The 288,358-nt window shown below is 41.3% G+C and overlaps 16 protein-coding genes across 26 annotated transcripts; 4 read left to right on the top strand and 12 right to left on the bottom strand.

Annotated features, from left to right (window-relative positions):
- Positions 1–5,168: 5,168 nt before the first annotated feature.
- ccar1 (cell division cycle and apoptosis regulator 1) lies at positions 5,169–28,529 on the bottom strand. Of its 6 annotated transcripts, none has more exons than XM_034203790.1 (26): positions 28,442–28,529; positions 27,376–27,530; positions 27,065–27,240; positions 26,764–26,946; positions 25,104–25,136; positions 23,680–23,876; positions 23,286–23,412; positions 20,281–20,403; positions 19,204–19,393; positions 18,543–18,681; positions 18,282–18,461; positions 17,948–18,173; positions 17,568–17,681; positions 14,909–15,075; positions 13,865–14,075; positions 12,617–12,700; positions 12,270–12,458; positions 11,851–12,042; positions 11,505–11,726; positions 11,286–11,415; positions 10,338–10,426; positions 10,114–10,254; positions 9,201–9,321; positions 8,859–9,041; positions 6,932–7,137; positions 5,169–6,250 (listed from the first exon to the last, which is right to left on the bottom strand). In XM_034203790.1, exons 2-26 carry the CDS (start codon positions 27,485–27,487, stop codon positions 6,170–6,172), a joined length of 3,816 nt encoding a protein of 1,271 aa, XP_034059681.1. In that variant the 5' UTR covers positions 27,488–27,530; positions 28,442–28,529; the 3' UTR covers positions 5,169–6,169. The 6 variants fall into 6 exon arrangements, with proteins under 6 accessions (XP_034059681.1, XP_034059685.1, XP_034059684.1 ...); XM_034203794.1 differs by having other exon boundaries at positions 18,282–18,437; XM_034203793.1 differs by having other exon boundaries at positions 20,281–20,400.
- A 722-nt stretch (positions 28,530–29,251) lies between these two features.
- On the bottom strand, positions 29,252–32,587 carry zgc:110319 (uncharacterized protein LOC796111 homolog). Its single transcript, XM_034203797.1, has 8 exons — positions 32,459–32,587; positions 31,874–31,974; positions 31,630–31,765; positions 30,963–31,029; positions 30,769–30,880; positions 30,623–30,686; positions 30,189–30,363; positions 29,252–29,875 (listed from the first exon to the last, which is right to left on the bottom strand). Exons 1-8 carry the CDS (start codon positions 32,581–32,583, stop codon positions 29,807–29,809), a joined length of 849 nt encoding a protein of 282 aa, XP_034059688.1. The 5' UTR covers positions 32,584–32,587; the 3' UTR covers positions 29,252–29,806.
- A 751-nt stretch (positions 32,588–33,338) lies between these two features.
- si:dkey-228d14.5 (uncharacterized protein LOC796266 homolog) lies at positions 33,339–39,757 on the top strand. 2 transcript variants are annotated; one of them, XM_034203799.1, is made up of 8 exons: positions 33,339–33,662; positions 34,715–34,762; positions 34,849–34,911; positions 35,293–35,360; positions 35,437–35,567; positions 35,975–36,152; positions 37,914–38,054; positions 39,494–39,757. In XM_034203799.1, exons 1-8 carry the CDS (start codon positions 33,598–33,600, stop codon positions 39,544–39,546), a joined length of 747 nt encoding a protein of 248 aa, XP_034059690.1. In that variant the 5' UTR covers positions 33,339–33,597; the 3' UTR covers positions 39,547–39,757. The 2 variants fall into 2 exon arrangements, with proteins under 2 accessions (XP_034059690.1, XP_034059689.1); XM_034203798.1 differs by lacking the exon at positions 39,494–39,757 and having other exon boundaries at positions 33,340–33,662; positions 37,914–39,189.
- Positions 39,758–42,376: 2,619 nt separating this feature from the next.
- Positions 42,377–51,799, bottom strand: eif4e1c (eukaryotic translation initiation factor 4E family member 1c). Its single transcript, XM_034203800.1, has 7 exons — positions 51,672–51,799; positions 50,339–50,463; positions 46,156–46,251; positions 44,426–44,489; positions 43,964–44,077; positions 43,708–43,847; positions 42,377–43,581 (listed from the first exon to the last, which is right to left on the bottom strand). Exons 1-7 carry the CDS (start codon positions 51,687–51,689, stop codon positions 43,467–43,469), a joined length of 672 nt encoding a protein of 223 aa, XP_034059691.1. The 5' UTR covers positions 51,690–51,799; the 3' UTR covers positions 42,377–43,466.
- Positions 51,800–57,721: 5,922 nt separating this feature from the next.
- Positions 57,722–89,562, bottom strand: tet1 (tet methylcytosine dioxygenase 1). The gene is made up of 12 exons (XM_034203764.1): positions 89,219–89,562; positions 86,312–88,640; positions 65,070–67,272; positions 64,478–64,568; positions 63,506–63,599; positions 62,781–62,989; positions 62,538–62,688; positions 62,219–62,308; positions 61,964–62,101; positions 61,662–61,838; positions 61,030–61,174; positions 57,722–60,913 (listed from the first exon to the last, which is right to left on the bottom strand). The coding sequence occupies exons 2-12, from the start codon at positions 88,481–88,483 to the stop codon at positions 59,877–59,879; spliced, it is 6,507 nt and encodes a 2,168-aa protein (XP_034059655.1). The 5' UTR covers positions 88,484–88,640; positions 89,219–89,562; the 3' UTR covers positions 57,722–59,876.
- Positions 89,563–90,301: 739 nt separating this feature from the next.
- On the top strand, positions 90,302–96,628 carry slc25a16 (solute carrier family 25 member 16). Its single transcript, XM_034203834.1, has 10 exons — positions 90,302–90,605; positions 90,771–90,899; positions 92,067–92,159; positions 92,253–92,386; positions 92,590–92,653; positions 93,045–93,166; positions 93,797–93,863; positions 94,021–94,183; positions 94,301–94,369; positions 94,740–96,628. Exons 2-10 carry the CDS (start codon positions 90,803–90,805, stop codon positions 94,894–94,896), a joined length of 966 nt encoding a protein of 321 aa, XP_034059725.1. The 5' UTR covers positions 90,302–90,605; positions 90,771–90,802; the 3' UTR covers positions 94,897–96,628.
- A 275-nt stretch (positions 96,629–96,903) lies between these two features.
- Positions 96,904–105,565, top strand: alox5a (arachidonate 5-lipoxygenase a). The gene is made up of 14 exons (XM_034203833.1): positions 96,904–97,947; positions 98,912–99,110; positions 99,221–99,302; positions 99,381–99,503; positions 100,215–100,321; positions 100,407–100,579; positions 100,665–100,811; positions 101,325–101,528; positions 101,734–101,820; positions 102,168–102,346; positions 102,496–102,617; positions 102,979–103,079; positions 103,552–103,722; positions 105,137–105,565. Exons 1-14 carry the CDS (start codon positions 97,798–97,800, stop codon positions 105,314–105,316), a joined length of 2,025 nt encoding a protein of 674 aa, XP_034059724.1. The 5' UTR covers positions 96,904–97,797; the 3' UTR covers positions 105,317–105,565.
- A 156-nt stretch (positions 105,566–105,721) lies between these two features.
- On the bottom strand, positions 105,722–193,807 carry march8 (membrane-associated ring finger (C3HC4) 8). 2 transcript variants are annotated; one of them, XM_034203836.1, is made up of 9 exons: positions 193,661–193,807; positions 171,787–171,983; positions 127,758–127,808; positions 120,641–120,720; positions 119,319–120,251; positions 113,034–113,214; positions 111,825–111,960; positions 110,304–110,318; positions 105,722–109,084 (listed from the first exon to the last, which is right to left on the bottom strand). In XM_034203836.1, the coding sequence occupies exons 2-9, from the start codon at positions 171,880–171,882 to the stop codon at positions 108,780–108,782; spliced, it is 1,797 nt and encodes a 598-aa protein (XP_034059727.1). In that variant the 5' UTR covers positions 171,883–171,983; positions 193,661–193,807; the 3' UTR covers positions 105,722–108,779. The 2 variants fall into 2 exon arrangements, with proteins under 2 accessions (XP_034059727.1, XP_034059726.1); XM_034203835.1 differs by lacking the exons at positions 110,304–110,318; positions 119,319–120,251 and having other exon boundaries at positions 193,661–193,798.
- A 9,722-nt stretch (positions 193,808–203,529) lies between these two features.
- Positions 203,530–216,397, bottom strand: zfand4 (zinc finger, AN1-type domain 4). The gene is made up of 10 exons (XM_034203756.1): positions 215,661–216,397; positions 214,253–214,564; positions 212,757–212,832; positions 211,967–212,034; positions 211,670–211,856; positions 211,115–211,292; positions 209,413–210,642; positions 208,980–209,034; positions 205,157–205,274; positions 203,530–204,590 (listed from the first exon to the last, which is right to left on the bottom strand). The coding sequence occupies exons 2-10, from the start codon at positions 214,434–214,436 to the stop codon at positions 204,455–204,457; spliced, it is 2,232 nt and encodes a 743-aa protein (XP_034059647.1). The 5' UTR covers positions 214,437–214,564; positions 215,661–216,397; the 3' UTR covers positions 203,530–204,454.
- Positions 216,398–216,629: 232 nt separating this feature from the next.
- Positions 216,630–233,212, bottom strand: washc2c (WASH complex subunit 2C). 3 transcript variants are annotated; one of them, XM_034203752.1, is made up of 30 exons: positions 233,003–233,212; positions 226,125–226,268; positions 225,769–225,933; positions 225,600–225,668; positions 225,318–225,491; positions 225,113–225,206; positions 224,966–225,027; positions 224,803–224,859; positions 224,609–224,716; positions 224,389–224,473; positions 224,163–224,222; positions 223,928–224,052; positions 223,745–223,835; positions 223,273–223,479; positions 222,900–223,045; positions 222,702–222,812; positions 222,223–222,315; positions 222,035–222,136; positions 221,839–221,946; positions 221,577–221,746; positions 221,333–221,453; positions 220,600–221,034; positions 220,384–220,512; positions 220,136–220,237; positions 219,917–219,991; positions 219,629–219,688; positions 218,935–219,153; positions 217,695–218,363; positions 217,427–217,598; positions 216,630–217,335 (listed from the first exon to the last, which is right to left on the bottom strand). In XM_034203752.1, the coding sequence occupies exons 2-30, from the start codon at positions 226,266–226,268 to the stop codon at positions 217,190–217,192; spliced, it is 4,299 nt and encodes a 1,432-aa protein (XP_034059643.1). In that variant the 5' UTR covers positions 233,003–233,212; the 3' UTR covers positions 216,630–217,189. The 3 variants fall into 3 exon arrangements, with proteins under 3 accessions (XP_034059643.1, XP_034059644.1, XP_034059646.1); XM_034203753.1 differs by lacking the exon at positions 219,629–219,688; XM_034203755.1 differs by lacking the exon at positions 224,163–224,222.
- Positions 233,213–234,201: 989 nt separating this feature from the next.
- On the bottom strand, positions 234,202–244,209 carry slf2 (SMC5-SMC6 complex localization factor 2). Of its 2 annotated transcripts, XM_034203831.1 has the most exons (20): positions 244,005–244,194; positions 241,911–242,474; positions 241,268–241,435; positions 241,073–241,118; positions 239,158–240,527; positions 238,959–239,041; positions 238,745–238,858; positions 238,472–238,639; positions 237,527–237,632; positions 237,350–237,437; positions 237,119–237,260; positions 236,943–237,030; positions 236,643–236,819; positions 236,422–236,516; positions 236,223–236,310; positions 235,978–236,103; positions 235,781–235,858; positions 235,564–235,650; positions 234,719–234,787; positions 234,202–234,580 (listed from the first exon to the last, which is right to left on the bottom strand). In XM_034203831.1, exons 2-20 carry the CDS (start codon positions 242,403–242,405, stop codon positions 234,398–234,400), a joined length of 3,771 nt encoding a protein of 1,256 aa, XP_034059722.1. In that variant the 5' UTR covers positions 242,406–242,474; positions 244,005–244,194; the 3' UTR covers positions 234,202–234,397. The 2 variants fall into 2 exon arrangements, with proteins under 2 accessions (XP_034059722.1, XP_034059723.1); XM_034203832.1 differs by lacking the exon at positions 241,911–242,474 and having other exon boundaries at positions 244,005–244,209.
- A 618-nt stretch (positions 244,210–244,827) lies between these two features.
- LOC117538169 lies at positions 244,828–247,740 on the bottom strand. The gene is made up of 2 exons (XM_034203721.1): positions 247,722–247,740; positions 244,828–247,468 (listed from the first exon to the last, which is right to left on the bottom strand). The coding sequence occupies exon 2, from the start codon at positions 247,301–247,303 to the stop codon at positions 245,531–245,533; it is 1,773 nt and encodes a 590-aa protein (XP_034059612.1). The 5' UTR covers positions 247,304–247,468; positions 247,722–247,740; the 3' UTR covers positions 244,828–245,530.
- Positions 247,741–249,381: 1,641 nt separating this feature from the next.
- Positions 249,382–251,388, bottom strand: LOC117538175. The gene is made up of 2 exons (XM_034203733.1): positions 251,287–251,388; positions 249,382–251,136 (listed from the first exon to the last, which is right to left on the bottom strand). Exon 2 carries the CDS (start codon positions 251,004–251,006, stop codon positions 249,561–249,563), a length of 1,446 nt encoding a protein of 481 aa, XP_034059624.1. The 5' UTR covers positions 251,007–251,136; positions 251,287–251,388; the 3' UTR covers positions 249,382–249,560.
- A 3,271-nt stretch (positions 251,389–254,659) lies between these two features.
- LOC117538194 (phosphoglycerate mutase 1-like) lies at positions 254,660–260,129 on the bottom strand. Its single transcript, XM_034203763.1, has 4 exons — positions 259,830–260,129; positions 257,877–258,151; positions 255,706–255,886; positions 254,660–255,201 (listed from the first exon to the last, which is right to left on the bottom strand). The coding sequence occupies exons 1-4, from the start codon at positions 259,966–259,968 to the stop codon at positions 255,032–255,034; spliced, it is 765 nt and encodes a 254-aa protein (XP_034059654.1). The 5' UTR covers positions 259,969–260,129; the 3' UTR covers positions 254,660–255,031.
- Positions 260,130–265,675: 5,546 nt separating this feature from the next.
- marveld1 (MARVEL domain containing 1) lies at positions 265,676–267,305 on the bottom strand. Its single transcript, XM_034203762.1, has one exon. The coding sequence runs from the start codon at positions 267,009–267,011 to the stop codon at positions 266,514–266,516; it is 498 nt and encodes a 165-aa protein (XP_034059653.1). The 5' UTR covers positions 267,012–267,305; the 3' UTR covers positions 265,676–266,513.
- Positions 267,306–268,186: 881 nt separating this feature from the next.
- On the top strand, positions 268,187–274,150 carry avpi1 (arginine vasopressin induced 1). The gene is made up of 3 exons (XM_034203760.1): positions 268,187–268,458; positions 272,334–272,709; positions 272,902–274,150. Exons 2-3 carry the CDS (start codon positions 272,360–272,362, stop codon positions 273,158–273,160), a joined length of 609 nt encoding a protein of 202 aa, XP_034059651.1. The 5' UTR covers positions 268,187–268,458; positions 272,334–272,359; the 3' UTR covers positions 273,161–274,150.
- Positions 274,151–288,358: the final 14,208 nt, after the last annotated feature.

Raw genomic sequence — 288,358 nt, 5'->3', positions numbered from 1 at the left:
GCAAAAGAGATCATTTCAACCGCAAACAGCAATTGATGAGGGATTATTATTTCCTCCTTCCATCCCTTTTTTCTGTTTAATCTGATTACTATCAATTTCTAATAATTTGACATAGTTTATGATTTAATTGGAAAATGAAGTGTTTTTAAATAATAAACCCGATTCTGATTCTTTGATTTCTTTTGACATATGGGTGTTGAGAGATGTATCCATATCTCTTAATGTTGCTCTCAAAGTGCACAAGATTGATGCTTTTAACTTCAGTATTTAAAAAAAGTCTTCCTGGGGGACCCCAGAGGAGGTGAGTTCCCCCCAAAATAGCACTTTATCTCTGCTTATGTAACTCCGGTGTAGTGTCCCCTCGTCAACAGATCACTCAGAGCTGGTGATTACTTTCCTGCATTTCAATGGACAGCATATAAAAAGGACACGTGAGCTGCATTGCTTAAGAGATCCTCTCATGCTATCTCTTTTACAAAATAAGTGTCCAGTCAACAACAAAACATCAGTGATCGTATAGTGGTAGTATATTTTTCACAAGCAATGTGAAACATTAAACTTATACAAACTGGTGTACAAAACTCACATACCTGCGTTGATCTCCTGGAGTGTCTCTACTCTTTCTTCTCCACATCTCTTGTCCACCATCAGAGATTGCAAACATTTCAGAAACAACTAGAGGTCGAACAACTTGTTCGCTGGGCATGTCAAAAACATCCCTGCTTTGATCAAGACTTTAGGGAGCCTTTCAGCCCCTCTAGCAAAGGGACTGGAAAGCAAGCTTTGAAAATTCAGTACCATCTACATGCTGTCCTGTTCCAGACACTGCTCTCAACCACTCAGGGCCTGCTTGAATACCTGCAGAAAGAAACACTTGACTTGGTGCAGGCAGTAGATTACAAAACAGCAGTTGAGAACACACTGAAAAGTTACCAAAGTAACGAGAAAGCACATGAGGTCTATGACAAGACCAAGGCCCTGTGCAATGATCTTGATATTCCCGAAACTGTGACACAGAGGAAGAAGCGTAGAAACATGGAAGACTTTGTAGTCAAGGCATCATGTGGAGCAATGTGAAACATTAAACATAAATAAACTGGTGTACAAAACTCACATACCTGCATTTCAATGGACAGCATAAAAGGACTCGTGAGCTGGGTTCTGGTGCTCAGATTAGCTATTGATGATCACGTTGATAAATCATATAAAACAAATAGCCAATCACACTAAAAACATGTTGCTGTGACTGTGAGCATTAAACAATTAACATTAAACTACACAAACACAACAGTACGTTATTGTCCTTATAAAATAAAAACATACATTTTGTCCACCGAGATAATACAGGCACCTTACCCTCAAGAGATCCTCACGTGCTATGAGAATCTCCCACAATCCATTGCCGTAACAAAGCTAATGCAGGCACACGTTTGTGACACCAGATGGCGCAATTGTGTATGTGCGTGTGGGGAGTCTTGCAGTAGAACATTTGACTAGCGCCGCCACTGTGGGCTAAGCCCCGAATGTTTCCAGGTCCAGGCGACGCCCCTGGAGCTAACAGCAGTTCATCGTCTCCGTCTATTTCTCTCCGAGTGCAGCGATGAGGAAGCTGCCATCCTTAACCAGTGTGCCTTGCTCGTGATTTACCAGTGTCTGTGCTGCCACGCACACAATGTTTCAAAAGTGGTTTCTATGTTGCCCTTTATTTGTGTATGTATTTGCGATTAGTGTGCGTCTTTACGCAATGCTGTTGGCCTTGCTGTTTGATATATATATATATATATATATATTGTGCCGCAGGCCCGCAGCACGTGACGGTGTTGTGCCCTCCCATGAAAATCATATGCCCTCCCTTTAGATTTGTTCTGGCGCCGGGTCTGATGCTACCCACAATTCAGTTTGGCGAAAAGCGAGGCAACGTGACGTCACCCCATTCAAAGTTAATGGGGAGACGCGTTGGAATGGAAACCGTTTTTGAAGCTGTCGAAGCTGTAGTGTGGACGGGCCGTAAAGGCTGCGTGGGAGGCAAGGGGCTGCTTTTGTCATGATAACTACGACTCTGAACTGTTGACATGCACATAGGATGTCCGTAGAAAAGAGTGATTTGACAGAGGGGAGAATTTAAACAAATCTTCAAGCCTATAAAAGAAATAGCCTACGAATTTGTTAATTTAACAAGGAAACCAGTGTAACGTCACTCTACATCTACACATGGTCCAAACCCGCACCAAAAGACTTCAGATGGCTGATTTACATGAAAAGCGAAGAGGGGGTGAAAATGGAAATGCTAACCCTGTCTGCCCCCACTCCTGGAAGCTGTGACCCTGCATTGAAACGGGCTGATTGTCAGCAGGCCGGCCTGTGATTTTAGCAGCGCTTTGATACCAGGAATGGGGGGTTAAAAAGGCGGGGCGGGGAAGCAGTCACAAAAGCCTTCTGTGGCAGCCTGGGAGTGGGGTTACCTGCCCTGCTCTTTGCGGTGGGGTCTCATTTCACACATCACATGAGCATGCATACGCATATGCATGCACATCCAAGTGCAAAACCTCACACACACAGCTGTGATGGAGTGTGAGGCGTGAGGAGTGTGCATGTGGTTCCTCGGGGGACAAATGAGGTTTGTTTGTAAAGCATTCAGAGCACGACACCGGGACAAAAGCAGCCACATAACCGAAGTACCGGGTGACAGATAGTCATTGTTCTGTAGGAAATGTCATAGACAGCTGGACACAGACAGAGATGTTTCCTGCTTTAAAAGAAAAATAAGAACCTGATCTCATTCTTGGTGGGAACACATTTAGCAGTTTCCCAGCTGCAGAACCTCCCTGAAGTACTCAAAAAGAGCAGTGGGTAAAATGAAAATGTGGGGGGAAATCTTGATTAACACCACAAGGGCACGAAAGCTCTAACCCTGTGTGAAATAAATCAAGACAGAAATGTGTCTTAAGTGAGTGCAGTGATGTGAAACAGATTGCGATCTGAAGTGTGTCTATGACTGTGAGCACAGAAATCTATGAAATACAAAATAATTATTGGGTACAAAACCCCTATTGAAATAGTTTGACAGTGCAGAAGGAAGGAGCATGAAGGACTGTGTGTTTGTGAAGGGAGTGGCAGCATTACATCAACAGGAGGTCACAAAAGTCCAGTGGCGAGACATAAGAGACATCTCTGGGAACAAAAGCTTCAAAGGTGAACGATCTACAAGAGGCTGTGAAGCAGGACCCTCCCTGTTCACAGACAGTCAACCCCAAAATGATTTATCATTAATATTCCTCTTCCAAACTGTGTCTGCTGCCACCCGTATTCTGTCTCCAACTCTGGAGTGAAGTAACAAACTATCAGCAGTGTAAACATATGGGAGTATGACACAGTAAATAATCTAATAAACAAGAAAAATGATGGGGAGGATTGCAAGACAATGGGCCCCTGGGCATAGACACGGAAAAGGCCCCACCATTTCTGTACATAGATCTAGTTTTTATCGTTTTGGCCATTTATTTCTATATAGTTTCTTTGTATTTCATTGTCGTTTTATATTGTGTGGTGGTAAATATGCATCTCTTTGTAATGGGTGTCTATTCCAGGGACATTTTGTTCAGTAATCCATCAACGAGTGATCAATAAATACTTAGAATAACATGCACAATACATATGTTAACCTAAATGTAATTGAACAGTTGTTGACAACTGTGTAGGCTAGCTTGGTTAGCAGTGACCTGATAATAGAAATACATACTACATATAAAAAAAACTCAAACCAGATCTAATGCAAGGAATACAACTCTCAAACAGAGATGTGGAATAGAAAAAACAAAAAGTCAAGATTCGCTAGGACACAAATCCCAAATGTAACCTGCTGATGGTAGAACTCAAAAACATACTGGAAACAACATGAACATTTCTTCCAAAATATATTGTAATTCCAATAAGTAAACACTCTCAAAGACATGAAACCAGCGACCTCAGAGGGGCGGCAGAGCACATCTTGATATAATCACATCATTCAAAGTGATTGCTAAGGGCTTTATTGGCAGTTCAAATTGCAAAAGAAAGGAAAGATTGCAAAACATCTTCATCTACTGTGGAGATATAAATGTCAACGTCTTAAAGAGTAGGCTATAAACAGAAGGTGATTTCAAAATATTGCCCGAAGTAAAAACGTTGCAGGGAACCAAAACAGTTTGAAAGCTATTGTTAAAGTATTAAGGATGTTGAGCTGGGGAACACAGAGGCTCCCCCTGCAGGCCTGACAGAGGGAGGGATTTAAAAGCTCTCAGTTGCAGGGGTTTGATTTCTTATTTTGTCAATTGTCAAGTGAATTCAATAATATCAAATGACTAAATGACAAAAAAAGCGTTTGCAAACTCTACGTGTTCAAAGTTCTTCAAGTCAAGGACAGGTCTCCGTTTCTCCCTCCACTTTAAAATATGATACTGTAGTTAATCAGATATTGTCATATATGTATTGTCCTTAGTTTGCACGTGTTGTTATTTTGTATATTTAAATGTAGTGTAATTACTTGTCTTTATTCATTTGTAATGTTATATCGTTGTCTTTTTCATGTCTTTTATACATAACCATGTGTCCCCTCTGTTTAAAGAGATTCTGAAAGTTTCAGGAAAAAAGATTCGCTCACTTTTTGTCCTGATCCATTTATATAAAAACCTGTCTGAAAATGATCTGATCAGATTGTGGCCACTTGATGTCATAACGATTTTTTGGCTTATGTCACCATTAGCCAATCACCAACCAAGGTAACACCCCCCCCCCCCCCCACCTTATCACCTGAATCTCCTCCTAGAGCACCATTGTGTTCGTTCTAACCAAATATCTCTCAGAGGGGCGTGGGGAGTGGCTCCTTATTTTCATCTAAAGTAACAGACAGAGAATCAGCACTTTTGAAACAGGGCTGAAACAGAGGGGTTTATGGAATGCTACAATGCACGATCTGTTTGGTTTGTCGAGCCAAACACTTCAGAGACATGTTTTGTATATATCTGAGACCTATAATATATTGATGAAAAACAGTACAATAGGGGAGCTTTAAGCGTACTCTCCTAAAAATGTGTACCTACTCCTACATTCTTGTGTTGTTTGTATTTCCACCACCATACACCAAAGCAATTGGCTTGTACCGGGCAATAAACTTGATTCTGACTTAATCCCAGTTTTTCCTCCTGATTTAATCCGTTCACAGTAATTATGTTGATAGTTGGCAAATCACAGGTAAGTGGTGACATTAAAACAAAAGCCCAGAAACATTGTTGTGTGTTAAAATGGACCACTTTACTCTTGCACAACACATCCATACAGTACATCCAATAGAAAAATAAAATGGCCTGCTTTGTAGCACATTTGAATGTAATTTGCATCCTTGCTAGAACAACCCAAGCCACACAAGTTCAGAGATGAATTTCAAGGGTTTAGTACACTTTAGCAGAACACACATTCGTCGAGCTCCTCTTTTGGTTCATTTGAAGTTGACTTTCTTAGAAAACAATGCAGACGCTCGTCACAGTAAAACAGAACGAGTGCATTATTCGGTGAGTACAGTTGACAGCAGAGGTCCACGAGAAGCAGGAACCATGCATAGCCGTGTGGGAGGAGACTCCAGCAGAAACCAGTTAAACAAGAACTACAAACCAAATGGGTTTATTGGACAGTCGATGTTAAACAGCGGGAATGACAAACCAAGAGATTCTGTCTGAACTAAGTGGAACCCCTTTTCCATCCAAAATGTGTTTCTATTAAATATATTGTTATAGTAGTTTCAATGAATTCTCTCGCACATAAATAGCATCATTATTGCTCATTAGAAAAACAAAGATCAGCTCACACAAACTGGCATTTAAATCTACAACTAATCATTTCATTGGCCATAACGAAGCTAAAGAAAATAGCAAAAAGAAATGTTAGCAACCGAACTCAACTTATTTTAAACTGTGGAAATAAGCTTTGTCACGGATCAAATGACTATGAAAGAAAAGTAACTCTAAAACGAATCTATTGTACAAAGAACCCGAGGACAAATTAATTATTGGATTTAATAACACATGAACTTTGGAGACAATAGGTCCGAATAGAACAACCTATGCTTGTTGAATATTTACAGTTTTTAAGAATAATCAGTGTTACAGATTAGCTTATTTTATCTTAAATGTGTCACTCATTCATCAGAGCCGTTAGTTTGAGACGTCTGAACTTGATCGGCAGCAACTTCCTCAGCAGGCTCCTCTACTTCTGGATCCTGAGAAACAAAAAACAAAATCGGTGAATACAGCGACTCCTTTCAACGAGTAAGCCTTTACTAGGATACATATAAAACATTGTTGCTCTCAAGACTGACCGCGTCACTTTTAGGAAAACCACCGCAAACTAACAAGACTGATACATTTCTGTGTCACTTTCAAAACGCAATAAACCGTATTTAATTTTGTCTTCATTTACATTGTTTTATTTCATACTCTGTTCTTGTACATATCATATATGTATATACTTTTTGCACTATTTTGTATTTTATTATATATGTTGGAAGATTTTCATTACCATTTCTACACTCTAGCTTTGTGCACATGACAATAAAACCTTTGAATCCTTGAATCCTTGAATTTGAAAACGTCTGAATTGAATGCCGTCAATTTGACCGGACAATTTTTAATACGCATATAAAAAGGAGAAAATACCATTTGTATAAGCAGGCAGCTAAAGTCAAACAAACTCTACTTCAGTCTGCACCGCCATTGATTTCTTTTTTGTGAAACGAGTGAAAATAATTGTGAAATAAATGAGCATTTATGACACCCTGAGAATGGCAAAAGGCCTCCCTCCCGGAGAGGTGAAGCAAGCAATGCCACTGGTAAATAACAAATTGTTCGGCCTGTCCTAACAATAACAAAGAAAACAAGGAGCTTTTCTAAAAATGTTGTACCTTTTTCAGCACAGCCAGCAGGTCTTTGACGGTGGCCGTCAGTGTGTTGGAGGTGTCGCTCAGCTGCTGGTGGAAGAGGCTCTTCTGCTCCTCCGCTGCCTTCAGGGTCTGCTCCGTCTGGCTCAGGGAGCCCTTCACCTCCTCCAGCTCCCGGGACAACGCTCTGTTGGCCTCCTCCACCTGAGCTTTCACCTTCCCATCTTCCCCTGGAAGGAGACAACGCAGAGTTAGATGGAGGACCAGGATGAAGGCATGTCAACCAATAGGAACGTCAAGAAAATGTCAGGTCAAACACTTTCTGCTAATCAAATTTAATTATTAAAAAACACTTGAAAAACGAATGCGTTGCAAATTATTGTATGCTTTGTAAGAAAATGAAGACCATCAGTTACATTATTTTTTAGAGTTCTTGTAACTTGTTAGGGTTTACAGTTCAGGACAAGGAACATTTTCCTGCGCTAATGGGACAAACAAGTTAGTCGCTTCATTCTTTCCTATAAAGAACCCTTTAGCTGTTACTTAGCACTCTTAGCTATACACAATGAAAAGCAATTTAGCTGAGATCTATTTTATATTACAATGTCATAGTAATGTGCCAGTCCACGTTCCAGAGATCACAGAGAGGTGAAGGCTGAGTGCAGTGAGGCTGGGCTTCTTTGTAGTAGGGCTGCTCAATTAATGGTTTTTCAGTTGAATTATACTTAAAGTTCAGGGTAATCAACTGTTAAAAACATACTGTTCACATTTTTTGTCTCTAATACATTTATGTTTTCAAAGTAAATGGATAATCGTGAGTAGTGTTGTCACGATACCAACATTTTGGTTTCGATACCAAGTCAAGAATTGCGATTCCGATTCTTTTTCGATACTTTTCTTTTATTATTTTCATGATAAATAAAATTGTAGTTTATCTGTTAAGTGTTTTCTTACAACATGGTCTCTTCTTTATACTTGAGTTTATGTGATTTCTTTGATAGTTAACTTTATATTTTATTAACATGTAGGCTACAGTAATATAAATAATTATTGACAAAATGTACATTGCAGATGTTAGCCACATTGGTAAGTTAGCTAAAAAGATATTAGAGTTATCATTGCCATGAATTGGCTCGTCAAACTACGAAAACGCGTTCGTTTGTCACAAAAATAAATTACACTTGTTTGACTTAGATTTGAGGGCATGGGCTTCAGCATGATGTAATTATGTTATCTATCACATTCGCTAACCTGTCTGTCTTTAAATTCTTTAAACAGCTCTGGATGCCGGTCGGCGGGGTGCTTAGCCAAGTCTGATGTGTTGGCTCCCTTGGTTTGCAGGGATCTAAAACATTTATCACAGACAGGCCTCGTGGTGTCCGTAGGCTTGCCCTCACTGTCAGAGATATCGCTGAAATACTTCCACATTTTGCTTCTGGCGTCTTTTTTGTCAACAAGCCGAGGCGCAGCGGCAGTTGCACTCCCACTTGCAGCCATGCTTCTCGTTTTCTCACATGCTCTGGCAGCTAGCGCGAGAGAGGGGGAGGGACTTAGAGAGGGACTTAGAGCGTGCTTGAGAGGGGAGGGACTGCAGGCACGGCTGCAGTGCAGGGAGTGGAAGCAGAGCGCTGAACACACACGGCTCTTATTAAAACGGCGCTTTCTCACCGGAGTACTTTCCCCCGTCATTCTTAAAGTACCGATACTAATGAAACGGAGGAATCGTAACGGCAGGGTATCGCGGTACCTTTCAAGTATGATATTATTGACCCAAATAATCGAGATTATGATTTCTGCCATAATCGAGCAGCCCTACTTTGTAGCAAAGCTCAAATTGAGCCACATCATTGTCCAGAAGGACTTCTGACACAGAGTGTAGCCTGCAACTCATGAGAATATGAAAGCACTTCTAAAGACAGCATATACAGAATAATACAATTTAAAATCATACCCATTTTGGCATCCAGCACCAAGAGCTTTTGTTCTATTTCCTCTCGTGCTTTCTCACTCTTCTCCAGTTTCTGCATCATGCTGGCGATGTCCACCATGGCTCCGTTGAACACGATCAGATTACCAGACTCACTGGGCTCAGACTGCACACGGGTCTTAGGAGCAGGAAGTAGAGCTTGGTTACCTGGCGGGAAGAGAGAGAGAACAACTTTAGAGAAGGGCTTGCTATAGCATACCTCGGCCATACTGCTGAAGCTCATTTCATATGAAACTTTCTATTTCATCATAGATTAAAACATATGCTTAATAGACTTTACACATTGCTAAACCCATGTTAGCTCACCTGTGAGGTTTTCTATCTGGGCTTCACTGAAGGTGGGGGTGGGCTCGTCCTTCCCCCTGTCCGTCAGTTTGCGGTAGTGACAAGACTCTCTGACCACCGGCTTATTCAACAGCTTCTTAATCTGGAAACAGACAAGACATGCAGGCATTTAATAAGGACACCAAAAAAGGGTAACTGTGTGCCATAAAGTGCAGAACAAAAGACGTTAACAGATTCACTTTACTCTTAGTAATGTTGGGGTTGATCAGGAGAACATTTTTTGAATAGAGATTGATATTGTGCGTTGCACAAGCACACACTGTGCAACACACGAGTTGCATCTTTAAAAACGTTTTTTTATTTTGTATGTAAAGCAAATTAGGAACAAGAAAGTGAGCCGCCCAGCTAGTGTTGCAAGGTATAGCATGCTAGACAAATATTGCGATAGTTTTTGTCAATAGCTTAGGCCGTTTGTTGTTTGTTTGTTGTTATTGTGTCAGGATTGTCTTTTGGGACAATGAGATCCAATTAAGACAAGGGAGGCATCATTGAGTTGGTTCATTCTTTCTATAACAAAGGCACTATGGGTTTGTACAGATCCTGTTTTCATTATCCACTCTGGGTATTCACAATGGAAAACGGTAATGCAGAAATCAATGCTATACTTTGTCACAGTTCCTTAGTAATATTCAGTAATGTTTCCACGGTTCCGAGATCACAGAGAGGTAAAGGCTGAGTGCAGTGAGACTCAAATTGAGCCAGATCATTGTCCAGAAGGACTTCTGACACAGTGTCGCCTGTAACTCATGAAAGACAAAGCACGTCTAAAGACAGCATACACTATATGTATCTGTTCCTGATGGTTTAGGTTTGTGCTGTGGTTTCAGTATCAAAGTCCTAGCCCTGCATCCCATAATGATGAGTGTCTGTTCACCTGAGCTCGAGAGAGGTGCAGGCCCAGAGTGTACAGGATCTCCTCCAGGTCTCTCTCCAGCAGATAGCCACAGTGGCTCTGGTCGAAGTAAACAAACGCCATCAGCAGCTCTTTGTTGTATGTGACCATCAGCTTCTTCTCCTGGAAAAACAAAAAACACATTTATATCAAATACCATGATAATGCTACATCCATGTCTTCATATTTTAACAACAATAACTAACCTTGTCTTTAGAGGATCTTTCTTTAGACGACTTGCGGTCATCCTTGCGGTCTTTTCTGTCTCTGTCATTGGAGTCTTCATCGTCCTTATCTGAGAAATATCAAAAGAAATACATTTAGAAAAGGTGCCGATACATCTTTTATTATTAAGTTGTATTATAGGATTGCGTAAACACAAGAAATATAAACTAAAGGCGCTTTCACACCGGAATACTTTTCCCAGTATAGTTTCGAAATGTTGCGTTCACACCAAAAAAAAATCCGGAACTAGAACTTAGTTCATGAGAACCTTTTCACCCCCTTTTCAGTCCCTGCTAGAGAGCAGGTACTTTCATGGGAGAAAAAGGTTCCTATATCTGATTGGCGGATTGCAAACCACGCCCCGTAAAACTCCCAAAAAGTTTTGTGAAGCCGCCATTTTATTATCCTCGCATTAGCATTATTAGCATTAGCATTAGCCCAGCGCACATATAGAGAGAGACTAACTTATGGCAACACAGAAAAAAAACATGGGAGCGGTGGAGATGAGGAGGTGTCGGCGTTTCTGGCGATTTACTCGGAAGGCTTCAGTAGAAGCTGCTGGGACTCCCTAACTCCGGGGACTTCCGGCCGGGGGCTTCGGGTGGCAGGATACGCCTTGGCTTTACTGGCTGCCTGCCAGTAAAGCCAAGGCAGAAGAACAAGAAGTGACGTCAGCGGCTTCATTTGACTAACCCTTCCCCAGGAACTAACTCCGGTGTGAACGCGATCTGTACTTAGTCATGAGAACTAAAGAGTGCTCATGAACTAAGTTCTCATGAACTAAGTCCGGCAAAGTACTTGGTGTGAAAGTTAAGGCCTCAGAAATGGTGGTCACAGTCACAGGTTCAGCGTGGTTTCTCATCAGACCAAATCCTATTGTGGGACATTACATATATATATATATTGCATTTGAAAGAAAAGTGCAATACCATCATCATCGTCATCCTCTGCATCTTCAGCCTCCATGGGGTCATATTCTTCAGCATTATTCGTGCTGCCATCATCCTCAATCTCCTCTTCATCTCGAGACGGCTCCTTTTTCACAGTCTTTTCATCAGACTAAAAAACAAAAGTCAAAACGACATGAGAACACGCATATCGCAGGGTGAACGACAGACTGATCAGATAGGTACGTTTGGGAGGCTTACCTTTTTCTTCTCCTCCTCTTCCTCTTTAGTCTTCTTCACTGCTGGCTCTTCAGTCTCCTCTTCTTTATCCTTCTTTGATTCACGCTTCTCCACTTCCTTTTTGGCTTTCTTCTCCTTTTCCTTCTTTTCATCTTTGGTAGGAAAAGCAGCCAGGACTTTATAAATGCGGTAGCCAAAATCTCTCTGTAGCATCTCGTTGAACAGCTCAGCAAATAGGGAAACCTGGAGGGAAAGAAGGCAACATATAATCATGTGTGTGAATCATAAAGCAGATCCAGTTCAGCCATCACTATAGAATATGTAGACTTCTTGTATCTTCTTTAAGACAGTGAGCAGTAACTCTCACCTCAAAGGAGTGCTCCTTGTTGTCTTCCAGTCTGTAGTCCAGCAGCACGCTCAGAGACATGACGCTGCAGTCAAATTTGCCGTTCTTGGCGGCCCAGTTTGGGTGCACGATGATGGTGGGCTCATCGGGGAGGATGTAGCGCCTTTCTCTGCGCTGCCGCTCCAGCTCCTCCAGCTTCTTCTTTTCCTCCTCCTAACAGAAGAAGAGATTCATTTGAAGATAAATCTCATTTCTGAAAAGGTTTTATGATAATGATATTTCAAACATTTCCCAAATTGGGATCAATAAAGTTCTATCTTATCAATAAAGTTCTATCTTATCTAATTACTGAAAAAAGACTAACATGTTAGTCTTGCTACTCAGTTACAATCTTAGATAGTGTTCCACGATAACAAAAGCTACTGATGCAATGTGTGTACCTCTCGGTCATCCTCAGGGCGAGATGGCTCCTCTTCCTCAGCTACTTTGACCTCCGGTTTCTCAGGCTCCTTGGACTCCTCCACCTGCTCCTCCACCTTCAGCTGCTTGGTGAGGCGGGCGATCAGCTGCGACTTTAACCCCTTCGAGCTTAGAGAGCGACAATCGAGCTCTTTGCGCAGGTCATTTACCTAGAAGAGAAAACAGGGATGTGGGAAATGAACTTCAAACCTTGTGAGGAGAACAAATTACCAATATTGATTTAGGCACTATGTAGAAAAAAAACGAAAATGTTATGGTGTGTCTGTTTTACTAGCTCTATCTCTGAGGCGTTCTCTTTGAATCTTACCTTCATTGATTTCGGGTCAAGTTTAGCCCAGTGAGTGGGGTTACTAACATCAGCCGCTTCTTCCCCATCCTTCTCCTCTTCCTCCTTGACAGAAAATCATTAAGATAGAGACAGGCAGAGAGAAAGACAGAAGTGGAAAACAAACAGTTAGTACACCGCTCGTGGCCCGAGGGAACATTAATGTTGATCCGTGCAAGAAGCAAGGTCACATCTGTCTTTCATTGTGTCGTCCTAGTGAGCTCTCGACTGTGTTTAAGTCCACTGCTACTGAAGCGTACACAGGGAAGCTCTCTAGCTCTTATAAAACCAAAAGAAATGCCCCCCAGCTGCCAATCAATCAATCTGTGGAACACAAAAAAGGTCAAAATCAATGAGAGGTGTGTCCAAAAGGTGTGTGGGTACATCAGGTGAACTGAAGCTGCCTCCAAACGGAGTGAGGATAGGGTGGCCCTATGGTCTATGACTGGGGGATTGGGAATTGCCATTTATGGGTTTTATACACCTACGTCAGATAGGAGCCATCTGTCCAACCAACTGCCCTGGAAAAACCAAACTCTACATATAGTCCAAACGAAATGCAGAATCCAACAAGAACAGACAAGAAAACAGATGTCTGGGGAGGTTCTCTTTTTGAAGTCAGAGGATATTAAATTGATGTGGAAAATAAAATAAAAATACACATTTCTACAACAAACACAATATTTACACGCAACTGACTACACAGATTCCAGCGTAAAGAAACATTTAAATTCCAGCGTTGCAAAATCATCCCTGGCTCGAATTTGAGAGACTATTTTGGAGATCATTGCAAGCACCCACACTCAAAGCAGGATAAGCAAGTGTTGTTTTAAACAATGGCCGAGATATACCAGGAATAGCAGGAATTATTAAAGCAAGATTAGCACCCAATTACGAGGCTTTTGAAGAGCTGGAAGCTGTTTTATCAGTTGCGATTCTCGACCTACACAACACAACCTAGTCTCACTGCTTCCACTGTCTGTGTCTGCTGGATGTGAGGGAAGGTGGATGTGTTGATGGGAGGAGTTGGAGCAGAGGAAAAGGGACAGGTGGAGGAGTAAACAGAAGACGTCTAGGTGAGGTTTGGTGGGGAAATAATCTGCATGTGTCTGTCTGCGTGAAAGGTGAGGTGTGCTTTGTGTCTGATGTGTATCTGGGGTTTGTTTTTGTAATTCCTGTGCCTTCCTGTGAGAAGCGGAAATGAGAAGAGAGGGATTAGCGGTTCAGTGCCTGTTCTCCATCCGCCTCCTTTCGCTCGGCCGACAGCTTCTCAGCCAGCTGCTCCCGGAGTCGCCGTGACAGCACCTCCCACTCTGAGCGGGTAGGAAGACAATGCCAAACATCCGGAAGAAACAAAACCACTGTCTCCACATGAGCAGGGACTGTCCGCCCCTTGTGAGTCTCCTCCGGCCGGTGATAGCGAATCTCTGCAAAACGATACCTGTCGCAAAGGAAGAAGGTGCATTGGAAAGAAACATTCTGGTCAGAGCAAAGTATAAAAGGCAGGCCTTGCTAAGGGCGAGCCTTCTACAGCTACTCCCTCCCATGAGCTCACTGAATGATGTACATTTCATTACAGTGGCCCTTCTCCCACACAACACACAATGGACCCATTCTGCAGCTCTCCAACTGTTGTCCCAGGTTACGGCAGCCATTTTGAGAAAGTTGACAGACAATCACATAAAATAAATCACATCCCCAAATTCATCCCCATTATAGCTTTAGCTAATTATGGATTAGTGTTCTGCATTTAACGTAGGAGACACTTAACGCACTACATTGGGGTTGTGAGAAGAGACAGAATCAACAGGACAGTGAAAGCCAGTTAAATATATAAGATATTTAACAGGTTAAAGTAGAAAATAAATAAAAAACAACATAGGCAGTGTCTTCTGGTCCAGGCTACTGCTTCCAGCCACAGTCCATGCGTTTGGTTTTTCTATGAAATATGCATTTATATATATATACACACATATATATATATATATATATATATATATAGAGTGTGACAGCAAGAGAGAGCCAAGACGACAACACACAAAAGACCAAAAATAACTTTGCACAACACAATAAAGGTAAATAATAAGTAGCAAATTAACAATACAATAATCATTATTATAAAAAAGGAAAACATAAAAATATCACCCAACATGTCCAGGATGAGAGTTTGAATAGAAGTAATAAATCGTAGTGATAAAAGTGATTTTAAAGTACCAAAAGTGATTAGATTTCAACAAAAACACAACAAATATTGAAGAGAATAACAGCTCTTACCACTGAGTGCACAGACTAAGATCTATGCCTGTGAGTGCCTTGCAACAGCGTATGGCTGTCTTTATAAGGACTGAGGGATCCTTTTCTGGGTCGGCTCCGTCCAGAGAGGGAGACCAGTGACCACCAATGGCCATGGCCTCATCTTTACCTCTCATGCCCACCAAAAACTAAAGGAGAAAGACAGACGGGTACAAAGAAGAGCCAGAAGGTAGAAAAGGTTAGATGGAAATTGGGAATAACAATATGGATACAGGGTGTGGGGGGGGAAGGGCAAAAAAAGAGCGAAGAGACAAACACAAAAAGGTCAGAAGCATGTCTAAATAATCATACCTCTTAGGGTCCACAACCCAAATAAGAAACAAAACACACAAACAGGGAGCAAAGGTCAGTTAAGAGTAGGGATGGGAATTTGAAAGCAAATGAATATTCGACCCCCAAAAAAACAGTTAACCGAAATGTACATATCCTATAAAAAACATTTTTTTTAAAAGTTTAATTTTGAAAAATAAATAAATACATGTTCAAATAAGTATAGAAACTAAGTCGAATTTGTCAAATGTATTGAACTGGTGATCACAGTTTGAACAGTTGACAGCTATAGGCCTACAGCTTTCATGCTTAAAACATAACTTGGTTTTTAAATGAAAGAGGGATCATACACAAACAACATAACGGGTTAGGGTAACGCAGTGGTTCTCAAACTTTTTCTGTCAGGCCCCCCCTTTGGAGAAAAAAAAAAGTCGGGCCCCCCCAACACAAATAGTCAGGCTCAGTGGCGGCGCCAGAGATTTATTATGGGGGTGCTGTGGGGTAGCTTGACGTTTCATCGAGGGTGCTCAAACATTTAGGGTTTCCCAATAATGTACCAGCGCTACAGTGGAATTTCCTACTGCAACACTCCCCACGCATATACACAATGTACGCAGGGGTCAAGTGCTATTTTTTATGGGTGGTGTGTGGACCTCACATAGGGGGGTCCGGGGGTAAGCTCCCCCGGGAAGATTTTTAAATATTGAAGTTAAAAGCATCAATCTGGTGCACTTTGAGAGCAAAATGAAGAGATCTATGGATACATCTCTCAACACAGAACTGTAAACAGATTTACTATTTCTTTATGGATATTTTACAAATCACTCCCCTTTCAAACTTTATTCATTTTTTAATGTCATATAGTATTTCATACCTGTTTTTAATTGATTCTCTTATTTTTTCAGAATGCAGCTATTCAATACTCATGCTTCTTTAAGAATATGAGCATGTCTGCTCAGGGGAGAGGCGGGTGCGGAGGCGATTCACTATCAGGCCAGCTGTAGAGAAGACCCTCTCAGCTGGAATTTGGGCATAAGAGGAGGTTTGAGTCTGCGTGATCTGCGTGTAGGGAGGGGCAGCAGCCATATCATTAGCTCGAACTAGCTAGATCTGATGGATTTGGACATAAACGTGAGTGAAGTATAACCGGACGCGAGAGAGAGAGAGAGATCAGCACCTGCAGCTCTGCCCGCTGTGAGGGACCGGTGAGCGGAGCAAAACACACCTTTAGACCTAACACATTTAGCTATGGCACAGTCGTATACATTGAATTATTCCATTTGATCATATGTGACCTGCTCTATCTAAATCAGTCGCATTGACCCAAAGACACATTTTGAGTTGTATACACTGTTGGAAAGAGGATATTCCTAGCTTTCTAATGATATCAGGATTGTTGTTGTACTCCAAATATTAAGCGAAATAAGTCACATTATATAATGATTGTCACCGAGTCATCATTTTGAGAAAAAGGCCTTCAAAGTTTTCTCTTCTCTGGAATCCATCGATCTGATTGATTATTAGCAAATGATCAAAATACTACGGAGGGAAGATATTTTCGTTTGGAGGGGAAGCTCCACAAGTGTGTGTATACGTGTGTGTGCTTGTGTAATTTTGCATTTGTGTGTATTGTGTTTGTTTCCGGGGGAAACACTCACGAGAAACACCGGCTGTTGTTATGCCTGCTGTGACGTTAAGTTACTCCGTTCTCCGCTTGTAATTATGCCGAAGCTTCAAAGTTGTATTTATCATCTGAATTTGCCGAAACAAGTTTAATATTCGGAAAGCCAAGACTTTGTTTAATTGAAATCAGATGAAAACAAACTGTAACGGACCCTGCCGTGTTATCTATGATTACTATACGCTTACATTCATAATTTCAGCCGGAGGGAGGGGGAGCGGCGCTGCTAGAAGAGCAGATTGCGAGTGAGAGGTGCCTGTCTTCGTCCCTTTACAAGCTTCAAAAATGTATTTATCGTGTGATTTTGGAAATAAAAGTTTCCTATTCTGAAAGCCAAGACTTTGTTTGTTTCAAATCAAACAAAACACCCGAACCCCGAAAAAATAGTTTTTTATGTAAATCCACGTTTATTTTGAAATGAGCCGTTGCGACTTCCGACTGATTTCGATAGAGCGGGTCACATATGTAATCAACTTAGGCACCCCTCCCAAAAAAAAAAACATTCCAATAAAAATATTCATAACTCATATTGGATACCTGAATCATTTTGAATATTCGATTAATCGTTCTCATTCCTAGTTAAGAGCCTTCCATATTGTGAGTACTAAGCAATGTAATAGGATCATTACATCACTGTCAGCTCATGCAAACATTACACGTGTAATGTACCTTAATGAGTCTAGCAGGGTGTTGGAAAGAGTCTTTGACTTCCTGCGGGTCCTCTGCCAGAGCACAGGACTTGTGATAGAGCTCCTCAATACCGGGGTTAGCCAGCAGCATCACCTGCATCATAAAAATACCACATTACAGTTATCCCACCGTGTATTTATATTCATTAAGTATCTCTCTATGCCTTAGTTTGTATTGGTAGATGTCACCGCCCCCTCTATTGTAGTGGTTTAGATTGCCAAGCTTAGCACAAGGAATAATTTACACCGTGGTACTAACAATACCCAGAGGATGAGCCGGAAGTTATACTACTACTAACAGAGCAATTAGGCTATTTATTATACCAGACAACCAGATGTATTTATCGCTGGCAGACATACCTTAGCACTGTAGGTGTGGTTGGCATCAGGAGGGTCTAGCACAGCTGTATTCTTGACTAGAGGGTCCACCTCTTTGTGTAAGATGTGGAAGTTACAGGCATTATTATTCTGGAAGGGTCTCGTCACTGGGAAGGCATCCACCCAGGTGAAAACGGCATTATAGAAGTCGCTAGGAATGTAGAGGCTCTGATAGCGCCTTCTCAGCTCCATCAGGTCACAGCTGGATCTGGAAAACGCACAGAGGAGAGTTATTACCTCCACAACCCAAACTGAACAACACTTCAGTGATATGTTGCTAACAAACAGCTAGGATATATTGGAAGATGGTGCTTACCCATCCAAGCTGAACTTGGAAAACTGGACGGTGTAGCGAGGCACGACCCTGCGCGGGCGTCGAGGTGAGCGTTCCCGTCTGGGAGAGCGATCTCTGGAGCGTTTGCGTGTGGGCGAGCGTTCTCTCGATCGCCGCCGCTCGCGGTCTCTGTCTCGACTATGAAATTGATGTATAAAAACACTAAGATGAATAACTTATGCTGAATGCCAGGGAAAGTGACAAATATCAGATTATCTGGGGTGAGATCTTTCGACATCTCACCTGCGTTCCTCTTTAGTCCTGAGGATGAGCTCAGGGCCTCGATCGTTGCGATTGGGGAACCGCGGTGGAGGCTCGATGCGTCGGACAGGCTGCGGCATCATTCTCACTGGGGGCTGAAGCAGACCAGCGCTAAACACATCTAGGGACGAGGGAAATCATCTTGTTAAAGCACTCCTCATACCACAAAGACAGACATTTTGACCAGAAGTGAAGAGGAAAGACAAAATAAGATATTATTTAGCAGCCAAAACCTTATAATTAACTTCCATCAACACACTGTGAAAGCTTTAAATCTTAATGATAGAAACACTGACGATGCCCAAAATCAGACAACACCATGGTAGCTATCTTTCAAGGTAGCACCAGACTAAAGTATACTTTTCTTTACTATAAATGGGACCATGATGCAAGAAATGAATTTTGTACTGTATAATATAAGACCTAAGAACTGGCAGTGGAGACCATCTGCCTTTGTTGCAACTCGTGTAGTCACCCTCTGGTGGCTATTAGAATGTATGCAGGTTGAAGGAACTTCTGCATTAGCTTTACTCTTCAGACCTGGGTATTGCCACCTGCCAAACCGCTGCAGAGAAAATGATGCTCATCACCCCTTGTTTGTTTCATTTCTAAAACAAGACAAATGCAATCTTAAGTATTTCACCTTTGGGTGGGGGCTGTGGCAGCAGAGACTGAGGAGGGTTTTGGAGGAGAGGAGCCAGAGAGGCAGCGGAGAGCTGGGCTTGCAGGAGGGAAGGGGGGGGAGCCTGGGTCTGAATGTATGTGTTCGGGGGAGGCATCGACTGTAGCATGTTGGGGGCTGTCTTCATCATGTTAGGAGGTTGAGGCTGGCTCTAGAAAAGTGGGAAAAGACAATAAAAGAGAGGTGAGGTGAGCAAATGTTTAAAAGCAGACCTGAAACAATCTTTAGTTAACATGACAATGACGGCTCAACAACTAACAAGATGAAAATGTACAAAATATTGGTTAGTGGCTGCTTGCAAAAAAGAAGGTCTGAACATCTGCTTGAAAGAATTGTAGAAATGTTATTAATCTCTTAGAGACGCCAAAGAAAAAGCTGGTGCCTAAATCAAGTATAGCCCTTTGGCTGAAGTAGTGACCAAGCAGCCACACTGAAACCACATTCACCAATATTAATATAATATAAAAAATAATATATATTAGAATAACATATGTTTTTGTTTGATAAGGCACTGATTCAATTGGTGAAGTATTGATTTGAGTGCTACTTCAAACCAATACTGTAAACAAAAAAATACTGTAATCCAGCAGATTACTCTTCCTGTCATCTGCAATGTCCGCTGTAGAGAGATTTACTGATTTCAATATGAAGACGCCTGAAGTGGAAAGCACCTCTGAAACAAAGTTAAAGTCCCAGGAGCTTGTTTTACAACCAATAACTCAAAACCTGGATAAAAAGGATGTAATCAACCACATAATGAAACAACAGTATAAAAACAGGCTTTCGAACTAATGTTCCTTAAAATAAAGAAATGCATTATTAAACCACAAAATGTGGTTCTATCCATTTGGCAATGACAGCAAACTAAAAGAACAAGCAAAAGTGCAGTTAAGAACAAGCTGCAACTATGGTAATAGGTAAACATGAACATGTTACAGAAGAAAGCCAGAAAACAAAGACAAAAAATGAAAAGAAAGAAACTGAGTAGGAAGAAGGACCAACAAAGTATGTGATTCAGGGCTGGGGGGGGGGGGTTACATTTTGTCTGTGGTCCAAAGAGGAGTGCATGTCTGAGTAGCGCAGCTGCATCCCTGGCTCATTGTAAAGGTTTCCGAGCTGTGGGGAAGCTTGAGGTAAAGGCTGCTGCTGATGCTGCTGCTGCTAGGAGGGATCGAGAACACAACAGTCAATTAAGGTACAGGTCAAATAGAAATCTGAAAAATAAACCCAACATTTTAAGACACTCATGGAGACCCTCTTCAGATTAAGCCAGATGAATTGTCCAGGATTCAATATGAACCTGTCGATCTCATTTTTTATATTATTCAAAGAGATAAGTTGTCATATTTACCATTTAGCTTATTTCTTAAGGCGAGACACTACAGGTGAATAGGGTAATTTTTTTAACTTGAAGATATCAGCTAGACATTTCTCCAGTTAATTACTTACATTAAGACAATTGTTTTTTGTATTACAAGTTTTTCTGAAATAGCATGTTTACATATGCAAATGAGCCTTACATATGCGCATATTTTAACACATTTTAGGAACACAAATCTGAACTTTGGATAAAGCCAGGTTCAAAATTCTTGTTTCATTTTGTAGTCATATTAGTATCTAAGGCTTTTACAGAAGGGATTTTGGATCTCTCTTTTTATCACTCCATAAATCAGAAAATACTGTCAACAGCCCTAAAATATCCATTTTCGCCATGATTTTAGGAATACAATGTTCAGGGTATATGCAGGAATCCTGAAGCCAAATTTAATACCTTTTAAGACCTTTTTTAAGACCCTTTCCATACATTTTAAGACCTCATCGCAACTTCGAGTTCTAACCGGTTACATTGGCGACACACTTTACCTCACATTTACTATATTGATTGTAAGATAGCACAACTAAACAGAGTGCAGACAGACTACTGAAGCCTCCTCTCCACATGAACTTCAACCTCTCTGTGAAGGTCAGGTTTAATGCAGTATGCTGCTTTGTTGCTTCTGTACTCTGTGCTCTTTCATTCCAGTAGAACTCCTCAGAAACCATTAGAAACCAGTATTTGACCAATAAACAAAACAATTGACAAAACTTTGAACTATGAAATATATTAAACTTTGGTGAGCTTCAGCGGGGTAATGCCATATAGGAGCTCCCTCACAAATACCCAGGGGTTAAATTGGGCTGGGGCTGTCCGGGGCTAAGCCCGGCACATAGGACGATGCTCTGACGTCATCACCCTTACACATTTGTTATGTTTACAAAAAACGATATATATGTTAAGACTTTTCTCGTTCTTAATATAGACTATATTTAGGGTCGATATGTGTTGACCTTACTTTAAAATAGCAGATCTGTGTGACCGGATATAGTTTGGCTTAGACCCCGGCCCTACGAGAACGCATACAGTAAAACGCATACGCAAAAAAGTCTTCCGTTCACACGCATTCGATTCATTAACGTGTCCGTTCACACTAGACCGCTGGAAACGCTGTAGTACATATGCCAGGCCTGTAAGTGGCGCTGCTGCCGCCACAAAATACACCAAAAGCAGCGAAGAAGACCCCGGAGCATGGTTGTCATGGTTGCCCTTCTGTTTATTCTCCGCGGTGGACGGCGTGTTCTCCTGCTGTATATCTCTCAGGTAGTCCACCAGCAGATAACCACCACAGAGCGGAGCATGGGTTGCATGGGGCCACCTTGAGGGGGTTTCCCGACATGTTGTTTCAGTAAATTAAAGGGTGTTTCATGTTGTCGTTGCTGTGGACCTTCTTAATACCTTGGAAAATGCCGTTTAATACTTTTTAATAGCCTTAATTTTCGCTAAATTGATTTATCAACTTTTAATACTTTTTAAGACCCCGCGGACACCCTGAATGTTGTATAATGCAGGCTATGAATGATATATGAACAAACCCTTTAGTAAAAGCCTTCATAATATTGATAGGAATATAAATGGAAGGTTTGGTGTATGTACGTGCTACTGAAGTGGACATTTCTGACTCAAGAGCAGGAGAAAAATCTCATTTTGAGAAAACGACCTTTAAAGATTGCAGTGAGGCGCTAGCTAAACCCTCCTGTTCTTTGGATGATAGCTAGCGCATCGACGCACTCCGTGAAGGTATTTCATGTTCGGGGTCATTCGTTTTTTGTATAACCTTGCTTCGTGCAAGTGACAATTGTTGTCGTCTTCTCTGTGAACGTTTTTTCCGCTGTTCTTTTGGCATTTTGAGATTTAAATTTCAAGCGGAAAGCTAACCAGGAAGTGTTTTAGCACGCCACGTGACGCATCTGAACGAATCACGTTATCAGAAATTGACACCAGCCAATGTTTTAAGACCCCTTTGTACTTTCACGATTGGTTGCTGATACAAAGGAAATGACCATATTTGGATCCGGTGAGATTGTGCAGGAGAGACGGAGCTTTCCAACGATATCTCTCATGACATGGTGCAAACAGCTGTCGCGGTACTTTATGTTACGTTAGAATGCTTACTTTTGGTGAATTTAGTTTGTCTATTTACAGACGCAAATAGACAAACTATAGTAAAATAAACACTTAAATGTGTATTTTGTACGTTTTCCTTCCAAAAGCCTGAAAGAAAACATGTTATGGAATCAAAATAGCACAAAATCTCTAAATTGACCAGTGCATGAAAAACGATGTTTTTGCCTGCCGTGTCTCGCCTTAAAGGAATTAAAGACAACCAACATATACAAAAGAGAGACACTTTGTAATATTTTAAAGACTGCTGGCAACATATATTGAACTTGAGTTGATATGTGGCCCAACTTGCAGTATCATCGGCTGTCGTGTAAATATTATTACACGTATAATTAATTACACGATGTATGTGTTGATGCAGAATGTTTAGGAGATGGCCTTTTTGAACCATGAAAGGATTTGGGTAAAAAGGACATATATTGTGCCGATTATTATAAATCTAAACGTTTATAAACATTCTAGTAGAAACCACCAGTTTGTACTTGTGTACCCAACAATCTTATCATGTCCTTTATGAATGATGGTAAACCATTGAGTTTCTCACCGACTGGTTTGATAGCTGAGGTAAGGTCTGGATGCGCTGGGCGTTCCACTTGAAGGGCATGTTTGGGTTGTACACCGCTTCCACTAGGACCCTGTCCCCCACCTGAGGAGTCTTCCCCTTTACAGCACTGAAAAAGATTTTAAAAAGCCATTCAGAAATTCTCTACATGTCAAATCACATGAGTTACAAATTAAAATGAAACATGTATTCTTTATAACTGTGTCCATTATTATTTCTAAAAATGGATATTGACCAGGCAAAAAGACTGACATAAGAAAAAGGTGATGTCAATGTCATGTATAGAATAAAGAAACTATTACCAATTACATTAAGGACATTTAAATCATCACACTATTTGCACCAGACATATATTCTACAAGATGTTCTGTTTTACCTTAGCTGAAAGAAGACATCTTCATCTACAAAGCCGAATGTGTCATGTAGCTTGTTGACGACACCAGTGAAGACTCGCTGCTTCTGAGGCTGCGTCTGCTGTTGGTGGCTTGAACGTGGTGTTGGGTAAGAAACCGTTATCTGGGCTGTCTGCTGCGGGTTGGACAAGCTGAGGCTGGTGGGCAAAGCGACGGGGGGCTGGGGGTCAAAGAAAGAAAGAAAGGTCCAAAAAACTGCTACCAGTTGCAAAATGTTTACCTTAGTTGCAGGTAATTAGTAAATACCAATAACACGGAAACTGTGTGCTAGAATGCAAAGGGAGACACATTTTATAATAAATCAAAACGTTATAGAAATAAACTAAACACAAAGCAATTTAGAAACCTTTAAATATCATCATCACAAAAGGGCAAAAATGCATTGAGCTTGTTTTCTATGGAAACTGATTGCAGTTTCAAATCCCTGCTGTAAAAAGAAAGGGCTGAGCATTATGCATGTCATCGATTATTTGCCCCACAACCACCCTCTCACTCAATGCATGCTGGGATATGGTTTGTCCCCTTGTGACCCTGAACATGATACACATAGAGAAAATATATATGTATGAGATCTTTGATGAAATCAGTCATTAAATCCCAATTGCAAGACTGGTTTTAGTTTCTTAGACATAACATAAATATAGCAAATGTATGTGTTAGGGATGCTCCGATCGTCAATTTTGGGGCCGATCGCCGGAATGAGTATCGGCCGATACCGATCGCAGATCCGATCGAGTGGGTGGGGGCTATAGGGATCTTCCATTTAAAGTGATGTTTAAAACTCAGTTAATGGGGCTCATTCACTGGCGCTTCCACAAACAACCAACATAATTATTACATTCAAATGAAGTACATTATTCAAGTTTACATTAACTTTGGATAATAACATGGGAGAAATAACGGGAGCCTCTCTCTTTTCCTCCCCCCCCTCTCTCTCTCTCTCCTGACAGCCTGTCAGTATTTCATGTAGCTCACTGATCCAGTAATGAGTGACCCGACAGTGAAGAATAAACATATTTATAACTAGTTTAGCTTGTTCCAGAGGTAGATCAAATAGTTAAGTGTGTTAGGTCTAACTTTTGTGTGTTTCGCTCCGCTCACCGGTCCGTCACAGCGGGTGGAGCTGCAGGATTTCTGCTTCACACACGGTGCATACGGCTATTTTACAGTCTTTTTCGGACACCTTAAAATACTGCCAGACCGGTGAAGCCATTTTGGCGAGCTTGTTTTGCCGCACACAGAGAAAAGTGTCATGTATTTTACGTCATGTGATCGGCTCTCCTGATCGGCCTTTATAGAGAGCGCCGATCGATCGGCAGAGAGTGAATATCGGCCGATATCGATCGGCGGCCGATCGATCGGAGCATCCCTAGTATGTGTAAATTACCTGAGGGATCAGTGCCTGTTGAGGCTGTGGAAGCTGTGAAGAAATAAAGAAAATACAAAGAGTAAACATTTAGTTGACATTATAGATTTGCCACTCTCTCATAACAGTTCTGTACAGCCTGTTACAGCCGGTTGCATGTTTACTGATGAATCCTGCTAATGGAAGCAAGATATATAATTAGTAATGTTGTATACACACACTGCTACTTGGGCAGTCGTATCACATTACCCAGCACATTGACATGATCTGCCTCAAGACAAAATGTATGAGGAAAAATTGATAATGTAAATTACAGGAATAGGCCCGTCGCGATAATCGATAAAATTGACTTATCGTACGATAAATAAAAGTGGATTCGATAACTTTTCTGAGCTCGATAAATTGCCGTTTACATAAGGATGTGACCAGCATTTTAGCCAGGAGCGCTGTGGCTGCCGGCCACGCGCGCTGTGAGGGGCGGGGCTGACACACAGCCAGGTCAGGACACTCCGCGTGCAGCAGCCAAATTAATAATATAGCGACAACGTGTGACTTACTTGCGGGGAATTTAAAGTAAAATTGGTTACAAAACCTAACTACACATCTCGATTCTCCGGTGTGGCAGTATTTTGGATTCAAGCCAAATCAACGAGACGAACCAACGGACTTGAATGAGCCGGGCGGTGTGTCGCATTTGTTTAAAAAAGGTAGCGACAAAAGCAGGCAATACGACGCATTTTAAACTACACCTAAAACACAACCACCCCATTCCGTTTTCCCAGCTGGTAGCAAACACGGCAGCTGGAGATGGAGAGCCACCACCTTCCCGACAGTTTACAATCAAAGATGCATTTGCCCGACAATGCAAACATGTTGGTGTTCCCTGCTCGAAAACTTTGAAATACAGATTTGGATATGGCCTGTTGAGGCATCTGGGTCTTTGACAGTGGACTGTACACTTGACTGTTGTTTTAAGGAGGTTTTTTTTGCTTGTGAGATAATGTGTGCTCATATTTATTTATTTATATATTTATATATATATATATATATATATATATATATATATATATATATATATATAGAGATAGATATATATATATAGATAGATAGAGAGCTCTGTTTTCCAGTCTGACTAATTTATTGTTTTGGTTGTGTGTGATTTAATTAATTTGTTTTATTTATTATATATAATTTATATATTTTAATATTATTTTACATTTCATTTGCAATGTTGAATGTTCAATAAAAAGTGATGTTTGAAAGGATGTACTTTAATTATTATTATAGATCATCATTATGTCAGTGGTCTAAAATGGTCTTACAACAGTGCCGACAATATTATCGTTTATCGCAATAATATCCAGAAAAATGTATCATCCAACAAAATGAATGATCCTGACAGGCCTATACAGGAGTCCATTTAAAAGACTAACGGGTAATATTAACCACAGAAAGAGCAATGCTTTGGGCATAAGTTTACTGCAGTATGACCTGACCTAGTTTTCCTAACATTTAAGTCTTCTGCTGACGCATCACGATCCATGTGAAGCAATTACGGCACAAATAATGCCCATTTCATTCATTATATCTAGGATAAGCCAAATAATTTGTTTGCGTTGATAAGTATTATCAAAGGAATGCCCAAAATAAAGTGTGAAAAGAAAATGCTCCTATGTTTCACCTGATGAGGAACATTGTACAGTTGCTGTGGAGGGGGTTGCTGCTGCTGTTGTTGATGTTGCTGCTGATGTTGATGTTGTTGTTGTTGTTGTTGATGATGTTGTTGTTGATGTTGTTGCTGCTGTTGCTGTTGCTGCTGCTGCTGCTGCTGCTGATACTGCTGGAGGGCTGAATTAAGCTGAGACTATATACATTACAGAAAACATGGGAGAGATAGTGATTGATTACAATGAAGAACGATTACATGTGACTACAGAAAGCTGCATAGATTGCTGAGTGTGCTTTAGTACTGTGTGACTGACCTGCTGTAGTGCTGCTGCAGCAGCTGCTGCAGCTTGCTGCTGCAAGGCAGCAGTTTGCTGAGACAGCTGATAGTTTGCAGCAGACTGGTTGCTGAGAGAGGCTGCAGCCAAGGCTGACTGTTGAGAGTAAACAGAGGGAGATGCTCCCAATAGAGATGGCTGCTGCACTCCAAGAGCTATGAAGAAGGAAAATAGGGCATTAGATTAAAATGGGAGTTAAAACTAAATGGGGGAAACGTTTATATGTGCTATATACGTTATTGTTACCACGCACCTAATAAGAGAGGTTTTTGTTTGTTTGCTATACTCACAATGCAAGCTATTCAGGTCAAGAGGCTGTCCCGAGTGACCCGGCTGGGACACCGCTGTGGCAGCAAACTGCGTGGCCCACGGCGGATTCTTCTGTCCCCCGAATTGGGCCATGACTCATTCAGGTTAAGGGTATTCTCTGCTCACCAAGCCGTTGCTTTTCAATAAAAACAAAGCCGAGGAAAAAAATAACAAATTAGCCAGGGGTAAAGGATTTGTAATCATTTAACACAAACCGTAAAGTACGTTGGGGGGTAGGTTGAACAGGGAGACGTGTTTGCATTTGCAGGCAAGGATATGCAGCAAGCAACACGCAGGACTAAAACAAGGTCCAATGTAATATTAGCACCTCTAAAACTTGCTGTCAAAATGAGGAACAGGGCACCAGGAAATAAGCTATGTTCCTTATTATGAAGTAAACACTTTCTGGACAACCTACAGCCATTAACCTTAGTTCGTACGGTTAATTTGATATATATTGACGCCAATTGCCAAACACGAGGGACTGAATTAATCAAGTCGAGAGAAAGATGTAGTACGTCGAAAGAACAACGTAATTACTTCCGTACAATTTCAATAGCAAAATTGGTTACCCGTGATTTCTGCAGAGCTCCGTAGCTTAATAACTGCTGACACAGCGACTTCTGGCTAACGTTAGCAACTGCAACTGACAGACCAGCTAGTCAAAAACATATTTTGACCAGGTCATTGTGGCTTGGTTAACATAACACATAAAATAAAAAACATAAAAACATGCCTTTGTAAGCTAATACAACATTAAAACGCATTATGGTATTGTAAAAAAAAAAAAGATAAAACGCTAAGAGCTATGCGTTGCTAGCTAACGTTGTGATGCCGTTAGCTTTGTTGCCAGATTAGCCTCGTGCTGGATTGGATAACGAATGCGAGGCCGCAGATGGCACTGAAACGACCAATGTTTAAAATTATAATATAAAACATTCATTCATAGCACCAATTCCCTTGCACGCAACTAATAATCGCACATTAAGTGTTCCGAATAATTAAAGCAGTAAAGGTCTTGCGTAAAACATAGTCAGCAGTGCTTACCAATGTCCCCTGCGCCGGCCGATGTAGACATGAACTGAGCATGCGCGAAGAAGAACCGACTCAGCTCAACTGCCAACCTTTTTCCTTGACGACCTCACTCCTAATATCAGTTATAATTCATCACTATGCAAAACATAAAAATACAGAAAGAACTGAAGAATTGTAAAGTTTACCCGAATACTAAAAGCAACAACGACAGGAAGTTTGTGTAAAACAAACAATTTGGATGATTTTTAAGCAGATTATTTGTTGTCAATAATTGTATCAGAGATCAGTTTACCTGTTGTATTTATGAATTGTTTATGTCCTTGGCTTTTTGGTCATTTTTTGTTTAATAATTCGGTGTTTTCCCCTCCCTATGGTTTGGCAATTATTCTATTACCTCTGTTTTGACTTTTCTAATGCAGGGCAAGCCTTTTAGCAGATTGTGTTCAGTTGTTCTCATGCCCACAATTGTATTTAGTTTTCTTCAAATTAAATTGTATTGTAAATTATAAGCCAATAAAAAAAGTTGTATTACACACCTTAAAACCAAGGTTTCATGATGACCATATTAAGCTTTTGCAAACCCACAGGTTGGGAACCAGTGCTCTCAGCAGAGATTCAATAAAGTAGTAAATACTTTTTTATTTGTCAATAGCTATCAATTTAATATGAAATATTATTCTGTTATTTAATAATTGTTAAGTGTAAAGACTGTGACAATTCAGTAGCCTTTGCTTTAGTTATTTCTAGTGTTTTCTCTATGTGGGACGAATTGACACTGGGAGAAAATAACAGTAGCTAGACAAAGGGAGTCAACAACAACTATTTGCTTTCAATATGTGAACTTTGTTGTTTGATAGTGATACATTGGAATAATGAAGTCCAAAGCACATAAATAGCACAAAGGTCTTAAAGGGAGTTACACAGCACACTAACTTATAGTTCAGTTATTTTTCTGTTGTTATATTGCAGCAACAATGGAAATATGTATCCAACCTTCATTCTGCATGAGCATAACCATTTCACTTTTCACATACGTCCATTCTATGAAAATATTCTTTCAAAATATAAAATATTTATAAGAAATAAATACATCACAACATTTACAGCAATCACATTAGAACATTTTGACCTGCTCAAAGTATTTTCTGTATACAGGTATTTTCCTGTAATTGCTATCTTGATAACAGGGGCATACAGTATGTACACATATGAACATGAACTCTAGTAGTATAGCATACACACAAAATAGCAGGGGGATCATTTTCTCTTTCCATTCATATTATAGAATGGCCCTACTGGGAATTATGCTGTGTATTTACACAGTGGAATATACTCTTCCTACAACGAGATGCATAAGGGAGTCGGTCCAAGACGTTTTTATTCTTGTAATTTGCGTTCCAGCTCTGAGAAAACCTTTGCATTGATTTCATCAACTTCATCTTCCACCTGGTCAAAAAAGATAATTGATGACATGTTAAATGTGATGGTAAATTATGTACAGTCATATCATGACAAACACTCAACTTAGAAAAGTAGTAGGTAACGAGGAAAAACGCACCCACAGACTGAAAATGTACAGTCTGGTGACATTGCTCAGCCTTAAGAGCCCACAAATGAAATTGAATTGAGAACACAGCACAATTTCCTTCACAATAATCCTCACAGAAACGTATGAAACCAATTCATAATGAAACATAATTGAGGCATAGTCTCACACAAAAACCTGCACAAATGTCTGCTAATCCATACAAATAATCACCTGCTCCACATTTTCTACTTCCGGGATATAAAACTGCATCATGTTCTGAATGCCGTTCTTCAGGGTAACGGTAGAACTGGGACACCCTGTGCAGGAACCAACCAGCTTCAGCTTGACCGTGCCGTCCTCAAACCCCTTAAAGATGACATCGCCTCCATCCTCCTGCACTGTAGGTCTTGTGAGCAATACACACCATATCAATTAGTTCAGAACATAGGAAACACATAGGACAGAGAGATTAAGACTGCTATCTCAGCATCATTGTTATGAGTGTTGAGTACAAAAATATCCGAGAGGAAATATTGGATAAGTCTGTCCAGTGCATGACAGATGACATGTAGTTCCACTGCTGTTGTAAAGTCGATAGCAGTGCCGGACACTCTCAGTTTTGCTAATTATAACCTCAATGGATCTCAAAGTTATAGGTTTTGTACCTTATTCTGGTGTCAAGAAGCTCCTTTATCATGGATACGATTTCATCATCATCTTCAGAAATACCTACAATGAAAACAATGAACAGTTTGAAGATATTTACACAAGCGGACATATAACTCTAAGATCACTAATACTATAAACTCACTGCTTTCATGGTGTACTGCTCCTACTGTTATTGGATCACCACTCTCAAAGAAGTTAGCAATGGCCTCCGAAGCATGACGCTTAATGTCTGTCCATGCCACATCCTCATCTGTCTGATAAGAAAACAAAGATCTCACGTGTTGTATCACCACACAGATTTCATGGTAATGCATGACGAGTACATTTGATACTTACTTTAGTGACTGTGATGAAGTCCGGGCCAAAGAACACACTTTTTACTCCTTCAATTTCAAACAGTTCCCTGAAAGAAACATCTAATCATGTTATTGTTCCAACAAAAGAAAACATACCAATGACAGCATGGAGTCTATCTTCATGTTGGTTCATTTAGTGATAACAACTTCCGCTCGGATTGGCTTTTATCAAGTGTGTCATTGATGATTGCACTGCTTTTTAAGTTGTTGTCAAATACTTTATGTATCAGCAAACAAAACATCTTACAAGCTATTCCCATGCTGTCAGCTGGTGCATTCGTCACATCTGCTGTATGTATTATTCTACTGTGTCACTTCGAACAAATTACAACAAAATCATGTATTGCTAAATGAAGACAATATTCAGTATCAAACAATTGTTTATAAGAGGAAACCCCTACTCATACAAAAAATGCATATCTTTAACTTATGAAGATCAATACCCATTAAATCAATACAATTTAGCTTTTTTTCAAACAGACATCGTGAGTAGACATACATCCATCAGTGTTATATGAGTGTGCAGAATCTGATGATTTCAAAAACATGACACTTCTTCTATGAATTGTGATTTCCTTAAATAATTCTATATTGTAAAACCAGAAACAACACACACACAACAAAGTTCAACAATCATGACACTCAACCTGGCTAATGATGAACATTCAGCTGTGCTCGGAGTCGGAAAGTCAAGCGTCCCACTTCCTAGGACAGGTTTTCCAGGGAGAAACTTCAAACTTCTGGGGTTTGGAGTGTCTTGAGTCTGGATGGACAGGTGTCTTGCTGAAAGATATTATAAACATATTTTTCAGTATTAATTTGGTCATGTTTAAGAAACAACCTGCAGAGAATACGTTAATGTTTCAAGGTGTCCAAACATTGGCTTCTCACTTGAGAAGTGTGTGCTTCCTGTCCAGAGCTGAGGCTGAACTTTTCTGAAGATCTGGGTCGAGCTCAAAGAGAGGTACGAGCTTTGGGTCTTCACTGGAAACCTTGAAACGTAAAAACATTTGACCAAAACTGTCAGTCTACACAAGTCTTCACTTCTTGAGAACCAGTACACAATTAGCGGGGTTTGATGGATGAAAGCAACATCCGTTTCCTTAGCTGTTTTATTTCACAGTTTGAAAGGGAGACGCTTTGTCATTGTACTGATTTAAAGTGTACAGCCCTAGCAAGCTATCGTTAGCAGCTAACTTACAACCTTGGGATATGGATAAACGTAAACGTAAAATCAAAGACGAAACGAAGTAGAAATGACTAAATCTGCCGATTTGATATCTTCACCTGTAAATATATGGACAAGAGTTTCAACCCTATCTAGTGTCGCAGTTTGATAGTTAGCTAATAAGCTAGCTAATGTCAACCACACGTCTGAATGTCACGTCCATGCTTTACGAAAGTGTTGCTACTTTCCATATCAGCGAAACAAAATGTGTGTAGAAAATAAAATGTCAGATGTGTAGAGGTTCAAACCTAAAATGAGCCGTATTTCTTGCCCGTAACAACCGTAGAAGACCCCATCTCACATGCGCCGCCATTTTGTTTGTTTTGAAAATGAGGACAGCACAAAATCCAGATCCTGATATCTGACTCTTCATTTCCCTAGTGAATATATAAATAAACTTGCCTTGCCTGCCTAGTGTAACAATTAAGGTATTAAGAGCACAAACCAGACAATTTAACATAACAAAAAAGGGATAAAATACTATTATATATTTATAATTATAATTTTTCGTAAAAAAATAAGGTCATATCTGCTGCATAATAAATCTATTAGTGTAATATTTATATACTAATAATTAATATATATATATATATGTATATTAATATATTCATAATTAGTCCTATATTTAAACTTGTACTGCATTGTTTGATGCTAATTAATTCTGAGATTCCTAATTGTGATTTTCTCTTTAAACCCTACTGTATGAGCATTGTTGACAGGAGCCTGAGAACAGCCTTTTTATTTTTGTACAAATGATAGTGATAGTTAGCCTATATAAAGTACATGCAGGCTACTTACATTCCACAACATTTACAACAGGTAAAACAAAGCCTGTCACTTGATAATTTAAAGCATTCCTAAAATAACATTCAGAGTTCTGAGATTAGTTTGTTCTAGTAACTCTTATATTGTGTGTCTGTATGCCCACATACTATCACATCTATAGAAGAGTGCATATATAAAACCCAGAGTCATCTATAACAAACTGTAGAGTGACTTCAGATAGAGCAGTTCTTTGAATTAAACAAGCAACGAGATTGCGCAAAGAAGGCCAGCCCCATTTTTCCCAACGTTTACCTCTGACAGGGAAAGGTGGTGCTCAAAAGGAGTGGCAGAGAAAGAATGACTCTCCCATAAAAGCAGGGCTTTCTGGATGGTGGAAGACTGTCGCTGAGTGCAGCAAGGCAATTGTGTGCTTGAAAAACCTGAACTACACTGACATCATAGGATTAGGACTTTTTTTGTTCCAGTACTAATCTTGATCTGTAGGTATGAGGCTGTCTTCATGAGGAACTCCTGAAGAGGTCTATCATTGAGTGCTTTTAAGACAACTGGACTTGAGGAATCCCTTTTTTAATTAGTTTATTTCCTTCTTCACCACCAAGACATGGTTTTCTGGATTATCTTCCCAATATCCCTCTCCCTGGTGTCCTTCATTGGAACATGGACTGTGTAAGTTAACCAAAGATCCACATTTCCTTAATTGTCTTTACGCTCTGGTGAATTGTTTTTCAAGTATTTCTTATTCTGTTATATACTTCTGTTCATTGTATAATTTACATATGAAAGCCTTAAGCTGATCACGAAGCAAGAACCACAATGTGTTAGGAAGGTTCCATGATACTGTTTTTCATGTTTGGCACTATTGAAAATGACACTTTATAATAATCAAAGTTTGTATTTCATCTGTATATTCCTGTTTTAGGACATTAAGTTCCAGTAGTAATACTGATTACAGAACAGGAAGTTGTGAGATGGCATAAAGTAATGTCTGGCAGATATATGTTTCACATGCTTTGAATATAATTTCAACTTTGAAAGTGTATATGTAAGAGATAAGTCAGAGCAGCATGAGAAAGCTCGAGAGCTAATACTATTGAACATATTATGAAACAGCAGTCATCAAACAAGTCCTACGGCTTGTTTGTCTGTTGATATGTGTGCTCACACCAGAATTTCAAGAAATATACTTATTTATTCTGCCTTGTCATTTAGTGATATTTGGTATAGTTTCTTGCCATGTTACAGTAGTCCATTCTTGAGAGTGGAGTCAGAACTTGTTTTAGTTTAATGCAAGATACATTTATGATGATTTTTCGATGAAAAACCACAAGATAGGGTTGAATGAACACCAAATATGTTGGTGGTGATCAAAAGGTGAGCCGTACAACAAAATCATTGGAGCTTAGAGGCTGTAATCCTTTTTTTTAAACTATTGTCGTTTATTGCATGTTGGTAGGTTTTAAAGAGTTCGCAAATATATATTACCTTCCCAGAAATCCTCATGAGCAGATTCAGTGGAAAGGAATGACTTAAGTCCTACTTTTATTCAAAAACATTGGAAGATAATGCTTTTTTTATTTGGTATTACACAGTAATGCAAAATCTACCATACAGTAGTTTGAATGTTCCTTTATATTAAATCAGAGTGTAATTGAGCCCACATTTCAAGTCATATATATTTACCATACTGATATGTTTTTGCTTTTGTTTTATCTTTCCAGATATGGCCTAGCGTTAGCTAACACACATGTGTGCTCTCTCAGTGACTGGTGAGTTGTGTCTCAGTATTGTAAAAAGTTGACCATCAGCATTTGAATGTGGCAGATTCCTCAGAAGCTAATTCATTTGTTTTCAGGGGGAGTGACAACTATTGCAAAGCAAATCATACCACTGGATGTTGCTTGGTTCCCACTATAAGGTGAGAATAGAATAATTAATGTGCAGAATAAATGTAATTTTTTGCGTGCAACAGATTTTGGTTTGCATATGCACAATCTGCTATTAAAATGGATATGTTAAAGCATATTGAGCCCACATAAACATTTAGAAATGCACTGTTTTACCTTTTACAAATCCAATTTTAGCACATTCCTTTTCTCATGCCGTTATCATTTTTATCATACTCGGTATAGCTATAGTTTTGCATTTTCAAACCATCATAATATGTGAAGCTTTTTCTTGCATTTTTATATATTAAAGAAAATCCTAATTGTGTTGGGAAAATAAAATGTTTTGAATGGACTAGTGAAACAATTAACATTACATTATTACATATAACAACGTTATTTTGGTATTCTAGCTCAAGTGGAACTAAATCACCAGAAAACTCACTCTTCACAGCCACGATCAACGCAGGATCCTTTCTGTGTGAGTTTACCTGCCTTACACATTATTTATGCTATTCCTGATATGTGTTCTAACATCTGTGATCTCTCTTCTTTAGTCCTGCTCTTCTGTATATTCCACCATGCTCATATTATGGAGAGACACAGATGTCATTCCATGCTGAGCAAGTTTGCGCTGGTCTTTGGTGTGGTGGCAGCCTTGGGGGCATTCACAGCTGGAAACTGTAATGTAAGTACTTCACTTCCTGTTAAATGTTTGAAGATGTTTAAATAGCAGCTTTAAATTGCTATCATACTGTAAGTTTCTGTGAGACACATTTTACTACATCATATAATGCTGACAATAAAGCTTCCATTTGCACCTGTGTTGAAACAGCAAACAAAGGTGGGTAACTATTTGTTCAATGTCAGCTGTAGTGATTAAGAGCACAAGCCACGTTTACAACAAGTTGGTACACCGCAACAGTTTAACACCTAAGATGGGTCTGTTTGAAGTGAGTAGTTCATTAGTACAGATTTTATGTACGCTCATCCATGCATGTATCAATGTTTACATTGATCTCTGCCCTGATTTATATCTAATCTCTTTACTCTATGTATCTGTTGACTCTGGAAACTCCTCTCTGTGCTCCACAGCCGGGTGACCTGGCACTGCCTCACTACTTCGGAGCTGCCATCAGTTTCATGTGTATCTGCTTCTCCACTGTGTTGCTCACCTCACTGACCGGCAAGTGTGTGCTGACAGGATATGAGAGGGCTCTCTATCCGCTCCGCATCGTCTCCACTGTGGTTCAAACCATCGTTACCATCTGCTGTATCCTTTCATAAATGTTGGAGCTATGTTAACTTGTCTTTTGTGTGGTAGGTATTCTTCACAATTCTTCTATTTGAGGGCAATTTTGCACCAATAGGATGATAGGTGTGCAGTGAGCTGGTAAAGCAGGTTAGATGAAAGTAAACATGGTAAACATTAATTTAGTGAAGCTTTAGGCATGATATTCCAGCAATTGACTCTAGCAGTGACGTGTCCATTAGATAGTCCAGCTGCTCTGCAGTACACTATTCCCCTGTGCCATATCTGGATCCGGTCTGCTGCTGAAGTGTTTATAAAGTGGGACAGGCTACAACCGTCTCTGACTACAACAAGAGCAGTTACATTTTGATTTTAAAGCTTACAATAGCTGGTTACACCTCTATGTTTGGGGATTAGACCTCCAAGTGAAAGTTTAATATAAGCGCTTTGAGCACCAGGAAAAGCACTTTATAAATGTAATGTATTATTTAGGGCCGGGACTCGATTAAAAAAATTAATTTAATTAATTAGAGGCTTTGTAATTAATTAATCGAAATTAATCGCATTTTTAATCACATATAAATATTTGACCTGAGAACAGTGAGAAGCAATTTTTTTCACATGGATTTTAGTATACCATTAGGCGCATTCACACCGCAGTACTTTTCCCACAAAGGTTCATGAGAACTCTTTGAACCTGGGGGAGGATTAGGCAAATGAAGCCGCTGACGTCACTTCTTCTTCTGCTTTGGGTTGGGCAAACCACTTCACGGCGTATACTGCCGCCCAAAGTCCCCGGCCGGAAGTCCCCGGAGTTGGGGACTGGCTTCAGTAGAAGCTGCTGGGAGTCCCAGCAGCTTCTACTGAAGCCTTCCGAGTAAATCGCCAGAACGCCGACACCTCCTCGTCTCCACCGCTCCCATGTTTTATTTTGTGTTGCCATAAGTTAGTCTCTCTGCGTTTCTGCGCTGGGCTAATGCTAATAATGCTAATGCGAGGATAATAAAATGGCGGCTTCACAAAACTTTTTGGGAGTTTTACGGGGCGTGGTTTGCAATCCGCCCAGCCAATCAGACATATAGCTCTTTTCTCACAAGAGAGCCGTACGAAAGTCCCTGCTCTCTAGCTCTCTAGATTTCCTTGGGGGTAAAAAGGTTCTCATTAACTAATTTTAGTACCAGCTCTTTTTGGTGTGAACGCGATAAAAGAGGCTAACGTCCACGCTAGCTGCTATATGTTTTGCATTGAGGTGATACTTGAGGCTTGATGTGCTGCGGTGATATGCGAATTCCTTTTTACATAATTTGCACACAACCGTGCTCTTATCGACGCTTCCATCCGTCCGTTTTTTAAAACAACATTTCCCACTGTTGTTCACTGTGGTTTGTTGTTGTCTGAAGTCATGAACGTTAGTTGGTGCTCCAGTATAATCGGTACGCCTGAAACTCATCCACATCCAGTGAGAAACGTTCCGCCGTGCAAAAATAAGTGCGATTAAAATGCGTTAATTTTTTTAACGCGTTAATTTTTGTGTAATTAATTAATCTTAATTAACGCGTTAAAGTCCCGGCCCTAGTATTATTATTATATACACACTAGCCTACAGGGTGAAAACAGCTGGCTTCTTGTATTTTGTGTATTGATACATCTTTATTTTCTCTCTTACTGTAATGGAGTGTTTAGGGATTTTGCCAATGCTCATGAACTGATCTCAGGAGCTCTTTACAATGACAGGTTTTTAAGGGACTGACTGCGTTGCATCCTTAACTTGAAACCCTTCAGATACTGTTTTGTTTGCCCAGGACCAGTACTTTTACGTTCACTTGTCGGCTATATTTGAGTGGATGCTCAGCGTCAACCTGGAGCTGTTTGAGCTCAGCTTTGCTGTGGAGTTTTGTTTCTTCTCATCCTTCATGATCTCAAATCTGCTGACCAAACGAGAGGAGGAAAAGCCTTTGATTATATCGATGTCTTGATATGAGGCCCCCACGGTCCAGGTGCAGCACATAAGCAGGGAGGATGGACTGGGTAGCACATCTGTGAAGACATCTGTGGCTGGACCTTGGCTTGGAGAACAGTGATGAACTTTTTCACTGCTCGGGTGGATTAATAGTTATTTATGAATTAGGAGAACTTTTGTTTTCGACCTTTGGATACAGTAGCCTAAACTTTTTTTAAACCAGGCATATCTGATTCTTATTCCTTATTTATTGAAACAAAGTTGAATAGCAAATGAACAAAACATGATAAATTCCTTTTATCATGTTGATGCTCTGCCAACAGAACAATGAACTTTGATATGTTACACTCTAAGAATCCTTATACGTTTATCAGTTGTATTGTGCAATGACTTGTTATACTATTTTAACATGAACAATTCCTCATTAGTTACACTGATAAGGATCAGATTTACTGAAAATGTCACTGATGTCAGCTTCCAATTATATTCCTTAAGCACTTGTATATAGCTTTGACACTTTATTAAATCATGACCACTGTGTACACTCTCAAGTCCTGTTACTCTGCTGATTGTACCTTGAAGTGTGGTACTAGGGCGGAGTGAGATAAAAAACAACCCGTTCAGGTATTTTCAGTCCCTGTGGCGTCACTAAATCCTGTTTGACTGCATGACTAAGGGGCAGCCGAATAATAGATCTGTCAGTGTGTTCTGAAAACAATGACGTTAAAATCCTCACCAGGTTACCGTTCCAGAAGAATGTACTAGTTTTAGGCGTGGTGGGTGAATCTTTTTTACGTGAAAACTAGAGTAAGGATTCCTCAATGTAATGTACCTTTAAAGATACATTTATAGGTAACTTACTGACATGTATTTTCTCCCGTTTCTGTAGTGATGGGCTCCTACTTTAATGCAATATTTGTGCCAAAGTTATAACAGGCTGCTAGACATACAGTAACTCACAAGTGTACGTATTTTTAATGCCCACTAAACAAGACAACATGCTTTCGGGTTTTAATGCAAAGCACTTAACCTTTACTTGAAAAGAAGGTAATATACATCCTGGAATTACAGATAATAAAGATACATTATTAGCAAAATCATTTCACAATGAATATCATCTTTTCTTTGCATCAACCAAGAGAGGCGTGCAACATTATCTACAGTTTTTGTTAGGAAGAAAACAGTGAAAAGCACACCTAATTCTGTCAGCATCTTTATGGTACACTGTAAACAATTTCATCTATATGCAGTAGTACACATTATTAACCCTTCAGATACTGTTTTGTTTGCCCAGGACCAGTACTTTTACGTTCACTTGTCGGCTATATTTGAGTGGATGTTCAGCGTCAACCTGGAGCTGTTTGAGCTCAGTTTTGTTTCTTCTCATCCTTCATGATCTCAAATCTGCTGACCAAACGAGAGGAGGAAAAGCCTTTGATTATATCGATGTCTTGATATGAGGCCCCCACGGTCCAGGTGCAGCACATAAGCAGGGAGGATGGACTGGGTAGCACATCTGTGAGGACATCTGTGGCTGGACCTTGGCTTGGAGAACAGTGATGTACTTTTTCACTGCTCGGGTGGATTAATAGTTATTTATGAATTAGGAGAACTTTTGTTTTCGACCTTTGGATACAGTAGCCTAAACTTTTTTTAAACCAGGCATATCTGATTCTTATTCATTGAAACAAAGTTGAATAGCTACGGAGCCCTGGAGGGTTCATAGAGAGAAAAATAAATAAAACGTGGCCACGTTTTACTTTCTCGTGCGCACGCTTTAGTAACTCGTGCGCACGAGTTACTAAAGCGTGCGCACGAGTTAATAAAGCGTGGCCTCGTTTTATTTCAATTGAGGGATTCCTGTCCGTGACTCACAGTATCTGCTGCCCACAGCTGTTTTATAGAAGGAAAACCTCCTTCACTTTATGAAATCTCTGCGGCACCAGTGGCCTGTACTACGAAGCAGGATTTGCTATTTACACTATTCATTCATGAAGTATGACGCTGCGCTGTCAGCACGCGTCTCCATGTTTGTGATTGGTCAAATGTTGCTAACCCCGTCCCTTTCACGTGAGCGCGCTCTCAGCCGGACAGAGAAACCCTGGTTGATTTACTGAGTTGATAACCAGCTTCGTAGGACCGCTTATCGACATCGCGTTTGTTAGGGTCAGTTAAGCCCCTGTCACACTGTCCCGAAATTGACACCCGATGGACACACGATAAAGGAAATTTTCAAATTCGGCTGTGATCGTAGCAACATCGGGCCATTCGTGAGGGCATCTAAGCCATCGTATGACCGCCGGTGGAGTTTCTCAGGCTCCGGCAGCAACTTCGTGAGCGGCAACTTCGTAAGGCACTCGTGAGGGCATCTTGTCAAATCGTGTCATCTTCGTGTTATCATCGGTGCATTCACCCTCACTCTGATCGGGCCGAATGCCCGATGGCACCGATGATAACAAGATGCCCTCACGATGGCCTTACGAAGGGCACAATTGACACACGAATTCAACACGAAAATGAACCTTCGCAAGGTCCTTCGGCCATTTTTTGGCATGCCAAAGATTTTGCCACCGCTCACGAAGTTGCTGCCGGAGCCTGAGAAACTCCACCGGCGGTCATACGATGGCTTAAGATGCACTCACGAATGGTCCGATGTTGCTACGATCACAGCCGAATTTGAACATTTCCTTTATCGTGTGTCCATCGGGTTGTTTTATTGCACAACAAAATCATGTAAATATATTATGTAAATAACCCAATTTGTGTTCTGTGAAACTAAAAAGGATATAATATATTATTTTGAAGGACAGTTGACAGGAAGTTGTTGTTGTTATGGAAACAACATTACGGAGAAAACGTAATATTTTCTACATATAACGACGGATAAAGTAAAGAACAAAGTCTGAAGATATCAGTACAGTACCATAGTACTGTAACATAATTGTTTTTGGTACTTTCATTGCAGTTGTATGTCTTACATGTAATGTAAATGTTGCCTTCGTGTGTGGTTCGGGGCCATCTTCGTGCGAAATTCACAATTCCATATTCGTGTGTCCATCGGGTGTCAATTTCGGGACAGTGTGACAGGGCCTTTAAGCCGGGTAAATCGAACATATCCAGGTCCAGGGTCTGTTGAACTGGCTTCGTCGTACAGGGCACTGGAGGCAGTAACGTGTAACTCAGCAGAATCTGAGAAGAGCAGCACCAGCTGCAAAGAGCTGTGCCTTTTACTGTTTACTTCACTAGAACCGCTGAATAGAGATCGAGGCTGCTACGTTTAACCACACACACCTATACACACATCGAACTGAGTATTCCCCCTCGCTTTATGAAGGAGATGTCCTGTCACCGGGGCGCATTATGTGTGTGTGTGTGTGTGTATCCGACACCACCGGCATTTGTTTTCAAATTACCACGAACAGCACACGCACACACACACACAAAACGAGGCCACGCTTTATTAACTCGTGCGCACGCTTTAGTAATTCGTGCGCACGAGTTACTAAAGCGTGCGCACGAGAAAGTAAAACGTGGCCACGTTTTATTTATTTTTCTCTCTATGAACCCTCCAGGGCTCCGTAAATAGCAAATGAACAAAACATGATAAATTCCTTTCATCATGTTGATGCTCTGCCAACAGAACAATGAACTTTGATATGTTACACTCTAAGAATCCTTATACGTTTATCAGTTGTATTGTGCAATGACTTGTTATACTATTTTAACATGAACAATTCCTCATTAGTTACACTGATAAGGATCAGATTTACTGAAAATGTCACTGTCAGCTTCCAATTATATTCCTTAAGCACTTGTATATAGCTTTGACACTTTATTAAATCATGACCACTGTGTACACTCTCAAGTCCTGTTACTCTGCTGATTGTACCTTGAAGTGTGGTACTAGGGCGGAGTGAGATAAAAAACAACCCGTTCAGGTATTTTCAGTCCCTGTGGCGTCACTAAATCCTGTTTGACTGCATGACTAAGGGGCAGCCGAATAATAGATCTGTCAGTGTGTTCTGAAAACAATGACGTTAAAATCCTCACCAGGTTACCGTTCCAGAAGAATGTACTAGTTTTAGGCGTGGTGGGTGAATCTTTTTTACGTGAAAACTAGAGTAAGGATTCCTCAATGTAATGTACCTTTAAAGATACATTTATAGGTAACTTACTGACATGTATTTTCTCCCGTTTCTGTAATGATGGGCTCCTACTTTAATGCAATATTTGTGCCAAAGTTATAACAGGCTGCTAGACATACAGTAACTCACAAGTGTACGTCTTTTTAATGCCCACTAAACAAGACAACATGCTTTCGGGTTTTAATGCAAAGCACTTAACCTTTACTTGAAAAGAAGGTAATATACATCCTGGAATTACAGATAATAAAGATACATTATGAGAAAAATCATTTCACAATGAATATCATCTTTTCTTTGCATCAACCAAGAGAGGCGTGCAACATTATCTACAGTTTTTGTTAGGAAGAAAACAGTGAAAAGCACACCTAATTCTGTCAGCATCTTTATGGTACACTGTAAAAAATGTCATCTATATGCAGTAGTACACATTATTGACCGTAGTAACAAAAAAGAGAAAAAAACACAATTTGAAAAAACACAAGTTTGATGGTCGTCTTTCAACTAAGTATTTCAATGTATACATTATAAATAAATGTAAGGGGAAGAAAAAAAAAAAAGGTCAAAAATACTACAAGCTATATTTTCACAATTCCAGCATGGCTGAAACAATAAGCGACCTTAAATGTAACCCCTATAATTTGGAGTGAGGCCACAGCTTTTACAAATCTTTAAGATACTGTAGATTTCTCAAACTGAGGCGCCTAAAAGCCCAACTCATGGTTAACACTTCTGGAAAAGTAAAGTTAAAACTGCCCTTAAAATTTGTTCTGTGAAAGATAAGTAGCCTCCAATAAGTTTACCTGCAAGGTGACAAAAAGCATTTGTAAGGAGGGTTAGAACCCAGAATAAGAAAAACACAAGGCTGTATAGTTATGTTTTTTTGCAACTCAAAGCCATTCGGGTACTGAAAATAAGCTTCATCTTAGCTAAGCTAGGGGAGCTCACCGGTATTAATCACAGAACTTTTCAACTCTAAAAAGGAAATAATGCGTGTTCTCTAGCTTACGTGACATTTTGAGCCAAATGTTGTGCCTTTCTGGCCTCCTCCCAAATCATTATCATCACCCCGCTGCTGGGGGAAGCTCCAACTGTATACACTATGAACAAATCTCTTTTCAATAAAAAGGAAAAGACACTACAGTAGATGACAACTCAAAAGTATTATTGTGATTATGCGGTTTGGTAATTGTTTAAATCTACAGCGAGTTGAAACCGAGGTGGAGGAGTTTTTCAAACGGAGAAGATGTTCTTGGTGGTGGATCCGCTCTTGCTGGATGTGTCGTCATGTGACTGGTAGCCGATGATGACTTTGGCGGGGATGCTCAGACGCTCTTTATAATTTTGCCTGTGGAAAAGCAAGAAGCGTTATGAAGATGGACGCCAACTTAGTGTCTCCATCTAGTGGTAAACTAGACCACTATTACTTGAATTAGTGTCATTCTAAGGTCTACAAAGTGACTTTTTAACGTACCCTATCGTCATGATGGCGTCCCTGTTTTGGCAGTTGCTCGTCCAGATTGATATTTTGTCACCTTTGGGTCTGACGTTGACCACAGCTCCATTCACATCTTCACTTGCCGCATCAAAGGACTCACCGACTAAACACAAGAGCTGCAAAATACACAAAATGGGACACATATGAATCGTACTGTTGTTTTTTTGTCTTGAATGTGAAATGTTGAGATATAGCTTTATCTATGAGCTGCTCCATGAAAACACCCGCTTACCGTCTCCATCCAGTAGCGGTCAAGATCGTTGTGTCTCTGTTGCTTGTTGAGGGTCATCAGCCATCGACCCCCGAGCTTGTTCCTATCGTCTTCCCACATCGGCTTGATCCCATCCTGATACAGAGTGAAAAGACACATTTTAAAACTTCATTCATGGTTGGTTACAATTGAAGCATTACTATACATTTGGAGAAAGTTAAAATAGCTCCGACTCATAATGCTACCACTTAATATGTTATATTCTTATTGTCATTTTTGTATATTACATTGTTGTAGACGTTTCCATTTTATATTTAAAATGTTTAATCGTGGTTATAAACCTCTTATGTTTATGTATGCACCAATTAACAACAAAGTGAATTCCTTGTATGTGTAAAGCTACTTGGCAAGAAACCTGATTCTCAATTGATTCACTTTGCATGCTTAATATATCCTATTGTTGAAAAGGAAATGTAGGCTTACCTTAAATAAACAATAATCACAGCCAAAGCCAAGTTTGCTAGGTTGCTGTATGTGGTTGTATAATCTGTAAGAAACACAAAAGGGTTGGAAGTATTCCAGATGGTTGACTTCAGTGACAGTACGAACATCATCTGCATTAGTTGACAAATGGCAAGTTAAGAGTTAATTAAACATTGATAAAGGGCTATTAGGGATGCTCCGATCGATCGGCCGCCCGCCGATCGATATCGGCCGATATTCACTCTCTGCCGATCGATCGGCGCTCTCTATAAAGGCCGATCAGGAGAGCCGATCACATGACGTAAAATACATGACACTTTTCTCTGTGGGCGGCAAAACAAGCTCGCCAAAATGGCTTCACCGGTCTGGCAGTATTTTAAGGTGTCCGAAAAAGACAGTAAAATAGCCGTATGCAACGTGTGTGAAGCAGAAATCCTGCAGCTCCACCCGCTGTGACGGACCGGTGAGCGGAGCAACACACACACTAAGAGTTAGACCTAACACACTTAGCTATTTTATCTACCTCTGGAACAAGCTAAACTAGTTACAGTGTTTCCCACAGATCTGAAATATACTTGGGCTGGTGGTGGCAGCGGGCGGGGGGGGGGGGGGGGGGGGGGGGTGCGCAAAAAAAAAAAAAGTTTTCATTTTGTATAATCATTTTGCGTAAAGATGGCACTCAAGGGCACACTAGTGGTGGTGTTCCTGGCGGGATTTGAACTCACAGCCTTCTGATCTTCAGCCCACCTCACTATCCATCAATCTATCAATCACTACCCTCTCAAATGGAAATATGTGTTTACATAAATGGTGACCACACCGTTTGAGACCCACTGAGAACTTAGACTAAGTTAACTATCTAAACACTCAGAGTCCTTTATGATCTGTATGACAGTGGCCATGTTGGCAGGCCACATCATGTAGACAGCCAGTCACCCTGTGTGAGGCAGGCCACTTAACGAGGCGAGATCAGAGCAAGGGAGCGAGGGATCATTGTCCACAAGTTAATCGATCGCAGATGGCGTCGTGGTCACGGACGAATACAAAAAAAAGGGTCACGAAATATACTTGGGCGGCCGTTAATATACCTGGACGGCCCGCCCAAGTATAGTCTATGTGTGGGAAACCCTGAGTTATAAATATATTTATTCTTTACTGTGGGGTCACTCATTACTGGATCAGGAGAGAGAGAGAGAGGAAAAGAGAGCCCTTCCGCTCATTTCTCCCGTGTTATTATCCAAAGTTAATGTAAACTTGAATAATGTACTTCATTTGAATGTAATAATTATGTTGGTTGTTGTTTGTGGAAGCGCCAGTGAATGAGCCCCATTAACTGAGTTTTAAACATCACTTTAAATGGAAGTTCCCCATGTGTAAAGGGCAAGCTGCTTTCCTGTAAAGATTGTTCTGGAACTTGTTGGGGCACGATGATATTCAGGAATCACTTACATTTGATCTGAATCAGTATTTACAATTATAAAGATGCAAATACAACAGGTGAGGTGCAGACAACAGAAGAAAATGTAAGCATAAAGAAAGAATTAATGACATGATAATTTATGTTAATCTGCATAATACCCTGTTTAAACAAAATCCCTTATTGTCTCCATATGAATGAAGTAAAATAAGAGTTTGATTAAAATGCCATTCTTCTGAAACCCTCCACTTATTCCCTTTATAAAAAAGGAGACAATTATATTCACAATACAGGATTAGTAGAGAAAACTTACGCCCAAAAGTCTTCCACTGTGTCAAACTTGGAAATGAGACGCAGGTTCTCTGTCCAGCTTTTGCTCTTGTCGTTTTTGAAATACCACAGAGCCCATCTGAGAGGAAAACACAAGCATCAGTACACTCTTAGTATTCCACAAGACTATTGGTAAATGACTCAAGTACAATTGCAAATAAGGCATTTACTGTGAGTGCTTTTTTAATGGAAAACAGAATAACCTTAAGAAAAATCACAGATATGCACCCTTCACAGCAGCTTGTTACAAAAGCATATCGATGCAAAAGAACCGGCCATCACCAGCACTACAAGTGCAGCCTTTGTTTGTGACGGGCCCTGGTATTCTTTCATCTGTTCCCAGGAGAGATGGGGCTAGCAAGGGAGGGATGGGGGCAGAGAGGGGACATTAGCTGAACCCAGTGTCCCCCAACCCACCCACCACAATACACCAATATCCAACTTTTAACCACACCCATGTGCAATACACAGAGATGTTGTGCACTGAACAAAGATAAACCAGAGCTTAAAACGGTACTTTGCCATGTAGCAACTCGAATGACACACATTACACAACAGTGAGGACGAGACAACACACAGCAGTGTGCGAAAAAGTACACGTCCCACCGTCCGGGACGTGTTATTTACAATATCGGACAAGTAGATCTTTCAATTGACTTGTCCGGCGGACAAGTGACGTTTTTCGCCCCGATTTATTGACAAATTATTGATAAATTCAGTTTACAAAAGGCAGAACTCATTCGCAAATTGTACGTGTCCGCCATTGTTCGTTTAGAAATATTAGTTTCGGTTCTGCTTGTCGATTCATAAGGAAATGCATCTCTCCGCTTTCTGTACAGTTAGACGGGGCGGGGCGGGAAGTGTAGCACAGTGGCAGGGTTTGGAAGCAAAACTCGGTTCCGAGTAGGAACAAATAACAATTGTCCGGTACCGGGATTAATAAGAGTTGTGAGGACAGGAGGCGAGGCCGAGCCCCGCGGACTGCAGCTCTCTCTCTCTATGCTCCGTATCAGCTGATCGCTGCACGGTGCAGCTCAGCATCTCTCTCTCTCTCTTTCTACACACAGCGGATCCGCTGCCTGTTTAACAGCCTCATCTTTGTCAAACTTTCTTATGTTCTTTCTCTAACACGTAATGAAGGTTATTAAGCGTTTTAGCTCCTGTGTTGACCACCATTTCCTTTATGAAGTGAAGCAGCCTCCCTGTCTGTGTCCTCGCGCTGTCCTCACATCCCCGGACCCCCAGACTCGGAGGAGCACAGGGATGTCAGTATTGTTTATGAAGCAGGGTATAGAAAGTACATTATTGAAATGCTATTTATACTATTTATGTTGGACATGTGTGGTTGGACTCTGTCTCACAGGCAGGTTGCAGTGTAACATCAGAGGAGACTGGGCCAATTGTACATTCTCAAACTGCACCACTTAGAACTAACTAAACAATGCAGAGATTATTTTTATACAATTGTATTCAATAACCGTAAGAAATTAAACAGTATGAAGTGATTTGTAAATGGGAATACAGATTTGACTTAATGTTTTCATAAATATATTTTTCTCCCAGTTTGTCATGGGACTTATTTTTACCCTCTCAAAGAACCGGAATCGAGAACCGAAAATAACCGGAATCGAAAAGCAGAACCGGAATCGTTAAAATCCAAACGATACCCAACCCTATGTGTGATGCAGTAAAATCTTACCGCTCACTTACGTTAGCGGTGTCGTAAAAACCGTGGGAAAATGTAAAATACGATGACGAAGAAGAAGATTCCAGTGGCCCCAATTTTTGTCCATTCTGGACAAGTGAAAAATGTATTCGGACAAGTAAATTGCCAAACTCACTTGTCCATGGACAAGTACTCTCTAAAAACGTTTTCTCACACTGCACAGGCGTGACTACTCCAGTGAACCCATCTGAGGACACGGGTTGTTTACCTGCCTAGTTGTGGCATGTAAATAAACCGACAGACAGTAGTCCAATAAGCCAACGATGGATTAATAACCCCGTCATATTTCTGTCGACACTGATATGTCAGACTAATATTCTTTAAACACCTTATTCATTCAATCGTTTCCTCAAGCCTGGGCGGTAGGTTGTTTTGCCAAAACACAGGTGTTACTATCTTGGCTAAATGCATGCTCTTGTGAAATGTGGGCAACACATCTGTAAACACTAAACAAGATTAACAGAGGAGCTTAAAGAGGCAGTTATGGTATGTCAGTAATTGTTATGGTATGAGGACATGGTGTTACCTTAAATCATGACACACTGTAACCAAAATATTTTCAGTGTTTCCCATACATCGATTCATTTGTGGTGGGTTGCCACAATTAAATATCGTCCGCCACAAATAGATCTCATAAAAACTTCTTTTTTTTTGGGAGAATAAACCCCACAGATCCTCAACTCCGGTGTGTCTCACTCATTATGGGGGTGCGCTGTGGTGCCCCCACAAATAGAATCAAATTCTGTGGGAAACCTATATTTTGATCTAAATAAAAGTCACGTCTTTGCGAATATATCAGCAGGTGTAAGCTTATTGCACATTTATAGCATGTAATCCAACCATTCCCCGTTGTATCTGTCTAACTCTTCTGTTGCAGTGACAGGAACAAAATGTTACAACTATTTAAAATTAATGGATTCTAATCAAACACTCATGAAATAATGTTTATTATTAGTTGAAGCTTAGAATTTCCCTGGTTATTTTTGGAGGGTGTAGTTTATGCTGCTGTTGAATTAAACTGCTTGTACTGACAGGTCTTTCTATCATCTAGTCCACCCTATTAACGGGGGGAGGCTAAGTAACAGCAACAGGTTTTATTGAAGGATTGCATTAGAAGGCTTAGGTAGGCGTACCTAATACACAACACTGTAGGCAAATACAATTTCACAATATACCAGTCTTATGAAACTTAATTAAATTCCACAAGCCAGGATTTCTTATTCTCAGAGATAAGCGACAACACCTTGCTGTATTTTGGTGTCATCCAACATTGAGGTTGTTATAATGGGAGATCAAATATGCCGTCTAAAACCAGAATGGCCAGAGCAGCAGAGGAGAACAGCCTTGAACTCCGAGGCTGGGCTGAACAAGCAGAATGGTCTAGAAGTGACCTACCAGGTGAACCATTCAGCATTTCCTAACCGAGCGTACAATGCTCCTGAATAGGTCGTCACCGCCACAGAACTGTGATAACATTTGACAATAGTCAACAACAATTGCTACACTAACATGCAGAGTACCAAGCTGAACTTCATTAGTTGCTTCCGATTCAAGCATAACACAGCCAACACTTACATATCATCATTTTATGTTTCCATTAGTGACTACCATGATTTTCTTGTGACTATTTACTTAACTAGAGCACTCTCCAACAACACCCAGGTTTCTACCAATTGTCAGAAAACTATTTATTTATGGTATGTATATTCAAATAATTGTAAAAAAAAAAGTTTAAATAATCTAAACCCAAATAAAACAGGGCAGTTATCAGTCAAGAAGACTAACTGCAGAGGAGCAATTTCACTCCTTTTACTTGTCAGGAAGTATCAAGAACAGCAGTACCGAAACATTGTAAGAAGTTGAAGCACTATAAAAGGAAATGACATGGCAGCAGTTAACATTAAAGGTTTGTGAAATCAGTAAATGCCCAAATAAGACGAAGACGTAATGTGCTTTTCAGTGCACATTTACTCAAATTAGTAAATAGTATGTTAACAGTTAGAGCAATAAAAGACTATGGACCTAATAGGGAATAGCAAACAGTAACTTCTTGCTTCAGAGCAAACACGGCCCTTTCTAGACAAGGGCCCTCTTCAATGCTGTGTTACATTCTTCTTTACTTCTAGTTATTAGCTTCAGTCATATTTATTCTGCTATGTTGCAGCTGTAATATATTAATGTTTCCATGCAGAGATAATTTGATAATGTCTTAAGGCCTTAGTAGTAGAGCAATGAAGAAACAATTTATTACAGTATTTATTGCGAAACGGCATAAAATCGACTCAATTATAGTCAAAGTTTGTCCAAAAATGTGCTTACACATGGCATATTCTTTATTAGGATTCATGTAGTCTTAATATCAGAATACTGCACGCTGTGTGAGCACAGGCACCTTTTGGTTGCAATATCTGTCAAACACAGCAGCTGGTTATATTCTCACCTGTTTTGCAAAGGGTGCTTGATATACTCCTCAGGATTCTCAACAACTTCGTTTTCAGTTTTTTCAGCTAGTTCAGCTATTTCAGCTATTTCAGCTGGCAGTTGTTCTTCAGTTTCAGGTGCTTTCTGCAGAGGGACACACGCACACAATCATCATAAGCCTTCTGTTACAAAGGAGATCCATTGAAGATATTTATACAAGTATTTTGCAGAGGATTTAACAGGTTTTATATGCGAAACTGAGCTGAAAGATGTATAAAAAAAAGGTACCAATCTGGTGATATGAGGTGCTGTGGTTACAATCACGCCATGTCACAATGCAGCTTAAATAATACCTGTATAGTTTTTTATTGGCATCTTATATTGTTGTAGCATAATTATCAACATTGTCGATTGAGTTATACAATTCATCTTTGTTATACTTAATTCCCTGCCTGTTTTGTATATTATCCCTTGTGCAATTAAAAATGCCCTAATTAAATATCTCTTGCTGATCCTAAAGTAATGATTACCTGTGATCGTTTTGCATACCAGCATACCTGGTTTAGCTGAATAAAAACCTTCTTATTTGTAAGGGCCTTCATCATTTTAGGCGTACAAAGATCATTTTGTTACAACTTCAGGTACTATTAAATCCACATTACAGTTATTGACTTTCCTCCAGTACCATAACTATGTAGACACATATTGCGAAACATCCGTTCGCCGTCACATTATCGAGATGTAAGTGCTAATTTCAGATCAACGTTAAGCTATTAACTTAATTATCTGACAGTAGTATCCAGCTCTACTTTACCACGTAAACATTTTTTACATCACAGCTCATAGAACACAGCTAGTTTTTGGTTGGTCAAATTTTTTTTTTTATTAAGATATACGCTACAGTTAGGTAACAAGTTAACGTCGCTAGCATTAGTTTTAGCAGACGTGCTAAGCTAGCTAAAAGCTAGATACACACGTGTCAAGATTGTCAAAAATCTAATCAGTAATATCGTAGTATGAAAATGTTAAGGTTCTGATGTTTGATCATTAGCACCAGGATATTAACTCAAATGTTGAAGTAGATTAAAACAATTCATTGATTGTAGTTTGAATGAACGACGCGCAGAGTCCCTCCCTGTCTGATCCATCACATTGCTGAGCATGCTAACCGCTAACCGAGATCCACGCGAACTGACACATCTGGGAGGCAAAACACAATAAAATGCCCGAAATGTTAGCTGCCGCTTTAAAGAACGAGGATTATAAGACAAAGTCGTTATATATAATGAGGTTGTAGCAAGTCCTTCCTTGCGCATTTGTTTTTTTTCCCAGCAATCTCTTGTCTCTCTTACCGGCTCGGATGTCGCCATCTTGACAGTAGAAATGTTCTGCCCGTTCAGCGCTTCTGCGTCACTGCAGCCACTCTCACAACTACGGAAGCCTCCGAGTCCAGTTCACCAAAGAAAGGAGGAAAGGACACACATCAATATTTGACATTAATAACTTTTTTTTAACTTTAAATAGGCTAAATAATACAAAGATGTAATTTAATCCTCGGGTTCCAAACATTGTTTGGCAGAGTTGCCCAAACAAACCAAACATTAAACCAATATTTAAATTGTTTAATACAAATAAAGAACATTTTAAAATACACGAATGGTACACTTATTACAATGAACAGGCATTTTAGTGTGTTGTTGGTTGGCTTGTTAAAAACAAACCAACTCCCTATTTTAATAAACAATGTATGACCTTGGAGGAATGTATTAATCACCATGATTTAGTTTCAAAACGTTCATGAAGCTCATCTATTTAGTAATGTAATTGGATTTATTAATCACAACTATGATTGGTTACAAACCAAATCAAGCATTTTCAAGCAAAACAATTCAAAGCTCCTTCTTTCTACATTACTAAATGGATGAGCTTCATCAACGTTTTGAAACTAAATCATGGTTGTGATTAATAAATCCAATGTTCATACATTGTTTATTCAAATAGGGAGTTGGTTTGTTTTTAACAAGCCAACAACACACTTTATTAGTTTTTTGTACTAAAAGAAGCCAATAATTAATAAAAAATTGCAGACTCAGTGAGTAGACTTTAATAACTTAAACTAACAAAAGGGTGCTTCATGAGTTACGGAAAAATGTCCCCTGTGATTTCAATACTGTTATCTCTTATATCCAGGGGTGCACATAACTTTTTTGCCCTGATTCTCAAAGGAGCACCTGGAGATGTTGCTTGGTGCTCATCCTTAAAATGAAATAAATAAACCGGTCTTTATTTGTCAGACACACGGCACAGAACACACAGAGGTGAACACAGAACACACATGCAGAGGCGAACACAAGACAACATTAGCACGACCAGTAATCCTACAAGCTGTCATCACTACCCTCCTGACTGTTCTCCTCACTGTCAGACATGGTAGCTGATGATGTAGGCCTACTACTTTCTCTCTGGTTGAGTCTGCGATTAGATGCTTGCACCCACAAGTCAACAGCTAGTTTTGGGTCGAAAGTCCAGTTTTAAAAGGATATGTTTGGTTACTGTCCTGATTATTTCAAACCTGTTTATCCCAATAACTATAAAGGAGTGCCTTGGAAATATGTGTTTACATAAATTGTGACCAAACCGTTTGAACTTAGACTAAAGTGAACTATCTAAACCAGTGCTTGAATTGGAATGAAAAAGGTGCCAGTACTCTAAAATCAGCAACTTTTTCAAGTCAATTTTATATATACAGCCCACAAACAAGAATTTGGCTACTATAATGCTGGTGGGTTTGTCTCTTTACTACTGTATATTTTAGAAAGGTTCACTGTACTTAACATTTGTTATGATAGGCAGCGGATATGGCTAAAGCTCAGTAAGGTCAATATTAACTGAAAATATAGCAATCAAAGTCTAGATCTTCTGCTGAAGACACATGAAGCAGAGATCTTTCAGGTGAGAGCCCCTCTGGTGGTGTTCAACATTAATGACAAGGAAACAAAGCTCTGGTCAGAAGCATTTTTTATAAAAAGCTTTAACAAAATTAAGTATTTCTGTACATTTTGAATGTAATCTAACTTTCCAACTCAGAAAACGAAAAACGAAAAAGTGCCAAAAGTCTTCTCACATGGCTGAGCTGCTTTGCAATATACTTCACCACTGAAGAATACAAATATGTATAAAGTAAACTATGATGCAATCTAACTTTCCAACTCAGAAAAATGATAAAGAGCATGAACAAAGAACATGTAAAAACAAATGCAAAATTTGCACAATCTAAAATGAGAAACTGTAACTGCAAGTAACAAAGTCTGAGCCATGGTAAAGAGTTACATTGAACACCAAGCTGATCAGATAACTCCCTGGTTGGTCTGAAGTCCTTCTATCTCCAGGATCTGTACAAATCGGCACATTATGCCAAAAGTCTTCTCACTGGGTAAGCTGCTTTGCAATATACTTCACATTGTTAGAAAAGGCTCCAGAAGGCCTTGGGGACATCAGTATCAGGGGCTGGAGCTGGACAGGCTCTTTCATCAGCACTTCTCCTTCCCTTTGCCAGCCAGGACCTCACATACTGTTCCGGATTGAACTGTCCTAGTGATGGTCCATTACATTTAATGAAAACCAGGCTGGACAGTCGGCTGACAGAGAGAGCATTCCTTTTTGCAGTAAGGATATCGTTCATGCAGCTGAATGCCCGCTCACACTCACTAGTGGAGACAGCGATGGTTCGGACTGCTTTCAGTAGAGGCTCCATGGCAGCAGGTGTACGGGATGCCCTGGTTTCCTTGTATTCGCGAAAGCCCTGAACAGTCTCTCTTCTGTCCACTTTCAGCACTTCGCACAAACGTAGCACCTCTACGTCCCCATACTGTACGTCTAACTCCTCTTCAGGCCAACTTCCAGGATGGATAACTTTCATGTCCTGGATTAGCTGATTGTCCCGGGCCTCCCGGCCATGTAATGGGATTTCTCTTGTGCTGACATGAGAGGAGGTTGTGGAAGTCATTCTGTGTCTCAGATGCTCTACCATACTGCGGAAAAACTGACCTGCATGAATCTGTACAAGCCTGCCATTCTCACGCAGGGCAACACCCTTGAAGGACTTCTCAGCTAGAGCTGTATGAACTGTAGTCATGTGTGGGCCAGGCATGGTGACCATGGATTCAAAAACTCGTATTTCTCGAGTTAAGAGCCTATCTGCTGTAGGCAGTGTCATCTCTCTTTTTTGGAGTTGCCGAGAGAGGTCGCTGAGCTCTGTGAGCGCATCGTACATCAGTCCCAGATTGCTGACAAACGTTGCAGATGTGAGCACATCATCCAGGCCCTTGTACTTTGCTCTATCTCTGGAATCCCTGCTCGTGTCGTTTGCAGCATTTGTGAAGTGATCATGAAGCACTCGGTAGTTTTCCCAGACTGCTCTGACGCTCCTTTCACTTGAAGCCACCCAGCGGATGGACAAAACACGCCCTATCACCAGGAGACGCTGTCCGACTGCTTGCGCACACTGCGCTAACTGCCTCTGATTTTTGGGGGAGGCATGGAACAAGGAATAGAGTTTGTCAAAAAAGATCTGGAAATGATTGAGCCCTGAGACCTCCTTGACCACATCCCCAACTGCCAGCTCTAGACGATGATTGGAGCAGTGCCACACAAACAGGCGTGGGAATTTACTACACAACTGGGTAGCAACGCCTGTTCTCTTCCCTAGCATGACTGAAGCCCCATCACATGCAAAAGAAACGAAACACTGACCTAAAAAGTCCTCGTTAAAATCTCTTCCAAGACACTCCATTAACGCCTTTGTGATGTCATCAGCCGTTGTTCCATCCAACTCGATCAGCTCCCAAAAAAACGTTTCGGGCTCAGCATCAGCTAATGCTGAGCGTAGACACACAACAAGCACCGTTTTACCACTAATAGTGGTAGATTCATCGACCAAAACACAGAGTTTTCTTTGGTTTTCTGTAATGTCTTTTGCCATTTTTTTCTTCAGCTCATGAGCTATGTGGTCGATGATTTCGCCACAGGTTTTATTGGAGTGCAAAACCCTGCCCACGTTCAGCCCATTCAGTTTCTGTACATTCAAATCAATTGGCATGTCTGTGAATGGCCGGCTATGTTTGCCAATTGTATATGCCGTTCGAAAAACTCTGATAGTGGTGTCTAATTTAGATTTATGCATAGACTGCACTTGATGTTGAATAGTTTCACGTGAAGCAGATGTAAGGATGGCAGCAGCTTTTACATGGGCTTGTGATTCTTTATGTTCTTTGATTTTTTTTTATCAGGCTAGCTTGTTGTTTGCCCTTGTCAACACCGAAATGAGACACTGCACACTCACCCCATTCAGTTGACAGTGTCAGTCCTTGTCCAGTGTGTATTCCCAAAGATTTGACATCTCTGCATATCCGACATCCTAGCTTCTTATCTTTAAGAAGGAGCCATGCATTGGTCTTGCAAAAATATTGCACCTGGTCCGTTGTCCAGCAGTCAGGTGCATCGCTTTGCCCGGTGTTGGTGGTGGCAGTTGCGCCAGCAGCAGCTAACGTTAGAGGCTCTGGAGGAGGCGGCGGAGCTAGTGCTAATGCTAATGCACTAGAACTTGGAGCAGGAGGATCAACCAAAGAAAGCTCCCCATCAGACACAATTTCCAACACAGGCACAGCATTCTCTGTATTTGAAGTTTCTTCCGGCGACAACCGCTGTCTTTTTGCACTTTTATTAATCCACGCTAACATTTTAGAAATGCTAATTTGTGACGTGACTTGCTTTCCTTCTCTCGGGGGCGTGCCTGCTCTGTTCTATCACTCTACATAGCCACCCACTGGGTGGGAGTTGCACTGCATAAACACAACACACGTGCATCTAGGTATGTAAATTGTAAAGCATTAAAACATGGTTTTACTAACAGTTTTCAGTATGTTGTTACTTCGGCATTATTATTATTATTATTTTGAAACGTGTATTACTATTAAATCACGGTCAAATAGGTTAATTTTGACATAGTCGTTTCCACCACAGTATTTACATGGAGAAGATAAGCCCCGCCCCCTCTCCAGCACGTTCTGTTTGAATGACAGGAGTAAACAGCTGACAGCCGCTGTGAAACTCCAGCGGTTAGAGCGATGAGAATGTCCGTTCGGCACCTCATGACCCATCTACTGAGTACCGGGCGGCTGTATATATATATATGGATGTATAATAAGAACGGCGGGAGAGTGTTGAGTACTGGCACGGTGCATGAGTACCGGAGTACCGCCAGCATGCCGGTACTGAGCAAGAAGTGCCGGTACTCCATGGGTCAGAACCAGAAGTGCCGGTACTGCGTACCGGTGAGTACCGGCCCAATTCCAGCACTGATAAACACTCAGAGTCCTTTACCTCACTGAGCTGTAGTTATCAGTCTCTCGGTCTAACTGGAGAGGACTCTCCCTCCACATTATTGTAGAAACATCTTCTTCTTATATCCGCAGCTTCTAATAACCAGATTCTAATAACAACAGCGCCGGTACCGGTGCACCCTCCCTCGCTCACTCGCACTTTGTCTGCGGGTGCCAGATAAACCAACATCCCTCATTTTCATCACTTACAGCGCCCATCGTACAGGGCAAATGAAACGTGTAACCGGGTTGAAAAGGGTGTTACATTTACTTAATTATGAATGTTGTTACATCAAGGCCGAAAATTAGGATGAGCACCAACGGTCAAAAATGTTTTTTTCCCTCCCAGCGCAGCGCCTCCCCAGATCTGGCGCCCTAGGCGAAAATCAACGCCAGTGCGACTTGATTGATTGATTGAAAAGTTTATTAACAGCTTGTATATTGGGTACAGTACAGTACAGCTCAAAACATACAATTGTTAAGGGGATGCAGACCAGAGAAAGACTTTCGTCTTGTTTACATCAGGGTCCCCCATTTCCAATTCAACAGGCCGGCCCTGAGTTCATATGCAACTCGCAAATATCTTTCTCTCTCTCCTCTCTTCTCTCTTCTCTCTCCCTCTCTCTCAATGTTGGTACGCAAATGCGCCTTTTTTCAAATGACTCGGTGCTCTTTTTTTGGCCGAGGTGCGCATGCGCACCTGCGCACCAGTTATGTGCAGCCCTGCTTATATCATTAGATTGTTATTATGTATATGAAAGTGTATTTAACAGCTGGTTGAGGTGGAATTCGTTTAAAATAATTTTTCGTCGGACTGCAAATCATAATTACTTTAACATTTTGAAGATCAGCCCCCTGCCCCAAGCTATCAAAAAAAAAAAGGTTAAAAAATCCCTCACACATAACATGAACTAAACAGTTAAATGGCATAGATTATGTCTCCATATTCATCACACACCTAGATTATACACCTGAACAAACCCGCATTCGCACACACAACAAATAAGGAGAGGAAATCATGATCAGGTCCAAAATATAAATATGACTTTATTTCACAATCCCAAAAAGAGATCAGCCATCCATATAAGGAATGCTAAATGTAGCCTCTTCTCAAGTCTAAACTGGATATACTTTCAGCAACGTACAGTAATTCAGTTTCAAAATAAGCAAGAGCATCCATTATCTAAACACCATTAACAGTACAGTAAGAACAATATGGTTCACAAAACATATTTACACATTTTCTACTAATAAACGTTTTTTAAAAGATTTGTAATGCTGGTGCTAGTTGTTAGTTCCTTGTTGATACAAATACTTTCAATGTAGATTGAGAACGTCCCCACAGTCAGTCAAAAACATTTGTAACTTTGTCATGTTGGGTTCAACATTTTTAAATCCACTGATTTAAGAACTGTTTACATTCATTTCACTTTGTGTGTGTGTTGTGATTTTTTGAAAATTGTTGCAGATTTTGGTTATTAGTGGAAGACATTTGAGGGCTAGAGGAAAATCGGCACAATCATTCGATTTTTTTCACTGATAATTAAAAAGTATCATGATCAATGGTGGAGATAGAAATGCATCTCCGTCTGTCCGAAAAATAAAAAAACTACCTTTGTATTGAAACATACATCAGATCAGTGTAGAGTTGTATAAAAGCACCATGACACCAATGTACAGTATATAACCATGTCAAGTCAATGTTGTCCTATTAGCACCAAACGGAAGTAAAAGTGTTTGAAAGACCAACAAGTTTCTCAAGAAACATTATACCAGTGTCAGTGTGAATATCAGTGAAAGGTCATTATCTCTTGTGCTATAATTTAATTGCTGGGTTTTAAAAACAAATAGCTTCTGTTTCACCGGTAATAAAAAAGATCCTGATTCACCAGGAGTTGACACTAACCCCCTTATTTTGACCCTGTAAGGAAAAGCTCTCTGAAAACAAAGTCTTCACAAAGGTCGAGCACCAAAAACCATCTTCTAGTCTGAGTGGAATCTGATGTTTGAGTGGTTTTCCAACAAAAGCAGAGCGGAAGAGAACAATAAACTGATTATTCAGACACTGTTGTACATGATTATGGACATAAAAAACGGCGACATATCAAACACTTAATGAATAAGTAGGTCTTATAAGCACCATCAAGTACGTTTTTGAAATCCTATAATCACACTTGTGATTTTTTGAAATAATTTTCCAGAAGGTGAAAATAAGTTAAGTGCTAATAATGGTAAGCACCTTACTGTTGCAGCATTTCACGATTCCTCAGTATGTAAAGTTTAACATTTCCTTAGATATGTAGGCCATTTTCAACAAATTTTAAATGAAAAATACTGTAAAGATAAAACCAGGATCATGCTAAACTGTCATATATCTCTATCTGTACATACATATTTAGGCCTAAAGATTGGGACCTTTTCAAGTTAAGTTTAAAAAAATAAAAAAAGTGCTTCTTAATATGCCATACAAATCTGTGAATAAAAAGAAAAACATCCAGACATAAAGAAAACAAATCAACAAAGAAGAACATTTCTTTCATCGACTGCCACCTGAAGTCAGAGGCAGCCGAATGTGACAATCTGTAGTTACTATAAGCACAATATTAGTCCTGTTTCTACATTATGTGATGTTATGGTGTTAAGCAGGTTTTACAGTGAGAATGGCACCAACTTAGAAGCCAATGAGATTCATCTTATGAAAAGCGAACTATTGGCTAAAAAAAAAGAGCAAATTCCTACTGTACAACGTGAATTCTGAAAACACAATGCAGGTTATCATAGAAATCTTGCAGTAAACAGACTTGCACCAGGAATTAAATAGAAATCGTTATGATCAGAATAAATAATCACATCTTTTTTGTTCTTAATCATGAATATAAAACCAGTTTAAAAACGTCTTAGAAATGCTTCAAAGCACCATCTCTTTACAATAAAAACACAGAAACTCACAGTTAAAAAAGCCAACCAACTTTGGTCTTCCTCATCACTTTGAAAGCAGAGACCAAGAAGGGCAAAGTCAACAAACAGACTCTAGAAAAGCACAATGAAAACAACTTTAAAAAATGAGAGTAGCAGTTTGAAGTTGAATGAGGTAAGGCAGAAGCACAGGGTGTAGAAGTGTAGAAGTTTCTTTGTGTGTGTGAGTGTGTGTGTGTGTGTGTGTGTAACACATGTCAACTAAGTCCAGCGATTGTAGGGGCCCGTCACTTGGGTAAGAGCATAAGGGGACACGGTGACAACACCATCCCTCGGGAGAGTCCAAGCTTGTCGTGTGGGGACATGCATTGTCCTCTTTGTCCCCTCTGCATCCTCCCCTGTTCCCTCTTCTTGCTCCACACCTCCTTTTCCGTTATTCCCCAGACATTCCTCCATCCTTAATCTCTCGGCCTCCTCCTCCCGCTCCCTCTCTCGCTTGGCCATCTTTGCATCCCACATAGCCATCCCGTGCCCTGGTTCATTCAGAGACTTGTGCTGGTAGAAGACCAGGGAGATGCGCGTGGGATGGCTGCGGTCGGGCCTGAGGATTGGGGTGGTGGCGTGGAGCTCCCGCCGCGCACACTCTATCAGGATGGAGCCGTGTGCCGGTGCCACCGCGACTCCGCCTATGTCACGGTCCAGGAAGTTGTGCTCGCTGTCTGACCACACCTCTTCCTGCTTCAATTCCTCTGGTTCAGGCGGGGGAGTCTGTGGGGGAAGGGGGAGAGAAGAGAGTGGAGGAAAGCCATGACCCCTGACCTCTGCAGTGACATCTCCAGCAGCCCTGTGGAGTCCATTGAGCCTGCTGAAGAGGCCCTCAGAGGTAGGTCTGGGGGAGAAGGAGGGGGGAGGAGGAGCACTCCCACTGGGGGAGGGTCTGCGCAGAGGAGAGCAGTGCACCTCGTTTGGCTCAGTTTTAAAACCATGGGGGAAGCCACTAAGGGCATTATGTGGAGGCATATGTACACTCTGCCCACCAGATGCTGAAGCATAACCATTCACAGCATCACTCACTGTTTTATAATTAACAGCTGAGCCATTCTGTCCAAACTGGCCGCCAGGCAGGCCATGGTGGTTGGGGGGGATGACCTCCTTCTGTGGGGTGACCCCTGCACCCGAGGTGGGGTAGCTGCTGGTGCTCTGGTTGTAAATGCCGGGTTGATTCCTCTCCTGTGGGTACCGTCCATCGCTGGCAGGCCTTGGAGGCAGTCTGTACGAGCTGGAGAAGCCCTGTGGCTCTGTTTTGGAAGTAGAGAATACAAGTATTTATAAAAAGCTGATGTATGAATCATCAACATAACCTTTTGACCTCAATGTCCAACTATTAAAATACATTAACCACATGATTTAATACCTTTGCTGGGGGTGTCGTTCTTCACTTTCCCAGGAGTTTGGGGAGTCAGCCCGAGCTTCTTCTCCAGCTTCCCTGCTTGGGCCTTCAGACGAGCTTCTTGCCTGATCTTACGGGCTGATTTCACTGGCTCAGCCAGGAGACGCACCTAAAGAACACAACAAATATATAATCAACGATTTAAAACATCACTCAGGTTACTGTTTTGAAACGTTTTACCTATTAGCATTTTTCACATTGTATGAACAGTGAGCAAAGCAAATACCATTTGTTTTTAACAAAAGCAAACAAATACAAGGTTATGGGGGGATCAGTAAATCAAGGTACATTTTAAATAGACTATTGCACCGAGTACACAATTATGTCTCATTTGCTTTTAATAAGCAAACTATTGGAGTTGTAGGATGAAGTAATTTTTTTATAGAAGATGGTGATGCTTAACAAAAATTATAGAGAGGCCAACAGTGGCCCATTTTTCTGAAGTCAATGTTATATAATAGCCTTTTTTACTTGCTGCCAGCAAGATCTTTAGAAAGTACAGTAGGCATACTATTGTGTTTTGCTTGTTTGAAACAAAGTACTCAAACCACTGACAACATAACAATAAGAATAAATAGCAAAAGCTGCTTTCTTACTTCTCTGGGAAAGGCGGACAGAACTTGCAGAGCACCGCTCCGCATCTTGGTCCACTGACCCTCAACCTGACCAAACTCGTCCCTTGCGGAGACTCTGTAAAGTGGCAGAACATGGAGCTGCTCATCTTCTGGTATGTTAGGCACTGCCCGGTTATCTTCCTTGGTTAAAGTGCAAACCTGAAAAAGGGCAAACACAAAAGGCAAGTTGTTCAAACAAACAGTAGACCATGTCCAATCAATCCCTTAAGATGTAATCACATGATACAGTAGATAACATGGAGTCACACTCATAGCATGCTCACCACAGTGCTGCCGTTATTCATGTTGTGAGTGTCCTTGTGAGCATGGGCACAGAAATCCACACAGGCTGTGACCCCAGAGAAGGGACAACCCTCCTTCCGACCCAGACGGCAGTCATTCCCTGCCGACTCATTCTCCACCTATGAGAGGTGAAAGGACAAGACGTTGTGAAGAGGTAAAAGATTCAAAGCAGGTCATTTGAAAATAATATAAATAGTCAGCCTAAAATAGTGTGTCAGCTGTTTACTGTTTCATACCTGGTTTTGGAAGGCCTCCGGAGCCAGTCTTTTGTAGAGGGGTGCGAGGTCAGAGGCGAGATTCTGCAGGTTGTTCTCTATTTTCTCCTCCTAAAAGTAATGGACAGATTTAAGAGCATTTGGAGTGAATAACAGCTCATTAAAAAAATACCGGTGTGATTTTCATAGCCACTCGGAGTGGAGTATTTGGAAAACATTTGATTATTATGTCCGCCTTTCCTACGAATACAATTCACATCACTACAACAGGACAAACAAACAGAAGAAATTGCACTAGATGTTTTCCACTAGGGTTTTTGGCAGTAGACCACTCTCTCACCTCATCCCGGTCGTCTCCAAGCAGGCGGAACTTGCGCGGAACCTTGCTGCGGGCAAACTTACAGCCATTGAAGTACATACTCCAGGAGCAGCCGAAAGAAAATGAAGCTCCGCATGTGTCCTGGTCCAAACCCTGGCAGGCACATGTTCGACTGTGGAGACGGAGTAGCAGGAGGAGGATGATGAAACGAACCAAAGTTGGGAAGAAATTGTGTAATTGCAAAACAAAGAAAGAGGTACTCACTCCTCATTGAGGGCGCAGCGGCGGCTGGTGGGGGAGCCGTATTTAAAGAGGGACTTTGTGAGCTCCTGGTAGAGATTGTCTGCCACCGGCCGAGCAATTCCCTCCCACGCCAGGATGAGGATGACCAACACGGCCGTTTCACAGTAGTGCCCCGGCCTCCGGCGGACCAAACACAGCAGCTTCTCCTGTTCACTGCTACGCCGGACCACCTGTCAGATGATGGTGCATAAAAAAAATACAAGCTGATAAACAACAGCAATGAGGAACAGACAACAAGATACCAGAAGGGTAAGAATCTGGGTTAACTTCCGTCTCTGATGGGAACTACAAGAACCCTTCAATATAAAGTAGGGCTGCTCAATTAATCGTATTTTAATCGCGATTACGATTATGGCTTGCAACGATTACGAAAACAACGTAATCGAAATAAAACGATTATTTTTTTATTATTATTATTATTACTTTTTCTTTTTTTTGTCAGTTGAGTTATACTTAAAGTTCAGGGTAATCAACTGTTAAAAACATACTGTTCACATTTTTTTCTCCAATAAATGGATATTTTCAAAGTCAATGAATAATCGCATTTAATAATCGCAATTACAATTATTGACCCAAATAATCAAGATTATGATTTTTGCCATAATCGAGCAGCCCTAATATAAAGAACACATATTCGGGACATTTAGGAACTACAACTACAAAAAAAAACAACATAAGCTACATACCCATTTTGCTATTGGACACCCCTGGGAGCTCTTTCCTTCTTTCCCAGTGTAAACAACAACTTCCAGCCTGACTGCATTTCCTTTGGCACCATATCTGTAACACACATAGGAGAAACGATAAGGTTGTGCTTTTGAACTCAGAGCATATCACACTGGCAACATCACATTGTTATCCATACATTAGGGCAACATATATGGACAATCAATATATCAAATAAAAAAAATGCATATGTAGTAATCATCAGTGGAAGAAAACATATTAGGATTGTGTATTCCTTGTAGTCATTGTGCAGTAAAATGTCATGTATATCATTTTATATTTAGTAGTTTAGATTCATTTGACTGCTGCATTAATGTGTGAGATATTTAGAGCTGTACTAATTATATCTTCTTTATATATAGTTTAATCTACAGCAATGCATCATATTCTAAAGATCATCATATGTCTTTGTCGCTGTCCTGTGAGAACCACGTACCTTAAAAAGAAACAGCCCTGTGCTTTGTATCTTTGTGTCAATACCTACCCAATAAACTGGTCACAAATGTATTGAAGTGGGGGAAAAAAATGAGTTCCCTCTGAGATATTAAACATTTCTATAAAATGTGTTTCATACAAAATAAATACTCAAATTGGTTTGATTACAACTATGTCATTAAATGTCTCAATGAGTGCAGAATGACGTTTCTTTTGTCTGGTTTTCAGATGGACTGAAATGGACATCAAGATGTTTTAAACGGGCTTCCATCGTGGTTTACGGCCTCTTGTCTCAGCTCTAGGGGTTTCCTGTTTCAACATGTGTGTATCTGAGACAGAGGATACACGTATTGAGCTGGCTCAGCAATGCTTCCTTTTAATGACAGACTCTGTCCCACCCCATTCCACCAAGACCATGGCTCACTAGTAAGGTCTTTGCATGTTTGCTAGAAAGCACACCCACATACACAGTGTAAACAAAGTTGTAGTCACTCTACCTGTTCTCCATCAGTTCCCTCACTGCAGGAACAGTAGGCCCTGCCCCAAGGTGAGTATAGTAAGGGCCTTCCTCCTTTTCAATGATCTGTTCTGTGGACAGAAAGAATCAAAAACAAGATGTATCAGATATCAAAGCAACTTTATCAGGTTTAGAAGTGTCCATCCAATGTGGTGTTGGTATATTTTTGGGAAACGCTCCTGATAAAGAAGTCAGATTAATTAAATGTAAAGGTAAAATACACAGTAAATGCATCTGGATCTCAGTTCAGGGGCCACCACTCTGTATGTTCGCATTTCAAGACCAAATACATCATAACAGCTCAACATGGCTCAACAAAGCACCGCAAAGAAATGTGGCCTCCTTTTGCTTGAATTGGCCCATGAATTAGAACACAGCATGTGTGTGTGTGTGTGTGTGTGTGCGTGTGTATGTGTGTGTTTGCATAAGAAAAAGAAAAACAGGTTGCAGTATTGCTCCAAAGCCAACATTAAGGGTACATTTAACCCCAAAGTGGAATTTATCTAATTATGTGACACTAATGCAAATGCTACACACTTTTCTTCTCAAAGGTTATAGGAAGAATAACTCACCCACGCATTCACAGGATGGAAGATCAGCAAGTTTTTTGGAAGGTGTATTTAGCAAGTTCTTGGTAGGGGTATCCAAAAAACTCATAGGAGACTCCAGGAAGCTGTTGACGTTGTTCTTGGAAGGAGTTGTTTCTTCAGACTGGCTCTGAACCCCGTCAGTACTAGTGGACAGGATAGTGACAGGTCCTGCCCTCTCCAGCTTGTAGTAGCCCTGCTGGCTCGGAGGAGGGGACTGCCGGCCCCCCGAGAAGCCATTGGACAGTCCATGGTTTCCAGATGAGTGGCTGAGGAAAGGGTTATTGGCGGCACTGGTGTTCGGATCAGCGCCGTGATGCACTCCCTGAGAAAACAAATGCCTTTCATAGTCCAGCCCAGCATGACCGTTGCATGGATTGTGTTGGTGGAGTGGACCGTTAGAAAGTGACCATGGGTGTTGTTCTGGACCGGTGTTGTTAAGCCTTGTGAGAGGGCTGTAGTTGTGAGTCTGCGGCCCGAGGTGGGCTGCACTGTGTGTGTTACTGTGATGGATGAGTTGCCTCCTTTCCTCCTGAGCCTCAGCCAAGTATCTGTTCAGGTCGATTTGAGCCTGAGGCAGAAACAGGTTCCTCTTGTGGTGAAGGACTGGTGTCCCCTGAATCTTCTGGCCTCTCCCCCTGGAAATCTCTCCATTTGGCGTGCGTTTTGAGAGGGGGGTCCGGCAGTTGATTCCCTCATTAGGTCCATCACTTTTTTTCTTCCTGGGCTTGGAAGGCGTTGCTCTTGTTTTTTTCACGGGGGGCTTTTTCTGACTGGGGGATATCTGGCAGTTGTAGTTGTATTTGATGGCTGACACAGGTGTTCCTTTCTGAGGGTTTTTCTCCGAGTGCTGGTTGTGTCGAGACTGGATGATGAAGGCCAGGTCTGCCAGCTGAGCTGCCACCTCCTCCTCCTCCTCTCTGTTCCTCCTTGCTTTACCAACAACCCTGTCTCTGTCCTCCGCGAACAATCGCTCATGATCTTTACTGACTCTCATGTCATTGGGATATTTATAGCTGCATTCCGACTTGATGACATGAGAACCAAAGCCCGGCTCTGTCTTCCTACAGGGTGCTTTATCTCTGTCTGAGCTAGCTTCTAAGAGATCGTGCAGATACAGCTTCGCGTTAGACCCCTGGGAGCACTGGATGACGTTTCTTTGTCTGGCCACAGGAGGGCGTATGACTGATGTCTGGTGCAGTGGCGAGCTGATGACCGACACTTTGTTGTAGCGAATAGCTGGTGTGTGTTTGACGTCTTGCAGGGTTGTATTTGTGTTGGAAGTGCTATGTTCACACATACGTTCAGTTTTAATGGAACCTGCGGGGCTCTGAGGTATAGCTGCCAGTTGAGTCAAGGCCTCAATAGCAATAGCCTGATCAAAACTAAGATTTCTTCTCTCTGCCAAAGACTGCACGCTCTGTTGCAAGACACCTTGAGTAGGTTCACTTTTAATGTATTGCGGATTCCTTTGCAGGCAAACAGGAGTGCTTTTCTGAAACAAGTCATTCTGTAAGTCCTCTGGCTCTTTTTTGACAAAGTACAAATCTGGTGGCTCTGTTTTGATGGAGCAAAGAATGGAGGACCGTGAGCTGAAAAGTTTCTCCTCCAGTCCTTTTCTCTCTGTGACAGAAAGACACACCACGGCCGCCAGCGTGGACAGCGGGTCTTCGCAGACCTCGTCTTCATCGCTCAGCTGTTTGGTGGGCTGTTCAGGGATCCACATCCACGGTTCCTCTAGTTTGATCTTCTTTAGTGGAACTGACATGTTGTCCGGAGAAGTCTTGGGTCCATTCTTAGGGCAGTCTTTAGGAGTTGTAGCAATTATAGTCCTTTGAGGCTCTGATGCATTAGTAGTCCATTTGAAAGCAGACTTCAGATCAGAGTGTGACCCAGTGGTCATATTAGCACCGTTAGGTTTTGTCAGGTTCTCAGCAGAACCATTCTGAAAATTAACAGAAGAGCATACATGCTGGTGAAGTGCATTGCTGGTCAGCTCCAGCCCGGACTCTCTTTTGACAACTGATGATGGCCGTCCGCCTTGGTCCGAGGCCGGTTTGTGGGTGATGGTGGGAGCTTGTGTATGAGGTATGTGGCCTTCCTCCCCTTCATCCTCCTCTGCTTCCGTGTGGGTGTCTTCCATCTGCGCTTTGGCTTTGCCATTTACCGACCCACTTTCTGGAACCACCTGAGACAGAGAGAGAGAAACAAGAGGAGAGAGGTGACTCAACAAGTTCTGGCAGTATACAGTGATTCAACTTGTTCTAAACAGTCACGCCACACAGCACAACAGATTGCATCCCAGCATGGCATGAGCATCCGCTGCAGCCACTATCGAGGCGGTGGAAAATATTATGACGTGAAAACAAATAATCTGCTTTCTATAAATCTTGCTGAAACTGATCTCTTAACAGAAATAATACAAAAGTGAAGCTGTGTTAGTCACAGTCGAGGCCTCAAACAGGGAAACATGTATGCATGAGCGGCTGAGTGTAAAGCGCTGTGGATCCACAGGTAGCCGAGTGCCAACAAGTAAACAGTCACGCACAGTTCATGATTACTTCACTAGGATCACTGAGGGCATTTGTAGGTGTGTTCCCGGGCTTGTATGCAAGCACATGTGATTATTAACACAGCATCCCGACCATGTTAACCCCTGTGCATTGTTCAGTGAGTGATTAACCCACTCAGGGTCTAATCCAGACACAGCACAGCTTGACCCTTTGGCTAAGACGGATTCTGACTGCCAGCAAAGCTACGACTATCCAAAGGTCCACAGTATTGACATTTTTTTTACCTCCATGAAGAAGTGGAAACTTAATATTTTAAACTTTCGTAATTGTTCGACAATTATAGACATAACTCCATAAACAGGAATAAGATCAATTGATTTAGGAAAAAGTAGAAGCGAAGGCAGTTTACAAAGTACACATGTTATGGTGTATAATGTATTTATGTTTGTATGTAGTCATGTAAGGCTCTGTATGGACTGTTGCAAGATATTTCCTTGAAAATAGACAATAAAGACTCTATCTAAATTAAGGAGCACAAAACAAACCTGATAAAAATCTAGCCAAGATACAGTGTTTCTGTAACTAAATATACAAATGTGCTTTTCATCATCTTGAGTGAGCATATAATCAACAGAAGTCAAATAAAGCTTTTTATTTGAGGACTTAACCCCACATCAAATTGAGAACTAAAGCCTTCAGCATTAGAAGACTGATTAGAAATGTTGCAGCGTGACAAAGATACAAAAAAAAAGACATCATGTGCCAAGACTCAGCTCACAAAAGGCTCTTAAATTGTAGAAGCTGGAGGATATACAGCACACCCTAAAACGTCATTCAGGGGACCTTTTACCACCACTTAATTAAATGCATGGTTGCAAGATACAAATTTGAATTAATTGATTTAGATAAACATTTTAAGTTGCAAACATTAATTTCTAAGTTGTGTTGACGTAATAATGTTGGTAATTACATCAACTTAATATTGTGTGTAATTTGAACTCTGATTTCTGCGTTAATTGACTTAAAACTAAATTCAAGTTGTAGTAAGTAATGCAATTGGCTTGATAACTTAATTGTTCTACACCAGTTAAGGATTTCAAGTCCACTCCAACTTAACTTGCCTGGACAAGTTCCCACAGTTAAGACAAATAGAAATATACAAAGGACATTTTAAGGTGAGTGTCATCTTTTGTCATTCAAATACAGATAGCCTTGTAGTTGCACTGTATAGACAGATTACTGTTGGACCAAAATTAGCAGCCTTTGAACTGTGAATAGTTCTGTGAGAGGATACAAAGTAGTAGAGGCTACTGTGAGCGTAAAAATACTTAGGTTACTATTGTGATATAATGTTTTATTAAAAATGAATCTCGGTGAAGCAGATCAAGGACATGCTTCTTGAGGTAGGATCGTTATTTAGAGTTGTCATTGAAATGCAAGTTGTTGGCAGTCACCCATTCAGAATATATTCATTTAGGTAATTTCTCTTTTTTACCTTTTTCAAAAATAGCACAATACAATTGAAGTATGCAGAGAACTATAGCCATCTGCTGCTTTGTCGTGTACCTTGGAGAAAAGGAAGAGGACCTTTTCAAGGAGTTTAGCGACGTAGTTAAAAATCTTGAAATAAAATAAAATCCATGGGCCCAGTGTAAAAACACAGGACAAAAGCACTGCTCTCTGTCAGTTACATTTTGAAGCATATTGCACTTTTGGCCACACCCCAATCAATAATATCTTAGCAACATTCAGCATGGATAGGTGTTGACAGCAATGGCATGGGAAAAGGATTGTGTACAATTTGAAAAGTGGCTTCTGCTCTTCACAGTTCAAATATTGTAAGGAACCTGCTAAAAAGACGAGAAGGTACACTAAAACTTGCACGGTTGTGATTGAAAAAATCTGTCCACATGCATTTAAACACTAGGCAAAGTACTCAAAAGCACCTCTGTGTGTCTTCAGGACCACATTGCCATGACGACACACACATGCAGACTCAATAGGTGAAAACAATACCAGCGTTGCTTGAGCAGCTGGTAATAATGGCTCTGAATTAGCTAAGAGTTTAAAAAGTATGCAATTACCTAATTCATTATCTCTTATGCGCTAACCTATTATTTAATGTGCTTCAAAAGGACATGAATATCGCCTTCATCAGTGACCGGTCCACCCCAGGATCTGACCACACGATGGCAACCATCGTGGTCGAGGGAAACAAATGAATAAGCAAGCATTCTGCGTTAAATGTGTTCATACTGTTTGAAATAATGACTGTCGGCAGTGTAAACATCTTTGTTACATCTTTTGTCAAATGGATGTGTGTGATCTGCAGATTGGTGGCCATTGAGAGTTTGTTTCTGTAGTTTTACAAAAACTTTACAGATTTTACATATTTGGCACTGGTTTTAAATATGCAAAGGCCTCTAACTTCGTTGTGATGGCAGCATTTATTTGCTGTGTCCCCATGTCCCATGGTAATATGGCTAATGTGTTTATTTATTATTTGTGGGGCAATTTAAATTTGTGTTATTTATCTTTTTTCTTTCAAGATTGAAATGAAGCTCAGCGCAAGTTCTTTCAGGAAGACTGGGTGTATACATTCACTCTGCAGCTGCATATAATCAGCTTATCACAGGCGTTCTCTTTAACCTATTAAATTTCACCTCATTCTCCAGCAGCCAATCAACGTGCTGCAGCCAAACTATAAAATGGTTCTCCTCTCTCCTGCAGTCAGCTGTGATTTCAGGTGTTCATGCTGCCGCTCGCCTCCTCCCCATCCACCTCCTCTCATCATATCCAGTGCCAGAAGAGCTAATCCAAAGACCTCATCACATCTTCATCCCATCTCCTCATCAAATGACCCTGGGGGGGTTCCCTATATGCTCACGGCTGCATTTCCCCCTTTAGATATACGATTTCAGGATCGGGGTCTAATCGCCAAAGACTTAACATTTATCATATGACATGTGTCAATAAATGTTCAAACAAAATGAAGTCTCTCCTGATTGAAATATCATGTGTTGAAATAAACAACTGCAGTTCAAAATAAAAAAGTGAATTGCCTAACATTTTTGTTGTGGAATTAATGCATTTCTTTCTTTAAAGGCAAACACATGAAAAAGCTAAAACTACTGAATACAATATATTTGGAGCAACTTAATTTATAAATGGTTGTCAACTTAAAAACTTGTGTTCACAATGATGGTAATTAAGTACATACAACTTGAAATTCCTTTTAAATAATGTGGTAAAACTAGTTGGAACAACATGATCTTTGGAGTAATCAACTTAAAAACTTGTGTTTATTCTACCAATTATTAAGTAAGTGGTAATTAAAAACACCTCTGATTGTAGAGGAAAAGCCTTCTCCCCTAACTCAAATAAGTGTGTTGGTTTAACACAATTTCATTAGAAGTTGTCATAACTCAATAAACATTGATGCAAACTGTTGCGTGGATTTTCTTTGTTGAGCCAAAGCATTTGTTTTTAGAGTGTATGTGCATTTCTGGGATCTGTGTGTACTGTATGTTTATGCGAGTGTGTATGCATTTTTCCTTTAATGAACTTGCACAACTAGATAGATAGATATTGTATATCCGGCACCCATTAAACTCCATCACTTTCACTGTTTTAATCTATTCTGCAGCAGGAGATGCACTTAAAGTTGACAGATCAAGCCGCAACAATACTTAATATAATAAAAAACAGATTTATACGAACAGACAGACCAAACAGAAAAGACCTTTGAGTTACATGCGCTCTATCCAACTCTATTTTCCCTATTTCCATCAGACATGGGTGCCAGGGTTGTTCGAGGTCCATGTCCTGAGACATCCTTGATAAAATGGTAACAGTGTGTTTGACTTTTAAGCGTATCGTTAAAAAGCAGAATTGAGCCTTGTGACATCCCACATGTGACGGCTGCTGAGCAAGAGCACAGGCTGTCATTCATGAGGAAGAAGGTGTTAAAATACAAGCAATGAAGCAGGCTTCCAGAGCTAAAAGCATTCAATTAAAGATGGAAAATAAAAGCTGTCAAAGGCTGCGCTGAGGTCTAAGAGGATTAATACGGAGCAAATCTCCTGCATTGGCTGCTTAAAGAAGGTTCTTAGTTGCCTTAAGTAGATCTGTTGCTGTGTATTGTGAAGTCAGAGAGAAGAAAGAATGAAGAGGTGCATAGAGAATGATAGGTAAATGATTAATTTCATACATATCACATTTTCAATATGATATTTAATACTGACTCTCAGACTGTAATTCCGATAAGGAGATTTGACACTGCTGTGTGAGTTGATTGCATTTGGTGTTTTATTAAATGTGCAAGTAAAAAAGCTGAAAAGCAATATTTGTACAGAAATGTTTATTTGTTCAACATGCCTTTCTAATCTGAAATGATTTCCAGTCTGAATATCCATTAAACATGCTATACCGAATAGAGCCCTTGTTTTTGACTATGTGGGACTGACACAGTTGCACCTTGTGTCTACAACTGATTTTCCTCTTATTTGTTGTACATCCATTGGCGCTGCGCTAGAAATATTTCAAACTGGTGCAGCTTTTTGTATCTTTTGGACCAGTTATCTTCAGGAATATAATGCAAATTGCCAAAAGCTCTTTATTAAGACAAAATTAGACTGTCGTTGGACAAGGCAACTGAGCGTTCTAGTGAGCTGTTCAGGTTAATAAAATGTTAAGATCGGACATGATCAGTACGATGGAGCGGATTTAAGTCTATCTACCAATGTGATATTCCTGATCCCTCTCTGATCCATTTTCTTTCTCCCTTGTCCACTTCACTCGCCGTGTCTTTCAGGACTACTACTAGAAACACACTGCTGATGCAACAGATAGCTTGAGCTCTCAGGCTGAGGCAATACTAAAGCTACCGATGCAACAGAGTTAGATACCCGTTCCAAACAGACTGTGAAAATGGCCCACCCAACGTTCAAATGAGCAAGTGAAGGGAAGAGTTGAAAAAATGGGTAGCAGGGTGAGGGAGGGAGGGGGGGAAAGGCAGTGTGTCTGTCACAATAAACTGCTTTCAATGACAAAGCAACTCTGGCCGGCTTCCAGCACTGCAACACGCGTGTCTCTGTGGATGTATATGCATGTGCATCCAAGTGTTCATGATCCGACTTCAAAGTACAGCGCCTGTTTTTAATGATGCTACATTTAGCCTTGTGATAACAAAAAGCCTATGCAGGATGTAAAGGAACAGTCATGTGCTCTTGTTTAACCTCCGGGTCTCTAGAGATCTGGGTCTGTGATGTGTTAGTGCTGTGTCTTTGTGCTGCTGTGTCTGCCTCAGGGGATCTGAAGTCACTTACATGGCCATGTACTGTTTTAAATGCAAACATTGTCTTCTTCTTTTCTGTTAGACCAACACATATTTAACTGTTGTGCTTGTCAGAGCTTTTAAAGTCAAATAAATATACGTTAGAGTAGCTACGGGTGAGTGCACTACAAACAAACACACGTTCAGAGACCTACCCTAGCAACAGAAGTGTAACCGTCGCCTGAATCCTAACAAACGTGTCTCTATGGGTCTCCAAGGAGGTTTTAAGCAGTGTGTATGTATTCATCACTCGACAACACAGACATACAAACACTCAGATATACACATAAACATCACTACATAAACAACAAAGAAAGTGCTACGAATATATGAAGTTCATTCTGGATAACTTTCAGCCCTGTTCACTTTGGATATTATACCCCGTTAGGATCTTCACCTCACACGGCTCTTAGAAATGATCACAGAAAAAGCACGCTTCCTTCCTGGCTGTGACTGTGAGTAGTGGTTGATGTATGATTCTCTCTACACGTGAGAATTTCCTTCATTCATTGAGTGTTTCCTGCCTGCACTAAGCTCAATGTCACGTCGTGAACATAGGAAACATACTACAATAAAAAGAAAACAGCGACAAAGGTGTTATAAGTAGCAATAAACCTAATGAACTTGAATAAACTGGCTCCCAGGACACTCGTATGAATAAGAGCTTAATTAACTGTAAAACTATACAAATTAAGACAACATCAGTACCACAAAGACCCTTTCTTACAAACCACACAATAATAACACCATTAGTATTGCAGCCAAACTATTAAAAGCAAGCCAAATTACAACCCACGGCTTACAAGCACCACACTTCTCTGCTAAGCAGTCAGAAAACAGCAGGTGCAAACATATGGCTCTCCGGACCACTGCAAGAAAAGGGGAAGCAAAGGGGCTCTTCATACACTATCATGTGTAACGGCTTAAAAAAAGGTCATGCAACAGGGAAAGAGAAGAGCAGTGCCTATTACCATGGAAACTGACCTCTTTATTGCTGACTTTTGTTTTCACATCCTTTAAACTCACCTGGAAAAGACAAGCCAAACACTCACACACAGAAGTCTTCAGTGCTTCAGGAGAAACAATAACAAAACCATCCTCCAAATAAAGTGCTCCAATAGGCTAAATCCAGGCTGGCAGAGAGAGAGAGACAAACGCAGGATAACCTCTAGCTGAGCTCCACTAGCTGACCCATCTGCAGCGAGACAAAAGACCCCAGGGTGAATGAGCCGGCTGCCTTTACCTTGTCTGTCCTCGGAGGAAGCCCCTCCGGTTTAGGCAGCATATCCCTAAAAGGTATTGGTGGCCATCTTACTTTGCCTTCCTTCAGCCTCAAAAGAAAACCCTAGCTACAGTAGCCGTGTGCAGGGCAAGCTCCTGGGTGTCATGACTGTGAGCTGCTGTAGCAAAGTGCTGCTACAGCAAACACACACACACACACACACACACACACACACACACACACACACACACACACACACACACACACACACACACACACACACACACACACACACACACACACACACACACACACACACACACACACACAGACATATAGACGCACACACATACGGGATGCCTTTCGCAGACGCAGACAGAGCATCATCAGCCAATGGCGTGAGGACCTCAGCGGCTTGTAAATTATCTTCCATGCCTAGACTCTCCTAAACAAAGGATCCCCTATGTGGGCTTTTTACTCCAGCCCTACACACATGGATTGGTGGCAAGCTGTGGAACGGATACTGCACACATGCTGGATCCGGATCACAGGAAAACAACCCCATCCCTGCAGAGATATTAACCCCTAAAGCAGATCACCAGCACGGCTTTGGAAGAATGGGGATATTCACTGAAATCATAGCCCCACTGCTATAATTATTAAGCTATTCATTGATTAATCGTTAGACGGAACAATCAAATCTACAATTTATACGAATTATATATTTATTTATAATTTTTGAGTGTTATCTTGTTGCAATATATTGGAGAGAAGACAGACATTTATACTCCTGATATCTCCAACACTTAACAAATAATTGATTATATTAGGAGCTGTCCTTTAACACTACTCCATCAGATGTTTCAATCATGCGATCTAGTTCATCAAATATAAAAGGTGTTTCAATATGAAGCATGGTCAATTATTGCATGCCTTTAAATGATAACAAACAGACTATGAATCATTTTCTGCAGCACGTCTAATTCCCACATGATCTAGAGACGATGTGGAAGGCAGCAGGAAAGAGGATGTTGACGGCAACCATACCGTCTCAACAACCCCTCCCCTCATTCTCTCTCATCCACCCCCGGAGCCTTTTTCAATTCCCTGAGGAAAAGCTTTAGTAAGAGAAAAAGGAGGAAGACAGAAAGCAATGACTAAGAGAGGAACATGTTATGAGAGAGTAAAATACTCCCCCTTTTCAAAGGCAACCATGTGGCGCTGAGGTCACACCAGGACAAGAAGACTGAAGGCAGTGGAGGCTCGGCGGGGATTGCCGTTAACACTCGAATGACCGACTTTAGACGTGTGTTTGAAGCAGAGAGCGTGCAGCTTAATCCAGACACAACAATGAAATATATCTGCAGCGTGCATGCAATAAATATGCAAACAGCAGGATGAATAAAATGAATGCACAGGCGGTGAAAGATGAAGTTGTTATTAAAGGATTTACCCGTAAGCCATGACAAAATCTCAAAAGCACGTTACACCTAACAGGCCTGAGTTATACGATGTGATTAATGTGTTCAATAAAGGAATCATTTGAGTCCTCTGTGCAAACCAAACACATATCGCAGTTCACCTATGAGCATGAATATTTTCACACTATATAAACAATGTATTACAACGTTTTTAACACTATGGTGCAATCTTTGAAGATGAAATGTATCTGTTTCTCTCACATTGCTCTGCAGCTCAACAGACAGTGAGTCAGTTGGTCAGTTAGATGCTTATAACTTATCATTGTCAAACTGCTGCATGCTGTGGGGCTTCATGCATATGTAGTCTCACACATTTTCAAAACCAGTGCCTTGGAACAATGCCATACAGTGAATGTGTGTTATATATTAACAGTGGTAGTTGCTGAGAAAAATGTTTTTTCTCTCAGTATTATGATGTATTCTCTACAATGGTTCATTCCAAACAGGCTCATTTCAGATATCATATCCTCTGCTAAGCGTTAGCAGATATTTGAGTGTGCATCTAAGAGCATTCATCATCTAAACAGGTACTATTCAACATAAGTCATTTTCCCCAACAGTTATAATAACACATTTCCTGACACACTGTAAAACAAACAGGGATGGAGACTAAACACTCGAAATATACACAAGGCATGTGTGTGGTGTGCAAACTTCATTCCCATCAAATAATATTTCCCAAGCACTGTCAGCAACACAAAACCTCAGTCCACATTGCAACAACATATGTTCAGCTATTTTAATCACAATGTGGATAACTGGCTGCAAATTTAGAAGTAGTTTTGCCAACTCATGTGGATATACGACAGCTTTTACGCTAATGTAACCCTGAACTGGCCATAAGAAACTTTTATGGACACCTGAAATATCAATGTTTTGCGGGGTAGAGTGTTTTACTACCCATTACATGCCAAAATATGCATCGTTCACTTTTTCTCTCCTATAAATCCAGAATAATTTCCTGACCAATGATCGTTTTTATGCCAACTTCTAGGCATGTTAATAGAAGTGAAATTAGGTAGAGCTATATCTGGGTTCAATAAGACATTTCCAGGTTCATTGTGGCAGTTATGCTGATCTCTTATCTGAAAGGTCTTAGGTAGTCTGACAGGTTTGACATTTGTGAATGATCTTCAAACTACACTGTCAAACAGGTTACACCAACCTAGTCAACACATGCCTTTGTAAGATGCACACCTATCAACTGCTACTTTTGACTTAACAGTGTGTTGCTGAAGCCTGTTGGCATTTCTTGACACTAAATTAAAACTACACAATTCAATAGCTAGGTGAAAATAAATGATATAAATACAATATTTTGGACAATGTCATTTATAAAAAAATGCATATAATAATACATCTCTCTAATATGTGTTTAAAAGTATAAACTGCATTGATTGTACTGTGTTCTCTGCTTTTATGACTCCTCTTGCAGCCACTCCATTCCTGCATCCAAAAATACTTCACAACTACCAACAGTATTGCACCGCACCCTTCACTTTCAGCTATTTAAATGTCCCATATGTTTTTTCCCTATAACAAGCTTCCCAGCTCTCATTAGGAACAAGTCGTCTGGACGTTTTTCTCCCTAAACTTAAAACTACAGTACATGAGCATGCATGCAAGGTAAATAAAGTATAGTTCTGCACCACAGTCGTAAACTGTCTCTGACACATCTGGAGGCCGACCCACTGGAGGCCGGCCCGCTGATGGAGCTGTGCCAAGAGTGACTGTTGCCAATAGTTGTCATTACTGACGGTGCTGCTGACGCTAATGTAAACCTGCCTCGCATTTGCATTGAAAAACGACAGATCTCTGCTGAAGGGTAGTAGTTTGAGGGAGTTGTGGCTTTCTTCAGTGAAAGATAACAATGATAATAGTGGTGAAAACCATGGGAAAATATAACTCTGTGCATTGACTTGTCCCCATGCTGCTGATTGAGACAATCGTTCACAACCATTCACACAAAGACCAACAGACAAAGTTAAGGGACTAAGAATAAGCAATACTTATCTATATGCAAACACCAAAGTCAGCATTTGGATACTGCGTTGCCAGACCGAGGCAGTTTGAAAGCTGATTTTCCTTGAAGAGAACATTGAATTCATAAATTCAGTGTTACCTGAGAGGAGGCAGCAGTACAGCTCACAGTCAGACCCTAAAAGCTGCACACGAATCACAATGTTACCTTTTCCAAAAGAACATCTGTGGACTTAAGCCTTTGACTTTATGTCTGCACAAAAGGTTTATGCGCTCTCCTCTACATGCTCTCTGCTTCCTCAACAAACACTAACAAATAAAACGAAATATTTGGATAGGATAGGCTGTAACCAATGGGTGAGGCTATTTAAGGACACAAGGTATTCACATTCAAAACTCGATCCATACATAAACACAGAGAGTGACGTGGAACATACTACAATCCCACTCTTGGAAGAAATTGTGCATCATTCAACACCACTCCCTCAACCCACATGGACTTCATTTAAGGTCCAACAGCGGTTGGTCAGCACGAGAAAACAGTGTGTCATTCCAACTCTCACACCTCCAACCGGGCCAGGAGAGGAGGGATGAGTTTAAAAACTGTATGCATTTACAAAATGTCCTATTTAATAATTTAACAGTATTATCCATGTGACTGTAGCTGCCGATTTTGATCTGGTTAAACACACAATGTATTCTGTGGCAATATGGCAAAACGTGTTTCACCTTGGAAAGGACATTGAAGAAGGTGAGTGGATCCATCAGCTTATGTAAATACTGACAGAGACACCCTCCCACACACACACACACACACACACACACACACACACACACACACACACACACACACACACACACACACACACACACACACACACACACACACACACACACACACACACACACACCCACACACACACACACACACACACACACACACACACACACACACACACACCCACACACACCCACACACCCTCCCACACACACACACACACACACACACACACACACACACACACACACACACACACACACACACACACACACACACACACACACACACACACACACCCACCCACACATACACACAAACACTAAGCAGGCAGAGCAGCATTGGGGCCCCAGATCCTCTCACAATGAGACAGGAAAAGGCTTACTTAAGTTTGCGCTAGTACAACATGCTGAGTCGGCATGTTGGCCATTTCACTGCATGTGTGTGCATCACTCACACACACAAATATATGTGCAGACAGATGCATACAAAAATAGAACAAGGTGAAGTGACAAGCATCACAATGGATAATAAATGCATCCTCCTCAGGTGTATAGGTCTATATTCAAGGTTAGGGAGGTCAGGTTGATGCATGAATTTGCTCTGGTTTCTCTAGAAGGAGGTCATTGAGTGCCCTCGGTAGGATTTGAGTGGCATTTCTTTTGGGGGGCATACAAGGATTTATTTTCACCCAGTGAAGCCAAGTGGCACGACTTCAAAGCTTATCCAGGGACTTAGAGCCTTACAACAGTCAGGACACGGCACACACTCACAGATTCAAAGAATCAAAGAGGGTTCGGGAGTAATAGTGGTATCACAGTTTAACTCTACAAATATCTTGCTGAATTATAAACATTATTATACTAAAATACACCTCGTCTCTTACAAAATTACGTCATGATTCAATCTGAGTTGTCCTTCCAGATAAATGTATTTTCTACCGGATTACGTCTCAGTTTTGAACACATTGTTAAGGTTGTAAAATAGGTCAAAACAGAAAACAACAAGACTACTACTTTGGTAAATTATCATGATGTGGCTTGAAATTAGTATGTTTGTATGGTCGTAAAATAAAATGACTGAACTAGACTTGGTTTTAAATGGGACACTTATTTGTTTCCTACCTAAGCTTTGTTTAAAATTGTGTTACATAACAAAATTACATAAACTGGGACAAAATATGTTTCCCTCAAAATGTAAATGACAAAGCAGTTTTGTTGTATGGCAACATCATTGTTTGGACATAAAACTATTTGTATTGTTGTTGTTGCAGAAACGTATTTGCTGCTGAGCTGCTAGAGTTGAATATACATTAAAGCAAACATAGTGAAGTCCCTATTAAAATAATTGAATTGCTGTTTAGTTGGATGTAAGCCTTCAACATCTGCTCTGATGTCGGGTTCTGGCCAAATAACTGAGTCCCAAATCACATAAAACAGACATGTCCCATCATACACAGAGCCTTTTTCTGGGCCTCTACCCAAGCCCTGCAGCTATTACAGATAACTACCTCAGATGTTTGTTTTAAATGTAATTGGCTTGGACCAGGTTAACAGAAATACAAAGCAGACATAATCAGAGGAAGGCTGAAGTAATAAAACGTGTGTCTGTGAAGAGGAAGAGGAGAAGTCAGAGGAAAGAGAGGAGGCTAAGGCACAACACAATCTGCTTGGTCATAATGAGTTGGTAGTGTCTCTGACGTTTCATGAACCCTCCTCGGCCCCCTTGTGTCCCACACATTTACGTAATGCAGAGGAGAATAAGAGTGTGCGGATGTACTTCAGCCAGAATAGCCACGTGTAAATGTGGGAGAACCTGAACCTGTAGAGTGACACACTAAACTTTGTTATGGCTTGGAAAATAACATACCTTGTATGTTCAGTGAAAGATATTATCTGTAGATACATTAAATGGTTTAATGTATACATAGTGTATCTGTCAGTCAGTATCTTAAAGGGGACCTCTGGTCTTTTATACATGAATATGTGTCCCCGGTGTGTCAGGGAACTCACCAAGTGTCAGAACACACAACCCTTTCTATTTTCCTCCATACCCAAAATCTCTAAAAACGGGGCTGATACAGACTGATACAGATTTGAAAATAGTCTGATGTCAGTGACGAGGAGCTCCGCCTATTTATTTATAGAAGGACCATGCATACAAAAACATTCATCTCAGCAAAGAGAAGAGATGCAATATGCCAGATTATAGCTAATAGCTCATTTTCATCTGTGGTCCTCAGACAGGTTCATAACAATCAATAAACAAATAATAACATTGCATGATCTCTATCAGTCAAACAATTTTAAAACCTGATTTAAGTACAGCTCATATGGCCAACTCTCCACCAATCAGGGGAATGAGAGGTTGCCTGGCATGGTAACAGCATGGTAACATGACACTCGTAACTCGGCCCCCTCCTTTGCAGGGGGGCGTGGTCAGCTGCAGCTCATGCAAAGACAGGGTGGAGGAGAGCAAAATAGAGCAAAATGAGGCATGGCTAAAATGCATGATCTGTTTGGTATTTTGAAAAAGAAAACGTATAAATATACCTTATGGCCCTACAATATATTATTCAAATATAGCATGATAGGTCCACTTTAAACAGAATAAGACTCATGTTATATCTTTCCCAACAATTAAAAAGAAGCCTACTCTGTAACGTTTGCCATATAAATAAATGTGTGCTCATTGCATTTATCGGCATAAAAATCTAGTATAATAACCTCACTGAATTGGTTGATTTACAGAGATAATGCAGACATTTTAGCCATTTTTCAGGCGCTCATCTCTTGTAGCAGCTACAGCTTGCTGCTGACCCGATATGAACAAAACAATCTGAGCAGTTTAACCCAATTACCTGGATATAGGCTACCGAGTTCACAGCCTTAAACCCAAAGTGCGTGTCTGCTGGTTATCTCCACTAATCCTCCTTACAACCCTGAGAATACTCCATCAGACAGCCGTGGCAGGTCAAAGGTCAGCACCAGACAATGGGGTCTCCATGGCTACCGTCGGTGCTGAAGACTTCCACTGAGTGTGCGTGTGTTTGTGTGTGTGTGTGTGTGTGTGTATGTGTGTGTGTTCATGTGTTTATGTATGTGTGTGTGTGTGTGTGTGTGTATGTGTGTGTGTGTGTGTGTGTGTGTGTGTGTGTGTGTGTGTGTGTGTGTGTGTGTGTGTGTGTGTGTGTGTGTGTGTGTGTGTGAAAGAGAGGGGGAAGAGGAGCTTGGACCTGACAGGAGCGTCTGCTGGGACAAATCACTCTCACTTTACATTAAGCTGGTTCCATCTGAGAACAATGGGGGTGCTTCGCTGCACGATGGCCTCAACTACAAGCTGTAAAAAAGACCATCATACACACACACGGTTATGTGCATGAACCTTCCCTTTTGACAAAAAAATATAGGAAAGAATCATTCGTGCACAAAGACACACACAGCTTTGGATATCTGTTACAGAGCAAACAGTCGCCGCTGGGTGCTGCCGGCTGCTGCCGGCTGCCTGTCCTCCCCACCAGAGGCTGTCGGAGGGATCGGATCGGCAAGTGTTTTCATGATACATGTGTTATCTCAGCTGGGCTACTCCTTGCAGCAGAAAAGGAAGGAGTGAAATAAGTGTGGGAGATAAATTAGTTTGCAGCAGGAGCTGGGCACAAAGCTGGCTAGCTGACTGGAAGAATGCAGGCTGCTATTTGTAAAGAGTATAGGGTCCCTGCTATGTTATTATGGTGCGCCTCAATCTCACCCACAGTGTACCTCACCAGGTGCATGGTGTGGATAAATGCAATGGCAGAAAGACACACAGCACTCACAGATGATAGATATACTATGTGTGAGTGCGGCTTTTGGCATTTGTCTAAGGCTATGACAAAGTATGTTGTACAATATACTTGATAACTTGTTCTGGACAAAATGGAAAGCAAAGGGGTTTGAAATGCCCAAAAAGTAACATTGTACATTTTATTTACAAGTAAATAAAAGGTATACAAATCAATGTGTTTCTTTAAAAGATGGCATATGTATATATATATATGTATATATATATGAAAAATAACTAAGAAATGTGGTCTTTAATACATATCTATATATATAGTATACAAATACTTCTTTTAAAAATGTATTGGGATAGTATCTTAACCCTTTTTTGGAGAAATTACTTATGTGCATAATGTACATACATGTCAACATCTTGCATCCATTTATGAATTTGTATTAGGTATTTAAGATGTTTTGCCAGTTCAAGTCAAATGGTCTGCTGGCACTGAGTTACTGAGGGCCAACTGTTTACAACATGATGATAAGTGACACAGTGATGACGGCTGTGTGTTATTATAACGTATTTTTGGTGCTATTTTGCAGGGATTTGAGTGTTAAAAACATTATCCAAAAACACTGACATCTGACTTGTTAGCCAATAAAACAGTGAGTCAGTTATGCAGCCTACAGCTCTAAACATGTCAGGACTATTTCAGTCAAATTCATTCTACAAACACAGGAGTGTTTGCACCCTATGAACGGTAGTGTTTTGTTTCTGGTGTGTACGTGTTAGCATGTGTGTTTCTGTGTTCAGGCCAGGGCCAGGTCAGACTGGCAGTGAGCCCCTTCCACACAGCCCGATACAGAGCGAGGCCACGAGGGGGCCATCAAGCCTGAGTGAAACCAGACATTTTTAAAAGGAAAGCACCACACTCTTTTTTACAAACACACAAACAATAGGAGCTAGTTTTGCCTCCATATACAAGCACCTTACACTGATCAATCTGTGTAAGGTATGTTATGGACTTAATGTTTTATGACACAGTTAAACCAAACTTAACCACAACAACACCAACCATGGTAGCTCACTAAAACCAGGAACAGAATCCACATGTCACTACATGAACTCCTCTTTGGCCTCTGCCCCTGTTCTAACAATCTCTGGGCTGAGTAACATGTGTTGGTAGGGCGTGTGAGCTTGATCAGCAGGACTGGCCAGCAAGTATAATGTATTACACAGACTATAAATACACATAAAGTAAGCCCTTGTGCAACACAGTGTCGTTTCTTGAGTTATATATACTAAGAAAACACAAGGAAGGGTTGCTCCCCCTTTCTGTATCTGGAATTAAGCATAGGGATTTGGGGATTTAACCTCCAGCTGATCATGATGATAGCTGTTATGACAGTGCTAGCTTCCAGCAGCTGGTGCAGTCTATACCCCTGCACAATCCAACAAAAACCTGTTCCCAAACCACAAACACACACAATACTAAAGCGTGTATGCCGATGTGATGTCAGTTCAGAGCCATGTGGAGACAACCACTGGCTCTGTTGCTCTGCAGTTCAGTCAATTTATATTCATTGTCACTCATGCATGTACCACACAAACATGTATACTCTTTAAAAGTCACAGCCACATATACTGTACATTTGACTCTGAGTCATGCACACACTGACCCACATTTTCAGGGGATTCCAAATAAATCTCTGCCTGGCCTGATCTTTTCCTCTCTGCCCCCTCTTGTACACTTATAAACAAATAGTGCACAAAGATTGTCATTACTAATACCGCAGGTGTTATATAATTAAGCAATCATACACGAGAGGCCGTTCTTTAACGTCATTATTGGTACGACAGTACTGCGGCAGGACCGAGGCGCTTGCGCCGAGGTCCGTACGCCTGTACTGGAGCACAGTTTGCTTTTCAGGCCAAGGGTATACCGTTTTTCTCAGACGCGGAGGGATACTGACTTGTTGTGAAAAGGCACGTTCTATTTGACCGTTCTTTGATCGTGGAATCAAACACGCCTATTGACCAATCAGAGAGCTTGCTCACACCTATGTGTTATAGAATCATCTTTAATCATCTACTGCAACTGCTAGGGCCTGCACGCATGCCAGTTGCAGACACAAGACCACATGGACCCTCACTCACAGTTGTTCACACAGAGCCCTCCCCCAGCCACATGGACAGCACTGAACTATGAACATGATTATGTAGCTCTGGTTGCCAGCTGCTGTAAGGAACAACTCTTACCAAAATGATTGTAAATGCTTATGTTATTATTAGCCTTCAGTTCCTAAACAAGCATGTTATAGATTAAAGATAAAGCACCATAGTAAGAACATATTTTTAGCTCATACCAGGAATTAAATCATTTTGAATACATGAGTCATGCATTAACCACTCTTGGACATTAGATTGTATAATAAGTAACACACATTCCTGATAAAATATGATATGTTTACATACAGTCCAAGGCTGAAAGTCGTCATAGAGCTCTGAATACCAAGAGGAGCTGCAGATATAAGTGATAATTTTGCAGGTTCAAGAATATAATAATTATAGCTATTTAAAAATGGACTGGGACAGATTCCTCCCCTAACTAGGGTCCTGACTGTCATTGTTCATTGTCTTGTGTTAAAATATGCATTCACATTGTCATTCAATGCCACTTTGCAAAACATCTGGCTAAAATCGGCCTTAATTACCCATCCACAGACACAAGCATGCACATTCACAGAGACACCACGTGCAACTCATAAAACAGCTTATTCTCTTGCTCGCACCATGGATGGCACACACACACACACACACACACACACACACACACACACACACACACACACACACACACACACACACACACACACACACACACACACACACACACACACCCAACAGTCACATACTACAAGCACGTGCTGAGCTGCTGCTGGTCATGTGACACCGCCTTCCCCTTTAACACACAGTCACAGACACAAACTTCCCCACTTATCACTCAACACATTCCCCAACATTTAACAGGAAGACACCAGAGTGTTCGGCATGTGTTGTAACCATAGACTGTATATATAAAGGTTGTAACTGACCGAGGAAAAAGTGAAACACATTGTGAAAGTGAAACCTGCTGTTTCCACTGTTTGGCTAACTCAACTCCAGATCATAGCTGGGAAACCTTGGAGATCAAAAACAATGCTGTCAGGAAGCATCTTTTTTTTATCAGCTGCTCTAGATCAGCAGTCCAGTAAATGCCCACTCAAATGATCCTAAGTCTAATGGCGCGTTTCCACTGCAGCGGGTAGCTCGCTTTAAGCGTGCCGAGCCGTGCGGGGCCCGTTTTTGGTTGCGTTTCCACTTGGCCTAGTTTTGGCCCGGGGCTACTTTTCACCTTTTTTCTGGCCCGACTAAATCGTGGTTCTAGGGCCAGGAACAACCAGGCTGAGTCGGGCTGAGTATGCTAAACTAGTGAGAGAATCGCTGGCAAGGCGGCTACAAACAACTACAACAAGATGAACATATTTGACCGTGATTTAATTGTAATACACGTTTCAAAATGATGCCGAAGTAACAACATACTGATACCGGTTAGTAAAAACCATGAATTAATGCTTTGACAAGTCTGCAGACAGACGGCAGGCGAAAAACCCTTTTAAAATGCGTGCTTTCTAAATGGAGCTTGGCTAAGCTAACGTTATATATGCTCCGACCGTCCACACTCACAACGGCCTATACAGACATAAATAAACCAGCGACTGTATTCGCCATGACACAGACAGTCTGTGGTTTGTACTTGTTTAACTTTTGTCTTGTTTCTGAACAGATATGAGGAGCTGTGAGCTCTGAGTGCTAAGAGCTAACGGCTGTGTTATTTTTCTGGGGCTCTCATTGAAGATGACGTCACGGCTCCGCCTACACTGCGTTACTATAGTAACTGCCCCAGTTCCTAAACTGTAATGGAAGCGCAGCATTAAAGTGAGCCGGGCCTAATAAGGCCTAACCAAACCGAGCGAGGCCTGCAGTGGAAACGCGCCATAAATGAACCTCCTGGTGAGAACGAACTAAATAACTGACTGCAATAAAAAACCCTGTAATGTGTTGCTATAAAATTAATTAATTAATTAAGTGCACGTGTGCAGTGTAATATCAGACTCACCTGTGCGGCAGAGGGAGCGAGCTGAGAAGTTCTTCTCCTCCTCAGATCCACACACTTCCTCAGCTTACAGATCTGGTGGCCAGTGCTGCGGTTGAGGCAGCAACTGCACTGGCCACAGCTGATCTTCCTCAGGCATGGCTCGCACATCCCACACCTGCTCCGCTTCTTCCTCTCCTTCTTCTGTTGTTTCAGAGCGGTCCAGGAGGGCAAACTGGCCCCCTCTGGCCCCCAGGATACGGGAAGTGTAGAGGGGCCAGGCTCTCCATACCCTGCCTCCGATTCAGTGTCAAAAGAAAAAGAGGACCGTGTGCTTTCTGAGCTGCAGGAGAAAGTGTAGCTACTGTCCAGAGAAGTAGTTGAGATCTTTGGCACCGAGTTTAGCTCTGCTACCACAGCGCTGTCCTCGCTGAGGTTTGGTTCACACTCGGCTGCAAGAGCATCTGTGCTGAACTGAGGAGCGAGTGACAGTGACAGGGAAGATGTCTCTCTCTGGCTGTGGCCCTCCAATGGCTCTGGATTGGATTCACTATCTTTGGTCTGCGTCTCTGCTGGTGTGCAAGCTTTTTTCTCATCCAGAGGAGAAAGGATGGCTAGGCTCTGCAGTTGGTGTGGTTCCCCCTGACTTGAATCCCTCACAATTCTGGGTTTGAAGCAGTCAGTACGGATAATAACCGGTGTATTTCTTTTTACAAGAACAGTCTGCACCATCAGGGCAGTTTCAGCAACAGCTGAGGACCCTGTGAACTGAGGTTTAGCACCATGAATGGCAGGTAGCATGTCTGTCTTACCCTGGCTCAGACCCTCTGGCTTAACTGCCTCTGAGGTGGGGGGGGCTTTGGTGGGATTTGAGGTAGCTGCGTTGGACACTGACAGCACATTTACAGGTGATTCTGACAGTTCTGTCAGTCCATTGTTAGAGTGAGGTGGATCTGGAGATTGAAAGGCTGGAGTGCTGGGGAGGGGGTCGTCAGGATTGATAGAAAAATCATTCTCCTTTTCTTTTTTCTCTCCCTCACAATTTGCCAGCCTCTCAGCCATGTCCTCCATGTCCTCCATGTCTTCCACAGTCTCAACTGCATTGTCTCCCTCAAAACTCTCTCCTCTCTCATGATGTATCTTCTCTTTCGTCTCAGTTGCGACTATCTCTCTTTCACCTGTCCTATTTTCTTTTAAGTCCAACTTGCTACCTTCCTCTTGGTGGACAGTACATATATCATCCTGCTTACTATCACAGCCAAGATGATCAAGCTTATTTCCAAGGATAGATAAACTCTTATTTCTCTTCCTGTTGCTCTGTACTTCTGGTGAGCAGATGCTTGTAAGCGCACAGGGGCTATCTTTACTTCTGTCACTGCAGAGTTTAAGCTGTCCATCAACATCGCCACACACCCCAGTCACACACCTCAGGTCACCGTCACTGTTATGACTGACAGCCTTTTTGTCTTGCTGGGTTGTAGTACTGTCACAGCTGCCCTGCACACAGTCTTCCAGTAGGTCATTAGACGGCGGGGAATCTGCTTTAAGAGGGCTGCCATCTTTAGCATTGTTGCCTCCTAAACTCTGATCTTTGATACTTGCAGGAGCTTCAGCATCAGTTTTTAGAGAAACTGCAAGTGTTTCTTCAGCGTCACTGACGGCCAGACTCTCAATTCTCTCTTCAGGAGTTGATTCATTGATGCTGGTGCTCAAGGGCTTGTTTCTTGTGTTTCCTTGATGTGATGCTGCTCGCCTCCCTGCGCCCCCCCTGCTGTTTCTCCCTCCTCTGCAAGGTTTAGGAGGCTGGTAGGGAGTAACAGGCACCCGGGTGCCCCGCAGAGACTTCCTTCGCCCCGGGGGGTCTTGTAACTCGCTGCTGTGGTCAGGCGGATTGCTCTGCCGTCCAAGCCTTGCAGATTCTTTTACATTTAGGGCATGGTTAACTCTGCCAGGAGACCTCCCAGGGCTCTCAGTAGCAGGCCCGCTAACCCCTCTTCCACGGGGGCTTCGGCCTGACTGTGCCTGGGCCCTGGTTGTTGACCTTTTGGGTTCTGCAGGTGTTTTCTGGGGCCTCTCTGTGGCTCTTCCTCTGGGTTTATTAGAGTTACAGGTTTGCCTCTTGGTGCTGATCACTTTCTGGGCAGCTTTTCTCTGAGCAGGTGTCTTTCTCCTGGAGGGTTTGGTAGTAGCAGGCATGGCTGAGGGTGTGGAGGGGAGGATTTCTTGCAGCCAGCATGGGACCCAGGTGAAGGTTTATCTTTTGCTCAGCACACAATTTGTTCTTAACCTTACACTTTTGTTTTTTGCTTGTAAATTATGATACCGTCATAATCGTGTAGCTGCGGTGCATGACCTATAAAGCAAGAGTAAACAGGAAGAAAATAAGAAAACAAATAGTTTCAGCGACTTTAAATGTATATTCAGTGTAATAATGCAGTATATGAGTTACAACTTGATGACTGACAACATAGTTATAAAATATCTAAAGCTAAAATCTACTCAAATGTTGTTTACTTTATCTGCTGGAAATTACATTTTTGCCCCGCCTAGAATATGCACGAGCAAGTGTTGTCTGGTTGACGTCAATAAAGAAAAGCAAAAGCATTTTTAAATACTACCATGGTTTTCTTTTTTTATATAAACTCAGAAGAACTGTAGGCTGTAAAATAAATAATGAAGCTTCAGGAAGGCTAACAGTTTAAAGGGCAGCAGGCACGCCGAGGAGTGGGCTCGAGCCGGAGGTCGGATCCTGTTTTCGCCTTTCTGACTGGCGGAAGAGAGGGTTATTACCGTGTAAAAGCACCTTCAGCGTCGCTGTTTATTAGTATTACTGCACTTGACCGCTGTCATTTAAAGCGCCATGCAGTTATAAGTTGTGTTGTTGCTGGTGAGGTTTCATAAACACGTTTAGGGCTGAAATGATTTACATACCAGAGAGCGACAGTTGCACTGTCTGCTAATAATACTCCGCTCCAGCGAGACAGCGAGACCTTGTATTGGTTTCCCTCCTCGGCAAATATAGACTGCTGGCAAGTTCAATCCTCCGTCGACGGTGACACATGGACATGATTAAAGCCCCAACATGAACACACATCCAGCGGAAGAACAGTAGAGTTTACACCGTGCACCTTGTAGTCTTTACGGTTTCCCGTTCCCGTTCAAATGTAAATCCCCCTTCTGTCAGTCCACGCAGGGCAGCCCCGCTCACTCTCCCTCCACCAGACACAACCTACGGTCGGTGTCCGCTGGCCACAAACTCGTCGTCGCAGTGGAGGAAGAGTGGAAAACAAAACCTGGGATGGAGTACAGCTAAGGTTTGTCTTAGGGCTCCTGGCCGTGGTTTCAGCCAGTGGACGCATGGTTGTGCTAAAAATCATTATAAGGAAATTAATCACCAAAACAACACAAGTGCAGTTGATAAGGATAATTCATAATTGTATGTGAACTGCTTTAACTTAAGTTATAATCAAAAACAATCTTGGAATTTTAGTGTTGAGCTATCTAAAAAAAATCATTGCCAGTGGCAGTTAACATTGAGTATTGAAGGTATTACAAGGTATTACACTTAAATATGATACAAATGTATGATCTACTTTATTATGTTATGGAAATGTCATATTCATACATCTAAACTGGCCAGAGAGGTTTGTATAAAGACGTCTGCCAATGAAAATATTATTATTATTATTATTATAATGAATCATTCCCGTAATTAAATACAAAAATATAAAATAATAATTATAATAATAATACCGTAATAACTCTTTGTTATTGCTCTTTTTATCTTAATTAACTGAAATCGTTTGACATATTTTGAATACATTCTTATACCTACTTTTTTAATACATAGGATCAAATAAAATATAGAATATGTGTAAAGAGACTCCTATTTTTGGCGTAAATCTCCCCTGTAAAACCTATGAAAACAAAAATTCTGAAATGTACCGCAGCCTGATCGCAGCCCCTCGTCCTCGTCTGTTGACGTCATGCTGCGTCATAAACGTGCGACTGTTTTCGGTCAGATGCTGTCAGTTAACTGGCGAAGGGCATTAGTGATACGTAAATGTTGAAAGTACACACGGTTCATTCATCACAACAGATCCAGTTTGCGTTCACCTGAAACAGTAAACCAGCAGCTCCTCGCGACCACCCGGCCTTCATAGTAACACTTTCAAACAGCCAGGATCACCCCGAGAGGAGAAACATTTGTTGAAGAGATTTCATCGGACAGAGCCCCCACTTATTAGTTGAAGAGATTTCATCGGACAGAGCCCCCACTTATTCTGTGTTCAGTGCCTCTTACAGTCTCGATCATCTTGTGAGTATCTTGATATCATGGCTAATTACCCTCAAAGCTAGTTAAACCCCATTGAAAACTTAAGTAAATACAATATCATAGACTCTGGTTTGCTCATATGGGTATTTGCCAGGTTGGTGTTACATTCCCATATTCACATGTGAAGTGTTTTTCTCTATTGTACAGCTACGGATGTGGCAGATTCCTCAGCAGGAAGGATGACATCAGAGGCTGTGGTCTCCACATCTCCTGCTATAAGCAGCGGGCCCCCTGCCGAGAGGGACTACCACTTTGTTCGCTCCTTTGTAGCTGGAGGTAGGATCTGACATATGAGTCTATATTATCATTAACAGGTTGATGATGAGGATTTACACAATGTAGAACTCAAAGATACAGTTTCCAGCCTTGTTGTGTCTGCAAGAGTATATTGGGATAAAGCAGTGTGCTGGTATATATGAGAGTATTTATATAAAGAATGTATTGGTTTCAGCTATTCAAAGTCTGACGAGAATTTCTGACGGGAAAAATCTGACATGATGGATTCTACCTTCTCATATAACTGTTTGTTGTACATATCCTGCAGTGCTAGTTATTTGCTGCACACATTTAACACCTTAATTAGTACATTTCTGCGTTTGACCTTGAAAAACTGATACCAGCAGATAAAAGAGAAAGTGAGCACATCTGCGAGACACAATAATGATCGATAACAGATTGTCTTCAGGGTCCTGCAGCCGAACAGACTCCTTGCTGCTGCTGGGCACTGCAGGCTCATGTACCCTGATCTACAGGAGGGGCTCCACTCTCTCCTGCTTTCTTTTGTGACGCATAAACTGCACAGCCACGCTACGGACCTTGAACATACTGCACTTAGATAGGTCACTTAAAAACCTTCATATTAGCTCTAGAGATACCATCACTCTGCAGATCTCTGAGCTACCTGTGGAACTTTGCAAGCACAAATTGAGTTTCCCTTCAAAGACCAATGAAGACAACTAGCCAGGGACCAAAATCACAAATGTTCACTGCCTGCCAAATGCTACTTTAGGGAGCTTCTTTTCAAATCTACCAACTATTCGAGATTCAGGTAATTATATATTTTACAAACAGACAAGCTAGTTTTCAAAAATATTTTAAGCTTCTACAGTAAGTTCTGTTTTCTACATTGTGCAGTTAATATAGAAAAGACAGGTATGTTTCTGTGTTGTTGTTTTGTGGTACTTCCTCTATTTATTTTGCAACACATGTTGCACTTGAAAATCGAAATGGTTAACTGTTCTGCTCTCTTCTATGTTGCACGACCAACGCTACTCTTAATATTCTGATGAATCTTATTTCAACAGTTCTATCTTTACATGATTGGCCTTTTTCATTGCCATGTCAGGCACTCAAGATTAATTAAAAACATTACAACTATTCTCCCATTGTAACATTAAAAGTTGCATATTAATGTTCTCTTTACGTGTATCTGCTTTTGTTTAGGTGTTGCAGGATGCTGTGCCAAGAGTACCATAGCTCCTCTGGACAGAATCAAGATTCTCCTTCAAGCCCAGAACCCCCATTACAAACATCTCGGTAAAAACAACAGCAGCCAACATGAAACGCCAATAAGAGTTTATTTTCACAACTCTGTGCCACATGAGTGAAACTTCTGACCTTTCTTTGCAGGAGTGTTTGCAACTCTGAAAGCCGTGCCAAAGAAAGAAGGCTTCCTTGGCTTGTACAAGGGTAATGGGGCAATGATGGTCCGCATATTTCCCTATGGAGCCATCCAGTTCATGGCCTTTGAAAAATATAATAAGGTACAGTCAGTGCTTTATTTTGGAATAACACTCTCAAAAGGCAATGTTATAAAATATATTGGAATTCAATAAAACCAATGGTAGCCGTTGATTTGGGAAGTGTAATAGGCTTTAATATTGTTACATTTTGTTTATTTGTTTGCTATGTTTCATTGTATTGTTTTTTTGGTTAAACTGTTGACCGATGATTCCTGGCATTACAGCTGCTAGGTAAACAGTTCGGGATCTCTGAACACATCCACCGCCTAATAGCAGGATCTATGGCAGGTAATTCATCTTTCTCACTGGTAAGACGTGCCTTTTATGTCAGTATCAGTTGGATAATATGCACTGTAATGTAGTTTCCCTTTCCTGTTAATGTATTGATCATTGAATCTTAGACTATAGACATTTGTCACCTCAGTATAAGCTTTCTCATGTTGTAACAGATACTGCATCAACAGTATACAAGAGTTTTGAAATTTGCAATAAAATGATTTGAAGTGGTCCAGTTCCCAGTGTGCTTGGTGGGGCAACATTAAAAGAGAATGAAAGACAAGTATTTCAATTGAAATTAAAATACAGCCAAAATGTGAAAGTGCTTGATCCCAGTTTATTAGTTTGAAGCATTCAAAGACTGTTTATAAAAAGTTCCATCTGTGTTGTTGTGTGTTTTCAGGGTTGACTGCGGTGATATTCACCTACCCTCTGGACGTCATCAGAGCCAGACTGGCCTTCCAGGTGACCGGAGAGCATCGATACACTGGAATTGCAAATGCCTTCCAAACCATCTACCTTGAGGTAGAGTACTGCTGTTCAACTTCTCACATAAACAACTAAGCCTTCATAAACATTATAGCTTTTCATTTAAGTGGCAATGGACATGTTTGTTGCTGTACTTGTATCAGTATGAAACAATGTTGATTGCACAATGTAATATCAATAGAATAATGACACCATCTTGGTTTGGATTGGTTCCCTCTTGTTACAGCCTTGTATGTAAACCATTGCACAACCAAGACAGGGAAAGAAGGGTCATTTGCAACTTGGCGACATCATTGCATATTCAATTGTATAAAGCGTAGTGGTTGTGTCTTTTGGAGAAAGGTGCGGCAAGGGACAGACTGACTGTAAGGCAGAATGTCCAGGGACTGTGAATACTCCGAGAAGCATTGGGAATGAATAAAATATCATTAACATTTATATATATTATTGATGCTTTTTTCACCTGACTGTAAAAATAATAGGTAGCTAAATATGTCCTTGTGGTAATAAGGAGGTTTTCCAAAAAAAAAAATCAATTTAGAAACACTTAAGGAGGAAAATTAAAAGCTGTATATTGCCACTTTAAAAATGCGGGAATATCAAAAATATATTGTAATTGTAATAATGTATCCTCTGCAATCACACCTGTTTTTCTTTTTTGCAAAGGAAGGGGGCGTCTCGGGCTTCTACAGGGGACTTATTCCAACACTTATTGGAATGGCTCCGTATGCAGGTGATTAATAAAATGATTTTTGTATTGATTGATATGAGTCTTTAAAGATGATCCTATATTATCGTGCAGAACAACATAAAATGTCCCCCTTCATAAATCTATCCAGTGTTCTTTGTGAGGTCTTAACTCTTTTCTCCCCTTTCCTTTTATCGTCCAGGTGTCTCGTTTTTCACCTTCGGCACCCTGAAGAGCCTCGGCTTGAAACATTTCCCAGAGAGGCTGGGACAGCCCTCCTCAGACAACCCTGATGTCCAGGTTCTGAAAGTGCACGTTAACCTGCTGTGTGGAGGGGTTGCCGGTGCCATCGCTCAGACAATCTCGTAAGTGCTGTCGGCTGGCAGCCAAAAAGTCCTAATGCTGACAATGTGGTGTGAAGTTTTCTTTTCAAGTATTTTATTGATGTGTCACATTGTGTCACATTGTGTCTCCTCTTAAAGGTACCCTTTGGATGTGGCTAGGAGAAGAATGCAGCTAGGAACCGTGCTTCCTGACTCTGAGAAATGCTCGTAAGTATCACCGATGATCCTACTCCCCCATATTCTGTTGGCAGGTTGTTCTGCACCTTCGTATATGAGGTTCTTAACTAAATCAGTGTTTCAATGTAGGTGTTTTGGACTGTAGATGAGAAGTTCCCACATTTGGTTTGATAATGAAGTGTATGCTTACAGCTGAAGAGAAAACAAAACCGAATAGGGGCTGTTTACATAAAAATAAATGTAGTCCTAAAACATCAAGGAGTATCATAGCTACTAATCTGTAAAACTACAGCAACATCCTGGTAATAACAATAGGCTTTACTAAGCTAAAAAGAAGAAGACCCAAACCCATAAACCCATTAGATTTCTCTCTGATTTGTATTGTCTCTTGCCTCAACAGATCTCTGAGAAAGACGCTGAAGTATGTGTACACAGAGTTTGGCATCAAGAAGGGATTGTACCGAGGTCTTTCTCTCAACTACATCCGCTGCATCCCCTCCCAGGCCGTGGCCTTCACCACCTATGAGTTCATGAAGCAGATCCTCCACCTGAACTAGGTGCTGGTTTTATCCATCCTGAGTCTGTACGCTCCGAGACCTTACAGATCGACCTCGATGCTTCCAACAGAAAGGGATCTGAAACTAACTCGCCACGTCTTAAATCGCCTTTTCCTCGAGTTCACTGAAGGCACCATGAGAGTCAGTTCACACAGTTTTGTGAGTCGCCCACTTCTTAAGAGAAGTTTTACTCAAACATACAACATGTGGTTTGAATTTCTCTCTCTCATCAGTGTCTCCATGGATACAGCAGGTTAGCAGCTCGGGCGATGATGTGCTCTTTAACTTTAACAAAAGAACCCTCTGATTGTGGAGAAGCCGCTCACACAGATGTCCTCTGGCTTGATTTTAAGATGGACATTAGCCTACAATGATCAGATGATCAGTTTCTTTCTAACTCGTTTCCTTTTTACTGACCTGGTAATGAGATTGTTGGCTATTCTGGAAATGTGGTTTGAGTTTGAGAATATTCTCATGATTTTCAGTGTTGGTTTATTCAAAGTTGTGCGTGTCTTTAAATGTATAGGGCAGCTTTGGGGTGCAGTAACTCTAGGAGAAGTTGTTGTTTCCTCTACACAAATCTAAAATCAATATAATCAATGCAGTGACAAAGCTGGCACTTTATTTCAGTTTAAACTTAACATTTTATTGCCGAACCTTGAATAGAGCAGGTAATGTCTGTACTCTTATCTTTGCTTTGCTTTTTATGTTGGTTAATGTCGATCAAATTTTTTATTTTGTAGCTCCGATGATATTGAATTACTCTGCTGCAATCAGAAAGATATTCAGAGTTTAAGAAGTCAGCATTTAACATGATATGGATGTAAGAGGGACGTGATGGGACCTCATGACTGTAGCTTTTGCGTCATTTATTTATTGATTCACATAGAGGTTGCCACTGGGTGGCAGCATTGCATATACATGTAATTGTTTACCATCACAGCTAGACAAAACATTCATATATATTTCATAAATTCATTAAAAAAAATACAAGTCAGGGTAGATTTTTTTTTTTGTTAATGAAAGCTAGCTGTCAGATAATAAGTGAAATATATGCACTGTTTTTAACCAAAATGTTGAACTACGAGCTACTGTCACAAAGACTGAACATTTAATAACGATGAAATAGTCGTTTCCTAACTTTCAACCTTAAAGTCACCACCTATGTTTACATGCGTCTCTTCAGTCAGACTCGCTTTTTCAGCCTCTTGCCTTTCTCTGCATTTAATATCTTACTGTTTCATGTGTTTTCTATGAGTTTTAGACCTAGTATATGAATGCGGGAAAATTGAGCCAATGGTGTGTAACCTTTATGGCTTGGGACTTTTTAAAAAAATGAAACATCACAGTTTGCATATATCCCCTATACACTTTTCAGTAAATGTCATTTGAATAATTGCGAGAGGGCTGAAGAGTTAAAACTACCAAATATCTAACAAACCATACAAAAATAAGACTTTTATCCAATCTCAAATGTGCTCAGAGACGATCAACCTTTTTCGAACTGCCCAACTAAAAACGTCAAAAATATTTCGTATCACTTTACAGCTCCAATAACAAGTTGATTCATCATACTGTAGCGTCTGTCGATTATAGTAAGAAATAGAGTAGGAGAGCAACCTGATTTGGCTTAAGAGTACAATCACACCAATGAGAAGTTCAAGCCACCATTTCCGAAACAAAATGTAGTATTCAGTAACACTTCTGCTTATTAAAATGCCACTCATCTTCAGCACTGTGGAGCTTTCATTTCTTTCTCCTTTGGTTTCCTATTTGGTGTCGAATACATGACCCTGCTGTTATTGCAGTTTTTGAAGTATCCCATCAACAATTGGGGAATAGATCAGCTCTGTTCTCGCTGCTCACTGCGACGTGATTATGTAAGAGAAGATATTTGGATACGTAAAAGTATGTAAAACTACACTGTCCAACTTCATTAAGCTATATGTGATGTGACTGAATATGCATAGTTTTCAGAAGGATTGAACAAAAGAAAATGCCTTTTTAATGTCTGTCAGTTTTATTCTCTCTATTTGTACATGTTCAGTTTTGCCTTTTAAACAGTGACAGAATTACATTACAAGTGATCTTGAAACAGTACGCCTGCTTGGGCTTTTATTTGTCTGTGACGGTGAACATGTGAATGATCCTGTCCTATACGCTCAGACTTTACACAATTTTCACAAGAGGCAGACGCTGATTAGGTGTGTTTTATTCCTTTAATAGATTTATTTTTTAATCTTACTTGTGAAGTAGGATCATATTAATCCCATTTCCCACTTCGAGTGTAACACACACAGACCCCTGTCAACGTTCACGTTATAGTTTCACCTGTAAAACCACAGAGGGACTCTATGATTTGCATTTATTTCACTGAAACTGGAATACAGTGCCAGCTGTTGTCCAGTGGCAAATACTGATTTGACTAGTAAATATGATGTGTAAAAGATATGTATGTTAACATGTCCCTTTCATATCATCAGTAACACCGTTGGACTGCCCTCTCTTTTTCTTCTGTGATACAGGAATTTCAGGAAGTCCTGTTGTTTGCTGACAAAGACAATGCATTTGATATCCTCTCCCTGGGATAAGACACCTTTCCCTGCACCAACATTCACGTCAGTGCTCCAGAAATCCCAGCTGATAACGCATCTCGAAAGGAGTCGTATTTTATTCTGACATCATTTTATAGTATGCAGGTGGAGATCCGTTTTGTGCACCTCCCTCTTCTGCCTGATTACACATGTTCTGTTGGTGAAAGAGATATGGGGAGAAGAGAGAAGTGAACATCAGTGACACAATAACAGCAAGGAGAAGTGTGCAAACCTCAGGGGCTTTGGTTGAGGTACTTTTCTGCAGATTTCTTGGTCTCCAGAGAGCCTTTGGACCTGTGTGACCGCCATGCCTTCCTACACGGTGACAGTTTCCACGGGCAGCCAGTGGTTTGCAGGGACAGATGATTATATCTACATCACTCTAGTGGGCACGGAGAGATGCAGCGAGAGAACGCTGCTGGACAAACCTCTGTACAATGACTTTGAGAGAGGGGCGGTAAGTGAAGTTACAGCGGAACATTTATTTTTAATTCTGATGAATGGTGGGTACCAACAACTGCACACAGACAAACACTGGGTGAGCTTGTTTGCATGTAGACTAAAAAGAGGAAGAAGAGACAGAAAGGTGCATTGATGTTTATTCTGTTGGAAGGGGAAATTAAATGCAAAGAAAAGAAGAGGTGTATTTGAAGAAATAATTGCTGATAGGAACAAAGCATTTTATTACAAAATATAAGCAACCTTTTTCACGTTTTTATCTTTTAAAAACATACTGTGTGGACTTTTTTGTGCTTACAAATAAATAATTAGAGGTCCTTTATTTAAATGTCCCTGAAATGTATTCTTGAACTGCTCCCTTCAGTTTATTCTCCATAGAGACAAAGTGTTTGAAACTACTCCAACCCGTATAAGTAAAGTTCATGATATGATTTCACATGGTGTTTGACAATAAAAATACAAGAAATATATTAAAAAAAAAAAGAAAATAAATCAAAATCATGCAATGGCTGTACTATTGTATCAAGACATGTTTGCATGTAGGACGAGGTATACATATCGAATTTAGCATCCACTTAGCATTCTTGATGCAGTTTTTTTAAATAAAAAACTATTTTATCATACATTAAGGTTTGTAGGTTTTATCTGTTGTCCCCTGCAAACTTGCAAATGTTTAAAAAGCATTTTATTTAGCTTGATATTTTTGAAGTCCCACATTTCTCTCAATTTGTTTTTGCAATTTATCATGCTCACATCGACAAACATGACCAAAGGGTGTCCACAAATGAAAGCCTCTATATGACATTGAGGTTTTCACATACTATGCTGTGACATGCTAAATGTGTTTTACCTCTTCCCTTTATACAACAACGCTTACTGACGATACACTATTAATCCACGGTGGATTCTTTAAATAACACTATTTTCCTAGTTCATTTATTTCCCTGCTGAATAAATTGCAGGTGGACTCCTATGACGTGAGGGTGGATGAGAACCTGGGAGAGATTGTGTTGGTGAAGATTGAGAAGAAAAGGTACTGGGTGCAGGATGACTGGTACTGCAAGTACGTCACAGTGAAGACCCCCAGTGGAGACTATCTGGAGTTCCCCTGCTTCCGCTGGCTGGTGGATGACAAGGAGGTGGTGCTGCGGGATGCAAGAGGTATACATGAGTTTGCTTTTCCAGACTGCCTGCCTCGTCTTTTCATCAGTCTGCAGGTCAAACTCTGTTATTGTTCCATGATCGCTCACTTTGTCTTGTGTCGGTTGTAGCACACCTGCCTCAGGATGATAAGACCGGCCTGGTGAAGCAGCACAGACAGAAAGAGCTGGAAAGGAGGAGAAAGACCTACAGGCCAGTTCACACAATTTGTGGTTTTATGATAAAAGAGGCTGAGGCTGCTGCTCACTAACATCTCTGCTGTCCTTACAGGTGGAAGGAGTGGCAGCCAGGCATTCCTATGAGCATAGATGCTAACAGACACAAAGATCTGCCGCGGGACATCCAGTTTGACACTGAGAAGGGAGTGGACTTCGTACTGAACTACAGTAAGGCGTAAGTGCTCCCTCTGACAGCCTGCTGTAGAACACAGGTTGACAGTAGTTGTGAGGACAGCTGATGCCCCTCAGCTACAAAGAGGCCTTAACTTCCGAGGTGTGTTTCAATGCAAAGCTTTCACGATGCCCCGGTCATATGATGATCTCCAGCCTGATAACGTGCACTCTATTTTCTGTGCTCAGGATTTCCTGGAAATAAACAGAGGTTTCATTGTGTGTTTATCTCCAGGGACATTTGCATTTTGCTTTCATGCAGGCATGAGAGGCTGAGCACAGACACAGACACACAAGACAGATTCCAAACACATCCGTTTGCACCATGCATTAGTTCTGCTAAAAGTTGCATCAATGACAAAGCTTTGAAGCAGAGGAGGGTCTAGAGAAGTAGGTGAGGTGGAAAATGAGTCACGCAATTTGGAAAAGTGAGCTTCATAAGGTGTTGACAGAAAGGCTGCAGCTTTGCACACAGAAGTAAATGGGCTTTCACTGCTACTACTACTGGCAGTGAAAAACATCATAGCCACAATCAGTATGACATGTCATTTTCTTTAGGGAATTATTTGCAGTATTTAGTTACATATTCCAAAAAATACATTGTATATTGTATACTTTTTTGTACTTTATTTTGCATATTATGATGATGATGATGATGATGATGATGATGATGATGATGATGATGATGATGATGATGATGATGATGGATCTTCAGAATAGAGAACCTGTGTGTGAACCAGTTCATGCACATGTTCCAGTCCTCTTGGAGTGACTTCGCTGACTTTGAGAAGATCTTTGTGAGAATCAAAAACACAATCTCAGGTCAGCCTCACATATATTATATTATTTTATATAATATATTGTTGTGTTTTGTTATATTATATCATATTGTATTTGTATTATCCAGAGTATGTGATGAAACACTGGAAGGAGGACTTCATGTTTGGATACCAGTTTCTGAACGGCTGCAACCCCGTAGTAATCAAAAAGTGCACCAAACTCCCTGAGAAGTTTCCGGTCACTGATGAGATGGTTAAAGTGAGCCTGGAGAGAGAGATGACACTGGAGGAGGAAATAGAGGTAGACTTGTTGTGACATATTCAAAGTCCATGTTTAACTTGAAACCTCCCACTGACTAACGATGTGAATCCATGTTTGGCTCCAGGCAGGAAACATCTACATAGTGGACTACGAGGTGTTGGAGGGCATCACTGCTAACTGCACTGACCCGTGCACGCTGCAGTACATCGCTGCTCCCATGTGTCTGCTCTACAAGAACACTCAGAAGAAGATCATGCCCATAGCCATACAGGTACTGTTGAGCCTGTGTGTCCATGAAGAATATAAACACGAAGCACTTTTTGAGTCGATTTAGGCCTTGTAACTAATTCACCAGCACTATGGTATGATCTAGCTTGAAGTGAATATATCTGCACTTTCCTTGTTGTTCGGTGTTGGAATCTTTATGGTTTTTGCACTTATTGTAAGTCACTTTGGACAAAAGCGTCAGCTAAATGATATGTAATGTAATGTTATGCTGCATGCAACTGGAACAAACTGCAGGAAGGTCCTAGATATGCACCAAATCTAGCAATTCTATGATTCAGAATGTCTGTTTATGTGCTTGTGATGTAGCTTGGCTTTTTGCCAATGTTTTTATCCTATGCTATGTTCCTATCTTTTATTTTTCCTTATGTAAAGCACACATTATCCTGTGTAGAAACTGTGCTATAGACATTTACTCGATGTTGCCATTTCATTACACCTCCAGGGAAACATTTCAGTATAAATCCATTCCTCTCTTTTTCCTGATTCTTTTCCCCAGCTCGGGCAGACCCCAGGTGAAGACAACCCGATCTTCCTGCCCACTGACGCTAAGTACGACTGGCTGCTGGCTAAGATCTGGGTCCGCTCCGCTGACTTCCAGTACCACCAGAACATCACACACCTGCTCCGGACTCACCTGATCACAGAGGTGTTTGCTATCGCCATGTACCGGCAGCTCCCTGCTGTTCACCCTGTGTACAAGGTAAACCTCAGACCCATTAACTAGTTTATCCCAAACCTCCCAACCTATACTTTAAAATATCTTATATTTGGCATTTAATTATTTAAATTATCAAATGTTCTACCCTTATTGTTAACATTTAGTGGGATTTTTCAATTCTCTCATTGTAAATAAAGGTTCAATATATAAACGAATGAAAATGTTTTGATTGATGTTCCTTTCTCAGCTGCTTATGCCACACATTCGTTTTACCATCGCTATCAACACCAAGGCCAGAGAGCAGCTCATCTGTGAGTGTGGCATCTTTGACAAGGTGAGTCTGTGGGTGTGGACGTAAAATAATGACACTTTTCTATATTTGTTTTATTCTGTTGGAAGGGGAAATGAAATGCAAAGCAAAAAGGAGGTCTATCTAGGGTCTATTTAAGACATATTTGCTGCGAGGAACACAAGCATTTTATTAGACTCTCAGTTAAAAGCAAAAGCTACAACCAAGAATGTGCTGAAAAAGTCCCAAAAAATGCACTTCCTGTTAGGACATCTGTAATGGATACTTAGCCACATGGATGCAAATCTAGAAGGACATAAGCACAAATCCTTGGCTGCAGGAGTGATGAGTTACCTGTGTGATGACGCTGTATCTTCTCCATCCTCTTGAAGGCGAATGCTACAGGTGGAGGGGGTCACGTCCAGCTGATCCAGAAGGGCGTGAAGTCTCTGACCTTCAGGTCTCTGTGCTTCCCTGACATCATCAAGGCGCGCGGCCTGGACAACAAGGAGGAGCTTCCCACATACTTCTACAGAGACGACGGCTACAGGGTGTGGGAGGCGACCAAGAGGTGAGGAACTGCACTGATGTGTAGTTGGTGTGTTTAAGGGAGAGGAAACACTCAAACCATAAACAGTGGGGTCATTTATGATGGAGTGTAAGGGAGAAGTTGCAGCACTTCCTCTATATGTGACTGCTGCCTTGTTTCCTTTCTGGCAGTTTTGTGTCAGATGTGGTGCATATTTACTACACCAGCGACGAGACCCTGCAGGAGGATGAAGAAATCCAGGCCTTCATTAAAGATGTGTGCAGCTTCGGGATGCAGGACTTCGATCACTGTGGTGGGTACACATTACACACTTCCTGTTATCTTTTTAGCACTGCAACATCATTCCAAATGCAGCAGTCTGTTTTTCCATGGAGAGACAATGCTCACTCAACCTTAAGTATTGTGTTGTAGTGTAGGTATGCCTGCAGGAGACAGGTACGACAGGTGACAGCATTACAGACTCAGATCTGTTCTGTCACAGATGAAAGGTTTGAAGACAGGAAGCCACAGCAGTCGGATGGTGTCACTGACTGAGCTTCACTGTTGCAATGCCCTTCCTGCATTTCTCCATCACCTGCATTGTGAAAGGATCTTATACAAAGTTTGATTTTGTAAAGATTGTATCGCTCTTTGTCAATTCTGCCCGTGTACAGAGTTTCCCAAGTCCCTGAAAACCCGCGAGGATCTGTCAGAGTATCTGACCGCCATTGTGTTCACCGCTTCAGCCCAGCATGCAGCCGTAAACTTTGGACAGGTGAATAATACATAATCATTCAATATCTTTCTGATTTAAAGCTAGTTCATTCACTGTCATTGTGAAAGACAGGCATATCATAATGTTCAACTTTTCATACAACTTGTATTTTAGTGTGTCCAGATTTGATGTAGGACAATAGAACAGTCAAGTCCATTTCCAATATCCAAATGTGCTGTCATGAATATGCTATTTTACTAATAAGACATATTAAAAAAAAATAGACTGATAGATGTTTAGATATATAGCTTAACATGATCCGATTTAAATTAAAGTTATATCGTGTGGTCTACATTTTATATCCAGCAACATAATGTATGTTAAGCGTGTGTTCTTTAGTGCCACATAGTGGGCAAAGCAAGTTGAGCAAGAGTAGAAGTGTAAAGAAAATGTTCCTCAAAATACTTATTGAGTACAGTTTCTGAGTAAATGTACTGCATGCACATACTGTATCTGTGTGTACATTGTGTAGTACGACTGGTATTCCTGGATCCCCAACGCTCCGTCTACCATGAGGAGGCCCCCGCCCAACAAGAAGGGCATTGCAGATGTGAATTGGATCATCCATAGCCTTCCTGATCGCGGACGCTCCAGCTGGCACCTGGGGGCTGTGTGGGCCCTCAGTCAGTACCAGGAGTGTGAGGTACTGAAGAAGCACACTCTTACACAGCTCAGTACAGACTGGGTTGTTTTAAAGGTCACCTATTATAAAAAATCCACTTTTTCATGTATTTTATACATAAACATGTGTCCCCTCTGTTTAAAGAGATTCTGAAAGTTTCAGGAAAAAAGATTTGCTTACTTTTTGTCCTGATCCATTAATATAAAAACCTGTCAGATTTTGGCCACTTTATGTCATAACGATTGGCTTGTGTAACCATTAGCCAATCACCAACCAAGGTAACACCCCCCCCTTTATCACCTGAATCTCTTCCTAGAGCACCATTGTGTTCGTTCTAACTAAATCTCTCTCAGAGGGGCGTGGGGAGGGGCTCCTTATTTTCATCTAAAGTAACAGACAGAGAATCAGTACTTTTGAAACAGGGCTGAAACAGAGGGGTTTATGGGATGCTACAATGCATGATCTGTTTGGTATTTGGAGCCAAACACTTCAGAGACATGTTTTGTATATATCTGAGACCTATAATATATTGATGAAAAACAGTATAAAAGGGGAGCTTTAAAGGGCCAGCCAAAACAGTTAGATACAGGCCGTTTCTCAATGTCGAGTAAACCTGCTGCAGAGCCACTATTTCAAGTATACTATGTCATCGAGTGGCGCCGAAGGACTGTTTAAATCAGGGGTGTCAAACTCAATTTCATCGCGGGCCACATCAGCATTATGGCTGCACTCAAAGGGCCGGTTGTAACTTTAAGACTATATAAAAAAAAAATACATATCATATATACATAAAATAATGTATTATATATTACATTATTGCCTCTGCATTGGATTATTATCGGATAGAGTAATAACTTCATAATTAACTACGTCTGAAAGCAGAAGTCTATGGCAAATAATTGCAAGTATCTTCAGTGAGAATGTCACAAAATGATTTTAAAAGAAAGCCAAATTCTGGAAAAAAAGTCAAAATAAAAAGTGAAATGTTTTTTTAAGAAGTGAAATTTGAAAAAATAAAGTAACATTTTCAAAAACAATTCTAAGAAAAAAGGCATATTTAGAAGAAAAAAAGTCAAATTCTGAGAAAAAAAGTCAAATTTGAGATGCATTGTGGGACATGTAGTTTATGGGCAACGTGCTTCTGTAAATCTGCATGTAACCGTATAATATTCTTTGCAAGCTCTTGTGGGGCCACATAAAATTAAGTCACGGGCCGGATTTGGCCCCCGGGCCTTGAGTTTGACACCCCTGGTTTAAATGCATGTTAAATGCCCAGCATTCGGCGCCACTCGATGACGTAGTATATATTGAAATAGTGGCTCTGCAGCAGGTATACTCGACATTGAGAAACGGCCACAGACTCTACACTTCTACTTCACATTTGCCTCTCCCCCTGCACTGGGCCTCCTGACCCGGTCCCCCTCTCTCCCTGCAGCTGTACCTGGGCTCATATCCTGACGAGCACTTCACAGAGAAGCCTGTGAAGAAGGCCATGGAGAGGTTCAGGAAGCAGCTGGCAGAGATAAGCCTCTCCATCAAGACCAGGAACGAAGGGAAGAAGCTGCCTTACTACAACATGTCTCCTGACAAAATCCCAAACAGTGTCGCCGTTTGAGGAATAAAATAATGTCTCAACTTGATATTTTTGCCAAAAGCACATTGAAGTTCTGATATTACTGCGCTGTCCATGAATGCGTTTAGAAACCTTTTTGTGACCCCAGTGAGGGATTTGATACTTCTTTATGTTTAAATGCATAATGTGCTGACATAAAAAGTCAATTTTAAAACCTCAAGTTTGCTGATAAACAGTTTTTTGTCACTTATTTGGGTGAAAATTACAGCAATTAAAATGTTTTGATTTAAATCAGCAGTTTGTTATTTCTTTCTGTTCATTTCTCGAGTATAAAACTGAAGCTTTTAAACTTTTCATCTAATAAGGATGCACCATCAACCTTCTCACATATTTTGTAACTTAAAAATCCTGTTAACATTTAAGTTCAGAACAAAAAAACACAAAGCATTAAAAGTACTTAATTTTTATTTGGTTGTTCTTTTTAATTCTACATACTTTGTTCAATAATGGGAAATTAAACTGAAAACACATCAATATTTCTTTTAAAAACATAAGTACTTTTACCAAATCCTTTACAGTTACTATTCCAAAGTAAATTCACAGACAAACTTGTGGAATGATATCATAAGACAGGGGAACACTCATATGTTCAAGTCCAGTCAGTAGTAAACAAATGTAGCTTTATGCAAGTTACACTATTCCCAGACATTAGGAGATGTAAGGTACATTTGGACAGAAATACTGAAACCTTGCCGGTACAGTGAGGCTGAGGAAGTATCTTCTGTTAAATGTTAAAATGGCCTCAAAACTTCCGTCTCAGACTTCATGTAAGGAGCCAGCTCCTATGAGTAGAAAGTGAACAAAAAAAAAAAGAAGCACAATCTACATCCTTCATTAATCTTCCATCTCAGGGAAAGTAGATATTCCATGTCGTTTCATGTAATACAGGAAACTTTAAAATTTGCACTGCATTTTAATGATTATTTTCTGCATAATTAAAAATAATTTCGTAGAGCAACCAAGCTTTTTAATCTTTCTTCTATGTTTTTTAAGCTTATAAGTGAATAACAAAGAGTGAAAGTGATGTTCTGGGGGAAAACACCGTTAGTGTAAGTTGCATAAAATTACTAATGAATTCTTTTTTTAATGAACAAATTGTACTCTGTTTTCTTTTCAAAAATAAATACAACACAAAATGAAGAAAAAATCATTTCATACCCAGAGGACAACCTGGACATTAAACACCATTACATAACTATAGAATAGAATATCAACAAAAGGGTAATTGCACTTTTTATCTGTCTAATTGCACTGAGCCTCGTGGGGATCGAAGTTTCAGAGAAGTTTCTCGTTACTAGATCTTAATCCAACTTGACACACAACAACTCTCTCGGCTCATGTTATGTATTTAAAATTATATTAGACTCCAGATTTCAAGTCACTGTGGGGCATAATACACAAGTACAGTATGAATTGTTGCAAAAAACAAAGCGCAGGTTTAATTTATTGCTGCTGCTAATGAGCAGTACTTATCACGTATGTTGTTGGACCATCATTGTTCACAGACAGTATACTGGTATCAAAGATAGTTTTTTAAAAGTGTGTGTGTTGTTGGAATGGCTGTGAGGCTCAACATGAGCCTGGCATCGCTGTGCTCCCACATACACACTAAAGCACTTACAATGAGTGTAAGCCCAAAACACATCGGCCAGAGAAATCATCTGCTGCCTAGCTCAGACTGCACGTACAGCCACTCACCAGCAGGCGGTGCTGCAGCTCACTGAGGAGAGACGATGCACCCTGTGTGAGTGCATGCTTTTACTGCCAAATAAATCTCATTGTTTGTTCATGAAACGACCTAATATGTGACACTGATGCAACAATCTTCTTGATGCTGAAATAACGCATTTACAGTATTTAACATGTATTTCCTTTTAGAAATGAAAAAAATGTGTTGGAAACATTTGTCTCATTTGAATAACATAAGGCCAGATTTGTGGCAAACGCTCAAAAAAAGGGGAGGCGACATGCTGGCTAAAATGGTCACTCCACCATGATTAGTCTGGCAAGAAGAAAGAAGACACTTTAGCTGAAACTGAAACTCCTGCTGTCTGAGATGAATGCTAATGCTGCTTTACCTCACAACATAAGCTCTGTGCAGGAGTGTGAACATAACTGGAGGAATTCATTGTAAATATGTAAGTCATGAAAGCTCCTCACAGTTAGAGTCAGTTTTTGAATCAAATCGATCTATTCGGGAACAATGGATACACTGTGGGAGCGATGTGAGGACAGACTGAAAATAGGCAGCTTCAGATTTCTCAGGGCACATCCCGTGACTAAGCAAACAAATGAACATATTAAAAACTGCACATGGAATATCACACTGTAAATATTGTGTCAACCGCATGATAGAAAAACATGAGCGGCCCTGTTTATGCCCAAAGGCTTTAGTAATGTTCCCAAGACATGGAAATTATTTCACAATTTCCTGTGACCAGTAGAAAATGTTATTTTTTTGTATACATTTCTTTTTTATCATTTAAAAAAAAGTTTACATTCTCAAAGCCTTCAGAAAGTTGTGTTGGGGTAAAGAAGTGATGTGGCTGGATTTTCCATTATCTGCATTAGAGCTTTGAGCCTGACTCATAACTCATATTGTCTATTTTGACTAAAACACTCAACCCCCAATTCCTTTTTTGTCATCCATGGGAGGTTAATATACATGTATACTGTATGTGTGTATGAGGAAATGTTAAATAAAACAGGAGTTTGAATGTGCTTTCCCCCATGTACAACATATACAGTAAGACTTAATTCATATCAAAGACAGAAAAGAGCGAGAAGAAGGGAGGGGGTTTGTTTTGGGAACTAAAAAAAAAACAAGTGCTTCGATGCATGTCCAGATCAAGGCCTGCTCGGAGCCGACAGACCACAGCGACACAGATGGCAGTAGCTGGAAAGTTCCAGAGATCCGATGCGTGGCGCTACATACTGATCCACGGGAGGTTAGCCCAACACTCACGGGAGGTAAAAACGAACAAATCCAACAAACCCACGAAGAAAACCACGCATCAGAGATGTGTAAACCTCATGAGCCGTTTGTGAGTCTCTTTGTCTCAGTCCTGCTCGCACATAGGTCTACATGTAATAATGTGTGTGTGTGTGTGTGTGTGGAGAGTTATATGCTCCAGGCCTTTTCATACATTTACAGAAGTCAGTAAAACCAGTTCAGTCCTGGGAAAGGAGACAGGTGGGAGTGTGGATTCATGGTGAAGGAGGAGTGAGGGATAAAGTCTGAGCGGAGGAATGTGGACAGAAGAAGACAGATGTGGTCTAGCCTTCTTTGTTGATGGAGTTTTAGGAATATAAGATGGCCAGAATAGGACAGGAGGTCAGTCTGGGGTCAGAGGAAAGGGAGTGTGTGGTCGTTCCTCAGAAACCGAGCATTTCTACGATGCTGCTCTTCACTGCGGGCCTGTTTGTGTGTGTGGTGTAGCAGTGGTCAGACGTGGAGCACCTCCATACTGTAGTCCTCTGTCTCTGTGTACTGGGAGGAGTTTGTGTCCGACTGGGTTGGAGCCAGAGCCTCCTTGCTCTCCAGACTGGGCTCCATGAGGGGGGGCTTCTCCAGCGCCAGCTTTTTACACGTGTCGGGGCGATTCTGCACGTAGATGACCCGGTTGTACGCCTTGAGTCTCCTCCATAGATGGATGTAGACTTTGCACTGGACGTACATGAACACCAGCCCCCCCGTGAAGCCGATGGCCACCACCACCAGCTTGGTCCAGAAAGGCCATTCCAGGATCCCTGAGAAACAGAGGGGGCACAAGAAGAAACACGGACACCTGTCAAACAAAGACCACACTGAAAACTAATACAGCAAAGTATGTGAACACCACTTGGGAAATAATTGCGTTTTAGTATTATTTTTGCATCAATGTCATAACGTTTCCTTATTATTAAGATATTCTTTCACTAAATAAAATGTGTTTCTTGTTCTATCGCAGTGTTTTTATAGTAGTGCTGTTTTTGCTTTTCAAACCATCATTTGTTTCTTTTGTTATAATTTATTGTTTTACAGACGCACGCTGTTAAGAGTGCAAGTGCATTTTCACACTGTATAGAGGTGTGAAGAAAAACAATATTTTCCTGTCATCTCTCAAATGCTGCTGTCTAATTAAGTCATAAAAATGCCCCCAAAATAATCACATATAACAAAAAGAAACAAACGATTGCTTGGAAAGAGAGAACAACACCACTATAAAAGTGCAGCAATACTGCAGGCTTTTCAGATGAGCGATTTGAAGTAAATTGATATGGTCCCTGAGGCAGTTGCAGCATTTCTGCAAATTGCAAAACCCTTGAAACATAAGGCTCTATGTAAGAGGTAAACAAACTTGCAATTTGTGGAAGCGTGAATATTTGTAAAAGGCTGCAGCACTGGGAGGCAGAAAGGGGATCTTTAAAAATAAGAACAAAAAGGAGACAACAAAAAAGGTCTTCTTTGAAATACACCGCGATCTTTTCAGGCTGGCTGTTATATTTCAGCTTGCTAAAAAATATGAACAAAGGTAAGGTTCACAATTGAATGACTAAATCCTACTTATTTTTTTTATAGTATTTAGTTTATGGAATGAGATACAAAAAAATCCTCAAACTTAGTATCAGTAAGGTTTGAACTAAGCTTATACAGCTGTATGAAGAGAGAGTAACATGTGATTTATTGTGTGAACATATTTCTGTGAGGTTTGTTTTCACAAAGTCACAAAGTACATCACAGAAGATCACAGCGTGTTGCTGTACTCAGTTCTGTCTGCTTTCATTAGATTTGAACATTCAGTGAGATGGTGTGAAAATAACCGGTCATTAATGGTGAAGAAGTATTATATATATCCTGAAATTAAGGCAGACAGAGGAAGGAAAGGGGTGAAAAGTGCAGTTTGAAATGAACTGGACACAGCTGACAAAAAGGCTGACGAGGGAAAACACAATTTGAAAGTTAAAAGGCCAAAGTTGAAATGTTTACCTGGGATTCTTCCGGCTGCATGAGTAAAGAAAGTGTAAGTATCATGTATTACCAAACACACAAACAGATTGATAGAAATGCGCAGAAATTGAAAGTAAAGTCACATTATACAGTTGGATGTTATTCATCATGCAATCATAAACATCAGCTCTGCAAATCAAAGGAGACGATGGATAACATTTCAGATCTGCTGGTATCTGCACTCGGACTGAGAGAGGAACACCACTCTGTAGGACGGACAGGACTGGTGAGGAGCTCATTGGCATCACCATGGTGATTGAACCTGACAACCCTGGAGACAGTGACAAGTCTGAATCATCAGGTTGGGCACAGCCTGCTCCTCCATCTGTACGCTGTCTCGGAGGCACCAAATATGCCAGAGAGGAGTGAGTGGCAGCCGAGGTAGAGCCAGCTGAAGATAAACAGCTCCTCTTTAAAGCAGCACCACACTTTGATGATGGCGCCGTCAAGTTGTCCGAACCTCAGAGCTGCTGACCATTTTGGTCAAGATGGACGTTAGGAGAAGCCAAAGCTCTAAAGGCTGCTGAAGGCTTTTTAAACTCCTAGTCACGTTTTCCTCTTATTCACAACGTTCCAAAAGACCATGATGCCCAACTGACAACGTTACAGTCTGTGGTCTGCATCAGGTTCCAGTTTGGCACTTAAGACAAAACTAAAGTCAGCTATCTTCATCAAGAATCAGAAAAAACAATGTACCCAATAATTCTCTAAAGGGATAGTTTGGGATTTTGGGACATATATAGTTTAACAGCAACGGCTGAGGTCCGTCCATCTTTTTAAATTGCTTCACTTGAATTAAATATTAAGATGTTTGTGCGTTTAGACTTGTGTCCAGTTTTTCAATCGACATACATGTGCCCAGCTGGTACCAACGGCTGTCACATTATGATTCAGGACCGTACGTCTGTCACATTTTACACACATACACGGTGATCAGACTCCAGCAAGAATACACACACACAAACAGTTATAAAAGCAACCACACAAACTTCAACACACTTTTATCCTTGTGAGGGCCTTTTGTTGACCTTTAACTTGAGGCAAGCCATACACACAAAACCCTAATCGGAGCAAAACCACCGGACCTTGCTATAATAACATCACCATGAAAGTCTCAATCTCAAATTGGATATCAAGAAAGTTAGGACATCCATCATTCTCTTTTATGGCCTACAGGTCTGAAATATGAGAGTCTATAACAACATACAGAGAGGATCATCTCTTAAAGAATCTCAGCACACTCTTCTACACATTTGTTCTCGACTTTGATGCCCACTGAGCTGCTGCAAGGGAATTACGCCCACATATACTCCAATCTAAGAGAGCATTTCACACCATTTGCACTGCTGAAATACCACTACAGCTATGCAGATTCATCATTAAATACTATACATAAATGAGCTGGATTGTGGATGAATGGACGATTTCTAACAACACTACATCCAACAGTGAACAACGTTACGTCAATGTTTTTTTGTGTGTGTGTTAGTCTGTGCTGACCTTGTTTGATTTCCTCCGCTGTTCTGTCGATGAGCACGTAGAGCGACCACACCACGCAGGTGATGGCGATGACGTGGAAGGTGACGGAGCACATAATCTTCCTCCTCTCGCTCGCCGTCATCTGTAGCTTCTCCCACTGAGGCACAAACATGGGGGGGGGGACAAAAGGAAGGACATTCGAGGAGGTCAACAGTGTGTTCACATAAAGACACAAGGTTGCAGACACACACACTTAAAGCATAGACATTTTAAACGACAGCTAAAGACACATCTTTTTAGATTAGCTTTTTATTAGCGACCCCCCCCTTTAAATGGCCTTTTAGTCTTTATTATTAAACTACTTTTATATTTATTGTATAGGTCTTAAAGGGTTTTATCTTATATTATTTATTGAACAGCAACATTTATTTTTATGTATTTTTTTTTTTAAATATTTGAATTGTTAAACATTTATTAGAATTATGACGTTTTATTACTATTATCTTTTTATTTGTATTTATGTTGTACCTTTATGTTGACTTTATTTTATAGGGTTTTATATTGTTGCATCTATTCACTTGTCTTGTGTCTTATCTTTCTGAGATAAATCATTATTTATTTTATTGTATTTTATTTTCTATTATCTTACCTTTTACCTCCTTGTGTCTCTTAACCTGTTAAAATGTTATATTGTGCTGCATGTATCTGTAAAGGTTTTAACATCTCATCTGAGGGGAATTTGTTGTTGTTTATTTTTAGCATCCTCTGATACATTTTCATCCCAACACCTACGTCCTCATCTCCCCTTCGCTCCTCACACGCAGACAACTTAAATCTCTTTAGTAGGATTCAGAAGCTACTACCAGCAGAGCATTTGTTTAAGGCCTTTTGTGCAGTTAATGGAGGGTGGAGGAATTTTAATTAATGTCCTGCTATCTCCAGGCCACAGTGATTGATAAGACCCTTTAATGGGAATGCACTGCCTCCGAAACATTTTGAAATGAAACAGCCACCCCCTCAAGTCCGGCTAATGAAAACCGCTTCAAAGCTCCGTGTCATTCTTGTGTTATCAGCCTGACAGATTGGAGGCAGCTATTGGCATTTTTTCAACTTCATAACGAAGGAGTGACATGAGCTAAATTGGGACACTTGGAACAGCCTGGATTTATGAACTGATGCTAAACTAATGAACGTGTAATGATTGACTGTAGACAAAAATCTGTGTGTTACCTTGCGCAGCGGTTTGAGCTTGGTCTCCATGATGAACTCATATTTACAGAGCTCACAGCAGCGCGTGTCGGAGCTCTTTATCCACTGCTGCAGGCAGGACTGGTGGACGAAGCGCAGGCTCCCCGTGCAGTGGCATGGTGTGATCAGAGGACTCTCCTCGTCACCTTCACAGTGACAAATCCTGCGGGAATCAAAGAAAACGGTCAGCGCTAAGCTAGAAGAAAGACAGCTGTTATGGGAGGAAAACAGAAGTGACGAGAGATATAAAAGAGAGAAATGTTGGCAGGCAGAGCAGATGGATATTTCTCCAAACTCTTGAGTTGAGTTTGGGAAGATATTTAAGTAAACTTAGACAGGTGGGAACATTTCACATATTTGAAGACTCTGAACGCAGAACACATTGCATGTCCCTCAAGAATGAACTCAATCAGGAAAAACTCATTTGATTTAAAACACTTCATTTACAAATCAAAAGGACATTTAAAAAAATAACCTACCTTATTCCCACAACGTCGCAGCACACAAAATGTAACACAACAAATCTAATCTCAGATAGATTAGAGTTGTAGCCGCAGCAATCTTAAATCTCAGTGCTTCAAGGACTGATACAAATTGCCTGTATTGATGACTATGTTAGGCAATATAATCAACACACATGGCATCCAATACATCAGTGGTTCCTGTCCTATTGTGTTAGACATACTCTAACATCCCTGTGAGATGAACTCAGGTAACCCATGGCCATTCACTTATGTTCAATGTGTTCTTATAAAGGGATTTTGAACTGGAGTCATTTTAAATATAGTTTGTTTTTCATAATATTTAACGGTCAATATTTAGGGTTCTTTGATCAAGTTAGAATGTTGACAAAAAATACCACAATCATTACTATTTTGGATCACAATTGCTGGAACATTCGATTAGGTTCGCTGTTACCTCTAGGAATGCTGCATGAGAGGAACCAATCAGATTTTAATATCACACCGGAGCACCCCCCCTCCCTAAGATTAAAAAATGTACCCAGTCCGACAGGTTGAAGGACAGGAGCTGTAAATTAACTTTAAGAGGGAGTATATTTATCTGATGCGGAGATGGAGAGTTTGAGAAGGCAGACTCTTTCCACACTTTCACCAGTAAGCCAGTCATATTCTGCCATAGCACTGAGTTTCAGAGGTAATGGACAAAATGAGGGGTCGGAGAAAGTTATTAGAGCAACCTATTACGTCTAAGTCGAATCAATACCACACACCACCAGAATCTAAAGTCATTATGATCTCAGAATGTCAGGACCTTGTTGCAGACCAGGGCAGAGTCTTACGTTAACGAGCAAAAGCCCAAAAATCAGCTTCTGCTTTCCCCGCAACAAACTAGAAGAGGGAATACGAAGGGAGTGATTTAAAGCTATACCTTTTCCTATAGTAGATGCATGAACCAGGAAAGACTTCTACTGTGTTTGCCCCTGAGTGAGATGCAGAGAGAAGTTGCTCTTCTTTCTGGGAATAGATGGACCAAGGAGAAGAGAGCAGGTGGTTCGGATGAGTTTGTCCCGGTCAAGGGGGGATAAGAAGAAGACATGAAGACACACATGCACACCCACACCCGCCACGCATGTTATTAAGTGAGCGAGCAAGATAACCCTATTTCCAGACGACACTGATCTGGCCAAAGCGTTACAAGATTAAAGACAATGTGAAGAAGAAGAGGATAAGAGCAGGTGGAGATATATTGTTAAATAGTGGAGAGAGTGGAACGAGGACAGAGGGATTCACGGATTGAGGAAGCAAAAGAAACCTCTCATGGTGTTTTTTTCTATTGGTTATGGCTGTGACTCTTTGTGGTAATTTACATAGATCAGAGATGATGAATTGCAGATTCTCTTCCCACTGGTGTGTACTCCTCTTTCAAAAAACACAACAAAAGCCAGCCTGAGGACCAGGACTCTCTCACATCAAGGGTTGGTGCGTGCTGAAATTCTAATGTTGATATGGATTTTTATTTAAAATGTAGGAGGGAATAAGAACAGAAATATCCCTACACCTCCACATAAAGCCACAGTGGAAATAAAATGATCAGTAAACAACATGAGTGGAACAGGATAAGGGATCCTGAGTATGCTTCATGCAAGATGCCTGCTAGGTTGTCACTAAACTGCTTTAAAGATAAAAACCTTATAAATAGACCACAAAAAAACAGCTTTGTCATTTGTACTTTATCCATTTGACAGAATAATCCAGAACAGCTAAATGTACTGTGTCTGAGTCGGCAGCAGCAGCACTATCAGGTATGGGAAGGGGAAGGAACAGCCAAAACACACCATGGAGTCATTTAAAGATGACAGAGAATTCATAACATTATGTTAAGATTCAAATCTGAGAAGCAAAACAAAATCAAGCAAGCACCACAAGAGAGGAAAACAAGTTCGGCGACATAATTGCCCTGGCGAGGCATTCACTTTCTTCCTGTTCACTCTTGTCTGTTTCCTGGTATTTCTCCTGTGGCATTTAGGCAATCTATTAACTCTTCACCTGCAATGTATCGCTTTAAACCCCCACCTCCCCCCCCCAATCCCCTTCAGCAACTCCTTGCTCTGTCCTTGTCCTGAAATGTTTATTCATTTTATAATTAATTATGAACACCATCTGTTTGTTTGTGTTTCTGCTAAACAGATTTTCATGGGGCTTTTCAGGGGGCAGTGTGATATCTGAGGGGTTTTGTTCTCCTCTCCGTTCTCAGCCTGATTTCAGTCACATCTATTTAACTTCTGCACGGTGATCAGAGAATTACACATTTTAAGAGGCACCACCACAGGAACCCATCTCCCCGTTTACTCTTCTCTGCTCTCTGCATGCCTTTAGAGGTCACTTGCCTCTCTCTGTGGCGATGCTTACTTCAAAAGAGAATATTACATCTGCTGAGATTGCTGTATTGTTAAATGTAAAAGCTTGAAGTCAGCAGTGGAGTTATATGGAACTATGTTACTGTACCTGTTCTGTAAAATAACATTGTTCTGTCTGCCGCTCTACTAGCACATGCTTGAGGCCCAAAGAGGAAGACAATGCTAAAGAGCAGAGGATAGACGGAGCAAGAAGCAAGAGCTGTAGCAGATACAAAAGTGATTCGAAGCTAAGGAACGTAACACTGACTGTAATTCTTACTTTAAAGGTTGTCCATGTCTATCAAATGAATGGGGGGTTAAATGACACCTGGTTAATGCCCCTATGCTGCTCAACAGATGTGTTAATTAACAGAGAAACATGTATGAATATAATTACTACAGTTGTGTAGTCTAATGTATAAATGCAATGCATGTTTTCAAAGTATTCTCCGAAGGCAGGAAATATAAAATGAGAAATGAAATGCATTCACAACGTTAGCGCAGGAACGCCTACCTTTAAGTTCCCCTCAAATGTGATAAGGAAAGAGATAATGTCACTTCTTCAAAGGCTTCCAATCATTACTTTCTGAAATGTCAATGTAAGAGCTAGCTTATAATTCACATGGCATTCCTCTGTTCAAAACAACAGCCTGCAAGCACCCTGACAGCTCAGGTCAGGCTCTGAGCTCACGCCACCTGACAGAAAGCTCCCACGATGTGTGTTTGTGTGTGAGGTCAGAGACTGCCAGGCTATTTGAAGCCAATAATCTGTCTCCTGATCTCTGATCCTGCTCACCTTGCCAAATCTAAGCTCATGTTTCTCTCTCTGCACACAGCTGACGTATGGGATGTATAATCTGGACTGAACAACGTGCACAGACCAAAGCGTAGAGGAAAAGAAGAAACTAATGTATAATTGACATTCTTAAGTGTTTCAGACCTAACAGTCATCAATCCATTTCTACAGCTGCAAGGTCAAGTATCGACAGACAGATACTGTAACCCTGAGTGTCCAAACTGGATCTATGTAGTAGGGCTCAATAGGTTTTTCTTGGCGACTTAGTGAGATCTACTGCCAACACACTTCACCTGTAGAGATCAGGAAAGCATGACCTGGTCTGTAACAAAAGTATTCTTTACAATCTGTTCTTCCTTAAATAGCCTGGCCTATCAGATCACACACAGACAGCTAAGTGAAAAAGACTGATCACGGCCGTGTTGACCTACTGAGACAGACTCCATAGGATCCACATTTATTGTGCTGCTTCTGTTACACTATTTCTCAGAGCAACTAATGGCGCGTTTCCACTGCAGCGGGTAGCTCGCTTTAAGCGTGTCGAGCCGTGCGGGGCCCGTTATTGGTTGCGTTTCCACTTGGCCTAGTTTTGGCCCGGGGCTACTTTTTCACCTTTTTTCTGGCCCGACTAAATCGTGGTTCTAGGGCCAGCAACAACCAGGCTGAGTCGGGCTGAGTATGCTAAACTAGTGAGAGAATCGCTGGCAAGGGGGCTACAACTACAACAATATGAACATATTTGACCGTGATTGAATTGTAATACACGTTTCAAAATGATGCCGAAGTAACAACATACTGATACCGGTTAGTAAAAACCATGAATTAATGCTTTGACAAGTCTGCAGACAGACAGAAGGCGAAAAACCCTTTTAAAATGCGTGTTTTCTAAATGTAGCTTGGCTAAGCTAACGTTATATATGCTCCGACCGTCCACACTCACAACAACGGCCTATACAGACATAAATAAACCAGCGACTGTATTCGCCATGACACAGGCAGTCTGTGGTTTGTACTCGTTTAACTTTTGTCTAGTTTCTAAACAGATATGAGGAGCTGTGAGCAGGGCCGTATCCAGGATTTCCTAAATACCGAGGTCCAAACATGTTTGGGGGGTTCGGGGGATACCCCCCGAGATTTTTGGGATTTTCATGATCTAGTTAGGTGATTTTTAAGTCCTGTGGGGGGTCACACATTGGATAATATATTGATTTCAAACCATGTCAGTGGGCTGACACATCAATTATTTTTGCACATTGTCAACATTCATTTTCCATGTCTCTCTCCTTTCCATAACCTGCACCCTCTCTCATCGTCTTTAGTCTCTCTGTCTTCTTCCTGTTCATTACTCTCTCTGTCCTCTTCTCTCTCTCTTTGTTCAATCTCTCCCTCGTTGCTCACTTTTTGCTCCTCCTCACTTGTCGCTCCTGCCAGTGAATTAAAAGCAATTCAGCAATTTAGTTAATTTCACTTGTTTGTTTGCACTTTTTGTTTTATTTAAATCTGTTTTGTTTGATTCTCAAAAGAGAACAAAGATGTAAGAAAATTGTGTTTTATAAAATTGTATGTTATGACATAACTGCACTTTTTTTCTTTTTTTTTTACAATTATGCCTATTGTCTATATTGTAAATGAAGACTATTGTTATAGATAGATAGATGGATGGAGTTATTAAGCCTACATTATTCATTATTTTTGTGAGACTGTCCCTGCAGTGTGTGTGTGTGCTCTCTCTCTCTCCGGTTGATACATGTCGTCTTCTTCTGTTTGCTTTAATCGAGGCTACGTAGTTATGCAGCGCCCCCATCGTCAGTAAATGGAAGTACTACAAAGAATCCCGTTTAGTGCAATTATTTCACAAGTTTTGTTACACAGCTCGAAAAATATTACCGAGGTCCGGACCTCGGTGACCTCAATGGTGGATAAGGCCATGGCTGTGAGCTCTGAGTGCTAAGAGCTAACGGCTGTGTTGTTTTTCTGGGGCTCTCATTGAAGATGACGTCACGGCTCCGCCTACACTGCGTTATTATAGTAACTGCCCCAGTTCCTAAACTGTGATGGAAGCGCAGCATTAAAGTGAGCCGGGCCTAACCAAACCGAGCGAGGCCTGCAGTGGAAACGCGCCATAACACTCCTCTGACCCTCTATCTTTTTCTTAACATTGTCATTGCCCCCTATTCCCGCCTCTACTGCAAAGATGACAGCTTACGGGAAAAATCAATCGCACATTTTTGCCAGGCTATGTAAGAAACTTTACAGTTTCATCGATCTCTTAACAGAGAAAAATGATTTTAAAAACAGCACAGTGAAGGACATGAGATAGTGGAATGAAATGGTATGAAATGAAGTCATATTTCTGCTATTAACACAAGATAGGGGTTGAATCAGGACAGCTTATGGTGTTGTAATGTGCATCTCGGTGTCAGCTCCACTCCAGACAGGGATTATTAGTACAAATACTGCTGTGGTGTAGGATATTTGCTGGGTGGTTACACGACATGAGAGGTTCTCCACTAAGCCACAGGGCTCTGGGGTTCACTGCCACGGCACAGGGAGGATCTGGACTATACCAACAGGAAGGGTGGGTGTGGATTATACCATCCAGACAGTAACCCACCTGCACCAGTCTCCAGAAAGCGAATACGGTGACAGTGGCCTATTTCTCTCTGACAAGGGGGACGGGCAGCAGTCCAAGTCGCTGTCTGGGTCCATAAAACACAGGGGGGCTAGAAGAGAACCAGACCCATCCACGGTGACTGTTAATGGGGTGCCCAGCTGGCATGTTCCCCTTGGAGCTAGGCTGTTCCGGTCCTCCTCAAACACATCGTCATCCCCCAGCAGATCCTCCACGTGGAACCCTAACTCACTGCCTTCCAGCGGGGAGGACTTGAAGTGGATGTGGGAGTCGTTGCTGCCCAGCTCGGAGCAGTGCAGGCTGGCCGAGGTGGAGGATCGAGAGAAGGGAAGAAGGAGACGCAGGAAGTTGGCACTCGGGGAGTGATGAGGGTGGAGGTGGTTGTTGGAAAGAGGAGGAGGAGGAGGAGGAGGAGGAGGAGGAGGAGGAGGGGCGATGGTGACCGGGTCATGTGGGGGACAGTTGATGGGAGGGACGCCCAACATGTATTTGTAGTTATTTGTAAAGGAGGGGACGAGGTGGGGGTTCTGGTGTGTGGGGGCTGCAGCGAGCTTGCCGTTGAGTGTGTGTGCCCTTCGCTCCGCGCATGGTGGCATGGCAGGCTCTGGCTTGGTCTCCAGCTCCCCCTCGGAGCAGGTTCGGTCTATGAAGTGCAGGCCGCGACAAAGACTGTCCACACGTTGGCCCACGTCGTTTAGAGACATAGAAAACTTGAGCGAGCCGCTTGGGCGGAGGTTTGCGGAGGATGGGTGGAGCAGGGAGAGCCAGTCTCGTTGTTTGGCCTGTTTGGAGGCTGGTAGGGCGTCCGTGCAGAGGGTGGCCACGGAAATACCTTCTGAACCATGACAGCTTTTACCATTTGAGTTCAACAGAACCACTGCAGTGTGCTTCTGACAGTCCTGATCCTGACTGCTGCTGTGCATGTGCGTTTATGAAAGAGGAACATGATTGAAGATGGTGGTGAGGACAGAAGGAAAAGGAATGACAAAAGACAAAAAAAGAGAAATGGAAAATACATCATGCATTTGGAAACAAAGGAGCTTATACAAAAGGAAATACAACGTTTTGTGGACTGACAACACTTGTGACCCATGTTTATATATTACCCATTTTACAGCAGGTTACACGAAAACAGGGCTACTTCAAAAAGTGTATTGCTCAGGGGTAAAGGGAAAGCATCATCTACTGTTAAGGTTCTCCAGCAGCAATGAACTAAAAAATAGATAGATGTATTGCCCTTGGGTGTTTATATCACTTTGGACACAAATTACATCATTGGCGGTAAGAAATGAGGATGTTTGTACCTGCAGATGTCCTGGCTGGAGGGGGAAACTGATGTCCTCGAGAAACTGCATGGAGTGTTGACTGAAGTCGGGCTCCCTGCCTGTGGAACAAAACAAAGATATACCTAAATAAAAAAACGCCTGAATGATTTAAGAGACAGGATCAGATCAAATTGCCTGTGTTCACTGGAGAGAAATGATCAGTGTGCGAATGTGAAGTTTACAGAGAGAGTAAAAGTGTGCCACGCCCTGATGCAAAGGATGATAAAACACAAAACTGGCAGTGAATCTATCTGATTAAAGTAGTGCCAGGCAAAATGTGTCTCAGTGTGTCTCAGAGCAGGCGAAACACCAGGCTGCTGGGGAGCAAAGCGCTCAGGAGACAGACAGCGAGACAGAAGCAGAGTTATGAAGAATGAGGAGCTGAGAGAGGCACAGCTGGAGGACATGAGGCTGTGGACTCATTCAGCACCCACAGAGGGGTTTTAAACAGATGCTCCTGCAGGTACAAGGATGTTATATTAAAGAAAACACACTCTTGGCATTATCTTTCACTTCTAAAGCTGGAAAAAGGAGTGACTACTGGAAGGTTTTGGACAAAGTGAGGAAAGCTGTTCCCCCTCCGCTCCCACTATTCAGGTTCTGCTATTTACCAAATAAGTGTTGTATCTTTCTCTCCTTACTTTCAACAAGAAAATAAAACTAAGCATATTGTACAAAGTGTTAGTACAATTTATCCAAGGACAGCATTCAGAGGTGTGTACAGTGGGACGGTGAAGAATGGTAGCAGATGGTGTTTGGGTTTATAACGTAAAGACACGGGAGGCCGGGTAATTTCAATAAGGAACTAATTACCTATTGATTTCATTTCAAACTAAGGGGACATTTATAGCTTGGCCTGACACCAATCCATAGAAAATCCATCGTCCACAATATTCCCTTTGGCCTGTTTATCTGAGCACAGCTTTAACCATCTTTTTTCACACCAACATCCTCCACACTTTTTGATTGTCTTTCTTTAAATAGTTCATCGAGGGTTTCTTTTGATTTCCCGATTTTAATAGTTGACATTCAAGGCTGCTGTTTGGGGCTGCTGCAGGCGTCTGGAGTATAAAATGAACAGACAGCTCTAAAAAGTGTGTGAGGAACAAAAAGATTAGATCAAAGCAATAAAACATTATAATAGCAACCAGCACTATATTTAACCGCATGCTGCTTCAGCTCTACACCTTCTAAAAAGACGGACACATGCAGAGTTCAAGCATCATTTGACTGAAATCTGAGTGTACATTGATTAAAAGTAGATCATGTTTACACTGACAACATTGGAAAGTACCTTTATTCCTTATCTTTATTCTTACTGAGTAAATATCCCCGAGCTGCCTTGCCTCTGTTAATCATTTGTGTTGTCAACTGAATGGCAGATTGATTCAGGCTCAAACAGCAGAGATGATAACAGAGTGGAGATAATAATGATTAACTTCTTAACGGCCTGCACCAGTTCAGACATCTGCTCTCTCATAACTGCCCTCTCTCATGACAAGGACCTTTGATGAGGGAATGAGCACCAAAACACTGTGGGAGATGATTTCTCAACAAGTGCTGGAAATGTGTGTCAAGTGGTCATATTTTACTTTAGAAACTGTAAACTGTGAAAATTAGGATTATTTTCAGTTTATCTAATCAATCCTTGTTTAATTTGTGTCTTTGGCTCTGTTGTGCTAATTAGATGTAATCATGGCTCATATCATGTTCTCCCTGTAATTAACTCTGTTTATCGTGCTTGGATATAGTCTCTCCACTCTTTATCATAACTGTTTATTTAACCTTTCTCCGGTAGCACTCCCACTCACTTCTTCTTTTACACTAGTTGTAACTTCTTCTGCCCCTCAGCCTTCATTCTCCTCTTCCTGATCCACCTGTACCTTAAGGAGAACTATACCTCTCATGTTCTAGCCATAGGGGCCTTTGAAAGAATAACCTTTCAAATCGAACAGCAACAATGTATCACTGCCTCCCTGTGAGAAATGCCTTACACATAGACCGCGTGAATGGACCAGGTGTTAAAAAACACTGACCTTGAGATCAGTACAACATCCTCATCAACATCACTTTCGGATCATTGTAAATGTGACACTGCCCACCTGTTATGTTAGTATATTATTAAATATCATATTTCCTGTATGTGTCGTTTTACAACTTTGGGATGAATAAGCAATAAAGGCATTTTTCACCAAAAGCATTTTGTTGTAAAGCCATTCAAGTCTGGATGCCATGAGGGTCAGAGCCAGCTTCAGTAGAAAGCAGTAAAAAATGAGCATCGCTGCCAGAAAGAGAAACCCTGCCAGAGGAAACTAAACAAACCAGAATGTGTTCCAAAACATTAATAATCAACTAAACCATTTTTTTAAATACTGGCTTTGCTTGGCGCTTGGTATCAACATCAGTGGTCTGCCAAGCTGAGCGGGGCAGCAGAGATCTGGAGGACAGACCTGGACTGTGCTCTGCAGCAATGGAGCCTGAAACAGCAACACTAGATGAGCTTGAATGGCAGAGCACCACCAGATGTTTGGCTGACTCTCAAACGCAGCGTACTGAGCAGTGGGTCGTTGCGTTGTGTCTTTATGAGGATGTAATAGTTTAATTCCTTCCAGAACAGTGTAGGAGGCATCGCAGCGCCCCTGGCACTCCGCTGCAGAGAGACACGGCTACAGCTAAGCCTCCTGACCTCGCCAAGTGGAAAATCAACTCTTGCCAAATCACCGGGCAATCCTCAGCCGCTAAAGCTTTCAGAGCTGCTTTAATATATACCACACTGACCGTACTTGCATTTAACTAAAATGCTGATTATTTGCCCTGAACTTCACATTTCTTTCACAAATCTCCAGACAGAAACAGCTCGATAAGAGACACCTTCTGAAAACATGAGAAAATGAAAGAAAAGTACACATAAAAAGGACTGTAATGAGTTATTGGCATTGGCTCACATATCTATTTATATTGAAGACCATGCATACACCTTAATCCCTCAATATCACATTTATGAACAATTTACACCTGGTCTAAATGCTGAGGCTTGTTTTCTTTTTTTGCTATGATAACGTGCAATTATGTATCTGCCACTACGTTTTTATTTTTTGCACTAAATATTAGTGTAATATATATATTATAGTGGTAATATTTACATTAATTATGTGACCGTCTATGTTTCATGTAGAAATGTAATTGCTCTTTTTACTGCACTTTTAGTGTACAGTTTTACTATTATGCTGCTGTTTTTATTGTATTTCTGTAACTCTGGCAAACATTTTTCCTTCGGGATAAATAAACTCTTATCTTATTTTTTTATAAATCTCCCTCTCTGACAGGTTTTCTAGTGAGTTAACTGGAGAGTGGATGTTTTCTGATTCATCCTTGAAGAGGACAAAGTTGTTAATTTAAAAAAAACATCCAACAGTTCAGTGACTGTCTATATAACATAAAAGGGACCTGAAGTATCCTGCCAGGTATCAGCATACAACTGGAGCTGCTTTGACAGAAACTAATTCTTCTGATGTTTGAGCTCCCATACAAAACCATCCAGACTGTAATGTGAGGCCAAGTTGGAGATGTTCCTCTCAGGCTGATGCTGTGGTTATTTATGTAGAGAGATATCTTTTAAGTAGGTCAACAATTGTGGATACGAGCACATTTTTTGATTTGCTCTGACACGAGCGGATGTGATTCAGCTTGAATCGGAGCCATGTGAAGCTAGGAAGGGTTTGTTGTGGTGTCCTTATTCGAGTCTGGCTGCAGCTCATGTGGAAATGAATGAAAACAAACACGTGTCATTCCAAATCATTTATTTAACGCTCATCAGCGGCGGCACGTGCATAACTTAAATGAAGTTCTTATCAGCTGTACATTTAACTTGGATGATTACAACTGCCATTATATGGAGTGTACTTGACCTACATGTTGTATTCTTTCAGCAAAGGGGATGGTTTCACTTCATTTTCATTGTGCAGAGCTGGGAACTGCATATATGCATGAAATAAACGTCCGTAGTCTCTTAGATTATATTCTGATTCAAGCAGCTTCCACGGAGAATGCTTTCAGGAAGGAAAAAATATATAACCCATCCATAACAATTCTGTATTTTCTGTCAATAGTTTCAAGAGGACTTTTTCTATTTTTCAAAACATGTCTCGTGTTTTAAAGCTTGTAACCTTTTCCATCAAAAGTGACTGATATTAAACTGCCATTCTTCTACCGCTGAGATTTCTGGCAGACTTGTGCGTCCAGAGAACAATTAATACAGATTTAAAACCAACCAATAATTTGTGTTTCCTTTTAGGAGTGAGCAGGAAACACCAAGTGGCAGGCAGATAGCTGGTTATTAATTAAAAACTGTCAAACTTAAGAGCCTTTTTCATACTTTATGTCTATCACTCCATGACACACACATTTGTCAGAGAAATGGCGCTCCATGAGGAACATTCAATGCACAGAAACCAACTAATTAAATCCAACCCTCCATTTACGCATGAGAATACCTGGCACTATCATTTTGGGCCATATTGTGTGTGTGGAAAGCAAAAGCAACCAGAGAAAAACGTACTGACTTCTTTGACTTTACATTCAGTTGTGTTGTTCAAAGTAGACTGAATGTTTGAAATACCAAGTTTTTTTCAAGCCATGTTGAGAGTTGATCTGTTTCAGCTCCATTCAAATACCAAACCTACACTTTCCTGTCACAGTAGCTCCAGACTGACACTGCTGTCTCCATAAATGCCAAGCTCAAGCATTTTGGAAACCATTAAGTGAAAGGTTTGACATTTGGGGAAACACACCTTTTTGTTTTCTTGCAGAGAGGTTGAGGCCACTCTCAAATCGGTCCGACAAATATAAACTCAGCCAGCCCGGCTCAGTCCAAAGGTTGCAAAATCTGAACGCAAACACCTCTAAAGCTCACCAATTAACATGTTGAATCTTGTATCTGAAGAAAAAAATTCTCTATATATATATTTGCCATTTTATCAGCTACCAAAGGTCATGTATTTAGAGCTGATAACTAGATTTAGTTTTATCGCACAACTACATCACATGATTACAAATGTATCATCTCATTCTTTTGTATTGTAATTAAATACTACATTTGTCCATTGTAAATATTTTAAATTTGAAGTTTGTTCAGCTTTGACAGAGGTTTTACTTTTAATGATTAAATCAGTGATAAGATAAGATAAAATACTTTCCTTTAAATAATAATCCTTTATTGATGCTGTTGACAGTTCTGCTGTGTAAGTGGCCGTGTCATACCTGACCTTTGCCTCACCTACCTCTATTAAGCTTACCATTGATAAAAAGAGGCTAAATTGGCTGTGAATGGAAAGGATGTATGTTTCCTTCTTTGTTGTTTCAGGCATAAAACCAGGTGAAACTAGATAGAACATTCTGAACTTTTTACCTATACACACACACACACACATTTTAGATAAAAGCGTAAAAGTTCCAGCTATCATTCTAGAAAGGCGCTTGTGGTTTTTGACACCTTGAGAGCGGTTACAGCGGGTATGAAGACAATGAAGCACAGGATGCAGGCGACCTACGCACAGATTCAACAATTCAACTTTCTGGGCTAGCGAATCGTAGAGACAAGCTGCCCATATTTGTCTCTGTTAATAAATGAAGTCCCTGTTAATGAATTAAAGTTTGCATATTTGAAATTCAAATTTTAAAGAAAATAACTTGATTCTAAAACATGACATTGACAATGTGTTCTGCTTTCATGAAAAATGTTCATATTCCCTCTCTTTAAAATTACATATCATTACTATAAGTTTGTATTTGTTTAATTTTTAAACCTTACATTTTTGAATGTTCAATAATTAAAAGTTGAACAGTTGTGACCTCCTTCTGACTCAAAGAGAGAAAGGGGGATGACCCATGATGAAGAGAGGGAGGAGGAAGAAGACTATAAAGAAGAATGGAGAAGAAGAAAGGGGGGAGCTTGGAGGCTTCTTGGAGGAAGTTTTCTGAGGCCCAAGCCCTGGGCATTAACAATTTTGTTGTATCGAAGTTAGATTCCTTTTCAATGCCCATTGTGGTCTTGCAGTAGCACAAGAAGGTACAGATATATAGAGAAAAGTAAGAAATACATATAATAATTGAGTCTATTTAAGTCTATAAAATAACAATAAGGAAATATAAGGAAAAATACACTGTACAAGAGTATTTCAACTCAGTGGTGCAGAAATGGTAGAAAATGTAGAACATCTTTGATATCCAGACATGCCAGATCAACAAAGAGATTCCACATGCACAAATAGAGATTTTTACTTTAAACTTTGATGATTTTACTTGCCTTAAAGTGTTGTGTCATGATTCTGTGTATTACATATCAAATTACTCAGTGTAGGTATTACAGTCTTACTTAGTTTTATGCAACCACATCTAGTACCTGCTATCAAATTGAACAAAAGTAAATTGTAAGTTTATTCCAACAGATTAGGCAGCAATCAGTGATTCAGTTTAAGTAAAGTGGTTCTTGTTATAGTATGTACAGTAGCTACACATTATTCACTCTAGACTGGGAGTTACACATAAGGCAACAGTATTTTAAAGTTTAAATATAGGGTTTATATTTGTCACTCAGGTGCATGAATTTCCATTTCCCTAATGTTTGAAGAGTGACCGGCGTGTGGATCAAACATCGTTGCAGGAGCGGTCCCATGGTAATGATCTGACCCTGACATCTATTAGCACAAGTATGGGGTTTATCCGATTAGAGGCTCAGGAGAACAGGGATTGAAACCCTGGAGTGAGAGTCAAAGCAGAGTGTATATTTTCCCGAGGGAGCAGGGAAGAGGTGAGTGAGGAAAGAGAGGGTGAAATGGAGAAAGACAGGAGCCACAGAGAGAGAGACTTCCTGTCTGACAGGGAGCCACAGGGAGCGGAGGTGTGAAGCCACGTCTGCTCTATGGAGGATGGTCAGCGGGGCCCCACTGATTGGGATGATGTGATTCAGGAGAGGCAGGTTATCTATCATCTACTCTCTTTCTGTTTCTCCTGTCAATCTCCACCTTTCTTCACAGCACACCTCCGTCCACCTGTCTTTCTGTTCTCTCGCGTTTCTTTTTGTGTGTGCTTTTCTCACCTTTGATATATTGCTGGACCGGCTCGCAGAATGCCCCAGGGGCTTCTCATTCTGTAAAAGAGAGAAGAAGAAAGACAGCTCAAGTGGGTGCTAAAACCTCATGCAGGAACAGAACAAAATGCTCATAAATCCACACATGCATTCTGCACAGTCAGAACTGACATTTGCCATATTAACTGCATCACACTGTAATGAATGGTGCTGTGTTTGAGCATTTGAAACCAAACATACATCAACAGTCTGTTACAGCAACAACTAATATGCTCACCATTACAATGCCATAATCATTGTAACATTTGCTAGTTAGCACTAAACACAGTACAGCTGAGGCTGGATTAGTTTTGAAGATATTTGGTCATAAACCAAAATTGAATTTTGACGAGGGCATTACGAAAAGGGAAGGGCAAAATAAAGTTATTACAATTCATCCTGAGGGACAAATTCATGTCTGCACCAAATGGTTCGCAAATGCATCTATTTGAGATTCAGGTATTTGACTTAATTAGTGAAATGTTGTCCGAGAGTCAAGGGATCACCAATGTCAGTAGGATTTGTCCTCTAGGTCTAGGCAATGAATGAATGTCTGCACAAAATTGCATGCCAATCGATTTTTATGGACGTGGAGAAATTCCAGTCTGGAACAATGTGGTACATCGACCAACAGACCTACATTGTCCCATGAGTCAATCAATAACAATCATGCCGATTTTAGTAACAATGCAAAAACGATGGTGAAGATATGATATGAAGTGAATGCAGAAATGTTTTGACTACAGCAGGAATAGGAAGGACTGATTCATGTTTTTACTCCTTACAAGCAGAGCTTCATTTCTCAGCAGCTGAGCCTGAGCTGTTTGGCATCTTAAGTTGATAAATCAAGTTTCTCTGGCGTGAGACGAAAGGAGGACAAGCCGATTACATAAAACATCCGTCCAAACTACAAATCAACTGGTGTCACAATATTTGTATCATTACCCAGGGACTGTAACAGGCCAATGCTGTCAGTACAGTCAAGTTTTATACAAGGGCTTTAATGATCTCCGATTCCCACTCAGTGTTCAGGGCCTGCATCAGAGACTCAGATAAACAGCCATCGGAGCGCTTTTCTGCATTTAGTTAGTATTGAAGCATTGAGTAGTTTCTTAATGAATAATCAATCATAGTTACATAATGCTGAGTTCACATCGGCTGTGGCGCCTTGAACATAAAATGTCAATAAAAGGGAAATCAGCTCTGCTTATACCATCTATAGACTGTAAAACGAACAGTGGAAGTAGATTAAAAATGTGGAAACATTTCTTCCAAGCTCCCATAAATCAACAATTTTCTTAAATTCTTAAGCAGAAAGATCACAACCTGACCCAATATTTTGTGTACTTTCTTTGTGATGATTTGAGCTCATTGGAATGTATGAAGAATATGCACCATGTAAGCACAGGAGAAATAGCTCAAAGTGATATTGAAAACACCATCAATCTTCTTCTTAAAGACAATAAGTAGTCCTTATTATCCAAGCAATGTTGTTGTGTGTTTTCACCAGTAGAGATACTGTAAGCCTTCAGTGTGGCTGATAAAAAAAAGCTGATTATTATTGAATTTATATTCTTCTACACTAGCAACCCATTTGTTGTTGGTGTTGGGAACTCAATTAAAAACGTTTGCAGCCTACATCGAGGGCCAGTATAATAACCTTTCCTCTATTACATTACATTACATTGCATTTAGCTGACGCTTTTATCCAAAGCGACTTACAATAAGTACATTCGACCAGGAAGACACAACCTTGAAGAAAACAGAATCATATAAGTATATCAGGTTTCATAGAGCCAAACATTTCAAGTGCTACTCAACTGGCTTTAGGTAAGCCAGTCCTTTATTAGTATAAAAATGCTTCGTTAATAGTTCTAACGCTCGAAGTGGAGTCGAAAGAGATGAGTTTTCAGTTTGCGCCGGAAGATGTGCAAGCTATCTGCAGTCCTGATGTCAATGGGGAGCTCATTCCACCATCTTGGAGCCAGGACAGCAAACCCACGTGTTTTCGCCGATGGGAACTTGGGTCCCCCTCGCAGCGAGGGCGCAACGAGTCGTTTGGCTGATGCAGAGCGTAGTGCACGCGCTGGGGTGTACGGTTTAACCATGTCCTGGATGTAGGAAGGGCCAGATCCATTCGCAGCATGGTAAGCAAGTACCAGTGTCTTGAAGTGGATTCTAGCAGTTACCGGAAGCCAGTGAAGGGAGCGGAGGAGCGGAGTGGTGTGGGAGAATTTAGGAAGGTTGAAGACCAGACGAGCCGCTGCATTCTGGATGAGCTGCAGAGGTCGGATGGCACATGCAGGTAGACCAGCCAGGAGGGAGTTGCAGTAGTCTAGGCGTGAGATGACGAGAGCCTGGACCAGAACCTGAGTCGCTTTCTGAGTCAGCTGGGGACGTATCTTCCTGATGTTGTAAAGCGTGTATCTGCAGCAACGGGTTGTAGCAGCGATGTTTGCAGTGAAGGACAGGTTGTTATCTAGGGTCACACCCAGATTCCTTGCAGTCTGAGTCGGGGAAACAACTGAGGTGCCGATGTTGATTGTTAGGTCAAGAGTGGGACAATCTTTTCCCGGGAGGAAGAGCAGCTCAGTCTTGTCAAGGTTGAGCTTGAGGTGGTGAGCAGACATCCACTGAGAGATGTCAGCTAGACAAGCAGAGATGCGTGCAACGACCTGGGTCTCTGAGCGGGGGAAAGGACAGAATTAATTGGGTGTCATCAGCGTAGCAGTGGTAAGAAAAACCATGCGGGCTAATGACTGATCCGAGCGAGTTTGTGTACAGGGAGAAGAGGAGGGGACCCAGAACAGAGCCCTGAGGGACCCCCGTAGTTAATTGACAAGGGTCGGACTCAGACCCTCTCCAAGTCACCCTGTAGGTACGGTCTTTCAGGTATGAGGTGAGGAGGGAAAGTGCAGAGCCTGAAACTCCAAGTTTTTGGAGAGTGCGAAGGAGGATCTGATGATTCACCGTGTCGAATGCAGCAGACAGGTCCAATAGGATGATGACAGAGGAGAGGGATGCAGTTTTGGCAGTGTGCAGTTCCTCCGTGACAGCAATGAGAGCAGTTTCTGTGGAGTGACCTGCCTTGAAACCAGACTGGTGCGGATCCAGAAGGTTGTTCTGATTGAGATAACAGGAGAGTTGTTTAAAGACAGCGCGTTCAAGTGATTTAGACAGGAACGGGAGGAGAGAGACAGGCCTGTAGTTTATAACATCAGACGGGTTGAGAGTGGGTTTCTTTAGGAGAGGGTTTACTCTTGCCTCCTTGAGACTGTTTGGAAAGTGACCAGAAGTTAGAGAAGTGTTGATGAAATGGGTGAGAAACGGTAGAATATCAGGAGCGATAGTCTGAAGGAGGTTTGAAGGGATAGGGTCCAGAGGACAGGTGGTAGGGCGGGCAGAGGTAATGAGGGTAAGAACCTCACTTGGAGAGAGAGGGGAAAAGGAGGTAAGTGTGTTGGTGGAAGGAGGGTCTGGTGACCCAGCGGTGAGTAAAGGTGAGTCAGAAAAAGAAGAGCGAATATCATCAACCTTTTTTTCAAAGTGGTTAACAAAGTCGCTTGACAGAAGTGAGGAGGGGGGAGGAGCTTTTGGAGGGTCCAAGAGGGTGGAGAAGATGGAAAATAGTTTTTTAGGATTGGAATAGGAAGATTGGATCTTATCTTGAAAGAAAGTGCTTTTTGCCTGAGAGATCGAAGCAGAGAAAGAGGAGAGGAGAGCCTGATAGGTTAGGAGGTCGTCACGGTGTTTGGATTTCCACCATTTCCGCTCTGCTGCCCTAAGGACGGTTCTATTAGCACGCAGTGCATCATTTAGCCAGGGAGCAGGAGGGGACTGACGAGCCTGCCGAGATGTGAGAGGACAGAGCGAGTCCAGAGTGGATGAGAAAGTAGAGAGGAGAGTTTCTGCAGCAGAGTTTGGAGGCAGGAGATGGAACGAATCAGAGGAAGGGAGGGCTGAGAGCACCGACGAGGCAAAGCTAGAGGGGGAGAGGGAGCGAAGGTTACGGCGGACAAGTGCAGGATGAGAAGAGATTAGTTTGTTATGTTTGAAAAGGGATAGAGAGAATGAAATGAAGAAGTGATCGGATGTGTGGAGCGGGTTTACAGAGAGGTTAGAAGTAGCGCAGTTCCTTGAGAATATGAGATCAAGGACATTGCCAGCTTTATGAGTCGGTGGGGACGGAGACAGTGAGAAAGCAAAGGCGGTTAACAGAGATGTTAGTTCGTCTATCTTCCCCGTCTGGAGGTTGAAGTCTCCGAGAAGTACAGCGGGAGGGCCAGTTTCAGGGATAAGTGAGAGGAGATTATCTAATTCCTCCAAGAAGTCCCCCAAGGCGCTCTATCACACACACACACACACACACACACACACACACACACACACACACACACACACACACACACACACACACACACACACACACACACACACACACCACACACACACACACACACACACACACACACACACACCACACACACACACACACACACACACACACACACACACACACACACACACACACACACCTTAATTACTTGAGCACTTTACTCATGTCTTGAGTGTGTGAACCAATTCTCTCCATCACTCTCTCTCTCTTCTCCCTGCTCCCCTTCATCTCCGTTCATATTTTTGTCCTCCCTCACTAAAATCCTGAAGACATTTAAACACAAGATCTACACACACACAAACCCACAGACAGATACATGCTTGTAAAAAGATAATTTGTATATAGTCTCTGAGATATAACTATTGGTGTTAGGAGAACACAACTTGCCAGCACCCACATCCAAACACACAACTTATTGACATTAACACGACTGTCCTTACCTCTGTAGTATTATTGGAGAGGCTATGAATTTGTGCTCAGAGTGCAATTAAACACGCATGAGACCCCTCTTATGTCTTAATTTTCCTACAGTCAACATATCACAGAGCAATAATAAAAGTGTCCATTATCTGATCAGGCAAAGAGCTGACATTTAATCAATAGGAAAAACAGTTTCTCAGAAAAACATATTTACGAAATGTCCTGTCACATTAATAAACTAAAATGTCAACTGTGAGCATGTGGCCATTATCTTAAATCAACTATCTTCTGCTTTAATCTGCCAATCTCCTGTAAGATTAACTTTCTGCCTGATGCAGGGACACAGGAAGTACAGGAATAAGACCAGAAAAAGCTTTCAAAAGAACAATGCTTTCAGTTCTGCAAATATAACTCCCCTAGTGTACTAGTTGATAAAAGTGAAGCAGTTCTGCTACCCCTCACTGTCATTTCTTCTTCACTGTCCTCAATACAATGTCACAGCACAATAAGTAGAGCTCTCAATGTGTTACGGTGTGTGTAGGAAGCAGGACCCAAATGCAGATTAAGTGACAAAAATAGTTCCTTTATTTCAAGGCTATATATACGTACAGACAGAACAGGACACTCACCGAAGACCACGTCAATACACAAGACGAACCGACACTGAACACAGGAAGAGACAAGACTAAATGCAGGAAGGGGTAATCACAAGACGAGACGCAGCCGGGCAGGGGAGGAGAAACACAAGGGCCACAGGTGAAAACAATCAGACAACTAGACACACCAGGGAAACTAACGACGGGAGGAAAAACACAGGAAGAAGGACCAGACAATATACAAGGATGAAAATACCCATAACCAGACATACAAAACTACAACACAGACAGATCCTAACAGTACCCCCCCCCTCAAGGGACGGATCCCAGACGTCCCAAATCAAAACCACAAAAAGTCGAAAACCACAAGCAGGGTGGCCGGAGGGGGTCCGGAGGAGGGACGCACCACCAGGCCACCAGGGCGGGCGGAGGGGGACCGGAGGAGGGACACAAAACTAGGGCCAACAGGGTGGGTGGAGGGGGTCTGGAGGACGGGCAAGGCAGAGCTTGAAAAGGAGTCAGGGGGCCGGGTCCGAGGGCGAAGACCGCGGCTCTCAGGGGGCCGGGCTTGAGGGCGAAGACCGCGGCTCTCAGGGGGCCGGGCTCGAGGGCGAAGACCGCGGCTCTCAGGAGGCCGAGCAGAACCCGGTGTCGGCCGGACAGGAACCGGCACTGGTGGGCCAGGCCTCGGCAGGATCCCCCACGGAAGAGGACCAGGAGTTGGCAGGATCCCCGCCAGGAGGGCAGTCGGCGGGAGCCCCAACGGGACAGGACACAGGATTGGCAGGACCCCCGGCAGGAGAGCAGTCGGCGGAACCTCCAACAGGACAGGACACAGGGTTGACAGGACCCCCAGCAGAAGGGCAGTCGGCGGGACCCCCAACGGGACAGTACACAGGGTTGACAGGACCCCCGGCAGAAGGGCAGTCGGCGGGACCCCCAACGGGACAGTACACAGGGTTGGCAGGACCCCCGGCAGGAGAGAAGTTCGCGGGACCTCCAACAGGACAGGACACAGGGTTGGCAGGACCCCCGGCAGAAGGGCAGTCGGCGGGACCCCCAACGGGACAGCACACAGGGCTGGCAGGACCCCCGGCAGGAGAGTAGTTTGCGGGACCTCCAACGGGACTGGATATGGAGCCGGAAGGACCCCCAGCGGAACCTCCATCGGCATAGGACATGGGATTGGCAGGACCCCCGGCAGGAGAGTAGACGGCGGGACCCCCAACGGGACAGGACATGGGATTGGCAGGACCCCCGGCAGGAGAGTAGACGGCGGGACCTCCAACGAGACAGACATGGAGTTGGCAGGACCCCCAGCGGAACCTCCAACGGACCAGGACATTGGGTAGGGACTTGAGACGTGACTCAAGTAGGGACTCGAGAGGAGACTCGAGAGGGGAACCAAAGGGGAACTCGAGAGGGGACTCGAGAGGAGACTCGAGAGGGGAACTAGAGAGGGGACTCCAGAGGGGACTAAAGGAGAGACTAGAGGAGGGACTAGAGGAGGGACTAGAGGAGGAACTAGAGGAGGAACTAGAGAAGGGAACTCGAGAGGGGACTTGAGAGGGGACTCGAGGAGGGACTAGAGGAGGGACTAGAGGAGGGACTAAAGGAGGGACTAGAGGAGGGAACTCGAGAGGGGACTGGAGAGGGGACTCCAGAGGGGACTAGAGGAGAGACTAGAGGAGAGAGGAGGGACTAGAGGAGGAACTAGAGAAGGGAACTCGAGAGGGGACTCGAGAGGGGAACTAGAGAGGGGACTCGAGGAGGGACTATAGGAGAGAGGAGGGACTAAAGGAGGGACTAGAGGAGGGACTATAGGAGAGAGGAGGGACTAAAGGAGGGACTAGAGGAGGGACTAAAGGAGGGGACTCGAGAGGGGACTGGAGAGGGGACTCCAGAGGGGACTAGAGGAGAGACTAGAGGAGGGGCTGGAGGAGGGGCTGGAGGAGGGACTCGAGAGGGGACTCGAGGGGACTGTGGCAGCTGGGGCCGGGACTGGGGCCGGGACCATGGCTGCTCGGGCCAGAACTGGGGCTGAAACCATGGCTGCTGGGGACTGTACTAGGTCTGGAACCATGGCCGGAAATATGGCTGTATGATCCAGTTCTGAAGCCGGAAACATGGCTGTATGGGCCGGCTCTGGAGCCGGAATTGAAGCCAGAATCATGGCTGTAAGGTCCGGTTCTGAAGCCGGAAACATGGCTGTAAGGTCCGGTTCTGAAGCCGGAAACATGGCTGTAAGGTCCGGTTCTGGAGCCGGAAACATAGCTGTAAGATCCCGTTCTGAAGCCGGAAACATGGCTGTAAGGTCCGGTTCTGAAGCCGGAAACATGGCTGTAAGGTCCGGTTCTGAAGCCGGAAACATGGCTGTAAGGTCCGGTTCTGGAGCCGGAAACATGGCTGTAAGATCCCGTTCTGAAGCCGGAAACATGGCTGTATGGGCCGGCTCTGGAGCCGGAACCATGGCTGCTAGGACCGGTACCTGAGTACGAGCTGGCTTCCTGACCTTGCGTTTTTTAGAAGTCTTTTGGAGGCTCCGTGGACCTCCAAACGCCAGGCGGGATCCCAAGAAAGGGTCAGAGAATGGAGACTGGCACTCAGGGCTGCGTGAGAAAACTCTGAGAAACTCAGGCAATGAGCCTCTCAACCATGGCATGTTGTCCACCTCCATTTGTGCCTTTTTGAGGACAGCCTCTTTGTCCCTTTTAGCCAAGGTTCTACTCCATTCAGCATAATGACACTGAAGAGTGTACTCTAGGGATAACAAGTCCAAATCAAAATAAAATCCGCTGGGTCCATTGTAGGTCGGTTCGTAATGTTACGGTGTGTGTAGGAAGCAGGACCCAAATGCAGATTAAGTGACAAAAATAGTTCCTTTATTTCAAGGCTATATATACGTACAGACAGAACAGGACACTCACCGAAGACCACGTCAATACACAAGACGAACCGACACTGAACACAGGAAGAGACTAGACTAAATACAGGAAGGGGTAATCACAAGACGAGACACAGCCGGGCAGGGGAGGAGAAACACAAGGGCCACAGGTGAAAACAATCAGACAACTAGACACACCAGGGAAACTAACGACGGGAGGAAAAACACAGGAAGAAGGACCAGACAATATACAAGGATGAAAATACCCATAACCAGACATACAAAACTACAACACAGACAGATCCTAACACAATGGGTGCAATTTGTGCAGCAAATCAATCGTAAGATTGTCAGGGGATGATAATTCAGGGTTGTGAGTGTTTTTCTTCCTTCAGATGACAGAGGGGAATAAAAGATCCTTGCCCCTAGTCCTTTCTCCTTGTCCAAAAAATTGAGTAACAAGCAGATGTGCCGAGGGTTTCTGCTAAATAAACAGGCCACAAGTGGACCAATGTTTTCCTTTCATGGGCAGCAGTGATTGAAGCAGAGAGGCCACAGACGGATCACAAAAGATGAAAAAAGTATTTGTATGCAGGTTCTCTTTATTTCTAACCTAATTTCTCTGAAAATGCTTTCAACTGTTACCTGTACAAGATATGTCACCTTCACTGCTACCATGACTGAAACTACAAAGCGCCTTATTCTCTGAGCTCATGCATAATTCTGATAAAGAAGGTTCAGGTTTCACACATCACTGTCCATCTTTCTCCACCTCCTCTGTGGGTCTGTAGCCTTTGATAGCACAACTTTCAGCCTGGACTCTGAAGACTCCAGGCTTGTAAGAAAACGAAGCTCTGGAGAGAACGACAGAAGAGGAGAGGTCAGATTTAGAGGCTTCGCTGCGTCCCTCAGGGCTCTGTATTCGGCCCACAGGGAGTAGGGCTCAGCTCACTTTTATGCAAGAATCTTAAAAGATAAAACCTTTTTGAGGAGACACATTTCAAAGAAGCAGGATTAAATTCACAAAGTTGTTATCACCATTCAAACTTTTTCACCATCTGAGCAGCCTGTGATGAACAGTCACAGATTGGGCAGATGCTTCTTATGGGGTGAATGACCGGGCTACAGCTCAGTTGTTTGCAGCTTCTTGAACGTTAAGTCTTGGTGGTTTTCCCTTGTTTTATACCACTGTTAACTGATTATATTTGGGTTTGGGACTTTTAGTCAGACACAATATTTAAAGATGTCACCTTAATCTCTTAGAAATTGTAATATTATTTCAAAAATAAATTCACACAACCACAATTTATCATAAGAAAATAGAGCCTGAAAATATTGAAATTGTATTTATTATATCCCGCAGCCCTATATGATATATCGTAAAAAAGCCTGTTTAGTGTGACCAGCAGTCCTTATTAAAGTATGCTCAATGTACGATCATATATGATAAAAACAAAATCATAAAATGCTCACATTAAACGAACTGAACAACAGAATGTTTTGCAAGTGATTAAATAAAATGTCATGTCTATCGATTAACAGCTGCAGCTCCTTATAATGTTAATCTGATTGTACAACACTCAATTACATCACAAAGCATTTAAATGCATGTGGTGTATTTAAGAAAAACATTTCTATTCAAATACTATTGCATGACTGATTGTGAAGAGTTACAGTTGAAAGTTACATAAACCAGCCAAAGGCAAATGTCTCCTATTTTGTTGACAAACATTTCTGCACTATTTCACAGCAGTGTCTCGCCAAAGGCAGAGGGTAAAGATTTGTAGTTTATTCATGTTTCAGGGTCAAAACCAACCTGAGACCCAACATCAGCGAGGCTTACTGCACCATCTGCACTCGACTTTACAACAGATTCAGTCCCAACACAGACATGACATGTGATTCTCAATGTGCTGTCAGGCTTCAACTTGTCCTTTGTTCCATCATGAGATTGAGACAGTTTAAAATCAACAGATAGATCTTCAAAAAGGGAAAATCCACTAATATATAATTATTATACTTATTATTATTATTGTATACTGCTTATGCATTACATATTAGCATGCATGGGTAGCTATGAAATGTGTTTAATGCCTCTCTTTTCCTCCACTGACTTCATCTATTTTGACTTATCTTTACCTCCTGGGGTATTTTTAAACATCCCTCAGAGGACTTGCCTGGACTTGCCTGGACATCTGCTCTCCAGCGGAGAGAGTGATAGTGACTGAGCCACTCGTAGTAACAGTTATGTAACAACAAGAGTTTGTTTTCCAGCTGTGAAAAAGCAGAACCAGTGCTCCTTTACAACAGCCCTTAAGCTGCAGTGTAGTGTAAAAATCAACCATCAGATACCCTCATTGCCAGTAAAATGTAGAAGCCAACATTTCTGTTGCCTGGAACACAAATATAAACATATAATACTGCAAAACAATTCATGCTAGGGTTAGAGCATCAACATTCCTCAAGTCACTTTAGAAACATCATTAACTTCAGCTTTCTCTGTCTCAGTGCAAATCATAGACTGCTGCTCCACTAGCGACTGTAATAAAAGACCATCTGTTTTCAGAGGTTAACGCAAATCAAACAATGCTTTTGGACTGATAATTGGCGGGATGTGTGGAATCTATTTCAGTCGGGAGGCAGGACATTGATTATTGTTGATGAAGGGCATTTGAACAGTCTTGGAAACATGACCTCCAATATTCAACAATGCAGAGTTTATCTCTAATGAAGTATAACATCTTTCATGCAATAAACAACTCCTTGCTGTGCGTCCCAAACTGTGACAGAGAAGACCAGAGGGGGCCAGATAACTCACTTCATCATTTCCTGGTACAAATAGCTGACATCGTAACAACACTAAGAGGGAGTGACAGAGATTGTTGGAAAGAGATGGAAGAAGAGACATAAAGGAGGAGACAGAAGCCAGATGAATGATAGCCATCAGACAGTGGTAATAAGGTGACTGTCAAAGAAATTGAATCAGTGAAATTAATGGACGTACGTCTACGTGCAAGTGGGTCTCTCTTTTCTTTCTTTCTCAGTAATTTTATTACAATTCTAAGTGAATTCTGCAAGCTGCTTAACTCTTCATTCAACAGAAGCGGTTTAATTTCACAATAATCACAGTTCAGTGTCCAGCAGCTTACCTACACCTCCGTCATCGACAGCTGAAAACAACAAATCTTTCCTTATGCATGCTGCTACGATAAAAGTTAGATCACATGTAATATTATGTGTTGTGGTAGTATTTAAAAAAGGTAACTAGACCATAAACAATTCAAGAAGCAGTCCCACAGTGTAATACACCTTAAACAAATAAAATGTCATCCCATTGGTTGGTGAATCCTTTCCTAATTAAACTATATAATTTTTGTAGGTGGATCATACTCAAAAAAAGGAAGTTTAAGGGTTAAAGCATCTACATAAAGATGAATGAAATCTAAACATAAAAATAATATTTCAAAAAGGTTACAGATAAACTGTCTAATTCAAAACAATAATTCGCCATGCTTTTAAAAAATGAAAGAAAATGGTCTAAAACCTTTTAGAGACACCTTTCCACTGGTGAGGGATATGTGCTTTCTGACATTGTGAAGTAGATAGAAGCTTTGAAAGGGTGAAATTAATGTCAGTATTGTGTGTAGTCTAACAGTAAAACACAAGCCCATGCATCAATGGACTCATGGATTCTGAATTCAAGTTGTCAATGTCACTCTTAAAGTAGCGACATGATACAAATGGATCTTAAAACGACTTCAGCAGAAACAACAGCACACTAAAGTGCCGGCAACCAGGACCACTTTGTTTTCAGTTCACAATGAAGCTAGAGATAAACACACATTAGACTGACAGGTGAGAGAGTAAAGCTTGTAGATCTGCATTTTTAACAGAGATTTGTAGCAGACTGCACAAGGCGGTGTTTACATCTGAATAGTTTTTCCTGAAATAAATGGCATAAGCATGCCATGATCTGCTTAGGGCTGATCCGTCTGCCAAATGCAGATTTAAAAATGAGGCCATCCTTTTAAAATGCACACGTTGCTGCAGACGACACACATTTTCTTTCACAGACAGAGATAACATATTCCTCCACATAGTCTGCACCTCAGAGAAATCGCTCTCAAATCACATGCATCAAAAACCAGTGATATCAAGTAGGCCACATAAACCACTCTTAATCTAAAAATACCACTGTCATGTACAAAAATGCAACACAAATCTTGAGTCAACATGGCACTGCCTATCTCCTCCCTCACTGACTAAAGTGCCATCAGGAAAGGAATTTGGCTTTGTGTGGTTTCCTATCTCCTGTCGATGTCCAGCAGCCATTCCAGGAGGAGGACAGGATCAATCAGAAATAAAGTAACAACAACCAATAAAGAGCTAAACTGACCACTAACTAGAGTGCTAACCAAACCAGTTAACTGCTATACAGAGATGTCAGTTTAGAGAGTTTAGTTCGCAACAAAGATATTGTCTCACCTGGCATTCTGTTTGAGGGTATATTCATATTACCCGAGGGCATTATCTCAGCACAACTCAAGCCTTGCTGTGTCCGCCTGTGGTATCTCTGTGTGTGTTTCTGTGTGCATTATAAGACCAAATCTAACTGAGATAGCACGTAAAGTGAGACTGCAGGCCAAACACATCCGTTTTTGCACACAGCATTCGTGTGAGAAAGACCATGTTTGTCCGACGACTCCTGGCCAGGATGAAACATGGGATGAAAGCATGAGAGCTTGTGGTTTTCCCTCATCTTCCTGTTCCCTCATCTTTCCTCACCTTGGGCATAATTACATCAGTAAGTCCAAACGGGATATGTAAGAGGAGAGACTGTGACCATTATATCCAGTGCAGGACCGTGGCTTTATGGCAGTATTGTAGATGTATTATCAGAGTGTTATCCAACAATAATGAACACTGAAGTAAGAAACAGAACATGAAGGCGAAGGGAAACACGATGGACAGAAACTGTAGGGTATGAATCTTTCATTAAGAGATCCAAAGATGTGCGGAAGTTATTTTTGTGACTCCGCTGTGAGGCCACATTTCCTCATTAGCTACACTTGGGGTCAGGCTCTTCCCCATGACATAAGTCATTATTTATTGCTTGTGTGGAAAAAAAGCAAGCTACATATAATTAGTTGCCTGCTAATTAGCTCCATTATTAGTGTGTGAACCCTAAGTCCCCTTGTGAAATAATCCTGCAATAATGCGCTGGCAGAAACAAAGAAACACTTTCAAGTGCCTTATAGGTCGCCTCGACAAAGATAGGAATGGAACGATTGAATTATTGACCAATACTAGTATTAAATTACGGGTAGAAAAACCCCAATTCACTGAAACTTCAGTTGAGAAGAGACTCGCAGACTCCCTAGCCAACTTTAAAACTAGGAGTCCATAACAGCTTGAGGCCTGATCCCACTAAACAGCTTCTTTATAGCTAGCAGCAGCTGCTTAGAGAAGCATTAGCTCTGGCGCCCGCTGGGAATATGAACACCCTATCTGAAGCAACACTTGAAACAAGTTCCTCTTTAAAAAAAAAAATTCAGCACCAGCGTTTTGAATATTAACTGCATGAGTTTTCGGCACAGTCGGATGTTAAAAATTGTCCTCAAGGGTTTTAAAAAGAGCTCTTTCAGAGAAAAACAACACGACGAAGAGAGAAACAACAGTGATAACGGAGATGCTGTGGGCATGTTGCAGAATACCTAAATTGTGAGTGAAAACATCACAGTGCTGAGCGAAAACACCACTATATAGCACAAACTCCTGTGTGCATGATGCACTCTTACTTTCTCTCCTCTACTGCCAAGCCTCATCTCATTCTGTCTTCCCTCTTCTTCCTCCTCCCCTCTCCAACAGGTTTTCTAAGCTCTGCCATGACATGTGACTGCATTAATCTCGCCCTCCCTCCCCCGCAGCTGCAGATTTGACACAAAGCTCAGTGATTTGGTGCATCAGTCGATGATGTGATATGATAAACTGTGGTTCGAGAGTGGGGAATATACGTACATCAGGTCAGTTTCTGTGAGCATCCATAAGCTAACAATCGCTCTCCACAGGGAAGACTTTTCCCTTCCACACCATAAGTAGAGTTGGTTGCAAAAATAAAAAAAACTCAGACAGAGCACAAGGGTTAGTGGGTTCATGTGGGCTGATTCTGACCAGATATAGTACTTAAGTACAAGTCCTATACTTAAGTAACCAATCGCAAAGCACTGTGACAGCACACAGCCAGCCTGAAGACATTATTGCACAAAACAGTGATTATTCTAAAAAAGGAAAGTAAAGTCGATATAACAATGCTCATGGGGCGTTCGGGTTCATGAGTCATATACTGTATTTCTGTACACCCCCACTCATTCAGGACAAAGGGCAGAAGCACAGGAGAAAGTGGGTCAACCTTTTACACTGAAGGGGTGGCAGATGCTCCTCTGAACCGCACAAACAAACATGAACAGTACCGTCATGCATCCACGCCCAGGCACCGACTGCTCAAAACCACAGTCCCTGATGAATAGAGCTGAATACATGAAAACACTTGCATTATATAAAAGAGAAGCAAAAGAAACCTAATTTAAACACATTCATGCAGACATTACTGTGACCGGATGGACAGATGGACCAATGCTGACTGTCTCTGCTCTCCATGCATCCCCTACTCTGTCACACACACACGCATACTAACACAAATAGACTAAACAACACAGTCCTGGAAACTCTATTATTTCTCTGTTACTGCAGCACAAGCACTCTGCCATCACCAGGGAGACAGAAGGCCTCACCATAACAACCACTGAAAGTAAGCTCAATGAGCCCCTTTCCTTTCAAACACACCGTAGGCTACATATGATCGCCTATGCACCTAGATATGTTATGTAAAGCTGCATTTTTATAGACAGAATGTAGAGCTCTACAGCCCCAGCTGTTTTAATATTCACAGCATCGACAACAAAAACAACACAAGAGACAAACATCCACAACAACAACACCATCAAGAACAAGATGTTTGTACCTGAATCTTCATTTTCCAACAGGAATTCATGTCTGGATCCTGAAGGCACCTTACTTCTCCTTCTCACAGACACACACACATACACCCACACACACCCTCAAGCAGACAATGGTTCCTCAGGGAGGCTGCATGCCCCCTCTGTAAATCCTCGAGGTGAGCAGAGACGAGGAAGGAGACAGAAGTGGAGCTGCAGCAACAATGTCAGCCGTCGCCGTGGCGACTGCAGCTACGGCAGCGAAGACAAAGACAGGCAGAGGAAGAGATTGGGAGAGAGATGGCAGAGGGAGGGAGAACAAGCGGCTGCCCTACATTTTCCTCACACACACACACACACACACACACACACACACACAGAGCTGCTGCTACTTGTCCAGGCTTGTTCTCCCTCTCACACACATATACACACAGAAATACACACACAGAGTCAATCTGGTACTGTAATCCCATTGGCCGAGCAACCACTTCCTCCAGCTGATCTTGATGAGAGGTGGGGGAGGGGCAAACTGTGTTGAATTATTCATGAGAGGGAGGTGGTGTCCTTTAAATAGACTCCCTCTGCTCTGCACACACCGGGCTTAACCTTAAAGAACCCTCTTCTAACCAGACTTAAGCCTGTCCTGCAGCTACAACACATTACCATGGTAACACTCACACAAGCAGCCTCCTCCCTTCGAATCTTTGAATGTTTTAAGACAAAGAGTCAGCATCCAGACCTCATATAAACCACTGTCAATGACCACCAATCAGAGAGCCCGTAACTGGCTTCTCCACCAATCCCCAGCTGGCACAGAGGGATGCGAGGTGGAGCAGAGGGTACTTCATTACCCACATCCTCACAGCTGTATTCAAGGGCAAAGTAACAACAACACAATCACTGACATACTGGGCCACACTACCAGCTGGCCGTCCAATAACAAACACACCAAGGAAACATTTGAATGGAGCTATGATTCACGTAGAAGGCTTTTGAATTGCATAAAGACACCTTCTGGTGGACAGCGATGCTGGCTATGAATGGAAGATAAAAACAAATACCCATGATGAGTTAATTGCAGCCTTTGAATTGTCTAAAACATGTTGGACACACTGAAACATGTAAACATCCCCTGGCTTGTCACATACAGTATGTATATAGGCATGTGAAGAATCCCCTAAGCTCCTTATGACTAAATTCAACCTGTGTACTATTTTACCAAATATTACACATGGCACCATTGGATTCTTGTAGAGGATGCTTACAAGTTTTTTGTTTTTTTCGTATATTTGTTAATGTAACTCTCTGTCCTTCAGGAACAATGTAAGAAGTTATTTGAATGTTTGACACCTGATCCTGAGGCAGTGTAACTTGTTGTTCTCTACCTACACAATTAGGACGGATCAGGTCATTTCCATTGGATAATGAGCTGAGCAGCACTCTACTTCCATTGAGTAACACCACCTAAACGGCTTTGGCCTCTAAATACAGTCTTACAGCTGGACCATTGACCCGGCATGCAGACTTTGGTCAGCTAACACAACAAGGAACTTTTACGTTTTTTACTGCATTATGAGTAATTTACATCTTAAGGATGTTGTTTTAAAAATGTATCTGTACTTTTATTTTAGAGATTTCTTTAAGTCTCTAGCTGACACTCTAGGATTCTTCTTCACCTCATTGAGCATTCTGCGCTGTGCTCTTGCAGTCATCTTTACAGGACGGCCACTCCTAGGGAGAGTAGCAACAGTGCTGAACTTTCTCTTATAGACAATGTGTCTTACCGTGGACTGATGAACATCAAGGCTTTTAGAGATACTTTTGTAACCCTTTCCAGCTTTATGCAAGTCAACAATTCTTAATCGTAGGTCTTCTGAGAGCTCTTTTGTGCGAGGCATGGTTCACATCTGGCAATGCTTCTTAAGAATAGCAAATTCAAAACTGGTGTGTATTTTTTATAGGGCAGGGCAGCTTTAACCAACACCTCCAATCTCGTCTCATTGATTGGACTCCAGGTTGGCTGACTCCTGACTCCAATTAGCTCTTGAAGAAGTCTTTAGCCTAGGGGTTCACATACTTTTCCCACCCTGCACTGTGAATGTTTACATGGTGTGTTCAATAAAAACATGAAAACATATAATTGTTTGTGTGGTATTAGTTTAAGCAGACTGTGTTTGTCTATTGTTGTGACTTAGATGAAGATCAGAACACATTTTATGACCAACTTATGCAGAAATCCAGGTCATTCCAAAGGGTTCACATACTTTTTCTTGCAACTGTATATTGCATTATTACACATTTTCTTTCAGTAAGGATCGGAACTGGGGTCTTCTTCTATGCCAATAAAGATTCCCAATGTGATATATATGTTAATTATTTCCCCAAATTGAAAATACCATATTTAGTATGCCACATACAGGACATTACTTTACGTAACGACTTATGGATCCAACCGTTTCATGTAGATCAGCTTTATCTGACCAATAACTAATCGGTTAATCAGAATAAGTAAAGCATTACAAATCCAGACGAGCTGGGCTTCTCAACTTTAAAGAAACCTTTTTGCACGAGGCAAAACCCTCCACTGAAACTCTTAATTCCTCTTAAGTAAAACGAGAGCTGGTACAAACCCTGGCAGTTTGTGGTTGTAAGTGAACCGTGTGAAATTGGACCCAGATAAGCGATAAAGCAACAGCAGGCAACAAGAAAGTGAGAAAGCTGCCGATTTCACTCGGTGAGGAGGTTTGTATAACTATAGCTCCTGATTTCTATTCAGAATGACATAAAAGTGCATCTAATTTACAGAACGACAAAACAATGCCTCAGATTCTGGCACTTTAGCAGAGCAGCAGAAAGAAGAAAGGATTGTTAAGCCAAGGTGAGAATATGCATAAGTGCAAATGATGCAAGTGTATCTTTCCTGTGGTTCAGCAGGCCAACAGCCCGTCACGTTAACAATACATAATGAGCTGCTGAGGTTTCAGCACAGGTTGACAGCCCCAATACACGGCTCTCTAGTATAAAGCTGGGTGGGTAGAGACCAGCGGGTGAACTAATTACAGCCCCTGCAAGAAAATATCAACCACAGCTGATGGTTAAAAGCATGATGAGTTTTAGGGAAGAAAAGCCGATGCATACAAATTAAAAGCCCACAGAAGAGAGGTGATGACATAGTGGAGAGATGGATGGAGGGTTAAAGACAGAAATGTAAGGCAAAGTGAGACAGAAAAGATAAGGAAAGAAAGAGAAAACTCTGAAGGGAGAAACATGTCAGATATCCCACTGAGCGTGAAATTGAGCTGTAATAGCCTTTTCCGTTCATATTCAAATACACTCATGCATACAGATAAGTACAGTCAACTTTTCTGCCTGCTGCACGTTTCAATCAAATCTACCTCAAATAAGGGAATGAGACAAGGGAAACGAGATGAAAAAGAAGGAGAGAGACGTGTGAGAAAAATCAAAGATAAACCCCTCAGGAAAAAAAAATCTTCCTTGTTTTAATATTCTGTAAAATGTTGAATAACTATCCTTTGCTACTTATCCGCTGTAACCGTATGCAACGCTTTGATCTGGAGCGTTGCTTTCCATTTACATATCTCTGTGTAATGCGTCGGAGGATGGTTTTTAAGCCTTGTGTATTCATGGTACATAATCTTCAGACCAAAATACACACGCACAAACATTAGGTGGGCCGTCACTGCCGCAGCACCACCACCACACAATGCCCCCAATTCACTGTCCCAAAATAACAAGGGGCAGACTGTGGCATCTTTATTGATTTGTGGCTCTCTTCACTACCCGCTGTTCTCTTGCACAATCTCTCACCATCTCCGCAAATCTGACAGCATCTATCTTGACCTGTGAATGCTGATGGAGTTTTGTTGGATGGGGCTGTGAGCACCTGACTGTGAGGTGGAAACAAAGTGAACTCTTTTCAGGAGCCTCACTTTGACAGGCTATTACTGGCCAGGCTGCAAGGCTGGCGACAAAACTGTAGAGAGCAGCAGTATATGCATCAGAGTTTAACAGACACAATTCAGACATTCACACTGGCGGAGAAATGATACAAATGTAAACAGAAGTTGAAGACGTCGGAGGTTATCATTACATAAAACTGCATTCTCCCACTATGCTCCCTTTTTATGGAATACGCTGCAAGTAAAACTTTGTCGAGAGGCACTTCCTACTGTAAATGCTTTTAAAGGTATGCTACGATTAGCCCTTCATGAAACATGTAACTGTTTTACCTGATGCTATTGCTGATGTGATCATGCTTCTTGCCACTGCACAAATGGCCTTCTGTATTTATATTTGAATTGTATGTTTTTTGTTTAATGCCCTTGTTTTATGTTGAAACTTGTTGTGTGCCGTGTTGGTCAGGACTCCCTGGAAGAAGAGATCTTGTATCTCAATGGGACATTCCTGGATAAATAAAGGATAAATAAAAAATAAAAATAACACTAAGCAGCACATCTACTAATTCCCCAAGGAACAGTTTAAATAAATTATTCATTCTACAAAATAAAAGTGTAGGAGTTTAATAATACTGCTCACACAAGGCATAACAATTATTTTTGATTTTGCAACTACAACTAATTCTGAAGTCCGGGAGGAGATAATGGTGTGATCAAAGAGTAACTTTGAAGATGTATAAACAACAACTTCAAGCACCTGGTGAAAAAAATTAACTATATTTTGGTAACCGTTTAATAAAGCCCTGAGAGGCGAGTTCGAAAAATCATTCTGGAGATCCATTTTATACGTTTTACCTTAATTGTTTTCTCTTCTGTGTTTATGACTTAATACTTGTTAAAATCGTTTTTTGTGATGTTGTTGTAAAACATATGTTGGCCACAAGACGCTGGGCCAAACCATTGCCCAGTGATCGAAATACCAAAATCATTACACTTTTTTCAAATGTTCTTAAGTCATAAACAAAGGAGAGAAAACAGATTGAATGATTAACCAGAAGTTTAGATTTGCATAGTCATCAATTGCATACATTTTACTTTCACTATACAAAAACAACAGGTAGATAGATATCATGGATTGTCACCCCTCAAACTCACAAAGGTAAACACAGTTTATCGGCCCACATGTTACAAACTGGGCTGTTAAGTCTTAAAGTTGGGTGGTATTCAATCAAATTATTGCAATTTAACACAAAGGAACAATTTGTTTCCCTATAGGATGTTTTACATGGACTGCCCCCCCCCCCCCCCCCCCCTTAGGGGAATTCATCCACAAAAAACCCAATGGACGCTGCACTAGGTCAAAAACCAGAGGAGACTGTGAAGTTCACCGTAGACGGACCACTTTCGGTCAAAATGTTCGATCAATTAAGGGCAGCTCTTTGTGGAATAGCCTCCCAACTGAGATACGGGATTGTCCCACTTTGAACAGTTTTAAAGGGCAACTAAAAGAATGGTTGAGAAACAAACAGACGTGCAATCACCGCTAAATGCACTTTAACACAGGGGTATCTCCTCTCGCACTTGATGTAGGTCTTTTATCTTCTCTTGCACTTTATATGTCATAGCTGCTACATTGTACTGCCATGTGGTTAATGCTTGTATATGCTGCTCATGCTCTTTCTGCATATCATGTATATTTATCTTTGCTATGTATATAAATGTCATGTTCTTAGATGTTGTCTGTGAGGGACTACGGATGGAAATGAGCTCAAAGCTAAAATCCGGCATTATTTGTTTTAAATGTTCATCAATGTGCATTGTCCCTCTTCAAATAAACGATTACATTAATGAAAAATGAGGAGGAGTATTAGACCTAAGGGCAAGTTGGAGTTGGTGGTCAAACATTGCATTAACATATGCCCCTGAAGAAAAATAGATACATATAGTTTTGTGTTCAATTAATGTTTGAAAAGTAAATCATGTTTTGAAGTAAATGTTCTCATTCAGACTTGGGTAGACTGTCTAGAAATACAGTAGTTAAGGTCAGAATAATTCACAGTACTCTGAATTTTCAAAGACGAGGAGTTTAAACCTCTTGCCTCCTGGTTATGTTAAAAGGCAAAAGTCAGAGCTGCCTCTTTTACGTCAGGCATGGTTAATTTAATTCAACTGCAGTCCAATCCGTACTACTCTGACAAAAATATGAACACAGTGTTCTTTTCAGAGAACGCAATCTGTAAACGTCAGTGGTGATGCGAGGTCTTTTCACAGCCTCCTAGTGTTTTCCTCGCTGCAGTCTTCAGTTGGAGTGAAAAGGCTCTCTATCACTAATGACTGAATCACTGTAATAGCATGGAGCAGAACACACTGTACTTAAAGTAATGTGCTGATAGACAAGGGCATCAGAGCAGCAGTTGGAGCACAGTAGGAGGGCAGTGCATGTGATTTAACTCTAATATCTCAAAAAGACAATATTCATTTAATAATTGAAAGGTTCAAAGTGTGAGACAAGCTTGAGCCAGAACACTCTAGAATACCACATAGTGACTATTTAATATGCTGCCTCAACATTTAAAAGTACAGGCAGGTTTGGATTTCATTAGTATGTAAAATCCTGTCTAACACTATTAAACACGCACACTGTGTTGAAGATAGGAGGTGAGTGTGTCTGTAAACACTGCGATATCCCTATACATATGTATTTAACAAAGAGAGTACAGAAAACATTGAAGACATTTTGAAACCTTTAGAGCTGTGTGTTGTTTTGTAAGCCGTAGCAAACGCAGAGGGTAAAGCAACACAAAGAGCTGGACAACACACACACACACCATGTATACATCACTTCAGGGGACATTACATTGACTTACATGCATTTCCTGGAGACTTATCCTAACCTTAACCATAACCAACACAACCTAACCCTTCACCCTAAAATTAATTATTCCACCTCCAATTTGTCCCCATAAGGGAGGCGAGTCCCCACACGTGACTGTGTAAACAGACTTAGGTCCCCACAAGTATGGTAATGCTAGGCCACCACACACACACACACACACACACACACACACACACACACACACACACACACACACACACCACACACACACACACACACACACACCACACACACACACACACACACACACACACCACACACACACACACACACACACACACACACACACACACACACACACACACACACACACACACACACACACACACACACACACACACACACACACACACACACACACACACACACACACACACACACACACACACACACACACACACACACACACACACACACACACACACACACACACACACACACACACACACACACATTAGGTATAAGTGTATGAAGACAACAGCGGAAACTGGCGACAGACTAAATCCTGTGTTGCCCTCTCAGCACGGCAGATCGATTCATCCTAAAGGCTTCTCGAGTTGCAGCAGACTGTTAAAAAGGTATAACGAAGATCTCTCTCCCTTAATGAAAGCCCCACGGTATGCATGTGAGTGTGCGTTTGACGAGTCGAGTCATCAAAAGCTATTGAGATGCAGACTGCGGCACAGAGGCGAGAAGGCAGAGGTTATTGTGCTTTCAACTCTCGACCTGGCTGACCTGATGTCTCCGGAATCAGACAATTAGTCTGACCGTGGGTTAGATGAACAGAAGTGGCTGAAAAAAACCGCACAGATATTCAGGATTACGACTGAACTGACCACAAATGTACAAGTTTCACCACGTTTTTCTCACTGACAGAGGAGAGTTAATTATAGCATGTGTGCATTCTTTGAAGTAAAATCAATGAGGTCTGGCTTTAGCTCCGTCTCCTATAAACATCAGCAGCCTGATGAGGGTAATTACGATTGCTATCATGTGTCTGAAAAGAAGGTTGAACAGATTTCAAGGCACTGGATTTATTTACCCAGACTTTTCAGCCTTTGCAAGAAAGAAGGGCGGATACATTTTCAAAGGTTGTGTGAAAATGATTGAAAAACTCCATCCAGCCATCTCTTCAAACGTCTTAACATCTATCATCTGGGCTGAACTTTTCTTTGAATGTGCATCACTGCAGAAATGACCTCAGTATATGTGGGTATAAAAAAAAAATGCATCCCCCCCGCCCCCCCACTGGCTCTCGTTTGGCCCCTGTTCACTAGCTATGAAGTCATCGTTCATCACCTGCTGTTACACAGATGGCGCCCTATTACTGACCCCTGACAGGTGGAGCAGTCTGCATTGCAAATATACGGATGTCGGTATTATAAATACATTCGGTATATACAAAAAAAAAGCCTCTTCAACCACTGCTTCACTTTAACTTTTCTTGCCCCTTAATAAAAGATCTGATCAGGATTTCAAGCTTGTAAGACGCTCCCCTGCAGCATTCGAATCCTCAGCGGGGGGCTTCTGGCAAACAAACATGCCTGGGGTTAGAAAGCTACCGATCGCACATATAAACTAGCCCTGCTTTCCCCCACAGCAACAACAGGTGCAAATAACCTTGATGACAAATCTTAGCTATTAGACGGAGTGGAGACACAGCGGTGAAATAATGGCATGCAGTTGAACTCCTTTACCTCTGATCGAGCTGAACACACAAGCATGCAACTCTTCACACAAAAGCAAACAACACAAAGAGGAAGTATTAACAATTCCTCCATGTCCTACCATCAGAGGACAGCATCCTCAGAGGTGTGTTGTTTTGCCGATGTACAAAAAGAGAAACTCTTCAGACACTTTCATTTCTTTACAACTCAGATTCTTTGTAGCTTTTTAAGATGTCTACATTATATAAGTGTTGAAACTCTATTCACTCCTCCACACTACAGCTACCTGAGGCGAGTAACCTTAGATTTACACACCGTCTTCCTGCACCGATGAAGGATGAAGAACGGGGCAATGAATCTGTCCCCCACCCACCTACTCCAATCATCATTTTAAGGAGTAGTCTCATTTGGCTCTCTGATAAATATGGCTTATAGGAGAAGCAGTGAATTTGCATTTAAAGGCTATTTGTCTTACATGCCTCATGTCTGTAATTCACTGAAAGGCTCATTTGTATTTTGAATGCCTGAAAATGTTTAAAAGCTCAGAAGGGAAAATAAGGGTACTAAAATATTTTCAATTATAGTGCTCTTGTAATAAAATAATAGATGGATTTAAGTAAGTAAGACACACACATCTCTCTTGAGGCTGCACCACAGACATCACCCTTCACACTGGCCTGGAGGCAGGTTGCAAGCTAGTTCAAAACAACAACAGAGATTACATAACTCTGAGTTCTGTGGTGCACTCAAAGTTCCTGGTTCAAATCCACTGGTGAGACACCCTGAGCTCAGATACACTGTTTGCTCTACTGCCCCCTGCTGACCTGGTCCTGCACATGCCCTCGACTTCAAAACGAAACCATAACACTTTTATTTCAGTCAAAGCGGACCAGAGGGGCCAGGCTATCACTTTATATATATGGGTCAAATATTTCCACTAAGAATTTTCTACATGTTTATAAAAAGTTCCCTAAAAGGAAGTTTATAATCTGGTAAGGAGGACGGAGGAAATAGAAATAGAAATAAAAATAGTCTGAGTACAGGTCTGAGACCGAAATGCTCTCACAATATCAGATTTGCACTATACAATGGTTGAGGATGTGAGAATTCACAATAATGATATTATTGCGATATCTTTTTAAATTTAGAAAGATAATCACTATTATTGCCATTAATCAAATGTATTTATTATTTGTTATTGTGCTTATTGTGTCTTTTTGTGTGTGTCGGGAGGTGGAGGGAGAGTCTTTAACAATGACTGTACAAACGCTTACAAAAAGTAAGATGCATGCATTTCTACACAATATTATCATGTGTAATATTAACGTGAGGTCTATATGTCATTTATTGAAAATTAAAATTATTCAACTAAAATGATTCCCAAATGAAATAGTTATTTGCAGAAATACAGGTTGGACATTTTCAGGAATTTACCGAAATAGAAGCAGCACATTTAACAGTGAAATACAATGACTAATGCAATATTATTCGGGTTTTTCCACATCATTTCTGCATTGAAGGTTTCTGCTGACTCATGCTGACTTCTTTAGAAGATATGAGATGTGACTCATAGTATTCTCACCTCACCAACAATCTCCATTTTGTCTACACTACGTCAAATTAATCCTCCTCTAAACTACAGGTTAATGGAGCCGTTCGCATTCTTGAAATATCTGTGAAGTCCACTGAGACAAATGTAACATTTGTGATATTGGGCTATATAAATAAACATTGATTGATTGATTGAAAATTGTTATCACGTTTGGCTGATGGTTTCACATGCGATTTTGCTCATTCCTCACATGTGTGCTCCATCTCTTCCTGTGCATATGGCTGCAGCTCTTAAGGTGGTGTTAGTAAGGATCTTTCCGTAGCCACATGACCCAGCTGTGGGGAATGAGGCTGTGAGGCTGCAGAAAGCTGCTGGGACTTGATTTCAGATCATTTCCCCAACACTATAAGATGAAAATAACATGCACATAACGGCCTGAAACAAAACAAAGCCGAATTCAAACCCAATTTCCTTTTGTTTTAATCCTCTGTACCCCTAAAGGATTGTTTCAGCCGTTACAGCAACGTCACACTTCAAAGATTCTGTACTGCATGACCACTGCTGCTCACATGAAGGAGAGGTGAGCGTAGAGCCGAAGCTTACATGCGGCACTAAATGAGCCGACTCCTGTCTGTGAAAGAAAACTGCACAGCATATCAAACCGTAACTATTACTATTCACATTCTCCAAAAATGATCCACTTCACCTCAGGTCAGAATGAGAGGGATAGTGAAAGAATGCAGACTGCATTTTACAGTCGCTCCTTTGAAGTGATAAGCATGCAGCATCGCTCCCAGCTGGTCCACACTGCAAACTTTACTTTGTGTTTGACGCCAAGTTGCTGGGGTGCCAGTCAATTGAATAGTCCGAGTCTGGTCAAACCCTATAAAGGGTACATGTATTAAATAGTAAGCACACCTCATATGACCCCTTTTAAATATCGCAATATGTCTCATTTCAAAGCTTACTCCACCTGTCATGCTACAACTTTATCGATCTCCCACTACTGCCAACAAACATATCCGGCTATTCCCAATCCTCCTCTAGATTTTCTCTATCACATCTACATTTCATTTTCATCCATCTCTCAATTTACTTAGACCTCCTTCCAATCACCACCCAAATCTCACTCCACTATGTCAACATTTGTCTGGTCATCTCTCGGTCTGTGTGCAGACATCTTTAAACAAACATCGTAAAGAGCGGTGTTTCCACATGAAATGGGACTGACATCAGCTCTCAGAGGAGGAGCAGATGGTGATATTTTCCTGATGACATCTTTTGGCTTTTTAAAGCAATTCTGCACCGCTTGTTCCATCCCTCCCTCTTTCAAACACACTCAGGGCCTTACAAGAATTTCAACAACCTTTCCTTAAAAATGTAGAGAACCTTGTAAACAGCATGCCTTTTCTTCTGGGCCCTGAGTCAACAGTGTTGAAGTATGAAGTTGCTTCCAATAAACACACACAGTAATTACTTGTAACGGTACCTAAACTGACTGGGGGCTGCTCTGCTCTTAGCTAAAAAAAACCTCATTAATCAGTAAAGATAACTAATTGGTGATTATATATTCATTCCACTTAGATAAGCATGCTTGTATTACACATTTAAGAGATGTACAGTAGGTATCTATGTAGAATTTATGAGAGATTGCAGGAAGCAAAGACATCAACCAGCTAATAATTAAGATATCAAATGTCCTCAGGAAAAGAGCGATAACACACACTCTGCCTGGGAGAGGGACAGCGGTCTATATGTGTATCGTAATCAGTCAGAGTCCTCAGAGTGGACAACAGGAGTAACACATTTTTATTTTTTATTTAACCTTTATTTAACCAGATAAAAGCATTGAAATAGAATCTCATTTGCAATGCTCACCTGGCCAAGAAGGCAGCAACGTTACACATAACAACATCAGATCCTCTTCCACCAGCCACTAATGCACCATTGTCCTCTGTCAGTTCAGTATCATCACTTATCTTTGTCCATCACAGCGTAGCAGTTTCAGCTTTCAATCATGTCTTTCGTCTCCTTGTATATGTGTGTGGATTGCACACAGTGACACAGTGAGCATGCAGGTTTGTTGCCAACCCAAGAGAAAAATCCATTCCCTTGCCCAGATCTGCACACTTCCTGGAGAGGGTGTGCCGCCTTAAACACAGCAGACTCTGTTCAGCATCAACCACTGAGGATGACTGTCTACTCCAGCAGATCACACGTACAAACCATTTATAAAAATAAAAAAGCGACACCCAGACAAGTCTTGAATGTGCATGTGCACTTAGCAGGCGGCAGTTTGCCAACACTATGAGTTGTTACGATTGACTGCATGCTTTGAAGATATTGCTCAACATACGCTGCTTTAAAAGATTCATAATGTGACAGCAGCGTCAGCACCAATAGATGAATGTGTTCTCTCACATAAACACATTGAAACACTTCTGATTCTCCAAAAAGCTGAGCATCTGCGACCCTGGCCTCCACTTGTTTGGGGGACAAGGCTGAACCGAACAATGGGCGCATCTGCAAGTGTGTGCAAAGAATCCTCAAACATTTCTGCTAATATAAGAAGCGTGTTTGCTTCTCAGTGTGTCTGCCAAAAAGAAGCAATTCATTAAATTGAGTTTGTTAGCCTTAAACTAGATTCAGAGAAGCAGTATGTTGTCCTTGTGGAAAGAGCCGGGTTTAGGGAGCAGCTCTAAAGTCCTTGGAGGTTGCTTTTGCATGGTGATGACTCATTCTCTCTGCCTGCTTGTCCCCCATGCTCCTCTTGTTTCAGTGGCCTGAGCATTTTATTGTTCACTTATATAGCACAACCATAATCTAGGAGAAAGCCTGAGAGGAGCAACAGCCCTGCAAGAGAAGGACAAATTGTCTTTGTGCAGGCAAGCATTCAAAAGACAGAGCACGATTACTTCCACCCCTGGCGAGTGACCTAAGGTAGCATTTAATAAAGTAGCCACGACTAAGGCATGTTTGGAAAGTGCCATGGGTTCAAATAAACACATCAATCAAAATGATTAAGCACCAACAGCAAGCATCCAAAGCTTCGGCTCTTACAAATAGTTTTCACCTCAATTTCACAGAGAACACATTTCTCTGCATCAGGTTGACCTTGCTAAAAGTCTTGAAATCCTGAGACTGTTTAGATGGTGGATGCCACCGGTCCTCGGGGACACCACTCCCTGAAAAGTCATTGATGGAGCAAAGTGGGAAAGCACAGCACTCCTGGCACATAAACAGTTTGACAGCTCTGACAGAATGCTGAGGCATGTTGGAGTGAACGGCAGACTGCTTCTCCACAATCTGCCTCCGCTGCTTCAGTCTTGCCAATACTTCTTATAGGTCCTTGCTCTGTTTCTACGGCAACAACATGCACCTGTCTTGCTCCCACTTCCTTTGAGTTGTTTACAACTCGGCGTAATTGTGCTCTCGTTCACCTTATCTTTTGATTCTCTCCTGGGCCCTCTATCAGTGCTTGTTCAGCGCTCTACCTGGACTCAGTCCTTGGTAGACGGAGGTAAATCTCTCTGAACTCTACAGAGGAGACCAGGTACTAGTGCCTTCATGCAGCTGTACCATCCACAGGCTAAGGAGGGATAAGATAAGCACTGTGAACACAATTTCATGGGTTGAATAGTGGCTTATGACCCGTGACATATGGCATCATGACTCTAGCTACCCATTATCTTTATCACTTACGCTTTTGTCTTCAATTGGTCCAGTGGGTGCAATAATGGCAAAATTCACTTCCCAGGGTCAAGACCATTTATCTCAAACTGTACCTGCAGTAGCAAGTTATTTGCATAAAAACCTCTCAATGATGTGCTCTTTTTGTGTCTAATGTCTAAGAGTAAAGCTCTGATATAGAGACATCTTTTCTTTCCAAACAAGCCTCAGAAGAGGAATCTTTGTTGAGAGCTGCTTCAGGCTTCAAGCTGCAGACAAACATCTGGTGTTCTACTCTGCCTTCAGGAGCTCTTTGTGAACGCTGTCTTTCTTCTTTCTTTTCAAGATAACAAGAACAGATTCTCTTTCTGCTGTAAAGCATAGTAGGGAACACATAGGAGGTTTGTCCATTGGTTAAATGTGTGTGTACAGTGGGTTCACCTTTCATTTGGAAACAAAACTGATTCATTTCTACTGACATTTAGTTTCAAATAGACACAGATTGAGATCACCGCAGCAGGAGTGGGCAACAAATATCCCTGACTGACATCAATGGGAATGGGCATTTTTCTCAACAGATTAAAGTTGTAAATGATGTATTTCTTTACATGTGCATGCAGGCGATTATAGTTCCCTCTGCTAATCCAGATCATGTTATTATATCTGCCAATACCATGTTCTTATTTGGTATCACCTTTTACATCACACAGCGGCACGGAGCACAGTTAAAACGAGGGGAAAATATTCTCCACTTATTGAGGATTTAATTTCCTTAAACACCTAATCATTTAAAATGTCATAACTGTACTAATATGAATATGTACTTCTTTACTTTATTGTTTTCCTTCCTGTGATGTTTTCCAAAGGAAGAAATAAAGCAGTGTTTTATCCCAGTGACCTGAAAAAGCTTAATGCTTTCTTTGTTTCTCTGTTCTTAGGCACCTTTTCATATTGGTTGTGCAAATATTACAAGTGGCTGTGGACTGCTTTCATTTTTAATCGTAAAAAAGCTCACACAGATGTAAGCTGCAGCTTTACTTTTGAAAACCTGAGCTGCTGACACAATCCCTGAATAATGTCTACATACAGTATGACAGTATGCGGCAGCCTACAGAGAAACGCTCAAGTGTGATTAATTACTAACAGGAGGAGATTTCCACTGGCTACATTTAACAGACATCTTTAAATCAAATATGTCCAAGTCAGGTGTTATTTCTGTTGCTCAGAATGATTTAGGGCATGCTAATTATAGTCTCTATTCTTTGGCAACAACCACAGTAAATCATTCGTGCTTTGTTCCATCCTGAAAAAAAATCCTTGCAACCGAAATTTGAAAGTAATGACTGTTTATTTCACCATGCTATTTAGGTCGCACAGTACAACGGTGCACTGTGATTCAAGTCCTGGGCTGCAGTCGAATAGTCCATTTAGCTTAGGAACCTTGACAAACCTTCCTAACCGAGTGAAGTGGCAGCCATGATAAGTGCCGTTCGAATTCTCTAGATCAGGGGTGCCCAACCTTTTTTGAACCGAGAGCTACTTTTAAAATTGCCAGTCTGCCGAGATCTACCAGTCCAAATAGAGAGGCGTAGCCATTACTGACAGCCTACTACCAGGTAAATACACACTTCTACTTGTATAAAACTGACCTTCGTACGATTAATACTCCATAAACTACTGCAGATCCTTTATCTTACCTCTTTCTAATCTACACACAAGTATTTAACTGAAGTTACACAACAGTGTTGTTGATACAGAGTTGGTGTTTATTCACACGTCACTACAGTGGGTAATGTTTTCAAGAAACATTGAACAGTGCTGCCACATATGACACATGGAAAAAAGAAAAGACTCTGAACCCTTTCTTTGCCATTATATAAAAATAGTGTTGCTACAAAAGTATAAATTAGGCTTACTAATAAGACAACTCAGATCTGAAGCTACACAGTAATCTGCTGCAACAGTGCAATAAAAAAGACAAAATTAATAGAATCAAACCCTTTTTTTGTTGCATTTTAGTAGATTATAAAAAATAAATGCCTTTTTAAAATAGGATGCAAGCAACATAGTTTCTTAACCTGAATTGATAATAGACTATAATCAATTTAAGTTTGCATTCTTATACCATTTTGTACAATAATTATAATGAATAAGTTCAAACAAACTCAAACTTACAGCTGATTAATAACGGTATCTAACTTGAGTTTTTATCATATCAAAAACCTGTTGAAATGCTACTGTTATTTTTATTACGCATCGGCAGCCTCCAGGCACGCTTCTTTCACAACTTCGCCGTCTTTGAAAGACTTCATGTGTTTCTCAAGAACGTGACTGGCACGATAAGGTGCTATGGTAGCAGCCTTGCTCTTGTTGTTGGGCCTGGTGAAAATGGACTGCTGTGCATTTAGCTGTCCTTTCAGGCCCCTCCCCTTTTGGAGCGTAGGGCAGAATTAGGAGGGAATTCCGTCTCGTAGCGTTTGTGCACTGTTTTGAAATGCCGCTCCTAAATGACCCTTATTCGATAAAGCCACGCTCGCATTGCAGATGAGACAGATGGACTTTGAATTGGAATAGATACAAAAATAATCATCCTCCCACTCGGAGTGAAAATTATATATGTTTTGCTTCTGCCATAATTGCGGTCTTGTGTGTGTGCGGACTGTCACTCCTGTTGACACGGACAACGTTAGCGAACTAGTGCACTGCCCACTGCTCACCAGCCACGCCCCGACACATGGGGTCACGCCGGCCAATCACAAAGCTTTGATGCGTTCAAGTGCATTATTCTGGCACAGGAAGATTATGTTACAGGACATTAACGATAAAACAGAATATTGTTGTTCTATTTTTAGACACATCTCGCGATCGACTGGGAATCTCCCCGCGATCGACCGGTCGATCGCGATCGACTGGTTGGGCACCCCTGCTCTAGATGATAGGAAAGGAAGTTTCAAACTTCCTTTATAAGGAACCACTGGACCTCCCTTGACGAAAGGAGAGGAGAAAATGCTGACCCACAATGCCTTGCGGCCGCAGCATTTGCAGTCACACAACAGTCGGCCGTTCACGGAAACAACCGATTTTGACCGATAAATGATATCATGAAAGTTACGGTGCTTATTAAAGGAATGCTCCACTCATTAGATAATTAATCAAAACTTCAGTATTTAGTGAAACATTATGTTTAAACCATACCCTGAAGAAATCAGCGATATTCCCCGGTAAATAATGATTTTATAGCTCTTTTTTTATCAAAACCTGTATATTCCGTCAGGCCGCTGCCATTTTGCCCATTTTCAGTAGTCACGTGATGGTCGTGACGTCATCCATGCGTTCACTTTGTAAACACACGAAAACATGGAGTATTTGAGTTCGGACTCGTCAGCCGAGGAAGAAGTTTTGAGCAATATGAAGAGATTGGATGGGGGAATTCAGCCATACAGGTTCGAGCCTACTTAGTACTACTTAGTAGATACAATGATTTTGATTACTAGATATGTATGCATGTAGTACCACCCTTGCTAGCGATTCCCTCTCTAGTTTAGCATACTCAGCCTCGTTGTCCCTGGCCCTAGAACCACGATTTTATGGGGCCGGAAAAACTGGGGGAAAATACCCACTAGCCGGTACTACGCTATATGGAAAGGCCACCAAAAACTGGCCTGGCCTGGACGATAAAGGACGTTTAAACGGGGCTACCCGCTGCAATGGAAATGCGTTATAACATACCTTATTCTTACTCCGAGCACTACTTCTGGTCCTCCGTCGCTTCACACTTGCAGAGGGCGATTTCTCAACTGGCCGAACTGGTGTCCTGGTCGGTGATGACACCAGAAAGACCGATGGTACTGCATCTCCATTAAGTAATGGTTGTTCAATAAATCCCATGTTATGTGTTATCATACTCTCAGAGTAGTCGTCCGGAAACTTGAAATGTTCGCTGCATACATGCGCCTGTGGATCTTTCGGTTCGGGCCGGCCACATTTCGCTAGCCACTGCCTCCGAACGTACTCCCTACGCTTACCTTTTGGCAACAGATGGAACCGAGCATTCCGTGGATTGTTCCTATCAGAATTGTGGCAATGTTTCGCGATACAATGAGGCATATTTGAAGAGAGTAACTACAGTAAATAACATGAACATCAACGTGTCCTCGAAACCAAACGCATGGTTTACGTCACGTCCGGTAAAATGGCGCCGCCCACTGTGTTGATGTTATTTCGGTAATTAATCAGTTTAAAATCACTGATAATGTCATCGGATTAAAAAAGAAAAGAAAGAAAGACTGGCAGAGACTGGTCTGTTTTATCAGATGATAATTATTTAAAAATGAGTGTCATGAGCATACCATTCCTTTAAGCATTTTTAAAACGTATGTGGTAAGTTGCCAAAGTGCTTTGTCCTGAACGTTCATCAGTATTATAATCAAAAAGAGAAATATGAACGTTAGTTTTGACTGAAATGATCAAATAAAGTCAACATTTCACTGAGCTGTGTGGGGTTTGTTCAACTTTTAAAAGATGTTTGAATGGTGATATACACAGTGATAGATGTTAAGGACTAACGTTTATAATAAATACATTTGGGAATTGGGATCATTTGTATTAATGTGGACCGGAGGAAGAGGGTGACGAGCATAAGTTTCACTTTCCTTTTTTATTTCAATTCCAACTTTGGTCATGAAGAATATGTTTCTCTGTTGTCCCCGTTCATAAAGCATAAAACAACAGCGTCAGAGCACGGTGCAGAGTCTCTAGATGAGTTTACAGTAGTCCATCCATCCATCCATCCATCTTCTCCCGCTTATCCGTGGTCGGGTCGCGGGGGTAGCAGTTCCAGCAGAGAGCCCCAAACTTTCTTTTCCCTGGCGACATCAACCAGCTCTGACTGGGGGATCCCAAGGCGCTCCCAGGCCAGCGAAGAGATATAATCCCTCCACCTGGTCCTAGGTCTACCCCTTGGTCTCTTCCCAGCTGGACGTGCCTGGAACACCTCCCTAGGGAGGCGCCCAGGTGGCATCCTAACTAGGTGCCCGAACCACCTCAACTGGCTCCTTTCGACGCGAAGGAGGAGCGGCTCAACTCCGAGTCCCTCCCTGATGACCGAACTTCTCACCTTATCCCTAAGGGAGACACCAGCCACCCTGCGGAGAAAACCCATCTCGGCCGCTTGTATCCACTATTTACAGTAGTCCCTCGTTCTTATTAAACATCCATGTTGTAGTCCGCTGTATAGAAAACTGTAGTTTCCATAGTTCCCCACAGCAGCAGACGCACATTCATGACGTCCGCTGGCGCATCATAAACACATCGGATAGTGAAAGTGCATTCGGATTCTCTAAGTACCGCAGTCTCTTCTCCTAAGTCCTTTTGAATTCTCCTATCCACTATCCCTTAACCCTGTGACGTTTCACTCAGAGGTCAAGGAATAGGAGATAGGGTTAGAATTTAGGAGCTGGTTTTTGGATTATCCGACTGCAGCCCTGGTCCTACACAAACAAGGATATAGGATAGAAACAGCTATTTACAGCTTGAGTCTCATTTGAATAGATTGGCCCATTCTCCCTATAGCCAATAATATCATACTCATCACACTAATTGTTGTTATCAGGAGACATCATCAGAAATAAGTCAGGTTAGCCAAATTGAAAATAATTGCCTTCAATCAACCAACTATGCGCTTTAACTTTGACCTGCCCTTTTGGCTGTTGCATTTTAAGTCAATTTTGCTGTGCAATAAAGAAATATATCAAGCATTGTAGGATGTTATAATTTTACCACCTGTTTCTTGCCCGTCAATCAAAGATGTTGCTGTTTCCCAAAACTAAAGGCAAGGCAAGTTTATTTATATAGGATCTATTGTATGCATTTTGCCATCATAACCAATAGAAATGGTGTAACTCTTACTACTCTATTAATCTATTACAGAATATGACCAGAGAAGAACTGATGGGCATGTCTAAATTATGGACAAAGCCCTACCTGATAATGGCCCTGAAAAGTCAGTTGGTCAACAAAGTCACTAGGATCAATAGACTAAAGTTGAGATATCTAGAGGCAAACTGCATGCCTAAAAGGATTGTCCTCATACACAGAAAAGGTATTTTCACAACATAAGAATACACTAGAACAGGTGGCTAGGGGTGATGAGCCCACTATGCGGTTCATAAGTCATGGTAGCAGGATTACAGAATAAGCTGCCATAGCATTTTATAGGGACAAGTTAAAGTCTGCAATTAAGTAAACATCTGCAGCCATTAGGCGTCGGCTTCCGCAGACAGCCAGACAGCAACAAGGAGTTCACAGTGTGATCACACCAGAGAATCCATAGGCGGAGAGATTAACAGCGCTAATCTTCCACTGGATAACGCCACGAAAGGATGATGGAGGAGGATGAAAAAGAAGAGGCGGTGGGAGGATGCAAAGGAGGAGAAGTTGGAGAAAAACAGCCAGAGAGACAGGGATAGGAAAAAAACAAGATGCAGTCTCTGTCCTCTGACAATTGTGAATCTCATTATCATATTTGACTGGAAAGCATGCAACTTCCCATCTTCCACTTAATGCACAAGAGGCTTATTATGTGACTGTGTTCTCGCCACATACTGGCCACGACAATGGTGTATGACAGAGCTATGAGTCCTATTATAGACTCATTATACAGCTGAGTGTACAGCTGCATATGAATAGCATAAATCAGGCAGCCATTGTGCGTTAGACTCCACAGACCCAGACGACAGGCTGCGGCAAGGAAACATCTGCAGTGTCTTCTCAGGAAGATGAATATGGCCGCTGAGGGAGAGCTCAGAGAGCCTCCAACATCGCTCTGGCTGCTAGTGGCTGAATGTTTGGGGCCATGTGAGTCACAGGAGTCATGTCAGGGGCAATTAAACGGTGTCCTCAGTCACCCCGCAGAGACACCTTCCTGTGAACAGAAGTGCGACAGAAGCACTCTGAATTGAGAGACTGAGGCAGCAGGACGGCACATGCAGCCTTTCGTGTGGTGATTTAATTTCTCCCTTCTTGAAATAACTTCATTAATTACAACAGTGTTTTTTTGTGTGTTCATCTCCGTCCATCTCCGGTTATCTGCTGGCTCTTCACTGAAATCTATAATTGTAGAGATGCGCCTTGGTAGCCGTGTATACAAATGAAATAGGTTTCTTTAAAAATTCATTCTGGAGAAATTGGTGGCTTTCACAGCTGAGAGCTTTTTTGAGTTCAGGTGCACTTTCAGTTCCTGTCGTGTGTGACAGGCTGAACATATCGGTAGGTTAGTAGGTTAATAGCTATACATCTGTCGGATAAGGTAATAGGGCCAACATAATGTGCAAATTGTGAGATTATCGTTTGAAATTATGTTTTACCTGTGAGAGCGGCTTTCCAAGTCCCCTTATTTCACAGCAAAAGCATTCATTTTGATCTGTGAGTGTAAGTGCTAAATATGTGTGTGTGTGGGCGGAGGGTGATGGGGTTAATTACAAGACACTGTCTTCTCTGAATGTTTCTCCCTCTGCTAATACTGTAGCTGCTCTTCTGAAACCAGGAGCTGAAATCTCATACCACAGACAAAGCAAACTCTTATTCCTCTGCAACATCTATCTAAAAAACTATTAAAAAACAGAGCAGCTAAAGGGACTATTCTTATGTCCTGCTATGCCTCTGAATGTCTATTTTCTGCTGCTAAGGGTAAATTATAATCGATGTCTAAAACTTAATATAGCAAGTGTCAAGGCTTCCAACAGAAAGTAAATAACCCTTGGAGCGATCACAGGGGATAATAAAATGAACAAGGTGAGGCAAAGTCCTTCCTTACAACAGTGAAGGCCCTCTAAGGCCCGGCCGTCATGTACTCTTCCTTATTTAACTATGATTTTTAACACTTCAGCCTCAAGTGGCTCAGTGCAGCTGGCTCCTCCAGGACTGACTGACTATAACAACACCAGTGGCTGGTGTGTTAATGTGTACCTGCCTGTCCTCGCATGTGTGTTTCCACAAAGAGAGGCTCAGATAGAGAGAGTCAAGAGATAGACAAAATAAAAGCAGCAGGTCGACAGTAAATATACCATGGGTATTGACACACTGAAATTAAATTATTTAATTTAAAGAGCCTGTGACAGCATCCCAACAACTGTTGTGCAATGAAATATTGGGCTACTAGTAATCTCGAACCATCAGTTTAAAAAAGAAAAAAGCGATACCGTTCCGTTAAATATCAATCATTTCGAACATCGCGGGAAATTCCTTCGACTCATTTTGAAGTTTTGGGGGGAGCCGGAAGTGACGTCAATGCGGGAACGCTTCACTGTGCGGCGAGAGAGCCAAACACGGACAAGTGTGTTGTCATGCGTAGAAATTGTGAATTACTAAATTTAGGCACGTTATTAACGTTTTAATGAAGTTGACTACAGTATATTCATATTTGTCAGTGCTTTCATGTCAATTCGGTGAACATAAACATAAATGATCGTGGTGAAGATGATGATTACATTAGGATTAAAAATCGGTAGTGAGAGCTACTGCATTTCCTCCCGTAGGATGTGATATAAAAACAAATCGATTATTTTTGTAGTTGTAAACTCAAGTGGATGAAACTACATTTATTAGTGCTTTCATGTAAATTCGGCGAACATATGATAGATTAAATGATTGTGAGAATGATGATTAAAAATCGTTTGTTTGTGCTGGTCTGCATTTCCTGATGAGAAAACAAACCGATGCTTTTTGTAGTTGTAGTACACCAACATGGATTAAACGTGTGTTTTTTTCACCACAATGTTGGGGAAATTAATGGATAAAATGCACGGATTATTATTATTATTCCCACTCCGATCGGGACACTAGGTCCACCGTTTCCCCGCAGCGAGGCTCCCCCCGTTGACAGTTTACGTGGGCTGGGTGCAGTCGCGGACTGGCCATCGGGACGAATCCCGATGGGCCGGTACCGAAGTGGGCCGGTCGGATAAGTCACTAGCACATCCCCCATAGGTGGCGCGTGAGGCTCAGGTTTGGGAAGGCTAAATAACTTTTTTTACCTGACGCTGCCCGCCTCCGGCGTCTATAGAAAAGAGATCAACTCAGTGTGCGGAGTTTAAATCTCTCAAGTCATATTACAGGATAAAGGAAATACAGTTTAAACTGCCGTAGGCCTATGCAGAGAAGACGCCGACGTGTCGCACTTATCATTCATATCACATCATCAATCAGATAATCGATCATATAATATCATAATATATCATATATTTCCTTATCTGCCGTATCTGGCCGTGCAACACTTACAGTGTCACATACTGTATGCAGAAGTATTATTTTTAGCAACACATTATGTTGACGAAACACTCGAGTCAAATGTAATTAAAGTCAGATCCACTCGTGTTTTAGACGTGAACGCGCTCTCAGCTGGTGAGAGAAACCCTGGCTTGATTTACCGAGTTGATAACCAGCGTCGTATGACCGCTTAGCGAGATCTCGTTTGTTAGTTTGTTGTTGTTAGTTAGTTTGTTACTCAAACATATCCAGGGTCTGTTGAACTGGCTTCGTAGTACAGGGCACAGGTGGCTAGCAGCGCTAATGTCAAAGACACAGACATTGCATTATATTTTACCAGGATGCAGTGACACAAATATTTACATATTTACATTTACTTTCTACAGCACCCGCCGCCCCTGACATCCCCCACTCCCCCCGTTGACAACTTACTAGCGGTACCGAAGTGGGCCGGTCGAGAGTCCCGGTGGTGTAGTCCCATTCCACCACTGGCTACATGACCGTATGATCGCCCATATTGACGCACCTAATTCCTAAACTTCTAACAGATACAACATAAACCGATCCTTCAGCCTCATATGAGCTCTCAGACACGTTCAAAAGGAAACTGTCTGAGCTGTCTGAGCTTGCTGCTGTGTGCGCCATCGTGCGTTTACATGCAGATGCTGGGATCCTGAACGGTGCAGCTGGAGCACTGTGCCCGCAATGACGTCACACGTAATTTGGCGGGACTTGAAGAATCCCCGAGCAGATCCAGGAAATGGTCAACATTGAAGGGCAGATTAATGGTTATCAAAGTACAAATATCCAAAATCAGTTCAGTAACGGTTTTCAAGGGGACAATATTTACTCAAATTGATGGGTTTGGATGATGGGGGAAACTCGTGTCACAGGCTCTTTAAGCAATTTTTAAGAAAAATTGGCAAACATTGAGTGCTTTGAGTTTCTCAAAATGGGCTGCTTCTCTCTGTTATCAATCACTTTAGGACTCTAACAAAATAATCAATGTGCAGATTTTACTTTGGGCACTAAATAATAAATCAAAAAGATAAACAAAATCTTCAATTATAATGAAATACATCAAATCAAGTTATTTACAGCCCTACTGCCCTACTACCAGTACACAGAAAAAACGATTTCTCTTTAACTTTCTGCACTTTTAACTCAGTTATGACTTGCATTAAATGTATATCAGCAGCTTATGACTGGATGTTTGAAGAGTATAAAGTATGGAAAGTAGGTTATTTTTCTGACACAACGTTCATACCTTTATGAAAGTGACTGCCAGAATAGAGAGAATCCCATTCTGCCAAGTCTTATCTCACCAGCTTCTGCTTTGTAGACATGCTGGGGGAACCTGTTTGGCCTCAGAACATCAACACCAGGAGGAACAGGCTGTGTTTTCATGTGTTAGAAAAATATGTGCACACAATATTTGCACAGATTGTGTGGACATATTGAATGTGTTTAACCTGAATATTAATTGGATAGACACTGGAGAATTTGTGTATATCAATAACTGAGTATTTTGTGTTTGAGTCTTCTGCAAAATTGCATCCTCTGCCTCCGATAACGAGTGACCACACCACATGCAGTTTATTCCTTATGTAAACACTCATGCCTAGTTTACCACGCCCAAAGGCTTTCTGGGTAATTATCATGGCATTTCCATTTGCTGCCCCTGGGCACGGCAATCTGGAGGGGCATTTGGACAGTTTAGATCAACAAAATGTTTGGAAAAGGTTTCAGTGCCTGAAAAACATATTTTTCAAATAATCTTATAACGTTTAAACATATGTTTTTGAATAATGTTTTTTAAAGATTACACATTACATTTCATTTATCTGAGGCTTTAATCCAAAGCAATTTACATGCTGGCTGTAAACAGGATACACTGCTATCCTCCATATCAGCCAAAATGCTTCTGCAGTCAAAGAGAAGTGACGCAGTTTCAAGTGAACAAGTTATGTCGCTAAAGCTTCGTTAAATCAGCAAAGACAGACACATTAAACATCCCTGTCTAGCCTGGGGCTTGTGTTGAAAGTATTTGCTGTGGTGGTCAATGTTTGATGGAGTTGGGCTTTGTGGAGACCAGAATCAGTGCACCGGAGCTCTGCGGCGGCCACTGTTATTAAACCGCCAAACATCAGAGGACAAACGGGGAGTCTTCACTGTCCTTGGACTCTGACACGAGCTTCAAGCGCTCTCTGTTCTCTCATGAAAAGTACTTGTGGCATCAAAAGGGCAGGGAACAAGTATAACAGTGTTCAGAAATATACTGCTAATTATAATACCAGTGCGAGCCAGGTCATGCATGTTGGTGTGAATCCATGTGTTAACGTGGAAAGTTAAAAAGGTACAGCTGCATCTACTGAGGCTCGGCTGTATTTCTCAGCTCTGCTGGATGTACAGAACTCACACGCTGCTTGTGTAAATCACTTCATTTCAAAAGTAAACAAAATGATCGCAGCTCAGTATGAATTTCCTAGATATATCACAGCATTTCGTCCTTCCCAACCTGTCAACCTGTGACAGAGATTACTTCATTGTCAAGTCATGCCTAATCCATTCACTGCTCGTCTTATCAGAAACCCCAGACTCAAATCAATCTGACCGTGTAATTTGCCATGGCTGAGAACTGTCAGGAAACTTACATTTTTTCCAAAATAAAAACACTCTCCCAGTCTTTTGAAAAAGTTTAAATATTTAAATATTTCTTAAACCTTAGTCTATTTACCAAAATGGAGGACCCACAGTGAGCGCAGAAAGTGCCCACAAGCACACCTAAAGAGGATTTCAGGGAAGACAAATGGACTTGAGTGGATCTGGAGGAGAGAGGCCAGCAACAGTTAAAGTTAGCAGCAGATGACTAACTCTGAATTCTAAGTAGAGGAAAGTTCTGCTTTTTTTCTTGCGGCGCTAAAAGACCAGTTGTGTTGTCTCAGAGGGCCAGATGGACTGGTGCTCTGTGACTCAAATCTGGGCACGCACTCACACACCTCCAGGACTCTCGAGCTAATCAGTATTCAAAGAAAAACACTCTTCTCTTCTCCTAAACTCGGTTTCTCCTTTTTCGACTCTGCCGATGGTTCCACAGGGAGGACGGGACTCGCTGCTGTTTATCCACTTATTCCTCTGGGGGAGAAAAAGGAGGCTACGCCAGCAGGAGACAGACAGGGGAGAGCGATGCTGAGCACAGAGATGCAGGCTTGGATCTTTACACAGTTAGCAAACATGGCGGCACGGAGACTAAAAAGCCCCCCGACATTATACAGCTTACAGTTTCTCTCTTATTTCCCAGCATAAGGTAACCTTGCTACGACTGCTCTCACAGTTTAAACCCCTTTAATCCTGTTAACCATGCATTATACAAAAAGCTTTTTCAGCTCATATTTAACACAGGAATTTGCATGAAATGAAACCAATTGCAGCACATGAAACAAGGGAGCCTGGGTTTACTTTCACTTCTGCAATGACAAGGCATGGTCTCAGCTTGAGATTAGGCAACAATTGAGACTTCAGAGTGGTGTGTGTGTAAAGTAAAAACACATAATATCCTGGGAGGTTTACAGTGTGTACTATGACTTCTACAGCACAGCAGGTGGAAACGGCACCATATGCAGCATGAAGAAGCCTCTTAAGAACACCTGTGCTGCTGCACTCAGCACTCAGCGCCCCGGATCTATTGTGCACCGATGAGGCCAAGTAGAAAGGGCGGACATATTGTCTTAGCACCTCACTTTGTTCCACAGCTCAAAAAAAGCAACTGCACTCTGAGAGCACTTCACTGTGCTGTTTGATGCTCCTGTAGTACAAAGGAAGAGCCAGGGAAAGAAAGTAAAGATTGATGAGCTGCATTTGATTGTACACCTGACTTTCTTTGGTATTACTGGCAACTCATAATGACATCCAGATGCGAGGGGGTTTCAGAGAAAGAGAGTCATATTTGGACTCTGAGAAAATCCATAATTCAAGGTCAAAAGTCCTCAATTTAGAAATCTGTGATAGGTGCAGATGAACGCTTTAGATTTAGCTTTAATCATCTCCAAAGCACATGCCTGAAAGATTACATCAGGCCTATATTTCCAACATATATCATGTGGGAGTTTTCCTGAGTAACAAAAATAGAACACCTTTCAAAGCAGCCAATACGACTCAGTAGGTGATTTTACGCTTTCCTTTTGTAAATCTGAGGTAGAAACGATTTTTTTTTAAAAACACGAACAAGGTACCAAATCCTGTATTTGGTCCACTAATAAACTGCTAAGCCAGATGCCCTTCAGGCGGTTTTGACAATAGAAAAGCAGAACAAACTCTGACGATCCTCATTAGATGCTAAACCCACAGGCAGCACAGAAATAATTTATTTGTGAGAGAAATGTTGTAAAGCAGAATTTATATTGCTGTGTTAGGATTGACACTGCTGGCATGAGAAAATGAACTTCCTGATTGTTCTGTGGTGAATGACTGGAGGACAGCTGGTGTAACTTTCCCCTTTAACTCTTGTCATTTCGAATTAAATTAGCTTTAGTCTACATCTAGTTGACATTTGTCTTAACATTTCTGCATTCATCATGTCCTTGTATTCTTTTCTACATAACAAGAGTTCTTTGAAAGAAAATAGCCATTTTACACTGTCAAACCAAGTTTGAAGGCAATGAATAAAAAGGAACAGACATGATAATAATGTTGTTAAAGGCATTTGGCAGAAATGTTTTTCCGGTGGGTGTGTGAGTGACAGTAAGTAGAGCATAACTTAATGTGGCGCTGATATGACAACATTAACTCTGCCACATGAAAACAATGATAACACAAAAACTGTCACAAGACCACATTTAGGTTTTGTTTGCCGGGGTAAAGACTGAGGGAATTCTTTTTCATTTGTTTTTTAAAATGGTAGCCTATCACTTTTTTCCAGAGGGATGACTTTATTCAATGTATTCACACACTCTCATGAATAGTGTATTTTCATTATTCCTGGCAGCCATGCACACTTACAGATAATGGAGAACTTTTCAACAAGTCCTCAAAATAAATTAAACAACAAAATGCATCCTCAGTCTATTCCCTCCAGAACAACTGTTAATAAGCAGTTCATCATCCGAGGAAACTACGAGAGTTTGAGTGAATATCAGCAACAAATGGCTGCCAAAAAAAGTCAGCTTTTTGATGTGACAACATAATGGTTGAGGTTTAGTTAGTTAAAGAACAAACAGGATAGGATAATAGTTTGGGTCAAAATGATTTCATTATCAAACCTTTGTAGTTCAACAACAGTGTGATCAAGATTTACTACTCATGGTGAAAGAAACAAAGTGCCCCGTCAATAGGAAAGAGGAAACAAACAGTGGTCTTCTGTGTGTGGTTCGATGTTTTGTTGAGCTTTCAACCCCAACTCCTCCTTCTGCAGACTTTATTTCATTATAACAATGTCACCCTACTTCCTCTTTTTCTCCAGATGAACAACACTCAGACACTTGACTTGTTTGGCCACTTTCTGAAACTACCCAGGCTCTCCTTTTACTTCATTAGACAAATCAAATCTTTCTTCTCCACTAGACTTGGTGAGGCATACGTAGAAAATATATCAAATTTGTCTGACATAAGATTGATCTGCAAGTCATTTTTAAGACTTAAGGCCAGAACCCGCCCTTGCTATTGCAGAATATCTCTGTAGGATAAAAACACTTTATAGCTTCCACCATCCTCAGATGCATGGCCTACTGTTGAACTCTTCACATACCTGCTTGTCCTTGTCCTTAGCCTTCCCACTGCCGGACACCCGCGATGAGGTGACATCACGGGGGATGACAGAGATTTGGTGCAGTGGCATGTTCATACCAGCAGAGCCAGCCAGGGTCGCTCACACACACACTTCCGGTGCTGCTGCTAGAGCAAAGGGCATGATGGTCTGAACTGTGACACCTCACCCACGCTGTCCTGCAGAGGACACAGAGAACAAACACAGGTTAGCTATGAGATGATAAAGAACACATTTAAAAGAAGACCACATACAATGGTTCACTGAGAACTACACCTGCACACACTAGTCTGTGTTGAATATGGCGTGTGTGTTACATGTTGTGATCATGGATGTTGCCGCTCATTTCTGTTATGTGATTGTGATGTCACAAACGACCTCCTCCTCTCCTCTGACTCCGGTAACCTGAACATCCTCATCCTCCTCGACCTCACCGCAGAATTCAACACCATCAACCACACCATCCTGCTGTCCCTCCTCGAATCATCACTCAACATCACCGACAGTGCACTCTCCTGGCTGAAATCCTACCTCACCGACAGACATCAGTTTATCAACATCAACAACTGCACCTCCACTGCTCCTCTGTCCCAAGGCGTCCCCCAGGGTTCGGTGCTTGGCCCCCTCCTCTTCATCCTCTACATGCTCCCCCTTGGCAAAATCATTCGTCGCCACAACCTTCCATTTCACTGCTACGCCGATGACATCCAACTTTATATCTCAACAAAAACCATCACCCCCACAACACACTCCACTCTCACCAACTGTCTCTCAGAAATAAAAGCATGGATGCAAACAAACTATCTCCAACTGAACAGTGCCAAATCAGATATCATCATCATCATCGGCCCCCCATCCCGTACCAAAGACATCCAGAATTTCAACTTCACCATTGACAGCCACACTCTATCCCCTCCCCCCTCACATCCGCAACCTCGGAGTCATCTTCAACAGTCAGCTCAGATTCAATCACCACATCAATCACATCACCAGGACCGCCTTTTTCCACCTAAAAAAACATTGCCCGTCTCCGCCCATCACTCTCCTCCTCTGCTGCTGAAACCCTGATTCATGCATTCATCACATCACGACTCGACTACTGCAATAGCATCCTCTACGGCATACCATCCAACCTCCTCAATAAACTCCAACATATCCAGAACTCTGCTGCCCGCCTCCTCACCCACACACGCTCCTGATACCACGCTGAGAAAAACAAAGGAAAGTGCTGATTTTAGGCTTTTACCTGGTATATAATTTAAAACGATGAATCATTAATACTCAGAACGATTCACAGTGAAATTGATGTAGCTGCCTGTGTCATTGTTTTTTGTAAATTGGGTTCCTGGGAGGCTTCATTTTTGGAAATTAACAAAGTGATTCAGTTTGTACTGAGAAAAAGGATACCATGCATTGTGGGTAAAGGCAGTGTAAAAGGTGCTAAATAAAAGACAAAAATTGATGCAGGGAATGTCTGCAAACAAAAGAAGGGTATTTTAACTACATCAGGCCGATGAACTTTTACTTGTGCTGACCATAGGTGCTGACCTGCAGTTCACTGTAAGAAACTTTGAGCTATTCTCAAACCACAAAAGGTACATTTGTCTCTTGTGACTTTCTACAGGAGTGCAGGAGTTTGTCTCAGAATAGCAGGAGTGTAATAAATCACCACAGAGGTGACTGTGTGAGCAGGAATTCACTTTTTCAACCAAAGACATGTAGGTTCAGGTCTAAGATTTCTACTAATGAGAGAGTGATTGGTTTGCTGTCGTTCTTGGATATATTTAGACAGATTGAGTCATTAAAGCAGTGGCAGTGTGGGGCTGTCCTTGGAAGTTACACAAGAGATTTTATATAAGGGTTGTTTTAACTTCAGTTAATGCAGCCATCTGTACTGCCACTGACAGCAATTAAGCTTTAGCTCCTTCGCACCAGTAGGCCGTGAGTGTGTGTGTGTGTGTGTGTGTGTGTGTGTGTGTGTGTGTGTGTGTGTGTGTGTGTGTGTGTGTGTGTGTGTGTGTGTGTGTGTGTGTGTGTGTGTGTGTGTGTGTGTGTGTGTGTGTGTGTGCAGCCCCCTTGCCAGGCAAACCTAAGCTTCACAGTATGAAAATAACAGGATTAAGAAACCAAAAAGCAAGCAGACAGATGGGAGGTCAGTGAAATGGCAGTAATCGGTAACCAGTGATGAAGGCAGGAGGGAGGGGGGGGCTTCGAAGGCTTTGGACTTAAATTGCCACACGGGTCGACTTAGAATCGCCAGCACAGCCAGAGCTGCCACCTCAGTTCATGGCTGCACTGTCTCTGATCATTATTTATTAATCAAGATGGAGAGGTGATTATGCTCATATGATCTCACAAACACACACAGCCGGTGGTCATTTGAGCTTCTTGTGCAACAGCTGCCAGTCCATGCTCAGTGCCAAAGAGGGAGGGGGGTTTCACGATAATTTTGCAAGATGTTTTACCATGATCCCGACAAAACACAGCAAGCGTAACCTCCTTGGCGTAAGTAATAAAAAGTCCCTGACACAGGTGTAGTGATGGACTCAGACCTGAATTTCAACAGTCACATTACAACAGTTATTAAGTCTGCATACTATGACCTGAAGAACATATCTAGGATTAAAAAAACTAATGTCAGGATTTAGAAAAGCTTGTCCATGCTTTTATCTTCAGTAGACTTGACTATAGTGTATTCACAGGGCTGACAAAAAAATCCATCAGAAAGCTGCAGCTGATTCAGAACGCTGCTGATCGTGTCCTCACTAACATTAAAAGAGTGGATCACATCAGTCCGGTTCTGAAATCTTTACACTGGCTTCCAGTCGGCCAAAGAATTGATTTTAAAGTATTATTGCTAGTTTTTAAATCACAAAATGGTTTAGGACCAAAGTATATTAACGATCTCCTGCATAATTATGAACCATCAAGGTATCTCAGGTCTTCTGGGACGGGTCTGCTCTCGGTTCCGAGAGTAAGAACAAAACATGGAAAAGCAGCGTTTAGCTGTTATGCCCCGACAATCTGGAACAAACTGCCCGAAACATGCACGTCCGCAGAAACTCTTACTATTTTCAAATCGAGACTGAAAATATATATTTTTGCCTCTGCTTTTCATTGAGCTGTTCATATTCGCACTGCAGTATGCCATTTAAACATGTATTGTATACATGTTGTGTTTATTTTATTATCTTTGCTTTTTAAATGCCTGTTGTAAAATGCCATTATATAAATGTGTTTCTGCTGTATTTATTCTTAAATGTCTTCTATTTTATTTTTGTAAAGCACTTTGAATTGTCGCGTGCTCAAAAGGTGCTATATAAATAAACTTGCCTTGCCTTGCCTTGACTGATACCATGTATCCTTACAGACTAAGATACTGAATATGACTACAAAACTACCGTAACAATTTCTGGAGGTTTGTGTTTTATTTGTAACACATCTCTACATCAACCTCGATGCTGTAGCTCATTTAATTGAGTTTATAAGGTAGGAAGGTCAACCCAATATCACAATGTGGTGGAAAATAAATCATTCAAAATAGGAGACTTCGCTCTAGACTAACATTTCTGTCTTAAAATGCTGATTTCCGTGCCAGTTAAAACTCACAGCATGGTTGTTTGTTGAGAAACACAATAGGCAAATCTCACAGATGAAATAAATAATATATATGTAACACTGCAGTGCACAATTTATCAAGCTAATGCAGGAGGCAAAGATGGTTGGGTACAGAGCTCTTAAGGCGCAGGTGAAAAGTTGTTGTTTTATTAATCATGTTATGATGCTACGATGGCTGTAAGGATAAAAGGATAAAACCTTGGATAAACAGAGCCTTGTGTTTTTGCTTATATTTGCATTGCTTGTTCTCTTGTATGGTTATTGATGTGTACGTTCTTTGAGATAATGAAAAGGTCAAATCCTTGAATGTGTTCATTTGGTTTTACAATTCATCACAGTAGACAATGCTTCAAATAAGGTAGTTGCTGCAAAGAGGCTACATATTGAAAACATGTCCACTTCACACAAATCTTCAACCCTACAGCGGGGAAGATCCATACAATCAATAGTCTCCAGGTGGGAACACAAGGGCAGTGTCTCTAATTCAGTTTACAACCAAATGTGAAATATAGCCACAATCTCCCCTGCTCCTGAGTTACGGCGTTGAAAAGTGTTTTAGCAAACCATTATGATTTCATAGTGACCTTTTGGATTCAAAATATCATCCTTCAATAATTTCATCCTTTTATACATTTGTCAAACTTTTTCATACAGTAAGTAGTGAATATGATGAAAGCATTTTTTAATACAGACTCAAAACCTGTTTAGAAAGTGACCTTGACCTTTGAACAAGGGGACGCTTATTTAAAATGTGAAGAAATGTCCTCAAGACCGACCGTGATACTGTGTTCCTGGGAGCTCAACGGACAGAAGGACAACCTGACAGCCTGTTTACTTCCAGTCTACACTCATTCAACTCTCTTTTGTCCGCACACTTTGAATTCTCCTTCCTGACGCCATTGGTTTTGACTATAGACTATTGACTATGTAAAAAGGAAAATGGATTTTGTGCCTTGAATGCAAAGCAAGTGTAGTCATTCTATCCTTTTGGTAATTCTATCCTCATCATCAGCCATTATGTGACCTCACTGGGACTTGGTGAGCTATGGCTACAGAATGGTCACTTTGATGGGCAGAGGGCACACAGAGTCACATTGTGTGTGAGTGTGTATGGGAGACTAATGAGTGACAGTACATTTGAGAGTTTAGAGGACAGAGTTACCCTGCCTGAGGGCATCATCACATCATTACAGCTCCTGCTGGTTTTCACTCACAAATGTTTGCATTAAATCACAAAGTGGGCATTATTGTGTCCTTTCCCGAGCTATGATGTGAAGTAAACAAGAGGAATAAACTAAATAAATCAGGCAGTATATTTTCAGTGCTGCAGCGCAAATGTTTTTTTGTCGATGAAACAATGAAACAACATCCATCACCGTGGCCACAACACAGACTGCACCACAGAGGTCATCAATGTACATCCGAAGAATAACAACTGCAGTAAAACCTCCTCTCCACTTTTAATTGGCATTGTGTTTCAAGCTTGAGGCCTTTGATGAACTCAGGGGTTGCACTAATAGGGCGAGAGATGAGCTGGATAGACCATCAGGATTACACTTCCTCCATTCAGAGAAACATTCAGTTCACTCTTCTGAAAGAGTGAATCTTTTTAGGATTAACAAAGCCAAACTAAATCTGTCGATGGCGCTCTCAGAAGGTCCCTTGGATGTGAGATCACTAGCATGTGTGTGTGTGTGTCCTCCAGGCTTGCTGCCAGTCAAAGAGTTCACTACAGCAATATTAATAGCTACAAATCCAGCAGCACTACAACCAATCACAGACCTCCTGAGGCTCTAATTTGACACTGACCTGTTGCCATGGCAGCAGCTCCAGGGGTCAGTTGGAGCCGTTAGAGGCGCGACAGCTTTTGATAAACAGACGCACCTCTGACTGCATGGTTATAAGAAACTGTTAAACCAAGAGTGAGGGTGGTCTGAAGTGAGCTCTAGGGCTGGTTGTTACCTTTTATTGATATTGAATGCTGCTTCCTTAACACACCTGAGTTTGTCTGCGCTCAAGTTGCATCCTAGTAATGCAGAAATTATCTTTGGTATTATCATTTCTAACTGGCCCTCAGTGTTAACGTTTATCTTCACAATTTAAAATGTCAAAACAAAGTCAATTTAGGGAATTAAATGTCCACCCACTTGGGTTGAATAGTTGATACATGTGAATAAAGGGATATATTACATTTATTTGGCACACTTTCAAAATAACATAGGCCTACTATTTAACCTTAGGCTTTATGGGAAGGTATCAAATACTTTCAAGTTGAAAGGCTTAAGTCGAAGTCACTATTTTTTGTTGTCAAAAGTCTTCAAATGTGTGACTCAAATCATGTGACTGGAATCCACTTTTCCACAAATATGAATATTGGTATACGATTGTCATTTTAAAGTCGAGGCTCATTTCAGTGCCAAGCCCAAGTGAACCATCATTAAGACGTTAACATCATTAACATCTGCCAGTCCTGACCACAGGAGGTCCACAGAGAGGCAAACCAATCCAAATATAACTGCATCTCCCATTATCCCCTCTAAGGTCCATTTATTCTAAGGAAACACAGTTCAGCCCTCCATCTCCCCCTCTGCTCCTGCTCCAGGTAAATCAAAGTCCTGTCTCCTTCACGTTCTGCTCAGCTGGCTCTGCTGGTATTCAGCTCACCAAGAGACCCTTTGTGTCCCTGCTATCAGATCAGACCTGAAGTATGGCTTAGAGAGCCCATCCTCCACCTCTGATGTGCAACCAGGCAGAAACATTTGGCTGTGTATCAATCAATCCTCACATTACTGTACTACAGCTACAGTCTATATCTAAAGGGGTGCCTTCCTCGAGGATTGGCTGTTTTGGAATATATCTAAAGAACACATTCCAATGGATAACTATGTGGTTATCAAACTTGTTTTCAATAAAGTAACTCCTTTGAAATATGTATTTAGTTTGGCTTGTACCCACTGATCAACGCGAAATACAACTGAACAAATGTAAGATTGCATTGGAAGTAGCAATATTGAACATAACATGTGGTATATCAAACTTACAAGCTGATTCTTGGACTGTTTATAGTAGCCTATGATTATTTTAGGTATTATGCTTGATTGACATTTAAAACACATCTCACCTACGCCCTGCAGTACCCTAAGGGGTTTCATCACCATGAGAAACACTGGATTAAGGGTCTTACAAATGTTGGTTGAAGAGATATTGCAATTATATTTCACATTTTGAGTGAGCCCCATTACTAAAAGGAAAGTTGACTGTTAATCTGTTATTTGTGTGCGAATATCACAGTTTTAGTCCGAACATTTTGGTAGTGAACAAAGTAATGATTTCACTTTCATAGACACTGAATTGACACAGTTGTCTTGCCCCTTATTAAGACAATACTCATACATTTTACATCCACAGGCGGCGGCTGCTCAGCATTCATTTGGCAACATACAGCAAAACGCTTACAAATATAATTTCTTGTTTTGATTGCTGTTGCCTCAAGGGCCTCAAGTGTCCATTTACACAGAATCCTTTTTTATGAAAAGTATGACCTCCTAAAACTAGAAAATGCCAGTAAATTGGACGGATGCGCCTGTTGAGAGGTAGGAGCCAGGGGAGAGAGAAGGGCATGCATTTCATCACGGCACAGATCTTATAACTGTGTTGGCAGCAGTGATTGGACTTAATGCCCTGCCAACACACACACACACACACACACACACACACACACACACACACACACACACACACACACACACACACACACACACACACACACACACACACACACACACACACACACACACACACACACACACACACACACACACACACACACACACACACACACACACACACACACACACACACACACACACACACACACACACACACACACACACACACACACACACACACACACACACACACACACACACACACACACACACACACACACACACACACACACACACACACACACACACACACACACACACACACACCTGATAGACTCCTCTGATAAAGCCTGCTGCGGTCCACGTACTCTCACACACACACACAAATAGAAACATCACATTTGTCACTGAGTTTGGATGAATTGTGAAACAAATTAACTGCCAAATGTAAACGAGTAGATAATTTTACCGTCATTGACATTGTATAATTTCATAAATAAGCGCTCACACACAAATACACAGGCTTGTGCTGCACTGAGCTTGAACATTGGTGATGATATTTAAAACATTTCTAATAACAAACAGGGAATAAATTACCATAATGTTGTTTTTCATTTGAAATGTATGCATCATTTAGCAGCACCAGTGCGGTCTGAATATTACTGTTACTTCTTCTCTGCCTCCTTAATGCCTATTCACCCTATATCCAACGTTAATCAAAAGCATCTCATATTTAAATCCACTGCATTGATAATGCCTCCGTTAGCTGTTCAATTAGATATATGCTAATGAGGTCCAGTTAGCATGTGATTAATTCTGTGTTGGTGAGATGACCTCTGAACAGACATCTGGCATAAACAGACGTGTTGGACGGGGGACAACACAGAGCTGATGCTTTTTACACACACCAACATCCCTTGGATTTGACCATCATTCAACAAAATTATCTTTTACTCTCTTTAAGCTGCCGAGGAGGTGTGAAGGACGCGTCAAGAGCAAACCAGCCCAAAGAGTTGACACAGATGCACGTATACACACACACTTACACTTAACTCACCTCTTCAATCTGGCTTTTAATGTGTGATTGTTTTTGTATTGTTTGACTTTAACTTTAACTATATATTTATTTGTTGTTCCTTCCTTTTCCCTTCACTATATCTGTAAAGCGTCTTTGAGCACCTGTAAAAGCGCTAACAAATTAAATCTATTATTATTATTAACAACACGCGGTAACACTTCCTCTCCTGTAAATGAGGAATAAGGAAGGAGGACGCGTTAGTTTACAGTAAATGCTTCATTTTCAGTACCGCTACCAGAATATACATGGTGACTACGCCACGGATACACAGAAGTAGGCCATTCAAAGTTCAGTAAATGATTAATTTAGTCACAATTCTTTTAATGAATCCTCGGTCAATTCCCCAGATTCTAGTGACGGGAAGAGACTCTGATCACTGAATCACCAGAAGCATGAAGAAATGATTGAACTGCCTTCAACCCCTTACTCCCCATCGATTTCCCAACCAGCCCAGAGGAGAACGGTTTCAATCGGCAGGTTTCTGTTTCAGAATTACCAAAAGATAAACCTGAATAGCATCATGAAGGTTTCTAACTTGTTACTTCAAGGCTGGATTATTGTAACTCTTTATTATCAGGGTGTACCAAGAAGTCAGTCAAGTCGCTTCAGCTGATTCAAAATGCTGCAGCTCGTGTACTAACCAGAGTTAGGAAAAGGGACCACATTACTCCTGTTCTGGCTGCCTTACACTGGCTCCCTATAGAACACAGGATAGAATTTAAAATTCTTCTTCTCGCCTACAAAGCCCTTAATGGGCAGGCGCTATCTTACCTTAAAGAACTCATTATACCCTACTGTCCTACTAGGGCATTGCGTTCCAAGAATGCAGGGTTGTTGGTTGTTCCTAGAGTCTCTAAAAGTACAATGGGAGCCAGAGCCTTTTCTTATCAAGCTCCACATTTGTGGAATCAGCTTCCAGTTTGTGTTCGGGCGGCAGACACCCTATACGTTTTACTTAAGACCTTCCTTTTTGATAAAGCTTATAGTTAGGGCTGATTATATTCAGCCCCTAGTTTTGCTGATATAGGCTTAGTTTGTTGGGGGACATCTTACTTCTTCCTTCTCTCTGTCTATACCTGTGTACTCTCATGTTCCGATTAACCCAGCTTCCCCAAATTTCTTTCTTTTTGGTGTCTATATACGCCGGGATCCGGAGTCATGGATGATCCTGCGGTCCTGTGTCCTGGATCGCGAGCCCTGGATCGCGAGTCGTGGCTGTGGTCCTGGATCAGGGGTGGCCAGCCAGTCAGAGGTTAAGAGCCACATTTTTTTCTATGTTACTGCAAAGAGCCACATCAAAGACACAGTCACTGATACCGCTTGTTTCAGTTTTTTGTTTTCTGGAGACAAGATTTCAACCACGTCACTGATGCATTTTTGTGGCATTGGGATATATTTTTTTTTAAATCCTCTGGAGCAGATAGAGGAGCTTATTGTTATTGATTAATGCATCAGTGTTTCTTAGGGTCAAAAACACTAAACTCACAACTTAAAATGAAAGCGTTTAGTTTATTTAATAAAAGAGCACATGTTCAATGTGAAAAGTGACAGTAGTTATAGATTATTTGCAATTTGGTGCTATATATATATTTTTTTAAATGATATATATTTTTTGGGCGAGGGGCTCCGTTGGTGGGGCGCAGCGCCCCTCCAAGACAATGGTAGGCGAAACACTGGATAGTGTTTAATCAAAGATAGGTTTCCCCCCCTCAAAGGTGATGATTCACTGCATCGCAGGTATTATTGTGATTGGCTCTTGGCCCACATCAAAATTACCTGACACCACACATACGTGGGGAGATGGGGGAGAGCCGGGACGAAAGTAACACGGGACGAAAATAACGGAGCGATTTTATCCAAGCCCAAACAACTTTGACCGGCCAAATTACGTCAGAATTATCAACATTCAATACTTAACAGACCTACTAAATATCAGGTTTAACTGTCAGGAGTAGTGTTGTCACGATACCAACATTTTGGTTTCGATACCAAGTCAAGAATTGCGATTCCGATTATTTTTCGATACTTTTCTTAAAAAAAGGGAAACAGTCTTAAATGTAATTATTGTGCTTTATTTCACACCAGAACCATAACCATAACACAACCTTTTAAACAATGAGAACAATAAATAAAATAAATGACAAGAATTCGTATAAAATAAAAATTAATACATGTCTTACAGACAGGCCTCATGGTGTCCGTAGGCTTGCCCTCACTGTCAGAGATATAGCTAAAATACATCAAAATGTCGCTTCTGGCGTCTTTTTTGTCAACAAGCCGAGGCGCAGCGGCAGTTGCACTCCCACTTGCAGCCATGCTTCTCGTTTTCTCACATGCTCTGGCAGCTAGCGCGTGCATGAGAGAGGGGAGGGACTTAGAGCGTGCTTGAGAGGGGAGGGACTGCAGGCACGGCTGCAGTGCAGGGAGTGGAAGCAGAGCGCTGAACACACGGCTCTTATTAAAACGGCGCTTTCTCACCGGAGTACTTTTCCCCGTCATTCTTAAAGTACCGATAGGCCTACTAATGAAACGGAGGAATCGTAACGTTTTTAACGGCAGGGTATCGCGGTATACCTTTCAAGTATCGGTACACCGTGCAACACTAGTCAGGAGTCAGTGTCTCTCCTCCAAACTCACACATATACAATTCGATATGAACTGAAGAGCCGCATGAAACTAGGCAAAGAGCCGCGGGTTGGCCACCCCTGTGACCTGGATCATAGGTCCTGGATGGATATCCTCGTGGATTCATCTTCCTATTATACACACATGCATTTCCAAACATTTGGACTACCTATGTTGCAAATGTATTATCTTTTCAATTTACACACGGCATCTATTGCACGTCTGTCCGTCCTGGGAGAGGGATCCCTCCTCTGTTGCTCTCCCTGAGGTTTCTCCCATTTTCCCCTTTAAACTGTGGGTTTTCTTCGGAAGTTTTTCCTTGTACGATGTGAGGGTCTAAGGACAGAGGGTGTCGTATTGTCATACTGATATTTTGTACAAAGCTAGGCTAAGCAGCACACCATACCATCTTACTCTAGAGTAAAAGGCCAGTTTGTTTCACAAAATGTTGAAATGTTCCTTTAGAATAGCATAGTAAAATGTTGTTTACTTGGGACCTACATATTTGAGTAAATATATTGTGAAAGTCCATTACTGTAGCATGTTAAAGTCTATTTTAAAACTCCTCATTCTTTGTTTTAACAAATATAAAATGTACATTAGATAGGCCTTGCATTGAATCGCAATAGGCGCTTTCACAACAAGTATTTTGCCGTGCTTAGTTCATCAGAACTTAGTTCATCAGAACTCAGATCGCGTTCGCACCGGAATAAGTCCCTGAGGGAGGATTAGGCAAATGAAGCCGCTGACGTCACTTCTTGTTCTTCTGCTTTGGGTTTACTGGCAGGCCGCAAACAATTTCCGGAAGTCCCCGGAGTTGGGGACTGGCTTCAGCTGCTGGGAAGCCTTCCGAGTAAATCGCCAGAAACGCTGACACCTCCTCATCTCCACCGCTCCCATGTTTTCTTTTGTGTTGCCATAAGTTAGTCTCTCTCATGGTGTATAATAAGAACGTCTCTCTCCGTTTGTGCGCTGGGCTAATGCTAATAATGCTAATGCGAGGAAAATAAAATGGCGGCTTCACAAAACCTTTTGGGAGTTTTACGCGTTTTACGGAGCATGGTTTGCAATTCGCTCAGCCAATCAGAAATGGGAACCTTTTTCTCCCATGAAAGTACCCGCTCTCTAGCAGGGACTGAAAAGGGGGTGAAAAGGTTCTGAACGCAACATTTTCGGAACTATACTGGGAAAAGTACTCCGGTGTGAAAGCGCCTATTGACTGTTTCACCAGTTGAAATGAGAAACATGGCGAGCAGCAGATTGTAACAGCTGCAGCCTGTAGTTAATTAACCGTAAGTCCCTAAGTACCAAAGGCGAAACTGAAACTATGGTTATTGTTCATCGCTGTAAACAACAACTACAGTGATTACAGTCTATGGATTATACCTTCTCATTCAGAGGGGAAGGTACCAGGTCTAAAGTAGGTTTTGTTTAATCATACCTTTGTTTACTTTTGCTATACATGTTGAAAGCTGAACCTAAAACGTTTGATACTTAATTCAGTTTTTAAATGTAGAGAACCCAATTCATAACTATTACAGATCAATTATAGCGGAGAGAAGATTGCAATGTAGTGTGTACACTATGGAATCCGACACGTTGTAAATCAAATAGGAAAAGTAATGCCATTTTTCTTGGAGAGAAAAGCATCCTTCTCTGTCCCAAGGAAATGTATTCCTTCTCTGATAACCTCACAAGATGCCATGACAAAGCAAAAAAGATCTAAATACGCCATATCAAGTGATGGCTTAAAGAGAAGTTGATAAGAGATTTGACAGGATGCCGTGTGTGTCATGGAAAGATACGAGAAAGAAAAGCGATAAACAGAGAATACATGAAGGATGAGTACTGATTTTGCTGGAGGAGCAGAATAAAATATCTGGAGAGATAAAGTGGGCGAGAAAAGTGCAAACACATAAAAAATACAGGAACTAAGATTGTTACACACTTACATTGTAGACACACACACAGCTTTTGTAATCTTGCTGATTCATGTGATACTGTGAAGGGGAAGTGGACTGCAGTAAAGAGGAAGCCTGAGATGTTATTTATGCAGCCACACTTTAATATTTTTTAACCTCATTTTTTAAATATTTTCTTTTCTGCATGCAAAATCCCAATAAGCCTCTAGTTAAGAGGATATGTATCTGACTATAAAGCAGGCAAATACTAACAAGTACAGATGCTAAATCGAACCCACTGGCACAGATTCAAATTTACATTCTGGGAATTTAGCCAAAGCTGATATCCAGATTGAGTAACGGTGAGTGAGCAGGTGCAAACTTTGGATGTCAATGAACACTGGCTGTTGGGGAAATCACATCTGCAGAAGCCCTGATAACAAGTCTCTGGCACAAGAAAATAAAGTGTAAGCACAGTAAATGCGAGTGGCTTACATTTCTGACACATATTCATAGCATTGAGGTCTAGAGCCCTTTCTCTGTTAATGTGGCTGTTTGATTTGGGTCAAGTAGTGATGAATTTGAAGAGGAAAGTTGTGACGACGCCTGCTGGTAATGTTAATTAAACACTGCCAAAACAGAGACTCAGCAGGTGAACTGTGACACTACTGGATTACAGTTGTGGATTTCAGTGCAAGAGAACGTCAACAGGGTGTTAGACAAATCCCTTACAGTGCACTGGCTCTGTTTTGAATCGATATAACGTTGGTCTAGAAAACTGTTGCTCATCACCGTGTCCTATAGCTCAAGGCCTTTATTTTAGAAGATAATTGGCGTTTTTGTGTTAAAGGTCACCTATTATGCAAAATCGACCTTTTCATGTATTTTATACATAAACATGTGTCCCCTCTGTGTAAAGAGATTCTGAATATTTCAGGAAAAAAAGATTCTCTCACTTTTTGTCCTGATCCATTTATATAAAAACCTGTCTGAAAATGAGCTGATCAGATTTTGGCCACTTTATGATGTCATAATGTTTTTTTGGCCGCCCCCACCTTATCACCCGAATCTCCTCCTAGAGTACCATTGTGTTTTTTTTAACCAAATATCTCTCAGAGGGGCGTGGGGAGTGGCTCCTTATTTTCATCTAAAGTAACAGACAGAGAATCAGCACTTTTGAAACAGGGCTGAAACAGAGGGGATTATGGAATGCTACAATGATCTGTTTGGTATTTGGAGTCAAACACTTCAGAGACATGTTTCGTGTATGTATGTATGTATGTATGTGTGTATGTGTGTGTATGTATATATATATATATATATATATATATGTATATATATAGGGAGGCGTGTGGTGCAGTGGGTGGAGCGTTGGTGATCAGATCAGGGGGTCACAGGTTCAAACCCCACTGCAGTCAGCATGTTGTTGTGTTCCTGGGCAAGACACTTTACCCCAAATTGCTTCTGTGGGGATTGCCCACAGTATTGAGTATGTAAGTCGCTTTGGATAAAAGCGTCTAACAAGTGACATGTAATGTAATATATCTGAGACCCATAATATATTGATGAAAAACAGTACAATAGGGGACCTTTAAAAAAGGACTGAAATAATGTATTAATTATCAAAATAGTTAAGTACTGGCAGCCCTATTGGTGCATCTACAATGAAAAGTGTTCTGTTTTAGCCTGAGTATGAAATGTGGTCAGTTTAATGCTAATGCAACAGCAAAGGTAATTTATTTTAGTACAGCACAGAAGCCATTATGTATTGCTCTCATCACTGATGAACAACAGTCCACCAGCCAGAACATCATGGTCTCTGGTTCATTCCCAAACAGTACAATCATGTCTTTTATTCAGTGTAATAGAGCAGCTTTTTGACAGCATTGCAGTCATTTCTAGAAGTAAATGTCATTAAACACCCAAGTCAGAGACAGTCCCCTGCTACAGCAACACACATTATTCCACCTCTGCTGTGCCTGAGAATACAGCCAATTATTTGATAATTAAATAAATGTATTGTTGTTATTAATAGTAATTACAATCATTAATTGATCTTGTTATTACTTGTACAAATTGGTTTTGTAGACATTATGTAACGCAATAAGTTTGAATATGTTTGCAAGCATCAAATTAGTTTGTGTGGCAAATATGTATTCAGTTGGATGAGGCGAGTTGCTCTGTGTGTACAGCTGTAGTCCCGTTCAAATCATGCTGCCTAAATTGTTATTTTTTTCTTGTGCAGTTGAATTACTTATTTCTAAATAACCAGGAAAACACTTTTATGGTATTTGAAATCCACCCTATTGTTCTAAAATCGGCTATTCTGAAACCCAGAGAAAGAGAGGATTTAGTATTATTTATTCATACTGTATATTTAATATTGCAATGGGGCCAAAGAAGCCATTTAAAGCTCCAAATATTTAAACATTTCCCAGACCAGTCACACTGCTTACCTCACAGCGACTGTATTGACAAAGTGTTTCATTTCCTGATACCTGAGGTTATATGAGATGATTTATTCTTATCTATGACTCAAGGGAGGATTACACTTGGAAATGTCTTAGTTGAGGAGTAATGAGGAATTCCCCCACACGTATTGACACTAAAATGTAAATTTGAAAACTGCTGGAAGAGAATCCGTATTAATCATGAAGGGTCAGACATATTGACTTTGATCTTCCACGTTTATACATTGTATATCATATATATATATCATTGTATATATAAATAAATGAGGCTTCAGCACATCCAAATATATTGTTTTCATATTGCACTTTGAAAGACAAACTCTTACAATGCATCCATATAAATGAGAGCGCAGACGCTCTTTTCTGCACCTACTTCCACACTGTCGTATCACTCTGCTATCAGTCACTCCTGTTTAAGACTCCGCCGTCAACACTGTGCTGATTAAGTAGTAAAGTGTCAAGCCTGCAGTCAGTCCTCCAACCAGGATCAGACAGGTGACAAATCAACGGAAATACTTGAAGAAACTCGAGGAGAAACATAATGAATGCAGTCTTCCGTACAAAGAGGTCCGGCCTTATGATGGTGAAAATTGGATGACCATTTTAGTTTTCATTTCATATAGCACTGTAAATTGCATGAAATTATGAGCTGTTTTGTTTTGTTTTATATGTTGATGTATGTTTTGTGTGTGTGCAATAGCCAATGCTAGTGCTAATGGGGATACAAAAAAAAGACAAAGTCAAATGTTTTAATGGGCAGTAAAATTATAATTCTTAACTATATGCTATGCTCTTTATTGTCTATAGATATCAACCTACCAACCATTCCCTACACACTTTCACAACAAAACATATTCATTAAGCAATGCAACTTCCTTGCAAGTGTTTGGAAACATCAGATGACTGAATACTTTTTAGAAGATTTTACCGGAGGCTTGAAGAATTGATGCCAAAATGCACTAAACCTGTTCATGAAACGTACGCCTGTACTACATTTGTTTTTCTGAGATTGGTAATCCATCCTTAAAAAGAGAGACAATCCCAAATGCAGCTACAAGTTTAGCAGAGCAGCAGGTCACCAGGATCATTCTGAAGATTGTCGATACAAACACAAAACCACAAACAGGCTCCAATCTCCAGATTAAGTCATTGTCATTGCATCAGCCTATGTTGTGTCTGGCTACACACACAGAACAGTACTATTGTGTCTCCTTCCATAATCCACACACACTCATCTTGATCCGTTGCTACGAGCAGACAGAGACCTTGGAGACGCTGTAAACCCTAATGACATCATCAACCATAACCCGCTACCTGCAGCAGTGCCATCCGAGGGTCCATTCAGCTGAGCCAGCATTTATGCTCTGCTGATGTATCGCCCCTGTTGAGCTACGCCTCCCCCTCTTAATCCCACACATCATCATTTCATTGCACTCGCCCAACACACATAAATCTGAGGGAGGGAGGCTACTTAAGATGTGCAAGACATTTCAATATAAACACTGCTCTGTTTTCCTATAAGCACGGTTTCTAACTCCCTCTATTAGCATTACTCCAGTGAGGTTTGAGTCATGGGGGGTGCATGACATCACCCATAGGAGGAAGCCATTAGATTGGATCAATACTCTATTCCTAAAGACGAAGAGCAGCCACAGTGGGGCACAGCAGCAGGGCAGGAGAGGATTGAGTTAGCGCACAGGAGGCAAAGAGGAATGACACAGTATCATACCTTTATTATGCTATTATATTACAGCCCAGCCAGACGCTGATACAACACGACTAGCAGGGGACGTGTTCATATGATTATACCGGAGAAGGATCAGATAACAGAAGCAGTATGGGACAGCAGCACAGAGTCTACGAGGCAATGGAAACCTTGGTACCATACTGTGGAACAATTGCAATTGCCATATGGTGATTTTGTTAATATACTTTTATTATTTTTATTCAGAAAGTAAAGCCTGCTAAACTGGAGGTAATAAATGACAATATCACAAGTTCCTTAAAGTCACTAGAGTCCAGGAAAACTCACATCCTGGATCATTTACACAGTAAAAGGGAACAGGATATGTATGAAGATTGTTTTTTTTTTGTTGGCTGGATCCATTTCCTGTCTCTTTGCAGAATGTAAATCAATATTATGTTACAGATTAAGCCCCACAGCGGGGGGACGGGGGTAAGTAGGTGACGTAGAGAATCAGTGTGAGTCAGAGAACGTCCTCTGCAAGTGCCATTTTAAAAACAGGTTGACATTAAAAATGGAAAACAATATTAAGAGTAAAGAAGATTGCTGTTGGTTGGGTAGAGCGCAAATTAAAAGTGGTGTGGTTAACGATACTTGCACGGGAAAGATGATAAAGTGGTTGGTGAGTGTGTGTGTGTGTGTGTGTGTGTGTGTGTGTGTGTGTGTGTGTGTGTGTGTGTGGATTTTGTTGTTGATAAGATGTATGTTTTAGATTAAAAAAGGTAGAGCTGAAACAAAGACATGAAATCAATCGGTTCTCTGCCTTTTTGTACACTTAAAGCTCCCATGTCATGCTTTTCTGGTTATTACCCGTCCCCTTGTGTGTTATGAAGGTTTTTATGCATGTAAACGGTCTGCAGAGTCAAAAACCCTCAAAGTACACCCTGTAGCGAGTAAAACTCTAACACAGAAAATACCTGTCTATGCTGCCCCAGAACGCCTCGTTGGAGATTTATCTTTTTCCATTTGTTTCTTCCGGGAACCAAAATGGACCAATCCACGGAGCTCCTCACACACCAGGAGGGGTGAGGACCTTTAGCGTACATTTTCAACTAACAGGGAGTCCCATTGACTTGCATAGAGCTCCCTGGTTGTTATAGACGAGTTGGGATCGCGGAGAAATGCTCTCCGCAGACCCATTCTCACAGAGTTATAAACCTTTAAAATAATAAATCTTACTCAATATCAAGCCACACTTATTGTTTTTACTTCGGCTGTGAGTGTTTGTGTGTGCTCAGGATGAGTTTTGCGCTGTCCCGCTGTATCGCCAACCCGGAAACCAAACCAGTAAGCCAGCTCAGTGAGCAGCGAGCCTCGCAACGTCCCGAACAATCAGAGCACAGTGGGCTCACAGGGAGGGGGGGGGCAGGAGCTCCAACAAGCCGTTTAGGACAGAGAGTGAATACCGGTGAATACACATACTTTACAGAGATGCTGTGAGAAACCAATGTGAGTTTAGAAAATTGCACAATGTAAATCTATTCTAGTAGACCACAACAATGGAATTATGATCAGTAGAAATGGCCATGACATGGGACCTTTAATATCTTTGGGTTTTGGTCGGCAAAAACAACACATTTGTAAACATTAACTTTGGCTTTGGGAAACTGAGAAGGCCATTTTTGTCACTGGTGTCTGGCATTAGTTGACCATAATTAGTTGCACTGACATATTAGCCGAAATAACAGAAATGTTCATGAGTTTTATTACCATAAGCTTTAGCTAATCTAGGTTAGGCTTGAAAAATGAGTTGACAACACAATTTAAAGTATTTCATTTTCAGCTCTTTGCCGTTTGAAACATGCTGTATGTGATTACTAAGGACAGGCGTTTAGGACAAACTAAATAAAGATGTGAATAAGGCGAAACTTCTTTCTGAAACTCTTCTGCAAGTTGAAATGTGTTTTGGCCATTGTTAAATTGAATTTGATTGAAACCTCTATAGAATATCACAAAATGGCCTGTCAAACACATCAGCTGTTCCAAAATGTAAAATTCTGTGGGCGGCACATTTCACCATCACAGCCAATTGTGTCAAACAATTATGGCATTTAATTGGCAGAAAGCTATCAAAGACTTCAGATACTTTTGATTGCATTCTTTCCACCCTCCAATTACTTTATTCAGAACCTATCTCTGAAGACACAAAGCATGAGTTAATTTGCAAGCACACAATGGCCCAGTCCGTTACGACTGCAGGCTCCCAGTGTTAGCAGCTGCAGTCTCAGCCTCCCTCTTTCTCCAGTTTGGAATCATAATCATGGTTTTACGTCCTCATTTCTCCCTGCAGTCGGTCCTGACAGGGCGACAGGCAACTTTAGAGTCTGTTGACAGCTCTGGCAGCTCGGGAGTAGGTGAGATTTCTCATCAAGGCAGAAAGCTTCCCGATACCTGCATGATCCTGCACTGTCAGAGCACACCAAGTCAGCTGGTCATGATGGGAAGACCATGCCAGGAAGAGCAAACCAGAGGGAGAGGAGAGGACAGTCGGAAATGTAAGATGCCGTCATAGGAAATGACTTTATACTGCAGACTAGAAGGGCACACAGAAAGAAGAGACCTCCAGCAAGGCCATGAACCCATCACGCAGTGTTAGCGAAAGTGAGAAATAAATGGTGTATCCGCCTGTGATTACGATCCACTCCTAAATGTAAAGGGTTCCTCCTTCCAACCTTTCACCAAGATTCATTATATTTGGGCCAGCAGTTTATCCATAATCCGGCTGACAAACAAACCAACGGAAGCAAAACCATAACCTCCTTGGCAAGGAAGTGTTCCCAACTGTGAGAAAAAGATTACCTGAATACAGCACATTCACAAGTCACTTGGTATGGTTATTAAAAGGTGGTTTGTCCTCACTAAAATGTGATATCAATGCTATAATTCAACAAAAAACACAAAATAACTGCACTCAATGACAACTTTGACAAGTTCAAGCCGCTCATGAATAAAAAAGGCTGACTTTTCATTTGGCTTTGCATTTTTTTTCTGCTAATGAAGATGAAAAGTGTCCCCAGTTGCTTTTTTTCAAAGTCAAGACATATCTTTGTTCAACTCAAGGATGAAACCAAGATAAGAACTCCCATTCTAAATCACTGCATGCCTACAAAAAGGCCACTGGCGTCCGTCGCTATCGTTTGAACACTCAGTTTCAGAAACTTCAAGTGTTTGTGTGGAAATGAAACCATTCCATATGCAGTAATCCCATGTGAGGAGGAGTTAGTTACACAGCAGCTCAACAGAGACAATATGCATTGTGTTATCTGTAAGTTTATGCATGCACGCACACTCCATGGGACAATGAGGCTTCTTATCGCAACAAGCCCTCAGTTTTTCACAACACTACCATAGACATAACCAAAGGCTACAGTGATGTAACACACACAGCTGGTTGTTCTTCTAACACTGACAGTAGCTGAACACCACAGGCTGCCGGGTTGCATCATGATAAAAATTGTGCCTTAAAAGGCTGTATTTGACATGACGCCAACTCTTGTTACCTTGGAATGAAGCTGAGTGAAAGGTTTGCCCTCCCACTGAAAACATAAACAACACAGCAGGCCACCACATAGTTGTAGCAAGCACAGAAAGCTATACAAGTGTGTATGATTTGCTTTAAAAAGGTTTAAACAAGCTGCAATTGCAATACACACACACAGACTATACTGCAGGCATCATGGCACACAGCAGGACTGGAGTGGAAGGTGGAAGAAAAGGAGGAAAGCTGATCCTGCAGCCAATGAGAAGACTGAGTGTAATCTGAGAGCCACTGTAACAATTCACTGAGGGCAGTACACCTCACATTCATCAGGCAAAACAACATTTTAGAGTTTAATCAGAGGGTGGAATTGTTGATTATATAAAACTAGAATGACTGTTTATATGTTTCAACAGCTGCAGCCTGTGGAAGCAATGCAGCTATGGCTATCAGCTTGATGTTGTTATGGTTCATAATAAAGGCAACATCCGACAGCAATGTGCCTCAGACCTCAAGTCTACTGAAAATGATCTTTGAGAAAAGGCAACTGCTGTGGGCCACCATGTTAATTCAAGCGTTAACATCCCAATACATATTGATCCAGGGTGGTAAACTCAAAAGAGACAAACCCACAGCGATGGCATGGTCACCCCCATTTTACAGGCTAGAGAATTCAAGTTTACAGCATTTAAGGTAGCAATGTTGGGAACAGCTACTCGTTACAATATTGCTTAATCGTGTCTGAATGCAATCATTTATATTTTTAATGAACTCGTGTCCCATCTTAAGGCACGCCAAACTGAGCGTCGCAAAGGCTTGGGGAAGACTAACAAAGGCTTGCTCGGACACATTGCGTCTTCTCTTGATTCACAATCACAAACACATGCTGAATGGACAAACCCGATGAAATAAAGAGCAGCAGGGCTGACACAAACCGCGTTGCAGATTTTTGCTGCAGAGTGCACCAGTCGCTGACATTAAACTCCATGTCCATACCTTTATCACAAACAGGTTACGTTGACAGTCACTAGGAACCAACCCTCGGCTTTCACAGTTGTCAATTTAAAAAAAGCAAATTCTCACGCATTCAAATCCCAGTACAGTCCAGACGCTCGTCCGTCAATCCGCCCGACCGACAGACCGTCAGCCACCTCCGGTCGGATTTAATAAAGCGAGAGGCGCAGCGGACACAGAGGAGCCTCAGTGTGGACGGACGCATAGCATTGGACAAAAATGTTCCTATTCCAACTAACAGAGAAAAGAAGACACTCACCGCTGTGTTTGACTCCGAATGACGACGTTTTGTTTATTGCGTTGCCCCCGCTGAGCAGCTGAGTGTAGTGGTGCGTCACCGACTTCCGCGTTAATATGGACTGGAAAAAAAGCTCCAAGGGGAATAATGGGTAAAGCATAGGAGGCGCAGGCGTGCCCACCGAGGGGTGCAAGATGTAGCTTATGATAAGGAGGAGGGTGATGGAGGATATCAAGTAATATTGATAATACAAATAATATAATATTGAACACTCCCCTAATCAGTATTTTATATTAATTAGCATAGTGTACTCGTGACAATGTGAACTGTTAAGGTGCTGACCCACTGAACATTAGGGCCTTTCAGCATGCTGCAGTTACCAACATTTTCATTAAAGCCTATTTTGTACACTACATTTAATACTCTAGTATCCCACTCTTATCAACCCAATCTCCAGCTGCATTAATTGTTTTAAACCACACAAAAAAGCTCAAATTTAGCAATTTACCATCTAAACGTTTAGCTACCAATTACAATTAGCATTAGCTGGAACATTTAGCCACTAATGAGCAAGTTACTTTTCTGAAGATGTCAAAGAGACCAACATATAACAAAAAGAGAGTGAAGTACTCATATACATCAGAAACACAGCAAATGACTCATGAAATGCTAGTTTTGCTTTATATCTGCCTGAAGCAGCTACTTTGACTGCCCTCTAGTGCTTCCAGCCTGCCAGTTAGCTTAGCTCAGCAAAAGGCCCGGCGGGGAAAGCTAGCATGACTGCCAAAAATGAACACATTACACATCTAAACTTCTTCTTATCCAACCAACGTTTCATGCTATATCTTGTTTCTTTAAGTCCTCCAAAAAAAACTAAGTGTAAAAAGGACAAGTCTTTATTTCCTGTATCTGAACAGTTGTCTGGCACTGCCAAAGAAGAAGTCTGGAATATAACCTCAAACAGTAGGCCTATGCTATTTTAAATGACAGTTTAAATGACATAACAAATTAGATTTGTTCTTAGTCATATTGAAAACTATTTCAGATTCAATCGAGACTGTATTAAAATATTCTGGTACAACAATGGTTACTATTTCAGGGTATGAATGGCCTGCAGTGGTGACTTTGGTGTATCATGTACTATAGCTGAACTAAATGAGCTCCTTGCTCAGAGTGCATTATGTTGGGAGGGAGCTATAGGCTTACTTATTAAACGGGGAATGTATCATCTGTTGACTCAAAGCTTTGGCTCTATGTCTGTGAAACCTGTCATTGTGTTTGAGCTTATTACTGATGCACAGTCCGCCACTGTGTCCTTGGGGGGTGGGACAACGGAGCCTCTGTGCTCTGTCTGGACAAAGTGGGCACCTCAGATGTGAGTGAGTCTGCCAAATTGTGAGTCTGCCAAATTGTGTCTCTGCGTTGGAGAATTGGTCATCAAGGACTCCCAGAACCCTTTGGACTTTCTAATTACTGAACAGGAACTGGAGAAAAAAAAGTTGATTAACCTAAAACCAAAAATAGCAAGTGGGCTTGACGGCATATTGAACGAGATGCTAAAACACACAAGTAAAAAGATCAGATTGGCTATACTCAAACTATTCAATTTGATCCTGATTGTAGGTTAATTTCCTGACAGCTGGAATCGTGGTCTCATAACATCCATATTTTAAAACGGCGATAAATCTGACCCTAATAATTACAGAGGCATTTGTGTGAACAGTAACCTGGGGAAGGTATTTTGTAGTATTATAAATTCCCGGCTTATAGACTTCCTTACAAAACACAATGTCCTGAGCAAATGCCAAATTGGATTCTTACCAAATCACCGCACATCAGACCACATTTACACACCCTAGTTGACAAATATGTTAATCAAAAATAAAAGCAAAATATTTGCCTGTTTCATTGATTTCCAAAAAGCATTTGACTCGATTTGGCATGTTGGTCTATCTATTCAACAAACTACTTCAAAGCGGTATGGGGGTTAAAACATTTGCCCTAATAAAATCTATGTACACAAACAACATGTGCAGCATCAAGATTGGACACAAAAGAACAACCTTTATTTCTCAAGAACGGGTAGAAAGACAAGGATGCTGTTTATCACCGGCCCTACGAACTGGCCACTATCTTAGAACAGTCCACAGCATCTGGGCTCACACTTCACAAAACAGGGATCAAATTCCTGCTGTATGCAGATTATTTAATCCTGTTAAACTCGACAAAAGAAGGACTTCAACATAGTTTGAACATACTCGAATGTTACTGTCAGACCTGGGCCATGGCAATTAACATAAAAAAGACAAAAACAATGATATTTCAAAAAAGATCCAGATGTCAGGCAAACAATATTGACTTTACAATTGGGACACATACAATAGACAATTGCTCAGAATATAATTATTTAGGCCTGAAAATAAGTTCTACTGGAAGTTTTAATCAAGCTGTCAAGGAACTGAGAGAGAAAGCACGCAGGGCGTTTTATGCAATAAAAAGACAAATTTACATTCAAATTTCAATTTTAATTTGGCTTAAATGACTTAAATCGGTAATACAACCCATCCTACTATATGGAAGCGAAGTGTGGCGGCCACAAACAAACCAAACATTTGACAAATGGGAAAATCATCCAATTGAAAATGCTCACAATGAGTTTTGCAAACGCATCCTACAGGTTCACAGGAGAACAACTAACAACGCCTGCAGAGCAGAATTAGGCACATTTAGGCACACAACAGCCCTGCAGTATCAAGAGATGAACAAGGAAAAGAGTCACCTCTCTCTCAGCTGGTACTGACACTCTGTTCACAAACCGGTTCAAACTGTGATCTGCCTCAGGACCAGTCTATGCTCAATTCAATTAAATTCAAAACCTTTATTTATCCAGGTAAAATCCCATTGAGATCAATGATCTCTTTTTCAAGGGAGACCTGCAGCAGTAGGTTCCACAAGAAGACATAAACAACAGAACAACAAAAGGACCAGTCTGAGCCCACAACTATTAGAGTTAACCAAATTATAACAAAACACACAAAAAACGACCTCACTTATTGGAACACTAAATCCCAAACACAAAGTAAAATGCAATGCTATCTGGCCCTAAAAAGACAGTACACTCTGGCACCCTACCTGACCACAGTGACTGATGTTAAACACAGGAAGATGTTGACAAAGTACAGACTGAGTGCTCACAGCCTGGCCATACAACCCAGTCTCACGGCATTTCGTGTTCACCAACACGATTTTTAATCTATTGATTCGTGTTCCCCAACACGATTTGCCCCTTTTTTTCGTGTTGCACAGCACGATTTTTTTTCGTGTTGCACAGCACGATTTTAAAAGCAATGTATTTCTACTGCTTGCAGCACGTATTTTTCTCCGGTCGGGTCGAGGAAGACCTGAAGCTGTGTGGTTCATAAAAACATGTTCTTACTCTATATCAAGCCACAATTATTGCTTTTATTTTAAATCGTATAATTTCGGACTTTTGTTGCCGTCTGTGAGGAAAAGAAATGGGGCTCAGAGCCTCAGAATACTGAAATCTGTATTTTTTAAATATTTGTTTCCTTCTAATTTGTTATTCTTTTCAAAATAACACACTGTTATTTACTCACCAATAATACACAATTATGCTTGATTTTATTTATTGGTTTAATTCCATAATCTCGGGCTTTTTTGGCCTCCGTCAGGGACTGAATTTCAAAATAAAAATAACCGGACATAGGCATTACCCAAGATCCTCAGCTATGGTTTTAAGCTCGTTTATTGGATGTTTTAGCCGCAATGCATGCTGGGATTTGGTGTTTATATGATATGAAATCCGGAAAACATTTGTGTACCTTGTGTGCATCTAGTGTTTAAAGCACGTTATTGAATTATTGTGTTTGATTAAAAAAATATTAAGAGTACATACTTTCATAGGGGGAAAGTATAAATATAGAAATATAGAATATAAAAAATCAAGAAGATACTATAAAGTGATCTCTACAATAAAACAGTTTAGTGCAGCATGTACAAAGATATTAATAGGAGGAGGTGCAAAACAGAAAAACGAATTAACCTTTATTTAAACATTAAATAACAGATTAAGGTCTTCTTTTAAATAAGAAAAAAACGTTGGGGGTATCTATCTACAGATAAATATTAAGCCTGACAAAGTACTTAACGTCTAATATATTGCTTTCCTGTAATGTTAACTATGTTGAAGCACTTATTTTAACTGATATTATACTTATGAATTATACTCGTATGTATGTAGATAGAATAAGAAATGTGCAGAATATAACAGTTTAATGGTGGAGGTACACACATATTGATAGATGTCTTGTAATGCACTGTTGAGGAACCTGTGACCCAAGTGTTTCATTCATTGCATAACTACACCGTAGTTGTGTATATGATATGTCAATAAACCTTTGAAAATCTTGAAAGGGATGTGCAAAATAGCCATAATATACAGTCTTTAATTAACTATTAGTAGAGAATAACGAGTAATGAATATACTTAATTACTCGTTTCCATTCAGTCAATTGCAGATACATGTTTAGTCTTCTCAAGCACCAACTATCAAATATCTCTCCTGATTGTTGGCACTTGACAATCACCTTACCTGAATTTTACTCAGGTGTAACTAAAGTCTGATTTAAGGGTTGTTTATATTTCACATAATTAATCAGAATCTGCAAAGTAACTCAAATAAATGCAGTGGAGTAAAAATACCAGGTTAACCTCTGAATTGTAGTGGAGTAGAATTACAAAGTAACAATGAGCTGTCATGTGGGTATATATAGCGATTTTTACCCATTTATTAATTATAATAAATAATATATAATAGTTTTACATTTGATAACGCCAATGTGTTTAATACTGGCAACTTCTAATTGTGGGAAAAACGAAAACGTTCAGTAGAGACGTCCCATAGAACATTTGGCGAAACACAATAGCCAGCATCCAGCATGTGTAGTTCTGGGGGGGTGTTCGATTCCAGTTTTGGATAGTCTGGCGTGGTTTCGTTCCATTTCACACAGCTGTTTGACGCTCTGCGTAACCTTACGGGGACTGTAGTCCTAAACGATAGCTGGGGATTATGGGTAGTGTAGTGTCTTCGGCCATCCTAAACTCAGAAAGATTGACAATCGCAATGACGCTCGAAATGTCCCTTATAGTCCTACGTCTGTTTCCGGATATTTTATTTTGAAATTCAGTCCCTGATGGACGCCAAAAAAGCCCGAGATTATGGAATTAAACCAATAAATAAAAGCAAGGATAATTGTGTGTTATTGGTGAGTAAATAACAGTGTGTTATTTTGAAAAGAATAACAAATTAGAAGGCAAAACATATTTAAAAAATACAGATTTCAGTATTCTGAGGCACTGAGGCCCATTTATTTTCCTCACAGACGGCAACAAAAGTCCGAAATTATACGATTTAAAATAAAAGCAATAATTGTGGCTTGATATTGAGTAAGAACATGTTTTTATGAACCACACAGCTTCAGGTCTTCCTCGACCCGACCGGAGAAAAAGACGTGCTGCAGGCAATAGAAATACATTGCTTTAAAAATCGTGCTGTGCAACACGAAAAAAAAATCGTGCTGTGCAACACGAGAAAAAGGGGCAAATCGTGTTTGGGAACACGAATCAATAGATTAAAATCGTGTTGGTGAACACGAAATGCCGTGAGACTGGGTTGGGCCATAACAGGCAGGTACAAGAAAACATGGCTGCCAAAAGAGGAGCGATCATCATGCCAACAGTGTGGAGGAACTGCTGTGGAGACAGAGCAGCACTTCCTCACACAATGCCCAACTTTTGAACCTGTAAGGAAACAATTCTTCCCAAAACTCAATCATAACCATCCTCAAATATTTTAAAATGAAAAACTAAAAATACTACTCGGGGAATATAAAGAGAGCTGCATTGTTGCAGGACAGTTTGTCTCTGCCTGCCACAGAGGGAATCGGAATGAGCTGATACACCAGGTCTCACATCTTATACTGTATATCTTATGTATATATATATCATATTCTATTTTGTATTAATATATTATATGAATTAAATTAATCTGTATTCCTTGTAAGAAAAAAACAAAAACATGTTCTTGCTTAATGTTCAAATTCTTAGCAGTTTGTTTATAACTGTTTATTTGTGTGTATATGTTGCAACTATACAGAGCTTTGGCAATACTATATGTAACTATGGTCATGCTAATAAAGCTATTGAATTGAATTGAGATAGGCTACAGGGTGTCTTACTGCGAGTCATGGAGGGATTATGATATGGTTTGTTGTGTTGAATGTGAAGAGAAGCAGGCAAGGGAAATGCAGCTGTCTTGGTGATACTAAAACAACATTTCATCTGTTTACTTTAGAAATCCAAATATACCTTTTAACAAAAGTTGAAAAGGGATAATCAAAATTGTTAAAAAAAATTATTGTTGTGAATTTCCTGAAGCATGTCTTTAGTGCCTCTAACCTATTACAGTGAACCTGTCGAACTAGTTCTTCTGTTTTGATCCCTAAGGCCATATGCACCCATGACTCATGACAACAATATTGTTTTGAACAACGATGAGTTCTAGAGTATCGTGTTTAGATTCCACAACAAATGCTGATATTGTTGGAATAAAACCTTTACATACATACAAAAAGGAGTTTGAGGTTTAATTTACATTTGAATTAAAAGAAAAGCATTGTCTTTTGGTCTGTGGAAAATATATTTGCAGAACTTGGCAGAGTTGCATCTAAAGGCCCTGACACACCAAGCAGTCACCAGAGGACTCGCCGACGCCGACGTCGGCTGTTGCGTCGCGGTGTTCTCCTGCGTCTTGGCCATGTGTCGCACGGGAACACACCGCAAAGACTTCAGTGCGTGAGTGGCAATAACTCTCCTTACCAGCAGGCGGCGGTAGTGTGTATTCGTCATTAAAAATAGGCAACAACCGGAAGACAGAGAAGAAGAACAGACTGCGTAACATAAACAACAACAAATAGCGTGTGCAAACTGCAGCCTGGTTATGATCCACTGCTGTCTGCCAGTCCTTTGTGCTCCACAACTACCCGAAGGGGCAAGTCTCCTGTACCGGGTGTACTGGGTTCGCAGAGAATCCCACTTCTTCCTCAGCTCTTTCTCTGAAGCACAAAAATAAACGATGTAAGCATTGTGGCTAGTTAGCATGTCCAATTCATATATATATGCAGTGCCAAACTGCACAGCTAGCAACAGCTAGCAACAAGATAACAACAAAACACAAGGTTGAAATAACAAATTACATTTCACGTTAACGTCACTGTACGCTGGCAAACAATAAAAAGCCAACAATATCTGCTAAAGAGCTCAATTGATGAAAAAGATCATCTTACCCGAGAAACCAAGTTGCGTTTCAATCTCTCGCCAGAGTCCGGTTTTCACTACTCGGTTCGAGTACCTGTTCTCTTTGATGTCGTACAGAGCTGGCCTCTCCTGGATCAATGTGATGAGCAGGTCATCGTTTGCGTCATTCCAGATCGCCATGATGAGATGAAAATGAATATCAGTCTGTGTGTGTCTTCTTAAATCGTTTGTTTACGTCCCTCACTTCCGTTTCGCTTCTCATGCACTGATTCGCTAGCTGAACAGCCAATCAGAGTGATTGTTTGGTCCGACTGCCAGACCCGATGCATGGCCGATTCAACATGTTGAATCGGCCATGCATCGGGTCTGGCAGTCCAAATAAGGCGTGTCACGGTCGACGGTTCGGGACACACCAAATTGAGTTTGGGCGACAGGACACGCTTCGTCTCCCGACTTACGAAAACAGCCGAAATCGGCCTGGTGTGTCAGGGCCTTAAGAGGCAAACTGAAAAATCTTGAAATAAAGAGTAGAAAAAATGCATTTGGTTTGTCATTCGACATGCTGTAAAAGAACAGTTGGAAGACTGTTCAACACAAGAGTTAGCTGGAGAAAACAAAATCAAATACTGTATGTTATGATAATAAAATAGATTTATGACTGCAGTCTCATAAAGTTGGGTGTTAAACAAGACATATATTTAGGAAATGATGCTCACACCCATATTTTAAACTCCAGGCCTCTCTTTTAATGTTAGTTAAAAATTAGCTGATTCCAAGACCAAGCTGAGATAGCTGGTCGATGCCGCTTCACTTGTCAAACCTGACAAAGCTTCTCTAAAGCCACAGAAAACTTCATGCAACTCTATTCACTGGCTGAGTAGTAAACCAAGTGGTAAAACATTTACAAAGGTATGCTACGAAAGCGACTATGTTCATTTTGGTGAAATCTTTGGAATCAGATTCTGCATATAAAGTCTTATTGTTGAAAAGGGATAATCATGGGTTCTGAAATTGATTCTGGGGAGGACAGAAATGTGTGTGTTCTGTGTGTGTCTGCATGGAGCAACATGAGTCGTCAATAGTCACAGAATCTGAGCATATTATAGTAAATAAGCCTCTATAATTTTGTGGGCACTGTCATTCTCGTGGCTCTGTGGCGCTGTTCTTTCTCATAGTTGTACCATTGAGCTAAATGCTTATATCGACATGCTAGCAATGACCTTGTTTACGTGCTGATATTTCGCAGGTGTAAGATTTATCATGTCAACTGTCCTCGTTAAGTATATTAGCATGCTGACCATTTGGTTAATACAGGTCTCTTAACCCTTCAATTTGTGTACTTTTTAAATATATATGTTTTTTTATATATATTCAGCTCTTTTGAGAGGCCACATGAAACATAATATTTAATTTAACCCTCAAATCAGTAGTTTTTGTGAAAGCAAATCAGCATGAGCAATTAACTCCATTTTTTTTGATATGCCCATCTCCATTTTCAGGAGCATTTATCTGCCAGGAGAGACTAAGCAGTGTTTCAGCTCTATATGCTGCACAGCCCAATTACCTTGGATCAAAGCCAGACAAAACCAAGGAGAGGGAAGATGAAACCCTGAGACGTGACTCAGGTCAGGGTTTGTCTGTTCCACAGGAACAGCATCCAAAGTGAAAGCAGAGTGTATAATGAGAAGCAACTACTTTTCATTTGAACATTTTCTGAGAATACTCGGTGACTCATATATTCATATTTTTGAGTCCACAAAGTGTTCTCATAGTTACAGATAGCAACTTTGTTTGAACTACACTCTCCCGGATTCTTTTGTATTTTGCATGCAGACATATAAACAAACTACAGCTTTGATGTGCTCTATCGGACAAAATATAAATATGCCGACGTTACATTTGAAAAAGTGAACCAGTGGCAGGAAGCCTAGTTTGGTCAATACGTCTGTGGACAGTCATCAGAACCAGATCCAAAAGCTTCATCACTTCATTATTATCTCGCTCTCAAGTCTGAGGTTGTGTGTGATTGCATTAACATGTTTTCTTTTTAGGGCAATTATAGCACACGCCCTTTACAGGAACAGAAATTAGCCGTTGATACGATGATAACAAGTTTATCCTGATGGTGACACAGCGCTAAGACCTAACAAGATGTTGGTCTGAACCTTAAAGGTCGTAATTTTGGCTACAAATTGTAGACTTGAAGGTCTTCTAATGTTTAACCGGGGCAACAATTATTTCAGCTTGTTGCTTAGGAACAAGCCGAGGATCTGCATCAGGAGAACAGGGTACTTAATGGGACAAGAATAAGTCAGCGATAACAAATGCAAACAGTTTCTCATCTACTTCACAGCAGTGTGTACTGAGGCGATCAGCTGGAAAGGTCAAAGATGCAATGTACAAATAATGAGGAAGTGAAGAAACAAGATTTGAGGACACCGCACAGAAATGAATTCACCATAGAAGGATTATCTGTTGCTGTAAAAATAATCAGTCAATTGGAAATATAATCACACAGGCGTTGGCTCAGAAATCTTACAGATGACTCAGTAATATACTGTCTGTATGGAAAGAAACTTTATTAGATCAAAACCCAGTAGATACTCTAACAGCATTTAAAGTTTTTGCAACAGCTGCGCAATAAAAAAGACTTACAAAAGATTTTTTATGGCAACCACCTTACTTGTATACACATCATAAATACCACAAGTAAGTAACCCCACCCATCTTAATACAGTTTACTGGATAGGAATACAGATTACAACTGACATTCACACCTACACACATCGCATACTTGCTATTTAAAAACCAGCCTTGAATTTAAATAAGTACTATTCATTAATAAATATTAAGTATTTCATCAGTAAGTGGGTGTACTGTTCTCTTTCATTAGTGATGTATGTGCCTGTGTAAGAAAGACATTTAGAGGTGGAGAATATAAAAATCTGACAACATGAACACTTCATAATACAAACACAGCTATGTAAGTATCCTTTCCCACACAATTAGGAAAGCCAAACGGATAAATATGATAGTTCTAAAGTGCATCTGTCAAAGACTTGTCGAATGAAAAGTCAGCAGCGGTCCTATTGTCTTTTTTCTTTTTTTAAAGGCTGACAAAATTAAAAGTAGATATCTCTGAACGTGCACCAGATATATTTAGCAGATACTTCCTAACTACAAGCACAGTTTTTTTGTTGTTTTGTTTTTAGGCAATGATAAAAGAACAAGGTAACAGTTAAAAAAGGATAAACATCTTCACATTGTCAAGAAGTGATAATTAGTTCTTTGCCATTTCAGTCCACTCTCGTTTTGTTCACAATTGGCTTTACAGAATTTTTTTATTTAAATTCTAAGCAAACTTGGCAGATTAAAAAAAGCACACAGTGGTGAATAAGTTCCTTTTTTTATGCTAGAAATGATTTGCAGAATCTCTTCCATTAAGTCAGTTTAACCTGTAGCTCCACAGGGTTGCTCGCTTTAGATCTTAGGCAGCTTGGGGGCACTGATCAGAGGGTTGGTGTCCTGCAGATATCTCCGTCCGGCACTCTTGTAGTCATACGTGCAGTCATGCAGCTCAGCATAGCGGTGGGTGGCACAGAAGTTGTGTCCACACCTGATTTAAAATGAAACAGACATTTTGGTATTAATGCAAAAACTCTAAACAAACACTATTTCATATTATAGTACACCTTACAATCAAGACATTATCCATTGAAATTCTCCATGGCTATTCTGCTGAGTATGAATGGAGAGTCCCATTACTCCCAGCAGTAGCTTAGCCTCCTTTGTGTTCTTTTATCTCTGTATTCACATCAGTCTATTTGTAAAAAGATAAGCGTTTTCTCTACTTTTAACTATCTGCAATTGAGTTGTGAGTTACATACGGTTGCATCAGATTCAGGGTGTACTCCCCGGACACGGCCCAAGAGAAGGAAGTGATCCAGATTGTTGTCACAAGGAACAACCTTTGATAAAGCTAATAACTTGTGGCAGAACAAGCAGTGAACAGAGACGTATGTCCACTTTAGAGAGATGGCTGAGGGACTAGATGTTGAGCAAGGAAAGGACTATTTTCTACTAAAATGGCTGCTTCAAGGACAAGAATGACAAATAGGGAGAGACTTGATTTAGAGTCAGGCGGCGAGTGAGCGCAGATGGAAACGCTGCAGGCGCTTGTACCTGCACTCGTAGCTCGTGGCCAGGCCAGTCTTCTTGCCACAGAGGAAGCAGTGCTTTGTGCTCTTCTTCTTGCTGCCCGTGGGAGCCTTGACAGGAGGTAGGAGGTATGTTGGAGTGCCTGAGAATAGGGGAAACATTTATTACTTACCCCACAAGAGCCTGTGTGGAATAGTTGATTGTGTATAGAAAAGGTTTGTATCAATCTATACACAGCCCAAATATTGCCTCTATCATACAATATTCCATTGTAAGTGTGCTTCATGTCTGCACACAGCATTACTGGAAGAACATTTCACAACCTTTGCTTCAATATGCGCTTCCTTTTTCCATTTTACAGACTTCAATGTGCTCAAGCGAAATTCTTCACAGAAATCTTCAAGCCATGAAATGTTCAACGCAGAACCTTCAAAAGCAGTGGTCGCCAACCAGTCGATGTGCGGGTAGATCGCGGACCGTTAAAAAAAAAAAAGTAACAATAAAAATAAAAATAAAATAAAAATAATAGTGTTTGAAAAATACGTTTTTAGATGTAAACCTATCATCCACCACCCCGTTAGCAGGTGCCACTTGATTGACGTATATATTGAGACACCTTAATAATATAATACATTAACCGTGCTTTACGTGAACCTCATCATGACACAAGAGAGGACGGCAGGACTGCAATTTCCCGTGTTCAGTGAATGCAACAGAGGCAAGTCACCAGACCAATCAGAGAGTTGCATGGAAATACACGCTCAGGTGAGCTAAAGCTCTGAGTGTTTAGAACGGTTTTGTCACAAATTATTCAAAAGATTATTTCCGAGGCACACCTTCATATGATCATTATAGTTATACAAACAATAAGAGAATAAATGAAAAACAGGTATGAAATACTATGATGCTTTCAACTTCAATATTTAACAAAAAAATCTTCCCGGGGGAGCATCCACCCGGACCCCCCTAGAGGAGGTGAGGACCTAGAGGAGGTGAGGACCCCCCTAGAGGAGGTGAGGTCCGCCCCCCACTCATAAAAAAGAGCACTTTGCCCCTGCCTATATGCCGTGAGCTGATTATGGAGTCTTCATTGTAACAGTAATTCAGATGCAATTAGTCTATATAAAAGGCCTCAAATTGGAAGCACTGTCTGGGCCGTCTTTTTCACTCAATTCTGCAATAGGTAGATCTCGCCTTTCACCTAGGCCGAGGTTGGTGATCTTGGGCTTAAAAAGGTTGGTGACCACTGTTCTAAAGTAAAGAAATAGCACTTCTCTGTTGTACTTCTAACCAAACCCCAACAACGGTAAGCAGCCATTTTCACAAGCTGACAAAAGGCAAAACACCTGCTGTGAAATCGCACACTGGAATGTGGCCAGAAAAGGCAATGCACTTTTAAAGTCTCACTGCACAATTCTAAAAACATGGAATTCTTCACCATTTACTTTATTTTGTCTAAGTTTCTTGCCATTTCACTGAGCACAAGGAGATTGCTTTCATTCATGCATCAGTATGTCTGTTATGTTGTCACCTGATACCCACAGGAAAGAAAAACTGCCAGAAAATTATCCCTCAAACACAATGTTCACACATATGAATATATATATAGGGTTTCCTTGATAGTTCTGATAGTTCAAGCTGGATTCATAAAGTGTGCAATTAAAAATAATTGTAGTCAATTCAACTCAATGTAAACCGTATACGTGTGATACTGCTTTTCTTCGGTAGCTGCAGATAATCGTTTGAGTTCAGTTTCAGGCCATTTTTAGGATTTGCCAAATTAAACATTACCTTGTTGTAATTTTGACATTTTTGACATGAACACTGGTTCATGTCAGCTTGTAGCCGTCATAGTCGTGTCTGTGGAAGCATGCAGCTCGCCAGGGTTTGTGAGTCGTGGGGATACAGCAGCATACAGATGAAAGTGACAGCTACGGATCAAGGGGGAGTGCTGGGGAACTCCAGTTCGAAACCCGCTCCTGCCGCCACTGCGTCAGGCCGTTGTGTCCTTGGGCAAGACACTTCACCCGGATTTGCTCCTGTGGGTATTGTCCACAGTACATGTATGATACCAATGTGTACTTGTAAAAGCGCCTCGATGACCTCGAGGCGTGAAGATGGACGGTGTGGCGCAGTGCGCTGTGCAATGATCATCAGATCAAGGGGTGAAAGCCGGTGTGTCCTTGGGCAAGACACTTCACCTGAACTTGCTCCTGTGGGTATTGTCCACAGTATCTGACCATTGCATGTATGATATATGTGTATATGTAAAGTGCTTTGAGTCATTGAAAAAGCGCTATAATAAATGTAAGGAATTATTATTAATTAATTATTAGCTACAGGAAGCTCGCTGTCAAGCACCTAGGCGTGGGATTGGATTTCTATTTGTCTTGTGCACTTTAATCTGCTGCCATGCAGACAAACAGTGGGTTCAAATATATTCAGACCAAAGCACATTTGACAAATTCTCTTGTTTAGAAAAAAAAGTTCACGACACTCAACTTTCCTAATAATGTTTATCTGGATTTTACCTACACATTATCCAATGATGACAAAGCGAGTACCCACTTTAAGCAACAAGCCCAAAATACAGAGAACTTGTTTGTTATGACCAGGTTTAGGTTTGAAGCATCTCATTATTTTGCTTATTACAGAGGAGTCACAAAAACAACTGCACTCAAGAGCTCAAAGTGTGTGTGGGGGGGGGGGGGGGGGACGACTCTCTGGTCTGGTGCACTGAATGCAGCATCCACCGCTAACAACTTCCCAACAATCCCTGCAGGTAAACATGGAGGGGGATCATCGTGCATCATCAATAAGAGGATGTTTTGTATCAAAGTGGAACATGTCCTGACTGAGGAAACAATAAACAATATCAAATGAAGAGAGATCCTTAGGGGAGCACACGCAATCTCACAGTGGAGGGATGACTCACTTTTGAGCAAAAAAAACACAAAAACAGTCAGGACGATAACAAAGTGGAGTGTAGTTTGACTTGAATGGCCTCTTCAGGCTGCAGACAAACACCACTGAGGACATTTCGTTTCAGAGAGTTTCCATATAATCTGACAATGCTGGTGGGCATCTATTTAGAAGTAGGAGAGGAGTGTAGGAGTGTAAAGCTGCTGAAGGTAAGACCGAAAAGACCAGGAGCTATTATTACTGTGTTCTAAATAAATTGATCAAAGGACTAAATTAATCAATTCTGTATGGTCATCATACTTCGTGATGGATGGATATTATTTTTGATGCCCACTTTAATACCAAAATGATTCCTGTCGTTATTATTATTATTCCTTTTAAAGCTCTGTGTGGAATTGTATGTGAAAGTATAGACAGATTTAAAAGTCATTCTTTAAGTGTTGTTGGGTTATTGAATGCAGTCGATTCTTGACCACCATCAAACAATTCTCAGCCTGTGGAAATACTGATAAATGTCCACTAATAGAGCAAAAGGAAAGTGTCTTGACTCACTACTCAATATATATGTTTCCTTATTCTCTGTCTGCAGTAAAAGCGCATCAGTGATCAACATAAATAAGTAAGTGTGCTTGTGTGTAGGCCGGTCACGTTCTAATATTAGTGCTGCTTCTGCAGTTGTAGCAATAATTCATATTTAAAACCTTGCGGTTCTTTGTTTTAGTGCTCAACGTGCACTGAAGGCTTTCACATAACAACCTCACTGCGCCTCCCAAGAACTGCATATTAGTTCAGAACTGTTCAGTAACAATACTCTAGTACAAAACATTTAACACAACTTAAATATGTAATCCCACCATCGCAACACACCACTTTTTTTTGTTAGTGTTTAATTGAATAACAGAAATGATCTGCTGGTCTTGCTTACCTATTCTCCCAAATGAAGTCATGCCTCCCCCAGCTGATGCAAGATTGCTGGAGGCCTGAGAAAACAGCAAATATTGTTACAGCAAATCAATAAATCAACTGCAGTGCTTTATCTTAAGAACAATCAGCATTTGTACTCAATGTTGTGCTGGAAAAGAGCTTAACGTTGTCAATATGGAATGAAACATACATCAAAAAGTGTGGCGGTTTTGAAAAGACTCAAATATATTGAGAGAAGTGATGATTTTAAAAGTAGGGAGTATATTTTGCAAATATGATACACTTGAAATGTTACGAATTTCACTGAAAAAACATTGCATCACTTAAACCGTACATTTAGTATACCTCAGTGTCACATAAGGGTTAATGTCTGAGGATTTTCAACTAGAGCATTTTAATAGAACATATTCCCCCTGACACATCCCTGTCCTCACCATGTAGGAGGCTGCAGCTCGGTGCAGCGGTGACATTTGTCTAATCAGCTCACCCTGCAGGAGCCTGTTGGATGGTATGGGGGGCAGCCTGGAGTCGAGGCTGCCGGGCCCCGAGGCAGAGGCAGGGGGCAACGCCAGCGCGAGCCATAGACTCTCTCCAAGGTCCCTGCTGCTGCTGCTGCTGCCTGGGGCTCTGGTGGAAAGAGAAGCTAAGAGTTCAGAGGGGTTCAGGGACCCCAGCGGCTCCTTACAGGCTTGGTTGGCCATCTTAGTGATGCCTCTTGCTTCCCTCTTGGAGATAAGCTCTGGCCTCTTTCCAGGTGACTCTACTTTAACGGCGTGGAGGCGTGGTGGGTGAGGTGAGGAGGCGATGGGGGGGTGAGGGAAAGTGCGGCCTGGCTTTACTTGTGCTGCGGCTTGAAGGATGGGCTGTAAACAGGAGAGGGTGGAATCGAACGCTTGGGCCAGCGGTCTGGTGGTAGTGGATGTCGACGTATATATGGGCAATGGGGAGGGGGGGTTGATATGGAGAGGTGTGCCCAGCTGCATCTCATCCCTTCTGCTGGTGAACGTGTCACTTGTCCCAAGTGTCCAGGTACTGAGTGGGGAGGGGGAGAGTGGAAACTGGTGCTGAGTGTCAACCTCAAGGGGCCGACAACCTCCCTCAGGCTGGGGGGACACATCCAAACTCAGAGGGTCTAACAGGTCCCCAAATGGAGCTCCTGCCACCCCCAGCCCGGCAGCTTCCTCTAACAACCTCAGCCGGACTGCGTCCCCTGGGGGCTCTAAGGGGTCAAAGGTGGAGTCAAAGGTGGAGTCAGGCGGCCCCCTGATACACAGCGGGGGGAGCTGAGGGTACACACAGTCCCTCATTAACCTGCTGCTACCAATGTCCAATCGGGACACTTTGGGAGGGGGCCGGATCTTTGCAAAGGGAGGGCACGTCTCCCATGCCTCCTCTTCCTGAAGCATATAACAAGAAGGGGAGGTGTATGGCGGAGGGGGGCGTCTCGGGATAGAGAAGTGGGCAGCAGCCGAGGCCGGGGCGGGGTCTGTGGATTTGTGGTCTGCGAATGGAGGTAGTTGTGCATTTGACTGCCAAGGCTGGTTGATCTGGTGGAGCGAACGAAAGAGGCGATGATGGTGACGTGTGCTGGAGGAACCCACTGAGACCCCGCTGGGATGTGGGCTGACGGGGGGCCGGGGTTTAACCTTAGCTGACTTCTTCGGCTGGAAGACAAGAGACACAGAAAACAGTCAGCATCCTCTCATATGCACTGCTCGAGTATTTGGCCCCGATACTGTGACATTATAAAACCAAGGTGGTTATCTTATCACTTGACTTAAGCTGCTGGTATAAATTAATCATAAAAAATAACAATTTTTAAAGAGCCAGTACAGTTTATTGTAATGAGAAGCTCTGCCGTCTTACAAACACATGCAAATGAGTGTTTGGCGCAGTACGTCTGCATTATGCAAAATGGTTGCAGACTACCATGTTAGTGTATGATATGAGAAGCAGTTGTGTTGAGTAGAATCGTTTGGTGTCCTTTTCTATTTTATGTATAAATTATTGACATGAAAAACAGGGTAAAATGCTTGTTTTTCAAAGCATCTACATTTAAAATGGGGAAAAAATGTGATTGAGGCCAGCTTTGACAGCGGGTACAATTTAAAGGTTTCTGATATCCCAGCTTCCAACCTTTTTGTTGAGGTTCATGTCCTCCATCTTGGCTTTGAGCAGCTTCATTTTGTTCATGGTGATGGAGTTCTCGAGGCTTTGCAGTGCAGCTGTGGAACTCTCTACATCCTCCTCATCCTCCTCATCCTCCTCATCCTCCTCCTCCTCCTCGGCACACACATTGTACAAGGAGCCACCACTGGAAAATATCAAAGGCAAAACAGTCTTCCCATTAGTGATCCTTCAGAGCCGTGGGCAGTCCTTACAGAGGCCGTGCTCATTCAACTCACTGCCACAACTAACATTAAATAAACAAAGGGAAGTACTCGACTCCACGCTGGCTGTATCATTAGATAATTATACTTGTTTATCTTGTATGTTCGTCATCTATGTCGCTTTTATCTTGGAACCAGTCTAAAGCATCAGAACCTAATGCAAAAGTCTGTTTCTAATGTTACAGCATTTCAACGTGAGCAAATTCTTTCTATATGCATATTGTCAGTACTTATACAGATAATTATATAACGACATGATCATTTCAATTAAATCACAAGGACTTTATCATAATATACGAACCTCAGAGATTCAGACAGAGGAGTCAGGGTGCCATCTCCTCTGTCGACCACTCGGAAGAAGTTTAGTTGGTCATTTTCCCGATAGACCACAAACGTAACTTGCTTGTTGGACAGGCTTTTCTCCCACCCCTCCTCCTTTGTGTTCTCCATTAGCTCAGTAACATCTTTGATAGGATCCTCCATTGTAACTGACAAAAGAAGAGAGGTCAATTCCATAAAGTGTTAGGGAATTAAAAAAGACATTGATATATACGAGTATAGATGTCTGACATGTGGATGTACAGTTCTTTTGACTTACCTCTCCTGGTGTTAATTGGCCCTCCCCTCATAGCTAAGACCAGCTTCAAAGTGCAGCCCTCTGCAATGCTGCAAGCACAAACAAACTGATGATCAATACGGCAGATAAGTGAAGAAGGATGTAACCAATTCCATAGTGAGCAACACATTTAAGTTTAGAGTCAAATGCTTTACTTCCGAGGCAGAAAAGAGATGCTACTCTACAAAGTGAACAGCACTCCAAGGGTCGGGATGATTTCCAGATGAACTTAAGTGCACGACAGGGAATTCCACAGGAACATTTGTTTCTGATGAGCAGATGTTTCGTTGCCTACTCTACCCCTCTGCTGCTCAAACTTCAAAAACATGCTGCAGTTTGATAGGCGAGCCAGGCAAGAGCTCACCAGAGGCTGTTCATGTGGAAAATTAACTGACAAGCATTCATAACAATAGAAGCATCTGCAGCCGGCGGAGCACTGGAGGGTGAGGTCTGCATCTCATAAACTGATACAAGTGGAGGAGCAAGCACTCTTCACATGACCAGTATGTCACTTATCTCATCTGCCTCAACATCTCTCTGGCTCATGTATGATATGTTGATCTGAATTAAGACTGAGTCCCCACCGCAGACAGAAGGCTTTTAAAGTACACAGGCAAATGGCTAGACGAACACAGGGCGTTTTCAAACATATTGATAGTAATTGCTCCAACAAGCTTTATGTCTGTGTGATTTTGCCTCAGTGTCAGTGCTCTGAAGAAGAGAAAGTGTCAGTGCTCTGAAGAAGAGAAAGGGTTTGCAGAAATAGATTTACCCATAGTCATGAAGACAATGTTCATCGTCCAGCTCCAGATTGTTCCAGATTAGGTGTTGCTGGGCAACAGGGATACCTTTACAGACAGTCGGAGAGAGGGTAGGAGAGAAAATAAGCAAGGTTGACAAGGACCTATTTCAGAACATAAAATCACTCATCTGACACTCAAGCAAAGTAGAAAGGCTGCCAAAAGAAGCATCCATACAGCGATATCGATGATACTTGTCTGCCCCCTTAAGACAGAACCATGTAATTGCTGAAAAAGGGCAGATCCCACAACAATTGCATGAACTAAAATTGTCTAAATTAGAAGAAAGAAAACTAAAACTTGATGTGCTCAAGTGTTTACAAGATACAACTGTGAAATACATTAGGGTTGGAATCAAATACAGCCACATTTATCTCAAATGAGAACAAAGTAGTAAGGTCTAGTTGAGGGCTGACGGCCTAATGAATATGAAGGCTCTCTAGACTAGCTACTCCTTAACATGAGATGCAGTGTATGCGTGGTCAGGAAGCTCTCTGTGCCCACAATGAGTCAACTCCCTGAACCGGTGCTGGACCGGAGCCAGTGTTAGTGAGTGAGCACTGGTCCTTTCATTGCTGAGTGGTTTTCTACACCACACACTCACTTGGCTTGGCTGGCACACCTCTTCACACACAGAGCACACAGAGGCCATTATAAACAAAAATGAAATCAGCAGCAAAGAATGCAGATATAAAAAGTCATCTTGATCTACAGAAAAGGAGAGCCAAAGTCGAAATAAATGAACTAATAGATTATTCATTCAGGAAAATGTCAACACAACCCACAACGCCTAATCCTAAACCACACTGAAAAACACAGTTGCTGTGTTCTCTCATGGTGCATATGATTCGTCACTCGAGAGACAAGCCAACAGGTGAGTTCACAGATATGTTGACATATTATAAAGGCAGTTGCCTTTCACAAAGTCAGCAAACAGCTTTTAAGATGGTTTGGATTTGTGATTCAGCAAGTTACTAGCGTCGTCCATTATGTATCAACAAGGAGACCAACTATAGGAATGATAGGACATTTTATGAGCATCCATTGTTTGGAAAAAGCGGCTGTCTGTTGTGCTTATACACTGATTTTACATTAGGACAAATCATTATAGATTAAATATTACATTTTTAACCAAAGACTCTAGCTAGATTTGTTTTACACCGACAGCCATACTCAACACAAATGAAGGTTTATATTGACAATAAGTCTAAGCGCCATAATCTCAGAGTGTAACCAAGAGTTTTCTGCCTATTTCTTTTTCCCACCACGTTACATTAAGCATGATAGAACACTTTTATCCGAGTCAAAACCACAAACCGACTAATAGAGTGGGAAAACCTCAGTAGACTAGATAGGTGATACAGAATGGTAAAAACAATGACTTGTCCTCAACCCAGTCTATCAAATAACTGATGGAGCCTGCTCGCTCAATACACATGCAAAAGATACACATTTAAGTGTTGTTTACCTTCCAGCCTCTGGATCTTTGCCTTGACTGAAATGACAGCCTCAAAAGGCAACACACGCAGCTCAAAACAGGTTCCTGTCAGGGTCTCTATGAAGAGCTCCATAGTGTCATAGAAAGGGAGCTTATAGTGAAATGCTCCCACACTGTCGTCATTAAAGAAAGGTGGCTCTTTCCTGTCGGTCATCTTGGCAGGATGGGAGAGAGACTTCTGGGATACGGTTAAAAGAGAGGGCCGGCGCAGGAGGAAGGAGAGAGGAACAGGCACTGCTCACTATCCTCACGACCGTCACACATCATGCAGGAGGACCATAGCTGTGAGAAGAAACAAAAGCACTGCATGATTCTCAACACTTTTAAGAGGGTTTCATTAGTTGAACCATTCCCTGCCCCTGCAATCCAGTGTCGTAAATATGATAAATGTGCTTCCTAGTCAGCAAGCTTGAAACTTCCTGCTTTAAATATAGTATGTTAGCAATTATGTTAGCACAAGGGCATTCATCAGCGGCAGCAAACATGTGCAACCCGCTCATAAAAGATTCAGTGCAGCATTTTACTTCCTGGCCAAAATTCAAGAGGATCAGGTGTGTTATATAAGCCGTCTGTGAAGTTTCCTTTGCCTGACCCCAGCCTGTGACAGATCAACTCTTATGTCACTTGACCCACCGACATCTTACAACATTTAATATGCGTCAAAGGCAAGTTGGTCCAATCATACATTTATTATTCTGAATAAAAGAAGACAACGTATCACCCAAAATACTGTTAAAAGCAGCACAAGAGATTCATATAAATTGCAGTTTTTCTCATGGACACCTGACTGATTAGAATAATGTTTGGATTTGATATATTATCATGTTATCTTTTCCTTTTGTGTTTTGGAGTACAGTTGTGTTTTGAAATGCAGTTGTTCACAGGCTGCTGCTGTGAGATCATTTTAAACGCTGATCCTTTAAACTAAGTTAAGGAGTCTTAAGTAAGGACTCATGTCCATGATAAGATGTCAAACACTTAATAATAAACTGTCTCTGATTGTTGGCAGTATAATGTTAGCATAAGAGGCCCGGTGTTGTCCTTAACAAGCCATGACGCAAATGGATAGTTTGTCATGTAACAGGCAACGATAGACCATTGTGTAGTTTGTCTCTGGCTACATTTAACATGTTGTATTACGGTGGTTGACCGCACCATCACAGTTTAAGGACGGCGAAAAGAGATCAACTCCTGTAACGTTAGCAACTAGCTGCCTGACAACGGAGATGAATGGAGTTGGAAGTCGCCTCAATACAATTCCAGCTGCTAACAGTAGCAAATAAACGTCCCACAAGCAGTATTTATACCTCCTAATCTTTCACAATGACCTCTCAAAACCTTGGTTAACGTTCGTATGTTAATATTTATACTTGCTTACCTGTATCTTCTACAATAACACCGTAGTGAAGCCCGTCTAGCCGACGCTGTTAGCTTTCGTTGCCATGTTAGCCAACAACTCAAACAATGGCTACCTTTCTCACTGGTCTGCCAGCTAGCAGACTGCTAGGCTACATCCACAGGCTTCAGTCATCTCCAGTCCGCTGTAGCTGTCGAGGAAAACGTTCCGTTTCAATCTAAGCAGCATTTCCTCACGTTTAACACTAGAAACTACACACGGAACCAAGTGGGTCAGCCGCTGTCGGTTGCCGTGGTCCCCTTGTTGTCAACAACATCATACCTGTCAAAGGCGGCTGAACAACACCTTTGTGACATAGTTTGATTGGCAGACAAAGGAACCAATTGGCGTAAAGGATGGTGAGGTGGGCGGAACATCAGACCATGGGTCAGGCAGTCACTTCCACATCCTCCTCAGTTGGGAATATTTCCCCTTACAATAACGTTGTAATTCCTCATTTTAACAGGTTTAAAAAAATATGACATTTTGCTACATAATTGGTCAACAAAAAGCAGTAATTATCTTTTGAGCTACCAGCAATTGTTTTTCTTGTTCATTTTTTGAAGAATTAATGAGTGACTGTTACACACTTAAAAACATTAATAAAAACACCTCCTAAAACAAAAAGTTTCCAATTTGTTCCCATGAAGACGAGATGTTGTCTTCTGTTTTTAAAAGAATGCCACTTTGTAGCCCAATGACAGCAGAAAGGCTTTTACTGCCATGTTCAAGACACAAACAGCTACAAGACCTTTCCTCTATGACCGAGGTTTTTGGAGCCTTTACTATTATAATGTATTGTAACCTTATTTCTTCTTCTTTCAGGTAGGTTTCTCTCAATGCTAAGAATGGAGCAGCTTTAATTCTTCAATAATTCTGACCTCAGCAAAAACCCTAAACCTCTAGACAGACATGACACAAAGGAAAACAAGTGACAAGGAAATCATCACGCTCTTTTCAGATAGCATAAAATATGTTTCTTTTTAGTTATTAAAATGAATTTCCTTTTTCATCAAAGCCAAAGTTAAGAAATTAATGAATTTTCCATTAATAAAAACATTGTCAAAATGCCTAAGACAGTAAGTAAACAGACTGATTTCTTATAACCATGATATGGCACAAACCCAAAGACATGGAATCTCAATGTGGAAAAGCCAAAGGATAAACATCTTCAAAACAAACAAATCAATTGACTATTAATTTCTGCAGGCTTTGAGGCTGAGCATATGGTATGCTTATAAAGTGCTATAATGTATAATAAAGATTAACAGTATATAATAACTGTTACATAATATGATCTGATACGGAGATGATTTTTACTATCAGAAGTTGACTGGAATAATTTTCATTTTAGTTTTTTATCTGCCAAAAATAAGCCCCAGTATTTATATGGATTCATATGGATAAATACTCTATCAACAGTGTATCCGATCTCCAATCTTTCAGTGGTCCAAATGACAAAATTATGGATGTACACAAATGTACAAATCTGGCTACTCAGAAACAACAGTTCAGTTCCCGCCAAGAGCATTAAGTGGATCATCAAATATGTTGCTTGACTCCGCTGCTGTGGAGGTCTCCTGAGACGGTGGTGTTTTCTTTGATTTATGGGGAGGCTTTGTGACTGCTTTTGCTGTGCTCGGTGAGAAGATGTCATCTTTAGGAAAAGAGAGATGGATCAAATAATTAGTTAAATATGGCAATAAAAAAAGAACATGAATGCATCAATGTGTTTTATTGTTTCTTACCCATGTCATCATCAAATATTGACTTGGTCTCTCCCTTTGTCTTGGACTTCTGTTTTGGTTTGAAACTGTCCGTCATGTCAGCAAAAATGTCTATGTTGTCGTCAAACAAGCTGGCATCAAGGGTCTTCTCTTTGTGCTTCTTGTGAACTTCAGGCACAATGGCGACTTCATCCTGAGAACATAGAAATGCAGCCCATAAGGAAAGGAATTATTAAACATTTTCTCATGATGGCACAGACTTCCTTTATAAATGTAAAAATCAAGGTACCTGGAAGATGTCCTGCTTTGAAAAACTGCCGTTCTTTATTTCTTTACTACTTGTGGATGTGGGAGTGGAGCGGTTGCTCACTCCAAAGATGTCCTCGTCCTCATCTTCCAAAAAGGATGAGGCCGTGGCTTTCTTAGTAGTTGACCTCGGCTTGACCTTTTGGAAAAGTTCATCAGTGTTGGCATCAAAAAGAGATGGAAGAGAGTCTTTCTTCACCGCACTACTACTAGCTTCAGGCTGTGTGGTCTTGGTTTGTCTGGTGGGGGGTGTGGTAGTGACTGAGGAGGCTGCAGAGCCAAAAAGGTCCTCGTCATCAGAAAATGGAAGCACCTTGGTACTGCTGCTGTCTTTACTGGAGTCCTTTATTCCAGCGTTTGTTGATACTGGCAGTGTCAATACTGAGGGTCTGGTGGAGACTTCAGAGACTGAGGAAGGAGAAGGTGAGGAGGCAGGCAAGGCTGAGGGGGAAGCTGGGTCGGGTAGTGTTGGACTGGCACGCTTCTGGCTGGACTTATCTGGTGGGGGTAAGGCTAAACCAGACACACCGGGGTTCTGCCCAGGAACATCTCCACCCAAAGCCTCTTCTTTATCCCCTGAAGATTGCTGGGCTGGTTGCTGCCTCCCTGCTCTGGACTGGGGTCTCCGTTGTGCTGAACCTTTCACACGGCTCTGCATGACAAGAGATTTGCAATCACAATATTACATCATAAATTCAAACAATGATAAAGCAACAAATACCGCACTTCCACTGCAAAGTCAGGCACAGTTTTACAACTCGTTTTATCTTTTATTTTGAATAAACAAATGGCTAAAGTTGTTGATAATACACATTTTTTTGGTACCACTTGGTTTGAAGTTTCATGCAAGCTGAGCCAATAGCAGACGGAGTTAAAACACTGCAGAACACTGATTGGACAGAAATAAATGCCACTAGGACAGCACAAAATATCCTGCACAAACCTCAAAACCCATAAACGTTGTCAATTAGTAAAGCTACTGTTAAAAGCAACTCCAATGTTTTTATTTTCTTGACCCATACTTTAAAAATTGAAGCCCCCAAAATGACATTAAGCACTACATGGTACAATTGACAAAGTGTAGACATTATTTTGGTTGGTTAAAGACCTGCTATTAAGGCTATTAAGTAAGTTGAGTTCAGTATAGCCGAACAATGCAGTGGAAATTAAGCATTTAGGACTTGAGGATAACAGATATAATACTCCAGGAATCAAAAACCGACCTTGTGTACACTCTGAAGGGTTGCAACCTGGACTGGGATCTCAAAGCTCACCCCTCCCTCACGGTCTGTCTGGGCTCCGACAGGAGATGTGACGGGGCTGGGGCTCAGGCTGGAGCTGGACACCCCAGAGGAGGAACTGGTAGCCATGCCACTTGAGGCCCCTAGCATACTGGGGGCCGCACCAGGGAGCAGCGCAGCAGGGTTGATCATCAGATTGGCCTGAATATGATGAGATCAGACGAAACAATATAATCATTTATCAAGGCAAAAAAGAAACCTATGAACACCAAAGAAAGATCGAAGACTATTTAAAAGAGACTTTCCAGGTAGAAACACATTTACAACTACTACCTCTTCATGGAATTTCTCAGCAGACCATTGAGGGAAAAAAAGCTTAAAAACAAGACTACAGATGAAAATGAGAAAAGATCAAGATGCAAAACATCTTGTGAAAGAAAGAGCAAGTATATTCTTTTGGTTAAGAAAAATGAAATCAGAAAATATTATCTCATTTTTCTTGCCGCTGTTCTGTAGCCAAGCTTTTACTGCAAGTTGGAATATTAAAAAAAAAAAGCCCAGACAGAAGACACCTTAAGAGAGAAAATGTGTAAGAGGAAATAGAAGTCTTCCCTCAAGAGGAATCAGAGTGAAATGTCAGGAATGAAGACTGATTCAAGAAAAACAAAAATATTACTTGAAGTTTCCCAATCCTTGATGAGGAATCTTTAGGTTTTACAGGGTTTGGTGCAGGTTTCTGTGTGGTCAGATTACAGCAGGTTCAGAATCAAATCCAATAAAGACATTACCTAGTTCATATAAAAACAACACTACCACAACATATCAACATTTTAAAAAAAAAGGTATGCTACTACAAGCAAAAATAAACCCTAAAACAAAAATGAATGGGGACACAGGTGTGTGTTTATGGCTAAAAAGAACCCATCCATGATATTATTGGAGTACATGCTTATAGTACACTCACCTGAATCTCTGATACAGATTCTGGACTGGCTAGTGGTGCTCTGTCATTAGGCTTACTGGGCTTCTCTGCTATTTTCTAAGAATAAAAAGAAGAGAGGAAAAAAAGCGTCAGTATAATGACCATTTACACAGCTGTTTTCGTTTCAAATCTAATATACAATGTTAGGTCAGGACGAATCCACAAAATAAAAAAATCACTAGAAAATAATCAAATTGCTACCGGAGGAGGATCCTTTGCCTTGATAGAGCTGAAGAGGTCATCCTCATCCTCATCTGAGAACAGGCCTTTTGCTGCAGGCTTCACTGAGTCGGGCTTGGAGCTCTAAAAGAAAACATATATATATGTGTACACTTCCTTATCATCTAGTGAGAGACATTATGCATTCATTCACAAACAGTATGCAGTCGACTGCAACACCGTACTTGAAGAGAGAAAAAAAAAGAGATAAGAAAATGAAATATACTGACAGCTGGTTTCCCTGAGGTGGCAAACAGGTCAACATCTGGGTCATTGTCCTTCTGCTGCGTCTGACTGAACAGCAGCTCCTCATCCAGGAACACTCCTGTGCTCTTTGCCTGCGGTCGCTCCTCTGTAGGCTGTTTTAGAGACATATCTTTTTATTCTTGAGAGACAGCGTACCAATGCAACTAAAACACACTATTCTTACTATAAATCATACTAACCTTTACGGTGTTGCTTTCTGTGGGTTTGCTGGGTGTGAATATCGGTTCATTCCAATCTGATTCGTCTTCCTCCTCATCATCAAATAGACTAACAGTGTTTATTTTCACTTTCTCTTCCTTCCTCTCCTCCTCCTCCTGGACATTTGGTGGTGGACCGTCCTCTGAGAGGAGAGGGTCTTCCTGGTCAACTTCGTCCAACGGGCTCTTTGTCTGCTTGTTAGCAAAAACGTCGATGCCTCCAAAAAGACTGACTCCTCCCACAGGCTTCTTTTTACTTTCGCTAATATCTGGCGAGGGGGCCGATGGGAGCGGCTCGGGGCTCTTTGCTCTCGGCTTCTCCGGCAGTGAAGGTTTGTCCTTTGCTGCCGGTTTGGAAACTACAACCTTCTCAGATTTCTCCAACAGGGAGGACGACTGAGAGGCCACAGCAGGTGTCTGAAGGATACAGGTATAAAAAGAGTGAATATCCATATGGGAATACGGCAAATGACATGGTGTAAAAAGAATGATTCTGTTATAAAAATATAGCAGAATCAGAATGTTATAATACTCTTGTTGCCAGTCTCAGAAAACCAACTTGATTATGTGTAATTTAAATATCTAAAAGTTCCTCTACGGGCTGAGAAAATATTTGTTCTAACCTATTAAACCATGTTGAGGCCCACTGGAAGCAAGCTTCAAACTAGATGTTTTTTATGACAAATGTGAAATACAGGAAAGTTATTGCACTCACTTTGGCAGCTGGGGCGGCAGTGTTTCTATTGACAGGAGGTTTGTCGCCAAAAAGGGATCCTTTACCCTCACCATCATTCTCATCTTCGAACAAGAGAGCCACTCTCTGAAACTTTTTCTGACTACATGAAGAGCGGAGGGATAGTAATTATTTAACGCTTCAAAATGGGTTATGAAAACGAATGAATTTAAAACAACTGCAACAGTTTGAAAGTGTTTAAAGAACTCAAAACAAGTGTACACACCTTGAATCTGTTGTTGGAGTAAACAGGTCGTCATCGTCACCATCGAAGACGCTGCCTTTCTGAGGTATTATGGCACTGAGGAAACTGGAGGGGGCGCTGACACTGGGCTTCATCCCTCCTGTCTTCACCTCTGACTTCCCCGCACTACTTTTAGAACTCTCCCACTGGTCCTGTCATTGAATAATTGAGAAAGATGTACCTTATTGTACGCCCTCATAACAAATGGCGTGCAGAAGGTAATTATGACTTGATGTTCTCATACCTCATCGTCACTGAAGAGGGAGCTGGACAAGGCCTTGCTGGGCTGCGGCGTGGAGGCTTTGGCTGAATTAGGTTTTGATTTAGACTTAGCTGCCGATGCAAAGAGATCCTACAGGGTGAAGAATCAGAATATTGTAAGTTCCTCACACCAAAAGTAAGCGTAACCTATTTCAGTTTCAAGTCAAATGTATTTGTACCTCTTCTTCTTCATCATCAAATAATGACAGAGGGGCCTTGCTGGTTTTGCTCTGGCTTGTAAGTTCAGGCTTAGACTGGCTCCTGGGGATAGTTGGAGATTCCTATGGAGGGCAAATACATATATGGTGTAATTAAGATGTATTGCTACTGTTGTCACTTTTGTTCAGAAGAAGATTGAGAGCCTTACCTGGATGTCTTCCTCATCAGAGAAGAGGCCTCTGCTCTTGGGTTTTATAGTTGGCTTGACAGCAGACTTTGGAGCATCTGGAGCCGGCCCGTTCTGAAACACAGGACACAAAGAGGATCATTTAATATGTGAATGGGTTTTAAATTAGTTTAGTCTTGAAAGAAAAGACCTGTACAGAGCGAAGATAACTTAACTGTATGAGGATAAAGGCTAGCAGTGCACTCTAAACTAAACAAGAGTGCACTCAATATGGCCAACTGCAGCTAGGTCTGTTCATGTAACGGCATCAATGCTTGATAAATGGGCTCATTAAGAGACATACAATATATTGTGGCTGTCAATGTGGTTATGGTGTATTCGGAGGCAGTGAAAACCTTTTGAGCCTTTTCAGTAAAATGTTTTTTTTAAATTTTCCACTTATAAACAGGGCAGATAGTTTTTTGTCTGGAATAAAATGTTAGGCAGTGAAGTATTCAGACCTCCTCAGATTTCTCAGACTCCTCACTGGTAGACTGCTGACGTTTTTTCAGTCCCTCGTTGAGCAAGCTTTGAGTCCCGGGTCCAAATATAGAGATGGCCCCTGCTGGCATCTAAACACAACAAGGGATCATCAACAGAGGAACAAAAAGATTACGGCTATATCAGACAAAATATATAATTAATACAACAAAAAGTACCTTTCTCTCAGGTTGTTTAACCTGCCCTTCCACTACCTCCTTCTTGCTTTGAGTTGGGGTCGGCGCACTGGACTTCTCACTGAATATGTCACCACCATCGTCATCTTCATCAAAAAGGTCAACAGCTTTGGGCGTCTTCTTTCCAGCTGAAAAAGAAGCAAAAAGAAAAATTATGTTTGGTGATGGTTATGATCAGGGCTGCACATAACTGCACATAAGGTCAAGTACCCCTCAAAAGGTCCGGTTTATTTCATTTTAAGGATGCGCACCAAGCAACATCTCCAGGTGCTCCTTTGAGAACCAGGGCAAAAAAGTTATGTGCACCCCTGGTTATGATCCCATCTGAACCTGGACTAGAAGACCACACACTTACCAGAGTCAGACTTTGAGAGGCTTTTACTGCTGAAGAAGTCATCCTCCTCCTCCTCCTCCTCATCATCATCAAACAGCCCACCCCCTACTCCACCAACAGCAGCTGGTGGAGTCTGTTTGGAGGCAGCGTTGATCTTAGGAGCTTGGATCCCATTTTCCTTACTCTCCACTGCATCGGAGTTATTCACTGGCTTGAAAAGAGTGTCCGCTACGGGGAGAAAGACATTTGGTTGTGGAAGATAAAGCAGACAAGTACGTGTCATACAGGACAAGGACATACAGTATTTTAGCGGTCATACAGGTAAATGCTATTACATGGGAATATTGAAATGCCACCCACAGGAATCTTCTTTCCAGGTTTCTCCGATTCTTGAATGGCAAAGAAAGGTTATGTGGCAATCTGCTCATCTAGTCTTTTCTATATGCTTCTACCTTATTTCTTTGCAGATATTTGTGTAGAAAGTCAGTCTTACCTGCAGTTTTGGCTGTGCTTTTTAATCTTTCATTCTGCACTTTTTTCTCTTCCGACGCAGGAGGGTTTGGTGCATCTGAGAATAGATCACCCTGAATGGTATAACATAAAACAGCACAAATTAAACTTATTGTTTAGAGGAATAAATAAGAGTTAGCTCTGAAAATAATTGAGTTTAATATACCTCATCATCATCGTCAAACAGGCCTCTCCCTCCACTGAAGAGGCCGCCTTTCCCTCCAAATGGGGAGAAATCTTCATCCTCCATCTTTGGTGGCTTAAACATGTCATCGCTGTCCTCTTCAGCTGCTGTTAAAATGAACATAACAAGTATTGAGAGGCATACTGGGAACCATGGGCCTGCGGTGGAAATAACTGAAGTTTGAATTGAATGCACTGATGATGAATAAAAGTCCTACCCTCGGGCTTCGCAGGCTTTGGTTCTTTCCTGCTTTTACTTTTCTTCTTAGATGTCAATGCTTCCAAGAATGAAATGGTAAAAACACAAGGCATGAGCATGCACATGCTAAAATGTCATTACGTAAAAAAACGTTGATGTTGTGTTTTCCTTCAATTAAATGTGAAGAATGGGATTAACAATGGAGATGATATTTGACCAGCTTGTTGGTAATGATGGTGACTTACATGCTCGATCTCCCTCTGGTTTGGTCACTGGTTCACCCTTGATTCGGGCTGCTAGCTCATCAGCAAAAGACGATGGTGCCGTATTCTAAAAGTGACGTAAAAAAAACTAATGTACAATGTCCCCTAGGTAGATCATATCTGAATGATTCCAGACTGGATTAACAAATAGTGCATTTACAAAAGATATCTCAGTACTAAAGCAAAGTAATATCAGGAATACCTTTGTGTCGTCATCATTATCTTCCCCGTCTGATTCTCCGAATATATCAGAATCCTCCTCCTCGTCCTCATCGTCGTCATCATCATCATAACTAACCATGGATGGCTTCTACGTGAGTGTGGAAAGACAATTGAGTTTTAAAGTGGTTCAGTTTAACTGTGGTCTCTGATGTGTTTGGCAGGCAGGCAACTTACCTTCCTAATATTATTGTGACGTTCTTCTTCCTCCTGGTTAAAATCGTCATCTGAATGCTGTGACATAAAAAGATAATTACAATAAGGTTTCTATTTTTATGTACAAGATGTCAAATTTAACACAATAGAAAATACTATTAAAAGAAGGGAAAGAACGTCTTACAACTGCGTCTTCGCCATCTTCGCTCTCGATTACACTGTCTCTGTCACTGTCAACTGACATTTCTGGAAAACAAATCATACGAACACATGACAAAAACGAACGAGTTTGATGTAGCAGCGACATTAAAAGCTGCAATGAAGAGTTTACCATCACTTGAGAGGTCACCAAGGCCAACGTCCTCTTGATTCATGAAGGCATGGGAACCAATAAGATATGGAAGCGGCCTGTCCACATAAAGATCCTGAAAGACAATGAGAAAAACAGACACACCGGATAAAGTACATTCATTTGAAGATGAGTTATCACATGTTTTCAGTAAACATAAATGAGAGTTTCAAGATCAAGAGCACACCTTGGGTTCAAGGATGGCCTCCAGTCTGTCAGTGACCTCTTCATCCTCTGAATCCGAGTTTCCTGCTTTGATGTCCAGATGCTCAAACGCTGACTCAAGCACTTTTAGACCATGGTTTACAGCTTCCTGCATCTTAGGGATCAGCTCGGCCTCTTTCTGCTCCCGTGTCTTCTCCTGTAGGGAAAACAGGGTGATGCAAGACTTGGGCATAATAATGCTGCGGAGGGATATTCAGTATGATACTGTTTGGTCAGTGTATGAGGAAGGATGTGTTTTTGATACCTGCTCAGGCTGCTTCTCCAAAGCTTCCACCTTGGGTATCGTCTCTTCTACCTCTTCATCATACACTCTCTGTAACACAAAACGTTTTAAATTAATGTATACACTCAAATGGATTGAATTGTCTCAACTGAAATGTATCCAGTCAAATTGAAGAAATTATATAATTTACATTTTCTATAAACTGTGTATTGGAAAGCATGAGAAAGTCGTTAAACACAGAGTGCAAGCAGCTGTCTGTGTTCTTGGTGTCACGGATCAGACTGTCCAACTGCTTCTCAATATCATGCGTCTTCGACAGCATTCTCTGGGAAAAGTCTTGGAGGAACAGGAAGAGCTGTGAAGAAAGATTTAAAAAAACAGTTATGAAGACATCAAGAGTTGCAGAGTTCCTTTATTAGCCCAAAGCAGGACACATTTCACAACCCCCACACAACTACTGCATATTAATCCGACAATTTCAGAAAAGATAATGATGAATAACGTATATAATATGTTTTCTTGGCCTATTGGGGATGAGGGACTTACCCCCGAGTCGGCGGCCAAGGACCAGTTGGCGCTGCTCTGCCGCATCTCTTCAAGAGTCCAAGGTCTCTCCCAACTCTGAGCACCATTCTCTAAGTGTTCACTCCTGCTTGGGCCGTTCACTATTCCCTCCGGCAACCTGCTCATCTGCAATCAGAATGCTTGCTGTTATTGTTGGAATAAATAATGCAGGGCCTTCAAAACACTTGTCATTAATTAATCATTAAGGGAAAACACAATTTAAAAAACAATGATCTTATTGTGTAATATTGTAGCTCAAGTATCTGTTTGTACATTTTAAACCAATTTTGAGCAATGTAAACAGCTGGGAGACGTTTGTAATGTAAAAGCTTGTTGGAGGAAATAACATTTATATAGGACTTTGAATGGCAAAAACAAGCAGTTGTCTGCAAATGTATAAATAATAGTGGTGATAATATCATCCAAAACATGGAATGGAGCAGCTCCACAGACAATTACAATTTATAACAACTCTTAGGACACTGTAACAGCAGTATCACTGAGATATAGAAACCATTTATTATAGAAGTAAAACAAATAAAACTGCATTAAAGCATTTCTCTTTTTCGGTTTTCTGGCTCGTATCACTGAGAATCTTGATTTAGCTGCAAAATAGTACAATATTTGACATAGAAAGAAAGCTGATTGATTGATTGATTGAAAAGTTTATTAACAGCTTGTATATTGGGTACAGTACAGTACAGCTCAAAACATACAATTGTTAAGGGGATGCAGACCAGAGAAAGACTTTCGTCTTGTTTACATCAGGGTCCCCCATTTCCAATTCATCATATCATTTAAGACATATAAGACATATTTGACATACAGATGGCTTATTTACAATTTACATACAGGTGGTTTTTTACATACAGATTGCTTATTTACAATTTTCATTTTAGATTTCGTTCTAATACATCCTAACCGGACATTTAAGACATACCAAGTCTACAGATATACAGTTAGTAACAGAGTCTAAAATGCGAGTATATACATAGATGGGGGGGGGAAGCTGTTTATTGAACGACAGGTTGAGATTTGTACCATTACCGGGGCCAGTTTTGCAATGCTCTCCCCCGAAGGTGCTCTTTACGAGAGGTTTTGAAGATAAGTATAGTTTTACTTTCCTTTACAGTTGTGGGAAGAGCGTTCCACCTTGATGTGGCATAATTGCGAAATGTGTATTCCCCCTTTTTTGTGCCAAATCTGGGTTTCACATGATTTGTGGAGCTCCCTCTGGTGTTATGATCATGGTATTCCTTGACCTTTGGGAAGAATTTTGACATGTACATGGGTACCATAGAGGTGTAGTGGATCTTGTAGACCAGTCCCATTGCAAGTATAGCTGTACTCTGTCGTCTACTCTAAGCCATCCTTGTCAAAGTGGGCAGAGGTGAGGTGGGTTCTAGATGAAAGGTCAAGCAGTAGTCTGACCAGTTTATTTTGCGATGTTTGAAGTTTTATTTTTAGCGCCTTGGAGGTGCTATGGTACCATGACGTGCAAGCATAGTCATAGTACCCTTGAATGAGTGCTCCTGCCAGAGTTTTCAGGGTGTTTTTGTTTACCAGAGAGGAGATCCGGTATAGGAATCTAGTTCTTTGATTGACTTTTTTTATTACATTGGATGCCATTTTGTCACAGGAGAGGTTTGCCTAAAGAATAGATCCTAGGTATGTCATTTCCTTCTTACTTGTGACAATAATGTCGCCCACTGCAACTGAGAAGTCGTCGGATTTGCTGAGATTATGTTTCGAACCGAAGAGAATGGACTCTGTTTTACCCAGGTGTAATGATAATTTATTATCGGCGAGCCAGGTGCAGATTCTGCCGAGCTCGGAGCTGAGGGTTTTTTCAACCTGCAATCTGTTCCTGTCAGAGACCAGCAGGGCTGAGTCGTCCGCGAACAGGAACAAGTTGCAGTCACATGCTGATGACATGTCGTTTGCATAAATTAGGAACAGTAACGGACTTAATATGCTTCCTTGTGGAACACCACAGCTCACTGGGAGGGGGGGGGACAGAGTACCGTTTACCTCCATCATCTGTTCTCTCCCCTCCAGGTAGGATTGCATCCAGCTCACCGATAGTTTATCAAAACCAATTGCTTTTAGCTTGTCAATCAGAATGGGGTGATTGACAGTGTCGAAAGCCTTTTGTAGGTCCAGCATCACCATGCCGCAGTACTTGCCCTCGTCCACCTCTTGTTTGATGTGGTCGCTCAAATAAAGAAGGCATGTGTCAGTGGAGTGGGATGTTCTAAAGCCAGATTGAAATTCATAGATTAGTTTATTTTCCGCGAGGTACTTTTCGACCTGTTCATATACTATTTTTTCCATGACTTTCGAGATGGAGGTAAGTATAGAAACAGGGCGGTAGTTGCCTGGGTCCAATTTGCTGCCCTTTTTGTGCAGGGGGGTTACTCTTGCAATTTTGAAGTCTTTGGGTACTTTTCCCTGTTTTATGGAGAGGTTAATTATGTGAGCTATGACTGGTGAGATGGCGGTTGCTGTGTCTCTGAGGAATTTGGAGGGGATATTGTCGTGGCCAGTGGCCTTGTTAGGTTGGAGGGCGCTCAGTTTAATGAGTACCTCTGCTGTTGTTACCCTTGCTAGACTGAAATCATCTTTGCGTACCCCTAGGTTTTTGTAGTAGGTCATGATGTGATCTACTCCAAAAAGCCCTGAGTGGGAGGGTAATTTATTTACAAGAGTTGTGGCTATGTTTGTGAAAAAAATGTTCAAGTACTTGGCCACATCCAGTTTGTCTGTGATGAGCCTGTTATCTGTCTTTATGTTTAAGTTCGAAAATCTCATTTTGAGTTTTTTACTGCAGCCAAGCTGGTTATTGAGTAATTTCCAAAGTTCACGGGGTTTATTTTTGTTTTCCTCAGTTTTGACATTGATGAAATTCTTTTTGGCAGTTTTGATCATGGAGCTTACGTCATTTCTTAGTCTGTTTCTTTCAATTTTTTGTTCAGTCACGTGGGCCTGGAGTTCACTGCTCGTGCTTTTGGAAAGCATTGACTGACTTTTATGAAACTCAGAGCATTTTTTGTCTCTGGTTTTCATGGCGGTCAGTATGCCGGAGTGCATCCACGGCTCAGCACGATTTTTTACCCTGGTTTTTCTTAGGGGGGCCAAATCATTCATTTCATTCTCTCTACCCCTTTCCAAACATAACAAACTAATCTCTTCTCATCCTGCACTTGTCCGCCGTAACCTTCGCTCCCTCTCCCCCTCTACCTTTGCCTCGTCGGTGCTCTCAGCCCTCCCTTCCTCTGACTCGTTCCAACTCCTGCCTCCAAACTCTGCTGCAGAAACTCTCCTCTCTACTCTCTCATCCACTCTGGACTCGCTCTGTCCTCTCACATCTCGGCAGGCTCGTCAGTCCCCTCCTGCTCCCTGGCTAAATTATGCACTGCGTGCTAATAGAACCGTCCTTAGGGCAGCAGAGCGGAAATGGTGGAAATCCAAACACCGTGACGACCTCCTAACCTATCAAGCTCTCCTCTCCTCTTTCTCTGCTTCGATCTCTCAGGCAAAAAGCACTTTCTTTCAAGATAAGATCCAATCTTCCTATTCCAATTCTAAAAAACTATTTTCCATCTTCTCCACCCTCTTGGACCCTCCAAAAGCTCCTCCCCCCTCCTCACTTCTGTCAAGCGACTTTGTTACCCACTTTGAAAAAAAGGTTGATGATATTCGCTCTTCTTTTTCTGACTCACCTTTACTCACCGCTGGGTCACCAGACCCTCCTTCCACCAACACACTTACCTCCTTTTCTCCTCTCTCTCCAAGTGAGGTTCTTACCCTCATTACCTCTGCCCGCCCTACCACCTGTCCTCTGGACCCTATCCCTTCAAACCTCCTTCAGACTATCGCTCCTGATATTCTACCGTTTCTCACCCATTTCATCAACACTTCTCTAACTTCTGGTCACTTTCCAAACAGTCTCAAGGAGGCAAGAGTAAACCCTCTCCTAAAGAAACCCACTCTCAACCCGTCTGATGTTATAAACTACAGGCCTGTCTCTCTCCTCCCGTTCCTGTCTAAAACACTTGAACGCGCTGTCTTTAAACAACTCTCCTGTTATCTCAATCAGAACAACCTTCTGGATCCGCACCAGTCTGGTTTCAAGGCAGGTCACTCCACAGAAACTGCTCTCATTGCTGTCACGGAGGAACTGCACACTGCTAAAGCAGCCTCCCTCTCCTCTGTCATCATCCTGTTGGACCTGTCTGCTGCATTCGACACGGTGAATCATCAGATCCTCCTTCTGCACTTTCCCTCCTCACCTCATACCTGAAAGACCGTACCTACAGGGTGACTTGGAGAGGGTCTGAGTCCGACCCTTGTCAATTAACTACGGGGGTCCCTCAGGGCTCTGTTCTTGGTCCCCTCCTCTTCTCCCTGTACACAAACTCGCTCGGATCAGTCATTAGCCCACATGGTTTTTCTTACCACTGCTACGCTGATGACACCCAATTAATTCTGTCCTTTCCCCGCTCAGAGACCCAGGTCGTCGCACGCATCTCTGCTTGTCTAGCTGACATCTCTCAGTGGATGTCTGCTCATCACCTCAAGCTCAACCTTGACAAGACTGAGCTGCTCTTCCTTCCGGGAAAAGATTGTCCCACTCTTGACCTAACAATCAACATCGGCACCTCAGTTGTTTCCCCGACTCAGACTGCAAGGAATCTGGGTGTGACCCTAGATAACAACCTGTCCTTCACTGCAAACATCGCTGCTACAACCCGTTGCTGCAGATACACGCTTTACAACATCAGGAAGATACGTCCCCAGCTGACACAGAAAGCGACTCAGGTTCTGGTCCAGGCTCTCGTCATCTCACGCCTAGACTACTGCAACTCCCTCCTGGCTGGTCTACCTGCATGTGCCATCCGACCTCTGCAGCTCATCCAGAATGCAGCGGCTCGTCTGGTCTTCAACCTTCCTAAATTTTCCCACACTACTCCGCTCCTCCGCTCCCTTCACTGGCTTCCGGTAACTGCTAGAATCCACTTCAAGACACTGGTACTTGCTTACCATGCTGCGAATGGATCTGGCCCTTCGTACATCCAGGACATGGTTAAAACCGTACACCCCAGCGCGTGCACTACGCTCTGCATCAGCCAAACGACTCGCTGCGCCCTCGCTGCGAGGGGGACCCAAGTTCCCAATGGCGAAAACACGTGGGTTTGCTGTCCTGGCTCCAGGATGGTGGAATGAGCTCCCCATTGACATCAGGACGGCAGATAGCTTGCACATCTTCCGGCGCAAACTGAAAACTCGTCTCTTTCGACTCCACTTCGAGCGATAGAACTATTAACAAAGCACTTTTATACTAATAAAGGACTGGCTTTTCTAAAGCCAGTTGAGTAGCACTTGAAATGTTTTTTCTCTATGAAACCTGATGTACTTTTATGATTCTGTTTTCTTCAAGTTGTATTTTGTTGGACGAACACACTTATTGTAAGTCGCTTTGGATAAAAGCGTCAGCTAAATGCAATGTAATGATAATAATGTAATAATGTAATATTGCAGAGAATTTGTTTTTGAAACCAAGCCATGTTTCTTCAACTTGTGTACCACTGAGCTCATCTGACCAGTCCAGGCTCTCCAGTTCTAGGTTAAAGGCCTCGCTAGAGTAGTTTTTGAGGTCTCTAGATATGACTGTTTTGTGACAGCCGGCCTTTTGTTTTAACTTTTTGCGGGTACAGAATATCATATAATGATCACTTAAACCGCATGCTATAACCCCTTTACTGGAGATCCTGGACTTGTCAGAGGTCAGAATGAGATCAATGGTAGTTTGTGTTGTTTCACATACCCGGGTGGGTTGGGTGATTAGCTGGCTGAAGCCGTGCAGATCACAAATCCTACTGAAGGACTTGAAGACGGACGTGTCTTTACGTTGCATATCCGTGTTCCAGTCTCCAATAATAATTGTCTCTACATCCCCCACATCAGCCAAACACCCATCTAATGTATCATAAAAGTCACTCTGTTCCGGTGGTCTATAGATTGTCCCGACTATTAAAGATTTAAAGCATTGTCAAAAAGAATTTCAACCCACACAGATTCAATATTTTCATGATGCAGGTCAGTACGGGTTTTGAAATTGGTGTCTTTATGTATGTACATGCAGACACCACCTCCATTCACGTTCCTGTCCCTTCTCACTACAAGCTCATGGCACGACAGAGGCTAAATAAATGATACAACTGAACAGCCAGTATAAAGTGCTGCCCTGTGATCAAAGGTTTAACCCTCCATTCTTTGAAATAAACCAGGGACAACAATCCTTCATTCTAATGCTTATCTACTGTATGTGTGATGGTGTGTGCATGTTAGAATTGGATATTCCACAGCCCATACTATTTAACAGGTTACCCACAGAGTCGGATTCACTGTCAATGTACTAAGTTCAAAAGACTAACTGATGACACGATTCATTTAAAAATGGTGATGCTCTGATATCCTACTCATGGGGGCACTGTCTGAATGTGTGTTGATATTGAATGTGGGTGAAAGGGTCACCGATATACCACACGATAAATTACACTTTAACTTTATGCTGATGTAGTTGTACTGCAATACTTCAGATTCAATAAACTATCATTGGCGTTGGCTTTCCAATCAAGTTACGATTTATGCGTAGGACACCATGTTGCATTGATATCAAGTTGCCTAAATGTTGTTTCCTCATAGCTACTCGCTTTCACATTCATACAGACTTCTGGCAGAGAAAGCGGGGACTGTTAGCAGCTAGCTCAACTTAGCTACTCAACACCAACGTTAGCAACATTCCCAGCAACAACAGAGGGATTTATCCAGCCAAATATGAGCACTCTCATGCTTACCTTAAATTCCTGTGGTCAATTGCTTTCCACGACGGCAAACGGTGGTCAGAAACGCCGTAAAAATAAGATCGATTATGCTAAATTTGGTCTTCTGACAGGTCAGCCATGTTCTGTCTGCAGACAGTCACCTGACTACTGTCGCCTAGCAACCCAATGAAAGTGGGGCGGAGTGGAACAAACCAACAACCGAGGCGAAGAGGCAAAGAAGCTAATTCTTCGGTTGTATCCCCAAAGCCACATGATGCTGTTATAAATAGGGATATTATTTGACTATCACACATATCTTGGCCGGATAAAGATCAGATTTTAAACTTTTACACTCAGTTATTCGCGTTGAAACCAAGGAAAATCGGTGTTTGATATAGTCAAAGTTTACGATATTTATCTCAATTTACTGTTGCAACTTTTCGGCCTGCCCTCCGAGATTTGCATGATTCTCGCGGGAGCGCGCAGGAACTTTAAGCGTGAACAACCATATATTTACGGCAAAAGGAGGCTACTATAATCTTGTTGGGTTTCATACAGCTTGACCATACAATCTACAAGACTAAACAATAAAATGCAATTTATTAGTGCTATATTGTGACATTTTTCTAACGGTATGCGCCTGTCTTTATCTCTTCAGTAGAGGGATAACAACAGGTTAAACATTAGTTCTGCTTTTGCTTAGTGTCAGCTCGATTTTGAATGGCTGAAAAGCCCCTTTTAAAGTCTATGGAAAAGCCAAGCCGAGGCAGCCCCGTTCTGCTTGGCCAGTAAAGATAATGTTTGCGTTTGCTAGTTGGTTAGGAATATACAAACAAAGCAATGGAGGGGTGAGAGGAGTCCACCATCTAGCGGCCGAAAGGTATCTATTGAACTTTTATAAATTCATATTTAAGTGCATGCAGTATTTATTATTATATCTAAATAAAGCAACCAAAATATTTGTAAAGGTTTGGCAATGGCATAATGCTATTATAAAAACGTATAAGAAATTCACAAGGCTTTTATTTATGTTTTAAGCAGACTATAAACTTTTAAGAAGTTCGTCTAAAGGTCTTATAATTAACAATAAGCATGTGATGCTATTAAAACATAACGCTAATTACAAGTAAATTAACTTAAATCACAAGCAGTTTAGTTCTGTACTGTAAAATATTAAGATCATGAATATAATAATATTGCTAATATTGGTGAAGGAGACAAGGACAACATCATTTTCAAACATGTATAAACAAAGTTTATTTACTATTTTTGGCAACAGCCATAAAAAAACACATTTTTCATCCTTAAAAAAATATTTGCCCAAAATGGATATTTAAAAAAACACTCACACTCAACAGTGAAATTAGCAATGAATCAACAAACAGTATGCAAAACTGGGAATTATTTACAAAATTAACTCGCGTTGTCTCACTCTTCCTTCTCCTCGTCCTCAGATAACATCACAACCTCTTCAGTGTCATTGGTGTCCTCCTCTTCATCCTCCTCCATCATAGGCTCTTCTCCATCATCACTGTTGTCCACTTCCTGCTCTTCTTGGCTGCTCGTCACTGTAGCCACAGACAAAGGCTGCCAATAATCATATAGTTTACCCTACGGGAGGAAAATACACATTTGTAAATCAGAACTATACAATTGTTTGACTGTTAAACTGATCTTATTTCACATGACTTCTGGTTGTTTCTTTTAAAGAGGAAAACATTCATATAAGTCTGTAAAAGTCTACTGTACATGGAGAGGCCTGGTCCTCTGAAGGAGCATCTGCCACTTGGTGTAGATCCTGGCCACCAGGTCCTTCACCTGGAGGAAGAAGAGAAGGAGTTTTAATGATTGGGTTACTGCATCTTGAAACCAAGTCAACAATTAAAGTGTACCATTTCGTTAAACACATTTCCATGAATGTTCCTTTCTTTTAGCAAAAAATTACTTAAAATTGTATCCAAGAAATTAAAGTGTTCTTCAGTGAGGGCAAACATCTGCTAATGAGGTTATTAGGAAGGATTCATTTGGATTAATATTAGAATAGTGAAGTCTGGATGAAACAGCTTCAAATGTGATGACATGTCTACATGAGCAATTAAAAAATAGTCTCTTCACGCCATGGTCTTGCTTCTAACGAGTGGCTGTTCACTGACAGCTTTTACTTGAGATTGATCAAGAATAGTTTTTGTGATAAAGCTGAATTTGTCAGTGCTACCTCTGACATCTATTGCGTCTGAGAACGGGTTTTAACCTTTGACCTGACTAGCTTTGACAAACTGGTTAAACAAGGTAAACTGAGGCAGGTGGAACATCACCTAGGTCAACTTCAACCAGTCTTTAGGGATGCCACAAACACTCCTTTGAAGATTCCTAAAAGCAATGCCCACGGCTTGTTCATCGTCTTCTCCACACTAATTACAATGCAACATGTGTTAATAATATATACTTTCAGCTCCTGCCCCCTTTACTTTACAGTAAGTGTGTCTCTGCAGAAACCTCCGTTGGCGTCAACACGTCCTTTTGGAACAATAAAAAAAAAAAAAAAATCACAGATACAAACAATACCTGAAGTTCTTTTTAAAAAGCAAACTCACCTTGCTCCGGTAAAGACATTTCTCGTTCTCTCTGATGTCACACTTGATATGCGTTTCCAACTCAGTGCACAGAAACAGAAGCTGTTTCTAAGAGCCAGAAATAAAATACAAAAAGCTACATTAACACACCATGTGCAGAAATGTAAAACCTAATGATAAATCATCTGATTAATAACTAGTGGCCCTAAAAAACAATGGTAAATAACTTAAGTCATACCTTTTGATGAGCTAGGAAGAACTGAATATTGGAGGCTTCATCTGCCAAGATCAGAAGACTATAGCAGAGGTAGTAGGTCTGAGGATAATGGAAAGAAACTTTAAATCACAACAAATGTTGCAAATAATATTAAAAGACAAGAAAAACAAGACAAGAAAGATCCAAATGTAATGTTTAGGTTGATAGCATGTGCTCACCTGTTGATCTAGGGCTGCCATGTCATCTTCTTCTTCATCCCCCTGTCTCCTGCTGGAGGATTTCAGCATGCCTCGGAGAAGGGTGGAGGGTTGCATGCGGGGTAAGTAGTTCCTCAGGTCAGAGAGCTATGATAGAGAACATGGAGGAGAGAACTAAAGGTTACTGGAGATGTTTGAAACACTAGAGACAGTGATCTGGATTCATATTTTGGCTTCTGGAATCTAAAAGGACACTGTATGGATACCTGAAACTCCTTTGCTGTTGGTCTGTAGGTGCAACTTCCGTCCAACAGTTTAGAGATCATGGACAGGCTCAGATGTTGACGCAGTTGCCTACATAAACAAAATGGAAACTTTTACATATGCAATGCAATACAATACATCTTCAATACAATCAAATAGAAGAAAAAATACTCATTGTGTTAAAGAAATATATAGACTCACTTTCCACGTGCGTTGTCGGGCAGCAGTTTAACTAGGGCGCACATGTTGTGGTGGTCGTCTGTCAGATCAGTAAAAGCCAGACAGATTCTGGGCAGCTGACAAACATTTTAGATAAATAAATGTAAAATAAACCAAATGATCAAATGACATAATTTCTGTGTATTCATGAAACGTACAATAAATATATTAAACACTCCTTTTTTAGGAATGCATGTACTGACCATGGTGTCCCAGTCCCTGATGTTTTTGACAATATGGAACTGCAGGGGGCAAAGTTCCACATTGGACTCGAGGATGAGCCGAGGGTCCAAGCCCACCCTCCCAACCACAGTCAGCAGCAACAGCAGCTCATCGTCGCTGTATACCCGTGGACACAGACTCATGCAGTGCCACAGGTACTGCAGAACAGGGGAGAAACAACAGAGCAGTGAATGATCTAATTGGACAGGCTGTGCTTTCTCTGCCAAACTTGTTTTTAATCACAGACAACATCAAATTATCAGACATCTTCTGAGCCTCACCTTCAAGATGTTGTTGCAGTTGTGATCAGGGAAGTTGCTGTGTTCCTCGTTACTGGAGGGACTCTCACTTTTGATACAGATGTCCTCCCTACACAAACACACAGAAATTCAATCGCACCAAATAGAAAAACATTCAGCTCAGATTTATTTGTGTATTCATTTGGAACGCTACTTACAGCAAATCTCCCTCTGTGAATGGAGGCTGCAGATACTGAAGAGGGAAGAGAGCAACAAACGCAACCCCCATATTCATCAGGACCAGCACCACATCGGCCAGACTGGGAACCCACACTTCAAACTTCTGGTTTCCACTTTTCACTGAGGGAGAACACGCATAGAAGAAAAAACACATGTTAACTTTTTGCAATAGTAAGCAAGTACCAACAGCCTTGTGGGGGGACACTAACCTATCTGACAAGCAGCAGTCAGGGCAATGTCACGGAGGGTCTTTAGTATATTTTCGGATACCATCCTCTCCCTATGGACTGACATCATCTGATAGGATAAACAAAAAAAATACAATAGTTCAGACATTTGGACAGAAATCACTATTGACATGCTATTGTGAGTGTGGGGGGGGCTACCTTGAAAAGGAAACTGGTAACCTGAGATGGACAGGGTGAGCAACAGTCGTAAGCGTCCTGGAATAATTCAATGTTTAGATGCAATCTCAGTTGAACAGGGCTGGACCTAGGAAAGATATATGGAGAGAGAAAGATTGGAGGAATAAATATACAAGTAAAACTAAGCCTAGAACTTTGCTTGTGGTCCCCAATGTTCACTACATCCAACATCATGAAGGGGTGGATGATTTACCTTTCCACTGGTTTGGCTGAATGTAGTTTGTCCCGAGGACTCTCACTTTTGACATGAGTGAGATTGAAATGCACGCGTCATTTAAATCTGCAGGGTTCAATCCCTTTGAGAGTACTCATTTGCTTTTATCTGAGTAGATATTATCACAAGTCCACTTATTGGTCTTAGAGTTATGCAACAGGGAGGCTTTAGGAGTGTGCAATTATTACCTATTATCACATTTCATGGCAATTTATTATTTAGTCATTACGACATCTTGCTCTAAAACCTTTGTGTGAATGCATTTGTGCTGCCCCCAAATAGATGACTAAATGTTTGTTGGCTAAAAAATTCTTAATCGACACATTTGTATTCAGTCTATTAGACGGAGGAGAAAAAAGAGAAAAGAAAAGTGCATGTATGCATGCGTGTGCTTTGATGCGTCAGATGGAAAACCCCTCAGACTTCATTCAGAGCGGAGCCTGGTCCTTAAGTTAATTATGTCTGTGCATCCTTACCGTTTTATATGTAGAACGTCATGACATGATGTTATAATAACATAATAACTTTTTCAGCCTTTGAAACTGAAACCATTTTGGGAGAAAAATACCTAAATAATATCAATAATTATAAACGTGCGACGATTAGTCGACTAATCGCCTGAATTGACAACTATTGGTCAAGTAAAAACATCTTTAGTCGAGGGCAGCCTAATGCACACAATCACAACTCACCATAGAAGTGTTTTCTGTGCTGTCCCCTGAGGGTTGACCATGCATCGCCTCAGCTGCAGAGTCTCCTGGTTGAAGAACCGGCCAAACTTCTCCAGGATGAAGATCATTTTCCCGGGAGGCACTTCCCTGATGGCACTGGACATCAAAGAGTAGCGTTGCAGGAACTCCCTATAGAACAATGTATATAAAAATAAAGATTACAATTATTTGCTGTACACAGAATGTATCCCAGTGAAAACTGTTGATGTGTAAATGTGCTTGTGCATGCTTTACTGTTGCTCAGAGGAGATGGCCGCCTCACGGTTCTCCTCGGCCTTCTCATATTCAGCTATTCTAAACTGGTCTTCTTCACATTCGGTGAGAAGTTGTGTCCTAATCTCTTTTCCTCTGATGAAAAAAACAAATATGGGAATGTTAATTTCTCTCATGTGCAATTACTATAGCTCGAATTATAATGTAACGGGAGTGCCGTGTCTTCATATTCTACCTTTTTTTGGTGTTTATTTCATCCAGCATGTAGTCAAGGTTGTTGTTGTAGATGGCTGACGTTGTGTTGGCTGCTAATGGTTGCTATCGGAAACACAACAAACAGCATTTACAGATTTTTCAGGTCCTTGAGCCAAGCCACTGGATGTTCATACAAGCATAACTTTATCTACAATATAGACGAGTCATGCACAGCTTACTGTTTTTAACTTGCAGCTGTTATTCCCAGGTGTACTCGGCTCTGAGAAGGATCCCTTCTCTGGAGTATCGGGAGGCTTGGAGACCCGCTCAAATATATCCTGCAACGACAGCAGCTGCTCATCCTCACTGCTGTTAGAGCTCTCGGTAAGATCCACATTTAGTGCAAATCTCAGGCCTAGGTCCAGCTCCAAGTCTACGGGATCCTCTTTATTCACCGACTTTCTACGTCCTTCACTCGTGCACCTCTCCGGGTGTGAACGAGGCGTAGAAGTTGTGGTGCAAGTCTCTGAAGTGCTTGGTCTCACGTTGTGGGGGGCGAGAATTGTAAGTTTCCCATCAGATTTTAAACTCTCATCCTTAAGCTGCTTGCCTGAAGAAGCGATGGAGCTGTTTTTAGGTTCACAGGCTCTAAAGGAAATAGATTTCAGGTTTTCAAGGTTTATCCGCTTTAAAGTTACAGTTGGCATGGTTATGTATCGGTTATGTGATGAGGACAAGTTGGAGACTTTAGTGCCAACTGCAAGAGACGGAGCCGTTTTGCAACACAAAGTCCCAGTAGGAGGAGCACTGGAGCTGGTCACAGTGGTGGATGAACAACTTTTCTCCGTGGTGGTCGATTTGACCCGGTCTACCTTGGGCTTTGAAGTCTTTCCGTAGATCAAAGGATCAGGAGTGAAAAGCCTATCTATATCAGAAGGGATTGCAGAAGGTCTTCGTAGGCGGTTGGTTTTGTTCCGTTCTACTGTGCTTGAAATTGTTTGTGATGCTGGTTTGGAAGTGTTACACTCCGACTTTCCGCTATTTTCCACGGCATCACATTTGCTCAGGGTCTTGACCGGTAAGACTGAGGAACTACAGTGAGTATGAGCAGAGTGGGGACACCCTAACTGAACATACAAAGAGCCAACAGTGTTCTTCTGGGGAACCTCAGAGGATAACAAAGGGCTCGATTTATTGTTTTGGTCGTTTTCCTCGCTCCTTTTCTTTGCACTTTCTTCCTTCAACGGTGATCTTAACTCTACTATCAAGGATTGTTTTGGGTCGGATTTGATATAGGCTTGCTTGGCCCCCATTGGCGGTCGTCTCTGTGTAGAACTTTTGGGTGACAGGGATGCGCAGGAGGACTGGGCGGGTTTCAATGCTGGTTCTGCGCACGGATGGCTATCTGTGGTTTTGGGTGATAGTTCCAAGCCTGACGAGTGCCTCGCTGACGGCTCCGACAGCAGGGAAGTGCTGGCCCAGTTGCTAGGAGTGGGTGTTGGTGTCTGTACTTCGACAGAGTTTGTTGGCAGAAGACACGGTCTCTTAGCGCTGTCGCCACAGTCCTCAGCATCCCTGTGCCTCTTCTGAGATGAGCAATTCCAGTCCACTACAAGAAACAGAATTTTTTATTTTTTTTTTATATATATATATATATATATATATATATATATACATACTCCCAGACTTTAGGATGTCCAGGGTACACACACACTTTTGTTTAAAAAAAAATCTGTGTTTACTAATGTCTTACAACGTCATGGTTCAATCTGAATTATTCTATGCTACCATATACATGATTTCTGATAATTACCCATGTATTGCAATCTGTTACCAAATACAAGTTATAGCTTCTCCTGTTTATGTTTCCAGGTATTTAACATTAAGAGCACAAGTGTTTAGTAAGTACTTCCTGTGAATATATATGATAAGGAAAGAAGGAAAGGAAAGTGGAAACTCTGTCAACCATTATTGAACTATTGAACTAATGAACTATTAAACATTGCACCGCACTTTTTTGAGACTTGCTAGACTAGTGGACATGATTCACCTTACTGCAGTGCCAAAGATACAACATGCCTACAACATTAAAGCACACAGCCTTAGGAAGAATATACAAGTGTAAAATTGGCAGAATTACTGTGATAATGTTACCTGTTATTACGTTTCCCTTTGAAGGTGTTCTTTTATGTTGTTGGTTCTAAAAAAAGAAGAAGAAAGTGTGTCTTTGAAAAGAAGGGTTTTTTGAAGTGAAAAAAAGCCAAGCTCATCAAAGGCCAAGCTACACCATTTGTTAAATAGTAGAAAGAGACAATCAGTTATACAGATATCAAGAATAATTCATTTTACCTCACAAGGAAGAAGAGGGCTGTGGGGCTTCTGGCTGCTCCCATAATGCTCCGAGCCTATAATAGGCAGTGGGGAAACTTCTGGAATGTCGCTGGGGAATGATGGGGTAAAGGGTGGCTTTTGAAGCTCGATAGTGGGTATGGAACTCCTTACATCACTGGATGGAGCCTAACAGAAAATGTTTTAATGTAGTACAGGTCAAAAACAAGCACAATCTTAGGCTATGTCCACAATACAGGGCTTAAAGCTCAATCGCAATTTTTTTCACCAGAGTTGATCTTTCATTCTATACGGTTCACATTCATGTTTGAAGTGAGCGATATCTAACATCCTTGTGAACCAATCTATGCCCAGTATGTGGGAACAGTTTCTCCCAGACTTTAGGATGTCCAGGGATACATTCTGATATCAGTCAGTGCATCAAGGTGGTAGAATTCAAAAAGACAAGCTTTCAGGAAGCACCCAACAGTCAGGCTTCAGCGGTCCTATTGCCAGTGATTGGATACGTATTGCATTTATGACCACATGTGACAAGTGTTCAAGAAAAGGCATTGGGGGGAAAAAAAAAAGAAAAAAAGAAATTGGATTTCTGTTTTCAAAATATTTTTTTTTATAATGTTACGGTGGCTTTGGTTTACATTACCTTGTTTGATTCTTGGCTTTGTGCCGTCACATTTTGACTTCCTGAGTATGTCGCATTGATCGTGGATTCAGTCGCTTGATCTCTGCTGATGTGGGAAGGTGGTGGGTAGTTACTAAAATGTGTCATGAATTGAGGAGATGCAGGGTGAAAGACACTGGGAGATCTGGGAACTGGAGTAAAGCTTTGAGGTGGGCTGAATGGACTACACCCAGATGAGAAGAAAAACCCTGGAGGTGGATAGTTATGGTGATGATGAGGAGCTGGACTGCCTCTTGGCATGACTTGGAACCTACTCCCTGAAGAACCCATTTTAGGCGGGGTTCTTGGAACAAACCCTGACGAATAGAATGGTCTTGGAGGTGGATAAGGCGGCCATGGAGGCCATGGAGGACATGGTATCCAACGGTTCGGCAGTTCAGGACATTGGAATGGTAACATTCTAGTAGGGGGTGGTGGTGGTGAAGAAAACCGGTTAAGGAAATTAGATGGCTTCATTGGAGTGTCCTGATGAAAAGGTGCAAAATGGGGCAAGTGGGTGGTATTGCTGTAATGCGGGGTACTTCACTGAAACACAGAAGAAACAATATTGCATTATGGCGTTTTGTCTAAATATTGTGTGCCATTGAATGCTAAAGTCTGAACAGGTTGTCCTGTTTTTTTGAATCATTGTTATATTCAATCACATTATTAAAACCTGAGGGGAAATTAAAATCTTCACTCTGGTGTTATTTACAATTACACACATCGGCCCGAAATACACACATGCACCAACAGGACCTATGAAGTTATGTCGCTACCGTCACTACAGACTAAGCTACTGCTGCACAGTCACAGGCCACATTTTTCTTTGTCATGCTGCCTGATGCAAGGAGGTTCTTCTCACTACATTTTTAAAGCAGAAACAGTTTGATCACTTCTTAAAGCAACGCATGAGAATCTGTCTGAGAGCTGCATCTAGTTGCATTCACTGTTTGCCATGTCAACATTTCACACAGGCACATCCAAATGGATTTGCCTCAACCAAATCTACGGTCAAGCAAGATGCAAATAAAATTAACATGTTTCTAACAATTACCATGACAGACAACATATAACATCTAATCATATCCAACATGTTAATAACAAAGATGTTCATAGGATGTATACCAGCTCTATTAGAGCTTGTTTTTATTATTGTATTTCTAGGTCTACCCAGTCCAAACAACAACTTGATATGTTAGCTAACTAGGTTAAATATAATCTAATAATAAGTCATAAGTAATTGCTTACGAGACACCATCATTTACAGTAGGTAAAAGTACAACCATAAAAACAATAGTTTTAAGGCAAGTGTGTCAAATTAACTAATTATACAGTTTTTACCCGAGACAGCGACTGTTGACAGTGCTGGACGCGACAGTTTGACCCACCTGTATTCCTCGGGGGTAGTATAGTGAGAGCTCTCTAAAAAAAAAAAGTGGGAACCGCTCATATTTCTTAAATCAAAGTAAGTTTTCATCTCCATGACGACAATAGTGCAACTTGGCAATTTTGAAAGAAAACTGTAAAGTTCCGAAGCGCAGCACAAACGACACACCTAGCACAGCCAACACAAAGCAGACACCTAGTCAGTGTCTGCCAATCACATTGAGCTACGTTAGTGACAGCAGACATATTTTGCAGATATATGGGACGGAATGTAAATTGTTTCGCTTTTATTATTGATAAACACAACCACAAGCAATCACAAACAAATGGTTACTTTGAACCCCAGGGCTATCTATCGGTAGTGCTGATGTTAGCAACTATCAAAAGATAGGTAACGTTATCAAGGAAACGTTAACTGACTTGATGAACGTGTTCACGTTGTGTTAACAACATGGTAGTGTTTTGAGTTATTGTCAAGTATTTGAAGAATGTTTGTCCCGCCTTTAACAGTTACTTGCAGTAGCTTCATACGTTAAGAGTATGTATAAAATGTCTTACTGACAGTGCCTGGCTAACAAAATAAAATGTGATATTAGCAAGTCGTTGTTTCAGGAAGTGCACTGTTTAGCTAACTTGCTAACGCGCTTGCTACTTAGTATTGGAGTACAAATACATGGGTTTTCTTACCGAGTGTTTCCTGGGTTTTCTGAGTCTTTTCATATTTTAAGGATTAGTCCGGCTGTCTATTACCAATGACAGCCACAATAACCCACCCAGACGCAGAGCTACATTGCCAAAATCATCTGATCAATATGTTCATCTCCCGCTTGAAGCCAAATCAACCAATATGGTCTAGCTGCAGCCGCAGCTAGTACACGACACGCCCCCCTAACACGACACTACGGTGGCTGAGAGACATTGATACCGGACATGGCAGATTAAAAACGAATTGCAAATGTTATTGTAGCGTTTTAAGCAAATATTAGGACAATTAATTAATAACTTAGTCTATCCGAGACACAACAGTATATGACTAAGCACAAATCATTTTGTCTAATAAATAAATTGGCTTAGTAAACCCTTGTTTTTTTTTTACACAATTCGTATTAATGAGATCTATTAATTATGTTTGTCTAACTGCTACACATGCATTTATACATAAATGTAGATATGTATGAACATCTAAATATAATTGTTAAAGGTTTTAAGATACACATAATCACATCATGGGGTCATTATGTAAGGTAGGCCTACTATAACATGATTTTAAAAACTAATTTCCAGAGGTGTGGACTCGAGTCACACATTTGATGACTTTGGACTCGACTTGACAAAATCACAAAACACTTGCGACTCGACTTGAACACCAATGACTCGGGACTTGACTTGGACTTGAGCCTTCTGACTTGAGATGACTTGATAATTTAATTCAGAGGTCAGAGGGGGGGGGGGGGGGGGGCGAAGTGGTGGTGGAGATCAGAGATCAGATAAAATAATACAGTGCTATTAGTTATTATAAATCAGCTGTTTATTATGCGGTTCAACAGATAATTCTCCCCTAAAGAGAATAGGGAGGACACTCCTCAGATGTCTTAACACATGGGACATCATATAACAGTACACACACACACAAATCAGCTGTTTATTAGGCTGCAGTTTAAGGGATAATTCTCACCTAAAAGAAATAAACAAGATTGTCTGAGGCGGTTTGTAAACCTAATGTTGGGGAATCAGCAGTTTCTTTAGTAAGTTGCTTTTTTCTGCAACTCTGTCGATGACCAAGTCATTGTCGAGGGACATGAGGATGTCTTTTTCTGTTGACATAAGCATGAATGCTTCCAGGTGTTCTTGTGACTGTGTGCTCCTTATTCGGCTTTTGATGTGCTTGAGTACAGAGAAACTTCTCTCACAAGCTACCTGTGTCACAGGCAGAGTGAGAAGAAACTTGTATCCTAAACCAAGGAGCTGATAGGCATCTGTGAAGAGGTTGTAGCGTTTCAGAAGTTGGTAGCAACATATTGAGCATTCTTTACAAGAGTTGCACTGTTTGTTTAAAACCTCTGTCTCTTCTTCCTCACAACCAGAGCAAATTCGTACTCTGTACTCTTCAAGTGCAGACATTTTAAGCCGTGGCCACTGGGCTGCCAGACACTTCAACTCAGACTGCAAATTTGCAGCAGTTGCCCTGCTGTCAAACCTAAGCAAGCATTTGCTTAGATCTTGAAATGTAGAGTCAGGCAGAGCTTCTGCTGAACACACTTGGGGAAAGTTTCTTGGATCAAGGACAGCCAAGTCAGCAGAGTGCCGTGGGTCATGAAGCGTCGTTTGATACTGTCTGTGACAGTATCCAGGACCTGGTTATGGACCTCTACTTCATAAGCCCTGTTTGCATCTGTCAATCTCTCATCACTTGCCATTTCGCCAGCCATCATCTTCCTTTTCCTGTTCCTCTTCAGTGGAAGTGTTGTTTCCAACTCAAGCTCACAGTCCTCTTCTGCCTCCAGTTTTGCATTTGCCCACTCAACAAAAGTATCAGCAGCTGTCTTCACTGTCATGAAATCTCTTGTCATGTTCATCAGTGCATGTTGAGTGTCCTGAACCATCCTGTGAGCAGAGAGGATATCTAGTCCACATGTCTGCAAGTATTTTGAAAGAGGTGTTGTCACTTCAAAAATCCGAAGGAAAAGCTGGGCAGTCAACACTGTCTCGTACCTCAGGAGCGCCTCTAGGAATCCTCTTGCTCTGACACGCACTGCAGTTTTCAAATTGGCCTGACTTTGAAATTCACTTAGTGTCATGAAGACATCAATGTACAGAGACTGGTCTGGCTTTCCAAATGAGCCAAAGATCTTCTTCAAGGCTACATCTTTAGCCCACCACCGTGTCTCTCCAATTGGGGAGAGGCGTCTGTGTCGAGTGTCCTGGCTTTTATGCTCCCACACATTCATTCTTTTGAATGACTCGCGAATGAACACAGCAATGTCATTCATGAGGGAGAAAAGGGACCCACTAGCTATGGACACTTCAGTTGTATCAGACAGAATGAGGTTTAGCACATGTGCATAGCACCAAACATGTACATGGTTTGGGACTTTGGATGACAGGAGTGCGGAGAAGCCTCGATATTGACCCTGCATGTTGGATGCACCATCTGTAGCATTACTGATGCAGTTGCTGATATCCAAATCAAAACGATCCATTACATCTGTCAGCATCTGGACAAAATATTGGCCAGTGGATGCTTCACATTTGACCACTGCAAGAAGCCTTTCCTGGACAGTGTCTGTGACGTATCTCAGAATCACAGAACACTGCTCATGGGACGTAATGTCCTGGGTTGTATCTATTTGTACAGAAAACATACCGCTTTCAGCAACCTCTTTTGCAATGGTCTCCTGAATTAGCCTCTGCACTGTGGAAATGACGTTGTTTACAGTTGTTTTGGATAGGAATGTTACAGCAGAACCCCGACCTTTAGCCTGTGAGTGTGACTGGTGCATCTTCTTACTTTTTTCTGTGCACTCAGTGATATGTTCTTTCAGACACACATCATATTTTCCAAGAAGAATGATGAGCTCTAGAAAATTCCCATGGTCAATGTTGTCATCATCTAGAGTGTATGCTGCCTCATATTCCTTCCCTCTGTAGCCAAGTCCTCTCTTTCCTATGAACTTTACTACATCTACCACACGTTCCAACACCTGCCGTTTCTTCTTCACTTGATCTCTGTGGGCCACTACTTGTGATCCATGTAGTAGGCTGGCTATGTCTGATTTGGATGCCCTCAAAAAGTAGGCCTCCGCACACATTCTATGCATGATGGTCCTTTCGTGTTCCTCTACTCTCTGACTGATATGGTTCCAGTCCTGCATGCCACTTACAAAGGGATTGTTTTCAGATGGCTTGGCAAATGCTAAACATACTCCACAATACAATGTGTGGTTCTCTTCACAGTATGTGAGCCATTTTCTATCTGTGCCGTTCATGCGTTTAAACAGTCTTTGTACTGTCAAATATTTTGTTTTGGTCTGAGGGTGATAGGAAAAAAAACTATTGAGACTGTGATTGTCGGAATTTGGGCGTTGGAAATACCTCAGGCTTGAGCTGCCGTGTGAGTGGCTGTCATCCTCAGTCCTTGTTCCATCCTCAACCTATAGACAATTATAAATTAATGATAAAATAATGTTAATTATTTTTATAATACTACTACTACTACTACTACTACTTGAATTAATACTTAAATGTTGACAAGTAATACACTTTTGTTTAATCTATACTTTTTTTTTTTAATATAGTCTATTACACCTACTCTGTTGTATTTATTTTATTGCTTGCATGAGCAACACACCACACACTAACTGGAAACACTAGGTTGAATATACTTGTCTTCTCTATAGTACTTACCACCTCTTGCTCTTGCCCTGCACTTGCATGTGCCAGTTGAGCTGGTTCTTCCACCAGCTCAACTCTCTGTCCCTCATGAACGCAGGAGGCTGGCTGTATATATATTAAATCGCGCCCTCATCATTCTCTTCATCATGCACTTGTTCTAAGCTGCTGCTGGTGATGATAGTGCTTGTAGTTGTAGCAGCGGCGCTGCTGCCAAAAAGGTCTGTCAATTTGCGACATTTATTAGCATTACCTGCGAGTGACTTCACCTTTTTTTTTTCTTGCCTTCTCGGCCCCACCTTTTTCTTTTATTTGTATCCATTTTTTGTCATTCTCCCTGTCTGCCGCGGCGTCTGTGTGGCCGGTCTTTTTTCTTCTTCGTGTGTGATTTTTTGACAGATAAGAAACACACAACTGCATTAGCGGCCGCTGTCGCCCTCTGTCGGCCGGAAGCGCAACTTAAATTATGACGTTAAACAAAAAAAATTAAAGGGCCGGCCGTCAACGGCCCTTGTGTGGTTTTCCAGATTCTACAGATAGGCCATAAGGTGAACCCTGTTATCGTTTCAACCCGCTCCACAGAAGTGAAACTACACAATCTTTAGTTCATAAAAAAGAACGAGTCATGCTTATCCACCAAAAAAAATGTCGTCGCTAAAATTCCTGCCAATTCTTCTAGGCACGTAATTATTGGCTGAACTAGACCCTTCGAAGCGTAATAATATCTTGGTCCAAAGTCGTGCCACGGTTCGTCACGTGATCGTGCTACACCAATTGGGTAGCTGCATATTGTCAACAGAAGTGAAAGATGGCGGCCGCCATGGTTACGCTAAACCAGACCAAATGGATTCTAAACAGTGCTGTATGCTTGTTTTATGTCATGTTTTGTCATATGTCTTAATACATCACTAAGTCCGAGGTATTTGCGTTATATACGCGGTATTTGTGAGAGGTTTTACTATCTGGGAACAGAGTTGACCATCGAATCAACATTGACTAGCAGCGTTTATCAGCCAACTCCAGCTACAAACAATTTCCCCACGGGGATTAATAAAGTATATCAAACTCATATTTATCAAACTATCATTCCTGGACTGCCATGTTCACATCGCTAGGTTCATTGGGATTATTCCATTAGACTGAGGACTTTTTGTCTGTCTGTTGTTACCCTGTACACGTTAAATGCACTCTTAAAATAAACATGACTTGATTTCTGCGTCCAAGAAGAAGGTTAACTTGTTACGTTAAGTAATTTAGATCAATAAAATGCAGTACTTCCAGGCTGAAGACTTTTCTTTTTGTTGCTGCTTTTAATTGAACTATTCATATCTATTCATATCACTGTAACTTTTATCCATGTATTTTTTCTTTTAATGTTTCTTTTATTAGCTTTTCTTTTGAATGACTGATTTTAAATGCCATTTTCTTAATGTCTTTAATTTTTTGTAAAACACTTTGAATTGCCTTGTGTTGAAAAGTGCTATATAAATAAACTTGCCTTGCCTTACTTATACCAATGTCCATTGATTCATTTATTTACTCATTCATCCCTCCACAAATGAAAACAACACTGATGAACCATAAAAACGAGATTTATTACAAATATAAAAGGTATGACATAGAAAACAGTAGAAGGACATGTAATGTAGTATAATTGATTGGTGTCAGGCTGGGCGGAGCGGCTGATTGGTGCTGTGATTGCCTCAGCTGGTTAAAAGAGTCCTGCTGATTATACTCTGTTCTAGTACCAAAAACAAACGTATCTATGAGTGATGTGTGAGCGCGTCGGCCAGGCACTAAAACCAAAAGAACAGAAAAGAGCTTAAGAAAGATGGAAAGAAGGCTCTTTTATTCCTATTCCTCACTGTCAGTGTCAGGGCAGTCATCGTTCTCTTCCTCTGTTTCTTTTTTATTTGCACAATTTGAGCAACGACATAAGTCTGTGCAACAGAGTCCTGCAGAGAAGCATGAACATCTGCCTTTCTCACAGGCAGACTCTTTGCAGCTGCAGTGTATCACATGCAACACACTGTCAGGGGCAGGATTTCTTGTCATCCAGGTGACGTGTAAGTTCCCATCCTCTATTTCCCAACCATATCCAGCAGGTGATGGAGCATTCATTTCTCTTTTGAGACAGGACCTCATTATTGCTGCCTGGTAATTTGCCCTTTTGCAGTGCTGATGGAGGGCATCATGAGTAGGGGGAATGCTTAATTCTGGCAAGGCCGATGATGCCATACAGAAAGCCTTGTACCTAGCATCATTTACATGTTCGGCTGCTGGCTGATCATACAGGTGACATACATACCGGCAAAGAAGTGCAAATGTTGATTGCTCCAAGTCAAAGTTAGTACCTAAACTTCTGAAAGCCTTAAGGTAGTCATCTTTCTCACATGCAACAGCAAATGACTTTCTTTTGCCTTTGCCATAGAAAGCGCTTGTGGAGTCACACCCAGAGAACGTGTGAATTCCAATCAAGGCTGAACACACACTGGTTCCGAGAGCTGATGACACCATGGCAATGTCAATGATCCGTGTCCTGTTGCCAGTCCCTGTGAACACATATAAGCTGCATGGCAAATCTGCCTGCAGACTTACAGCAATGACTGCCACATCAGTGTCCGAGCTCTTGATGATGACAGCTTTGTGCTCCTGTGCAGCATGTTGGGCATGTAAAAACACCCGTGTGTCACATTCCTCATGATCACACTGCAGGTCTTCAACAACATCAACAGACTGTACACCCTCCATGACAGTTACACAGTGGCATTGATTTTGATGGGCAATGTACAAGCTGAGGTTTTTACCCACTGTTGTGAGGTCTGCATGTGTCCATGCCACATAAAGGAATTCGGCCAGTGCTTCCTTATTTTTTCCGTCAGAGAGAAACTTCTTCCACTGGGTTGGAGTTCTCTGATCTGGGCTGAAGATTGTTATTAGTTGTGACCCTGCATCAGCTCTACGGGACCGTTCTAGGCTTTTGATGCTGATGGGTGGATACCGGTCAGTGACAAAATCAATGCGTGTACACTTGTGATGCAAAGCAAGTTGGAGTATGCTCTGCAGTATGGTCTCTGCAAGCTCTCCAAATGTTGCTGGTCTGGATGGCATGGCCTGCATGACTGCCATGCCATCAAAAAGAATGGCACCACCTATTGGAACTTTGTCAACCAAGCACTCTCCACCTTTGCTCTGCAATAGATCCATGAGAGCTGATTTGTTTGTTTTGGCAAGTGAACCATCAGCACTTGCTAATGGATATGACACAGTTCCCAAGGAATATGACAGAATTTCCCTCATTTCAATTTTCCTGCTCTGGCCAAGGATGAGGAGCCTGGAAAATAACTTCTTGTCAGCACGCAAAATCACTTCCTTGCCTGCTGGTCAACACTTTGGTCATCTTTCTTCTCAGCAGCTTTCTGCAATTTGCCTAAACGGAAAAAAAGGACAACTCAATGAGTTTGTTGACGTATCTCTCACACATAATTGTACCTTTCAGTTATTCAACCACAGAGAATGTGTGTGTGGTGTGTGTGTAGTGTGTGTGTGGTGTGTGGGTGGGGGAGGGGGGTTTGCTTACCTGCTTTTAATGTTTCAGCCTTACACAGTTGATCCCTTTGTCGCTTGCCTGCTTTGATGATCATTTTCTCCTTCATCTTGCATATAATGCACAGGGCAGGAAGGACGGGGCCAGAGCCTGCGATTGGCAGGCCTGACCTTGATCGTAGCTTCTCTGTTTGGCTTCGGTACGTGCTGCGAGACGTCGATGGGATGGGCTCGACCTCAAGGTCCTCCCTAACGTCTTGATCTCCCTCACGTGCGAGCCGTCTTTCCACCTTCGTCATGGCCTTTGTGTCGGTAAACCTTATGTAGCATGTGTGGTGGAAGCCAGCGTCCTCAGGAATATCTTCGAACTCGAAATCAAGACAGTGCTTGTGGTTTTCAGCCACCACGTTCCGAGAGTCTCCCTTCAAGCCGAGCGACCGTTGTAAGCTTGTCCTGTACGTATTCCATCTTGTATTGGTAAAACAATCAACCTTTTCGTGCTTCACAGACGTAATATGCATGTAACAATGTTTGTGTGTTGACAATTTTGACTTTTTGAGACTTTCTGGTGCGTTTTCCTCGTCTCCGCTACTCGATGAAACCATGGCGGCCGCCATCTTTCACTTCTGTTGACAATATGCAGCTACCCAATTGGTGTAGCACGATCACGTGATGAACCGTGGCACGACTTTGGACCAAGATATTATTACGCTTCGAAGGGAATAGTTCAGCCAATAATTACGTGCCTAGAAGAATTGGCAGGAATTTTAGCGACGACATTTTTTTTGGTGGATAAGCATGAATCGTTCTTTTTTATGAACTAAAGATTGTGTAGTTTCACTTCTGTGGAGCGGGATTTCTTTTCTAAAGGACTTTTCGAGGTTCACCTTGCGGCCTAAGATGGCCAGTCCGCCCCTGGACTCCAGTCGGGGAGAGCAGCATCTTCAGCCGGTCCTACTCTTGCTGTGTAGTGATGGGTCGTTCGCGAACGATTCGTTCTTTTGGAACGAATCTTTGAAGTGAACGAGATGAACTGATTCCTCCCACAAAACGATTAGTTTGTTTGAGTCTTAACTGTTTCCTACAGTGTACTGTAATCAGAGCCCTCTCACCTGAGCTCCGTTACACACACACACACACACACACACACACACACACACACACACACACACACACACACACACACACACACACACACACACACACACACACACACACACACACACACACACACACACACACACACACACACACACACACACACACACACCACACACACACACACACACACACACACACACACACACACACACACACCCGCCATAAAGAGGACGTATACCTGAACCGTAGCGTCCAGCTAATGTGAAACACACACACACAGCGTTAGCGGGACATTCTCCTCCCCCTGTCGGCACTAAAAGCTTCAGAGGGCGGATAGCTGGGCTCCGTAGCGTCCAGCTAGCTTAGCGATAAATACACACAGCGTTGTATTCTCCTCCCCCTGTCGGCCCTAAAAGCTTCAGATGGTGGATACCTGAGCTCTATAGCGTCCCGCTAATGTGAAATACACACACAGCGTTAGCGGGACATTCTCCTCTCCGTCGGCCCTAAAAGCTTCAGAGGGCGGATAGCTTGGCTCCGTAGAGTCCAGCTAGCTTAGCGATAAATACACACAGCGTTGTATTCTCCTCCCCCTGTCGGCCCTGTGTGAATCCATGCAGGCAGGGGCGGGACTTTATTTTTGCTGAGCCACCATGCGGCCAATCATATGCGAGGACACACTAGGATCATACCATTATGTGAAAGAAGGGTGGGGGGCAGACGCTCCAAAGACAGCAGGTGTGGTGGTACAGGCCAGCTACACAGAGCGACGGGGAGACGGATTTAAATGCAAGCGCGTCGGAAAAAGTCAAGCCATTTGCGAAAACCGAAAAAATAAGCAGCATGTGGCTGCATTTCAATGATATTGAAAGTAAAAGAGAGAAAGCAAAGCTGAGTGCAGGATTTGTAAAATGAAAATAACCTTCAGAGCAAGTTTTTTTTTTGGTAACCGCTCAGGATTTATTGTCAGAGGTGGGAGAAGTTCAGAGCATGTACTTGAGTAAAAGTATCAGAGTGTAGGAATACTCGGTTACAATAAAAAGTCCTGCATTCAAAATGTTACAAGTAAAAGTACAAAAGTATTAGCATCAAAATATACTTAAAGTACCACCTGCAGAGGGGTCTAGATTCAGGTGTTCTTTTCCCCATAGAGACCGCCTCGCTGCACATTATCCCTTGCATAAAAATCGATTGTGGGTCCCTTATAACATGTACACAGTGGAAATAAACATTCTGGTTACCTCAACTTGGTCGAATCCCACCACTGCCACCAAATGTGAAGCTGACCGTTGAGCGGCCCGACCAAGCAAGGAGGCAGAGGCAGAACGTCCAAAACACAACCCGGTGTGGGCATTTATACTCACGGGCACATGACACAGCCTCAATCTCGCTGTTCACGTGAGCACAGTCACCAGCCACAATGATCTCACACACCAAACAAAACAGGAAACAAAGAGCCAAAATCCCCACACTAATTAACCGAACAACACACAGGTGAGGGGAGAGGAGACAACACAGGGCACCAGGTGCAGTTTAGTTCTGTGGGAACGTAATTTTTAGGAGACAGGGTTGCGGGAGGGGACATTGACAGAGGATTACTCAAAAAGTACACAGTAAGTAGCCTACTTCATAGTACTTGTTGTGGGAGTAGTTTCACTGAGTCCAACAGGATCGATCTCACGAATAACTATTGGCAGAACAAACAAACTCGAGAGACGGCTGAGTGACCGCAGTGCAGAATCGCTGTATAGTTGAAATCTCCTAACAATGTTGTCCATTTTAGACACAGGCCTATTATATTTCCAGCCCTCAATAACATTCATTATCTGGGCTCAATATGTGTCTTGGCTGTTTTCGTTGTGAAAACAAATGGACCGTAGATACACGGATTGGCCGTCCTCATCTGCGTTCTTATTTTGAAAGACAACTTCCGGTAGCAGAATAGGAAAAAACGGGGGGGGGGGGGGTTTGTTTCTGTTTTCTAGTGATTTTATTTTTTGTTTTGAGAAGTAGAAAATGAAAATCATCCCGTTTTTTTAAGTTTAGTAAATCCATTTTTGACCATGATAAAGAAAAACGCCTTGTATTTCAATTTTGGTTTTTCAATTTGAAAACGAAAATCAAATATCCAGTCGTTTTTTGTTTTTGAATATCCATTTGTGAAAAAAAAATCCAATGACCAAAACATACACTGACCCTCACCGCACGTCACTGGTGTGGTGGTATATTTTCTTCTGTAATTGGTTTAATTACCATTTAACATCTCCGTGTAGGACACCAAATAAAATAAATTCTAAAATATAAGGTTTTCATTATTCAAAGGGTCATTCATTTATTCAAGTACTTATTCAAATACACAGATAAACAGCATGTATTAGCAGTTCTAGCCATTACAGTTCAATTCTGATTTCTTAAAGATTGTCATATTGATGGGCCGTTAAAGCAATACATATTTCCAATCTCTTGAGAGCTGTGGCTCCCTTGCCCTAACATATCCCAATGGTTTACTATCTACTATCCCTACACTGTGCAAGTAGAGTAAGGGTGTGTTTGACAATAACCTACAGTGTACTCATCATGTATTACAATCCAAAATAAACAAGGTATAAGGAAAACACGTATGTGATCAGTTGTTAGGGGCAGCCTTTTCTGTTCACAGAGAGGACTTTTCTGTGTCTTTATTTCTTGGCCTTTCCTTGAGCAGCCACGGCCTCCATGGCTTTGCGTACGGTCTCCTCGTCTCCCAGGAACTGCATAGGCTTCACAGGCTTCAGGTTCTTGTCCAGCTCGTAGAGGATGGGGATGCCTGTTGGCAGGTTCAGCTCCATGATGGCTTCATCAGACATTCCTACAAGTGGCAGCATATACAAACAAGTTAGAGAATTTACAGATTATGTTTTGTTTTTTTAAAGCAAAATGTGTTAAATGAATATACTCTTGTTATCACTTTATTAGGTAAAATATTATTGAAGCTGTAATTCACAATGGTGTTGTACTGGACTACATTACATAGAAAGGTGTTTCTATTTCTTCTCCTTTTTTTAATACATGAAGGGGGAAGGATATTAGACCCCTCATTATAATGCAGTAGAGGGAAATTACACCCCTAACAAAGACCTCAATGCTAAACATACAATCGAATTAACACCTCTATGACAGTGTCAGAGAATTGTATTTGTGTTGAATAGTGGTAGATTGTTCTGGTGTACCTAATAAAGTTTAGTGTATAGTTTTTTAATTAAATCTTACGAAAATTCCTGACAACTAGGACCTTTGTTTTTAATTTAAGTAAAAGACATAAAAATGTAATTTGGCAAACTACTTAAATTTCCTTATTCATAACGCCACACACCCTCAAGGTGCTTTACAATCCCCCTCAGACTGTTTCCATGGGCAGCGATGAGGACCCTCTTTCCCTGTTTGATCTGAGGTGCAATCTCCTCGTTCCAGTAGGGCAGAGCTCGTGCGATGGTGTCCTTAAGGCTCTCACAGGAAGGAAGCTGGTCCTCACTCAGGTCCGCATAGCGCCGATCCTACAAGGAGGACATTCTCAATTTTTAAAATACATAAAAAGGCAAAAATGAACACTGCAAAAATCAGCACCTAGATCGCTTTGTCTTTTAGCTTTTTCTGAAGAGACCTTTATTGAAATAGGAAAGGAACTTTGAGTAAGGGTAAGAAGAAGTGTCATATAAAAGCAATGTGGTGACGTTTTCTTTGTCATTTGCAGGCATGAAAGAATCAGCTGTGATCTTATTACACTGTCAACAGGGTAAATGTTGCTTATCAATGTTTTGACAGCCAGCTACGAGTTACCACATCCTAACTTCAAAATACCTCGGTCTACACAGACTTCTGATCAGTGTGTTTCTACCTTGACTGAACTTTGAACTTGATCCTAGCAGACCTTATTTCTGCCAGTCATTTATTAACTCCCCTTGGACATACTATTATGGCCCCTACACACGGCGGCGTGCGTTGAAGCTTGCCGGCGGGCGTGTCTGAAGTCTGATGAATCTCCCGCCCCGGACACACAAGCACGCGGTTTGATTGGCTAGAGCTTGTACTGGCATACAATTCGATTGGCTGACACTTCCGTCGAAGCTTCAAAAGTAGAACATTGCTCTACTTTTGAAGCTCTACGCTTTGCTGAAGTCAATGGGGTGACGTCGGCAAAGCGTGACGTCACCCCATTCAAAGTGAATGGGCAGAAGCGTTGAAGCTTCAACGCACGCCGCCGTGTGTAGGGGCCACTAGGCAACAGCATTAGGGCATATGCTACTAAGCAGTAAGGTGATGTATCTCCAGTTTGTTGGATTTCCATCAGATTGCATTTGCACTGCTGTGTCTAATGCCCCGACCACACGAGGACGAAAACGGCTAAACGCATAGGATTAACGCAAACGCAGTCGCAAAAAAGCTTCCGTCCACACGCAATAGTCATCCGGATAGTGTCTGTCCACACGAGACAGCTCCGTTTAGCTCCAACCGCTGGAGAAGCTGCAGTACATATGCAGGAGCCTGTACGTGGCGCTGTAACTTCCTCCACAAAAGCAGCGAAGAAGCATGGTTGTCATGGTTGCCCTTCTGTTTATTCTCCGCGGTGGGGGCCGAGGGAACCGGGCAGAGTTTTTCGCCAGTCAACGTGTATTAAAGTTTAAATCTTCCGACAAAATTATAAAAGTGCCGGTCAAAGGTCTTCTTTGTTATTTATTGAGCTTTAAAACAAATGAATAACGAATCTATATATTATAATAATAAAATACACGGAGCCTCTCTTTTTCCTCCCTCTCTTCGGACAGCGCCAGTGTCTGTTTCATGCAGCAGCTGATCCAGTAATGAGTGACCCGGCCGACAGTAAAAATAAACATATTTATATCTAGTTTAGGTAGTTTGAGAGGTAATTAAAATAGCTAAGGGTGATGATCGGACTTGAAGTGTGTGTTTTACTCCGTTCACCGCCGCATCACAGCTGGAGGAGCAGCAGGTGAGCAGAGCTGCGTGTCTCCGTCCTGTCAGATTAGACTTCACTCACGTTTAGGTCCATATCGAGAGAAAGATAAATAATCTGAATTCAGTGTGCAGTTTACTTTGACGCGGGGGTGAGCAGCAGAGGTGGGGAGAGGCGGGGCTATTGACTCATCATTATCAGAAAATTATCGTATAGGGTGTACACACGGAGCCGTTGGACCCCCCCAGAGCGTTGCGTATGCCGTTCTATCCACCTTGGGACCCGTTATCGTTTACGCAGTCGTTTAGTGCCGTATTCGGTCGTCCTTGTGTGGCCGAACGGTCTATATGACACTAAACAGTAACGCAAACGACCGTTTTCGTCCTCATGTGGCCGGGGCATAAAACACTTAGATATTCAAGCTGACTGTGCTGCACACAAACAGACCTTGAATCAATAAATGCTTCACACTGATTTCACACAGCAGTAAGCTGTTCAGTACACAAAGCAATTTGTTCCTTATATGCAAACTAAAGCTAGTTATGGTATGTACAGTAGATATATTATGTTACCTTGCTGATGATACTGTAGTAGTCATGGTCTGGTCCCATGGTAGGAGGTGGGGTATCGAATGAGCGCCTCCAGATCTTCACTTGAGCCTCTCCATGCTTGGCGGCTGTCTCTGCCTTGTTTAGCCCTGTCAGGCCCCCGTAGTGGCGCTCATTGAGCCGCCAGGTCCGGTGCACCGGCACCCACATCTGGTCAATGGCATCCAGGACCAACCACAGTGTTCTGGTGGCCCGCTTCAGAACGGAGGTGTAGCAAATGTCAAACTCAAAGCTAGCATCTGTAAGTTCCAGAAAGTGAAATACATTGGATTTTAATGCATTTTTACTAGGGATGCACGATATTGGTTTTTTGAAACCGATACCTTCCTGCTTCTCAAGACCGATACCGATAACAAAAAAAAAATTACGCCACTAATTATTTTAACGCGATTAACGCATGTGTATTTTTTTTCCTCGGCCGCCCCGTAGTTTCAGAGCGCATCGAGTTTAAAATACCATCTACAAGCTGATGCTGACAGCCCCGCTCCTGTCGCCCGCTTGTGGCAGACCACACTTCCACGCTCACCGGCAGGCACCGACTGGCCATCTGGAGGACCGGGAGGGTGTGTGTATGTGTGGCCCGAACGAGCGAGAGAGAGACCTTACGTGCATTGTTGTTGTTCGCATCTGGTGCTAGCTAGCTGCGCTAACGGATATACGGAGCTGTTTAAATGAAAACAGAGGAGCGACATTTCGCCACAACTGCGCCGAGCACTTGACTTTATGCAGGAAGCCAGACAGTGGGACATTGTACGAAAAGTCAGCACACTCAGCACGGATAGTGCGCAACATGATTGCAGCGTCCAGGCAGCTCCGGTTCAAGCATATGCCTTGAGTTGCACATAGCTCCAACGCCCATACCACCGACGACATGTTTGTTTACTGTCCTGGCTTCACGGCCGCACACCATTTTCGTCACAGCCAGGCATGAGTTAGGGAGCGCTGGATTTGTGAAAAACTCCCCTCTTCCTAAACCACTAATACCACAGTACTGGCAAAACGGGAGGAGTAAAAAACAAGCGCCACTCATCCCAATCCACCCACACCGCAGTATTTTTTTCTTTTTTTTTACCCAAAAAATATATTGTTTATTATCGGGGCTATTAATACTGGTATCGGGTTTATCGGGATGACGTCATAATTCCTAATATCGGACCGATAATTATTGGGCCGATAATTATCGTGCATCCCTAATTTTTACTGAAACTGTCAACAGAAAATTCCACCTGGATACTTTGATGGCTTCCTTCAGCTTTGTTTAGTTAGTAAATTCCTCTGCAATACCTTCAGGGAACCACAAGTCTGCACTTGTTGCATTAAACATCTCTTATAAATGACACCATGATACCATGAACAGAAGCAACGGATTCTGAAGCCTAACTGAAAAAATATATGTGGCTAGATTTAGGGCTACAACCAAAACTTATTCATTATCTTTGTTTAAAAAGTCCACAAAACTTAAGATATTTGGTTTACTGTCACATGTGAAAACAGCAAAATATCACATTTGAAAAGCACAATGTCTTTTTAAGTCCAAGTGAATATATTAGTAGGTAAATGTGGTTTGCTGTAATTTATTGATGCTTTTTCTGACAGATGGATGATGGTTAAAGAATATTACCCACACATTCAAGTTGGCATTAAAGTCCACAAGTAGTGCCTCATAAAAAAAGTATCCTGATTTTTTAAATGAGAACAGATATGTTAACTGTATGTTCTTATAACATTAAATAGCAGTGTGCCAGACAAGCATAATGGAGGCATCACCTCTGCATGTTAACAGGGCAGGGCAGTCCAGGGTCTGGTCTGGTCTGGTGCAGAGAAGCCATTATACAACCAGATCCGTGCACTTGCCCCTACGGTATTTCAGAGAAAGCACACTGGATGATGGGATAAATTGAATTAGTTCCTCCTCACCTTTCAAGGCCTGTCCTCCTCTCTTCGCCTCCTTTTCCCCGGTTTCACTCAGATCTGCATCGAACCAGCCGCAGAAGCGATTCTCCTGGTTCCAGTTGCTCTCTCCGTGGCGGATCAACACTAATTTGTAGACAGCCATGATTGACAATACTATGCCTTGGGTGAAGAAATTAGACAAAATGTGTTTTAAAACAGGATGCAAAGGCTGTGAATGTGACAACTCTCCTCTTTAGAAAAATAACACAGGTCCACTCCTGTGCTGTCGAACCTCTGAGTACTTTTATTCCGCGGATTGGTTAGTCCCTCACTTCCTGGTTTTCACATCCAATAAGATTCCGCAAAAAAAAACGGGTTGTTCATTTCTCGACCAATGACAACTGTGGACGTCAGCTGCGGAGACTCTTCCCTGACCTTCATACTGTTTACAGATTGTACTCCGTTGACTTTTCATTGTTTTTCTGTCTGCCTATATCTATCTATCTATCTATCTATCTATCTATCTATCTATCTATCTATCTACATTAATATCTTAGTCTAAGATCCCATAACCAATTGTTGCTTTTCCTAATGTTCATCAAAACATTTACCAACAATTGTTTAAAAGTTCAAAAAGTACAAATGACCAGGAGCAGCACCTCTTCATGTCCCTAAATGTGAGTACAGTAGCAGTCCCATAACATGTTGGCCCTTTTTGGAGGAGCTTTAAGTATTGCATAACATATTGGCAAAAGCCATCTCAGTTTTTATGACAAAGATTACTGCATACAGAACATATTTGCATATATTTATATTAAGGAGAGAACTCCTTCAACCTTCTCACAAAGGACCGTTGTTGTTGTTGTTGTTGTGATTGCTTCGCCTTGCAACCATCTACTGCTGACTGTATAATGTCAACATTGTATTCAGTTTTTCCCCCTGGCCAAACACAGCTTGATTTTTCATTGCCCAGAATGTGATAAGATCCATTCATCCCTCTGAATTATGATCTGCACAAGACAGTAGTCACTTGTATTTGTGAATATAAACTCAACAAATAAAATGTTATATCATTTTTTTTATTGTGGACATTACCAGCCCTTTACATGTTTGTGTAGCCAATGTAATTGTTGACGTTCTACCCCAACTAATGTCCACTTGCCATAGCTTTTTCCAGACCTCGGGGTTAGTCCAGTTCACTACTGTCAGTGATTTTCTTTTTAAAGGTGGCAAATAATAAAATAGTTTTAAATGTGGTCCAATTCATGTTTTGTGAAACCCTATATCACCTCCTAGTGGGTAAATCCATCACTGTTGGTTAAAATCTAGAGCAGTCCGGTTTGGCTGACACTGAAATGTTTTATTTATGTCTGGACAGTTGAGCTATAGACTCCACAACATTGTTATTTTTGACTTTATTTCGCTGTTGCATCCAAACTTTTTATGCGTTCATTCTGACAAGGATACCAAATAATGCAAGTTCAGGAGCCTAATAACCAGATAAAATAGGGGATATTGTTTTAATTGAAAGAGAAAATGTGAATTTAAATTTTTATCCCCAGAACTACAGTGTGTGAAATCTGTGTGAAAAGTAGTCCTGGGAAACACTTATGAGCCATGTAAGGTATTATCAGGAACTCCATGATCCGTGCTCTGAAGGAATGTTTGTTTTACTTTGTGTGTCGTCTACTAATGCTGCAAGATGCAAAGCTCGGTAAGAGTTGTATCACCTTGGATTTCACTTCTGATTCCTTCTATAACATTGTATTTTATTAAGGTAAAAAATACAGATGATTGACAGAGGTGTTGTTGATTATCTTCATGAATTAGTGCCAAAGAATCAGTTTGACCGCCCTCCTTTCTCCCTAACTTTCTTAGACTCTGAAAAAAATCTTCTCAACGTCTTGGCGGAGGATTCGCGAGTTGAGGAAGTGGTGGTATTTTCAACGCTCTATAAATAGCTATCATCATTTCCCACCACTGGCTGCCATTGGCCTCACGAACACTGTGCCCATTCAGACATATTGTGCGGGCAAAAGCTGCTGAAACAGATGTGTAGTCACCATGTTAGGAAACTATAAACTGGAGAGTATCACAGGCAATCGATAGGGCTGAAACAATGTGCACATTCATGCCTGACACAGACAGGAAATGTCGATCTCAGATTCCTGCTTAGATCTTCATGACATTACCTTTTTGATATTTTTTCCAGCCCATTTACTTGTTCTGTCAGTCTCCATCTGTTTTCACATGCTTCCCTCTCCTTTGCAGAGGAATGTGCATCTCAGCAGTATCTGATGAAGGTGTGGTTGACAGTGCACTGCTGTGTGCATGTGTCTGTGTTTTCATGTTTGATGTGCATACAAGTAGCCTCTCAAGCAAGACAGAAGAGGAGGGCCATGAGCAGGTAAAAAAGATGCAGACACAGAATTTGTGTGGGAAACAAAGACGGACGGGGCACTTCATGCCCAAAGCAGCTGCTGAATATAGTTTAAACCAAAACAGGTAAATGCACCTGGTTCAGTTAACACCTGGCCCTGGTCTTGCAAAAAAAGGAGATGTAAATCAGGACTGGGCACAGTAACAAAAACAAAAAGCGGGTAATAATTTAAAAGTACAAATATTTTTTAAATAATAACATTTCCTGTTGAATAATGCTGAACAAACCAATATGTTTTTTCAAGTCCAAAACACTGACATAAACATATTTGTATTGAAATGGGTTTTGGTCGCTGTAATGTTTCTCATGTTGTTACTGGCTGTAAGGGGATTTCTTCTTAAAGTTATTTCAATGTAAGAAATTTGGTGAAAAATCCACATCCCTCACGCACAAAAATGCTTTCTGATGTTTAGTTGAAGCTATGAGGAAATCGAGTCGATGCCTTTCCTTCTGTTTTCCAGACAGTGTTTCATTGCTGAGCTTTGGTGGATTGGCAAAATGAGGAAGTCTTGTCCAAAAAGACTATAACTGTTGTTCTGTACACCGCTATGTTGGAAGGCGAATAGCATTTTAATTAAAAGGGACAAAAGACATTCCTAACAATTCTCTATGATTATCTTACCAGTGATTTAATTATCGCCATGATTCACAGTCATGTCCTTGTTATCCATATGGACTTTAGAAGTGACTTCAAGGTTTTTCTGGCAGCAAACATAATATCAGATTTATAGTGAGTTGACATCAGTCCATGGCAACAGCTACATGATGCTTTGCTTACAGAGAGGGCTAGAGGAACCATTTGGAAGTGTCATGATGACTATTTGACGGGCAGTTGCTTTCAGAAGGGTGGGTAGGCGGCGGCGCAGACAGGAAATGTCTCATTGGTGGAGTAGACGAGTAGCCAGGCCCGGTTCCAGAACAAAATGACTCAGGGTGCATCTGAGATTAGAGAGGGTGCAGTGGTAAAGTGCTATTTATATATGTGGGGAGTGGACCTAACATCCTCTAGGGGGGGTCCTCACCTCCTCTAGGGGGGTCCAGGGGCATGCTCCCCCGGGAAGATCTTTTTTAAATATTGAATTTAAAAGCATCAATCTGGTGCACTTTGAGAGCAAGATGAAGAGATACATCTCTCAACACCCATATGAAACAGAACTGTAAACAGATTTTTCTTTATGGATATTTTACAAATCACTCCCCTTTTAAGACCGAAATGTCTACAGGCATAGCAGAAGATGGCATCTTTTTCACAGGAATATTCCAGCCAATCTCTGTTTTGAAACCATGAGCTGCAAAATGAGCGCCTTACCCCACTGTACAGGCGAGTTGGGTACTTTTTTAAATATACCTGGGCAGGCTCTGTTTTGCCGAGGTCCTCTTGCGGACCGCCGAGGGGTGGCGTGTTTGGGGCAATTAAGACAGCTGCTCCGCCGCCGTGGGCGAGGCGGGCAAAGCCGGCGAGTCGGACGGGAGTACGTTAGTGTCCACGACAGTGGCCACGGGTAACGTAATGTCCCCATGATCTGGACTGTTATTACCTGCAGTAGATGCAGTGTTACTGCTGGCGATAAGGGATGGTTGTTTTAACCATTTTCTGATGTCCATCATTGACTGCTGTGTAAGTGTGGGCACCTTGCATATGACGAACGCGCAGCGGCACAGGTCACGCGCACCTGACATAACGTTACTTGCTATTTAAATTGACCAAATAAATGCAGCAGACAATGTTATTTAACCATAATTACAATTTATTTTATTTCAACTATATTCTTCTTCTCCTTATTATTATTACTACTATTACTATTGTTATTATATATGTAATATCTTTCACTTTTAATTTTTCAAATGAGGGTGCATAACGACTCAACTGAGGGTGCAATGCACCCTTATGCACCCCCGTAGAACCGGGCCTGCGAGTAGCCTACAAAAAATCACACAGTATGAACTCAAGAGCAGTGCCTTGCTCTATACATCCTTTTACCAAGTTGTCTGGTTTTTTTTTTTACTCTGTAGCTAGGGGAAAAGTACAATAACCTCACTTATGTGGTACACACACCCTTCTAATAATGTCAGGATGTAGTAAGGTTTCCAAATAGGTGTTATTCCCTGTGATTACATGGCCTTCTTGTTTGGAAATTATGTTTGAGGATTACATTCATAAAGGGCTCACACACAACAGTGACAAATCTGAACAGACTTGATCTATAAACTGTGGTCTGTGTAATAAGGAGCATGTTAATGTGGTAACCTCAAAAATATTGCAGGGTAAATGTGGATAGCTAATTATTGGCTTTAAATGTCAGCGTATGCTATAGTTGTGAGTCATCAAACTCAAACGATTCACTATGGTTACTTTTAATATCAAATTAAACCCTAGGTTGGGTCTTTGTTTATGCAGCATGTAAAGCTGCTGTGTTGTCTCCACTTGGTTGTATACAGCAGTGTGTTTCCGCAGGAGCGACACGTGGACAGAACAACACTTCTCAGGAGGGGGATGGAGTGGGTGGGAGTGGGACTCCTTTCCTCCTTTAGAAATGCTAGATATATATTTTGCAGCTGGTAAACATTAACCCTTTCACTCCTGTAACTCTGACCACAGATGTCACCTTGCATTCAACACGCACATTGCATTCTTTCTGTCGTCGTTGAATAGAAACGCAAAGGAAGATATTCTGTACAAACTGACAAAACACTCAAATGAAATACTAATAAGTCCAATTATTTTTCAAGTTTCCCTGTTTGTCTCTGTCTATACTAGACCATACATAAGTCAAGGCTACTTGTATGAGTCAGGTAAAAGAAGATATTCTCGGCCATCAAGCAGAATATATTTCTTATCTTTTAGTCTTTCATTCATGTGTTGTAAAACTTGTGCTTTTATATTCTAATCTCTGCATTTTGTTGTCATGCTTTGATTGTGGATCTGGAGTTATAGTGTAAGAGGGTGGATTTCCCAAAAAAGGAAATGGTGCTTTTATGTGTGAGTTGCATTTAATCATCATATTTGCAGCATGTTGTTAAGAACTGTATGCTGACTTAAATAGATGACACATCTCATCGTCTACTATTTGGCTTAATTTTCATTGGCTGAACGTCAGCCCACCTCCGGAACCCCAGCAGACTGTTCCCGGTAAGAACAATCCTCTTCCCAGATGATCACATAATCCCCCCCCCCCCCCCACACACACAGATAGGTCTAAGGATCCATGTCTTTCATGTGGTCGTGAAGCATATAAATTATCTCTGCTGATTGGCCAAGGCTTTTATCTCCCAACAGGAAGTTCCTGAGGGCTTCCGTCACTAGTCCCTCTAAATCTGTGTCTCATTTGGTAAAAGCCACCAAAAGCAAAACACGTAGTCCAGTTCTTCCTCTCAATTTGAAAAGCTTTTCTCTAATAAAGGATCATAACCAAAGATACGTATCACTTGCTCTCAATTAACTGGTCTTTATTCTTTGGCTTTACATAATAAACACTTAAAGGATATTTTCGTTCAGCATAGACATTGTAGCACCAATTACAACTGTATTGTGGGATTGTTGTTGTAAAAAAGAAACCTCGTTGAGTATACAGAGTACTGAAAAAGGCACTGATAAATCTGTTTGCAAAGTTGGAGTCATACAAAACAAAAAACAGAGCAAAAGGAAGTCCACCATTTTTTGTAGTCATTCCCACTAACTGTTCGGTGTAGTTTGCTGTCATACAAAACATAAAAAACATATAATATAAAAGGTAATACAAAATATCTCTTAGAAAAAGAAAACCCCTATGAGAGGTTTCAGATTGACAGTACCAACACAAATCTAAACACGGTATGTTAAGGCCATTGAATCGTAAACAATAATTATACTGCTACCCCTCTATAAGTAGCACTTGCAGAAATATATTTATTCTGCAGGAAAATTACATTCAATTAAGAGATAAATGCAAGGCCTTACCTACAGCTAGGAGACACATGAAATATGTTTTAGACCTCCTAACACATTTCAAATCAGACTCAATCCAGGGTAACTATAGGTCTCTGAGCTACTTGTGTATTTTTCCTGCCAGCAACTCTAAAATAAACTGAGAGTGATTTTGAATTGATTCTGCTTCACCACCAGAGTGTAAAGCTTGGAATGGGGGACAAAGTAGTAAACAAAATCCTGCGATAAGTAGAGCTCTGTTGAGTTAAATTACAGTGAAGTTAACTATTCCTCATCTTGCTGTGGATGCCCCCTGAAAAAGGAACCGTACCCCTCCCTGTTACCCTCACCCCCTTCAGTCTCATCAGATGACCGTCTGTTCTCCTCGACACTTCCTGCAGGCTCCATAAATAACCGACACTAGGTAAGCCAGGCAGCACAGGCAGGCGAACACGGCGGCGGTCAGGTAGACCTTGTACAGACAGTGGTGTTTGTACAGCTCCAGGTTGCAGTAGGAGTTACGGTCCGTCTTGTAGATCATGACTCCGATGGCCGGCAGATAGAGCACGGCGGCGGCCACGTCGTGTGCCAGGTTAGTGCACAACCATCGCTCTCCTCCCAGCAGCGGGACCAGGTCCTGCTTGTCCAGCAGGGTGAGGAAGAAAAGTGCGAGGGTGAGGAGCCAGAAGAGGACTGCGACGAACAGGACGAAGTGGATGGATCCTTCGTATTTGTTTGCAGCGATGGTGACCCACAGCCCGGCTCCGAAAACAATCTGCAGGATCCGGATGATTCCCAAAAAACTTTTAAGGAACTTCAGGATGTTCTTCCTCACCTGCGGCTGGGAAGGTTGGGGTGGCATCCTCCGGTCACTCTCGGTCCCTTTTTCCCGAACAGGGCGGGTGCTTTCTGCCAGCTGTAAACAGCTGGGGAAAAGATGTGCAAACAGTACAAATAGCGGAAAGAAAGACGGTTTGTGGTCAGACAATAAAGCCAAAAGTAAATAAGTTTAGGTATTAAAAGGAACTCTCTGTTCTTTCCACAGCCCCGGGGTTTCAAATGAAAAACCCTTTTGTATGTTTCGTCTTTTCCGTTTCCTTTGTAGAATGCAGCGTCTGTGTTGGGGGGCTGGTTGAGGGAGAGGGGGCGGCCTGTAATTCAAACCCTGCTCCTCCTCTGCTGGCGTGCTGGATCCTCCAGGTCATGTCCGCTCATCTGCTCCTCTGGGACATTTCCCCGAGGTGTAGTTTCCCCTGGGGCCTGGGCTGTGTGACATTTTCTCCTCACAGCTTTCAGGGAAGAGAGGCTTTATGAAAGAGATGTATGACCAGATGTATGTCTGCCGAGGCAGCAAGACAGAGATTTCTTTCAGAGCCAAATCACACATTTTGTAAGCAGGCATTATTTAAGTTAATCTTATTATTTTATTCGTTTTGCAATGTAACACTGACATGTAATCACATTTATTTATTTTAGAAGACCTTTACTTTATTTATGTATTACTTTTTTTGTTCATTTCACAAACATACCAAATAAAATAAAAACTGAAACATGCATAAAGGCCACACATATTTCAATTTGAGAAGCACCAATATAATAAATAATATGTCCCTAATACAATACAAAAATCAAAAGCTATAATAGGCTAGTAGGCCTTATATAATATAGTATAATTTAACAGCCTATAACATAGCCTATTAAGCCTTGTCCATTATGGTATAATATAATATAAGCCTGATAGAAAATCTAGGCTAATTTAATATAATAGCCTATAATATAATATAGGCTACGTCAAATAAAATATGATTTTCCTATTTCGCTGGATATGTAGGATAACATAATAAGAGAATGTGATATTGAGTGGCTTGTTCGTCATCATGTTTTGTCTGCGTGTTTCTGCGCAGGATGCTCACAATTTACGTCCCCTCCCTCACATAATTGACAGACTCTTTTCATGCTAGCCCAGCTCATTGACGTCAATGGATTTCAGCAAACACGACACACACCCTACGTGGCCATGAGGCGGAGCCTTCCTCCCTCTCCTCCTCTCCCAAACTCCTGATTGGTCGACATAAATGTGTTTCCAGGAGGGATCAGAGGATCTCTACACGCTGATAGGTCGTTTGACGACATTCATATGGGATTGACGTTCGGCTCAAGGACAGAATTTGTTTGCAGGTGAAGCTGCTGGACTAACAGGCTGTCCTGCTACATTTCAGCCATTGTGGAAGCTCTTGTGAAGACGAGGAATGGCGACGCAGACATAGTTTCTGTAGGAACAAAGCCCACCAACAACAGTTAATCTCCGGGTAAGCAGAAGTCCTTTCCTTCACATGACTCTCATGGGATTCTTGTTTACTGCCTTTTAACCACAGCCTAATGCAACACATAGCAGACAGTAAGGTACGTTTGCAGTCACTGCGCTGTGTTTTATAGTTTAGAAATACGACCACTAATATTGTAAAGAGGATTTCAAGTTATTTCTAGCGACTCTTTTCTGCAAGTGATCCGGTTTTAATGCAGAAACCAGAGTGTTTGTTTGCAGTATTGACGGTAGACTTGGAGGGAAACAATGGAGAGTGTCGTTAGGTTAATGTAAACCTACTTTCAAAACATAGTGTTGTGTTACAGTGCAAGTGTTTGACTGTCTAAAGTTGCATAATACTATATTGAGGGACAATCACAGGCTTGCCTTACAGTTATGGTAAGTCTAATACTGGCTTGCATTTCACTTCTTACTCACAAGTTGTTTAGGATTCAGTGTATTGTTTTTCTTTTCTATTTCTGTATAGACTTTTCCTGACATTACATATATGGGGCATTCTACCGAATTAGTACAAAGTACGGTCCCACAACAAGAACAACTATTTAACAAAACAATTAAGTATTCAGACATAGATATTTACTAAGAATATGTTATGGTCTATTTAAAGACAAGGCATTCGATTAGATAGTGATAAGCTTAATATATACAAAAACATCATTTATAGGGTACTTTCTACTACCCTATAAATAGCTGGGAAGTAGCTGTCCCCAACTTAAAACTTTTTATTTTATTTTTGTCAATGGTGTATTTTGAAGATCTTTATGATTACATTCAAACAGAAGTTGGAATATTTAGATTTATTGTGGGTTTAATTTTTTAATAAAAAAACTATACTACAAAAATAATTTTCCCAGTTTTCATGTCACTACCGAAACACAAGGGGTTTTAATCCAATGGCTGGGCCTGGTTTTTACTATGGTTTTTACTAGGGATGCACCGAATATTCGGCCACCGAAAATTATCGGCCGAAAATGGTTAAAAAATATCACCGAATGTCAGAACATTGAACGTGTTGTTGTGATGACGTAATAAAGACGCGGCGACCATGCTCGCGGCTGGCTCACAGGGGGGGGGGGGGGGGGGGGAACATTGACCTTTGTCATCGAGATTGCCCTGAGCCTTTAACAAATCGTATTAAATAATCTGATGACAGACTGTAAACAGAATAGCTGAAATTTTAACAAACTAAATAACTCAGTTACCTCTAATCATTAACCCATGTTTGTATAATGTAGTTAACTCCGTGTGTTGCTGCTAGCATACATAACACCTGACGTGGAAACGTTACTCGTGGATGGAGCTACAGAGCTGCTAGAAAGACGGTCGAACCCGGTGCATTCCTCCGTCTGCATGCGGTGCACTTTTGCTAAATGTTTTGACAAATTGCTCGTGCTTACATGCTAAACTCTTATTGCACTTATGGTAACAAGTATTCTCCACATCGAGACGGGTAAAGTTTAACCACACCTCGGAGCGTGTTCTCTCCGCCATCTCCGCAGTGTGCTCCGCTGCATGTAGCAGCTGCGTGTGTGTAAACTGCCCCGCCCCCTCGCACACAGACGGGGGAGAGAGATCTCGTCTGATCGAAAATACATCATAGACGCATTTGTTGTCTTTGCATATTAGAAACGAGTTGGCGACACTAAGACTGCGATATAATGTTTTTTAGCAATAATACATGACATATATAAATGTACTGTATGCATTCAAAAGTGCTGAATAAATGTTTTATGGACCCATAATAGTGATTATTATTTAAGTTAAGTTTTGCCATAATCATGTCTATTTCCATAATCAGGTAGCTGAACAACATTGGTAAAAAATGTATACATTATATATATATATTTCTATTAATCATTTTCGGCATTCGGTTTTCGGCCAACTGTTTCCTATTTTCGGTATCGGTTTCGGCCAAGAATTTCCCATTCGGTGCACCCCTAGTTTTTACCCACACCCCTGCATTTTTGACAAGGCAGTGACACTGCATCCCTGTCCCTCATGGCTGAATGGCAAGTAGCTATATCCCATACTTTTGATATAAAGCTGTTCCAAAATCTGAAAATCGGCGTGTAACCTTAAGAATGGTCACTACCGAACACATAATATATCTTCAATTAAGTAAACTTTTTCGGGGTTTTATGCAAAGTATTAGGTTTGTATCTTGTATATGTAAATACCGGTGTACACCTCTTCAGAGACGTATGCTAGCCATGTACTTGCTAGCATTCTTTAGTTATGCTCAATTTGAGCTAGAATCGTCACTACCGTCACAGTCACTATACGAAACATATGGTTACATTTCGGTAATTGACATGATCGTTTCGGTAGTGACAACATGGAATGGTAAGCAGGTAAATCCCACCTTTTTGAAATAAATGTGTTTTTTAAAGTCTAAAAATCAGTGTGTTACTTTAAAGGTGGGGTAGGTAAGTTTCAGAAACCGGCTCGATATACACTTTTTGTTATATTCCATGGAATGCTCTTAACACCCCGATAGCAATGAATATCTTAAGTGCTTTGACAAAAAATCCATAAAAAATTGAAAAAATATGTCATCTGTGGAACCCGTAATACTGTAAAAAGGGGGTTAGGGTAATGTTGTGAATCGAGTGGCCTGTGTTCGTCGTCCATTACATACGCCTGCCCATACCATAACCCCACCACCACCATGGGCCACTCGATTCACAACATTACCCTAACCCTACCCCTACCCCTCACACCAGATACTGCCTGGTTTTTGGACCCCCCCAGACCCCCCCAATAAAGCAAAAATGCACGTTTCAGAGTAGCCTTTTATTGTGGCCATTCTAAGGCACACCTGTGCAATAATCATGCTGTCTAATCAGCATCTTGATATGCCACACCTGTGAGGTGGGATGGACTATCTCGGCAAAGGAGAAGTATAATATGATCAGTATTATGCATTTTACAAAGAAAGTTTGCATTATGATTTTTATGAATTGTATAAATTGAAATTTGATTAAAAATGCACTTGTATTGATTTAATCGTGAACCCTCAAGAAATATTTGTTAAAATACTATTTAGAGAAGGGAAGGTAAAACAATCTTAACAGGTTAATATAATATTTTTTACTAGAGTGTATGTACTATGTTTCGGTAGTGACCATTTTTGGTAGAGGAAAAACATTCCAATACAGTCTGAAAATACGATATAAAAATGTACGGTTCTTTCACTAGATATGTGTAATTTAATTTATATATACAAAATATATATGGACAAAGTTTTGGGGAAAAAACATACAAAATGTCAAAACTGTTCCAACTTGACTTTGCACCAATTCGGTAGAATGGCCCATAGGACTAGCCTAGGTTGAATGTGGCCTAGTATACAATACATAATCAACAGGTGGCCACTTCTGTTTGCCTCTTAATATGTAACAAGGGAAGTCAGATGTTTAACCAAAAGAAAATGAAACTTAATTCCTGCCTTATTGGTAAGTTTGACAACATGTTTCCCTCTCCCAGTTTTAATCAGAAGAGTTTTCATCTACATAAAACGCTATGATCTCTTGTTGAACACCTGGGGAAAGTAAATGGACCGTTTTATTTAAGATTAATTTGTCAAGCTTAAAGAAAGTTGCTTCGGTGGAAAGGCCACATTCAGTAATGATCCTTGGCACTCAGTGTGTCTCTTAGTGTCCATCTTAAACTTAATGTGAGTAAAGACAGTTTCCATCCGCATTAGCCTAAAGTAGGATTAAGAATCAGAGTAGTAGACTTCCAGTTGACTGCTTTCAGTTGAGACGGCTGTGAATGTGTTGTGGCCCTGTCTGTGCTCCTGTTTTGTTCTGTTTTTTAAAGAATCTTACACATCCTAATCATTAGAAACTCTTACAGATTTCTCCACAGAGTAGAGCCGGTGTATGCCACCCTTTCCCTTGTTTCTCAAAATGGATACCGGACCTGCCTCCCCCCCTGCCTCCATGGTGGCGGGCCCTTCCCCACTGTGGCGACTGGCTGATAGGAGGAGCAGGAAAGCAGGCTCAGCGAACATCTTCAGCGATGTGAACCTGTGGCAGCTCCAGAGACTGTTCAAGGCAGCGGGGGATCAGGACGCAGAGCAGAGGGCCCAGCTGGTTTGGGGCCAAACAGATGAAGCTGAACTGGCTCAGGCGTTGATAGGACTGAGGGCCCGAAGTCAAAGGAGAGGGCTGAAGTCCAATGGGAGAGAAGCACTGGGCTCACACTGGCTACGAGCCTTCAATCACCTCAGGTAAAATCACTGCTGACCTCATCATCAATAAAGCTCTATCTTATCTTACCTAGCAAATTTGATTTAATAGTTGAGAACTAACAGAATAATCTTTGCAGCTCTAATAGGCAGCACATTCCTAACATAAAACCGTGTCGCTTTTTTAATTGTGGCATCCATATGGTTTTTAACAACATTGTTTATGTTGTCTAGGATTGGGGAGAGTTCTCCCAGCAGCCCGGGGAAGGACCCCGCAGAGGAGAATGAATCTGAGGCAGGAGCCCACGATAGTCCAGAGTCAGGCAGACACACCTCATCAGGGACATCAGGTGGAGCTACAGGGGCTACAGTGGGACTAACTGAGGGCCTAGACCATGCAGGGACTTCTGAGAGACCGGCTAGACCCAACTCAGGACTGAAGAGAGGAGAAGGGAACAATCCAGAGAGATACCTCCACAGAATACGTCACTGACTTGACCCAAACCTGACTTTCAATCTGAGTCTGCCAGCACTTCAGTCACACAGCCAGCTCGTCCCTCCTGAATACTTCTGTTGTGTTCACACACTGTTGCTAGGTTTGAATTAACCTCTGGAAAAAGCAAGTCATATGTGTAACTGCAGGTTGAGAGAATAGATGACTATTGCCTTGAAGCCTGGTCGTTGTAATGGCTCTGATCAGATGGTACTATACTGGCACTGCACTTTAACTTGTTGCAGACACATCTCTGGCACTGCTGAATACTTAAAGCAGCACAAACAACTCACTAGCTCCTGTTTTTCACACTTTTATAATGTGGTTACCTCTCAAGAACTGCCTTTTGTGTATTCCTAAATTCATCCCACCACTTACACTAACCATGCGTAAGGATTGTTAAGGGTAGTGGTGTTTAGGTATGTTTGTAGTTCACATCTGTAAATCAAGTAGTAAACAACTTGACACTTATGATCACTGTAAGGCAAATTAAGTGACTATAAAAATCTGTATTTGCCCTATCAGGTTGAAAGTACTGATACTGTGATGTATGGCTGCATTAGGGATACATTTTCAGCTGTTTCACCCACTAATGTATGATCCTAGTTGTGTGTGTAGTAAGAGTGAACTGTGAGCTAATGTAAGTGTCTTGAGTTGTATACATGCATTTCTATATAATGCACATTTAGATATAAAATGATTTAAACATATGAGTAAAATCCAGGTGGTTCACTCTGCCTAGGGACCAAATATATATAAATGATCCTCTACTGTTGAGGGAAACTTGACAATTAATGTTCTCATATTAAAATGAGTGAGGTAAGTTGGGTGTGAAAACCCACTTATGAAATGACTGTCATTGACAAATTGCTTGAAACTAGATGAAGCTTTTTGACAACACTGTTGTGTCGCTTTTTGATTTCTAGTAATAGAAAGAGAAGTGAGTCTTTGTATTGTTTTTCTTGTCAAAATAAATATGCTTATAAGAAAGTGACCATTCTTTAACCACTAAAACATTTTTAAAGTAATAAATTTAAAATGTGTTTATGAAAATGGGTTTGAAGGGGCCCTAGTATGCTTTTGGGGGTTTTCCCCTTTACTGTAGTATGTTATATTATTTGTTGTGCATGTAAATGATGTGCAAAGGCTCAAATCCCAAAGTTCCCTCCACATGCAGTTTTTCACTTTTTGAACATTAAAGCATGTAAACATGTCACGGATGCACAAAATACAAATATTAACCTGAAAATAGGGCCCCTTTAAATTGATCAGGATTTTCATCAATATTTATACTTTACCATTTAGCTAAACAAATGCTATGAAGGTGGCCTACAATATTTATTAGTTTGCCATTTTTGGATGTTCATTTTTACCATTATCCAACATATTGTACACACAGTTTTCACACATTCACACCCAGGGACTGCAGCTCACGCCACAGCCTGACACTGTTCCTCTGAGCAGCTCCACTGGCTTAGATTGGTGTTACTTGCCTTGCTCAAGGACACCTCATTAGCAGTTATTGTTGAATAGAAAAGCATTACACATTTCCTTTCACAGTGCATGTAGACTTTCTGTTCCTAATGCCTTTGCAATAACTCTAGAATAAAAAGTCTGCCTAGTAACAGCTCGTAAAGCTGTATTCAATGAAATGCTGCCCCCCAGTATCATGTAACTCAGCTTGCGGTCACTAGATGGCACAGAAGGTTTGGTTTTGGGAAAGAATACCACTACACTGATTCAGGGAATTGTAATACTTGAGATGCATTGCACAGACTTTCCCACAGAGAACCACAAAAACAAGATTATGTCATTAGGGGCTTAAAGGGCAAACTAATGTTAGCAGACAAATAGGTAATGTTGTTGATCCTTGCTTCTCATGTTTAGTGCAGTGAAAGTTTTAAAGATCCAAAATATCAGGCAGTCACATCATAACAATACAACATATTAGACCTAACAAGGCTGATTATGCATGCCTTTTATCCATACTTCCATACACTATCATACTGCCAGCAGGTAAGCAAGAAGACGCAGGAACGAAGGAATCACTCCTGGGTATATCAGTAGTACACACAGCAAGGCCTTTATCTTTTAGTAAAAATTGATATTTGCTTCAGGTCTCCCTCCCTTCATCCACCACATGTTCTCTTCCTCATCAGTTTCCTCCATTTCCTTCTTGGCGATGCAAAGCAATTCACAGGTTATCTGGAAGATAACATCCTCTCTGTGTTTCCTGGATCTACTAGGTAGTGCTATTTGTGCAATGGCAATCTGAGGCATCATCTCCAGGGGAGCTTTATAAGGTACTGAAACCCAGCGAACTCCCTCAGAGCAGGGGAAGCAGCAGATTGGCTCTGAGGTAATCCGCCATTCGCTGAGCTTCCCATCTTGTTGTGTAAAGTAAGCTCATTGCACTGAAAACCTCATTTTGGAGTCTATATAGGTTATCTTAACCTCTCATTCCCTCCATACATCTTATGACTATAGATGTGGAATGATGACCCAGCAGTAATATAGCTGCAGCTAGACTCAGAGGTTTGCTTTGTGCCTCAGCTCATTCTTTACTGTTATGGCCAGTGGAAGAAACTCAGTAGGAAATATTTCTTACTTTCTAACAAGTATTTGACACCTTTAGTTATTATATTACGTTTTCACGTCAAACAAAACATGTGGCTTGTAATGCTATGAGACGGCTACTTACAAAAAAGCATTGTGTACGCCTTATTGTGATATTCTAGATGTCTTTGAGTTGTGTTGTGCTCCTCTTCCCTACTCAGTTTATTTCCTTTAAACAATTATGTTCTTTGCCCAAAGAGACAAAAGTGTCCAATGTTATGATAAAAGAAATAAAAAGCAATACTTTCTTCTTCCTATCCCACTTATCATACATTGTTTGTTACCGTTTGAAATGAAATGTTTAGTTTAAAGATAACGGATTGTTTTGTTTATCAACCTGCTAGATTTGAACACATGTTGAAGGAAAGTGAGCAGTAATCCTGGGAATGCATACATGATGTAAGTGACATAGTGAGCTTTATTTAGAATTATTCTTTTAGTTTTTATTATAAGACTGGTGATGTGTTGCCCATATTCTTTTAATTAGATAAAAGCATCCACATTTGTCCTTTGTGCTGTAGCCGCCACCAAACCACCAGATTGTACAAATAAAATGCTAAACGGCCTGCTGGATCCAGTGTTTTAATGTGCACACCACCTGGGATGTTCAGTGAACCACCACTCCACAGGTTATAGTTTTTTTCAAGAGTGGATCTGAAGATCAAGCACATTTTTTTTTATTACAAAATGTGATACTCTGTTCATTTACTTTAATAGGATCCTGACCTCAGGACCTTTACTTAAAGGGGACCTATCATGCAAAATGCACTTTTGTACGTCTTTTATACATGAATATGTGTCCCCGGTGTGTCAGGGAACTCACCAAGTGTCAGAAAACACAACCCTCTCTCTTTTCCTCCATACCCAAATCTCTAAAAAACGGGGCTGCAACGGATCTGATTATTATTTGAATTGTTCTGACGTCAGAAAAGGGGTGCTCCGCCTATATGGGCAACTCTCCACCTATCAGGGGAATGAGAGACCGCTCGAAAGCGCTGGAGACGCTGTAGTACATATGCCAGGCCTGTAAGTGGCGCTGTAGTCTGCCACAAAAGCAGACTCAGCCCTTGAAAAAACAGGGCTGGAAAAGAGCAAATAGAGCGAAATGAGGCATGGCTAAAATGCATGATCTGTTTGGTATTTTGAAAAAAAAACTTCACAGTCATGTTTTATATAGGTATGGCCCTACAATATATGTTTCAAATATAGCATGATAGGTCCACTTTAAATACTGGAGTATTTTTATATTTTATGTATAATGTAATACAATATGTCTTCCAACAATGTTGGTGGTGGGCTTTATGGTAAGATGTAGAATTAAATGGGAAAACCTTGCATTAAGACACACTGAATGGCGATAAAACAGCATCTGAATCTATGTTAAATTATAACAGAGTTGCATAAAGAATGTAATCATGCTGACTTCTGTACTTGTAGCCAGTTATGTGCACAGTGGCAAACTGAGATTCCTCTGTGGTACATTGTTGCCTTTCAGGCATGCAGCTTTTTCAAAATTATGTGCATATAGATGAATGTCATTATGTTCCCAAAATGATTTGGCCAATTTAGAAGGTAATGAAATATGGGAGAGATTTCATTATAATGGTTTTGTAAATGGCATGCATTTGTGGCACAGTATGCTCCGTTGTGGTTATACATTGAAATTCTGGACCAAAGTAGGTTAAAGTTAACCAAACAAATGATGTGTAGGTCATGTTCAGTCTTTTTTCTGTTTACACCTTTTTAATGCAGGGACAAAAAGTGCTACAGGCTTTTCCCAGTGTTTTTGCAGTGTTTCAATCCTCCTTCGACTGATCATACATTTGAATTTCAAGAGAGAACAATGTCTTAAGATGTATGTCCTTCCAGTAATGTATTCTGAGAATTCAAAAATGCTTATCTCGTTTTTGGTCACTGCTCTCCAGACATTTTGGCAAAGATAAGTTAAGGTTAAGGTGACAAAAATATCAAGAACCACAGCAGTGACAGCTGTGTGGAGAGCACAGGGAGCAGATCAGATTTTCAAAAGGAAGACGGGGAGAAGAAACAAGCTTATTTTTATTTTTCTCGGTGTGTGCATGTCTCTATGATTGACAACGGAAGCCGTATTGAGATTTATATAAGGAAGGATCTGAGAGTTGAATGTGTCCCTGCTGCATTGTAATTAGAGCACTGAACAGTAATTAGGGAAATTATATACAGTACATGCTCCTTGTGCTCTGATAATAATCCCAAACCCGCACGCACACACAACCCCTGTACCACACGAGAATCAGACAACACTGTGCTACAGCACTCATTGTTATTCCTTCCTCTGTGTCATTGTGCGCCTTTGTTCTTATTTTCAGTACTGTAGCCTACAACTCAGCTCTCAGTTGCTTCTGTAGTCTCTAAACTCCACCATGGCACCACCCCACTTTGAGGTGCACACACAACATCAAACATGATTCAACAGGAGTGTCCTGCTGAGCCGGGGCCAGCACCTTTTCAGTTTACTCCATTTAAAGGGGATCAATGCTCTTTAAAAACGGCTTTATTGATGTCGAAAAAATATGGCTTTCTTGGATCTATGAAACAAGACTTGAAGCTGAAATGGTAGCCATAGTCACAAAATGAGAGTGGAAATTGATATAGAAAAATTAACTCCAAGCCTGGTGCCTTCAGTATGTATCCACAAGGTCAAACTGATTTCCACATCTGAGACCTTTCTGTCTGGCTTAAAGCTTTGCTCGCTTCTGGACTGTGGAGAAACACGTACAGCCAACTTCACATCACATCGTATTACGTTTGTATTACCCATTCCAGCAGCCGGAGCCAGAGGCAGGGAGGAAGTCGTTTTAAAAGCATCCTCCTTGTACCTTAAAAGTGTATGTAAGATGGTGGTGACGCTTCTTTTACTCTTTGTCCTTTATCTGAACCCACAGAGATAAGATTGTTATTTAGCTTATTCCTGTCTGTTATTTAAAGATCATAGAATAGCAATTTATAAGTTGCATACTGTATATTGTTCAAAGGCCAGCTGGGTTTTCATTGTTGTTCCCTGCTTTATAGAGTATAAAGTCGAGGTGGGTAATGCAGGACAATGAGGATTGGACCCACATTCAGACAGCTGGAGGCAGAAGGATGAATTCAGTGACCTACTTTGAATGGTTTATAGGCAGAGAGTCCAAATGGCAAAGTGTCAAAGAGGCAGGTAACAGGCAGACAGAGACACCATAGAAACTATTATGATTAATTGACAGAAGAAAAAAAGACCTGGTGAGGGATTTGGAAATGCAGGTGGGTGAGGAAAGGCCATGCCGAGCACATGAGGGAAGAAGGAAAAGATGTGTGAATGGGTGTGGCAGACAGGTGGTGGGGAAAGGAGGGCCATGTTGTCTCTGTGGGAATGTGGCTGAAGAGGTGAACAGAGAGGCAGAATGTATGTGACATATAATTAGAACACATCCAAGTGTTACAAATTAAATAGGCAGACCTATTAACAGCTCTCTCTAAAGGCTGCAAGGTTATGGTGTTATTATTCTTACATTTGTAAGACAAAACAAAGACAAAATGTATTTCCCACGTGTATTCTAATCCAATATAGGTGTTACAGTAGCACCAGTTGCAATCATTATTTCAATGATTTCATATATTATACAATAGATTAAGTGAATGCAGCTTAACTTTTTACATTAAAATGAATCCACCTATTTCAAAATGAATCCGAGTAGAATACAGGAGCACAAAAGAGGAAAGGTTTCAATTGATTGTTTAGGATGAAATGCTCAAGTTTGCTAATAGTAGAACAAAACTTCAATCCCATATTGCCTGAGCCTCACTACCTCAGTGTTTTTACTGTAAATATCAATTTTATTTTTTTCATAAAGAATTTGTCATAAAAAGTGCTTGGCAGACTACATTTCATGGTGTTTGTTTGGGGGTAAATTCAACCATGAAGTCATACTTACTAACCTTGCCAATGCAGCATCTCTGTCACCAAATGTTTCAAACAACATCAACTAGAAAAGTCATGCTTGTATCCCATCAACTCACACAACTTGACATGATGCAACCTTGATTTATTCAGATGTCTGGTTGTAGGGTTGGTTTATTGTGATGCGCGATAACAGCAGATCAGCAGGGTAAAGTGGGACTAATTTCACATTAACATGTACCACTGGGTTGGAACTAAGAGGGAAAGCACATCTGAATAATTCAGTTCAAAACAGACCAGCCAGTGACAGAGTGTACACAGAGTAACCTTGAGTTTCTGAAGCAAGTGGCATGCAGGCATGCAATACCATGCATGGGTGCAAAGATTTAAAATCATGCAGCTTACGCCCTTATGGTATAGTTCAGCCTTCTTTGTTTTCTCCTGCAGACAGGGATGATACCTGTTAGACATGAGACAGAGCACAGCACAGGAGTATGTTCAGTGATCATTTTGCTTTTCGCAGAGTCTGTCACAGCTACAAAACCTCAGTGATGGGGACACTAACTACAAAGGGACATACATTTCCCCCAAAACATAAACTTTTGTGAGCACACAATCCCCTGCAGTGGTTCAGTGGATGTGATGATTAGGTATTTTTCAGAGGGAAAAGTGATACTAAATAACTGAAAGTGCTTACTGGCAGACGCAAGTGATATAGGATGGCATCGCTACTTTACATTTTTTGTAGTATATTTTTATGGCAAAAGATGTAATACATAAAAAGCAGTTCCTCAGAGAATTGCGTTTTTAATTTATCCTACTTCTTCCCCCTAAAGTATTTCCATACACAATCTGACAGAGCATGGGACCAATACATCAGATATTTATATCTAGCCCACTGTTAAAACATCCTGGTTTAAACATCAAAGACACTAGTACACTATACAGGGACAATCACTAAATTAATAATAAAACAGGAAGAAAGAACAAAGATTAGCAACATCATTGTGATCTCATAATCCCTCTGTAGTATTCACCAGAGCTACAGCACTGAGATGTTCCACTGAGATGTACATGGACAAAAACACACATGGAACTTTATCAAAAAATAAATATATATATATAGCTGCAATTAAAAGAAGACAAGTACAAAAGGGAAAATACATATATGGAGGGTTTTGTGTAAGGCTTTGTATATTGTTTCAAAGGATTTGTTATTGTCACTTAGCAATCTCTGCAGTGCTGTTGTTGGCAGTAACCGGGTCTTAACACAATGTGAGTGATTACACTTTTTTTTGCCAGTCTTCAACACTTTGATCTATAAATCTCAATTCAACGACTGAATGAATTGCAATACAGCTTGAATGCATGGTTCCCCAGAGGTTAAAGCCTACTAATTTTAGAGACCCCCCAACTTTTTTCTTGTGTTACCAGCAGGTTGACATTTTTTGCTTTCAGTAAAATACCTTAAAGGTGGGGTAGGTAAGTTTGAGAAACCGGCTCGAGATACACTTTTTGTTATATTGCATGGAATGTTCTTAACATCCTGATAGCAATTAATATCTTAAGTGCTTTGACAACAAATCCATAAAATGTTTTTATCTGTGGAAGCCGTAGTACTGTAAAAAGTACGACCAATCATTTTAGCCGGCCCGGCTAAAATAACTGGATGGCCTACCTGACAAACTTATCTCGTGCCCTCATTGGTCATGTGCGTGTTCGTGTGTGTTGGAGGAGGGGCTCTGTAAGGAAGTAGCAGATTTCTTCCGGCTGTGTATTTTCAAATTCTAGCGCACTCAAGTTGGTTTCTCCAAAATTACCTACCCCACCTTTAATGGTTATTGTTAGCAAAATATCACTCGTCACCGGCTCGAGCTTCAATATCAGGATAGGCCTACATGTATTTATTATCCTTGCAAGAATGGAAGTAGTCATCACATTCAGAGCATTTGGTACAACTAGTTCCTCGATGTTGTGCACCGACAGAAATGTTAAGTTTCATTTTCATGTTGTTTTATGTTTGTTTTGTCACTCACCATTTACCTCTCATTCCAGGCTTCCTGATTGTCCACCCCTTGTGTGTTTCCTGTGCTCATCAGCACCAGCCCCGCCCCTGATTGTTTTCACCTGTGTCTTGTTGTCGTGTGTTTAAATTCCCCAGTCTCCATTGTCAGTTCGTCTTGTCTCATGCCTAGGTCAGATCTATGCTCTCCTTGATACTAAGAATATTTTGTTCCTCACTACGTGAGCGTTTTTGTTTCGTACCCTTATGTCATCTCATTTTGAGATTTGATAGTGTTTATTTTTTTACTTACAAGTACTTTACCTCTGTCTCATGGGTTGTTGCAATTGGGTCCTATATCCTGAGTATCTGAGTTCGTAACACTCGAACAGTGTCCTTCAGATGCTTATATACAAGCGAGGGTGTTATACAGTCACAAGATACATGGATACCAGTTCAAAGCAGTATTCTATGCTTAGTTCAGATTAGCTAAGGCCCACGTAAGCAATACACATGACAGTCATATGCCTATCTCCCTAGGGGCTGAATCATCCTGTTAATCATTGTCACATATCGTATTCCTAAAACAGTGTGTCCTGATACTCTTCTAGGTAATCATACATCCTGTCATGTACGCAGTTACAGTTGGGCCTTTGTTATCATGTGCTATATTGGAAGAGAACATTCAGTATTTTCCCAACAGTTATCAAATACTGACTAACTACACTCACAACAGGCTCAGAAGATGGTTAAGGCATGCTTAATATAGGCATGAAACCATGGTCATATGTTAGCATGCTGATGTTAGCATTTCTTGGAGACTTTGTTGAACTCCTCTTTATCATGCAAGTTCTTCAGCAAATACTCACAAAAAAAAATCAAATACGGTATCAGACCTTTAATAATCACATCTAATCATTTAATTTCACCCCCATTAAATCATTGAATGTGGGAGTGGCTTTGGAGAGGCTGGGATTTTCATGGTTGGATACTTTCAAATGCTTGCCCGTTTCTCAAAATGTGTCTACACCAGCATTAAGAACTTAATTTCAAACGTTTTGCTTGTCACATACAGATTTTCCACGCATTTCTTGAAAACGAACACGAGTAAAATATTTCAGTGTGTTTTGTGTAACGTGCTAAGCCAGCACTTAGAGAGGATGGAGGCACAAGAATAGAACCCGGTTACTGTAAGACTGTTTCCACCGACAGCTTTGAAGTCAGTCTGTAGCTTCCAGGGAGAGTGTGAAGGCGAGCTAAAACGAATTAGATCCCTAATGGAAAAATACCCCTGAAGCCCTCTTACCCTCACCGACTCAATGTGAGGACACAAAGAACGTGTGTGGCAGATAAAACCTTGCACCTTTGCAGACGTCTCCTTTCCCATCACTTTGCATTCACATTGCTCTCTTCAAAGGGGCTAATTCAAACGGTACAAACGCAAATATGTATGAACACAGTTCCCCGCAGGCATTGTGACTTTTGGAAATATAACTTATTTGAGACTTCATGTAGAAGGCAAGTGGCTGCTTGGTGCCACACATGGCTTTTAAACAACAGTAAAGGGCCTAGGTTGGCAGAATATCACATGTCATGCAGGAGATTGTCTTCATTGTGAGTCATCTGCTGTGCTATGAGGAGAAGAAAGTGGTCAGCTTGACAGGCTCCAAATGAACTGAGCAGCAGGGACGTGCACAGACATTTTGGGGGGCGGGAGCTCAAGTGAGAAAAAAGGCACTTCCCATAATCATTTATAAAAAAATGTTTTAAAACAAAAAGTTAAATATAGTAGCACATCTCTGACTTACTGACCAATTTATTTTAATACCCTCACACTCACGCAATTGTTTAATACTCAACAGAATTCTACAAAATAATCAGTATTCACTAAGCACAAGAGCAGACAACAAACTAGCGAAATTAATAGTTATTAAATGAGCAGCCAACAATCAAAATTATGAAGTTACTGTTTAAGGCAGGACATTACAGGCAAAAAGTTCATCTGTCCATGTACTTGTAAATTGGGTTATTTATTTTGGTCTATTTTGCTTCCATGTCTTTTTTCACTCGAATGGAAAGAAAACTTCCAAAAAACACATAAATGGTGTTCGTTTTACTGCATGTCTGAATTCATCTATAGATTTAAAGCTAATCTGCATATTTAAACATAAAATTTCAGGGGAAAATACTGACTTGAGGTAAGTAACTATCTGGGGAAGTTGTGAGGTGATGTGTTTTTTGTTTGATCCTTTTGACCTGCAATGCCTTGGTAACTGCATGCAAATTAGCGCATTTTAAATCAGGCCTAGTTAACGCCTAATTTGCATATCAATGTGGCGATTGTGATGACGTTATTATACACATTTGACTGTATTTACCTTTAGTGTCAGTCTCCCCTTAAGTACAGTACATTAGCCTGCATGTCCATGATACATTGCCTTAGCTAAACCTTGAGCTAACTTATCCATTAGCTAGTAGCCTACCTTAGATAACTATATTTGTTTTTGTCTTTTGGCTAATTAGGTTTTAAACTCGAGGCACTGGCAGCTTAGTCATTGTTCATTACCACTCACCTTCAAACAAGCCAAGAAAAGCCGGGCTGAAGTCGAATTGTCCATTTAGCTTAGGAACCTTCCTAACGGAGTGAAATTACCCGGAAGTCCCTCAGTGGCAGCCATGATAAGTGCCGTTGTAAGCATAGATATATATAAACACTAGGGTTGCGTTCCGATAATCCAAAAATTAGCTCCTAAATTCTAACCCTATCTCATATTCCTTGACCTCTGAGTGAAACGTCACGGGGTTAAGGGGTAGTGGATAGGAGAATTCAAAAGGATTTAGGAGAAGAGACTGCAGTGCTTAGAGAATCCGAATGCACTTTCACTATCCGACGTGTTTATGATGCGCCAGCGGACGCCATGAATGTGCGTCTGCTGCTGTGGGGAACTATGGAAACTACAGTTTTCTATACAGCGGACTACAACATGGATGTTTAATAAGAACGAGGGACTACTGTAAACTCATCTAGAGACTCTGCACCGTGCTCTGATGCTGTTGTTTTATGCTTTATGAACGGGGACAACAGAGAAACATATTCTTCATGACCAAAGTTGGAATTGAAATAAAAAAGGAAAGTGAAACTTATGCTCGTCACCCTCTCCCTCCGGTCCACATTAATACAAATGATCCCAATAAGTATGATTGTATGAACTATTAAAAGATCTTAAAAATAAATACAAATGTATTTATTATAAACGTTAGTCCTTAACATCTATCACTGTGTATATCACCATTCAAACATCTTTTAAAAGTTGAACAAACTCCACACAGCTCAGTGAAATGTTGACTTTATTTGATCATTTCAGTAAAAACTAACGTTCATATTTCTCTTTTTGATTATAATACTGATGAACGTTCAAAACAAAGCACTTTGGCAACTTACCACATACGTTTTAAAATGCGTAATAAGCACCGTAACTTTCATGATATAATTTCTCCCATTATCGTTTGTGTCCGTGAACGGCCGACTGTTGAGCTGCAATGCATTGTGGGGCAGCATTTTCTCCTCTCCTTTCGGTTAGGGAGGTCCAGTGGTTCCTAAGCTAAAGGAGGTTATAAAGGAAGTTTGAAACCTCCTTTCCTTTCATTTGGAGAATTGGAACGGCACTTATCATGGCTGCCAGTGACGTACTTCCGGGTCATTTCACTTGGTTAGGAAGGTTCCTAAGCTAAATGGACTATTGGAATGGGCCCCAGATGACTCACCCGCGCTGCTGGCCAATGGAGACCGACGTTGCCACTTGGCCGCCATCTTGCCACAGGCAGTTCTCTCATTCATAACATTATGGTTTACTATTTAAATAACCATAGCTTGCTCAATTTTCAACCAATTTTCAAACGGTTTGGTTTTTTATAAACATCAAAGATGCAGTTATGATACTGCATACTTATAATCATGGACTTTCATATGAAAATAACATCAGATAAAGCAATAGCTATACACACACACACAAGGTATTTATATTAAATATTTGCCGGTGTATATATTTCCATTTATTTTATTATATTGTTAATATTTAAAATAAATTATAAAATTAAAATACATTTATATTTTATATATAAAAATCGGTCTCATGTTACCACTCTGTAAGCCAAGAGTTGTTAATTTAGCAATGCCTTAGCTTGAAGAACAGGGACACAACTAATGACAATAGCATATGTTGGTATATTATTTAGATATTCACACCTTTATCAGAAGAACCAAACCAACATAAAATGTGCTCACAGACAGGCCAGTTCTGTCTAATTTATCACAATTATTTTTGACATGAGATCTTCATATCATCCTAGTTTTGTATTTAGTTTCTAGATTTGTAAACAAATCCAGAACCTTTGAAATATGTTATTGAAAAAAGACCAAGAATAATATAAACTGTACCATGTGTCCTTCTGTAGTCCATTTTTGGTTTGTCTTGTCTCACCCCGGCTGATATATCACAAAATCCACTGTTTAAATTGTTCCCTATATTGCCCCTATGCCCCTGTAAGGTGTCCTTGGGTGTTATGAAAGGCGGCCCCCCAAAATAAATGTATTATTATTATTAAGAAGAACAACTTGGTGTGGTGTGGAGGGGATGTAGGAAGCAGGAGCAGGTGGGGAGAGATGGGGCTTCAAGGTTCAAGGTTATTTGTTTTAAATGTGTCTTGGAGATAAGGACCAGCTGCACACAATAAAATACAGTATAACACAAAACCAATAAGACACACGGTGACACATGGCACACCAACAATCAATCATCGTCCAGCCTCAGCTTTGGTATTCTTTCACAACCATGTTATGGGTTTATTAGACTGAGCAAACATACACATAATGTGGTGATCCCACGGGTTCTTGTTTGCAGACAGCGGCGATTGGAGCATCCGTAGGCTGCACAAAAGTCCGGCATAGTCAGGTACTTCTGTAAACACAAAGCCAGCAAATTCCTGTATCATAATGCAAGATGTTTTTAACAAGCTTGGAAGAAATCATGTGTAACTTAAGTTATGTTGAAAAGAAAGAGCAGTTCTGCCTCTCCCACTGGTGTAAAGTTGCTGGGTCAACTTTGTAATACTAGGTCTCACTCACAGCCTCTTGTTATTAGCCAGCTAATAAATACAACCACATACACAAAGAAAAGCTGCAATTTCAACATGTCCAAGCATCCTGTATCATAGCCATGCTAATAATGTTTATAATAAACCAAACCGTTTGTAAATCAGTCAAGATTTCAGCGAGTTAAGAGTATTTTTGTGCAGATCACTCACCTTACAACAGCTACCATAACGCGAATCAGAGTAACTGTTGACTGTGGCAAGATGGCGGCCGGTCAGCTACGCTGGAAAATCTCCCATGAGCCATCTAGTGTTTATATTAGAAAAAAATGAACGCCACTAATTATTTTAACGCGATTAACGCATGTGTATTTTTTTTCCTCGGCCGCCACGTAGTTTCAGAGCGCATCGAGTTTAAAATACCATCTACAAGCTGATGCTGACAGCCCCGCTCTTGCCGCCCGCTTGTGGCAGACCACACTTCCACGCTCACCGGCAGGCCCCCGACTGGCTATTGGGAGGACCGGGAGGGTGTGTATATGTGTGGCCCGAGCGAGCGAGAGAGAGACCTTACGTGCATTGTTGTTGTTAGCATCTGGTGCTAGCTAGCTGCGCTAACGGATATAAGGAGCTGTTTAAATGAAAACAGAGGAGCGACATTTCGCCACAACTGCGCCGAGCACTTGACTTTATGCAGGCAGCCAGACAGTGGGACATTGTACGAAAAGTCAGCACACTCAGCACGGACAGTGCGCAACATGATTGCAGCGTCCAGGCAGCTCCCGTTCGAGCCAACCCAGTCTCACGGCATTTCGTGTTCACCAACACGATTTTTAATCTATTGATTCGTGTTCCCCAACACGATTTGCCCCTTTTTTTCGTGTTGCACAGCACGATTTCTTTTCGTGTTGCACAGCACGATTTTAAAAGCAATGTATTTCTACTGCTTGCAGCACATATTTTTCTCCGGTCGGGTCGAGGAAGACCTGAAGCTGTGTGGTTCATAAAAACATGTTCTTACTCTATATCAAGCCACAATTATTGCTTTTATTTTAAATCGTATCATTTCGGACTTTTGTTGCCGTCTGTGAGGAAAATAAATGGGGCTCAGAGCCTCAGAATACTGAAATCTGTATTTTTTAAATATTTGTTTCCTTCTAATTTGTTATTCTTTTCAAAATAACACACTGTTATTTACTCACCAATAATACACAATTATGCTTGATTTTATTTATTGGTTTAATTCCATAATCTCGGGCTTTTTTGGCCTCCGTCAGGGACTGAATTTCAAAATAAAAATAACCGGACATAGGCATTACCCAAGATCCTCAGCTATGGTTTTAAGCTCGTTTATTGGATGTTTTAGCCGCAATGCATGCTGGGATTTGGTGTTTATATGATATGAAATCCGGAAAACATTTGTGTACCTTGTGTGCATCTAGTGGTTAAAGCACGTTATTGAATTATTGTGTTTGATTAAAATATTAAGAGTACATACTTTCATAGGGGGAAAGTATAAATATAGAAATATAGAATATAAAAAATCAAGAAGATACTATAAAGTGATCTCTAC

This window comes from Gymnodraco acuticeps, unplaced genomic scaffold (genome assembly GCF_902827175.1).
Source record: "Gymnodraco acuticeps unplaced genomic scaffold, fGymAcu1.1, whole genome shotgun sequence".
Lineage (NCBI taxonomy): Eukaryota > Metazoa > Chordata > Actinopteri > Perciformes > Bathydraconidae > Gymnodraco > Gymnodraco acuticeps.
This window is presented reverse-complemented; position numbering and strand designations above follow the sequence as displayed.

Bases quoted from the DNA above. Each gene is read 5' to 3' on its own strand.
- ccar1 (XM_034203790.1), bottom strand. From the start codon at position 27,487: ATGGCCCAATTCGGGGGACAGAAGAATCCGCCGTGGGCCACGCAGTTT. The intron at 25,137-26,763 runs GTGAAACATAGG...ATTTCTTCACAG, and splicing joins TGTACAATGTTCCTCATCAG to CTTCCACAGCCTCAACAGGC. The intron at 11,416-11,504 runs GTAAGCCTCCCA...TTTGTTTTTTAG, and splicing joins AAGAGGAGGAGAAGAAAAAG to TCTGATGAAAAGACTGTGAA.
- zgc:110319 (XM_034203797.1), bottom strand. From the start codon at position 32,583: ATGAAGAGTCAGATATCAGGATCTGGATTTTGTGCTGTCCTCATTTTC. The intron at 31,766-31,873 runs GTGAGAAGCCAA...AATATCTTTCAG, and splicing joins AGGAAGCACACACTTCTCAA to CAAGACACCTGTCCATCCAG. The intron at 31,030-31,629 runs GTTGAGTGTCAT...TGTTTCTTTCAG, and splicing joins GAATGTTCATCATTAGCCAG to GGAACTGTTTGAAATTGAAG.
- si:dkey-228d14.5 (XM_034203799.1), top strand. From the start codon at position 33,598: ATGGTTTTCTGGATTATCTTCCCAATATCCCTCTCCCTGGTGTCCTTC. The intron at 35,361-35,436 runs GTGAGTTTACCT...TCTCTTCTTTAG, and splicing joins CAACGCAGGATCCTTTCTGT to TCCTGCTCTTCTGTATATTC. The intron at 36,153-37,913 runs GTATCCTTTCAT...GAAACCCTTCAG, and splicing joins AACCATCGTTACCATCTGCT to ATACTGTTTTGTTTGCCCAG.
- eif4e1c (XM_034203800.1), bottom strand. The intron at 46,252-50,338 runs GTGAGAATATAA...TTTTCCTCTCAG, and splicing joins AAGCACCCTTTGCAAAACAG to ATGGGCTCTGTGGTATTTCA. The intron at 44,078-44,425 runs GTAAGCCTACAT...ACTCTGTATCAG, and splicing joins GTGATTATTGTTTATTTAAG to GATGGGATCAAGCCGATGTG.
- tet1 (XM_034203764.1), bottom strand. From the start codon at position 88,483: ATGCCTGCTACTACCAAACCCTCCAGGAGAAAGACACCTGCTCAGAGA. The intron at 62,689-62,780 runs GTGAGTACCTCT...CCGTCTCCACAG, and splicing joins CGCTGCGCCCTCAATGAGGA to TCGAACATGTGCCTGCCAGG. The intron at 61,839-61,963 runs GTGAGCATGCTA...GCCCTTTTTCAG, and splicing joins TGAATAACGGCAGCACTGTG to GTTTGCACTTTAACCAAGGA.
- slc25a16 (XM_034203834.1), top strand. From the start codon at position 90,803: ATGACATCAGAGGCTGTGGTCTCCACATCTCCTGCTATAAGCAGCGGG. The intron at 90,900-92,066 runs GTAGGATCTGAC...GCTTTTGTTTAG, and splicing joins TCGCTCCTTTGTAGCTGGAG to GTGTTGCAGGATGCTGTGCC. The intron at 92,160-92,252 runs GTAAAAACAACA...CTTTCTTTGCAG, and splicing joins CCCCCATTACAAACATCTCG to GAGTGTTTGCAACTCTGAAA.
- alox5a (XM_034203833.1), top strand. From the start codon at position 97,798: ATGCCTTCCTACACGGTGACAGTTTCCACGGGCAGCCAGTGGTTTGCA. The intron at 102,347-102,495 runs GTGAGGAACTGC...CCTTTCTGGCAG, and splicing joins GTGTGGGAGGCGACCAAGAG to TTTTGTGTCAGATGTGGTGC. The intron at 103,723-105,136 runs GTACTGAAGAAG...CTCTCCCTGCAG, and splicing joins GTCAGTACCAGGAGTGTGAG to CTGTACCTGGGCTCATATCC.
- march8 (XM_034203836.1), bottom strand. From the start codon at position 171,882: ATGAACATGCCACTGCACCAAATCTCTGTCATCCCCCGTGATGTCACC. The intron at 127,809-171,786 runs GTATGTGAAGAG...TCTCTTTTACAG, and splicing joins CTAAGGACAAGGACAAGCAG to AATGAGAAGCCCCTGGGGCA. The intron at 120,721-127,757 runs GTGAGAAAAGCA...TTTGTTCCACAG, and splicing joins GGTCCAGCAATATATCAAAG to GCAGGGAGCCCGACTTCAGT.
- zfand4 (XM_034203756.1), bottom strand. From the start codon at position 214,436: ATGACCGACAGGAAAGAGCCACCTTTCTTTAATGACGACAGTGTGGGA. The intron at 212,035-212,756 runs GTAAATCTATTT...TTGTGCTTGCAG, and splicing joins CATTGTCTTCATGACTATGG to CATTGCAGAGGGCTGCACTT. The intron at 205,275-208,979 runs GTAAGCAAGACC...CCCTATTCTCAG, and splicing joins GACTTCATTTGGGAGAATAG to GCACTCCAACATACCTCCTA.
- washc2c (XM_034203752.1), bottom strand. From the start codon at position 226,268: ATGAGCAGGTTGCCGGAGGGAATAGTGAACGGCCCAAGCAGGAGTGAA. The intron at 223,836-223,927 runs GTATATTAAACT...TATACCATTCAG, and splicing joins TGTTTGACGATGATGATGAG to GGTGATCTATTCTCAGATGC. The intron at 221,035-221,332 runs GTGAGTGCAATA...TGTATCCTTCAG, and splicing joins CTGCCGCCCCAGCTGCCAAA to ACACCTGCTGTGGCCTCTCA.
- slf2 (XM_034203831.1), bottom strand. From the start codon at position 242,405: ATGAAGCCATCTAATTTCCTTAACCGGTTTTCTTCACCACCACCACCC. The intron at 241,119-241,267 runs GTAAAATGAATT...TTCTTTTTTTAG, and splicing joins GCCCTCTTCTTCCTTGTGAG to AACCAACAACATAAAAGAAC. The intron at 240,528-241,072 runs GTAACATTATCA...TGTTTCTTGTAG, and splicing joins AAAGGGAAACGTAATAACAG to TGGACTGGAATTGCTCATCT.
- LOC117538169 (XM_034203721.1), bottom strand. From the start codon at position 247,303: ATGAACGGCACAGATAGAAAATGGCTCACATACTGTGAAGAGAACCAC.
- LOC117538175 (XM_034203733.1), bottom strand. From the start codon at position 251,006: ATGAGGGAAATTCTGTCATATTCCTTGGGAACTGTGTCATATCCATTA.
- LOC117538194 (XM_034203763.1), bottom strand. From the start codon at position 259,968: ATGGCTGTCTACAAATTAGTGTTGATCCGCCACGGAGAGAGCAACTGG. The intron at 258,152-259,829 runs GTGAGGAGGAAC...TGGAACTTACAG, and splicing joins AGGAGGACAGGCCTTGAAAG to ATGCTAGCTTTGAGTTTGAC. The intron at 255,202-255,705 runs GTGTGTGGCGTT...TGCCACTTGTAG, and splicing joins GATTGTAAAGCACCTTGAGG to GAATGTCTGATGAAGCCATC.
- marveld1 (XM_034203762.1), bottom strand. From the start codon at position 267,011: ATGCCACCCCAACCTTCCCAGCCGCAGGTGAGGAAGAACATCCTGAAG.
- avpi1 (XM_034203760.1), top strand. From the start codon at position 272,360: ATGCCACCCTTTCCCTTGTTTCTCAAAATGGATACCGGACCTGCCTCC. The intron at 272,710-272,901 runs GTAAAATCACTG...TATGTTGTCTAG, and splicing joins CGAGCCTTCAATCACCTCAG to GATTGGGGAGAGTTCTCCCA.